Below are 288358 nucleotides of genomic sequence, written 5' to 3'. Positions count from 1 at the left end.
GCCGTCGCTACACGGCTAAACAAACAAAAGTTATGTTGCAGCAAATGTCTGAGCGACAAAAAATCGTTGAGCAATGCTAATTGCATTGCTCAACGATTTTATCGATATGAAAAAAATCGATTTTATTGTATTTAAAATGGCAATGCAATTAACATACTTGCAGACAAGCAAAATGGCAGCAGGAAATAAAAATATGTGAAGTCGTTAGATTATACTGATGATGATTATCTTTACTTCCGAATAATTGACTTCTTGCACTATTATTTATAAGTTATAAATACTTAATTATTTGTAAATATACGCAGCTGCATTTGTTAGAATATGATTAATTTGTTAATTTATGAATGTAATTCAATCAACAGTATATACCTAATATTAAAAAAAAAACACCATTTCATTAAAGTTGTCTCAAAAGGCCCTTAGCATATTGTCTTCGGCCGTACGTTCGTCTTCGAAAAATCCGGGACTTTATAGTCCCGTAGTGTGGTACAAACATACTAGATAATTCTTAATAATACAACACCCCCTTACTTATAAAAATCTCTAATCACCTTCTAAGCAACATTTTAACTAATCACTACTTAAAGCCTTAAGTAGTGGTTAAATGTTAATTGGTTAAAGGTTCAACATGCTTAAGCATCGTTTTTAAGTATGAATTTTCTTAAACAGCCCTTAAGTATTACTTATTATTTAATTCACGTTTATAAGTAAGGCTGACAATGATTACGTAGCGCTTATATTTTTTTTTATAATCTGTGGCTTTTTTATTATCACTATTTTCTTCATTTATTATGCGCTACATTCACCAAGATACTTATTCAAATGCAGATAAATGAAATAACCTGGTGACATATTACAGTCATCAGCACGGAAACTAATTTAACTAAATCATTGAAATACCGGAGTATGCAATTTACGTCTTATTCAAACCAAAGGATGTTGAATGCAGTAACGCAAAGAGCAATTCATATACACCTTTTAACTGACATTACCAATTGATTGAATGCATATTGCTGCATTGAAATCTTCGTTACCTAACGTAGGTGAAATTTTAACAAATTACCTGTATATCCTTTCGAATTTCGACGCAATAAACAGTTATATTCAATCATAAAATTTCATGCTGGTTAGTTCCAAATTTTTGATGGATTAGTTTTGCTTATAGTGAGCAATATCCTTATTAAGAACACACAAACTGCAAACTTTTGTCGGCCGATAGTTGAAATAAGTATGAAGATGAATGGTGGTAATACGCACATTACAATGATCAGGTGTATTTAGCTGTATCAGACCGACTAAAAACTTTGATTGAATTCACGATTCTCTTGAAAGATTATTTTTCCAACATCGGGGCAACTATCGGCCTAACTCTTATAGTGAGCAAAATTCTAAGTAACGATGCTCGTTCATCCTTACTTGTGTTGAATAGCTTAAGTGAGGTTATCCTATCCGGAACAATGTGAGGAAAATAGTTAACATTCCCATTTTTGGACTTAATTAACGCCTAGTATGGATTTGGTCTATTTCCGAGTATTACGAGGCTCACGCAAATCCGCGTAGTGCATAACAAGCATTCAGTGCTTGATATCTTCTTAGATATAACCCTGATTAAGGTAGCTAATGATACAGTTTACGTGAGATAACCTAAAGGGGTCTACTAGTACCTAACTAAAAAACAAATTAAAATGAATCAAATGGTGGAATCAAATGGTTAACTTAAGACGGACAAAGTTTGATTATTATAGTATTGCAAAGTACCTGTTGCTATCATCAGATTACCAAAGCCAATATTCAATTCGATAGACTGAAGATAATTTTCACACAAAAAAAAATATACTAAGTACCACCTTAATAGCCTACCTCTATCAGTGCTTCGATAACATACGATACTTTAATAATGCCTAACTTATAATTAAGTTTGCATTTTAATCACCTCATTGGTCTAGTTGTAAGAAACTATAAGCCCCGTAACAGCCGGTATCAGACCTGTGAGATATTGGCGACGATAGGCCTGCTCAGTGTATGTCCGATTACATAAAGTTACAGAGAAATTGGAAGCTAATGGTGGGATAATAAGCTTTCGGTGTTGTAGGATAATCATGAACATGTAGACGTCCAATTAACTTACAAAAGCAGGTTCTCAAATAATATTTGTTACTGATTTTAGAAGGCATCTAAACTTAAAAAAATGCCGCTCCTTTATTCTCATTTGTTAATCTCATTTATTTTTTTTATTTACGTGTTCTAACTTCCTGGATCCTGTAACACGGCTCTCACCTAGCTCAGGAGTTGAGGCTTCCAAAATTATTGTACCTTATTTTTATGCCAATAATACATTTATTATTAACTTAAAAATTACGTGTTTTTTTTATATGCCGAAATCTGTTAAATGCACGGTTTTAATGTTAAACTGACAGTGATTATTATCATAAATCATGAGATTTATGCCCTTGTTTACACTCCAAAATTATGATCTGACTTGATTGATTGCATTACGTTTATGGGAAACATAAAATATTGAAGATCAGTGAATTAAACTGAACATGAATGTGTAGGGCTCACTTCACTGACAACATAAACGTACGTAAGTATATCTTAAAAGAACTGTTTAGTTTGAAAATCGAAAGTGCAAATTCAACATAGTAAACTGTTGTTTTAGGAAAACTGACGTTTACGTTGTTCATTTGTGGGAGATGTTCAGGTGCCGCTCAAAATCAGTAACGAATAAATATGAATCTGCTTTTTTTAGTTTAATCGTACCGAAGGCTTGCTTTCCCACCACTAATTTCTCAGTAACTTTATGTAATCCGACTACTTGGTGAACTGGCACTTACAAGCTAAATCCACTAACAAGTCATCAGTGTTTAAAAACTTCGGCCTCTTCGGTCGTGATCACCAAAGTCAACAATACAGTTTACGCGTGACTTCGAGCACTTACAATGTAACTGGACAGTGTGCTGTACAGTTTGACACGACTTGTAACAGCACGTTGAAGGAATTTTTCTTAAATGTCAAATACAATTAACGGACACGCTCCACGTTCGGTCATTTCAACGACAAACTGAATATAGACATCTTAATTGTTAACTTGGTATACAGCGTGATTTTTTGCATTCATGGAATGTATTTTCTTTATTTTTCTATTCGTCCAAATCTGCCTAATTTTCTTTGTATGTTTATTGGCGATCAGCTTTATTCATATATGATGAGTCTTCACTCTCAGTAGAAAGGTTATGAAACACTGAAAGTCGTGAATTTGCGGCAAGATTGTAATTGAAGTTGTTACATCTCTTTTATCTTACACATTGATTGGATGGGATATAACAAACAACTGTACCTACAGAATAGCAGTCTGTACAGAATTCCAAAAACAATCACCCTATATTAACAGTAGGTGCAATTTTTTATAAATTTTCGTAACAAAAGCATTACAAATAAAATGTCGTCGTACTTAACATTTATGCTCGATATATCTCAAACCAGTTGATCGTGTTCGCGCGGTCGACTTCCTCGTTTATCTTTGTTAACTCGTCATGTATATTATGTAGGTATGGCGACCACCATAAATGGATTGATAGGCTGTGATCACAACTGTCTGTTGACTTGGAAACTGAGCTTGAAGCTCACCGGACAGTGCACACGTCACGTAAAGTATTCAGTTACCATCTCAAAGAACATACGTGTTTGGGGCTAGTTCAGTGAGCAAAAGCTCAATGTAACTATTTTAAGTAAATATATGTCCTAATCTAACTTAATATAAATAAAAAAATAGGTACCTATACTTATTTACCGGCGCTGTTTCGGATGGCACGTTAAAACTGTAGGTCCCGGCTGTCATTGAACATCCTAGGCAGTCGTAACGGGTAGTCAGAAGCCAGTAAGTCTGACACCAGTCTAACCAAGGGGTATTAGGTTGCCCGGATAATTGGGTTGAGGAGGTCAGATAGGCAGTCGCTTCTTGTAAAGCACTGGTACCCAGCTGAATCCGGTTGGACTGGAAGCCGACCCCAACATAATTGGGAAAAAGGCTCGGAGGATGATGATGACTTATTTACCGGCGCGTCGTATTTTGTACCTCAAGAATATCTCTACAATTTAATAGTTCATGAAATTAACAAAATTGCTTCAAACAGGTTAGTTGAATAGAAAAATAAAACCACAGCCAAAGCTCACACTGTACACGCGCCCCAACCGCAATCAAACTAGTTATCTCATAACATCGATGAACTAAAATCGAGCAAGAAGAACGGCAACTAATTCAAGGTGAATGTCAAACAATAAATAAATGTATGGAAGCGAATCACTTCCTACACTACCGTACATTGTCGATTTAGTACTGAGGACGATGTTCATTTGTTCTATAAGTACTGCAACGAAAGGGTTAATGACCGTGCCTTTCCTTTGTTCTCGAGGTCTATGTTGTTGCTGAACAAACAACATTAATGTCGAGATTAAGTGTACCTGTACAGTGAAATATGAACGTGTTTTATTTTCAGAATATAATAGAGCTGAATGTTCTGTTCGGCTCAGAAGCCTTTACGGATGAAATATGCTCTGAGAGGATAATTATTATGTAGTAAATCTAAATACATTTTATGTTTCTGAAATCTTGGAGTCGTTTTACAAGTTTATTAACAAGACTGAGAGTCTGCGCAACAATGGGTTGGACCCACCGGAGTCCAAAATAAACTTAAACAGACTTATTTCTTATCGGAACGATCCTTTCAGATGTTTATTTAAAGCCCTCCCAAGCTTTATGAAGTGTAATGAGAATCATTACAACAGAACGTATGTAAAGCATCAATTCATCACAGCCGTACCATTTATAGCTTCACCACAAGGAAATGCACATCACTTACACACTTAAATACGTTTAACAAATCACTCTTCATAAACCACACACCCACACAATGACAGCTTTATTCTTTCTCACAAATAGGCATGATGACAAATTTTTAAATACCTTTGTATGATGTAGGTATACGTCTATTTTATATGAAAAATTATTAATTTTAAGAAAATGCGAAGTTTTTTTATCAAATAATTGCATTTTTCTCTGTCCACTTTGAATCCGGCGCGAAAACGCTTGTCAGTGTCATGTCGTCACTTGTGACGTCACGACTGAAATTACAAGACGCAAGTAAACAACGCTCGTGCAATAATTAAGTTTTTTGTGTTATTAAATATGAATTCGAAAGTGCATAGGTGTTGTGGGGTCCCCCAGTGTAAGAACACATCCAAAACAACTCCTGATAAGTTATTTGTGTACGTTCCTCACAATAAAAAAATACGAAACAAGTGGCTTAAACTTGCAAGGCGAGATTCAAAAGCAATATTGCCCAGGGTACAACTTTATTTTTGTGAAGATCACTTTGATATAAGTTATTACATAGTTCTCTAGATTCTAACATAGAAGTTTTTTTAATTAAACTAATACACTTACATGGAAGTTTTTTTTAATTAAACTAGTATACTTACATGGAAGTTTTAACATTTCTAAATTCAGCTGAACAAAAATCTTTATTTGATGCCAAAAACTCTCCCAGCATTATGATATCAATTCTAGGCAAATTAGCGCTGTTTGCCTTGATAAATCCGGGCTCCATAACTCGTGTTATACACAATTAATTAAATAAAAACAAAGATCGCAGTGGAAGTTCACAATAACGAAATGTGACGTTCGCGCGCTTTCGCGCGAGTTGTTTTAAGAAATGACGTCACGAGCTCTGATTGGTGTTCAAGATATCATGGCGGATTGCCTTATTTCGTAATTTTATTTTATAAAAATACATATTAATCACATTATTAATAAAGAAAACAATGCGCGTTTTATATTCCAAGCTTCAAGTTTAATTTAATAAATATATTATTTTAATGATTTTTGATTACTGTCATCATGCCTATTGTCACAAAGTATCTCCATCAAAGAAGCAATAAGCGTCGAAATGCTTTTGGCGCCCTCCCACAGAGCTGTCAATCAGGTTGACACCTACCGGATTTGTGCAACAACCAGTCTTACTTGACCTATCGACGTCACTTTCGTACCCCTTCTAGCGTCGAATATGTAGGAACTTTGTCGGGACGAGGCAGGTCATGTTATACTGGTGGTTGAAACAATTTAGTACTGCATCCGTTCTCCGTTTTCTTTATTGATAGTACTTTATGAGGAGCCAGTGATATTGATGTGAACTAGATTGTGCATTCCCTGGCAGTAAAATGGTTATGGTTGGTTTTGTACTTGGTTATTTTACTCAACATTTACTTTGCTGAAGAATAGTGCCCGGTATGTACCTGATGGTTGCAGAACAGTCTACAACAATTTATTGCAAGAAGTAATATAATAACAACCAGACACACATGTATCTGGTTGTTTTATCGTGACAACTTACGAAGACGTACGAAGTCCTTTTTGATTTTAAACCTCGTATAACAACATCAAAGTAGGTCAATAATTCTGACCTAATACTCCGAGCTTCAGGTAAACTCTTCGAATAAAATAATTAAGGTATTTGAACGCATGTGCAAAAGATAAGAATCTACCTAGGTTGTATACTTATTTACACGTGTTAGTCTTTAAACATTCATAATTACCAGTTGACCTGCAGCTGTTGTGATTTATCACACGAAAGAGGCCGCATTTGATAGCTTGATAATTCAATTAAGGGTAATAGGCCTAAACGAATATAATATCTGATATGTATGTATAATGTGTATTTAAATTGGTTTTTATTTATGTCATCTCGGCTAGTAACATTCATTAGCTGTGCTAAAATGTTTTGACATAATTTAGTTTTATAATCAGTTGCATTTATGTCATGGCACGAGAGATAAAGTGGCATTAAAAATACTTTGCATTACTTGTGGTTAGGAACATTGAGGCATAAGCATAGTCATGGAGTAGTAAGATGCTAGAGGTACAATCTTGTGAGAAATTGTCGGTCAATTCAACACCCACCACGATTGGTGGAAATAAGATGAGTTCTAAAATGATCGGATGACAAACCGCTTTTCAAAATTATATAGACACAAAACTGTATATTTATACTGACATATTTTATTTATTTATTTAACAATTTATGTACACAGTGAAAATATAAAAGAAGTATACATAGCATAAAGTAGTACAAAGGTACTGCTTATTTCTAAATCGAAATCTCTTCCAGCAGACCTGTAGTAGGAGAGTTAGAATAAAGAGTAGATAGACTGTGTAAAAGACATAGTAAAGATATATAAATTATACACATATATATATATAAAGCAAAAGATAATACATACATATTTTATAAAATTACTCTATGAAGAAGGAGGACAAATAGTAGCTTTTGAGTTGCTGTTTTATTCAAAAGATAGGCTACAATTTTTTTTATTTTTTTTCCATATTGCTAAGATAATCTTTTTTGGAAGTGGTAACAAGAGAGGATAAAGCCAGTCAAATAAATTGCGCATGTCATTACATAGAACTCAACATAACGAATCATTTTGTATGTCATAGCATGTCGTAGCATCGGAATCGTTAATCAGAATCACGTATGGTTTTTCTGCTCATACATCACATAAAACAATAACTGATAGTCTATTTTTTATATATTACTAATAGATTAGTCATGTCATATCGTCAAGTTGAAAGATTATCGATGTCAGACGGAAGACGTTAACAGACAGTACTACAGACTACAATATTTCTTCATTGTGTCATCCTGTGTCGGACGGCAAGGTAAAATAATCATACTTGTTATTTGATCATCCTAATAGATGGTTGTTAATGTTGTATATGTATTTATGACGCATAGGAATGGGAAACGTAAAAAAAAATCTTGAGCATCGTATATTGTGAAGAGGCAAAAAAGAAGAGGACTACCTAGTACCTATCTGTTTAATGTGTTTGGGGATGACCAATCAATCAATGTATGGATTATGTGGAAAATGATATGGCAAAAAAAAAAAAAACAAAAAAAAAAAGAATGCGTAAAATGGGTTGAGGGTTGCCAATTACACATTCACGGGCTAAAACTGTTTACTCTGCTTGATTTGCACGAAGACTTTTTATCTCAATAATTAAGATTCCTTAAGACTAAAAAACAGCACGAGCTTTGAACCCTGGATAAATGGACAAATAACAAAATATTTATAAAGTTTAGCTCAAATTGTCAAGAAAGGTGTATATTGTAATTGTTTTCTTGATGGCGTCTTGAAGTTAGATTGTTGGCACGTGCAAAGATCTAGATAAAGTGAATGGAATTCGCTGGATGCGGGCAAAACTTGAATACTAAATTATATTGCGATGTTAGAGAGGCCTGTGCAAGAGGACAACTTTCCGATCAAATTATTATCCGTGCAGTAAAAAAATGGACAATGAATAAAAAAGATAAACATAAAAATGGGTTTCAAACTGTTAATATAATCTTTTTTCACAGAGCAACAGCTACAATTTCAGCTTGAGCAAAGGCTTTAAAAATAAATCATATCTCAGACTCGAACATTAAATTAAATTGTTCTTGATATGCACAGAGCTTTTATATGCCATTAACACATCATAAATAACAGTCATACATCTGATCTTCATGATGTCGTAACTGCACTCCAAACACAGAAAAGCCATGGCCAAATGCCATCAAGATTGCTTTCAATATTATTTATCGAAGACAAAACTTTTTAATCGAATTGTTACGTGCGTGAATCACGAGATGTCGTTACAACCTTCGAGCTAACAATGTAGGCTAAGAGCCTATTTGCTGTACATCTTTTAAGTCTATTTAGTTTTATTATTTACTGTATTAGACAGACCTTTGGGTTTCTGTTATGTTTCACATGAATTCACTCCATCCATGCTTTCTCAGGAACTAATGTTACAGTGTTAAGACGCCCAATTAGGTATCCCGTTGAGATATTGTGCTCTTAAACTTGACCTTTTTGGATAAACATAAGAGCGCACATAGCTTTCATCATCAAAACAGATCGTGTAAGTCCATTGCTACTGGGTTCATCCCCCACTTGGGTGCACTGGGAATGATTACTGGATTCGATCTCTATAGATCTACACACTCATATACTTACTCGTGCCACAAAAAAAATGCTGTCCACACAATAACACCCAAAAGTTCTAACCTATCTCCTAGCCTAACCATGTATGGACCTCGTACAATTCCCCTGAACAGCGGCTCATTGTCATTGTATGATAATACATGACGGCTTGTAATGACAGACAAATTTGAGCCTCCCATTTCATGCTCGCCAGTTTACTTGGCACTTAACACTGACAATGGCCTACCGCCCACTAACCCAAGTATATTTAGAATTTAGATAAAGATGTTGTCATTATAATTCAATATACCCTTTCAAGGCAAATTACTTTATTTTGATGAAGTGTGTAATTCAATTTAAGATTAATGGGCGCTTTAGAATAATAAATACAAGTTTATGATAGTTCGATTTGAGATGTTTTGATTTTTTAAATTGAATAAGTAGGTTATTAGATTGAAGCGTTAAATTGGTGTGACTGATTTAAAACGATTTGAGTTATTACAACATAAAACCTTATAACACCTGCTATTGAAGAAGGGATACCTAAGGCACGAATGAACTTACATAAAATGTGCCTTCATTCAGGACTAAAACCTAGAAATACCTATTTAATGGGAATACTATACCTAATTTCCTTCGCAATTTAGGTGTAAAATGAAAGAAAACCTCTAAGAGAATGACAAATGTTCATAAGCTCATCCATTTCCAGTCATATCACGTGAGTCATAAAATAGGTGACCCTACAAACTAAGTTTACTTTATACAACAACATAAAGTAGCAATTGTAAACAGTAGTTCCATAGCTCAAATGTCCCCTCGATAAGAACAAACTTATCTGTAAGTAATCTAAGACAGCATGAGCCACTGAAATGGCCCCATTCATTTAAAGGTTGCCTTGCGAAACCGTTTCTTCACACCTAACAATGCAAGACAGAATTCAGACCAAATGTTATAGCAGTTCTTATAAGGAATAAAGAGATACATTTTGGTCAAAAAACGTGCGATAGACTGATTACAAACGTCTTTATTAAGTCGAAACACGTGTTATCTAGAATATGGATCGAATACAAATTGATTGTGTCACTCCTGTGGTTTATGGCTTAAGTTAGATGGTAAAACAAATGCACAGTGATTAAAATTTGAAGCATTTTCCTTAAGGCGTAAAAACAACATAGCTACGTTCTTTCCAAATGCTCCTTCCAGTCAGTGTTTCTTTTCCAAAATACTTTTGTAAATACCACTTTGTACACCACTATCTTCAATACATGCCTGTATATCAGCTATTGCTTCAGCTGTTTACATAGAGATAGCAAAATTATGCTCGGTTTTGAACTGAACTTATACGCTACAGAAAACGCACCTTTGCACACCAAACCTTCCAGCTCCATCCACAGATCTATTAAACATTTACACTTGCAACACAAGGTATGCCTCGAGCCTAGTGTTGCTTCGCGGATTCGTTTCCTAACATCAAATTCTGAAGCAGTACTACATATTTAACTCTTGAACAACAGTTGATCACGCCTCAACCAGATACAAGGCACATTTATCTATCTATTATGAAGTAGGGCCCCCAACGTTCGTCTATCATTATTCAATCTAGAGAACGTCAAATTCCAGATGTCTTAGGTCGATAAATCGCTGATTATTACTATCAAGTAAGTTGGTGCCACTAGAGATTGCTAGTTGCTATTGTGCGCAACACTAATAAACACACTTTCGGACTAACTATAGATATTAATTTACATTGATATTACGAAACTATTTGGCATAACAAGGTTGGCATGCCAGAGTTACGGTAAGTTGGAAAACGAAAATAACGTACTTGAGCTTAGGACAATTTTGTAAGTGGTAAGTGAATGGTGAATTCTGTTTTAGGTTCTTATTCTTCAATTTACTTCATTTATAAAACTCTTTGGTTGAGACTGCCATGCCTAGACATAAATGCGACATCAGTTGATGTCTTGACTCAATTGCAATATTTACGAATACGTAGCAAGCATAAAGGAGTCTTGAGTCTAGTCTTTGGTAGCAACTATTGCAAGATGATCTGCAATCATATTCTGGTAGTGGTTGGATGCGAGGAGCTATACAATTTGGTGCACTTTCTATTTTTCACATTTCTCTTAGAACAATAATTCAATATTACCTATTTCAACTGAGGTTGATGGTGATATATACGATTCTCTAAATATTCAACGATCTCTAGCATATTATGTGGATTATGAAAATCTACCAGCCTCTCGTTATCTGCTGTTACTAATTTGTGGATCGGTTCAACCTGCGCAAGCACATAATCGTAGGCACATTACCTTATTACGTCATGTTGGTAATAGTTAAGTATGTGGTTGAATTTACCTTTCTATGGGTTTTATGAAATCATTATTTAAGGCCTGGTTCTAACTGAGTATTTTAGATTTAAGATTAGGTACATTCCGCTTTTTGTCAGTAATTCTGAAAAAAAAGTCTTACTGACAAAATACTGTATTTATAATTCTTTTGACCGTACGCCCTTTAAAATTCACGGAGATATTATGACGCAAATGCTAAATGAAATAAATAAAAAAGTAATACTGGCAATCCGAAATAAGCATATGCAACTTTTTTTTTTCAATTATCATTCCTCGGCTTGCATAAATAGACCTTTTAAAGTTTCAAATGTCAATATGCTTTTTTCCTCAAGCGGTTTGCGTTAACATGCATAAAACTAATTGATTTTGATACCCTAATTATTTTTTTACTCAAAGAGTCGTGACTGAGAATAAATAGAGTAATATCATATTTTCTTTTTTTCAGTCAAATATAATTATTTGTAGTTCTTGGTACACCGTTTGTGTTTGGCAGATTAATTTTAAAGTGCGAGTAAGCTAATTTGAATTGATGGATACGATCAACTTTAAAAAATGCCTATTACATTTCCATTTTATTAAAAAAAATACATATGAAAAAGCTTCTTGGTTTGTTTTTACCTTGCCTGATGTAATACTGGACCTCCTTTCGAAATAAATCAAAGACCTACTTAATCAAATAACCTTACCTGAATTTAAAGATCCCACAATACTTTATTATTTGGGCACAAAAAAGTATTTAGGTACTACCCCTTAACAGAATTCATTCGACCTCACCAATACTTATGTAGTACTGACTTTATCTAATCGCTTGAACACCGACGAAGGGAGAAAGGAAAGAAAATATGCAAGTAAAGCTGGGAAGCAATTGTTTCATTAATGTATCGGTATTCTCTTAGCATTTCCAGGTGAATGCTGATATAACTAGGACAGTAGGCGAAGACTATCACGATTTTATAATAGGAAGTGCAAACGGTATAAGTTTAATAAATAAATACTACAGTAAATAGATATAGGTGAGATTAGAGCTTCTGCAGTATTGTTCGGAAGATCCCAATCATTGAATGGCCTGGTATAACGCATTCAATACTTGGCTTCACGTTATAAACTGGTATTTAGCTGCATCTCTGCAGCCGACTCAATAGATGAGAGAAGGCTAGTCAGATGATGATAAATTCATTTAAGGAACATCACGATATTGCTGTAATCGAATATTATAATCAATGAATTAACCATCTACTACATTTTAATTCAACCTTAAAAACGACATTGTCTACCAATCAACATTTGAAAGACGTAGACTTTTAAAATTATAATTGCAATTAAACACAAAGATTACATGTCAGTAATACACACGATTTGCATACCACATAATTACACAATTGTGCAGTGAATAATAATTATTAGAAATTATCGCAGCTACATGAAAAGGGTCATAGTATTATTTTCGCAACCAATGCATCCAAGGTAGCGTTTCGCCATAGTTAGGGCTTCGGTTCGGATGCGCTCCGTGTTGAAACTAGCGAGCAAAATCGTGACTTATTACACAAATACTGATTCTATGATGCCCATTAATAGTACACGATTTAATTATGATTATTTGTTTGTTGTTAATGTATTGCTGGTGGCACGCATGCTGTATACGCAAGCATGTAACTTAAATACGGAGTTTGGTTTTTGCACCGTTTAACCAAAGAGAAATAATGACTTAGTAAAGGGATTTATGTTGTATCTTATTGCCATGTGTAGTTTGTGATCTTGTACTAAAAAATCAACAAGAACAATAGCTGTAAGGAATTTACTTATATTATTTTCTACGTATAATTGCTAACAAAAAGTATTTATATCCGAAATATTCCATCGTGATTGACTCGAAAATCCATTAATGCGGTATTTAAAACGTAAAATCACACCTAATTGATTATCTTGCCACATTATTAGAATCCCTTATTTCTTATACCTAACATTAAGTAAAACTTCCTCTACATTATATGCAGTCGATCCTTATATAAACTTTGCTAATTGGGCGTCACATATCTTACCCCTCATAAAGCTTATCGACAAAAACAATTTTGTAAGAATCTAATCTTTAATTAAAATGGCGTCTATGTGTTACTTTTTCCGTGTTCGATGTTACCAAAGATTTCCTTGCAGCCAGCATTAGTAATGAGTTTTTATTTCATGACTGTCTTATGCAAGTGGTTTTGCTTGCATTCCAAGATCTACAGGACACTTTTTCGCGTCTTATTAGGTACCACTTTCAGATCTAGGTTGGCCATAAAAACTTGGAGAAACGGCTATCATTTACTAAGCAATAAACTTTAATTTTTTATTACACATACGTACAATAAACTGCATATTAAATGATAATTGCTTCAAAAATATGGTTTATAAAGATTCAGATTTTTAAAAAGTGGACTTTTTAATAATGCACATTACTGAGATTATTTCTTCGTTCATCAGACTTCGAGCACCGCAATATTGAAAGTAGGTACAGCTGTTACGAAGACTGCAGATTTGTTATGATCCAAAACTAGGTACCTAATCAGAGAGTTGAACCACGACCGTACAGTACTCATCTTTCGCTCGCTAATCTTAGGTGTAAACGTGTTTCACACTCGAAACACAACTGCGATTCGTGAGGAAGCAATCTCAAGCTGCACGTCCCTACATCGGCACGACACGAACGCCGTAAAAACATCGAGGATATGGAGGAAGGAAAGATAGCGGAGATGCCATAAAGAAGGTAGGTCAGGCGCCTTCTTGTAGGTCAAGCAACGTATGGTAGATCTGATCAGTTACTAGAAGTAATGTGACGTTCAGGTTCCTTATCAAACCAAAAATAATCTATCAAAGATTGGTCTTGATTGTATAGTGATTTTCTTGCGTAAATGATGGGCGGGTACCATAGAAGGCGTGTAAGGGCGGAGCTAGTCACGTTCCTTGTCCCCTGAACAACCGCATTTTAACCTGTTAGTTTCTTAGCAGATTTTATGTTATGACATCTCCATTAGTCATTTTGTTCTCCATGATCGCCTAGAAATAAATTGAAAATCAATCCAATACGTTCCCATCTTGCATTGCGTCAACGATGCACACTCCCAAGAAATATTATAACTTCTATATTTTATCGGTGAAGCAACACTAGCAATTCAAACTTATTGAATATTACATATCAAAGTATTTTACAAGCAGTTCTCATTTTATGGCATTCCAATTTGGACAACATTTTAGTGCTAATATGGCATTTCGCATATTTACGTCTGTGAACGGTTTTGTCTGTTAAGTTCGCGACGTTTTGATAGCATTCTTTAGATAACTGCATATCAAGTCGAGCTTTGGACAATGATAACGCCTAAAGGCATTGAAATGAGAAAATATAGAATACCTAATGCTTAATATTATAGTCGGTGTTGGTTAAATGATCAAATCAGTGAGTGACTTTTAATCGACCACTCATATTCTTATTTGTAGTAGTAAGATGTAGCAGTTTTTAAACTATCGAAGTTCATTGCATTTGGTAATTTTAATTTTATACTACCACGTGCCCAATAAAATCATATGGATGAAATGAGGTCGTAACATGGCACGAGTTTCAATTCACTGGCTGAATTTATGGATAGAACCTTGGACGCTGTCGGACAGTCTTCTCCGTGCAGCCGTCTCGTGTAAGGCTTTATCTAAACTATTAACGAATTATTTTTGTAAAGGTACGAGAAAGAGTAATAAATATGAATAACTGTAAAGTCCATTTCACGAAAGAAGTCCCGCGAAAAATTGTGGAACTATATATTTTTGTACTTATTTACTGAGCTATCGCATAGACACTAGCGCTGCGTCTGCGGGACTTCTTCGTGAAATGGAATTTATGTCTACGATTTTCTGATCTTGAAATTTAGTTTAAGCCATAAAGCATATTATACTAATTTCGAAGATCATAAATGAGACCTTATGTCTTACAAAACACGGCTAATAGCGACACCAAATCTAGTAATTATCGACAAGGCCCCGCCCTATGTAAATTAATGGAGCAGGATAATATAAAATGCAGTTACTACTCCTAGCCTTAATGTCACGGTCCGAGAAAATGCTACACTTTAAAACGAACCAGTAATTAATCAAGAACATTTTATTTGATGTAGTTACGTTACGACTAGTAGTTACGCTTATTATCAATTTTATTTATAACTTTGGTCTGTTTTTGTGATTGTAACTAGTTGTTAGTGAAGTATTGTAAATGGTAGTTGCAGGTGTTAGACTATCAACATTACACCTAGCCATGGGCATTGCCATTATGTACTCTCTTATGTACTATTTAAAGTACTCTCTTATGTACACTCTTATGTTCACTCTTATGTACTCTCTTATTTACTCTCTTATGTACTCTCTTATGTACACACTTATGTACTCTCTTATGTACACTCTTATGTACTCTCTTATGTACACTCTTATGTACTCTCTTATATACTGTTTTATGTACTCTCTTATGTGCTCTCTTATGTACTCTCTTATGTACTCTCTTATGTACTGTCTTATGTACTCTCTTATGTACTCTCTTATGTACTGTCTTATGTACTCTCTTATATACTCTCTTATGTACACTCTTATGTACTCTCTTATGTACTCTCTTATGTACTGTCTTATGTACTCTTTTATGTACTCTCTTATGTACTCTCTTATGTACTCTCTTATGTACTCTCTTATATACTCTCTTATATACTGTTTTATGTACTCTCTTATGTACTCTCTTATATACTCATCTTATGTACACTCTTATGTACTCTCTTATGTACTCTCTTATGTACACTCTTATGTTCACTCTTATGTACTCTCTTATTTACTCTCTTATGTACTCTCTTATATACTCATCTTATGTACACTCTTATGTACTCTCTTATGTACTCTCTTATGTACACTCTTATGTTCACTCTTATGTACTCTCTTATTTACTCTCTTATGTACTCTCTTATGTACACTCTTATGTACTCTCTTATGTACAGTCTTATGTACTCTCTTATGTACTGTCTTATGTACTCTCTTATGTACTCTCTTATGTACTGTCTTATGTACTCTCTTATGTACTCTCTTATGTACTGTCTTATGTACTCTCTTATATACTCTCTTATGTACACTCTTATGTACTATCTTATGTACTGTCTTATGTACTCTTTTATGTACTCTCTTATGTACTCTCTTATGTACTCTCTTATGTACACTCTTATGTACTCTCTTATGTGCTCTCTTCTGTACTCTCTTATGTACACTCTTATGTACTCTCTTATGTACTGTCTTATGTACTCTCTTATGTACTCTCTTATGTACTGTCTTATGTACTCTCTTATATACTCTCTTATGTACACTCTTATGTACTCTCTTATGTACTGTCTTATGTACTCTCTTATGTACTCTCTTATGTACTCTCTTATGTACACTCTTATTTACTCTCTTATATACTCTCTTATGTACTGTCTTATGTACTCTCTTATGCATTCCTCGTCTGTACTCCTCTTATGTACTCCTCTTATGTACTCCTCTTAAGTACTCATCTTATGTACTCCTCTTATGTACTCCTCTTAAGTACTCATCTTATGTACTCTCTTATTTACTCCTCTTATGTACTCCTCTTATGTACTCCTCTTATGTACTCCTCTTAAGTACTCATCTTATGTACTCTCTTATCTACTCCTCTTATGTACTCCTCTTAAGTACTCATCTTATGTACTCCTCTTATGTACTTCTCTTAAGTACTCATCTTATGTACTCTCTTATTTACTCCTCTTATGTACTCCTCTTATATACTCCTCTTATGTACTCCTCTTAAGTACTCACCTTATGTACTCTCTTATCTACTCCTCTTATGTACTCCTCTTAAGTACTCATCTTATGTACTCTCTTATTTACTCCTCTTATGTACTCATCTTATGTACTCTCTTATTTACTCCTCTTATGTACTCCTCTTATGTACTCCTCTTATGTACTCCACTTAAGTACTCATCTTATGTACTCTCTTATCTACTCCTCTTATCTACTCCAATTATGTACTCCTCTTAAGTACTCATCTTATGTACTCTCTTATTTACTCCTCTTATATACTCTCTTATGTCCGCCATGAGGTGGGTTATTTCCTTTGAAGCCTAGACTATGTACCTATGAAGACTCTCAGGATATTTTTTCCTTAGGCATATTAAGTCCATATCACTCAAAACTACAAAGAAACTCATTATACCTGCTGTTGTAACTTTTGATACATTTTTCACGTTTTCCTATTTTCCTGTAATTTTTATTTTTTTTTTACGATAACATATTTTGATAACTTAACTCAACGCCTAGCATCGCCGTAATTTCACGTATTCTACGAAACAGCACATTATGGTTCATTCAACTTCATTTGTTTTTGATAATTATTGAGCTTTAATTGCTTAAAAAATCGTAGTTAATTTATCATTACCAGTGCAATCAATCGTAAATGCTGGGCGTAACTTAATTGAACTACATTATAGGTCTTTGTACTTTATACTATGAAATGTACAATCTTCCGTTTTGTTTCTTCCTCCGTGTACTTACTATGTACCTACTTGCCAAGTAAGTATGGCGAATGATTTAATGTAAATTCTCCTAAACGTCCTTTTTACGGACTTCAAAAACAAGGAGGAGGTTCTCAATTCGTCAGTATCTTTTTTTTACCCGACTGCCAAAGAAGGAGGGTAATGTTTTTCGAGTGTATGTAAGTATGTATGTATGTCTGTTCCTTTGTGACCTCCTGTAGCCTAAACGGCTTGATGGATTTTGATGTATGAGGTATCGTTAGATTTGTCTTGATTACGGGAGTGTCATAGGATACATTTTATCCTAAAAGTCCCACGGGATATTTTTTCTAAAGGACAATGCCAGGGTGTGGGCTCAAAGTTTGCCCAGCAGTGGGAGTAGTTTCAGCTGGTTCCATAGTGCACTCTGAACACGAAATCCAAATATTTTTGAAATCGGTCCCAGAGGTCCCGAGAAAAACCGGTTCAAATGTTCTCCATAGATAGTCACTTAACAAAGCCTGAGCCATTTGCCCAGTAGTGGGAATGGTTAGAATAGGTTCTTTACTTCACTGTTATCACGAAATCCAAATATTTTGGAAATCGGTCCCAGAAGTCCCGAGAAAAACTGGTTCTAATGTCAAACTTGAACAGTCAATTAATAAAGCCCAAGCCATTTGCCCAGTAGTGGGAATTATTAAAATAGGTTCCATAGTGCACTCTGAACACGAAATCCAAATATTTTTGAAGTCGGTCCCAGAGGTCCCGAGAAAAACCGGTTCAAATGTTCTCCATAGATAGTCACTTAACAAAGCCCAAGCCATTTGCCCAGTAGTGGGAATTATTAAAATAGGTTCCATAGTGCACTCTGAACACGAAATCCAAATATTTTGGAAATCGGTCCCAGAGGTCCCGAGAAAAACCGGTTCAAATGTTAAACTTGAACAGTCACTTTATAAAGCCCAAGCCATTTGCCCAGTAGTGGGAATGGTTAGAATAGGTTCTTTACTTCACTGTTGTCACGAAATCCAAATATTTTGGAAATCGGTCCCAGAGGTCCCGAGAAAAACCGGTTCAAATGTTAAACTTGAACAGTTACTTTATAAAGCCCAAGCCATTTGCCCAGTAGTGGGAATGGTTAGAATAGGTTCTTTACTTCACTCTTAAGACGGAATCCAAATATTTTTGAAATCGGTCCCAGAGGTTCCGAGAAAACCCGGTTCTAATGTCCAACTTGAACAGTCAGTTTATGAAGCCCAAGCCATTTGCCCAGTAGTGGGAATGGTTAAAATAGGTTTTTTACTTCACTCTTAAGACGGAATCCAAATATTTTTGAAATCGGTCCCAGAGGTCCCGAGAAAAACCAGTTCTAATGTTAGCCAGCCATTGTTAGCAAGCCATTTTAAGCAGCCACAAACCTAACAACCTCTTTTCTTGAAATAACATTCAGATAGATAGTGGTTTTACTGTTAACAGGATAAAAAAAAAAACAGAAATAGACGTTTAAAGGTAATTGTTGTTTCTCTTGCTTTTCAGTCTCTATCTACCACAATCAGTCCTAAGTTCGAGTAGCGTCATGCAAATCCTTAATGGCAATGGAAAAATCTTATCAAGACGAATAAAATAAGCTCAAACACGAGGTAGTAAATAGATACCGTTGAGGAGTTCCCTCGTCTCACTGTCGTCTCCATCGTCAGGTCAGGTCTTAACCTCCACAGTTTTGTGGTGTCGGAGACATATACCCGAATGACAAGTTTTTATTCGATATGTGCTTACAATTTCCGAGAGTTCCATAATGTTTTAAGGTTTCTATCACCAGACCCTGGACCCTGGAACTATTTGGAAAGTAAATCCTTTTAAACAATAAAATGATTGTTTAAATCGGTTGGTAAACGACGGAGTTATGCACGTACTTACGTAAAAAGAATACAAACGAACTGAGAAACTCCTCCATTTTTTGAAGTCGGTAAAAAAAAATCTCGTTCAATACCTCGTATTTGTCGATTAATATTATAATGCATTTCAATTAAGGTAATAAAAGTGGAATAGTTAAGAGTTCGTAAGCATATTTTTCGTAGTATTGAATAAGAGTCAAACCAGTTTTTCTCAGCACTCCTGGGATAGATTTCGAAATATTTCGGTCTGGGACCTATTATAAGCCTATGGAACATAATACACTATGCAGTTACTGTGGGCAACTCTTGAGCCCAACTTCCATACAAAGAATAGCATTGTCCTTTCCCTTTAAAAAAATATGTATGCGGTATCATTAGATTCATTTCAATCACGGGAGTAATAATTAATATAGGATACGTTTTTTCTCAAAATTCCCACGGGAACATGTTAATTCTGCGTCAACGCAAAGCAACTCATGCGTTAGCAAGCAAAAAGATAGGGCGTGGCCTGGCATGCGGCGCGCGGCGCGGTGCGGAGGGGGATATGCTCGAGTATACAGCCCGAATGCGGGCACACGCATAAGGGCACACGTCGTTGACGGTCTTCAGCAGTAATGACTCACCTAATTCTTTTTCTTCTTCACTACCAACAGTCCAGATTGGCGGTAAATTTATGTTGCGGAGTAACATCACTCGTAATCTAAAGCCAAATGTCGTCGAAATAATTTAAAATGGTACTTACATATACATAGTCTTCTACATCTACAACATTTTCGTTAAATAAAAACAGCTAAAAAGTTATAAATAAAAGAATTATTATTAAAAAAACAAAATACCCGACTGCACACTAAAAAAAAAAAGAGTAAAACAAGCCCCACAATAATATTTAATTTATAAATATTGATGGAAAGCATCGCAGGCGGGGACCACCTTGACCGCCACCAACGAAAATTCTGCTAAATGGTGCACAACCGAAATGACTATAAATAAGCCTCTGTTGGTCCCCGCCTGCGATGCTTTCCATCAATATTTATAAATTAAATATTATTGTGGGGCTTGTTTTACTCTTTTTTTTTTTAGTGTGCAGTCGGGTATTTTGTTTTTTTAATAATAATTCTTTTATTTAATTTTATTAATAAATATATTTAGTATTTAAACTACTATTCTAAGATAACGTATGTAGGTACATACGCGCTCCTTAAAGAGATGTCAGCAACCCCCGCGGGGCTGCGGGATTGTTCGAAAGTGTTACCGCGGCCCTGGTACTTAAAAGGCCTACGATGGAACACGATGGATTTTTTGACAATAAAAGTCTGACACTCCCTCACCGCTCCTAACTCACAGCGAGACACATTTGGTGATTTTTGCCATTACAAATAAAAAAGTATGTAGGTACCGGTAGCAGAATATTTTTTCCATTGACAGGCAGCAATTTTAGATAACACATTGGTCATTATTCAAACATACAATATTATTCATAAGTTACAATTATTACAAATCGTGATCGATTGCTACAAAACTACTGATCAATAAATGGAACGTATACAATATCTTATTTTTTGTGATCATAAATTGTCATTAACAATGCTAAAAATAATAATAAAAAACTGACATTTATGACAATATAGTTTTGAATATTTATAGACCATTATTGTTGTAATGTCTTGTCCTATTTAATAACCCTACATGAGCCTCCGGGTATTAGTAAAAACCTGGTTTTTTTTACAGTTAGCTCCCTACACCTTTATCCTAACATCATAACAACTGTTAGCCCGGTGTATTGTTCTTTGAGCACCCAGATAAAGATGCTTACAACCACAACCTATCTTCGTTCCTTAGGTCTATCAACCTTTAACCTACCTCTTACGGTTGGGTACAAACCTTCAGGCAATTTGCGTATGTTTAATCTTAGACATAGTACCCCAAACATGGCAAAACATTTTTTTTTTTTTTCAATATTTCAGTAGCAATTTACGGTAGGTATATTGAGAGGATGCGATAAGGTGGAGATTATGCAAATCGCAAAAAAAAGTTCCAAAAAATATAGGCAAGTTATTGATGTCCACATTAATTTTCAAGTCTCAACAACAAAACTTCCTTCGCGACAATGGAACGACAAAATAATTAGTCTAAGCAGGCCAGAAGAGCATAAAAACTCGTATTGCTGGAGGTCGTCCGTCACAATGCCTTTGTTATGTGCTAGCTTCATCAACATGCTTCGTGTAATGAGTTAATGTCATGGCAATATAATTACGACGCGTTATTTTCATGTAATAGATAGATACGCAAGTAAGCTTTGTTATTGTATTTTTTTTAGCAACATCTCATACTATTATGTTCTTAACCCATAGGAAGTGGTGACGGGCAGGCGTTTTGGGCTCTCTTTTGTAAATGTGTTCAAAAAGTGCTGTTTTGCGGCAAAGTTTGAATTTAGTTTGAAACCTAAATGTAAATAGAGGGGTTTGAGCTCTCTCAAAAAACAGAACCCATTTAAATATCGTTTTTTAGTTAAAATTTGGTTTTGAAGTGCTAAGGCACATAAAGTTACATTTATTAATGGTATTTTTGTCAATGTAGATTATGATTAATCTCTGGTGATCAATATCAACTAGTGTAGACAGCAATGTCTCGGAGCTCTCTTGAAAGTACTAGGCTAGTTATTGGAAGAATAACTATCTGCCGATTTGTATGCATTACATAAATGCATTTTGCTGCACAAAAAATACAAAGGATATTGAAGACGGGAGAGGTTCATTAAAGTAGGTTTTCTAGTGATGAGCTAATGGCCTGCAAATACCTATTACGTTAGGTTGCTTGGTCATGGTTTTCAATTGAGTAAGTACCTAATTTAATCATTGTATCTATATCCGCATTATATAAGCATGTGACCAAACGTAGAATACATTTTCAGCAGTATGTTGTATTTCGGTATTTTCTCGATCGAGTTCAAAATATTTGAGTGGGTCATCGTCCTCCTGTCTTTATCCCAATTTTATTTGGGGTCGGCGCAACATGTGTTCTTCGATACTCTTCTATATGCCGTCATCTCACAAGCAACAAAATAAGTATATAACAATATATAAAATAATTTAGCGAGTGGCAGAATAAAATAATTGCAAATTATGGAAATGTAACTGTTATGATAATTGTTTAACATTTATTTTTATATCGTTAAAGTTTACATAAATGTTTATTTAGTAATTATTTTTAATAATTACCTTATATTTAAAATGTCATGGTAGTTTTTGACTTGTATTCTGGTAATTATTTATATAAACACACAATTATTTATTTATTATCTAAAATAATATGCAAAATGCCGTTTTATAATTATCTATGACTTTTCTCACATACATTAATAAGCGATAGCTTATTTAGTTTGATTATTTTTATCATTAAATAAGTGTTAAAATAAACGAATAAATGGTTACTCATTAGTATTACTAAAGACTAAATTATAATCCAGCTTACAAGGAAACTGCACCGGAACAAATTATGAGAATTATATTGACAGATAAATAGCAAAAAATACATCAAATTAGCTTTGACTGACACGATGACTCAAAAGGTAAAGTTTCTTAATTTAATAGAAGTGCATAATAACAAATCCTGTGGTTCAACATTTAAATTAAAATATATTTTTAACATCACACCAACAACAACATTCAAGTCATATTTCCTTACAACTATACATATCAAACCCTTATCATTTTGATCTGTACAAAAATTAGGATGAGTGTGCATCGTGAAGTACTATATGTCGATATTGTGACGTCACGCGCGTCATGTAAGTGGACGTGACCTTTGAATTGCAGTACTTAGTGCACCCGTTGATTCATCTAACATGCATCATGCATCTTGCGAACATCTATTCTCATCGAAGCTTAGCACAGATGCTAGACTGACATGTCAGTTTCAATAAAAAAACTATTAATTATATAAGTAACTAGCTTCTGCCTGCGGTTTCACCCGCATCCCGTGAAAACCTCTGCACGAACCCGGATTAAAGGTAACCTATAGCCTTGCTCGATAAATTGGCTATCTAACACTGAAATAACTTTTCAAATCGGACCAGTAGTTCCTGAGATTATCGCGTTCAAACAAACAAACTATTCAGTTTTATAACATTAGTATAAAGGTAGATTATGTAAGTACCTTTTATAATTCCTTATATTCTACCTAATAAAATATATCTTTTTCTAAGCTGACATGAACTTTGATTACTACGCTTGCTTGACATGGATTGAACTGAAGTTTGAACTAATAAAATCGTGTAGTTCAAAGATGCGCAACTCGTGAACTTTTGAGAAAGATGAACATTTTCGATGTAACCTTAAGACGCATTCCATTGTTATGATTTACCTACTGGGGAGCGTGTCGAAAATCTTTAAAATATCTTCCTGATAGAATAATTGTGAAAAATACAATTTCAATGTAATAACTTATTGGACATTGTGTACTATTATTGCTGTAAATGTAATTACCTACAATGTAGCAAAATTACAAATACCTACCGGTCTAGTTGCTGAAAAGATACGTACATATTGCTATTCGATACCTTGAGCATGAGCAAAGAGTATAATAGCATAAAGCAGGCTTATAAGAACCATCTAAACTGATCTGACAATACACAAAACAACAATACAGCATCATCCAATCGAATTGATCCGAAATCATAAAACCACCATGATTGAACATGCAAGCAGTCACGGCGTAAATGCAATTATTAAATGATTTATGTTCGGTAGCCCTCACGGCGCGGGCGCAGGATAGCCGACTAATTGAAGAGTCGTCTGCCGATCACGCTCACGGCCAATCTATACACGACTGGGGCTTGGATGATCTAGTTCTTGTTGTGTAAAATGCTGCTTTATTTTATTTGAAACTAGCCGTTTTCCCGCGGTTTTACCCGCGTCCCATGGGAACTACTGCCCGTACTAGGCTAAAACAATAAGCTGCAATTCAATGTCTCAAAGTGCGTGGTACTTTCGTTCACCCGCGCACGAAACCAACACCACCACCAGTACACCATGAACGGGGAGCTGTTGCAGCGTGTCACGGAGGTGAAGGACCTAGGCATCCACTTCACCAGCGATTTACAGTTTCGCAAACATGTGGTAAGTATATGTAAGAAGGCGTACAGGAATCTGGGATTTATGCTGCGTCAGACAAATGACTTTACGAACATCGGTGCATTAAGGGCTTTGTACGAGGCTCTTGTGAGGAGTCATCTGGAATACAATGCGGCCGTCTGGAGTCCAAGCGAAATAAGGTACAAGACAATGCTCGAGCGGATACAAAATAAATATATACGATTTATGTATCTGAAAATTTATGGAATATATCCGGGATACCCGTTATTGTACCCCACCTTATTCTGCCTCGGTATGGTGGGGTACTATAAATTGGAAGTTAGGCGTGAAGTGGCATTAGCCACTTATCTTCTGAAAGTGCTGAGAGGTGTCATTTATAACTCGGGTCTTCTATCAGAGATAGGTTTTTGTGTACCGGACGAGTATGTGGGGCGGAGGCGCAGGCCGCGGCTGCTGGTGGTACCGCGCGCGCGCACCAACTTGCTGCAGCGTGCGCCGCTCACTCGCGCGCTGCGCACTCTCAACACGGTGGCTGAGCATATCGACATTTTTAACTGTACACTGAGCGATTTCACAAGGGCCACTTACTGTGTAGTATGTAAGGACTAGTAGTTGTTTTGTACTGTGTTATATATTTAAGTTTTAGTTAAGGAAATATTAATTGTAAGTAGGTACTATGTCGAATTAGATTAAGTCTGTAAAGGCATAGTAACTTTGAGATGAATAAATGAATAAAATATAGCCTATGTATCTCGGGAAGAGCGTAGCTTTCCAACAGTAAAGGACTTTGTTTAAATCAATTCACTAGTTTCAGAAGCTTTAAGGTAGGTACAAATAAAAATGATTCTTAAGTATTTATTATATATTATTATATCAAGTAAAGATTTACGTATTTTCTTGTTTTTACATCAATCCTCCCATCGGTTGTCATCTTTCTTTGGTAGTTGTGCATCCTATTTGTATTTTCCGCTCAAAATATCAATAAAAATTAAATAAAATAGTACAAATTAATATCGTGATTCCGTTGTAAGCAGCATTTTAGCAGCCATCCGCTTTTAGATCCGCACCGTACTAGCGGCCATGATAGGATTTTTATTGATGAACACCTGCAAGTTGAGCAACTTACACGCTCATTGGAGCCAGCTGGACACATTTGTTTAAATAAATACGGCCTTTTAGCACTACTTACATACAAAATCAGACTAATCTTGTCTATTATTGAAATAACGGGATAATTTCGTCATTAGACGCCGATGTTTGAAACGATACTTCAAAGGTTGATATCCTAATGCTAGTTCCAGATCAACTTTAGTAATCATGATAAATTATAATATTTGTAGTTTCAGATTTCATAAAATCAAAGAGCATATAAAGACGGTAAAATAAACAAGTTATTTCAAAACTAAAACATCTATTATCTAGCTAGCTAATAGTATTGTAAATGTTTGCTTTGTGCAATAAACATAACAATATGGAGAACATCTGAATGGATTCAGCTAAAAAAATAATGAAAATACCGTTTAAAGCGGAGATAATCTGATATTATACTAACTATTCTAATACTAGCTTCTAGTACTTTGGGCTAACTCTGACTATTGTGCTTAGTTTATTTATGTGCTATTTCTTACGCAGCGCACGCAGCGTAAGCACTCTCAATAGGAAAATATACCCCGATTTTGAAACATTCTTCATTGGTGCTCCGCTCCTTTTCGTCTTAACGTGATAATATATAGCCAATAGCCTTCCTCGGTAAATGGGCTATCTAACATTGAAAGGACCAAATTCTTCAAATCGGACCAGTAGTTCCTGAGATTAGCGCGTTCAAGCAAACAAACAAACTCTTCAGTTTTATAATATTAGTATAGATATAATAAGTTTCTATTAAATAATTCAAATATATACGGGTTATCATCGTTTAACTTTGCCATTATGAAAGGTCTTCAATAACCTTTGTTAATTTGATGAAAGTTGTTTGTATGTTTAAATTAGATTGTTTTTTTTTTGCAATAGTTGGCATAAATATCAAAATCAAAATATTGAGATTGCAAAATTGATATTCTTTATTTTGAATAATTTACATAAAATATTAAGTAAATAAAAAAAGCGCCACAGAAATTAAAATTATGGCACGAACTGTGTGAAACCTTACGTAATCTAAAAGTTTGAATTAGCAACAAACTCCATGATGAGGCTTAGGGTGTATTGCACGATTTAAACATAACGTTACCCAAACCATAACCCGCTATAAAATTGCCGCCCATTGGTTTAATCGGCGATTACATTTTTGCTGCTTTATGGTTATAGGTAAATGGTGCAAACTCACCATTAATTTCACTGTATTGACTTTTCAATCAAATGGTAGGCAGCCATAGTCTTGTTTCATAATCATCGTAACAGACAGTTGCCGTCCACTGGTGAACGAGCCTTGGCTTTGTTTGATCTTCATAAAGCTAAATAATTTGCAACTGTCAAGATTCACCTCCCTCTTCAAAACCACACAACTCTTTATGATTCATAATATTTGTCACAGCCCAAAAATGTAAGAACATCCGCTGAAAAAATACCACAGCCGGACTTGAACGGGTATCTCTATACAACAATGGCGCCATATTGTGTAGGCATCTATTGATTAAAGTGATTATAAAACTTTAAATGGCAACACTCGTACACGTATGAGATCCTTATTCACATCCTATTATTGTATTTAAAACCTTATTCATGAATTAAATACTGCTTGGTATAGGTATATGATCAAATTAATACCACGAACACGATTAACAGAGTTTTTCCTTTTTTGAAGCTTTAAGTTCAATACGAGGGAAATAATATTTATCTGGGTATGTCCGGGTCAGTTAGGTACAACTTATGGAAGTTTTCTGAAGCTCAATCTCAAATTTTTTTTAGATTTTTTTTTTTTTTTGTAGCGAAGGGTCTTAATAATGTTTTTCTTTTTTGTGAGTGAAAACTACCAAAACTCTGCGGGTGAGGTGCTTTTCGTCATAACAACGAGTGTTTTCAAAACCTTCTTATGCTTTTGGAACAGATGATATTTTCTACCATTGGGAAATGTCCAATGCCAAGCTAAAAGATCTGTCCAAAATCGAAGAGATTCATAAACAACATGAAAGTCAACTCAAATCTGACAACGAAGAAGTGACCGAAGATAACAATCGACTACTGAAGGACACAAAACAAGTTGCTCCAAATAGTTTCGACACTAAAGGCCGCATTTCCCAACTACTCGTTTCAGCTATTAACTTAAGGCTGCTCCCAATTTCCTATCTATCTCTTCATGTCTTAACTAGAGATAGGAATTTAACATCCCTACTAAATATTTTAAATGCGAAAGTAACTCTGTCTGTCTGTCTGTCACGCTTTCACGTCTAAACCACTGAACTGATTTTAAGGAAATTTGCTACAGAGATAGAGTTGACCTTGAGAATGATCATAAAATAGTTTTTATCCCGGACTTTTGAAGAATTCTCTTGGAAACGCCATATAACTGAACTACAAGCGGGCGAAGCCGCGGGTGGAAGCGAGTAAATAAATAAAAAAGTGCTCATGTCAAAATTCTATCTCTAGTCAGCAAATCTAAAGATAGATAGAATATTGGGATCGGCTGTTGGTACAGTCAGCTGGACCGTCGCATGTCATAATATAAGTCTATCATTGTCGTTTTCGGAAGCGTTGGGGAGCAGTCTTTAAAAGTCAAGGCCGACTCAGCTTATCGGACCAATGTAAACTTGTGTCATTTAAATATCAGCGCGCCAATACTTGCGGCGACGAATGTATTTGTCCCCTTTCGAAACGCCGTATGTTTTCCGTGAATGACAGTCGGTGGTTGTTTGGAATGTTTATGAGTTCAGAACAGCTTGAGATTTTGGATTTTTGAATCAAGTTAAACATGCCTTGTATTTTTATCTTCATAAACTTTTAGACATGTCACTTACCTAATGCTGTGTGTGTTCTGTGTTACAGCCTTTTTATCGTCCCACTGCTGGGCACAGGTCTCCTCTCACACGGAGAAGGATTGAGCATTAATCGCCACGCTTGCTCAATGCGGGTTGGCGATTTCAGACTACCTACCTAATGGTATTTTGAAATTAATTTAAATTGGTCCACCGGATTTGCCGCGAATGCTCTAAAGACTGACATAAATTACATTGTGTTACTATTACTATTAACATTATGTGACTATGATTTCAATTACAGCAATAAAATATGAAACCTAACATATCATTATAAATCATAATTATTGAATGACATAGCACATCCTGACATTACACTAGCATTTCATGTTAAGGAGGCAAACCACTTGTAAGAACTTAAATATCAGTAGCCCAACATAATATTGGCGAAATTATGAATTACGAAATTCTGTAATATGATTTCTTAACCGTATCTAATGTCGCTTGAACCACTATCTACTATGAAATCAAGGATTATAATATAATCTTATTGGTCTATGAGATGCAATATGAATAATTTTTAGTAGGTATACTTCTGGTATGGGCAATATTTTAAGCCGATCATTCGGGTTAATAAGTCACTTACTGTATTACTTATAATAATTTTGTTGACGCATCAATCAAAACAGAAATTCAGGTTATTATGAAAGGAGCTTAAAACATACGGACTACATACTGGATGCTCAAAAATATTTTTATGAAACCGCTCCTAATAAAAAAACACTTGAACTTTTTTCCCTCTGACTCCTAAGTTATTTTTAAGTTTCAATAATTAAAATCTTATGCAACAGCCACTTATGCCAGTAAGGCTGGAAAGCGAAAGAACATGAGTTGATGAGCCGGTCAGTATCAGTGCTCTGCAACCACTAAGTATGAAATAATAGTTTTCTGATCTTTAAACCATATTTAGACGGATACAAAATCGCCTTCACCATAAGCCTTACCAAAATTGGAACAAAATATCAAGCAATATCCGTTTTATAACAATGAATCACTTCTTAAAACAAGGGCCGTTGTACCTTCACCGGGAAATAATGCCCCTTCAGATCTCCAACAAAGAGTAATTGTTAGAAGGCACGTTTGATCGATCGGTATCATCGTAATTGGCTCGGTAAACTTGGGCTGTACTATAATTACTATCTGGATTATCTTAGGAAGTGCATGTAGTCAACGCTGTGCGATCATTGGACTATATTGTCAAACTAAATGACAATACCTGGACTGTATCAGTATGTTTACTCACAAAAAAATATGCATATTTAGGCTTCCTCCAGTCCGATCGCCATCCATACCGGTCTTGGGTTGGCCCTTACCAAGTCGCATCGAAGTCATCCATCAGAAAAGTAATGTCTACCACCATTAAGTAACATGAGATATAGTTAATCTCCAACTCGCATTGTGCTTAACCAACTTGCATTAACGCTTAATCCTGCTCTGAGTGAGAGGGCCTGTGTCCAGCAGTGGGACAATAAAAAAGGCTGATGATGAACATGAAGTAGAAATTAGACGGCCATATCGGCAGACGGGCAGACGGTCGATGGAATAGACAAGTCTTACAGTAAAGACTATGTCATTTTAAATATTCGCTTGTGAAGCCACAGTGGGCTTCTAGTGGTTGCATAAATCATTGCGAAGCCCGCGGCATTTTGTTTAATACGGTTGCTGAATATAATGGATACCTGTTTGATTCACTGTGTATTGTTAACATCAATGTTCTACCGTTTAATGGGCACAGGCTTCAGAAAGCCTACCTATTGTTTAAAGTTTAAATTCTTAGGTCTAGGTCAAGCTGGATGCATACCTGTGTAGGTAATGTGGTAGGTAACTGAATTTGTATTAGGTACTATTGCAAAAATTTCGTGTCAGATACGTTTACTTGTTTCTTAGTAATAATAAAAACTATGTAAGTGCATTTTTCAAATTTATATATTTTAGCGGAGCTTCGAAATCATTGGTGATAAAGATATGATACTTAAACTAAAATAATCTTTCTTTTAGTTGAATATAAACAAATACGCTTTCCGAGGCAAAATATTACTTGTATACCTAGTTGATTTATTACTACGATCAGCTTTTTTAAAATTATTATTGATAGCAAAGCGTAGCATCAACTACACTCAGTACTTTAATAATGTCCGACTAGGAAGTAAAAGAGAGAGAGGAAGCGTCTTCAAGTTACGTGTGTTTGATTAAGTTATAATGTTACCTTTAGGACATACCGCAGATTATGGTGGAGACAATAATAACAGGTAATCAGTTTTACAACTATATCATTCTATTTTGAAAGTAGCTGAACTGATGATCTAAACACCATACTTTTTGTATATGCAATTGCACATAACATCTTTTAGTCAAATCAAAATCAAATCATCTTTATTCTCAGGCATCAAAGGCCCATAGATAAATACCTTAAAACTAGCATACATAATATGATATACAAAATTGTTAGTAAATAAAAACTTAAAACTATGTTAGTAGCACTTCACTTATGCACTAAGTCACTGTGCGGTCCTGTGGCACTTGTCCGCGGAAGCGACGGAACACCACGTCCTGTGGCCAGAAGTTTTCGTCCAACACGAGGTGCAGGAAACACGTCGGCACTCGCACCACGAACGCCTTAAAGTTGGCGTTATGGCGCGACTCCAGCAGCTAGTTTTAGTGTCTACACATTCATATTATTCGGGGGAACATCTTTCCCTTCCTTGTTTCACATGTCACTTAATGTATCTTCCCAATAGTGACTTCAAATTGGTTCACTAGTTTTGGACTCAATTCAATGCATATAAACATGATATAATGTAATGATTTTTTTTTCCGCTGAATAATATTACAAGTAAAAAGTATAGATTAATATTACATTGCCTAAAGCTTACTACAGCAAGTATAAATCTTTCAATTTCGTAAAAACAAGCAATCGATCAATCAATCAACATAAATAAAAATCTAAAAATCACATTAGCTACGAACATTTTGAGTAACTCCAATACTGGGCCAATAAAATGTTTCGAATCAACAAATTCCCACGAATAATGTCAAGATAACGCAAGCAAACATCTCGATAATTTTGCAACAAACAAATTAAAAAAACTATCGCAACATTCAAATATAAGGTAGCGGTCTATCGATGGAATTCAATCGAATCGCAATCGAATAATCGAGTAGCATCGATATAGATAAATTGTTATGACTAACCGATTAGCGAGATTGCACTCGAATCAATGGATGTCAAAGCAATAAAAGGTCTTGCTGTTCTCATACTTTTTAATCTGACTCACAAAATAATCTCTACTCTATACAAATAAGTATATTACAATAAAGAGGATACATTTTTTGTTTGTTTGCTTGTTTGAATCCGAAAATCTCCGATACTACGGAACCGATTTGATAAATTCTTTCACTATTGGAAAGCTACACTCTTCCCGAGTAACATAGGCTATATTTTATCCTGGCACGGGCAGTTTTTCGAGCGAGACGCGGGTGAAACCACGGGAAATCGGCTAGTGCGGTTTAAAAAGGCTGGTTCTTACAGAATATACGAAGCGTGTGTGACGTAATTATTTTGACCGACAGTGTAAATGAGAGGAGGAGGTACCATATCTCACTAAAGAGAATGCATGCCATTATTTATAACCTTTCGTGTCTAATCATGAGAGAGAATTTGGTAAGGTGAAATGTTAAGCTAAGTAATCTTTTCTGATTACGTAATTGCTACAATAATGTATTATTTTTATTTTGAAGCGGATTTTTCCTGTACTACAGCTATTGAAGTAAGTAGGTACCTAATATGCTTCACGTTTGTATGGGAAAACCCTAGGCAAATCCGTAAGCTGGTTGCATGAAGTAGGTATTGCAGCGTCGGCAAAAACCTAACATATGCAGATTGGCTATTTTAAAATAACTTATTCGGAAGTATTCCGTGGAAGCTGGGCTAAGTAGCATTGAACCCAAAGTAGTCTAACAAACATAATAACCTGCTTTTCCTACGTTACTTATAAGTAACCAATTTAAAATAAATATGATACACCTATCCTTATCTACATTATACGTTTAACAATTAACAGTCAATCAGGGAAAGATAGATCTTTTTCCGTAAAGTAATCGAGAGTTTCAGTGAAAAAATTAAAGATTTTGTCCTGATCCTCATATATAAAATGATACCATAAGCCTTTGTAACGGCTGTCTAAAACATACCTAGATAACGATTAATTCATCGATAAAAGTAAATCCAGCTTTAATCTTATAAATAAAACAATTTACCTACCGACAACCAAGTATTAAACGCAATAAAATAAGTTAAGACTTAGATCGGTAACTGTATTCATTGTGATTCAAAGCTAGTGAGATGATTATCGCACTTTATACTCGCACCATTGAGCTTACAGATCGTGAACTTATTGTATTGAATCGATTATTCATACTAATGTACACTTACTTGCATTAAATTCTGGTAACTTTATGACATGTACTGTTACTGTTACAGCCTTTTTTATCGTCCCACTGCTGGGCACAGGCCTCCTCTCACACGGAGAAGGATTGAGCGTTAATCACATGTATGACATGTAAAATGTACAAAATGTAAGTACACGTAAAATTTGTTAGTTCGCAGCAACTTGATGATGTAATTTAGTTATTGTCATATTAAAATACAAAAGATCATAGTTTTGCCTATGTATGTTTGGTCATAATTTTCCTATTTTTAGTGAAACAATGGAAAAATTGCTATTCAATAAACTTTTGTTTTGAATGTGATGTAATGATTTCAATTCATGCGGTGAAAAATCATTCATCCACAAAAAAGATGTTTAGCTCACATTTCTAAAACTAATTAATATCAGACTTAATAATAATAGTGCCCTCCTAGATTAGCAAAGTAGTTACAATTATGAATATTCAAAAATTAAGTAACTTTGTTTTTTCCATAGTGAACTCATAAATCTGAATTAATTAAGGAAACCAAAAGGCCATCTTTACATATAAATCTTCCGAAACCTCTATAATTCGTTAAAACTGCCTACAAATAAAAAGATAATAATTGCGTGATTAGAATTGCATAATTTATTTTAATACACGTGTCTCCTCAATTTATTTGTCGGATTGAGCTATGAGTTGAGTTGATTAGGTACTGCACGCACAATATTAGGTATTTTTTTACCTTTTAATTAATTTGTTTATCTATAGAATCAAGATAAAAAAGGAATGTGATGTCCAGTGTCAAGTTCATTTCAGAAATATTTTATTCATTAGAGACATCTCCTGTGTACTCAAGGAAATCATACCCATTTCAATATTCAATTTCAATTTCAACCGGTTTAGGCGTTTCATCTGTCACTCACTCAATCAATCAAGCTATATTGTTTTATAGATTTTTGTCGACAGCAGCCGTCAGACGAGATTTTAATAATATTCATGAGGTCTCATTGTCTTAACGCGTCAGTTTTGAGTCATTCTCGTTGGCTCCCACTTTTAGATTTTTGACATTTTAACATTTGTAGCGTTGGATCCCATTTAATAATCAAAAAAAAGTATCGTTGGATCCCGGAAGCTATTCTCGGTGGTTTTGTTTAAAAAATTGAATGGTATATTCAACAACAAAATTGTTAATCATAAACTACGGGTATTTGTGTGTTTCTATAGTTTTTCAATATTTTTTGTCATACATTTTTATCGCGATAAAAATCCTGAAAAATCTAATAAAATAAGAATTTGGCAAAAGATTTTTTCGCTCAAAGTAGTCAGTAAGCAAAGTAACCTACAGTTTTTTGTCACAACTTCCACCCAAAAATATAATTTAATTCTTAAAATTACTAGGGCATCAGACATTATTCCCAGTGGCCCAGTATAAATGCACTGCAGTGTACAGCCATAAAAATGAAGACGACATTGTGATCGCATACCGGATCCTTTGCTCGACTGTCACGATTCGTTCTTGAAACCTAAATTCTTAGCATAACACTAAATTAAATCGTGCTTATCTCTTCCTATTTGATTGGTATTATGTTTAATGCGATACCTTTATTAAGTTTAATTTATTTGTAAACATTATGTTTTTCCAAATGAGTGAATCAGCCTTCTATGTCATGGCGTTAATCCGGAAAACCTGCATCCACTAAAAAATATATAATTAATTTTGTGTAATCAAAAGGTTTTCTTTTTTTATTAAATTATTTTTATAATCATTATAATTTTAATGAAGATGTCGTTTACTGTACATTGCACTCTCTTAGCCGGTCTACAATAAAACAAAAGAATACTCTGTTGTATATTCATATTCATAACATGAGTGATTCAAGACAATGTTAAAAAATCATCATTCCCCACTGAACATACTGGGTCCTGTCATGTGTCAACTGTTAGTTACCACAAATCTTAGTACTTCGAATCTGTTAAAAAAACCTAGTTAAGAGCCACAAGGTACTTCACTTATAACCACTATATAAATAAAAAAAAAGCCAAATTAATATCTCAACGCCTTGTAGTTTTCACATAGCACTTTATTCTATAAACATTGCTTACATAATCTGATAGGCGTTAGTTAGTTAAGCTGAAAATAATAGTGCCTAGTAAAAGTCTACACTGGAAAAGGCGACTTAAGTAATGCCTCGATATTGAATGCAGGGGCACAGGTTTGGAAATACATAGAGGAAAATCTTTGGCAATCGTCGCCGTCTATCTCGGAGCATAAAATTAATTTATAACTTTATTTAATCTTTTATTTTGTGTAAATATAGATTTAGTTTATTTTAAAATATAATGTACAGATTTTGAGGAAAATAAAATAGGTAACGGAAGAATCTTTTAATAAGTCCCAAAAACAAAACTCAAAACGGTGATCGTGCCCAAAAGGCTGGCTGCATTGCCACGCTTAATGACAGTGCATATTGTTTGGCTGGTCTATTGGTCAAAATGAGTTTACTTATTTTTTTAGCATAACGTGCTTTTGCACTTTGCAGAGGAATATCATGAGTTTAGGTAGGTATTAATATTACAATTTCAGGAACTATTGGCCAACTTTATCTATCACAAATGCATACAGGGTTCATGAATTTATTTATTTACAACTGTTTTACTTTTTATCTACAAGATAAGACCTACATATCATAACTAATATACAATATACATCTCAAGTCAGTAATCGGTTCAAATTCTTCTTAAGAAAAAATAATAACTTAAGTGACGACAAAATAATGACGAATATACACAGATATACGTTTCGAAAAATTAATTTTAAATAATTAAAATATGCATTTTTTCGCTCCTAATCCAACTTGACTCACTAATACTGGCCATTATTAAACTAAATTCTCATGGAAATGAATCTGTGGCACTAACAATACATTTTCTTACATCTAAAATTATTTAGACTAAAAATAAATAAATACATTGAACTCTAAATTATCAAATTATGCGGTTGAGGGTAAGGTCCGTCAAATTCAAATCCACCGTAGTCAAACTGTGGCTCTCCTGCTTTGGAGAATACTGAAACAAAACGGAGAATTTGATTGAAATACAGTACAAGTAATAAAAAATATGGATTTAGAAAAGTCTTTCATTTTCTAGTGAAAGGAGGCCTGTGCCCAAAAGTGGGACGGTAAAAAAATATTTGCGGTCAATTGGAGGACACCCTTCTTCCGAGTGGGGGGCTCACCAGGGCCAAGGCCTGCCGGGGCTGCGGGATTGTTCGAGAGTTACCGCGACCCTGGTACACAAAGGACTTGAGAAGAAACATGATGTGTTTTCGAGTCGGACACCCCCTCACTCTACTAACCCGCAGTGGGAAATCATCAAATGATGATTTCCTTTAAAAACGACTTCCTTCTTTTTGGGAAGCCGTTAAACAAGACCCGCGTATCAGATTTTATATTACAGTAACTTATTTTTAGTGAGCTGTTCAATTAACAATTAATTTGTAAAAAACTACAATAATTCATAGTTCTCAACTATTCAGAGGTGATTGTCTGCAGTTTGACGCAATCCATATAAAGTAAAGGACTGCATTCAAACAAAAGTTTTTTTTCTTTATCACACAATAGACTACCGCACAATGCGATTACATATCGTGTACTGGTACTAATTAGACATAATAGCAACTTGTGCGTTTGTACGTATCCGGTACTTAGAAGCACTGCGATATTTTTTATTTGATATGTTAATACTATAGACCGGCAAACATAAAGAGTAAATCGATGTGATCTACGATCGTTATCAATCACAATGACCCATTGAAATGCCATTAATGATTGCATTTGCAAATATAATGAGTTATTGTTAATTATTGGGCAAACGTGTGAAGGTTGTTCTTTGGCATATCTACTTCCTGAGAACTGACAAGTGACACATGTGTGTTATCCTCAATTTGGATGGTGGTGCTTTATTATATCAGTGCAAAATCGTGGTGACATGCCATTGTTATGTTACCAGCATAATTGGTAAGGTCAGCGAATCCTGAAGATCGACTGCTACGCAAATTGTATCTGGTACAGAAGTATAAGTAATCACAGATGCATATATTCAACTTAAATTTTTTTCCAAAGAAAATCTTTAATCAACTTCGTACAACAAGCTCCCCTGGGGAGCTTCTGGGGAGCTTGTTGTACCACTTCTTCCCAGCAAAAGTACGTAAGAAATGTTAGAGCTTGAAGTCCCTTTTGTTGACGTTTAAGAGTGCTATTGATCAACCTATTTTCAATGAAGAATACTTGATTTCGATGACCTTTGTAGCAACCATATAACACAAAAATGAACTTACAAAATGGTGCAGCCGAAGGGTATATCGGCTGAGCATAGTACTCAGGCACTTCAACAGGAACTTCAACGGGCACTGGTACAGGCTTCGGGTAGTAAACCGGCTGTATCTGCTGCCGGGGTGGTGCAGGGGCCGCATGGAAGTTCGGTCCGGTCTTGGAGACCACCGCGTTGAAACCATGGACCGGGTCCGCTGTGTAGTCCACGGTGCGGATTGAACCGTCGGGTTCTACTAGTGAATATTGCCCTGGAAAATAGTGATAATAAGTTTAGGATTGAATTTGGGATTTGTATAAAATATGAATCATTTTGTTTAGAATGACCAGGTTAATCCATTTATTTGAGGTAAGTACATTGAAAATTCATAAATATAACTTTTACGGAAGCTGATGTAGACGAAAAACTTTGGTATTTAATTAAATTGTGTGGAACCTCAGTTTCTAAAGCTCATACTCTTAATGTTTTTCTTAATCAATACGTTCTCTTTTTCCTCTGCGATACTAAAAAATAAACTGAGATGCGCAAACAGCGATCTAAACAAGCTTGTAATGAGTTACTCGCTAATGAGTATCATCAAAGAGCCATTCTCATGTCAGTATCGCAACATCTAACAGTTATTAACGAAAGCGTAAGCTAAACGACAATTATATCAATTACACTATAATACACCGCCTTATATCAACTGGAGGTCATTAACCTCAAAACAAAGATGCGAATTTGGAAATCGCTTGAGAAAATATCGTTTTTCACTTGTTTTTGTGGACTTCACATGGTTGAATGTGCCAACGTATCGTTAATGGTGTCATAGATTTGAGAACAATGCATCATGGAGATTTATCAGCTGTTATTTGTTGCATTGTATGGACATGATCTACGTACTATACTACCGAAAAGGGTTGCACACAATGCATAGTGAGTATGGGACTGTTCGTTGAATATATATCTGCGATAATGAGGTTGTATGATAACAGTCGTTTATTTCTTCCGTGGTACCGTTATCGGTTTTCAATTGTTCTAATATGATCGATAAAGCTTGTAGCATTATCATGGGAAATAGTTCAGGCAAACTTCAATTCTAAAGATGAACTTTTGTCCAATATTTGAGCTAAACATGGGATAACTACTTGTAGTAGGTAGAATACGAGTAAACACTGGAAATCTGAAAGACATCAAACACCTAGAATTGTTTAGCTATTGGTGCTGACCTACCTACTATACATATAAATAAACAAACATAGCTTATAAATGGCAGGAAAATAAACAATACCAAATAAACAAGACACAATAGCGTACGTTAATATGGAATAGGAAAGGGTAATAATATCCGTACCTTTAACCACATCCCCGTCTCTGGTTTCATGTTGTGATTTCACGTCGCCCGTCGTATGATCTGCTACGCCGTAGTTGAAAGCATATCTTGGCGTATCCTGAAGAATAAAGTCATTGCTTTCAGGCGTTGTTAAACATGCGAAACATGAAAAAATATATATTCGAATATTTGATAGTGGCAAACCAATACGCCAATACTTCAGTCTTAACAAGAGGTATTGGGATGCCCGGGTAACTGGGTTGAGGAGGTCAGATAGGGCAGTCACTCCTTGTAAAGCACTGGTATCAGCTGCATCCGGTTAGACTGGAAGCCGACCCCAACATAGTTGGGAAAGAGCTAGGCATATATGACTCTAAAAGATAGTTCTATCCGTCTGCATTACATAAAGGTAAGTAGGTAAATATCTATGGGGTAAATACAAGATGGATTAAAAAGCATACGTTTTATTCCTTATTAATTACATAGCTGCCACAGATAAAAATAGCACAAGCATTCTTCAATAAACAATTAATAATTATTTTTGGAAGCTAGCTAGTTGGTAAGTACAACTTAGTCAGAAACTTCCAAACCATCATATTTGCTTAAATGAATATTACCAAAAGTAAAAAAAAACTCACATAATAATCATAACCAGGGCCAATATACACGCGCCCCGACGCCGGAATTTTCGGCGCAGCCACCGACACTCCTACGCATACCGCCAAAATCAAGCACAAACAACGACACATTTTACCAAACACTGATACTGAACAAATGAACAAACACTAGGAACAACCGTCTTCATCAACGTCTACTCCTTGAATACCACAATGGTGGGTCCGCAAGCATTTATATGTGGCCTTATTTGAGTGCCAGCCTTGGTACGCGTTCCTTACTGCCGAAAGCCTTCGGAAAATGAAGTTTCCTCCAACGTTTCGCGGCGGTTAATTGAGAAAATTTTCGCACGCCACAATAGGGCTCGTGTAGTTTAGATTGCTAAACGAGAACAGACTTCTTGTTGAGTTTTGTTTGTTTAAGATATTTTCGTAAGCTGTGCGTTTATTGGGTTCAATTACGTCGCCGACTGTAATTCTGAGATTTATAGCTATCAATATTTAATCTTTTTGTAGCTCTCATATATTTTCATATATCTTATATTTTTGAATTCCAACGATTTCCACAGTTGATAATTTAATTGAGTATTTTATTCATAAGATGCAACTACACGTTTGCGATTACATTTCCAGAAAATAATTATGCATACTCACGTATTGTTCTTCCAAATTGCATTTAGAAGTATTGAAATTGTAATTTTACATCATTTGCTTAAATTGTTTGAGTAACCACATGAACAAACTATTATTTATTTGAATCATTACTAGATGTTACAATACTATCAATTATTTTTAGCAGAGCAATTTTTTAATAATATCTCTTTCGACTTGAACTTAATTCTTGTCCCTGAATTAAGTAGATACTTACTGAACCACAACAGAAACTCTGAATATGGTAACTAAATTAACATGAAACTACTATAAACGAGGCTATGCGACAGGTACAATACAGCCTCTTTGGTCATACAATAAAGGCAAGTTTCAAAAACAAATGACTAACAGCAAATATAGTATCACTCGTAAGCCTAACTGTGTACTTAAGTTTTTAAATAAATTGTATTTTCAAAATACAGAACTTGTTACAACTTCGGTCACAGCAGTTTATGTTTCTCGCAATATTGTTATGGTGTTCCCCTGATTAGTGTGGGAACTATGAGCGTTATATGAAGATAAATACTGGTTATAAGCATAAGTTGTGCATACGTGATGAAGATAAGGTGCGAAGCTAAGTAAGCCTTGGTTATTGATCTCGTGTGAAACTGTGTATTTCTATGTAAGGTGTTGTGTATTTTGTCTGCTGAAATCGGTTGGAGTGAGTACATTTTTCCACTGGCTGTATTTTATGCCTTCATTGCAATAATGTATCCTAAAAATAACTATTTATACCCTCAACTCTCTGAACTCCATATCCATGTACCTAGTTAAGAATAAAATAAAGAAGAAAACACAATTTTGGATTTTAAAAGTCATTATCATTTTTATTTTATTAGTAATCCTATTTTTGAGATGGAGAACATGTGACGAATCATAAGAACTCCGCTAGCTGTGGGTGCAGCAGAAGTGATCAATTTCTAACGGACCAAATCCCATCTGTGCCCTCTGGAGCCCGTTGTGTACCAGGGCCTCGGTAACGCTGCCAAACAATTCTGTAGCTCTAACAGGTTTTACTCTAAGGCTTCCCACAGTTTCGTTACCGCTCTTTGTGAAGCACGTGTACCAGTTACTAGTACACCTAACAAATGAACCAACAATATACTCCCAACTTTTTGTAACATTGGTCACGATATCTATATTAGGAACATCGCAAAATCACTTCTTCCGATACACAGCAAATATTTTCCTACAACAAACACCGTAACTAATCATACAAACCCAAACAAAGAATGGTAGACTGTGACCAATCTCCGTCGTTGTTTGTAAGTAGACTTGGATTATCACCTTCTACTATCCAAAGGTTGACACTTCCTCAAGTTCCTTGTCGGAACAATAGGACAGTCCTTTCATCGAGTGTAAACCTTCGCATTTGATTCGCTTGGTGATTGGTAGAAATACAAAATACAAAGAAGATTTCTACAACCCTGTCTTTCATGCTTTTCACCAATGGAAGTGAATAAAACTTATTTGACTAACGATTTGTCTGCTTTGGAACTATCACTAACCAGCACATTCCATTGTTGGACATAGTCTTCTCCTAATTTTGCCATCAACAGATTAACTGCACTCTTATCTAGACTATTCGGGGCCTAAGAAATTGTAGCCTACAGTTTGCTTTTGCGGATTACTCTTTGGAGATTTGTCTATTAGGTACTATATTTATTTACTGGATTAATAAGTAGTTATTTCATTTTTGTTGGTTATTTTATGAATTTTACTAATAAAAAACCTAACCCCAAGCAATGCCGTAAATAAGTAAAGAGCGTCTAGCAAAATAAAAGAACAATTTGTAAAACTAAACGCTTCTGCTAATAGATGAGCCATTAAACTTTTGATTATCGTCGTGATAACGAACATCGGATTAGCATAATGCCCATTTGTTTTGTTTTCCCAAGTGCCTAACAACAAAGGGCTAATGAAGTAATTACGAACACCCTGAATTTCGACAAAGATTCAGATAACAAAGAGTTAAAGTTTATTCGTTAGTTTAAAAAAAACTGTGGTATATAACACCTGAATATTTTTCTCAGTGCTTTATGTGTGTGTACGTTCATGCCTGTTTTTTCCGAAGAGACATCCATTATACACTTGTCAAAAATTATGGTGTTAAAGAAAAAATCGCAACTTCCACATTTTAGTTGGCTTAAGGAGTCAATCAAAAATAAACCTCTATATTTTCACATATTTTTTTTCCACTTCTCCTATTTTCACAGTTTCCCTCTTCAAAAACCTACTTTTATTTCACTATCATAAACCCTTAAACTTTTGAAGAATGTAAAAATATTATTCTAATGGCATGCAAAAACATACAGCACTATATAATAGCTCTAGACAAAATACATTTAGTTACTATTAAATCTATTTACGGCATTGTTTACGAGAAATTAAAATCTATGGGGACAGCCGTACCGCCATTGTTATCACGCACGTCTTTATATCTCATTGTTCCTATTCACATAGAACTACGAACAAACGATTTTTCCTTACAAATAATGTTCTACGGTATGTATCTTATTCTGGCATTGATAAAAGTCCTTCAGGAGTTCCCACGCAACAGAATTTATTATGAATTTGAATGATATGAATATTACAGTTTAAGGTTTTTAATTATAGGGTTTTGGTATGCTGGTTAAATGGTACCTATTTGGGATTTGTTTTTGTTTTGAAGAATATAATTATAGAAGTAACTTTTCTAAGTTTGTATGTACTTTCTAAGTATATCTTAGACACCAATGGCTGATAAAAAGGTGAAGGAAAACATCTTGAGGAAACCTGGACTATTAGTCTGAAATCACCAACCCGCATCGAGCAAGCGTGGTGATTAATGCTCAATCCTTCTCCGTGTGAGAGGAGGCCTGTGCCCAGCAGTGGGACGATAAAAAGGCTGTAACTGTAACTGTACTGTAATTATAGAAGCAAATAGAAGAACCTACTTACTTTGTTCTAAGATGTAGGTGTAAGTAGGAATTTAATGTACAAAAATTGACTCAAATTGTACTCCATAAATATTTCTGGGCAATAACCGAATTCAAAAAAGGAAGTTTGATGTTTAGAACGGCCGCAATTCCAAATAACAACAAACGATGTAAAGAATTTGTCGTTTTATTGACAAAATAGTTGCTACTTAACATCAATAAAAACAGTAAATACACAATACATAACAAACGAAGGACATTCTATGACATACAGTACAAAATCAACCTACAATTACTCAGGTACTTTTCGTAGAAATATTTAACAATAATAATAAATAAACGAAGGGTTCAACAATCAAATTACTAGAGATCGATACACTTGACTCACCCTTTCGTAAAACAATTTCAAGAAATATTTCACACTACAAAATATAATATTAAATAAACATTTAATCTAATGCAGTAATCATATAAAATCGAAAATTGGCCTCGATTGAACTCGCAATCATTTTTTGTATCCAAAATTTACTTAACTACGGCATGAATACAACTCCGACATGAATTTCAGAGCAATTCAAATGCCCAAAATATTAAATTGAAAATATTTTGATCGTCGCGCCACATGAACTAGATCTAGAATATGTTTTCTCTTTCCAATTAATATTTTTGATCGGATTGAGAAAATCTGGGACTAAATAAAATTCAACGAACTAGTAATCGAACTGAAGCTGCGTTGCAAATTCTTAAAACCATAATAGATTCATCTGTAGTCCACATCATTCATTATTGAAACTATTATGGTCATAAAACGTCACATCAGGAACATTGATTATAATCTTTAAAAGCATTTTCAATCATAACTATTTTGGGCTGCAAAGAAATTCAATTGGAGTATCCAATAGGTCTCTTAATCAGTAGTGGGTTAATGGTGAAGATGGGCAGCCTCATGGGGTGAAATAGGGGCGGTCTTGTGGACCACGGCGTTGAAACCATTGTGCTTGTCGGCTGTGTAGTCCACTGTGCGGATGGAGCCGTCGGGCTCAACCACTGTGTATTGACCTGGAACAGAAAGTTGGGTATGGTTAGATATGAATAGATGTAGTAGGTATTACTTAATCAAATGTGGCTGCGTTTATACTGTTATATGGCCATGGCTTGATGTATCGATCAATATGACCACGCACGTAATTTTCTTATTATTTAGTTGAGTGTAGTTCAGTAGGGTTACTTCAACGGTAGTCAATTATTAGATTATGGGAATAAAATCAATTTTTTGTCACTACTAATTATTAAACTAGTAGTAACTAAGAAGAAAAGTTTAGGTAATTAATTACCTTTGACAACGTCGCCGTCGCGACTTTCATGGTGAGTCTTAATGTCCCCACTGTGGAAGTCATTCACGCCATATTTGAAGACGTATTTTGGGTATGCCTGAAATTAAAATAAATACATTCAATTAGCATCAACAAGTTTTAGAACTTGATACAAAGAAGACCAGACTCATATTGATTGCGATACATATCAAAAGTTTGTCTAATTGAGATTACATAGTCAACGGTTTGACCCTTATTACAAAAGACCAAATATAAAATATTCAAAAATACATAACCCAAAAGAAATCGGATACATAATAAATCAAAGGAACATGACATCCAATCAACAAATTCACTCAGGTCAAAGCAATTTCCCTCACAATGAGGTTACCACGGCTTCGGATTATGTCATGAATGTCAGATCTCGTCCGCATGCAAATAGTGAACTGGGAAGTGTCATGCGAGTAGTTTAGTGAAACCGTTTGAACTCACCACGTGTTAGTGCGCAACTGTGCTATAGATAGAATATTGTGGGCTCAATTTATGGGCGTTACGATTTCTTCTTCTATGGGATTTTTAGTAACGTTGTATGTGATATATGATCATCATCATTTTTGTTTAGGTAATTACCAGATCATAATTTAGATAGTCACATGTTTGATGGCTTATTATGGAAAAATAAAGCTTTGCTCTAAACTAATAGATTTTACGTTGATGTCAAAGTAAAAGGTTTTATTTCAAATAAACCAGTTACAGGTTCTACAAAACTTCCGAAGTGTGTGTGTCCAGTGCACGGTAAAAAGTGGTTCCAAGGAGTGGGTCTTATGGAGTAGAACCAGCAAGAACTCTACAGACACTCTTTTCAAAACAGAAATGTTACTCTGGGGTCTGTTTAAGCCTTAGTGATTTTGGCATTAAGGCATCTATTTTCGGTTACAATTTACTTTTTGACCATATATACTACTTATTCAATAGATATGCCAAGAAGTTATTGAAAATCGCTTTTCTGTTCTAGATTGGCCCAGCCAACCTGCGCACGGGCACAGTTCATCAACAAGCGGAACGTCGCACAGGAAACGCGATCTTGTCGCAATTCCTGCTCATTCGAGACACAGACGTAAGTACTAATAATTATGTGACTTTTTTACATATACTGTCATAAGAATTGGCTTTCCAAGGCATTGTTGTTCGCAATTGAAATAGGAAGTTAGGAATGACGTTTACAGCTGGTTTACGTTTAACTTTTACTCTTATTGTTTATTGGTTTTACAGTTCTTAATAAACGTTATTATTGGCAATTTTAGTAATAGTTTATGACTTTATTACGTAACGTTTATAAAAGTTAATTAGTAAGTTAACTCGTGTTGGCATTTTATGTACGATGGAATTCTTCTTTCAACTTGATACTACGTTGTAATAATTAAATGTTTACATAAGAGAAAACGTATAAAAATAAAGTTATATTTGTCGTTATATGTACTTGGATGTACGTGATTAATGGCATAAAACTATAAGTTTAATTTATTAATAACTCCCTACTTGAATTTCCCTTTGTCGGTGTCTTATGCAACATCTCAGATCCTGCTTCGAATCTGTGTTTATATCTTGGGAAATTACGCAAATTTAATTATAATCACACAGAATATCTCGGCCTATAGGTACTTAATTTTGTATTGATTTACATATTGCTTTTTATTTACATTAATTAAACATGTGATTATATTATATACTTTTTAACAATTACCTTTCATGCTATATGGAAACTAGCAAAAAAAATATTTATTATTATTTTCATTAGCGAGTTATCTAGAAATAATCATTTTTTTAATCATAAATTAATTAAAATCTGTCCGATTTCCATGAGGAATTTCCATACATTTCTTTAGTTTATCCCACCGTTCACAAAAGTACCCATTTAATTTACATAACAAAACATAGGACAACATAAACGTTTCAAATAATTAAACAAAATAATAACTCGTATGGAACGGTTCTGTGAATGGAAACCAAAGTAACCAATGAAAGCGTAGAAAATTGTGGTGTGTAACATAAACCATTGCTTTAAGTATGGGATTACGTTATATAACACTTAGGAACCGCATAGTATAACCACATATATATCGTAAGCAAATTTTACATGCTGTGACCCATGGTTACACAAAAATTTTCCGCAATTGGATAAAAAGTAATTGAAGTCGTGGTGGCCTAGTGGGTAAAGGACCAACCTCTCAAGTATGAGGGCGCGGGTTCGATCCCAGGTCAGGCAAGTACCAATGCAACTTTTCTAAGTTTGTATGTACTTTCTAAGTATAGCTTAGACACCATGGACTGTGTTTCGGATGGCACGTTAAACTGTAGGTCCCGGCTGTCATTGAACATCCTTGGCAGTCGTTACGGGTAGTCAGAAGCCAGTAAGTCTGACACCAGTCTAACCAAGGGGTATCGGGTTGCCCGGGTAACTGGGTTGAGGAGGTCAGATAGGCATTCGCTTCTTGTAAAGCACTGGTACTCAGCTGCATCCGGTTAGACTGGAAGCCGACCCCAACATGGTTGGGAAAAGGCTCGGAGGATGATGAATTGGATAAAAAGTAATGTATGTCTTTTCTCATGCCTTATATTAGGGTTCCTTTATCCATGGGTGGCGATTCACTGGTGGGTCGCGAGCGAGAAATCAGAGTTACAGAACTCTTAGACCCATTGACGTCAAATGTTTTAATGCTTTTTCGTCATATATAAAGTTTTAACCCGGTAACGTAATTATCAAAATACAAACTTATTGTTTGAATTATACTTATCCACATTACTCGTGTAATACTAACGCGGTGTCCTGCGTGAGCGACGAACGCGACGCGACGCGACGCAACACGACGCGACGTAATGCGACGCGATCCTATACGCGACAGATGTCCTACGTGATTTTGGTCATTACTTCTCAAATCATGGAGAAGTTGTGTTACAATTTTGCTTGAAAGTTCATATTTAAAGTACAGACAGCAACAATCTTCCAACTTGTTTGTACTAATAAACGATTTCTTTAATATTTATGTTTTTTTTTGTCCCACAACAATCAACGCTTCTGAATAGTTCGCGGTGTCGCGTCTGGTCGCCCTCAAAACAAGTACGCGTTACGTCGCGTCTCGCCGCAGACTGTCACATAGGCCGCATGTAGGGAATTCCTTTGAGTTGATCGCGTTCGTCGCGTTCGCAGCGTCGCGTCGCGTCGCGTTCGTCGCTCACGCAGGACACCGCGTAATTGATTACGATAGGTATCAGTCATAAATCGATACATTTTACGCAATACCCAATAATAACGTTTTGTAACTAATGTTACGTTCCGTTTTTTATTTACTTTTACCCATATTTGATGTTGAGTGGTTATAATTAAACTGTTATTCACTTAGACGTAACGGTTACTGCATGTGCACTTGTAACCGTTTTCGTAATAGTGATTAACTGTTTTTCTGTTGTTTTTGGATTCGTTCACTATGATTCGGACTAGACAAAAAATTGAAAATAAAATTGCATTGAAATATTTTCTAAATCCGTCCGATACTGGTGTATCTGACCAATCACCATTTTCTTGGGGTTGGAGATAGTAATTGTGCTCGAACCCTAATTGTTTTTTGTGCATTTACTTTCAGCTACTCAATAGCTTCCATTTAATACCCAATTTAATATAAGTCAAAATATGTACATATTTATAATGTATTAGAAGCAAAAGAATTTCCGTGCAAGAATTTTAATTACTTTATTATGACCATATCACACATTCCTCGTAATCTTTACCTTCATGGTTAGTTAACGGCATCCGAACTTTGAAAGTACATAATGTACACTAATATTTTGAAGAGGAAAGATTTGATCGCTTGTTTATTTGTTTGACATGATGTTTCATACATATTTGGCTCCGAAACTACTTGATCAATTAAAAAAATAATTCACTGTTTGCAAGCTACACTATCTCAATGAACATAGGCTATACTTTATTCGGGTACGGGCAGTAGTTCCTACGGAACGCGGGTGAAAATGATGGAAAACGGCTAGTTATCACAAAAAATGTATACTTACATAATAATCAACGTGTTCATCTTCCGAGATATGGTGGTGTTCGTAGCTGAGTTTAGGCTCTTGGTGCACGATAGTGGCGGCGGGCTGCAGGTCGGAGTGAACCACCCTGATTGGTCGTAAGTTGTAGAAAACCTTGCCGTATGTGCACGCCATTAGGGTCAGAGCTACGATCACCAACTGAAAATTGTAGACAATATTTTGTTACAAATAATAGAAGGATTTTCATGTTAATTGATTATCAAATACTGAAATATATTATTTATTGCGTCTCTTCGGAAAATTATCATCACCAATTATCTAACCAGTCTTACCAAGGAGTATCAGGCAGTCCAGGTAACTTGAGAAGGTCAAATAGCAGTCGCTCCTTTTAAAGCACTGGTAGGTGCTCACAACAAAGTTAGGAAAAGGCTAAGTTAATGATAAGTTATCTGGCTTGTAGATTTTGGTTGAGTTCGATTTTAAAATTGGGAGTAATTAAACTAACTATTCAATGGTTTATATTCGGTTATTTTATCGATTTTTATATTAAAAAAAACTGTAGAATCTTCGTGCATGTGTTACACTTTATCTTTAATCTAATGTGTCTAAGTAATTGACTTCCTACTTGATTAATCAAATAACCACGGGTGTTATTAAACTTATCTTAACTTTACACTCTTTGGATATTGGATTTTGTAGAAAATTGCTGGTAATACAATGTTGCATAAACGTGTAAGTTTTCTATATGCGCTTAATAAATAGCATTGAAAACTGCAAAACTGGATTTTTTCATAACCTAAATACTGAATACTGATCTCTATGTGCTCGTTTTCAGAAATTAAAACTTGGTTTGTTGCATTTCTCTATAGAATCCAAGAGGTCAAGAGTACAGAGCCTAATATAAGACTAAATGCAACACCGGGTCACCACTTTTAAATTAATTTCACCAATGACTAAAGTCAATGGATGTTAATTACGAATTACTTCAGAATGGCCATTATGTAAGCAAAACAAACAAAAACAAATCTAGAATCCATTAGTTTTTCAGAGTCATTACCCATTATTTTGAACTTGAACACAATGTATCGTAACGTATCTATCTCCCATCAAACAATGGGATAGTTTTTCCAATATTCTCATAGACTTTCAAGATACCATTGATGGTTACGTAGAATAAGTTTTTGCGCCTCGGGAATGTTAAGTATAACTCTTGTTTTCACTTGAAGATCGTATTAATGACCTTTTGAGAAGTAGCTTTTGTTTATGTTTTGTTTTTCAACAGTCAACATCAAATCAACCGTAAATCAGGGCTTGATCTCTTAAACAGTCGAATTTAGAGCTTATCAATGCAAAGATTTGGCAAACGATTGTATAAAGCAGTATCGGTCTGTCTGTACCTTAGTAAAAGGAAGACTTTAGATTAGGATAATGCAAATACATGCATAGTGTCAAATTGCTTTTTGAAGTAAAAACAAACATTTTCGCGCGTTAGCTGAAAAGTTCACCGTGTGACTTCATAGAAAAGGGGAATATTATGTGAATGAGTTAAGGTCTTTTAAACATTAACCGTCTTACTACAAAAACTTTTAAACGTCAGTTTATGCCTTGTCTAAAAAAATGTCAAATTATGACGTTGACATACGGTTCATTTTGCAGCCAAAATTTTATTAGACAAGTGTAAAACAGGGGTTAAAGTTTTTGTAGTAAGGCCATTACAGTCTTCTAAAATATTTAGTAGAAGAATGTTAGTAAATCATTGATTACATTTTTTATAATTTTCGTTAAAATTAATAAAAAATGAAGCTTAATATCGTTTCATTAAAAAAACATCTATAATATTGTTCACGTGTTAGGATTGTTTCTTTTTTTATTTATTGCAAATTATATTACCTTGAAGGCCATTTTCGATTCTTCAAATTAACACCACTACTTCTAATTAAGGCACTACCAGCACACGATTCGTAATCGATTTAAAAACTTAAAAAAAAATCGAATGATACACTCGTTTCGAAAGCTGAGTGTCGAATGTGGTGAGTGAAACTACTCGCTAGATTTATATGTGGGTACCTGGGGTGGTGGGTATGCCGCACGTTGGGGCGATAATATTAAAACTGTAGCTAAAGTAATAGCTAATATAAATTGTTTTATTGATTATATTTGATTGATAAACGTGTGAGTAAAAAAGCTTTTAGTTAAAGTTTATGTCATTGAGAAATTAAGTTTGGTGCCAAGTTAATCATAATTTCTTTGAATACCATATCAAAAGTAATTATAATCACAATTTTATTAAGTTATAATCTTTCATGAAATTAAATCCATTGACTAATCAAAATAAGTGATTTTCCGCAGAGTCACTTAATTATGTTGTCTTAATTTCGCTGAGACAATTTTGTAAAACTCTATAAATACTCAGAATCATTTCAGGTTATGAAACTATCGTAAACAAAATACATAAAAACTTTTCGATATTTTTCTTCGTTTAAAACAATGTATCTTCAGATCGCCATACCCTATAAACAGGTGCTTACTACCATAACTCGACAACTATCTGTGTTAATTTTACCATACCTACTTAACAAACATTGACTAAAATTAGCCTCAATAAGGCGCCACCGTACATCAAGTACAAGTTATATCATAGTTGCACGCCTATCAGTCAGTGAACAATCTCATTACATTCAACTACGTCCAGCGGTTATCAACACTGCATGCAATCATCAAACGCTCCGGTATTTACTCAGCCATAAAAACACCTACTAACATTCACCACAAACAAAACAACATCGACTTAAAATTAACCTCTCAATCATCACTCGTACTAATGAACAGGACAGCAGCATAAACATCGACGTCGATTGATAAGTATTGAATAATACATAATAGGAACGATAGATGACTGCTACACTTACGTCAGTTTACGTACAAAAATACAACTGCAGATACTAACATTATAAGAGAGCTTCCTGCTGTGAAGAAATTGTATTGTTAAGTCGGTAATATCAGAACAATATATGTCATTAATCGAAGATGACTTATGTTTAATTACTGTTAATTTATTTGTCACTATCGTAATAGGATCGTCACCTACTTGCAACTCTGTAAACGACTGCCTTATTGGTTCTAATTTCAAATATCGATTTGAACCAAAAAGAGTATCAAATTAATGAAGTTTTAAATCTAATTTAATGCATGATGATGAGCTACAGTTATTACAAATCTATTCGGATTTGTGAACATTCGATTCGGTTAGTTTCCTACCGCTCCCTTGCTCAAGAAAAACAAAACAAAATATCGCACCCTTAGAATGAAAGTGACCGAATCCAAAAAATGCAATTTGTGGGAAATGAGCAAAATCGTCATCAAAAAATTATATTACTTAATACATCTTAATATATCTCTTCCGTTTTTAATGGCTTACTATTGATTTTTACCAGATTTGTGGATTAGCCTTTTGAGATCACAATGACAATGCAAATTTATGTTTATAGTATTTTTTTATATATATTTTAACATAAAATATAAAGTAGTTTCAAATTAAGTCACTTTATTTCAAAATTATGTTTTCCATTCTATGTTTTTTTTAAGAATTAAGTCTGTTTATGACACATATTGGTAATCATTCCGTAGACACAATAAATAATAAGACACTGTCATACTGAAAGTTATTTGGATATAGGGTATTAAATTAAAATGCAATATTATAAAAATCTGAATGTATTTATTTATTTCAGTCTTAATATCATTTATTCAAGTAACTGATTCGTTATCAGTAATTGAGAAAACAAAATCTACGGGACCTTTGCTTGTGTTTGTGAATAAAATAACAGAATGTATCCAAATGAGCAGGCAATGTCTATTAACCTCCTGCTTCTATTGTGGAGCCTTGTGTTGGCTATAAGTAGAACAGAGGATCAAATTCCTACTTAAGTCTGCACAAAATAACAAATCACTTCTGCAATGAAACCTTTAGTGGCAGAAAAGTGATAAATATATCTTTTAAACAGTTCCGTTAAAAAGTCTACAATTAGCGTCTTTATGCAGTTCTAACGCGTACATCAGCGGCAATAGAAACTTTTTAGCAGCTTTAACCTTTAACATAATTGTTTGAACTCTCTTTTAAAGATGTAGGCTGCAAATGGGTTGTAGAATGATCTCTTGTAAAACCCAGAGTGACATTTGGTTCAGTTTCTGCTGCCTTTAGTGATATTTACAGCTATGAGCAGCTATGAGCAGCTACGGAAGCAATAATAGAACTTAAAGATACTTTCGGAACCCCTAAAGCACTACTGTACAGCTAACAGTTGCCAAATAGGCTGCTATTTTCACTAGTGTGCTAGGTGAGATGGTTCTACTAGTTGGTTAGACCACTGCGTAGTGACAGACGCGGCGTGGAACACTGTTAGAGACGCTAGTGTGCTCTATGACGTGTCTTGGTCGGACCATGTACCTCTAATTATAAAGTGTGATCTTAAGTTATTAAGGCCAAAAGTTGCACTTCCTAAATGTAACAAAGTAACATGGGGTGACAGAGCTTTGCAGCAGACTGAGTTATATAGCAATTATTGTAATGATCTCTTGAAAAATGTAAACTTTCCCTTAGAATTTACTGAATGTAGTAAAACTAGATGTAGAATTAAGGAACATTTTGCATAGTTTTGACTGCAGTAATGGTATAAATAAGTATAACTCTGTAACTTATTTTAAATGGTGTGCATACCTGTAAGTGACATATTCACACAGTAAATACTTACGTAAGAAATTTTGTAACTATACTTGTTTTTGTGTATATGTTGTTGGTTTGCCTTAATAAATAAAATAAAAATAAATAAAACATGAAACTATTTTAGACAATATTTATGCGGAAATTGTGCGTATACTCTATGAAGGTGCAATCGCAAGTAACTGTAAGAACGGATTACAGCGCAAAGAGAGTTACATAACGGGCTGGAATAAGCATGTGAAGGACGCACACAGACAGGCTCGGATTTTCAAACCTGGACGTTGTTTGGTAGACCGAAAAATGGTGATTTATATGAAAAAATGCTGGAAAGTAGAAAGGTTTTTAAAAGTAAATTGAAATGGTGCCAAAATAATAAGGACCAAATAAAAATGGACATCATTGCAAGTCATCATGACGCAAAGAATTTTGGTAGTTTTTGGAAAGCCACGAACAGGTTGAATCAAAGGTCGGGTCTGCCTGTGAGTATTGATGGCCTTAGTGATCCTGGTGATATCGCCAACCTATTTAGTAGAACCTTTAGGGTTGGGTCTCCCCTGGGTACGTCGTCTGGTGGGCTTGAGGTGGTGGGGGGGTCTGAAGACATGCCTATTAGGTTTACGGCCAGGGAGGTAGCTACTGTCATACGCAACTTAAAGAGAGGCAAGTCGCTGGGTCATGACAGCCTAAGTATAGAGCATTTGCTGCATGCTGGTAAGCACTTACCGCGAGTGCTAGCAATGTTTTTTAGCTTGTGCCTGAGTCACTCGTATCTTCCAGCGGATTTACTTAAAACTATTGTTGTGCCTATTGTTAAGAATAAAACTGGAGATGCGAGTGAAAAGAGCAACTACAGGCCTATATCCCTGGCTACCATCATTGCAAAGGTGTTGGACAGTCTGATTGACCAGCAGCTGGATAAGTACTTTAATACTTAACGATGCCCAGTTTGGTTTTAAGCCAATCTTATCCACGGAAACAGCTATACTATGCCTCAAACAGACTGTTCAATACTATACAAGTAGGAAAACACCTGTATATGCATGTTTTCTGGACCTCTCCAAGGCTTTCGACCTCGTATCTTACGACTGCCTATGGAGAAAATTGTGGCGAAAATGGAGAAAATATTAAGAACTTCCCAAGCGATATCATTAGGATGCTAAAGTATTGGTATAAAAACCAATACAATTATGTTAAGTGGGCGGGTGTCCTGTCGGATGCATACGGGTTGGAATGCGGTAAAACGGTGTAGGAAAAAAGCCACATCAGGTTAATAAAATCTTATCATAACGTGTTGGAAAAGTTTAAGGTGAGCATCGATCAATAAATTGTAGAAATTCACAGATCTGAATACACTGATGTGTGGCTCTGTGTACCTAAATATCTTAACATACCACACAACTTTAATATTATAGGGGCATATTCCAAAAAAGTTACAACTTAAACTTTTTAATTTTAGTAATAAACAGGTTCAATATTAAGAATAACAAAAATAATGAATATGCCTTTAGTCATAGACAGACCTATTATTATAAGTGTCGTTTGTCTTTTATAATTATTTTTTACTAAATAGACCTAATCCTTAAAAGGTCACTAAATACTACCTACATATTTTGTTTTATAAAGACGTATTAATCAAAATGTCACTTTATGGCAAAAATTATTGTGTAACTTACCGTGGCAGTATTCGCAATAAACGGACACTTTTTGAGATTCGCCGATGTTTTACATGTTCACTCGCAAGCGCATCTGACGTAATACTAGTTCTGGCTCTTTCACACAATATGCGTAAACGAATAGCGGAACGAGTGAAAGAGACCGAAATAAGCGTAGTCTCTGTTATAGTTAGAAATAGGTCTCTTTTTATTTACAGGGTTATAGATTATGCTTTTTAAGGTCAGTTTATTGCAAAAACGAGTATTACAGGAATTTTGAATTAAGTCACTTTCATTCTAAGGGTGCGATATGTAGGTTTTGCATGCTTTTCTATTACAATATGTCACTAATACGCGACCAGTTACATAAGTTGCGCGCAATTGCTAGCCCACTTTCCTTGCACCACCTAATTATGTGACAATGGAGTAATGTACTGGTTGTTATGTATCCAGAAAATTATATTATGTATGACGTAAATCAATGATGTTGATATTGTGTTGTAGATAATGCGGTGGAGGTTCCAATTAGTCATGGTGGATTGATTCCCTACTGTAGGAAGCGAGTGGATTTGTTTTGAACTGGTTTTGTCAGGTGATGCTATGGTCGTTGGAGCATAAAGCACCTTTTTACTCGGTTTTGACTTCGAACGGGAGTAGAGAGAAGATTAATTGTAAAAAGACTCTTAAACATGTCCTCTATGCAGCTGTTAGTCAGCTTAATCAGATTCGATCATCGAATGGTAAACTATAGAAAAGTAAGCCTCGAGAAAAGTGTCTCTATAGGTTGTGCCATGTATCAATTTGAATTTCATTCTTATCCAAAGTGCAGAAACAATAAGTTTTATTATTACAATGGGTAATCAAATTAAAGATTTCGTATAAAGAATTGACATTGCAAAAATACTTAAATGTATTACCTCTATACTTTTTCATTGATTATTATTTATGACCTAGTTACGCAAACATTTTGCACCACTATGGCTAGGTAATATTGTTTTAAAATAATTTCCAAATAGTAATACATGGCAAATGGAATAAATAAATATAAATATTTTATTCTATTACTGAAATGCAAACCCAAGTTGGAGCCAAGGCCTGGTCTATAAAAGACGAAATTAGATTAGGATTAAACAACATTGCTGCAAATAATATTTAGAATTCAATATGAAAAGACCGATTATATTATCAAATTGTAATGTGAACAATATTTTCGCTTAATTAAGCTCAATAATAAGATTGACATACATCTAAAGTCTTAAAAAATTACTAGCTGTAAAAGTAAGGTAGAAGAACGAGTAAAACTGGGTGCATACATAACATTATTAACCCGAAGTACATGCTGCACAAGTTCATCAAAAATAATAGTGACAGCTTTATCGGTTGATCTGATTAGAACATTTTAATTATAATTGGGTTATTAATTATGCTGAAAAGACAATTAAAATATAATTGGACTACAGTAAGTGTCGTAACACTAAATTTTAGGGAGTTGTGTCTTCGTTGTTCGTTGGAGGAAAGAAAAAATACATGTTCAACGTAGGTATGTAATAAAATCACTGACCTCTATATTTACCACTAAATATAAAATATAGTGGTAAATATAGAGGTCTATATTTACCACTAAAATATAGTGGTAAATATAGAGGTCAGTGAATAAAATACTTTATTTTTATTTAATTACTGCAAGTAGTATTTTCTGGTTATTGCATTGTCTATTATTCTTTACCTTATGGTATCTTTCGAGTTTTTTATTTTTATTATATAACGATGGTACTGTCAATGTCATTGTTTGTCAGAATTTTTAAATATTTTAGAACGCTTTATTTATATTATAATTCTTTCGTCTATTTTATTATGTTGAAGAAGGTAAAGTAATGTTTTTGTCGCTATGTAGACTAATCAGATCAATTATTGCATTTGTATTCGTTTTGTACGAGTAATTACGTCATGTCGTAGTCCGGATGCAAAACCAATACATGGCATTACTATTAAGAGGAATAGAGTACACTTTCGCTACATATCAATAAATAGCGATGTTCAAAACATAAAGAGAGGTGACGTAAAGAATTCTATTAGCATAAGAGGCAAGCGGAATATTAAGCTTGATGGTTTGGTTTTTACTGCTTTGTAAAGTATCTAAGCCAGTAGACGACAACAAATTAAGGGACCGTGGTCTACATTTTTATTTGTTTTGCATTCGCTTGAAGTAGGCTTGGAAATATATTAGTAGAGTATCGAAATAGGAAGGTAGTTTATAAGTTGAATTGAAATTGTTGTAAGAGGTAAACTATTAAGATACAACTTTCAAAATTAATATGCTGACTTGAATTAAAAACTATAGGGATTCAAAGTAACCGATTCGCTAGCTGTTCCTCGCAGTTCCGTCCGTGTCCTGAGGGAACTTCCTCTCACATTCGGATAAAAAGCCTATATCCTTTCTCAGGCTCTAGACTTTCTGTGTACTAAATATCATTTAAATTGGTTCAGTAGTTTAGCGTGAAAGCACAACAGATTGACGGACAGACAGAGTTACTTCCGTATCTATAATATTAGGTAAGAATTAAATGAATTAATTCTTAGCCTCATTAATACTAAGCCTCGGTATGTATCTGTTAAATAACATTCAAAGTGGCAATGTTCAACTCATCTATAGTTATAGCTCGTCGCATCTGGATCTTATGGAACTTATAGTAGAACTACCGCATGCTAAGTAACGTTATGTCATCTAATATAGAGCATTTTCTATACCATTCATGCATTGTAGATAAAACAGGTTTGAAAAAATCATGGTTAGGTGTGTACTTTATTTAGAGGGTATAGGCAAGAGAGAAGGGCTCGTGATTATGTCAAAGCTGCGCGTATCGATCAAGCACCGCTTTACGTTGGTGATCCGTGGATAGGTGACCTTTCAGGAGCCATGATAAACTAGTGGGTGCTGGCTGTCTTTTCGACATCTTAGGCAGTCATTACGGGTAGTCAGAAGCCAGAAAGTATAAGGGGTATTGGCTTGCCTGGGTAACCGAGTTGAGGAGGTCAGATAGGCAATCGCTATACCTATGTAAAACACATGGTATTCAGCTGAATTCAGAGTTAGATTGGAAGAAGAAGTTAGTTAGATTGGAAGCCGACTCCAACATAGTTGCGAAAAGACAACGCAGGTGATAAGGTAAAAGAGAAGAAGTTTGGAGTACTAAAATAGAAGAAGGTTGGGCTGTGTTAAATACATACCTGCACCTGATAAAATAAAATAAATTTCTTTAAGGTTCACATTTCCAATTCTTCCGAAACATTGAGCGCGGAAAAGAAACTGATTCAATGCTCAGTTTGTTGTAAGACTGTGGCAAAGTCAGTACTTTATGTATGCAATTCGGGCCACGTCATCTGCAAGAGCTGTCAACGTTGTGGTAAGCAATTTTTACATAACATAACTGATCGAAAAAGTTAAAATCTCAAGTATCAATTTGTTTTCTACCTAATCACTATAGTTAGAATAAAGTAGACAGGTGTAACAACACAAACTAAAAGCATTGATGACCAGATTTTTACCACAGATACTAAAATGGAAGATAGAAATGAATGCGGGGACTTTAATCCTGAAGAAGATTTCAATACCGATAATGACATAAAACAAGTCAAAAGTTGTGATGGAAAAGCAGATTTAGCTAGCGGCGATCATGATGAAGCACTTATATCTCAGGGTAAGGGATTAGTTAAAAGAAATAACAATAATTCAAATATCAAATCTGAGATTTCGCTAACTCTTATATATTCTTTTGAACAGGACTAGATAATGAGATGAAGGATTTCTGCAAAGACGAAGATGGTTGCAAGGTAAATTCATCCTTACTTTAATATTATTAATTCTAAAGTAACTCTTGTCTGTCTGACTGGTTAAAACGCCGAATCCACTGCACCGATTTCGTTGAATGGTATACAGACTGAAATTTTATTTTTATGTGGGTGCGGGATGCTACCTCGGGACACGGGTGGAACTGCGGGGAAAAGTTAGGATCAAAAGTTTAGAATAAATTGATTTGATATGAATATTTAATACATTTTAGGAAAATTCTTCGAAGCACACAATTGAAACAACAATTGAATACAAGAATCCCTACTACCAAGAGAGCAAATCAAGTGGAACACCTAATCATGACTCCATCAAAACTTCTGAAACAATACAAGAAGAAACACATAACTGCAATTCAGTGCAAAGGTATAACAAAATAATATTTATCATACCATTATATAAAAATATTCCAACATAATTTTTTTTCTTCAGGCCAGTGCTATGTCCAGTATCCAATTGCTCAAAAATGGTCACGATTGACTCCATAATGCTACATTTTCATTTTGACCATTCCAAAGTACCAAGAACGACCATAGATGACATCACCCCTCAAGAAGTTTCCCTTAAATGTTCGAACTTCTCAACAGACGTTCAATGCGTAGCAACATTTATAATAGAGACCCAGAGGTATGTATAAATATTACATTTATATGAGACTATCATATTTCGTGATAATAAAATGTATAAATAATTTCTCCCGATGAATTATTTTAGGCAGAACCAGACTACCAAGAAGAGAACAGAGTCAGTACAGACTGGTCGCAGTTCTATAAAAGACTCCAAATTATTGCTTTTGATGGCAGTGAGAATGCCAACGAATTACATAAAACTGCCGAATGTGAAATGTGATGCGTCACGAATCTTCACCAGGACCATCCATACACAGACTGAAAAAAATTACGAAACCGATTTAGAAGTACCGATTTTTATACACATTTTTTGATTTTTGGAAATTGGAGGATCCAATTTAAACATGTGAATATTATAGTTCGGCCATTCAGAGAATGCGTTCCTGACACGTCGCGATTGAACTGACGACGTAACTTTGCAATGGCGTTGCAGTTACGATAAAAATATTTTTGCTGGTTGTTTACCGTTTTAACAATTGAGGAGCATTAAAACAACATTATTATATCAATAATCAATGAATGTTATAATTCAGTCAGTTCAATCGCGACGTGTCAGGAACGCATTCTCTGAATGGCCGAACTATAACATGTTACATACTTGTATTTTTCTTTTTCAGACTAATACAGACAGTTTTAGCAAGGACAGCAGTGACTACAAGTCATGCATTAACAAATACATACATGATGACGACGAAGTTATTCTTCTATGGCTCTGTAAATTAGATGACGCAGAAAAGGTGTTTAGCGTAAGTGAACATCAAATTATAATCTTCTCGTAGACTAGGTAAGCAGTGTAACGTATAATGCGCTTTTAACAAAGGCTTAGGCTGATTCATATTTAAAGTAAATTAATAATGATTATTCCAAACATTTTTCTTTCTTCAGGTAACACTTTTGGGTGAAGACAAGAGACGTGGCTATTGTTACATTGGCGATGCAGTTCATGTTAGGGACAAGCAAGATCCTTCATTACTCTACGACAGGTCTGAGTGCCTCATAGTCAAGTCATCTGCCGTCAGTGACCTCTACGACGAGCACGGACGTATTACCGCTATTGTTAGCATGATAGGATAATTATTTAAAAAATATATATTATTAAACATAAACCTCTTTTATTACTAAACATACATTAAATAGCTAATTAGAATTGCTCACAAAACTTGTCAGCTTCGAAACTGTTGACTGAAACACTACGAATGTTCCTATTTTCTTTATCGAAATAAACACGAACTTTATCCTTGTTGCACTTCTTAGGACCTTTCAGTTCATTCTGGTAGAAGATCTCATAATCAGGATTGGGTTTCTCAACTTTGTAGCGATTCGTTTTGGTTCCTTCTCTGTTTGGGAAATTGTATATTGGTTCATTGATTCTGTATTTGGCGCCAGATTGCCCAGCTTCGATCATAGGCATGTTGGTATTAGCATGTAGCATGTTTGTAGATGACATCTTTGCATCAGATTCTACATTCCTTATCAAATTGAAGTCCAATTTATTAGGTTGGCTATTCGGACTAATCTGACTATTTGTATTTGCACTTACTGCTGACACTAGTGATGAATCGCCTGTTGAATCCACAACTTTAATGCTCTTTAATTCCACCCTGAAATAAGAAGTCTTGGTAAAACAATAAAGTTAGGATTCAGGAACTGATTTTGATAGATTATTTCACTGTAACTGACTGCCTTTCTTACTGGTACAACAATATGAACAACAATAAATGCAATAATGCTTGATTTTTTTTTATAAAAGCTGTGTTCTTAAAGTTCAATAAATATTTGATATTTTACCCATAGCTTGCATCGTCTGCGTAATACTTCACTTGTATTGGGTTTCCTTCATTGTCCATGTACGTATATCTACCAACTACTGTGCCGTTAGGAAAGTGCTTCTCATCTCTTATCTCAGGCTGCGCCTCCAGATCTGGTCTGCTAGTTGGAAAACCTACAGAATTTTATATTGGTTTTAATTTATTGTCTTGAAAGTCTTAATATCTTCCTTTTTTTATCTTTTACAAGAACTTTAAAGTCTTTGCATAGTTATCCCATCTCTCAATGATTGCTATTATTTGTTTTCAAACTTTCCTACACTTCGATCCAAATCCCCAAATTGGAGATTTATTTATCATTGTTTATATCTATACTTACATGCCACAGTTGTAAAGAACATCAAAGGAAACACATAGAAATTCCACAAATGCCTGTTATTCACCTTGATACGGTTCATTGCAATAAAATATCAAAAACAGATCCTTGCTAGAAATATATCACATTTCAAGCTGTCACGGTGACTCAGTCAGCTGATATTTGCAATTTGCTTTTCGTTTATGGCTTTACCGTCAATCTACAAGACTCCAGGATGCAACCTTTTTTGCTTCTTGATGAGACGGTGTAAAACGCATGCTACAAAGAGTGTGCTAAATATGAATGTGGAAGGATGGAGGTGGACCTGAAAGAGGACATGCAGCAGAAGGAAGTGGATGTAAGTATGACGTCTGACAGAGAGGAATGGAAGAAAAAGACATGTTGCGCCGAACACAAATGACTTGGGAACAGGGCAGGAAGATGATGACTTAGCTCTTTCCCACGGTTTCACTCGCTTCCCGTGGAAGTAATTTCCCGTGCCCGGACAGGACATTACAGCGTATAGTAAAATATTATTTCAAATCAGTTCAGTAGTTTCGGAGCCTTTAGGATACAAATAAAAAAAAATATATACTGCATAGGTATATTATTAAAGATTACACTCACATGGCATCTGGACAATACTTGACATATAGGAAATCATTTACCTTTCTTCTAGGATTACTTAAACTAAGAAGAATATTAAGGCCTTTTTTCATGCAGTGAAAGTCCAATTTAAAATGTTAATTAATATAAAACTTTATTAATAGCACAATAAATTACATACACAGTTGCTTAATTAATAAATGCTTCACAATTGTATAAATTATTTACTAAATGTATTCATATTTACACAAAATTATTGTCAGTTAAGAGACTTCCAAGTTCTGACACTAGATGGGTGATAACATTGTTCTTATGTGGTTTTGGTGGTCGAGTCCATGTGACTGAGGGTTCTGTTGGTTGATTCAAAATGAGGGGCAACGGCAATGGTCTGTTTGTTATCACGTCTGAATATACCCTGGAAAATAAATATAGCAATAAGGTTAATACTAAGTACCAACTAAGTAAATTAAAAAGATAGCAAAGTTTTATCAACTATAGAATTATACCACTTTATTTTACTGTGTCTTTTTTTACGAGATGGTCATCTAAAATAGAGTTAAAAATCTACATTAAATAACTAATTTGTAAATAATTCTAGAATTGTGCATGATACATACTAATTTATAAAATTAAAAAAGCAATTGTATATAATGCTAACAACGATGGCGCCTTTGAAAACTTTCTGACCAGTATAGAAATCTGCTTGCGATAATCTTACACTAGGCGTTAAGGCAACATGTTGAAGTTCTAACCGATTTCTTAGTTTGTTATTATAACTGCCAGGTTTTTGATCAATAAAATAATTATTATCATCATCATATCAGGCATAAGTCCGTCTACTTTTAAAAATTGGTTTTTCGCATTGATTTATAAAATTACAGCTCGAAAGCGGCCTACATTCAGATAAAATAGTAATTTTTCTTTATTATATCAATCCAATAATTTCTATGTAGCATATGTTGATAGTGTAGCTTTCTAATGGCGAAAGAATTTTTACAAACAAAAACAAAAAAGTCCTCTTCATAATATTAGTATAGATAGATTAGAATGTGTACCTGTAACCCAAGCTATCGGCGATGTATCTGTACTTCACAGGTTTGCCATTAGGATCGATATAGCCATACGTGCCAGTGACCGTGCCATTAGCATGCCTTTCTTCAAAACGGTATTGAGCATTGCCAGTCTCTGGGTCCATTACGTCGTAACCGAAGGAATACATCCCAGGATTTCCTGAAATAAACAAAAATATTGTTGATCAGTTCATATTGAAGAACTTGTGGAATTAGGTACAACAGTACAATTTGGACATGAACGTATTATAAAACAAATTCCCCCTCCACGTCTGTCTGTCTGTTCGCAATATACATTATGATGTGTTGTTTGTGATGCATTTTTTATAGCAGGCAGCATGTGAAACAAGGACTTACTACTACTATATTGTCCATCTCACGTGGACCGGTATACTATTTCGTCATATTTCAGACGAAAATAAACTCTAATATGAAATTGTAAAGTATGTATTTGTGTGATGGCAAATAGGAGTATTGTATCTAGTAGACATCCATGGGTTTACTATAAGCTTGCCGTCACCCCTCCGTCGCCGTCTGCTTTGTATTGATTATGTATTGACAATATAAAACGTTCTTAATAACGTACAGGTTACGGGTCAAATTCAAATGACAAGTTAGTCCCTAGGTTCGAGCTGCGGCGCGCGCAGTGCCGTGTAGATAGATCGCATTCGTCTGAGTGAATGACTAGCGTGTTCATTGAACGACGACATTTAATTGAATGACAAGGCCGAGCGTTGATTGAACAAGCGTCACTAAACGTCAAACAGCTCGCAATGATAGCACTGTGTTGATATTTATGCTATTTTTCGATTAAACATACTTTAAAGTGCGTTATTTGTAATATACTATAGTGCCACAGCATGGATTTACCTGTCGATACGCCACCGCAAGCTACTTTTAAAGAAAAATTTTATTCGAAACTGACTGAATACGAACAACAAAATCAAGGTAAGTTCATTGTTATTGTTTAGCTCACTTGAGAATCAAAGCTCAGTTGTGACTTTAACGAGACCTATGTTTTGCCGAATCGCACTCGCTGTAAATAGTGTTAAACACAAGAACAACTTATTCTGGTTATATGTGACATAATCACTCAATGCGGTAGAAGCGCGGTCGTAAATAAACCTCCTCTTAATTTTTGTCTTATTTTATTGTTTTAAAAAATAACGGTTATTTTTGGATCGTCCTTGGCTTGTAATTTTTCCAAAAATTATAACCAACATCCGCACAAAAGTTGATTTATTTTATTCCATCTAAATAAGCACGTACGCTTAACTGGTGTTATTGTTTCAGGTTCCCAAAGAAAACCATGGTCTGCCGAAAGAATTGTAGAGGTTATAAGCAATGTTCGAAAGGCAAGGGTGGCCATAAAATCTAAGGAAGCCAGGACATCGATGGATTATTACTGGATATCAAAGTATGATATTATGACTGTAGAAAACGAAGATTATCTGATATTTAAAAATAAATCTTCGGATTTTCCGACGGTGCGTGTTATAGCTAGAAACGAGTATTTTGACACATTGGAAGACATACATAAAGCGTGCGGTCATGGTGGGCGAGACAAAATGTTACATGCTATCAAGTCAAAATATTATATACCTAGAAAAGCAATAGAAATATTCCTTGCTCTCTGTCCTACATGTGAAACGAAAAAGGTGTTACCCAAAAAAGTTACAGTAACAAAGCCAATTGCATCTGGATACTTTAATATTCGGGGGCAGGTGGAATTGATGGACTTTCAATCTTGTCCCGATGGCGAATATAAATGGTTATTAAATTATCAAGACAATGCTACACAATTCGTTAGCCTTCGGCCGCTTACAACTGATAGTGCACAGGAGGTAGCAATGGAATTAATGAAAATATTTATGATTTTTGGACCACCGTACATCCTGCAATCTGATAAAGGACGTGAATTCACGACAGAGATTATCGCAAAAATTACTTCAATGTGGCCCGAATGTAAAATAGTTAATAGGAGCCCTAGTCATCCCCAGACCCAAAACAGTGTAGAAAAAAACAACCAGGATATCGAAACTATGTTAAGGACATGGATGAATGACAACAACTCCACAAATTGGTCCATAGGATGCCATCATGTTCAATATGAAAGAAATGCATCATTAAATCACATAATTGGAAAATCTCCGTACAAAGCTTTATTTGGTCGTGATCCCAAAGCTGGATTAAGTGGTACAGTTATACCTCATTCAGAAGAACAATTACTAAACCTCTCACAGCAAGAATCCAGTAGCGAAAACAATCTTGTGTCTTCAGCTACAAAGCCTATAAAATCGGAGATTGAAATTGACGAACTGAGTAGTAATATTGAAATTCCTGATCAAACTGAATCTGATCCAAATTCTAAATTAGAGCCTTGTTGTTCAAAAAAATTACGGGATGAATCTGTAACTAATGAGAATAAAATTAAACCAGTTGACAGCAAAGACTATGTTCAAACTGAGGAGTTAGAGAACTTAGAGATAAACTCGGGAGCACATACATGCAAGTCATCTGAAAATACCGTCGACGCTGTACGTGACTTATCTGATGAGGAACATGAAGGCTATGATTTAAATGTTGCATGCAAAAGTGAACAAGATACACAGCCTCAACCAAATAAAGTTCTTAAAGGTACAAAACGAGCTGCCGCGAAAATGGAAAATGATATGGCAAAAAAATTACCACCTTTGAGTATTGGTGAAACGGTGATTATTAGCATTCCTAAAGCAGACCGCGGTCCTTTGGATATACAAAATATAAGAGGAAAAATTGTTGACTTCCAAAATGGAGTGTACAGAATAGGAACTAAATCAGGAATCATAAAAAATTGGTTTGAACGGCATGAAATGCAAATTTCATCGGATGATTATGATGATGATATACTTCATACACCAATATCTTTGAGAGAAACTGTGTTACGCGAATCTTTATTTGGAAGCAAGGGTTTTCAAAAATGTGTTTGTAGACCAGCGAAAAACCAGTGCCGCACAAAACGGTGTGCTTGTTTTAAGAAAAATATGCTCTGCAGCCCAAAATGCCACAACCATTTGAGCTGCGTTAACAAATAAGTGCTAAATTAAAAGCACATCCAATTTATTTTTTATGTAGAATTAAGATAAGTATGTATATAGATTGTCTTAATTTATATGTAATACTATCTCATTGTCATAATTAGAAACTGAAATGTTTAGAATAAGCGATGTGACTGATAGCAGTAGTTAATAAACATGCTATAGGTTTATTTCTTTTATAAGAAATGCAATAAATTATCAAAAACCGTATACTTTCGAAGATGTAGAGGTTTCAAATTAAATATTAGACTAGTTCTAACTACATCAGAGAGGCTGCCCTTTGATTCTTTGAATTAAATAGTATGTATTGCCTATCTTAAATAAAATTTAATATAAAATCATAGTGTGTCATATCATATCATTTCCTTACTTTTGCTGTCTAAAGTAGGATTACTTTTTAAGTGGCAAACATATGGTCACAGTACTCAAATAAAAAAATATCATATTTAGCTAAACTACTGACTAAAACATACATAGAGACATTTTATAATTTAATTAATTTTTATTTGAAGCAAGGTTAACTTTAAAGTGGCGATCCCATGGACACCCTAATCATAGGTACATAATAAAGCCGTCTATCCCATTCAACGACTCCATGTAACATTCAACAACTTGACGAGTTGTCCTTTAGTCATTCAATTAATTCAATTCTTTATTTGCGTTCCATATGTAATACAGGTGGTACTTTTTTTAAAGTTTAAATAATATACTAGAAACAATATGGACCCTGTAGGGCACAGCATAAAGAGGTAGGAGAGGTTTGCAGTAACCCGTTGTATGCCGATATACGCGAGATATGCGCAGATACACGCGAGACACAATTGATTTTCTATTGTTCTATATTAGCAGCATACAAGCCGATAAACCAGATAACTGCGAGATACACAATTGATATTGACATACCATCTATGTTATTGTATGAATAACTTGGTCCAACGTATTCTGCTAACGAAAGCCGAGGTTGCCTGGGAGCTGTGTGCACCAAGACCACCGCTGATATCATCAGAAAACCCTGAAAATAAAACCAAATTGTTTTATTAACCCTCTTATTAAACAAAGCTGTTAACTTGGGTACTGAAATTAATTTTATTCATGCAAAGATGGAGGTACAAAATTATTAATGATTAACGACGTCCTTATTAATTGGGTCACAATTAATCTTGAAGTACAAATACAAATGAAGTGACGTATTTAAATACAAAGTAAGAATAGTATAGAATTAATACGAAGAGCGGTCATTCGACTAGCTTTCTGCAATTATGCTCAAAACCGGATTAAAACCCTGCTAAGAAATTACAGTATCCTGTAGTTAAGTAAACTAGGTATCTACAATATGTACCCCAACCTCTATGGAAGCATGTTTGATTGCTTATAGATTAAGGAAATTTTGTTTACGATTAAAAATAACACCTATAAGTAAGTATGAACATACTTCTTCCTCACACAAGTTTGTTTTGAGTTTCTAGTGAAAAGTAATATATTGAACAGCCCTATCAATATTCTCTGAATTGAGAAATTGTTTTTGACATTAATTGCAAGATAATCCAAACTTCCTCATATAAATCTGCCGATATGATCAATATTTGAGGTGCGCAAGAGTTTATTTGCCGACACATGAAGCAAAGCCGCGTGTTTGTCTACATTTAAGTCAGTTTGAGTAATGTTACACATTAGTTTACTGTCAGTTTATATGATACGCGTGACGCAGAAAAAAATGAAGTTTAATTATAGTTTTTAGTGTATAAAAGTAAATAAACTAATGAATCATTTTTTTCTAATTAATATTTTCTTATGGATAATGCTGGTAAAAAGCTTGAACACTATACAACATAATATATTTTGAATCCACGTGGAGGCTTCTAAATAGTTGTTATGTATTAATTTTATTTAAAAATATTTTGTTATGCTGTACGTAAAGCCTGAGAGGTGTTGTATAAGGGTTGATTACCATACTCTTGGAAAAATACTTTTAGATCTCTTTCAAATCTTACTTTTTATGCATTTTATTAGTAAAATGTAATTTAGTGTTAACATATTATAAAAGTATTAATTATTTTGCAGTTTTATTGCTTTTCTGCTATAAATAATGTTACTTCTTATAATGCTGAAAGATGATTTTTTAAATAAATTTAATTTATCTGCAATAACATATTACAAAGTTAATTCAAAAAAATTAAACATACGCTTTCAAAATCTCATGCTCCTTACCTTAATAAATCCTTCCATATTTCTGTATACTTAAGTCACAATTTCACACATAAAATCCGCACAGTGTGCACAGTGTTACAACCGTCGTCCACATGAATGAATATATTTATCCAGCTCACCTTTTAGTATGGTTTTCTTCGTAAAAAAACAACGGCCACGCACAATATCCGCTAACTTAGTGGGTGAAGGCAATTTCGCCCGTATTCACTAAGTGATGTCACTATACGTACAGTCAGCATCAAAAGTCAAATGCAAATTAAAATTTCCAAATGTGCCTAACAGCGTCAAATTTTACTATAATTTTTTTATAAGAGTTATCGACACAAAACCTTTTAAAAATAAATAAAATAATAATAAATAAATAAAACGTCATCATCTGCCAAACCTTTTCACAACTGTATAGGGGTCGGATTCCAGTCCAACCGAATGCAGCTTAGTGCCAGTGTATTACAAGGAGTGCCTAGCAACTTACAAATGCCATAACTTATTTAACATCCTGTACTTCAAAAAAAAAATGAATACTCTGGTCAGTTATCGACGACACAGTGTCGCACACAGCCGCTAAGCTATGAATGTTGTTTTGTTTAACTACTTTTGACGATGACTGTACTACAAGATATGACAGTATGCCTTTTACGTGATAAAAGTAGATATATGAGAGCCAATGATGGGAATTAAGATTCAATTAGGAAGTCCTAAATATGAGTAATGGCGCCTATAAACATGACAGGTATTCAATTTTAATAAGAAATGTTCGTAAAAGGTCAGCCGATTTTTATGTGAAATTATTGTCATCATTATGATTTTAGACGGATGCATTTAAAGAGAATTCTCAAAAGGAAATCGGATAATTGATTCCATTTATTATTTATAACTCTGTTGTTAGTTATATTTAATAGGTAGGTACTTTGGGATCAATAACTTCACGAACAGACATAAATAGAGAAAGACCAGAGCCAGCGGCATATATGTAGTTACATTGGAAAGAAGAATAATTGCATACCCATATGTATAGACTTTATCAACTACGTTATAAGGCTGTATCAACAAAAAACTATAAGGAACAAGAGTGTAGCCTGATGACAGTGCAAATTAACAGCTTTTACATTTTAGCACCAATAATAATTCATTTTAACACACGCTAATAAAGTCGTTATCAAACCAACTTATCTCAAGTTAGCGGCACTTTTATTGTTCACCAGTTAAAAATAAACTTAAGGGGTCAATAAAAAGACAATTTTACTTAAAAGGCTTGATACCGTAAAATGACTGTTTTGGATAGCTCCGTAGAAGGTATCACCCACGTAGTTCCACAAATTCTTTGGAGACAGTTCTTTTAAAATAATATATTATGTTTTTATGAAAACTACATCATCGACTCCCATTTATAACGTTACTCGAAATGGGTTTTATGACTTCATGAGGTAAATAAAATGTTATAATACAAGTTAACAAGTGAGTTCGAGATCCGATACAAAAAACAAGAATTACTGTTCAGGTAATGAACAGTGCTACTGATTGCAGTATTATGTGCAGTTTTTCTTATAAGAAACCTTCATGGGACCCACCATAGAGCTTTAATTTCTGGGAATATCTTCACATCAGTTAGACTGTCTCAAGCGCCTTTTTAACCAATTAAAATAATATTGGATGGTTAAGAATGCATCTGACTGACCTTAAGAAGAAAAATGCTTCAACTTCTCACCATATCGGTGTCTTTTTTCAAAAATATAAATAATTATAACTGAATTATGAAGGCAATCAAATTATAAATTATATAAACGATTTCGGCACTTATGTTATGCCAAAAAGAGATAAAATAAATTAATTTTGCTTTAGATTAATTAACTGTCCTCGCCAAATTAGGATGTCACATCAATATACCTGCTTACCAACATAATTGGTTTTCTAATAAAACTGGCTCTTGTCGTTAACGATCACATAAGTTAAAAATGTATCTTAATAAATTAAATATGACTATTGGAATCATAGGAGGTTATTCAACCTGCCGGATGTTTGTCATGTTTATCGTATCCTATAAATGCAGGTGTGGAATTACAGTGCAGTTTTGTAAAAATGTGACATAAAATCTTTATACTTTTGTAAGAATCATCATCCTCCGAGCCTTTTTCCCAACTATGTTGGGGTCGGCTTCCAGTCTTACCGTATGTAGCTGAGTACCAGTGCTTTACAAGGAATGGTGACCTCCTCAACCCAGTTACCCGGGCAACACAATACCCTTTGGTTAGACTAGTTAGATTTACTGGCAAGGATGTTCAATGACAGCTGGTACCAACAGTTTAACGTGCCATCCGAAACACAGTCATTGGTGTTTAACATATACTTAGAAAGTACATACAAACTTAGAAAAGTTGCATTGGTACTTGCCTGACCTGGAATCGATCCCGCACCCTCATACTCGAGATATATAGTTATGTAAGAATATGATACAATATAGGATGATAATGAAGTGATTTAATTGCCACTGTTTTTGCTATCTAGGTACTTATACTTGCGTCGAACACAGTAACTTTACTAAGTAAGTAGGTAAGTAAAATTGTCTTCATAAATTGAATTGATTGTACAATGTCAGGAATATATTTGTATTTAAATAAACGCTATGAAGATTAAATACGCCATTACATGCCTATGAAGATGATTCGTGTATCTTAATGGGCCATTTGTTCACTCGGTTATTAGCGTTCTATGAAATATTAACCAATTTATATCATGACTCAGCCTTTATACTATATGTTCAAAGTAGTGTATCTCAATGCGTTAATAGTTTCTTATAATTAATATTTGGTAAAAACTGCCCCAAACTGTACGGAATCATACTTTTTGACAGTCACGGTTTAAATTACTATAAAATGTTACTATACTCTAAAAGATTATTTGGATGATGTTATTTAATTTTCATTGAGTTTATAATTTATGGTTATGTTTATAATTTATGCTTATAATTTTAATTGCAGCCTTGATATTATTATGTGAATTAATCTATAATCTAATCGAATGTTATAAAATGTTACCTTAAAATTATTGTATGCCATTATGGCGGGTCATAGCTGTGTACAATTTAAAAGCCATGTAACAACTCACTGTTTACATATGTACCACAATAAAGAATATTTGTATTTGAATAAAATATATATATTTTCAGCCTTCTTATCATCCCTCTGGGCACAGGCCTCCTCTCACATGGAGAAGGATTGAGGTTGAGCTCTCATCAGTAATGATAATTTTTCACAGGTTAAACAAAAACAACAATAGTTTTACAAAGTGATTCTTATAATAGTTACAAAATTATACATTTTATTAGTTTGAAAACACTTTTGACAGATTTTTAGTAAAAAACAAAATACAATGTCAAAATATTGAGATCATGGCAAATGAAACTGAAATGAAAAGTTTTAGAAACGCGATCTATATCTAGTAAAAACTTAAACACAATAATATGAATGGTACAAAAGACTCATTTATTTGTTTATAAATAAATTATAGCTGATGTCTAAATTCTACGATGAAAGCATTTAAAGCGATTTAAATACATAAATATATCGATAATTGTACTTCAGATGCTTCATATACAATGGCAAGTTATTCACACATGTGAATAAATATCCACAAACTCTTATTACTCAAATAATCCTCCAACACAAATATTTATCATAATCGTACCAATTTTTGTAGCAATTCATTTTAAAAATCGAACATGTCACAATAAAAATGCTAATCTTTAATTTTTTTAAACTAAACATGTCTAAATCAAAAACAAAAGAGCAAATAATTCGAAGTTCAAAACAATTTTATTCGAAATTCAAAATTCGAAAACTCTCTTAACCCTGTGCTTGCATACCCTGACCCCATCCTTAAACTAATGAACGATATAAACAAATGAACATAACTAGATAGTATTGTGTCGTAAACATAAAGTAGTAATATTTAGGTGGCTAGTGGCCGTAGCCATGGCCGTAGGAAGCCACTGCGATGGGTGCAGCTGCGTAGTGAATAGGAGCCGCATGCGCTACTGCCACTTGTTGCTGGAAAGAGAAATTTTAGAAATAAATGTCATATACTCAAAAATACTAGTAAATGTCAGTGATGTATACAAGGGTATCATCTTCAGTTTTCATAGGCACGAGTAAATTAATAAAATAAAATGACATATTATTACCCTTTTAAAGTGATGAATTTACTAAAGGATAAATATAAATAATATAACTTCATTCACAACCAGAACAGAAAATTATTAAAGTCAGGAACTTATGAAACTTCAAATTCCGAATCTGTAACGGAGCAAATAATTTCTCTGCGCATGAGTCGTGTCGCGTCGGTTCAAGGTTGCGTCTACTCAACCGTTACATTTCACCCGTAATCAATTGTTATTAAAGAAACTTTTTTACTATTTTCAATAACCTGGTACCTATTCTTTTCTTTCGACACTTAGGCATTGTAATGCGATATTAGACTTAGAACTTCCTAAGTATAACTTCCTCTTATCGATAAAAAAATGTCATCTTCTATCAAAAGTTAAGACGAAAACTGTACTCATCCTCCGAGCCTTTTTCCCAATAATGTTGGGGTCGGCTTCCAGTCTAACCGGATTCAGCTGAGTACCAGTGCTTTACAAGAAGCGACTGCCTATCTGACCTCCTCAACCCAGTTACCCAGGCAACCCGATACCCCTTGGTTAGACTGGTGTCAGACTTACTGGCTTCTGACTACCCGTAACGACTGCCAAGGATGTTCAAAGACGAAAGCTGTACTAAACGGGTTTAACACACGAGTAACCATACGAGGAAATTACGTGTCAATTACAAATTCCTTCCACGTACTATTCTAAGGTACATACAAAAACGACTGCATAAACTTAACCTGTATGATAATTTGATACAAACGCCATCAATCCCATTTACCCGCAAAGGGCATACCGGAACGCGCGAGCAAAAAATATCTCACCAAACATCAAGAAACAGAGAATCGGATTTAGACAAAAAACTAGGCACGAAATAGCCATCTAGAGCAATGGTAATAAGGCATGCCACACGTTTACAGTCCTAGGCAGTTTTATCAATGAGCAAAACACTCAACTACCTATCAGGTATTTTTCTAGGAACGCCCAAAGGCTGTTATCTGGGAATTTCGGAGTAGTTTGACCAAGAATCGCGAGTTCACAGCGTTTCCTTATAAGCGCACGCGCCATTAGTATTTGCGCAAGAGACGCCGTCGGCTCGCAATCGCAGAGAAATCGGGTTTGTGTAATGTTGACCCATGACAAGTTATCAGTGAAAAATCATACTTCTACAAATGAGAGGACAATTTTTATTTTAGTCTTTGACTTCCTTAAATAATTCGAAAAACTTGAACTCTTAGCCAGTGTATGAGAAGTCGTCTGCATGATTCATCATCATCATCATCTCAGCCATAGGACGTCCACTGCTGAACATAGGCCTCCCCCTTTGATCTCCACAGATACCTGTTGGAAGCGACCTGCATCCAGCGTCTTCCGGCGACCTTTATAAGGTCGTCGATATTAACTAACAATTTTAATAAGAACTGCCATTGGCATGAAAGGGTGATGATTGAAATTGCTGAAAGTGTAAGACCTGGAGCTATGAGTAGTAACCGTACGTAATTTCGAGGTCCCATTAGCTGTCATTCTTGAAAAATAACGGTAAATAAACATCACGATGCAGCACTGAAATATGGATATTATGTTATTTAGATATGTGCTTTTAACTTGGAATGATTGAGATATAAATCATACCGGATGAACCGCATGTCCGGACTTGTGCACGACGGCGTTGAAACCGGTGTGATCGTCAGCGGAGTACGCAACCGTTCGAGTAGAACCGTCGGGCTCCACTAGCGAGTAGCTTCCTGAGGAAATAAGTTGGTAACTCTTAGCAAAGTTGTGGTGGTCTTTGGACTATCTGGAGTTTGGGTAATTAGGGTACCTATGTACACTTATGGCTATACTCTGTACATTAATTATTTACGTAAATTATAGTATAAGCATTTAATTGCTGGGTCTCTCAGAACTCTTACGAAAATCTTTTTTTCGAAATACGCTTTTGCTTTTTTACCCATAGTGGTAACAAGTTGTTGAAGTCAAAACTTCAGTGATACATAAATACATTTCGTTTTAGCCTTTTTACCAGCCACCCGGTAATTATCATATTACTCCCACTGCCTGTGGGAACAACAGCAGCTTCAAGCAAACCTGCAGTCCATTCATTAGCCCCCTGGCTTGTTTTTCTTCAGTTGTTACCACATTCACTATGTTCTAGTTTGTAAGCAAAGTTCAAAAGCCGTTTAACACTAACCTTTAACGACGTCTCCGTCACGCTCTTCTTGTTGTGACTTTATGTCGCCGGTGTGCGGGTCCTTCACTCCGTAGTTGAACGCGTACTTTGGATAGGACTGCAAAGACAATTAAACGTTGTAAGGACCACGTAACTAAGGACCAATAATTTAATAGGTATTTAATTTTATATGGCCAGGTATTATATAAAAGCATTATCCGTAAATTGATAAATTACGTTATCTTAACACTGGGTTTGAAACAGAACTCCAAATACAGAAGACACGTCAAAGTTACGTGCCCGTAGGAAGCATAACGTATAGTTTCTTGTTTATTAAATAAAAATATAATGCGCCATTAAACACAACACATGACAAAACTTAAGCTAGAGATGTCTAGCATTCAAAGCTTGCATTAACTAGTACTTAAGCATAAACAACTACACTACAACAACATTTATAAAAAAAAAACTAAATAATCAAAGAGGATGATTCACGAAAATATAATAATAATAATAAATCATTTATTTCGGATTCATCCTAAAATTACATCCATATTTGTTAGTAAAAAAGCTTTATAGGGAAACTTTAGAAAAACTTATAGACAGAAACTGTAACATACTTTCAAAATAAGACTTCTTTCACATCATACTCACAATAGGTTCAGCTTGCACAGCATGTACCAATGGGGCAGCATGTACCACTGGCGCAGCATGGATCACAGGGGCGGCGTGTACCACTGGGGCGGCGTGTACCGCGACCGGCGCATGTCCGTAATACCCGCCGTACTCAACTGGTACAGCCACCGCCATCGCTGCGCTCACGTATGCTAGCACCAAAAACGTCTGCAAGGAATTGTATTATTAGAGATTTAATTAGATAATTATTTTCTATTTATTTCAAAAATCAAAAACCAGCTGAGGGTTAGGCGTCGAAGTACTCCTCCGCATCGCTGTTCCCCGGAAACGTGCCCAGAAGACTGGCTGCATTGCCATGTTCTAATTCTTTGTCCAAAGAACAAGCTAGCCCTCTGGTCATTCAAAAATTGTATTTACCCACTCTTTTAGGGGAGATCTGGAAAATTCGTTCTAAGAGGATGTTTACTCCCTCAGATTAATTGCTATCTTACATTTCGTGATAAGGTTTTTGCATGTTTGAAGTTGTATTTCGCTTTATATACATTTTTAACACAGATTGGTTTAAAAACCACAAAATAAAATACACTGCAACAAAATAATTCTGAAGAAAGTGCAGCTTTATATTTTATTCCTTTTATAGAAGTCCATAAAGTAAAAAGTTGCTAGATTTAAATTGATATAATGACTTCAAAGGAGGTTTATTTACGAGATACCAACCTGTTTGTTGCCTACGGACATGATTTATATCTCCCGGCTGTTTCCGTGTTTGCTTCAAAAGGAGAGATGCTAAAGTATTGCATTATGAAACCTTTCGTTTAAGCGAACGTAGGTAGAAATTGGTTTAAATTGGTAGTTAGCAGTTGTTTGATTTAAATACTTCAAGCAATTAAATTAATTAGTTTGATTATCCCGGCGACGTAATGTAACAATCAAACAATAATTTATTTGCTTTTTAGAAGAATGTGCATATGTAACATATATCCACATTGATACGAGTCATTATATAATTTACTTTTATCGAGTATTCAAAATTTGAGAAAATCAATTTTCTTTTGAAACGTTTTTAATCGGATACTGTTGCACTAAACGAATCCTTAAAAAAAAACAAAATAATAAATATCCTTTTTTAATGTTATCTCAATTACGCAACTCACCCGCATGTTAGTATCTGAGGTGCACAACGACACAACACACTCCCGGCAGCTTGCGTACGCGCAACCGCCTTATAAATATAGGACCCCACTCTAAGCACCTGCCTTAGATGCACCTACAGGCTACAGTCATAGATACACTTGATACCATTCAATTGTTTTGACGTGGAAACAAATGAATTACGAGGTACCTACTTTAATTTATAGAGAGAATATGACTAGTTTAGTTGATTAGTTTATTTAATTGGATAACCATAGGATTAGACTTATGTACTTAAGTTAAAACTAGATACAGAGAGAACATAATGTAGGCATTGTCTTAGTTTAGTTTACTGGGCAACTATAAAATTATACAGTCAAAAGCATGCTGATGCATAGTGCGTAAATTATTAAAACTCATATTATATTTCTTCTTCTAGGGCAGTCATGTAAAACTCAATCATGGCGCGTATAGATTCCCTAAGTAATCTACAAAACGGTAAAACGCTCAAATGGCTTCTGGCTGGTGAAACTGAGCTCATCACGAATACCTTGCAAAAGGCAATGTGCCTTCTCATATAAATCAACAGACACGCAAATATCTAACAGTAAAGGTATGTTATACAATAAATGAATAATTTCAGCATGACTCACACTCATATGATAGTAAACTACCGATTGAAGAATTGGAGTAACATTCGGATAACACTTGATGTATTGATCATGCATTTTCACGTGCAGAATAAACAGCGATGCATCATAACATCTAAATGACGTTCATAAATAATACTTGAAATTCCTGTGGTAAACCTTGCTTTATTTATCGTGTTAGTCACTAAATATTTTGTGAGAAGCAGCAAGTCACTTGTAGTTTGATCAATCGATCTCTAATTGGTCTTAAAGCTATGAAGTACCTAGACAAATCCTGCTATATGTGTTGCGGAGGAATGAGTATCATGTTATAAGGAAGATTTTAAATATGGATGTGAGTAGACATCAGAGGAAGGGTAGGACCAAATGGATAAGGGCAGATGGGTTGAGGTTCTCCCAAAAGGCTCTTCAACACATTTTAATTATGTATGTATAGAAATGTGGTGGTTAATCTGGTGTTGGTTAATCTATGATCAATTTTCACCATTTCTGGTATACGGTAGGTAATGAATAGAAATATTTGAAAGCTGTTCATATATGTAGGCACATAGGTGCGAAGAAAAATTCACGCACACGCTAAGAAAAAATCACATACAAGAAGGATATTGCAGAATCTAGTCCAATAGTTGTTCTACATCTTGACCGATATATAACTGTCATTGCTTAGTGTAAATATTTCATTACGAAATAGATATAGTCCCACGGCAGTTGGACTGATTTTATATACTTTAAACATTTAGAAAGTGTTTCAGCTAATTGCTACATATTAAACCTTATATAATGTATAGCTTGCATGTGTGTGAACGACACGTTTAAGCCTTAAGTTACTGATAACGAGACCTAGAGTAATTATCTAGTTGTAAGTTAACCAGCCCACCTAGATTTTGAAAGTGCTTTTCTATAAAAGGGGTGCATTTTGAAATGTTCAGCCTAAATTAGTAGTAACGATGGCTGTAGCATCAATGTGTCTAGTCTAGTAGGTTAACATTACATTTTGGACCGTATATGATTATTTGGACTTTATAGCCATTTATTCTAAGTTTCCGAGATAACTAACAAAATTATATTTAATATTAAGAAATGCTGCTAAAAAAGGTCAAAGAAGAGAGATTTTCATTGCAGAAGGGTAAATATGTGACAACTATCAAGTTCTAGTAACAATTCGTACTAAGCAGTACCATGTTACAATCAATATTTTATGCTCTCATTACCATGGGAATAAATAAGAGATTATTTTATCGGCTTGGTTCAGTTCAATACGAAAGCAAACGTTTTGTGCCAATAATCCTATACAAAAAGCTGTATTGAAGACATCATAAAACATACGTGACATAATGGATTCACTATCCTGGACTCGGCTATTTATTACTAACTAGCAACTAGCCTGCTTGAAGTTGACAAGAACCAAAGACTGGCTAAAATGCCACTTCTTCAATGCGAACTAAGTCGACCAAAAGCTCATCGCATTTATGCGCTTAGTTGTCAAAACATATTTTAATCTTTTTTTTTTATTAATCGTTTGAAGCTAAGTTGGATAGTTTTTACTTTACTTTCAGTCACTTTCTTCCCTATAAAAACATTAGGTAGGTAGAAAATGTATCTACCATGGAAATTCAGTTTCCGTATCAAATGTACCTCACCGCCCTATTTTACCCACTTCGTGATCCTATTCGACAATAAGAAAATAATAATTACCTACAATTACTTAATGGAAATTGCATGCAGCTGATATAAAAATCCTTTCCTTATAATTGTGAAGTTCAAGGTCATACATAATAGTTCATCTTTACGTTCGTTCCAATGCAGCATTTTAGCCGTCACGCTGTCTAGGCCACTTCTTATGCAAAGTGTATCTTTGTCCGCACTAACTCTGTTTTACGTCATTTCTGTACTGCATAGAATTTCTTAAAAGGAAGCTGTCTGTCACATTCCTAGCGAACATTAAAATTCTCAACAAACAGTATCTAAGCAACGGATGCTGACAACAGAATACTGTCCCTAGTTTTATATGAAACAGGGAATATTTATTCAATTATCGAACGGAAATGAATCTTACGCAGGCTGTGAATTAAATCACAGTTACCGTAGGCATAGTAGCAGTGGTAAACAAAATACAGCACAATCCCTTGCCTTGCACTGCCACGAAAAATCTATGCCGAAGTAATAAAGCAAATACTATTGAAAATGAGACCTATATTCCTAAATAGAATTAAAGTAATAAAACATGCTATTCCGGCATAGTATTTCATGTTGAAATTCGCTCTAGATTGCGCCTAGGTACGCACTTGAGATGCGTGGCCGTGTAGCAAGTTGAATTTGTGGCTGCGCCGGCGCATTAGACAGGTGTAGGGATTCTGATTTAATGGCTAATTGCCTGTTTACTCGTTAAGTGTTTACCTTTTTGAGAGTTAGCCGACAAAAGCCGAATGGTTTCGCTGTAAGCTGTGATGATGTAGTCGTAAAAATAAATTACTTTCTTTGTCTTGTAGGTATCTTTTTCCTTGCTTCTTTTTTCACACAATTATAGTCCACAGTTTCCTTTAAAAAAATCTCAAAATTTTCTTTTTATATTCGATTAATCAATCGAGTCAAATCGATTAATTCTACATTCTTGGAAACTAGAATTTAAGTGGACTAAGCACGTTCCTTTGCATGGACCCTTTCTATTATTATACAATAACAATCGAAGCTCCGTTACCTAATGTTTATAAGAAATAATATCAGGTTATATCATATACTTGTGGTATACTTAAGTACACTCCCTAAACTTACCTAACTTTAGACCGATAGTTACTTGACGTGATGAAATATCTTGAAGTTAGTGTTTGCTATTTTGCAGGTGTTACAGTTTCACATATATTTTGTTGAGCTGGTTCTAGTAATGATTTATGACGGTAATTAAGAAGTAGGTACTTGATGTGACAAACATTCACTATTAGGTAGCATTCACTAAACCTAGCTAGCTGGGGAAAAGACGAAATTACTTCCGATGATTATTGAGAAGGTGAAGTTAGTTTGATAATAAATAAAAAGCCATTTATTCTAGCAGAAAAAAAAACGCTGTCGGCACAGTAAAATTCGTCCATCAAACGTTATGAAGGCCCAATTTTGTAATGACTATAGGATGCTTCGGCATACTTATAAATCGCACTAACCAAACAAGAAGGATTAACGAGCTACTTACTTTACCTTATAAGAGAAGAGAAGTATGTCCGTAATTTATATTATAACCAATCATCAGTAATTAAGAATTCAGCATTTGATGGCAGCAATTAGACTCTTAATTAGTTCTTAAAAGTCGTTAAAGATATCATGTTCATTTAAACACTGTAAGAATGTTTAAATCTACACTAATATTATAAAGAGGAGGATTTTTTTTTATTTTTGTTTGTTTTTGTGTAATGGATAAACTCAAAAACGAATAGACCTATTTTAAAAATTCTTTCACTATTGGAATGCCTCTTATCGAATGCTTCTTAAGCTACCTTCCCGAGTAACATAGGCTATATTTTATCCCGGTGTGAGCATAAGTGCCTACCCACGGAACGAGGGTGAAACCGCGGGAAAACGGCTAACGGCGGTCTCAAATAATTTTCTTTGCTAAACTAGTACTTCACTTAATATATCGCCTGAGGCCCTAGTTATATATCTAGTAGTTACATACTTGTACATAGAAAATTGAAGGATTGCAATAGTAAATAACTGGTGCAAGCCTTTTCCATATGAAGCAATTGCTATCGGACATATTTATATAGCAAAGTCTATGAAATTGTGGGTTTGTGTGACATGGCATTTTAACTTGGTTTAGTTCGGGTTTTATACTTCAGTTTAGAGTAAGATAGCAGGTTTAATATACCTACCTATCCACCTCTATACATTCAACTTAACATTAGCTGAACACATTAGCTGTACGTACAATATAATATTTATATTTAGCTGAACATTTTGCCTCTACCACTGATATAGTTATCGGCACGAATCTTGAGCTCTGACCCTCACCTGCGCAGAAGTAATTTATTGGGTCCCTTTTGTGGTATGAAGTGAGGCGCGGGGGCGGACAAAAGCGGTGATTGGCCCGCAGTGCATCGCGTCATAGCCGTCACTCGGGAATGGTTCTTTGCTGATAAATCACTTCTGCGCAGATGTAGGTCAGAGCTCAAGATTCGTGCCGGTAACTAAACTCAACTACATCCGGTTAGACTGGAAGCTGACCACAACATAGTTGGGAAAAAGGCTCGGCAGATGATGATGATGAGCTTAACGTTTTCTGTGACATTCGTAAACTACAGTTTTTTTCATTATCAATTAGATAAATAGCATAACTTCTGACGCTGTCGAATCATAAAATTACTTATAATGATTATCAGTGTTTGCAATCCTCCACAAAAAAAAGTTTCCTAATCCATTGATTTTCCCATGTTCGATTCCGATTTCATACTTGTCTAGCTTCCTTAAAGTGTTCAAATATTAGAACACCTAGGTATGCCTTAAAAGGCACACAATTAGTAACTCCACATAACTCTTTAGCAATATAACGTAACAAAGTCTGATAAAAATGCGAACAAAAAATTTTATCAATCAATATTATTTCAAGAATGTTGTAACTATCGTAAATAATAACGAAGCCTAAATATCTTCATAATGAAAGAAAAACACTTGTAAACCGTTCAGTAAATAAAATAAAAATATTTGAACTGCTAAATATTTTAATTGAAACTGCAACGTTGCTTACTTGTTTTATATTTAACTATGAAAATGGCGTGATCAATTTATACGTAGCAATATAGGGAACTGTATTTTAATACAAAAATACTTATTTCTAGCTTCACCCGGCTGCTGATAGCCTATCAGGAACTTATTTAGCTAACTAACTATTTAATTATTACTTTTGGTTTTACAGGTCTCTGATAGCAATATATGGCAGAAATTACGCTAGCAGTCGCTATCAGGCAGATAGCATTAATTATTACTACGTAACTAACAGTCACTTTAACGGTAACCACTGAAACCAAGCCTTGGGGCTTAATTTTTTATTTTAAAATAAACACAGAACATAATTCGTAAGATTAACATTATAGTAACAAAACAAATGTGTGAGTGTGACGTAAGCTTCGAAGTAAATTAGGGCGCTACTTCTTGGCACGCTAGAATCACACTAAATGAGAATCAAAAGCGACTGAATAATACACGACTCAGTATGATTCAACTTTATTACCACCAATGAATGGATGCACATTTTAAATGATAGACGTACAATTGAATCAGATGGTATACTTTTTGAAAAATAATCTGGTTTCAGGTAAAATAAATAGGTAACACTTTTTTCTGCTTCAGCTGTTATTAAAGATGAATGCTATTATGACTACCTCTATAATAAAAGATTTGAAAATCACAAAAATAGGATCAAACTGATTACTTCTTTGGTGTCATTTCTTGGAACACTCGGATATCGGGAAAAACTTCAAAATCCTAAAAACAATGCTCGAAAATTGCATGCAATTATTTCGGTCCAGTCTAGCTAGAACAAATGGTGGTAAGAAAAAATGCTGTCTAACAATGGGGCGTTGCCTGTGAATCATGCGTCGAAGTATAAAGATCTACTAGTAATAAAGTATTTATAAAACAAGTAAAGTTCTAGAAGTAATCAAACAGGCTCTCAGCTTGCCGCCGGTGACTAAATATCAAAACATATCCTGTAATACATCTGGTTAACTCGTTATGCATCCTGAATCACGTGTGCATGATACAAATGAATATTAAGAAGTTCCAATTCGAGATACTTTTAAAATAAGAAACATGCAAAATATTATATCAAACGGAACTTGTCGTAAATGGGATGGTATCCAGTACTAAATGAAAACTGGTGAATTTTCCCAGCAGCTAATAAAAAAAATACTTGTATATTTATCAATTACGTTTTCACTTGTTCGTTTTATAACAGATCCGCTTTACGGCTGAAGTCCAGGCAACAACTTAGACGACATAAAGCCCACGTCATATTTGGATGTTTGCCCTTTTGTCAGATGTCCGGGCCGGTGTCCGTGCCGGTGGTGGTGATCCGCTCAACCTTGATATTAAGAGATGTTGTTCCACAAAAAATAGTGGCGCTTAAGGAAAATTTTGCCGCATAGCCGGCTACACCCAGCTTTAGCCAGCTGGAATAAGATATAGCCGCTCTACGGGCTGAGCCGTAACATCAACATCAAAGTATTTACCTTCTGTATATATCACCTCATGATCATATCAGTATGCTAGACTAGTGTACAGCAAGCAATTTAGAAATCCCAGTTACACATGCAACTAGAGTGTATGAACTGCTTATCATGCATTACAACCAGGGGACTGACGGAAATAGGTTAGTATCGTACCTACCTACGTGATGAAATGGCTTCATGTTCGCCAATTATGTTAAAAGCCCGACAAGCTATGTGGAGATAAGATAAACTAGACTTTGTGTGTGATTGAGACATTATTGTGTCATATAAGGTTGTCCAGTTCGGTGTCTGGAGCTTTGCTGGTAATAATGTCGCCTACACTTTTTGATACACCACATCTCAATGTCAAAACTTTTTGCTGTGGTTTTCAGTATAAGAAATCTTTATTTATATAGGTCAAGCATACCTACTGTATAGTCAGCCTCGTCACGTCATACGTGTTGCAACTTTTCTTCCCTATATTGCAATTATTTCATTGTTATTTTGCCGGAGTTCATATTTTTTCTCAATCACTTCATTGATATTACTGTATACTCACCAAACAAATTGCCTATAATAGTCATTGTTGCTATCAAAAAGCTTAATTTTTCAAAGATTATTCAACTACTCTTTAACAATAGAAGTGAAAAATTAACAATAGTCGATTGATCCCCACGATTCTCGATTCTATGGCTGACTGTTTTGTAACAACGTAGTACCTTTACTGGTTTGTCTCGGTATGCGAGTATGTGTGTGTGGTTTATGTCTGATTACATAGTCGCTGATCAAAGATATGTTGCTATACATATGGTAAATCTTCTGAATTTATTGGATGTGTTTTGTTTTTCCTATGTATGTGGAAATGAGTACAGACATTGGTTAATCCGAAAATGGGCAAGTCTTTATGACTAGCCATTTTCTAGTAGAGAAAATAATGGTATAAAATGACAGAACAGGCTTGATTCATACGAGAGATGTGATTTTAAGATTTAGTTAAGCGCGAACGCAACATGCTGAGAAGATACTACCAAGGATCGCGTACCTATCACTAGTTCGATTAAATTACAAACCATTCGTTGAAAACTCGCGGTATTGCCGTAAAATATTAATTTAAAGTAAATGTGAAACTAAAACCCGTTACTAATCGAATAGTAGATGAGTTGGCAGGGCGCCATACTACAATATCGTTGTTGACTTTTCTATCTCGCAAGATAATAAACAAATGGACCAGAATTTGGTGTTTTTCAACCTTTCCCATTTAGAACTGACCCCGTTTTATTTTACTCCTGATGACAGCTGATGCAGATGGCTGAATATATTATTCATGGGTAGAAGCCATCAACTTATGTCACGGCCAAAGTGAAAAACATATTCAAATAGAGCATTCACTTTATACTGAAGAGATATGATACATTGGATCCGGTGAGTTACTAATTATGAGTTATTTTATTTATTTATATTAATTATATTCATTAACATTCCTACAGCCACATAGGTACAATTGATAAGATTTTGACGAAGTAATTCGAGTTGATCTTCATTTTCATAGCATCAAGTTTACACGTACAAAATCAAACTGGCAACCTTTTCCTCAACGCTCAACGATTAACTGTCGAGCTACTGAGCTCAAACTAAAAAGATTTATTTTAGGAGCCGACGTATAATACGCTAACCTAATTAATAAGGTCGGTAAATTCTAGGCTAATGCCTAAACTTCGGGGAACTTTCACGTGAATATGGATAAAAAACTTTTAGACCAAAATTGTCTTCTTCTGCGGTTTTCTTCTGTGATATACAGCTTTCAACTTTTAGAGAAAGCTTTCGGACACACGTCTATGAAAAATATCACGCAACATGGGTATATGTCGTGTCAACTTAGTGTTTGAGTGATGATCGTTAAGAGCTTCTAAAACGACTAAGTAGGTACAATCGGATTCTTCTTCGACGAGAACGATATGGGCACTGCACACTTTAAGCCTGTAACACCATTCGACGAAATTCTTAATCATGTAGAACCATTTGAAAATATCGTTTTATAGAAATCGTAGGTTGACGTTAAACTGCAATATTTCAAGAACTAAAAATAACTTCAATAGGTACCTAGCTCTATAAACCAGGGGACGTCAAACGGAGATCAAAGATAGCTTTGTGAGTTGGACATCGACCGACTTGGGTAAGTCTGTGACCTATTTAAGATTGAGTAAAATATTTTTCTTCTGAAATAGGTACCTATGTAGAATTATATTCCTATGACTACCTAGGTCTGACGCTAAAATGGAGCATTAATTGATCAGGGATACTATCATAGTAGGTACCTTTACACTACAAATTAAATAATATAAGCACGTAGGTACAAGTAAGTAGGTGCGGAGCATTTGTTCAACACAAATTCAGAAGCAATTTTTTTGTAAACCATACTTGTGAAACGACAAATTTTTAGTGCTTATTAAGCAGGTAAAAATATACTTTTTTTTTACCTGAAACATACATTCATGAAACGTTCGCAACTTTTGTGTTATAAAATATTTCTCTAGTAGTCATAAATAGTTAAAATGAAAGCTTGGTCTCTCAATCATTTATTTAATGAGATTAGTAAACAAATTATTATTACAGCTGCTACAATATTTAGACAACAAATTGATTTGTGATGTAAATATTTTATAGTTTATTCACCGGCTACATTACATAACACAGCTGTTCAAACCAAACGGCATTGTACAGATGATGAATACTGAAAATAGACATTCCACATCATTTTTATATACGAAACGTAAATTCAGTTGGTACTTGTCATAATGACTGCTCTTGAGATCCGGCGCTCCCGCGCTGTCGTAAAACAATCTGATATTCGCGCAGTTATTATCCAAACATCCTGTTATAATTTATGTAGTGCAGCGGCGCATGGAACGCCCCAATATACCTAATTCTCACAATTTGGAGCACCGCGGCCCGGTGTGCGCCCGCGCCCGCCCATCGTTATGGCTCAAAGTGCGTTATTTATTTATTTTTATCAACAACCTGATCTTCCGCGCGTCTCACCTTAGTATCAATATAGACAGCGGTTTGAAGACACGACCACTTTACCGCGATTGACAAAACGGTCAATGCATTTAACATTTTGCGATCTCACGTACCACATGGATTTCGGTTGCTACGACAAGGATTCGGGGGAAGTGGAGTGCTACCTCGAAATACGTAAATACATTTTCACTAAACGCTATCAACGGTGATTTATAGCTTTCTTATTGTTGTGGAACATCGCATTGTAATTGATATTTTTAGTTGGAATCAGTGTAGTTTTTGGGTTGTGTAAACAGCTGGACTCTTCTGACAGTAAGTTAGACTGTATGTCAGCGCAGTCCGCGATTGTTAGCCGAGTAATACGCTGTTATTGCGAATTTATTGCTCCTCCCTCCGATATAACAATAACATAATAACACAGTAAGGTACGGCGGGCTCTCAAAATGCGCACGGAGCTAAGAACGATAAGCACTAGGCGTGACAACGTGCCCAGTCGTGAGTAAACACTCAACTTAGTGCGCTTGCGTCTCAACACAAATTAAATAAGCTCTAATTTTGAACATTTGAATATTTTAGATTGCGATACGGGTACTTCTTGCGCTATCACGATACAAATGCGTAAGTACCTTGACAATAAGAGTGAAAGCTTGCAGGCGGCTTAACTAAATAATTCGCGCTTTCGTCGCACTTATTAACCTATGTTCGAGTTTTGCGATAAATATTGTGTTTGTGATAAAGTTACGAATAGTAATATGGGCCAAAGTGTTGTAGGTTTCGGAGATTTTTGATTGTCCTTTTAAAATTAACCGAAAAATGTTTTGTGTGTGGCAGCGAATCCAGAGGCGGTGGGATGCATAGAGCGATTTGCAACATTCCTATCGTTCCTGCTCGTGATCATCACCTTTCCATTTTCGCTCTTCGAATGTTTCAAGGTACCTTGTTTTACTTTAATTTATTGACCCACCCAATTTACTGATGGATTACAATCAATCTTAAAGCGGATGTTTGAAGAACCTAATTCGGAGTTGTATGGAAATATTTAACTCTGTTCTACTAGTTTGGAATTTGATTAAACTTGTATAAATTACTCGCTGAAGTTTTATCAACAAAACAATAACGAGGAACATTGATGCACGCTGTTATAAGCTGATCATTTATTTGAATCAGATTTTTTTAGTAAGCAATATAGTGCTTTATGCAAGAGTAAATACAGTAGCATTTTGCTCTTTTATCAGTCCATTACTCTTTTTAATATCAGACAAAAGCTCTATATCAATTCTTAATTAAACTGTGCTGACTAAACTTCCAGGTCGTGCAAGAATTTGAACGAGCCGTCATATTCCGTCTCGGTCGAGTAAGGAAGGGAGGTGCGAGAGGTCCCGGTCTCTTCTTCGTTCTTCCCTGCATCGATACTTATAGAAAAGTGGACTTGCGAACTGTCTCCTTTGACGTTCCTCCCCAGGAGGTAAGAATGTCTCAGTAACTTCAACGGTTATTCGAACTTAATTGCTATAATTTTAAGCAACCTATAATATAGCTAAAACAACTATATAGTCAAGGGTATTTTTCTGTCGCAATATTCGAAGCCCTTTTTTGTAAAAAGGTATTACTTGTTTTCTTTCGACGGTAGATGAATTAACGAGTTGACTGTCCATTCATACTTTGTAAACAATGCATATTTGTTCTACAGTTAATGAAGATAATTAACTAGAAGTAGGTCTTATAGTTTCTAGTAGCTATATAGCTGCAATAGAAGCTAAAATTCTGATTTAGATGAACTAAATGTTAACATGAATTGAGTAATTCGTCGTTTGAAATAGTTAAGTTAGATAACAACGAAATGAAATACTAATGCTTGAAGCATATTACATACTACAGGCTTTAATCAGCTTGTCAATCATAGTATCATTATTCAGTTTTCCACTTAAGTCACAATCGATTGATTACGATTTATGCTTGATCAATCAATTTATCTCATACTGTGTGCAAAGCGAAATTATATAATGATACTTTATTTATTCTCAGCTTCATTTACAAATTATGTAACTTCAATGTTAATCGTATCATTTTATGTTTTCCGTGTGTCTGAATTATAAGCATTAGTTATTTAGTTATGGCTACTTATTACAGTAATAATATTTCCAATCAACTGTTGTGTCTATTCAAAGTTATTTGTTACTTGGACGAATTGCAGTAGATATAAGACGTAACTCCACTAATTATAATAAGGTTTACAGTTGAGGGTTCATCTTGTTAAACTTAACCGTAAATTACTTCACCTTCTATCTACCTAGATAAGAATGACCTTCTATATTATATCTAGAATTAATGCATCACCTTGTATTTAAAAAAAACATCAAATGACCTATAATACAAGTCTGTTTTCAGACGTTATGATATGTCTGAAAACAGATTTTTATGACGTCCATTACGAGTCTGGCAGTTGCCTGTACACTGCAGACTTTTAGTCGGTCGATATTTTGTTGTGACTCATCAATCAGTATGAAGGTGAATGGTTGTACCCACATTACCAAAATACCAAGACAGTCTGATACTTGCTGATACTTGGTATAATTGGTATCAGACTGACTGAAAGCTCTCTTTAAAATTGCCAACCAGTCGAGTAACTGTCGGCTGACTTTTTAGTGTGCAGTGAGCGGGTACTCTAAACCAAGCCATGACCAACTCGGGTCAGTGGCTTTCAGTGCAAAATAAACACGCGAATAATTTAAATAAACATACCCACGCATTTATTCGGTACTTACTACTTAGGTAAATCTTTCAGTAATATTTATGTAATTACCGCAGCTTTGTTATAAAAGTGTTTCGCGTATTGATGTAGTGGCATTCTTTGCGATTTTGAGCGTTTATGTTTTGTGGAAGTCATTCACAGTTTTACGGTTTGTATAGCCGTAATTCATTGAAAAACTACAAACTGTAAACTTTCTAGAAATGTTTAATCAACATTTTCCATTCCCAACTTTTTAATATTACTTTAAGACCTAACTTTCTTACTGCATCTCCGTGGGTTGAAATCACGCGTAACGTCTTATGAATTCTACAAAATAGCGTTTCAAAAAATCAATCTGTATCGCGCCCTTGTCTACAAATAGTGTCTGATTACTGGGTCGATTTCCAGACAATTGGTTTACAAGAAACGTTTGTTTTACATGTCGTAAAACTTTGATTGATAGTTTACAACCACATCAATTAATCGTTAGCCAGCTGAATGGCGGGAACAACTGGGTTAACGGTTTTCAATACCAATGCCATACCGGAGCCGTTTTGTTGTAGCCACGTGGTAACATTATTTACTTTATTATTGAAGCTAGATTTAAAACATGTGCTGAACATAAATTTGAAGCGTAAATACATCAAGTCGGTCAGTATCAATAACTCTTATAAAATAGAAAATTAGTTGAAATGAAATGAAATGAAATTGTTTATTTTGCAAGTTGGACATTACATCACTTTTACACGTCATTTTAAGAACGCTGGGGTCGGCATTTCCTCACTGACTCATCCCTGAAAAGAAACGCCGAAACAAACTCAAGGGTCACAGTCTCTTTTAAAACCCAAACATGTTATAAATCAAATAATATTATGTGTGAGTGTCACCATGTACGCGTTAATAGCGAACTAAACTCAAAAAGTTCAAAATAACATAAAAATCACCTTAAAGACAAACATCTTTGCAATCAAAACAAAAACAGCACAGTTGTTATTCAAACAAAATCTCATAAACCAATTTCTTAAAAGTGGGTTATTTCTGCTAGTAGGTAAAACGTCATACCAAGAGAGACTATTTTAACGCCTACTATTCGTAGTTCCTACTCACAAGAAGAAACTGAACTTCATGATGAATTATGTGATTAATTTCCTATCAAACTTTATTCATTAAAATAGGCACATCGGTACCTTTATAAGTATCTGATCCCCAAGATTTGTCGGTCTGGTTTATTTCAGTCACCATCATAATTCTCTCACGTTATGAAATTCTGGTATCAACATTGTTAGTTTTGCACTTAATATATCGAGTAAACTGACTTCCATGTGTAAGTTCTCATAATGATCGTTTATTTATAAGAGGCCAGTTCAAGTCGCTCCACTTATCGTTGTTCAAAAAATTACTTGAGCCGTTCATATGTAAATATATGGTGAATATCATGAAGGATGCAAGACAGTTTATTTTAACATGCCCATTGTTCTGTCGAGAACAGACGGCCCGTTTGACCTGGATACGTTTTGTTTGCCGGATGAATTAACGACGATTACACCGTGTAATGATAGAATTAGGGCGTCGAACATACTGCAGTAACGTGTTAATAAGCTGTTGGTACATAGTGGCTCTGTTCTCTGGTAGGGTCCACAAAAACTCGTGAAAATTGATTAAAACATGCCATAAAACGTAAGATCGACAAAAAATATATCTATCAAGCAAGTAACATTGGCCAGTTTTTGTTACAGTTGCAACTATTTGATCACTGTATAACCTAAGTTTTTGTTACCTACACTTACGTTATCGTTAAGTAAGCTAGGTTTTCATAAGAGTTTAATAGTAATGGGTACACTCGAGTGCACCGTTGAATGCGCCTGCACCGAGGTATACTTGCTTACACAAATTGCATAAGATTTATTACTGGCCTTGCTCTGGAGATTGCACAGTACATTGTGATTCATCTTCAATTAACCATTTTGGATCAGCATTTGTGTTCACTCTGTTTGTGGCTGTGCATCATCATAATTAGATACTGTGTGAATTGTAGCATCTTTAAGCTATACCAAGGCCTCACAAATCAGTACAATCGGCTCAGTGATCTTGTATGATATAACCGCTAATTGGTGATAATGATACTATCAGAGAACATAGGTACCTACTTCATACGACTGTTATGTAGTGAGTATCACTAAACCAAGGCCGCTTTAAGTAGTCATTACATTTGCCGAAAGTGCATTCTTGTGTATTAATTCGTTATTACAAGTGATAAATTATTATTGTACGATTAACTCTGCCATCAAAGGGAGCTAGCAAGAAAGCAAGCAGGTAATGATAATGGTCTTATTCAAATAGCAAACGAGAACTTACGTAAACTTAGTCATCATCATCATCAGCCTATCGCAGTCCACTGCTGGACATAGGCCTCTCCAAGTGCACGCCACTGAGATCGATTTTCGGCTTCTCGCATCCAGCTCCTGCCAGCCGTCTTGCGCAAGTCATCACTCCACCGTGCCTGAGGACGTCCTACAAACGTAGTGTAGAACGAGGAAACTTAGTCAGTTACCAAATATTCATGTCTCCTATAGAACAATGAGTACAAAACGTTGAAAAACCATATGTTCTAACGAAATTAATCAGGCTTCGCGTCGTGATGTCGCTTGGAGAGCGGCATCTTCCCACGACATTTGAACTTGGCAAATGCCATCCAGTAAACTGCCACACAGTTACAATTACATCCTTTCAGTTTGTTTGAACACATTCATTATATAAGCCAAAATAAAAAAATATACCAAAACACGCGACGAATAAATTTTGATCATTTTTAAGTTAATTCTTGCCAAAATACTTAGGACTACGTCTAGACAAACGCGTTTGCCCAGAAAGATCTGGCACACATGCAACCTACTTCCTTATATTCTTCATTGTGTAGAGTGGTAATTCTTTAATACATTATGTACTCCCCTTTCCTTTATACAAACACTCCCTTACGTACTTACACCATATACTCCATAATTTATTTTCTTCCCCTTACAGGAAAATAAACCGAATTTATATAATATGAATGATATGAATTATAAACCCACATGGTGTATGATGAATGTGCCCACAACCTTTTTTGAGTGCTGGATCCGCCACTGATATAGTAGTTATATCTTGCTACCTGACCTGCTGTAATACTATATGCATAGTTATAATATATATATAATATATATAACTATAACATTGCATAAATACCTTCCTACATGTTTACAGGTATTGACGAGAGATTCAGTGACAGTCGCCGTGGATGCTGTCGTCTACTACCGCATCAAGGAGCCTTTGAATGCCGTTGTCCGGGTTGCAGATTACAGGTATATGTAAACATTTTAGAATTCCAATATGGTATATCTCACTTACTTACTGAAGTAAAACTTCTACAATATTTAACAACCAGTTTTTGAATGAGCTCCTAAAAAATGCACCCACATACATTGTAATTCGTTTCATTTTCCAGTGCATCAACGCGTCTTCTAGCAGCGACGACACTTCGGAATGTTCTGGGCATGCGCGATTTGGCACAGCTGCTGTCGGACAGAGAAGCGATAAGTCACATGATGCAAGCCAGCCTCGATGAAGCGACTGAACCTTGGGGAGTTGAAGTGGAGAGGGTCGAAATGTAAGCCAGTATTTGAATACCTTATTGAATCACTCAACGCCATATGTATTTTTCTTCTTTAAATGAGAATGTAAATATATCCTTTTAATGTCCAGCACTTTTTCCTGCACATCATTCATTCACGTCATCATCCACAGCACTAGCAAACGCCACCCTCCAGTCTACTTCTCCTTGTGTACCATATTCAAATGTTCTCTTTTCAAGAAGCAATACATATGTCTCAAATACTGACTTCCATTTCCAGTCTCTCCATTTTATCTCTCCAAGGGGCTATTCTCAGTGTAGCGGTGATGTTTTTCACTCCTAGCTAAGTGGACCCTTTACCGTGCTTGACTGAGAATCGCAGGTCGACTCAAGGTTTGCTTTTCTGTAGTAATGGCTGTGATGGTAATGTATTGTATTTAGAAGTAGACTAGATGTGACCCCTAAAAGCACAATGCATGATTTTCGATTTAACGCTTATTCTCAAGCAATAACTGACTTGAATGTTTGCAGAAAGGACGTGAGGCTGCCCGTGCAGCTGCAAAGGGCGATGGCTGCAGAAGCAGAAGCTGATCGAGAAGCCAGAGCCAAGATTATTGCGGCCGAGGGAGAAATTAAAGCGTCCAAAGCTTTAAAGGAGGCTTCCCTTGTTATGATAGACAACCCTATGGCATTACAGGTAAAATACTCTCACATAATGATGACCTCCTTAGAAATTAGTTGGAGATTTCACTTAAATAGTTTGACAACAAATAATAATGCTCTTCTTTTTCAGTTGCGGTACCTCCAGTCGCTTAGCTCGATATCAGCTGAAAAGAACTCCACAATCATCTTTCCGTTCCCAATGGACTTCCTAAAAACATTCATGGGCGGACCTGGCCCGAGCTCTCAGCACCCACTCAACTTATAAATACAGACTCAAATGACGACGATTATATTAATTCTAGTCAAAAAAATAATTTTAATTAAATTGTTGAAAATTTTATTTAGTTTTTACTTTGTTGAATGCAGATTTTTAAAACATCAACATATTGACTGACGTTACATGTCATAACTTTGTAAATAGTGTTCACATTAAGCAATACTATGTTTGATTAAAAAATTTCATATAATGGAACAAAGAGCAAAAACAGATACTACAAATACAAGTAAATAGTACATGCAACTCTTAATTACCATTTGTAATTTAACAATTAAGAAATTAGACTTAGCCGAGAGATCTTCATGAATATCAATGTGGTAAACGTACACTGTGTAATCCTTTTATCGAAAAACATTAAAATAATATTTTCATTATAGGATATTACAAAGAATCACGTAAAGAAAAAGTATTTCGGATATTGGCTATTATAGGAATAATATTATTTCCATTAATTTTGCTGATCTGCTTTCGGGTAAGTTTGTATTATAATTATTCATGTCAAGAGGGTTCGAGCTTCGACCACGTAAACATATTGTCACCAAGAAGCTTGTATGTCAGGATTTAATAACTAACAGGTAAATAGTAGCTGGACGTAAGCCCAGTGTGTACCCATTACAAAACGTATTTTTAAGAACCACTGCATTCCATTATCCTATCCAAAACTCACAACGATAGCTCATTCCATTCCTACTAATCATGCTCATACCACTTATGAAAATGCTGAATTTCATTCAAATGACATTGACCATTACCAACTCACTATTATGCCAGTACCACAGCTATCAATGTTATTCTAGGTGGTAAAACAATACAAAAGGGCGATAATCATGCGATTTGGGCGAGTTCGGAAAGACTCACCAGCTGGACCGGGAATAATATGGGTGATACCGTGCACTGACAGTATTCATATGGTTGATCTCAGGACTCAGTCCTTTAACTTACCACCTCAAGAAGTAAGTAAAATTTCTTGTATAATTGTTTCTTGTGTATGTAACTAAGCAATGAAATCGAGTTTAATGTGAGAGTGGTCGTTATCGTCTGATATGTATTTTTTTTCTATATCCATGTTTTTTTTTGTCATTTACAAATCTTTATGTTTCAGATTCTCACAAAAGACTCAGTGACGGTTACTGTAGATGCAGTCGTGTACTTCCACATAGACAAACCACTTCATTGCCTCTTGAACATTCAATCAAACAAGTAATAGAATCACAACATATTACCGAAATGATATTTCGTTTTAGACTTTATTAAAAAGGAATTAATGACCATTTTCGATTGCAGGTATGCAAACGAACTGATAACAATAGCCACTATCAGGAATATACTTGGCCAGCACTCGTTATATACTCTGCTAACGAGTCGAGAAACAATAAGTCAGAAGTCGAGAGCTGAAATAGATAAGACCACTCAATTGTGGGGCGTTAAAATAGAGCGAGTTGAAATGTAAATACAATTTAACACTACACACAATATTTTCATCTTGTATGTCTCTACCCGACCACGGGACTACAGAGTCCCGGATTTTTGGAAGGCGAACGTGGGGCCGAAGCCAACACGCTGAAGCCCTTTTGAGACAACTTTAATGAAATGGCGACACAAAACACAAAATATTTCCATTACTATTTTAGTTGCATGCTAAAGTCTGTCTGCAGTATTGTCATCAGTGCATAAGTCATTACCTATAAAATGCCCACAGTTCTGTCGTCCTAGCGGTTTACATCATATTTTCACTTAATAATTGCATCATCAGATCCCTTTCTCTTGTAATTTTTAGAAAAGACGTATTCCTGCCATTTGAGCTACAAAAAGCGATGGCTGCCGAAGCTGAGGGTACTCGCATAGCTAAAGCCAAAGTTATTGAGGCAGCAGGTGAAATAAAAGCTGCAGAAAATCTTAAAGAAGCTTCTCTCATAATGATGGAGAATCCACATATTATGCTGGTAAAAGTCATCTTGTTCAGTCTACCTCGCTAGAAGTCTACGTCTACAAGTCTACCTGCAGGCATCTGTTGTCCATCATTTAAATAATTGTACTTGTTTCAAATTCATTATTTCAGCCTTTCTTGTAACTTGCTTAAAAAACCTTCTTTTGGTGAATGGTTTATCATCTTAATTGCAAGACCTCCCTTTCTGACGCGTCATATTATTTCAGCTAAGATACCTGCAAACTTTGAATTATATTGCTGCAGACCAGTCTACAACTGTACTGTTTCCATTCCCTATAGAACTTCCAGGAACACGTCCAGTAAGTTTTCAAATACATTAATAAAAACTATTCAATACATATTTTTTCAATGAGCAACCAAACCAGGCCACCGCGAACGTGCCTCGAAATCGTTGGTTTGGCTGCATCTTTAATAGAACTTTTACGGCGAAGGTACGAATGTTTCTATGTTTATTTTTTCAGCAATGCCATAAATGCAACTAAATCCACCAGAACTCAAGAGATAAATCAAAGTAGGTATCTTAATTTCCTTATCTTCTTACATAGTCATAGGCAAAGTATGTGCAATAGTTATTCACAGAAAAAGTAGTTTTCATGACATTGCGATCGGCCAAAATAGCCAATTTGTACGTTTCAGAACTGTTTCTAATACTATGACAATAGTTTTCGATTGTCATCAACCGTCAAATTGGTAACCTTATCTTTCGTAACATAAATATTCCAAATTTCCGTATTTTAAACAAATAAATTGAAAAAAAAAATGTCTTATACAAAAAGCAACACAAAAATACAAGATGATGGCATCTCAATGGCAGCCAAAAGTACAGATATGGATTTAGAAAAAGCATCAAAAGTGATGTCACAGGGCTTCAATTTAAATCAAATTGCTGGTTCAAATGGTTATATCGTTGCCTAAATTCATATTTTACGGAACTTTTAAAATAGTTAATCTTTAATGTTTTCCCATTCCAAAGTCAATAGAATTAAAAATAATTCCGATTATTTTCAAAATTTTCTAATTAGGTACTTCAGTGAATACCTATTCATAGCTGCGCACTCCATTATAAGTAGTTTCACTAACACATTATTTTTTCAGATCAAAATAAATGCATAGAATCATGCCTCGTATTCCTATCTTTGCTTCTAGTTATAATAACGTTTCCATTTTCTTTGTTTACCATTTATGTGGTGAGTGAGATTTCTAATATTCGTTCAAATAGGGTTAGACTGGAAACCGACCCCAACATAGTGTTTAAAAAGGCTGGGCAGGCATATAGGTTCTACTTCTGTAGCACAAAATCAGCGCTGCAACTTTGTTCCGCGAAGGGTCAAAGCATTATGTTCACTGAGTATTTTTTCATTGGATATTGGATAATGTTCCTCTACCTTTCTTTCTCTTTACTTGCAATTTCTGTTTCAAGTTTCATGTAAGAGTTTCATTGACTAAGTAAATCTTTGCCTCCAATTTTTCTAATGTTCAAACAGGTAGTTAGACAGTTCGAACGAGCAATCATTTTGCGTAATGGAAAATTACGGAAAAACAAAGCGTATGGACCTGGTCTCGTCTACGTGTTACCATGCGTCGATACCGTCAAGTATACTGACCTCAGAATCATTAGTTATGCTGTACCGCCACAAGAGGTAATTAGTAAATGATTTAGTATAAGTACTTACTTAACTCATAGGAACCTCCTCACAAGACTGCAACAAACTTGAGGCTTACGTTTCCACATCGATACATTACGATCCTAACAGTATTTAAATGTATGGACACAACATTTTAGGTTCGGTATGCACTTATGATAATTGGCTAGCATGTTATAGGTACCTAAATAGATTACACAGGTTACACTTTATAAACAGGCTTTGACGAAAGATGCTCTGACTATTGCTGTGGATGCAGTTGTCTTCTACAAAATAAACGATCCGGTTTGGGCTGTTGTTAACGTTGCTGATTATAAGTAAGTGAAAACACAAGTATTATAAAAGAGAATTACATTAGTTAACTGTAAATATGAACTTGAGTAAAAGACAAAGAGTAGGTATTTTGAACTAACGGTAAAAGAAAACATCGTTCAGGAAACCTGATTAAACGCTTTGTAATTGGTATTTCAGCGAGCGATGTAATATGGCTAATTATAACGATGATAAATTATTACGATCTCTAATAATTGCTGTAGATTATTGTGTTCTATAAAAGTTCAAGTCCTCTATTTGTCTGTCCATGCAGGATAGCCACTCAATTTTTAGCAGCTACAACTCTCCGCAACGCTCTCGGGACTCGAAAACTAGCTGAAATCCTCGTCGACCGTCCCGCAGTGAGCTATCAGGTGTTTGAAAATATGAAGACGCTCACCCTTAACTGGGGGGTTGAGATCGTGAGATTTGAATTGTAAGCAATGACAGTGCCATTTTTTTCATGTGTTGATTATTCTCTTGTGATACCTATATTCGCGTGCATGCGTCACGCGACTCCCACAAAAACCAAATAACCGAGGGCAAAATCTATTTACACTGTATTCTGTTAAGATATAAAATATGTAGGTATTCGTTTTTCTATATCACAGAAAGGACATAAGTCTGCCTCTGCAGCTGCAAAAAGCAATGGCGACGGAAGCCGAGTCATCAAGGTTGGCGAACGCTAAAATAATCGTAGCCAACGCTGAAATAGAATCCACTAAGAACCTTCAGAAGGCTACTAAATTGCTCATGGATAATCCTTACTGCATGCAGGTTAGTAGCGTCATCGTTTAAAAAAATTCAAAGAGGTCGAACTTCTGGGATACGTATCGTTCCCTGATATGATTTTGAAAATTTTCAGCTAAGATATTTGCAAGCACTTCAAATGATTGCCGGAGATAAAACCCATACCGTAGTGCTACCGTTCTCGAAAGACACGATCAAATCATTATTGAGATGAACTATGGAACAAGTTAAAAGTGTAAAATTGTGTTTGGATTTGTAAATTAAATGACGAGTGATTGTATTATTCTTTTGTTTTATTAATCAAAAAGCTTTAATAAATATTCAACAACGTACAAAACACTAAACTAAAGTAATGTAACAGGACTAGTACTCTCCGGAATCGTCTTCTCGTTCTTGTTTCGCATGGCCATAATGGACAAGCTTCTGTGGTTGACCTCCTGCTTTTTTGTGGACGGTAGCCTGAAGTAACGGACAAAAAGGAACGATTAGATACCTACACTTATACTACTAACACGTAATACAGTTGCAAATCGTCACTGATCTCTAGATCATCATTTATTTATAACAAAGAACTTTGAAATATAAGTTGCTACTGATTTATGTTACCACATGTGACCTGAAATAATGCAAGCCACCAATGAAAACTAAAGAAAATAAATATTACCTGGAAACCATTTTTGGGGTCGGCGGTGTATCTCACAAGACGGATGGAGCCATCAGGTTCGACAAGCGAATACTCTCCCTGGACAACATCACCATCGCGATGTTCCTTATGGTTCTGAAGGTTGCCTGTGTGAGGATCTTCTACGCCATATGAGTAAGCGTAGTCAGGTTTGGCCTAGAAAACACGTCGTATGCTTTATTATCACCACTCCTACAAAAACCTAAGGTTAATCTAGTCTCACCGAAAACTTACCACATAATCAACAGTCTTCAAATGCGCATATTTAGCAGTATCCGGATGAATTTGTCCAGTTTGGTGATCGTAACCGTAGTCTGCGTGCTGTTGAGCCGGGATACCTTCAGCAGCTGGTACCTGTACTTCCACGATTTGACCGCTGACTGGTCCACTGAAGCGGCTATACGAATAGCCACCAGGAGCTTTGCCTGAGAGCACCACTGTTGCTAACATTACCGGTGTGAGGAACTGCAAGTAGAGAACTCAGATTAGGATTAGCTGCCTGCACTAACCATGTAGATTCAAATGCAACGACTTTAACTGCGGTGGTGCACTGAGGTGAATTACTCGAGAAATCAAAATCTTCCCGAATCTCGTTTGTTCCGTAATATGCAAGGTGCATTAGTGCATGAAGCAAATATGGAAAATTCCACGCTAATACCGCAAATGACGATGAAATTCGATGGTGTGTCTTATTTTCTTTTATTTCTTACCAATACTTCCAGTTAGAGGCGACAAAAAGTCACGGCCTTCACGGTCAGCAGTTATTAACTCGTTACTCAATAGCGACAATGAAAAATAATCGGCCACGAAGAAAGTGAGACCCAGGGTTTTTTTATAATAAGCTGACGAGACTAATTTAATGATTGAAATTCATTGTTATTTAAATTCGAAAATAGGGTCGAGTTAATTTGGTTAAGGTTGTTAGAAGTAAAGGAAAATATTAGATGTCATTGATAGGATGAAAAAGACTGATAATGAGGTGTTCTCTCATGGGTGGGTCAATCTAGTAAGTAAGTATTTTGTTTGGGTAGATGAAATATATGGAAGTTATGTGTATCATGAAATTAGCGAAATTAAAATTGTAATTTTTCAATTAAAGCCAAGCAAGGGTTGATACAGTAAACATAACACCTTGCATTTATCAGCAATTACGATCCAGCATGAACTTGTAAGTATGTAGGTATGTCACATTCTCAGCGAAACCAGAAAAGTTCCAATAAACGGCAAAATCTCCCTAATTAAGATGTTTAAAATTAACCATTATATATTAATTGAAAAAAATATAAGGATACCTAACTTTAATAAAACATAAGATCTCTTTCTCAATACCTAATTAATTTTTATTAAAAAAATAATCGATGAAATTAAATTAACAAGTAAACAAAAAATGGTAGGTACCTACCTTGAATACGAAAGCCATTTTTCGGGAGGTACTGTCGTGGTGGTCTCCAATGATCCCTGCGGAACTGATACCCGAGCTGGCAGTGTTGTGGTTTTATACCTCTGTCACCTCGACTAGAATAAAGTGCAATCGTGAACTTGTACAGGTTGCGGCAAACTATGAATCAATAATTTTCAATATTTAGCACTGGGTACGCAGCCGAACGTTACAATGAAGTTGCGTAGATTTGTTTCAACTATCAATAGTTTGTTTATAACGATAACCTTGAATATTTTTTAATCAGTTTATTGCATACTTAAATATACCCAAACTAAGGTAGGTTAACAAGTTCGTACCTTCAGCAGCTTTGAATTCAATTTAGATATCTGCCCTAGTAGGTAAATGACCTATGGAAACCCTAAAAAGGATCAACGGGTTTAATTGGCAACTAGTTTTCGTTTAGTCATGACTACGAGGCACTTCATAACCTTTTTGTTGTTATATTAAGTACCAGATTTATATTAACGTCGCGCTTTTCGGGCATTTCTAAAAAAAAATATCTAAATCGGTCAACTTGAGTCAATATTCCTGCATAAGTGTTATTACCAAAGTAACGTACAGTTATCGGCACGGATATCGGGCCATGACCTTCACCTGCGCAGAAGCGATTTACTGCCTTATTGCCTTATGCGTACGGGTGCGCAAAGCGATCCCCACTCTTCCGCCGAGAGCCCAATATCCGTGCCGGTATCTGTAGGTGTAAAGCATTAACACTTTTGGCATGTAATGAAGAGAGATTACACTCATGTAGGGCTGCCATCTCGAATTTCGCCAAACCCGGACAAACACTAAAAAAACCCGGTCATTTGGCGTAAATCGCATTTTTACCCGAACGAGTACGATTTTTTTAAACAAAATAATACCTAATTTGTAATCCATTTACTACTAACATATACTTAAATTCAATGAGGTGCTTCCTTACATGAAAAGTGTCCGGGTTTTCCCCGGACACTTCTTGAAACCCCGCCCGGACGGCCCCCGGACGGCCTCCAAACGAGGACAAATCCGGGGAAACCCGGACGGATGGAAGCCCTACACGCATGCAACAAAATGTTTGCTAAGGAATGTAGATAGATAGATATACTTTATTAGGTACACCAATTTTACATTTTTGATCTTAATCTAGTAGATGGATGGAGAGGACAGGGAAGACCTAAAAAAAGATGGATGGATTGCCTGAAAGATGACATGAATAAGAAGGGAGTGTCAGTATGACGAGTGACCGGGAAGAATGGAAGCGGAAGACATATTGCGCCGACCCCAAATAAAATTGGGAACATGGCAGGACGAAGAAGAAGAACGTAGGTGCGAAGCATTAAGGTTAGATTAGATAGGTAAGTCAACATACCTATCTAATGTTAAGTAGGCAAATCAAATCAATAAAATAAAATGTTAACAATTAATTCATAAAAGCTGATTTCCTAGAAAATAAAAGGATGGTTAACATGAACACACATACGACACAGATCCACCTCAATTAAAATTCATGATAAATCTACTTGGCGCAAAATATAGACACCCTAACTGCTTCACTATTATTTTTTAAAAATAGTTAAATGTCCAGTTTTTATCCATTCTTGTTGTAATATAGTATTTTTAAACCATAGATGTAATATACTAAACAAGATTGCGCATGCTCAAAATATATATTTACGAAAATGAACTCTATTCTAACGCAATAAAGTAGGGGAAAGTGGTTACCCTTCGTACGCTTTTTAGATTTTATTTTTTTTAATTTATGATTAATAATCGAATTTATCTAGTTTATAGACCTAAGTATAACAAATATATTGTAGTTTGCTACCAAAAAGTCCGACACTATTATGTCAAAAGGTTATAGAGTTATAGTCATTTTTCTACGATAAGATATTTGTACGAACTTGCCCCACGTACGGGGTACGTTCGTACAGTAGGTGGGGTACTTTCATACGCATGGGGTAGATTCATACAGGGTAATTAAAAAGCCTATTAAAGTCGTTAAATTTTTAATAATTATTATAAAAATATGTATTTCTCAAAGAACTAACTTAATAATATTTGACTTGTAACTCTTTCTTACTTCGATAAATCTTTCTTTAGAAAAATAACAAAACATTATATCGTTCATCCTTAGTTTACTTATTGATACAATCAGTCTAAATGAGATCTTTACAATCACTTTCTATGAGATTGTTGTACAGTCTTAGTGTCAGTCAATTAAAACTTAAAATAGGTAATCATACATTTTGATTGTTACTTTTGAAGTAATTGCACATTATAATTATTTAAATTAACTGCAAAAGTAAAAAGTCTAGCCATTCTAGCTGTACAGCCCTGTTCCAGCCCAGTTCTGGATCAGGGAGGATCATGGCGACTTCACTGATATACAGAGTGTATATGTCTTCTATAACAGGGAAAAAGAATGACCATGATGATCCCGGTTTCTTCCCAACGTAGGTGTACCCTTTTAGTACGCGTGCCCTTTTTTTATATTTTCGCACCATGATTCTGCAATAAAATATTAATTGTAAGGCTTATTTAATAAACATATTTCATTTTGTTAGAAGAACAATACTTTATAAAAGGAAAGACATGTTATTGTGCTTTTTGCCTGGTATTTTAAAAGTTTACCATATTTTATTTCATAAAAATCTTCGTATTCGTACATTCGTACGCGTACGAATGTGCCCCCTGTTTGGCTGTACGAAAGCACCCCCCCATACCTTGCACAAAATTAAAGTACAACTTTATACAAATTCTAATTTAGTTTGAGAAATATAACAATTAAAGCTCAAAATAAACAATATTAACATTAATTAATAATCACCATATTGTCAAAAACATAACAATTCTACTTACAATTGCGAATTACACCTAAGGAAAAAATTTACTCACCGCGCGCGAAAACACGTTACGTCAGCCGATACACTGTGGTGCGACTGCCGCGCCACTCCGCTAACAATATGGCAGCCGGTATGTCTATGCACACAAGCAAAGGCGTGTGTGTGTGCCGTTTAGTTTTTCTGCTATACTAACTGCACGAATGTGCCCCACGTACGAATGGTGACCACTTTCCCCTACTAAATTGGTTGCATAATACACAGAGGCAAATCCTAGCCGAGAGGGATAGTTAGAACGGAGGCCGTTTATCTCTTTCTAACACCTTGCCAGCGTAAAAAATGTTGTGTTCAACAGTTTTGTTTTCCCAAAAAAACAATTCAATCACTTACATTTTTATCTTATTTTAACAATTGTAAGTCAACAAATTAACAACAACCGCATTAATTTATTCGTTTTTATTCTAAAAACATAAACAACATAATTTTTTATTTTGCTTTTTTTTATTTTCTAGCGGTAACCCTGAACATTCTTGGCGCGTAATCAGCATTTAAAATTTTGTTTATATTTTTTGTATTAAATCAATTTCAACTATTGAAATCGTGAAAAAGTGTTGCGTTTATACTTGTAAAAGTGAATCCTATGGTGGTTGCAATATATCGTTCTACAGGTTAGCTAATAATAACATTTTCGTAAATCAAACAACTAGGGTGCCCATGAATTCTTGTAATGAGTCAAAATATGGGTGATGGATTTTAAAACTGTTGTACTATTGTTATAGCTTCCCAAAAAATGAAGAAAGGCGACATAAACGGCTCAGCAGTCTATATGTGAAGCAATAATACAAAAACAAAACAGTAAACTTCGAATCTTCCTGCTTTTATACTGCTAATTCCCGTTATTTATTAAAAGCCTACATTAGTATTTTAAGGTCACAAACTGCGTAAGTTATAATTCCAATACCAATCTGTGTTTAATAATCTTAGCAAATTCGGATTATCTCATCGGATACCTTTATCTCATAGTCACCCTACTAGAAAGGGACAGACGGCCTCCGTACTAGCTGTTTCACTCGGCTCGTTTTTTGGGTAAAAGTGCGCAGTCCTGTTTACTATAATTATGTCTATGGGTTAAACGAAACGATTGCACCCATCGATATATATGTACTACGTACTAGATAGAACGTTCCGAACAAAAAGCTTACCACACTGAACTGCAGTGCAGACTATGCAGTGCCCAAAATGGCAAATCAGAGCGATTTTGACACCTGCGTCAGATGGATGTCTATGAAACGACAATTATAAAATACATATCAAGGTATAAACTTACACATATAAACTAATTCGAGAGTCAAGTTAGTAAAATTACACGCTGTTCATGCTATTACAACGCTTGTATATCATACTTTTCATTTATAATTCAATTTTACAAATATGCATTAATTTGTTCCCGCCCGCCATCTTAAATTATGGATTAAGAAAATCGTGCAGAAACAGATGTGCCATAAAACTGGCAGTAGGTAAAATATCAATGAAAACAGACTTCACTTTGTCATGGTATGTTCTTACTTTCAAGAAAAAATAATTAAATTCGCGAAAATTTGTGATAGCCCTCTTAAGAAAAAAAAACATCGTAATTAATATTAAAAACCCTAAAAATAAGTTCCTGGTTTTAATATATTACATGATTTTGAATTCACTTAGATATAAACTTTTTGAGTAATGAAAAATGTAGGCAAAATACGAGCGACACTTCTGCAATTAACATCAATGAGGATGACTACATGTCACAATACGTCATCGAGATGTCAACAGACGACATAAGCGGGTAAATTATTTGTATGGATGTTCTTGTCTATCGCTAGAATATATGTCAATGATTGCACCGGTTGCTCCCATATGTCAATTTTGCTCCCTTGCTCCCAACGTCAAAGTGAAATTGACATTGACAATATTTGTCATTTTGCCAGCAACTAGCGGTTCTTGTGAATGTGAATTGGATAGAAAACAACGGATTTTCAATTTAGACAACGATTTTCTAATTATTATTTCCAAAGCTATAACATAAGGTGGCCTCAAAGTTAAAATTTGCATTTTTTGTATATAAAACAGTGCAAAATAATGAGTCCTAGGAAGAAACGGCCTAAACTGTCTCCAAATAATAAAAAAAGTTTAAAGCGGGAAAATGGTCCCGATGAGTCGTCCCGCAAACGTGCCAAAGCTGTGAAGAACGCAGACGTGGAACTCCAAACCAAGAAAAAGAAGAACTTCATCCAGGCTTGCAGACAGGTTTCATGTAGCGCCTATTTTGATCATCGTGCAAGACTATTGTTGTTGTATCTGCCATCATGTACCAAAAAAAGTGTTTGCAAACACCATGACAAGAACGGTGTAAGTTAAATGAGTCTCTATTATTTTATAAGCTAGCTAGGTACTTCATTATTATACATATATAGTCTTTGTATCAATAATCATCCTCTGAGCCTTTTTCCCAACTATGTTGGGGTCGGCTTCCAGTTTAACTGGATGTAGCTGAGTACCAGTGCTTTACAAGGAGCGACTGCCCTATCTGGACCCCTCAACCCAGTGATCCGGGCAACCTAATACCCCTTGGTTAGACTGGTGTCACACTGGCTTCTGACTAGTCTTTGTATCAATAATATGCAGTTTAAAACAAAATATAAGAACTTCTATGGAAATCATGAATAAAATGTATAAGTATAAGTAAATTGTTTAATTGATTATGTTTTCAGAAAGAGATCAAGCAAATGCCATCATATGCACAGGAATCATTCTCAATAGAAATTAAGAGTAAAATTTGGTATGAAGCTTTAGAAGTTTGCCAATTTTGCATAACACCTGTTCAATATTTATCCTCTAATGTACTCAAAGATGTTGTGGAGATCATTTTGGTATGTATATAGAAAATTATCTTTGAAACTTGAACTATAAAAAGATTACTTAACTATAGATTTAATAACCAAACTAATCTGCTTTTAAAAATTTTGATTTCACTTCTTTGTAAGGAAGTATTTTAATCTCTTTATATGTCCCATTTCACCAGTTGAAATAAAACTCTACACTCTTAATTGAACCCTGTTAACAATATTATGATCCAATTAAAGTATTTAATACAAACTTTATAACATTTCAGAATGCCCATGAAGATGAATATGCAGACTATTCAGTGTCTCAGATTATAAACAAAAGCCAACAGATCCTGGCTCTCAACTTTAGCACACACCCACCATGCCTTGTCAAAGACTTAAGAACCTGCTATATAGACTTCCTAACTTCCCCTATGGAATTAAAAGAGGACACATTCACAAACAGAGTTGAGTTTGAACACAGAAAAGGAATAGTAAAGTACTGCATGAATAGAGTTGAGTATGAAATGAGTGCCAGCAGCCAAGATGGCCCTTTAGTGGACAAAGAGGAGAATACGCCAGAAGATATGAAACAAAGCCTAAGAGGCACACATTTTCAGAAAGAGAAATTCGAAATATTTGAACTTCTAGATAGGCCAAACAGGATAGAACGCTTGTTTATAGTTCTAGAGAGTGTTGTAGAATTATTGCAGTTTGATTTGGCTATTTGGCTATTAAGGTATTGCTCAAACTTTATTACTTAACAATTTAATTATTTACATCAAAGTCATAATTTCATTGACATACATATTGCTAATGTATTAAAATGATATTTCCAGGCACTCCAACAATATAACACGTCACATTATGAGGTCAACCAAACCTTTAATGGCAGTTGTTCTGTGGTCAGACAACGTACTGTACACTGGTGCTGTCACCGCCAACTCCAGGCAAATAATGAGAATTTTTGCACATGTAATTCATCTGCAGTACCCAGATTCTATGCAAAGAACTATGATAGTAAGTAAACAAATAATACAAAAAGTAATAATAGAATTCTGGGTTATAATTTTACATTACTAGCTTTTTCCTGCCCTTGCAGTGTTTTACCAGTGCCCTAGGCGAACTGCTTCTGTACCCTGGCAAAATATAGCCTTGTTACTCAAGCATACTGTTGCTTCAGTGAAATAATTTTTTGGGGTACAAATGAAAAAATGTTTCCTCTTTATTCTATAAGTATAGTATAAAGAAAGGATACTTACTTCCACAGTGCTGCATTACATTTTACTTTCCATATTAGGCCATAGCAAGTAAATTACTGAACCAATCAAGAAGTGTTTAATTTTATAATAAAAATTTTTGTATTGTAATATGTATCTTTGATTTTCAGATATGGCTGAACACAATGGTCCAGACATATTATCTATGTGAGAGTTATGCAAACGTTGACTATCCAAATACTGCCAAATTCTGCACTACATTTGCAAATGAATTCTATAAACTAATCTCAGGTTTGTATCAACGTTTTACTGCATATATGTTTTTATTCACAATGTCTGCACAAGATCATATCAGTTTTAAATTTTTATTAGTGTTTATTAATTTAATTTTAGCTTTTATTGAAGCCCTGTAAATTCCTACACTGTTCCAATAAAAACTATCAGTGCCAAATAGACACTAATGCTGGTTTCACTAATTGTTAATGTTTTTCAGGTATGCCACATGATTCTATTGTCAGGATTTTGGAAAAAATTGAACCAACATTTATGAGGCACATGATGGGCATGTTACACATAAAAAAACTGCTTGGAATAAATAGTGATTGCATTATTAGTACTTTAATAAACTTCTTCAAAGAAGCACAGTGGCAGAATTATCCACCAGAAGATTCTGAAATTAAAATCTGTCCAAAGTTATTTGAGAAACCTAAAAAGGTTAAGAAAATGATACAATATTTGCTAAAACAATGTGAGAAGTGGTCTCTTGAAGATGAGCCTGAGGAGAATAATGTTAAATATGATAAACTTGACAATAAGGCTCTTAAACTTGAAACAGAATGTAGCTTGAACAATGTTGTTCATACTCTGTTTATAACATTAGAAGCATATTTGGACACATACAATGTGCAAGATGTGCAGGAAACATGGAACAAATTAAATGAGCATCCAGAAGATGGTGAAAATAAATCACAAACTTTACTTGAACAGGGTTATGTTGTAACAGAAGATTTTATTAAAAAATACAAGCACATTATGAAAACAAGCCAAGAATTACGAATTGTTTATCATAATCTTAGGAATAGTGGAGACATGCCGGATATTTTGGAAGTTTTTAAAACTATTAGCCTTTTAGAACCATAAGCTCTTGATGCCCTGGCAACACTGCAGGATGAAAGGAAAGGCTGGAAGGAAAGAATTATGGGACCAAATCTTAGAATGTGAAATAAGAGTTTTGATTCCTGTGCCATAAATTGTTTTTTTTTTTTTATTTTATTATGTGTACTGCAGCAATTTTAAACCAAGAATAGCCAACTTAAAGGTACTTGAGCAAAGTATTTGTTTCTGTACACATTTTTTATAACTTATTATTAGTTACTAACCGTCTTACCACAAAAACTTTTTAACGTCAGTTTAAGACTTGTTTAAAAAAATGTCAAATTATGACATTGACATAAGGTTCATTTTGGAGACACATTTTTTTTAGACAAGTGTAAAACAGTTGTTAAAGTTTTTGTAGTAAGGCCATAAGTGTTTTTGATTATGCTTATGTTCTTCTTACTTCTGATCCCACCAATAAGTGATTAATATATTAAGGCAGCAAACTTGAAATTTGTTACCTTATATTAACTACCTATATTTTTATTACAATTACAGAAACTGGTATTTCTTATAATAATTTTAAGGAACAATGAATAAAACTATAATATTACTACACTATTTATTGTTTAATTAATTAGTATTTTGGCATAAAATGTCCTCTAGCTTTTTTGGATCTTTTAGCTTTTTCAATATCCACATCAGGGTATTCAGCTTTTAGTTTCTCCATATCCAGGTCAGGGAACCGCTTCAGCAAATGTTGTACATGGTTAAAGTCCCGGTTGCGAGCTTTTCTTGCAGTGTTATACTCTTTTTCTTTATACAATCTATAAAACTTTTTGACTGCTGCACTGGTTATGAAACCATTTTCAAGGTAAGGTCTAACCCAGCGTTTGTTCATAAACTGAGGGATGTGATACTCTGATTTCTCATGCTTGTCTGGTAAGCCAAAGAGGTTAACAACATCCTCAACAGGCCTTTCACCTGTCTCTCCCGTCTCCAGCTTGTAGTAAGCAACATTCCTTTCCCTTATTACTGTCTCTATATGGTCCATCGATTCTTGAACTTTGTCAATTCTCTCAGGATTGGGAAACAATCTCATCTTGTTCTTACATTCATGTTCCATTGTGTACAGCATGTTTCGTTCTTTTAACAGTACATACCATAGTTTATGTAAATCCGTATTCGATTTTATTCGCAATTCATCCAATTTCCATGCTCTACCAACTCTGATATTAGTTTCATTCCAATTTTTCTTGTCATCAAAGAATTCCATTAAATCATATGAGGGGTTTGTAGTATGCACTTCGCGTCTGATGATTGGAGCAGCAGCAACTTTGACTACATTTTGTGAGCGAAAGCAACGGGTTATAGTAGTTCTTAGCAAATTACCAAACATCGTATTAATGGCAATAAATCGTTCGTTAGTTAAATAAGAAACTGCACTTTTAGGTTATCTTAATACTATATTTTTGTTTGACAAAAACCATTCAGTTCTGAAGTAATGATATTATGGTGATGCATTATTAAATAGCCATGGTAATCATTTTAATTTTGTCTTGACTTATGACAGTAGTTTATTAAACGAGTTACCTAATAAGGCAACCTAATAAAAATTTAAGGATAATTCATGTATATTCGTGCTCATGTATTTTAATTTGCCTAATAGCACCTGAGTCATTATTTTTGAACGAAAATCTTTACGTCATATTGTCGCGTTTAGTTAGTTGGTGTCGAATGGCATTTCAAAACCCAGTTCACGCTGTGAAGATTTTAAAAGGCACAAAGGCTTTACAAAGTACACTTAGAAGCTCTTTTAAAGAACTAATGTGAATTTTATAATATTTAACATTCGCAGTCTATCATATAGAAATATATATTCTAATCAACTCCCAAAAAAACTGTTCTAAAACAGCTTGACATTGAAAAGGGACAACTAAACGTATGAGTTGAATAATGTCGTGGTTGGAGTGAGTGGTTGAAAGGACACATTTTCCTCGAAATACTGGAAATGATAATGAAAACAAATTCAAATGATCGATTAATTCACGTGAATTTTGATGTGCTCCCAGTGTTTATATGACTGAAGTACTGTTTGAATTGTGTAGTGTATGTTATTTACAAAGACTCCATCATCGTAGAGGAAGCATCAAAGGTACAAACATCATTCACCTCTTTTATTTTTATGAAACTTTTGTTTAGTTGTAAACATTTTAATCTGGCCTTGTTTTATTATTGAGTTTTATTGATTTAAGATAATATTCAAAGAATTATTTTCATTATAAAATCGAATAAGAATACTTTTAAGAAAATGGGTATAAGTAAAAAAAGAACGTTTTACATAGGTATTTTTATTGAACTTGCCTACAATTTCATCACTTCTGCATGATCTGCCAACCCATCACTATTATAAATAAATAAAAACCGGAAGTTATGTAGGTGCTTTATCAAACAAACAATTAATTAATAACTTAACCAATAGTAGTAATTTTTATATTTTGATCTTTAGATAGGTAATAGGAAGTAACAGTACTTCCTGTAACAACTTGCTAGGCAGTAAACAATGAGTAATTAGCAACAATTTCGCTTATCCATTTCTTCAAAAGCTATCGAAAGATTTAATGATACCTACTACTTTGGTGCTTGCAAGTTGTTAATTTTGTATCCAATAAGTCTTAATTTTATGTTGTTTACCTATTATGTGTTTTTCTTTCAAAGCTATCTAATGTGTGGGTAAACAATATGTGACAAAACAATCAATTTCTGTTTCTGATTTAACTAAAGAGGATATAAATAAGTTTCAGGAAACATGTTTATTGTGATGATTGTAACAACAAAATTACAGAATACATAAAAAATAGTTTCCTCATAGTATCGGTACCCAGATATCCAAGAGCCTGACTTCGAATACCTATAGGTCTGTTTGCTGAAAGCGGTTCTCTCAGGAGTTGGTCAAACCACTGGGAACAGTTAATGTAAAATATTCCAATATATACTAATATAATAAAGACAAATCATTTTTTAGTTTGTTTGATTGAACCCTAAAGGCTCAGAAATTATTGAACCAAAATTAATTAAAAAATAACTTTCACTGTTGGAAAGATACACTCTTCCCGAGTAACATCAGATATATTTTGTTCTCATAGGGACAGTCGTTCCCGAAGGATGCGGGAAAACGGCTAGTAAAAAATTTATAAAAATTAGAAGTTCCATCATTATTACAGTAAACATATAATACAATAGATACAATATCATGAATAATTTTGGAATGTTTGGTTTAAAAATAGCATTGGCACAGCATTAACATAGGCACTTTCAAATTTTTAGCATTGTAGGAATGTAGTATGGAAAGTTAAATCTTGATTCTGTGGGTAAAACACCCAAAAAAAATTGAGCAAATTATGAATTTATTCATAACTTTTCTTCAATTTTAAAAGTTGAATTCATCACCAGAAGTATAATTGACATTAGTATTAAGTTAGAGATAGTTTCTGATACTTTTGTCATTGTTCTTGTTTCAGGTGATGTATTTTGTTGTATTTTTTTTTAAGAATTGATATCTAGGTAGTGTGTGGCACTGCCTGCTTTTTCTTAACATTTTTAATCAACAAATAAATAGTAAGTGTAACTAGTAAACACTTGGGTATAGTTGCTTGAATACGTAGATAGCTGCCCAAAATACACAATTATCACACACAACATCTGCATGAATACGAGGCACCAAATTCTCAGAAGGCATGTCGCCACAGTTTGCCATCTGTTTGTAAATTAACTAGGAGTGCCACAATTCCGTTTCCCGTACAATTTATAAGGTGACAAAATACGTTAATTAAGATGGGGGCCCATCCTCTCGCCGTGTGTTGCGGGGGGTAATTTGTCGCGTGCATTAAGCAAGTTGTGCGCGCTCGTTATGGGCCCCACAGAACCGCACGCTAAACAACGTAACGTCTCAATTGCGCGCCTCTGCCGGCTCCCCGCCTGCCGACGATGTCATAAACATTTTACATGATGGCACGCTTATGACACCAACTGACGCAGCGATGCTACTTAAAAGAAATCACCCAACTTTCAGCTCAATAACACTCACTGACTCGTTCAGACTTCACATTTTGCCATTACAATCAAAATCTACTTAGTGCCATAATAATGAAATGTCTTCATAATCGCTTCCAACCTAATCAATAAAATATACTCGAGTAGCTTTGCTGCATAAATAACGTTACGATCCTTACCATAGAAATGTAAAAAGAAATGTCGAATCAAATTAGGATTCGACACTCAAGCCATGTTCGATTTATTACTCGTATACATAATTTATTACGTCGGAATTATATTAGGAATTACCGTCACGTCCCACTTACTATCCGTCACCGACCGAATAGGTGCTTACATAGGATCTTCGTATAGAATCGTTGATTAAATCAGGCGCCGTCGCTTTGTTTAGGCAGCGATCGCATTATCTCGCATGCTTGTCAGTCACACTCGACCCGCTTGTGACGTCGGACATCTCACAGCTCTAGACCATGAGCCCGGAACGGACAGGGATGATTGTATTGCGTAACACAATAGGACATCGAAATTAATGCAACATTCGCAAAGATGTCGCGTACAACCAACCGGCTTCAATGAAAACAGAATTGCAGTTGAATTAGATGCAGTGAATAGAGCGCTCAGTCTTTGTACTTTCAGCCAAAACAAAATGTAGGTACAGAGGTGTCCAGCGACACTTATCTTAAATATGAATAACATAATTTGAGCTGCTTATTTTTTACCCTGGAAACAAACCTCTATCATAGTCATACCAAATATCTATCAGCATTCATTTGTCCTACAGAGCCTGATGACTGGTCGACCTTGCTAGATATTTTTAGCATGATTCAGCTATTTCGTAGTGTGATTTAATAGTATTTTTATCGTATCTTTATCTTAAGGTCCAAGACGAACTAGCCTGATATTTTAAATAGAATATTGAAATCGTCTATTATCCGTAAAATAATAGGATGGTTGAATTTCTACGATACCAAAAATGCCGACCAGTAATATGCTGGGTATCGGAAAAAAATAGGGGAGAGGGTCAGGACGTGGATATAAACTGCATCCTATAGAATGCGAGTTAATTTAAAATGTAGAAATATTTATTTCATCCGCTTCAATAATTTTAATCGATATTTCAACAGGTATTTTATCCTTAAATCTGGCCAATCGAACTCGTTATATTATCGGACAATACCTTTGGTGGTGTTTCCGCCCGCATTTAATGATGGGTCTCTAAAACATTGGGACCTTTTTTGGAATACCATTTAAATCAGCTGTGCCACCGGCTTTTGAACCGCATACAAACCGAATGCGATCATTTATTTTTTATTCCAACCATAGTTTTTGAATGTGGTACTTACGCTCTAATATTAAACCATTTATTTAATGTATTTTGTGAATCTTAAAAGACGTTTTCAAAGGACTAAAGATCAAAGCTATTCAAGCGAATAAATAAAAGATGGTATAATACCTACTTTTTCTTTCTTTATATTCGTTAGGGGCCACATTCCATTTTGTTTGCTCGCAAGTAGCTGATATGGTTAAAACGATTTGTTGAACGATATCAGGACTCGACATTGAAAATGCAATAGATAAGTTTGCTAGTAAGTGAGAATTTGATTAAGTCATCAGTATCTCATCATCTGAATACTACGCTGGGCTCCCATAATGTAAGCCATTTCTAACGCTTTCAGTCGATCGAGTCTCCGACTGAGAATACTTCCATTTGCATAGTTATTTGGAGGCAATTCAGGTGTTCGGTCTGTTCATCAACTGCCTACAGTAGATTTAGTAACTTGGCACGTAGCCGTTTTCAAATCGAATTACTTTTTAGATTAAGTATCCACATATTTCCATGTAAAAGTCTTCATGAAAAACCAAAAAATCTGCTCAAACATATTAGATATTTATTACGGGATTCGATGAAAACCTGAAGAAAAGAGGGAGGTGCAGTAAGTCTAGTGATTAATAATTCTAATTAGTGATTTGAAAGAAAGGAAACATGACTCATCAAACCGGCACCCCATGCATGTTAAACACCCATTACAATCTGGACACTAAAGGCTGCGAGAGTGAAAATGCAAATCGATGCAATGAGTCAACCAAAACAAACCAAACCACAATCGCATGAATCGAATATGAACGCTTACGTTAGAGATTTCACTTCAAAGTCGTGGTGGCCTAGTGGGCAAAGAACCAACCTCTCGAGTATGAGGGCGCGGGTTCGATTCCAAGTCAGGCAAGTACCAATGCAACTTTTCTAAGTTTGTATGTACTTTCTAAGTATAGCTTAGACACCAAATGACTGTGTTTCGGATGGCACGTTAAACTGTAGGTCCCGGCTGTCATTGAACATCCTTGGCAGTCGTTACGGGTAGTCAGACGCCAGTAAGTCTGACACCAGTCTAATCAAGGGGTATCGGGTTGCCTGGGTAACTGGGTTGAGGAGGTCAGATAGGCAGTCGCTTCTTGTAAAGCACTGGTACTCAGCTGAATCCGGTTAGACTGGAAGCCGACCCCAACATAGTTGGGAAAAGGCTCGGAGGATGAGGATGACGTTAGAGATTTCACTGATCAATGATCAACACGTTTTTCTTGTAACTTTCAGTTTACGCTTACGATGCTTACACATTGATTGTTGGTGTAATCGTTCGTGAAACGCTTTATTCTAGAGAGGTCACACGTTATCTAAAACAGCTGTCGGACGCACACGGCCTACAATGGACTCGTTTGTATCCCTGCCGTGTAATATTGTTTGTAATTTAAAATATCGGATGTGTTGGCACGGGTGGCGGCCGGTTTATTTTCCAGCTCAATTGTGGAGTTATCCGAGGTGTATTGTTGCGTTGATTAGATCAGGGGAGCTTTGTTCAGAGGAGAATGGCCGGCTTCGCGCCGCTATCGTCTGTCGGCCGCACGCGACCTGTTCATGAGTTTGCGGCTATACAGGTATACCTACGTACCTGTTTCAGCCGTCTAGCTCACCACAGCATACATTTGTACAAGAATACTCAGAATTAGGTTGTTTAATTTTCTGGTCGGCATAATTCTCCTTATATTTATTGTCATATTATAGTAGTGAAATAATATTACTTTACCATTTTTGTTGCTTTTGTGTTTTGTTTACTTTCGAATATCAGATTTCTGTTGTGACAAATGTAATTTATTTTGATATAGATACTCAAAGATACTCAACAAAAACGTCGAAAATGGAGGGTACAGTTGAAAAGACGCTAACAATACGCTAATGGCTTATGTTTGCGATGACTGTCCCTCCCAGCCAACAGGCTCTATTATCACGGTCGGTCCCTGTGCGCTGAATTGGCTAAATGTTTTGTGCCTCTGAAAAGATTCAAGATGACGGTGAAATTGTTGAGAAAATTGATCACTTCCACTTGAACAACCCGCCCTTGTTATTGCAGAACTCGTTATCAGCTTTATTTATTTCTCATGCCAAATGTATCCTTCGCTTAACCAACCCTGACAGTGAAATGAAAAAGAACTTAACACTAGTAATTTTAAAAAGATGTATTTTAATTCGTTTCCTAACACATAGCTATATGTATACTGAAGTTTATTCCTAAAATGCTTCTAGATTAAATAAATTTCATCGGGGCCATAAAGTCGTAATGCAAAATGTATTTTATCCCCGTGTAGTTAAAGCGGAAAAGTTTACTAATAAAATCCAAATTTAGTCTGTACTTTTCTCACTAAAATACGAGATCGCCGTCTTAATACTTGTTCGAACATTATCCAGATATGGACTTTATGGAACATTTTTACTTTAGAAGTTAGCATTTGTTCAGCATATAATTTTAGCTAAGTAAATACGACTTTTTCCTGCAGATATTTTAAGAGTCATCTATCTGTTTTATTGTTACTAATTGCTCAGAAGTAAACTGAATGACATCGTTATTTTTAGTATCTGAAAACATACGCAGTTTTGACTTTTGAACTCCCATTTATGGCACAAATTTGGAATTTGTGATGGATTACGCGCGATATCGTGGAGGCGATGTAAGCGATGTGTGTGCACACGTCACAGGGTGTGTCGATCAATCACGGACGCGGATGGACGAGCGACAGGCCATTAGGGGCGCTTCGTCGCCGGCTGGACTCAGGTGCCGTTGGTCCGTCCGTCACCTCGCCGCCGCCCGAGCCGCTCGACAACAGCCAAGCCTTTGTCGTCTTCAATCACCTCACCAACCGACCGCATGATTCATACTACTCTACACTACGGCTTTATTATTTGTTGCCTTACCTCGCTCTGCTGCCAATGAAAATTAATGCTGTGGCTTTCTTCGTTTATTTCTGTAACGAACCTTTTGTTACAGCAATCAAGATTACGAATTTCTACCTGAAGTATTCAACGTTTATTGAAGTGATAACTTGTAGAATTCTTGTTATTGCAAGCGCTCCAATTTCCGAGTCCTGTTATTTCTCCATCTTTAGCACCAGATGAACAGCATGGCAATAAACCTAGTTCCGGTGTAGTAGTGGGCCACGGTTGTGTGCGACATGTGCCATCCTTAACCATGCGCTAGATGGCTCAGCTAGACGGCATGCGGAATGAACTGCACTTCTTGTGTCTTATAACGTAATAACAACTGTGTTTTATGGCTCTGGTGCTTACCAGGGTGAATTGTATTAATATTGTAGCTCCTATCCGCTGTATGTCACTGGTATCCATTTTGAATACTTGCAATTTCTGGTTATTAGTTAAAATTGTACATATTTAACCTTAACGACCAAAGATCGGCGATGGCATTATCTAAACTTAGGTTAATGGCACTATTACCAAGGGGATGCTCGGCTCGACTTTTCAAATTTCTGTTTAATTCCAGTTAACTGGCACTTAATTAATTCTTTCAAGCACGCCAGAGACATTGAAAGTTTTCTTAGTAGCCATTTATTACGGAATACGGTCAAGCCAAGCCTACTCTGTGGTTCCACGAATTATAAAATAGAGATATTGTTATACAAAGGTCGCGATACATAAGTAAGCTCGTCACGTGGCTTCCGCACAATAATAGACTGTGTCCATTAATTAGACCAACATGTTTCATCGTAAATGGACATCAGTGACGCGTACTGTACGGTAGCGAGCGCCCGTTATAACATGAACGTAATTGATGGTCGCACCTCTAATGCTTTTTGCTTTGCTTATGCATTACTCGACCCGTTTTTGTAGAGCTTCCGATTTCATCTAAAATGGTCACGTATATTCTCTTGTTTAACCATTTACTGTTCCCTAATGTTATTGTAGTGTTTTCGCACGATATCACGGTATAAAGATTAGATAACTTAATAAATCGCCATCTATCCTCGTCTGTGAGTAGCTTATCCCTCGTTCCGCGTGAGGATGGAGCTATTCACCTTTCACATGTAGGCCATTAGTAGAAAGATAGGCTCGATATTGTAGCACGTGCCTCTTCCCGCGCCCGCGCCCTGCCTCGTTTGAGATAAGCCTCGAGCATTAAATATGTGCCTCTCGTGGCTTGTGGTCGGCGATAGCGCTCACTAAACGTAGATACACCAGTTTGTTTATAATCTTTTTATGTTTTGATCATAATTCTGGCAATTATTTCTTTTGCATCTAATTATCAGGTTTTCTCTTTGAAGGTATGGCGCCGACAGTTTTTAAATTCTTATTAAAGATCCTTATCGTAAGTTCTAGTTAACTTAATTAAGTTAATGCATGAACTGCCTTTATTTAATCCCTGGCAAAATAAATGTAACAAAACCACTACTTACTTTCCTTATGCGTGGTGGATGGAACCCTGGGCAGTTGGAATAGATATGGAATTGATAGAAAAAATTATAATGCTATGTATAAAATTATGTTGTTCATAGTAATACTGTCCCTGTCTTAGCTCGTAATTCTCCAGTTATTTAATCGCTTTCCCTCTTATTATAAAACGCGGTATCAAATAAGTATCGGCTTTTGTACTACCTTTAATCCAGCTTTAAGTACGACCTTGAAAAAACGTTATTACAAAACGCAGTTTATCGCAAGTCCTATTACTATCTGTAGTACAAAAGATAAACCATCGAGCCCCCTAGTTTAACTGCAGTACTTAGTCGACAAACGTCAAATTCCGACATTATTTACTTTTGAGGTTATTTGTTTTGTGATGAAAAAAACGAAAGCGGATATAAATATGTGTGATTTGGAATACTTGGATGTGTTAGAATACTATTGAGAGTGTCCGGAGACCCAACAGAGTGCGTCATCGAGAAAATCTCTTCAAATTACCTGACGACAATTTTCGATATAAATATCGATTTACGTTTTTCGAAATAATACGAACAAGATTCGGATCAAGATTGTGTGATTGTGTTTCCAACATATATCAGTGCGTTTGACTGTATAAATAGACATCGGAATAAAAGATAGTTTTCTACTTTTATGTTGTTTCCTTTTTTTGGTAATTTAATGCACGCGATATACTGTGTACTTATAAGTTATTGTGCATTTAATTTTGAAGAGGTTCTAATGAGATGCATAACGTCTTATTTAATCATTTAAATCGGGATGAAATTATTCCAAGTTATTCCTAACCTAAAAACAAAACATAACAAACTGACGTTCCGTTATACGCGCAAACTCGATAGTTGTTTAAAAGAGAATAATTGGATCGTGTATATCGTTAAAAGATACTAGAAATATAAAATTACCTTTAAATAATAAAACGTAATATTTTCAACCGCATAGATATTTGTTTTATTATCATAGTTATTTATTTTTCATCAAAATACACTTAATAAAGTAATGTAAAAAGGAACGGCGCATAGAATTCGGAACGATTGAACGAATGATTTAAATATTTGTTGCTTATAATCTGTGGATATTATTTGAACCACAGACAAATCGAAGTACCAAACAGTCTTCTCTTAGTCTACGTTTTGTAATAAGGATGTAAAGACTATCGTAAGTACCGTAACAAACCAAGACGTCTTCAGTCTGGTTTAAACCACTACTTGCGGCAGTTTTTATAATAAGAGGGTTTAAGTTTAGTGTCAGATAGTCTCCTGACGATCCCTTTCGCAGTGAGCTCCGACTGTCAGCTGGCTTGACACTTGGAATACCGCGATACACCGAGTTTGTCGGCAAGGAATGTTGTGACGAAGCTGCGGAGGCGAATATCTTCGGACCAAATACCTTCAAGTCAAATACAATACAGAATTGATTTTAGTTAATCGTGAACGTTATTGCGATTTGCGTTGCGACCTACTTGCGTTCGGATTTTAGCACAATCGTGGATACCCGCTGAAATTTTAATGGCACTCGACCCATGGGATTCAGCAGTACTAATCGAATTGGCAACATTTTCGCTATGGAAACGGAAATTCGTGTTTATTTCGAATCCTCTTGTTTCCTATGAACGGGAAATGGTTTTTGAAGCGTTTTAAAGTTTGATGCTGTATTACTGTAGCATAAAATGTAGTATATTATTTAGCAATTTTTCGTTGCTTACAATAAGTATTTAAAGGTAACAACCACAAATGGTGCGTAGGTAGTCATGTTATATGTTTTATCTCACTAAATCGAGTGTCCCATACATGTGCGTAAATTAAAATATAAGTATGCACATTGTCTTTGCATCCGTTACCTCGGAAACGCTCAGTACTTATTGGCCGAGTCTCCAATTCATGTAAAGAAAATGTACATTTATGTACATTTACAAACACAAGTATGCCTCACCTGCTTTCGTGAGATAAAACATCTATACCGCAAACGATTTTAAGGTACACATAAAACGTTCTCTGTTCAACTGTTCGAATTGAAATTCCAAAAACTGCGTCCCGCCTGTCGATTTGGTAATGAACTGTAATTAGGGATTCGGCAGAAATTCTTATTGTCAATTTGTATTGTTGGTATAAAGTGAGAGCTCTAATTTATATCCATATTTATTAAGGTCGGGGTTCTCATTGACCCGAAGCGGCATGCCAAACCAGCCGTTATTCGTACAGTGATTAAGGTTTAATTTGCAATTGATGGTTCCGCTGATATTTTATTCGGATGCTTAAAACGTAGACGTCATCTAAATAAATATTTGAAATGAATCCCCTGAGAGTTTGAATTTCAGTTAAGTTGTGGGGCAAAAAGAGGCTTACCTATTGATAAAGTTAGATGAAAGTTAATTCTTTGGCTCATTTCAGTAGGTTTATTCCGTGGAAAGTATGAATTAAAGGCAAGTGATAGCAGATGGATTATTTTGTTCGTTAATTACCTATTCATATCTTATAACTCTGCTAGAATGACTGAACTGAAAAAAGGCATGAACCTTTTTCACCTTTTGTTGAATATGCGTGCTCTACTATTGTTATTCTGTAGCTGCTCATATAACAACATTAGATTCAATCGTACTGATGTTATTATTACAACTAGATCATCTGTTTCTGCCCATGACATCATTTTAGGCGTTTTGTAACATGCGTTCGACATATAGTTTAATTCTGTAAGGAAAACTACTAATACCTACGCCTACTTCTTAGTATTTATGCCAGACAGGGCGTTACTCCTACGCACCCTATGCCCACGTCGATTCATAATTTACATTGAAAGATTACTGAAAGAAAAATATTTCGTTAAAAGATTAGTTTTCTTGACTAAATGGTTAAATCTAAAACAAAAGGTCACTTTTTTTAAACAAACTAAAGTGATAATATCTTGATGTACGAAACATCAAGCAAGCAAATTAAGGCTACAATACGAAGGCAGTTAAGAGTTGTTTTTTTTTGTTAACTCATTCAATGGGCGAGTAACACTAACTAACGTCATATTCATCAAGATATTGCGTAACGGGGTCCTATAATGTTACATGCGTATACAAGCAGAACAGTATGAGGAACATGTTACGGGCATTGTTAGCGGCGACGACGCTACGTCGGAACACCTTTGTTGTACCGGGGCACGGACGCGTGTTACTTTATCTTATTAAACACGTCGCCGGCGATCTCACGAACCTCCTCGCCACAATTGGCCCACGTCGCCGTCGTCAATTAATGCGCCTCACCTCGCAATAACCACCAAATACCAACACAATATGGCAGTACACATAACACTATTACTGAGGGTAACAGTCCCGAAATAATGTCGCCCAATCAATTTATGCTCGACAAGACCACAGCAATTTACCCCTATACCTTCGTAATTAACTGGAATTCATCTTTCAAGCGAGTTAATCAAGAAACGGATAACATTATCGCAATCTGTTATACACACCAACGGTCACATTGCTGAGTTTGGAGGAAAATGCAAAAGCTTGGAACCAGGAAACGTGCTAATTGGAAACATAAAATACAATTAAGTCTTGCAATATTCAGCACCCAAATCTTGGGGAAATACAGGGATAATGTCGTACTGGGTCTATTTATCACTGACACAAGTAACTAGATAACTTATTAAGGTGACAATGCGTGCGTAAAAAGAATATTTGTCTTATTTAAGATAGTAGACACCGGTGACGCAATTGTGTTAGTGGTGTACACCTGTATTATTATGTCGCTTGATTACCACCTAGTATATGTAGTTATCTGATTCAACGTAAAACTTCGCCGGCTTTTTTTGAACTCTTCAGAGTTGCCTCAAAATGCATGTTAACATGGAGCATTATGACAATTATCCCCAAAATAAAATTGTACTACAAGTACTTTAACAACCGAACTCAAACACGTTCCCATGTACCTGAATGAAGCTGAATATGTATCAAACATAGGCCTGCCGTCGTTTTTCATATAATGTGCTCCATAAAAGCGATACAGTGGTGGTAGCCGGCCACAAATGGCAGATGGTAAATTACCTTCCGTTAAGACCTGGATTGCGGCAGTTAGCTCGCTGCGCTGCGACTATGGCGCGTTAATGAGTTCATGCCATATGTGGCTATAACACAATGTCCTCGCAATTGTTACCGCAGATAATATCCATATTTTGTGTTTTGTTTTTGTGTGTTGCCACATTTATACGTTGTTTTCTCTTTGTTTTTCCACAGGTTTCATGTATTTTAGACTTTTTTATGTAATATTTATCTTCTGCATTTTAATACAAAGTCCATTTAGTAGGTAAGCAGAAAGTAAATTGAAAAGTTAAAAGGACACCTGAAAAAACCATGCTTTCATATGCGAAAAACCTATTTCTTTCCTTTCCCTTCTTTCATAAGAGTAATGGCAATAGGTATCCTAATGGCACAGAACATAACTAACCTATTCAACTATTAAACATTACTCCCACGGTAGTAGACATACCTACTACCTTATAATTATCTAACTGAATATCTAATTGATTAAGCTAATCGGATTCTCCTTAACATCATTGTATATTCACATAAATGCCTAATTAGGTTAATATTCATGGACTTAGGGAGTAATGGAAGCCTTCATAAATGTGCCGAGACATCACGTCCTACATAAAGCGACCTATTTATTGAAGTACATATACGTATTTAATTAGTTCTGAAAATAAATTTATTTATTTTTATGTATTTATTTGGAGTTTCCATGAAAGGGTTCCTCAATTTAATGATTACAATTTTCCCATTCACCTCTGAATCTCATTGGCAGGATTGTAAGGAAATATTCTTAAAGACTCAAACTCAAACTCAAACTCAAAATCGTTTATTCAAATTAGGCTGATAAATCAGCACTTTTCGAACGTCAAAAACAAAAGACAGCCCCCAAAAACGCCCGCCCTTCACCACTTCCTATGTGTTTTTGCTGGGAAGAAGAAGTGGCGCAACAAACTCCCCAGCAACACATGTCTGTCTGTAAGGTTTGAAGAACCAGAATGTATACAAAACAAGTCAAAAAGTCATAAAAATATCATTATCACATGATAACTATTATATAAAATTAAAAAAGGAAAAAAAAAAAAAACAAACTGAACACAAGTAGGCTAGCACACAGATTTACACCTATAAAGACTAAGTACTCAAGCATTTCTTATAGTCCATTAAGTGTATCTAAAGCCTCCTGTTAATAAAATAAAAATGTATTTTAATATAAGCATAGAATCAGCGTGCCCACCTACATGCGCATAGATGTTTACGTTGTAGCTGTACAACACAAACAAGGTGTACCTGCTAGGACTACAGTATTATTATTTTCTTCAAAAAAAAAAGCTAATAGAAAATCATACTAAAATTGATAAAGTGTCAATAGCCATCAACACGACCTGGTACCGCCAGCAGCACCCGTTCACGAGTATAACGCGAGGATCAGCCATCGCCCCCTTCGCACATTTTTGAGGGAAGGGGACAACCCGACCCCCAACGCTACCGCTGGCCATACCGTCTAAGGGAGCATGACGTGCTTGCTGCTATTCAACAAAAGTAGAACATGTAAGAAATGCTGCAGTCACTAGCAAGCCATAAAGAAACAATGGTAAGCAAAGTTTAACAAAACTTCCCTAAGTAAATAAAAATAAACTCAATTATAATTCAGAATTAATGTCCGAAGTAATGTCAATTAATGTAAACAATAATAATAAGTTAATAATTTAGTTAAAGTGATAACAAGAATGAGCTGCCTCGCGTTCAACTTAGCGACCAACTATTCTTATCATTTAAATAGTCATTAATGCTATAGTAAGCCTTCTTTGAAAGAATTGACTTTACTTGTAATTTAAATGCGTTAAACGGTAATTGTAGTAAAGTTAGAGGTAGTTTATTTTAAAAGCGAATACCGAGCCCCAAAAATGATCCATGAACCTTATGAAGTCTGTGAGTGGGTACACACAGTTTGTGCTTGTTTCTAGTGTTAATACTGTGAACATCGCTTTTTTTGGTGTACAAATGAATATTTTGCCTAATGTAAAGTATATTGGCAAAGATAAATTGTGATGCCACAGTAAGAATGCCTATTTCTTTAAAGAGCTCTCTTAGCGAGTGTCTACTACCTAACCGGTATATCGCACGAACAGCTCGTTTTTGTAATACAAATATGTTTTGAATATCAGCAGCTTTGCCCCACAGAAGAATACCGTAGGACATAACGCTGTGAAAGTAGCTAAAATAGACTACTCGAGCTGTTTCTACGTCAGTGAATTGTCTTACTTTTCTGACGGCGTACGCAGCTGAGCTAAGCCTTCCCGCGAGGCCAGCTATATGCGAGCCCCACTGAAGTCTGCTATCGACTGATATACCAAGAAATACTGTGGATTTGACAGTTTCTAGAACCTCGTTACTTAATATAATATTCGGGCCTAGGTTTTTCACGTTCGGTAGAGTAAATTTAAGGCATTTTGTTTTCTTCGCATTTAAGACCAAGTTATTAGTACTAAACCAGTGTGTAACCAACGAAAGTGCACTGTTTACGTCGTTAAAGTGATCCCTATTTCTGTCGACTTTAAAAATAAGTGAAGTGTCATCTGCAAACAGTACAACGTCACAGATATTCTTCAGATGGTATGGTAGATCATTAATATATACCAGGAATAAGAACGGACCTAATATTGAGCCCTGTGGCACACCTAATTGGACTGATAAACCTGATGATTTGACGCCATTGACATCTACGTGTTGCACTCTGTTATTTAAATAGGATTCTATTACGCTAAGAGCTTCATTTTGGACTCCGTAGTAACGTAATTTACGTAGAAGCGTATCGTGGTGCACACAATCGAATGCTTTGGAGAGATCACAGAATACTCCAATGGCATTCTGAGAGTTTTCCCACGCATTAAAAATGTGTTTTAAAAGAGCTACACCAGCATCTGTTGTCGAACGACCTTTTGTAAAGCCATATTGTTCACTATGAAGGAGGCTATTAACATTGAAATATCTTTGTAACTGCTTGAGTACTAATTTTTCGAATATTTTACTAAAAGCGGGTAAGATGGATATGGGTCTAAAATTATTTACATCCTTCTTATCGCCTGATTTAAATAAAGGAATGACTTTACTTAGTTTCATTAGGTCGGGAAAAACTCCGGTTTCAATACATTTATTAAATGTGATAGCAAGATAGGGGGCAACAATGTCGATAATATTCTTTAATAGTTTAATGGAAATACCCCAATAGTCACCACTGTTTTTTAAGCTCAGCGAATTAAAAACATTAATAACATCAATTGGCGTTATTTGCTCAAAACTAAAAATAGCGTCACACTTAGGGACACTATTATGCAGGAGATTCTCAGCGTCCGTAGCAGAAGAACTCAAGGAGCGAGTCGTAGTTAAAGGTATGCTAGCAAAGAACTCATTAAATGCCATGGCTACGTCAGCCGCATTACTAATACGTTTATTATCAGCGAATATTTCTAATTTATTCTCAATATTTGTCGATTTTCCAGTTTCCTGATTAATAATTTTCCAAGTAGTCTTTACTTTATTGGAAGAATTTTTTATTGTATTACTTATATATTTTGCTTTAGCAACATTACAAATTTGTTTAAATAATTTTGAATATTTTCTAACATAATCTAAGAATGGAGTATCAAACCTGTACATTTTCATACCGTATAACTCGTAAAGCCTCGCTCGACTTTTGTAAATACCTTCAGTAGCCCATTTATTAAAGTTGGCAGAGGTAGCATTGACAGTCATGGTTTTAGTCTTAAACGTGGAATTGAATTCCTTTTCTACAACATCAAAGAGTGATCCATACATGACATTAGGATCTTCATTTGCAAGAATAGAAGGTTTAAGTTTTTTGTTTATATTACTTTTAAATCTACTACATCGACTAGCTGTAACAGGCCTGCATTCAATTTTCAATGGCTTTTTGTGGATTACCATGGGAAAACAAGCACTTTGTCCGCAATGGTCAGACGTCAGGTTATTAAGAAGCATACAACTTGAGGCTGCACAATCACAAAAAATATTATCAAGGCAAGTTGAAGAAGTGGCCGTGATTCTTGTAGGTTCAAAAAACAAATTGACTAAGTTATAAGATTTAAATAGGTTTACGAGTCTAATACTTAATGGAGAATCTACCTCTAATATATTTACGTTAAAATCTCCGCATATTATTTTACGTTTATTATTAGATTTCAATTTATTAAACAAGTCTTCTATAACTGACTCGAATATGTTGAAATCACCTGTGGGGGGGCGGTATACGCAAATTATAACATATCGCTCAAGTTCTACACAAGACAACTCGATAGTGCGCTCGACAGAAAGTTTAACCAGATCCTGTCGTTGTTTACATTTTAACTCGTTAGAAACTAATATTAAAGATCCACCTCGTATGGCATTCTTCCTTACAAACGCACTTTGTACAGTATATTTGCTATCGTTTAAAAACAATATTTCGGGTTCTTTTAACCAATGTTCAGTCAAACATAAGACATGAACATTAAAACCTTCCAAAAACAAACTTAACTCTAACTCCTTGCCAGATAAGCCCTGCATGTTTTGATGTACAAGATTCAAAACATTTGACTCACCTGTTGTCGTGCCTAATAGTTTAAACTAGTAGGCGTATCAATAGTAATGTTAGTAGTATTACTAACAATATTCGAAGATACATGACAAGTACCTGTGTCTATATGTATATTATATGCTAAAAGATTAGCAATGTGTCGTCTACAGCTAGGTGGCAAATACATAGAATATTCAGTTAATCGAAATCTATTATCAAACTGATTAACATCAAAAATTGAAATAGAGTCAAGACGGTTAGTCCTATTGTACATTAACATATTAAGATTGAAAATGTGCCTATTCTGTTCCTCAGTCAAACTGTAAGAGTAAGGTAAGGCACCTATTATGAATTTACATTTATTTATTTCACTTAAATGTAGAACAAGACTAATGCAATCTATAATATCTTTTTTTGTAACATTAAAGCTATCTCCATAAAGCAATATTATAGTAGAGTATGGGATTAGCTTTGTCAATTTAATAGTGTTTATTAAGTGGCTAAAACTGGCACCAGGTAAACAATTATTAATGACATATTGTTGCGAACACTGATTAAATATACTACCTAATCCTTGACCAAATTTGTCAGAAAAAATGTATGTAACACTTTTATTTATAACTGTAATAGAATCAGAATCATGGGTGACAGCCACTTGAGTCACCTGTGGTGCCGGGGTAACAGACTGGGGCTCAGGTGTCGGGGAGCAAGTACAACTACAGGAAAGGTTATTTGTCAATGACTCATACCTCTCTGCATTGCACCTCACTATGTCTGCCAGCTCACAGGCCTCTTGCATGCGCTTACTCAAATCCTGTTGTGAAGCTTCATATTTGTGGAAAATATCCCTAAGACAAATTTCTTTAATATGAAGTTCCTCCTGTAAGCGCTGAATTTCTGTGTCATGAAACGACCTACATACGTCTAATTCTGATTGACAAAGTTCTAAATCACTTATTAAACTAATGTTCTTTTTCCTAAGGAAATTGTTTGATTTTTGATACACTTTTTGTTTTTTTAATGATTTTCTAATTTTACCTATTATTCTATTTAATTTTAAATACTTTTTAATTTTATTGTGTGATGTAAATGTTTTACTTTCCTGCGCTAAAGTATCATTGGTCAAGTCAATTGTTATCATTGGCTGATTACTACAAGAATCGGATGCACTACCAACAAGCTCATCGTACAGGCTGCAGGTGTTCGCAGACCGTTCACTGGACTTTGCAGACTCCAACTGTGTGATGGTGTTGTGGGCTCTGCTTAGCTCATGTTCCAGCTCAGAGATCCTAGTTAAAGCCAGTTCATGTGTGTCGCTGCACTCTTGCATGTTTGACACTAGTCGATTAAGATGTTGATTTTGGTCGAGTATATCCATATGTTCTATATGCAATTCAGCTAACTGGTTCTTAAGTTCAGTGTTCTTGTCAACAATGACCTTAACTTCTACCTCGCTGTCATCCCGTTCTTGTAACAGCTGTTTGCACAGATCTTTGCTGGTTTCCAAGTCTTTCAGTGTAGCCCTCAACTTTTCCTCAAAGAATGCAGCTCTACGGGTTAACATGATGAAAAGTTAACCCTGAGGCACCCTGGAATGTGAGAAGAGATAGCTAAGTGAAAGAAGGAAGAGAGGTTAAAAGTAAAGTTAAGTTTAGAAACAAAAGACTGGAGGATTATTGTTTAATGAATTAATTCTTAATACAGAGTTAAAGATGCTGAAGCTAATTATAAGGAAAAGAGTACTCTGTATTGCTGGATTGTGAGCAAGTTAATTATGTTTTATGAAAAGAGAAAATAAAAATTAAAAAGTTGTTGAGGGTATTTTTTTTTCTAAATATCAGTTGAAAATGAATGTGTTTGTTAGTTGTTCAATAAATTCTATTTGAAATAAATTTCTGAAAATAAACTTTCACTGGATATGAAATATAGTCTTACAATGACCACAAGAAAACAGCTGATCTTGTTTAGTATCGGCAGTTAAACTTATAGGGCATATTTAGATAGCAGCTTGTATAAGATTTGGTCATTTAACGATGTGCAGGGTATACAAAATTGATAAATGAGGGGACTGGGTATCTAATACATAATAAATAAGCAAATACTCCCCGGGTTTTATGTTTGTCTCGAACACTTTCAAAATCCGTTCGTTGGGATGACAGCCAGTTTCTTTCAGATTGATTTCTATCGCTATTTTGCACCGAAATCACTCACAAACATTTATCCTTATATCTTATCACTAAATCTACTGAATCTAAGGTCAATTACAATAATTAAAGCACTAAAACTATTTAATTTTAAATAAAATCTAAGACATATGTTTTTGACAACCGGCCACCAGTGTTGCCAGTCCAACCCTCCTGGACTGGTTTTGTGTTGCGATTGAATTTATCATAAATGATGTCTGTCTCAGTCGTGACACTGGGGCTGTGAATTAAGATTATGATCAACTGTAGTGGCTCTTACGAAATAAAATCAATATCTATTTATAATTAGCATATTGCTTGTCGTCTCGTACAAATTTATGTAAATCAAGATTTTACTTTAGGCAGGTATTCGATCCTGGTATGTACCCACACATTGAGGTAGTCTTCAAGGCGTCACCAACACCGCTCATATGGTCAAACGTTCAAACCATTAATTAGTTTAAGTAAGATAATTACGCAGATAATTCAATAAGGGTGACCAACGGATTCATGTTCCTATTTACTTGCTAATTCACTATTTATGTTGAGGATGTTCCGTGACGAGTGGCAACCCCGGTCCCGTCTATTTGTCTTCTATGAAGTTGACGGTCTCAACTTTGTGATCAATAGCACTTGTCCAACTTTATTTATATCCAAATAACAACTTGTAACAGGTTTTCTCTTAAGACGAACGTTCAATGTTTGATAGTGTTCCTTGTTTTGCTAGTTTCTATACATTCTTAATATCTTTGTGCACGTAACAAACATCTTTTACACTGTCTTGTAGGAGACATCTGGCACAAAGGTAGTAAATTACTGACTCTTAATTAGCCTGGATTGCAAGTGCTTTTCTGTCTTTATCGCAATCTTCGTTGTTAATGTTCTCACCTCTAAAGATGGCGCGCTTAGTTTATTTTATTTGACAGGTATTAGAACTTTGAACTTGTCTCTGTTGACCTAAGGGTGCGTCCACATCTGGCGAATGTGCCGCGAATGTGCAGCTCGCGAGCCGTTTGCGACCTGCCCGCGAGCTGCGCGCGTGCATTTTTGTTCGTGCGCCGCTTCTGCGCCGCCCGCGCGCAGTTCGCGCGCGACCTAAGCGCCGCGCCGTACGCGGTCAGCGCGCAGGCGGCGCGCGACGTCTGACATCTTCGATAGTACTGAGCCAGTATACGGAACTGTAAGGGCGAGAACTGAGTGCGCGCAGATCGCGCGCCGCTCGCGCGCTCTATACGAGCCTTGCATGAGTTGCGCTAAAGAGGCACACCAAACTATCGCAGTGACTGCACGCGCGCAGCTCGCAGACAGCTCGCAATCGGCTCGCGTGCTGCGCATTCGCGGCACATTCGCCAGATGTGGACGCACCCTTACAGAACTAAAGTTTGAATTTTATCTGTACCACTAATTTATTTTAACATTAATAGTTACTACAGACACCGCCATGATTCCGCGGATGTTGCTTTTCTGTCTTTATTGCAAAAAGTATGTCTACATTGTACAACCAATATAGAATTAAGTAAATAAAACCTTTTGTTCTCAGTATTAAAAAGCCACATTAAAAACGAGAAAACAATACTTTTAACTTATGTAGAGACAGCATTTTGCAGCGTTCCATTGTTTGGTTTCTGTTATAATTACGGAAGTAACTAACAGCATGGCTACAACCTGTTGGAAACGGTGCCTACAAATACAAATAGAAAAGTTAAATTCTGCTAAAGTTTTACGGGCGAACATAAAAGGTACAACATAACCGTTGGCGAGAAAAACAACACTGAATATATTAACTGTCCTCTATATTGACATTAGATAACGATCATAAAAAAAGTTTCGTTAGTATGAGCCCTCTAACTAAATCATTAGGTTTTCTAATTCTACGTGGTTGCAATCAAATGAAAATCTTCAAGTTTATTTTGCGGACAGTTTTCACGGATAACGTTGAGTAAAATGCCCCAGGAAAAATTAATCTAGTGTCTGGGGCCAACAAATATTGTTGTTTGGTCTGGTCCGGAGGCTATAAGTAATCTCGGCACGTTATGCACTCAGTCGGGTGGTTTATTGGGAAAGTGGATGCCTCGCCACTACGCCACTACGCTAACTAATGCCTCACAAATGTTTGTTGATGTAACGCTCGTGTAATTGGGTCCCACCCGTTGTTGTACAACAGTTGTATCTGAAACTAATTTCGTGTTTTGAAGATACAGCACTACTTTTTATCTGATTTTGTTATTTTTTGTTACGCTCCGTATTGCGTTGTGCCCATTATTTCATTCCTTTGTTCATTGTTGTTGGCTAAAGTATTTTTATTTGAAAATGTGTACAAAAAACTATGTAAAAAGCGGGTTAGGTTAGAACTTCACACATCTATGTTCTACAAATAAAATCGTTCTAATACTGCTTAAGTAGTGTCTAAATAAAATACTGCTCCTCCAATGCTTTAGTTGTCATTCTGCAACAGTTCATTCAATATTCGAGCAGTTATGTTCGTTTTGGTTCAATTAATAAATTTAATAAATTCGTAGAGGCCCCAGCGTACCGTCTGTCTCCGGTTCGTTGCGAAGTTATGAATTTATATAGCCGGACGTGTTCAGAATTTATGCGCAGATGTGTTTTCTTAGTTTGCGCCCTTGCAACCGTAAGAAATTCATCGTTCGGTGCCATCACCAGATGTCTCCTCGCCCGATCTCTCCTCTAAACTTAAAATTTTCGCTAATTACTTTTTAATTAACACGATGAATGAGCTCGTTTGTTCATATTTATGTAAGAGTCAGTAACAGGTAACAATTTCTCTATTAATACAAATATTCATATTAAGTGCAACATTCGACACCATTAACCCTAATGTAATGTGGAACCCAAACAAGATATCCACTATACAAACAGTGGCGCCTACGATAGCGGCTGCATGTAATCTGCAAATATTTAATTTTGTTTGTAGATTACTTGCTGAAGAAAGACAGTAGAAATTACGTACTCTGTATCTCATCTTACCGAGCTCAATTGCGTAGAGTTCGATACAGACCCTTCCCAGTTCTCCATCCAGCCTCGTTGTGTTGAACTCATTGAAAAGTAATTTAAGATCCTATTTAGTGGTTGCAGTTGACAGCAGTTATGATGGTTTCGATCTTTGTTGTCCCGCACACCCATTGTCCCCTGAGGCATGCGGTTAGTTTTAATTAAGTTGCTTTGACTGTCTATTTCCGATTGTACGATCCTAGCGAATGCACGTAAAGGTTCAATTCTTGCCTCTTTATTGTAAGTGGGTCTCCACTCTCCGGCTCATTATGAGGTAGTCATATTACGATAACTCCCAAAGGAACCTCTTCATCGATGGTCCGCGCTGATAACTATTTCTTAGCGGTGTTCCATTTTCTTTATAGTACATTTAACAAATGTTTATTCAAGTGGTCTTTGAAACTACCAGTTTTCGTTACAGTGAATGAGCATTTCCTCTCGCTGCATTATGTAAATGGCAGCAAATAGATAACTGACTGTTACATAAACAGTAAACAAAACTCGGCAACACTAAAATGAGAGAAATGTTAAATGCGTAAATTAATTTTGAAATATTGGCGTAGAAGGTGGTAGAGACATTTAACTTGGGCTTTGAAGGAACCGAGATGTAATTAAAATAAATATTTGGCACGAAATCCGGGTCGCGGCGGTTAAGCGGAGACATTTCCACCCTTTGAACAAGTTCTTGTTTATGTTTGCTCATTAAACAAATAAAAGTGGAAATTCTGTCTTAATCTGGGAAAACTTTTACGCTACCTACTGTGCCGAGTTGAAATTATTTTGCGTAAATAATTCACAATTTCAGAAGTTGGAATTGGTTACTATTTAAATATTTAAATGATTATAACTTTCAGCCGTTTGCGTTTAGTTAATGTGTTAAAGGTGTTTGGGGAAAATTTCTAAAAATAAATTCTTTGTGCCTGAGCCTTATCGTATCATATGGCGAGATTTAGGTTAAAAGATAGGAGAAACAAGACATTGTTGTAGTAATTACTCGGTCGATTTGAATTCATAGAGCGTACGCATAATTAAGTGGCAGTCAGCGGCGCTATTTGATTGCACATTAGCAAGCTAACTCGATGCCAAGTCACGACTAATGGTACAACAACGCTCTCATCTAATGGACTCGGCAGCTCTGCGCAGAGCACTGCCATCTAAAGGAAATAACAGCCTTGCAAATATACTCGTAGATAAAATAGATGGTGCAACTAAATCACCGCATTTGGTATCTATTTTAAAAGTGTCCAGCATTTAAAAAGTTAATTGCATTGTTGGCGACATTCCATTTTACTCGATAATGTGGAAATGCACAAACGCCGTTATCTAACAGTATTTATTCGATTCCCTCGCTCCATGCCCAATGCACCTGCCCTCGCTATTTCTTTGCCAGTTTCTTTTTTATGAGAATTTTGCTCTTGCATTAACAGAAATGTCTATTTATCTTCAGCAAAAAGTATTTTTAGTAACTAGGGGCTGACTATATACTGATATAACTTTTTGCCAGTCATAAAATGTAAAATAACTTATTTAATTTACCGCATCTTTATTTAAAAAGAAAAGGAAAGATCTAGGTCGTCTGTTTTAAAAACCATTGCTATTCAGACTGGGTACGGCTTTAGTAAAATATTTATTGCACTATGTAAATAGAAAATATTGTTTATCAAAAATAGCACACTCTATTTTCTTCCAGTGACGTTATTCTTTCGCCTCGTCGCTGGTAACAGGCACATGTTTTCTGATAAACATAAATACTGGGGTGTACCTCCCCCATCAAAATATGATTCCTTACGTCTGCTTGTATTACCTCAGCGCTTTTCCCCGAATATGTTTATAAGCCAGGAAATGTATTTTCCGAGCTCAAGCCTTACATGTCTACGTTGATAGTTCATAAGCGAAAACGAGATATCATTAAATTCGTAGTGTTTCGCTATATTTGCTTTTTATGATTCGTTCCGCTAACTGCAGATTGCTGAGGGCTTTACGTGTGTTTATTTTTATGGCCATTTTATTTTAAAAGAACTATTACCTACTTTCGTTTTGTGGCACGTTTTTATAAAACCGTAGGTTCGTGTACATTTACAGTGCTCTACAAAGAGCGGTAAAAATTACAACAAACTCACGTGAAGCGATCGAATAAAGGAGCAGAAACACAAATAAGGACACTAGCAGAAAGTGTTAAAATTTTAGAACTCTATCGGAAGCGAGGAAGTCTCGTGATTGGATTTTATTTCCTTCTTATTTTGATCGTCAGTCTCCTCAAAGGTCGCACTGTCATTAATCGCTTTATAAGAGAGGAAGTGCGAAGTGGAGCGTACAAGCACGCTGTAGCACCGCCTGCCCCGCGCCCCTCGCCACCTCGGGCTTGAATTCATTATTGTCCTCCAAGTGAGGATGCGCTTCAAAGAAACTGCTGACTTCCACTCTATGTCGACCCGTGAGAGGGTTTAGCGGTTTATTGCGCTTTCGGGAACTCCGTTTATTGATATCGAACTAGCTTAAGTGTAGAAGTTACTCTATCCATCCAAGTTAAATTAACTATTTGTAGAGAGAGTGATAATGACAATCTTATTAAGTATATGATCTTAAACATTTTGACAAAAAAGTGCAAGCCCAACCCTTCCAGGAACCTGCTTATTATAAAGTATAATTCATTCAAGCGTGCGAATACAGAACCACAAGATTTATTAATGCAAAACCGCGCTACATTAGTTTTAAGAATCTGATATTTTATTAATAAGATGAGGCTGACTTCGTCGAGACTTTAATTAAAATTCGTCCTTCTAGTGGGAAGGTACACGCGACTTGAAATTTATGACAAAGTAACACTTGACTATTCTTAAGATGATTTACTAAAATTATACAGTAGTCAAGCTGTTTCTACAACGTTCGTTAGTAGGACGACGGTACACAAAAGGAGAAAGGGATAGGTCTAAAGGGTAGATACTTCGTGTTTTTCCTTTATGGAAAGCGTGGTTGGCTCGATGCTGTAGTACAACATGACAATCACCCCTGTCAGACATGTAGGGCAGAGTTTGAATATAATACATTAACAAATAGTAGAAATGTGAAAAATGATTGCGTTATGGGGTGCTAGCAGTTTACAGCGGTGCACCCCGCCTGACAGTTCCTCGTCTTGGCACCAGCCGGACACTTGAGACGCTCTGGCTGCCGCCCAACGCGCTTTATCTTAATGCACTCGCCTGTCCTCTCCCTTCACTGTGTCCATAACTCGCTTTTCCACTTCACGATTGTTTTAGCTATAGCACAACGCGTCGTTAGCGCGAAATTTGATACGACCGCTCTCCTTTACGAGTCGTACCGTGGCGCCACAGTTAAATAATGTGCCTAATTTTAGAAATCTCTCCACAGTTTTGTTAAACTTCTAGCGAAATTTGTGCTAGGGAGCCGCAACATGCGCATTGGCGACAAGGACAGGAATTTAATTCGGGTGTTTCTTCTCCCATGCAGAGAGTGACGGCTCGTGACATGGTGCGACGTCCACCCAGCGATTCTCGCAACATTTTATGTTACCGAGAAAGGATTTTATTGTGTCCCAGAAATTCTGAATGTAAAGTATATTGTTGTGGGTTTCACTTTAGTTTAAACGATGTGACATTTTGTTAGATAATTTCAACTGAGAGAGACTAACCCGCTTGAATTTCTCTTAACCTTATGGACATTTGCATTACCAAAAGACCGTTTCATGATAGTCCACAATAATATTTGTATCTTAAACGGCAGAAGGAAAATGTCGGGTCTGTCAACCATAATAGCCTATAAAAATACGGCAACTTAAATCTGCATCAAGCTGCTGGAGCGGAATTGAAACACGACGAGAGACTGCTCATTTAACCAGTACTAGTTTCAACCGTTAAACAATTTTTCATAAAAATGTGAACAAAGATCGATCACATCGCTGCTCCCGAAGAATTATTTTAGATGAAAACTTAAAACTAAAGTTTCTCGAGAGGAAACATCTGTCGCCTTTTCAACTGGACTCATTGAACACAACGCTCAATTCTTTTACAATTACCATCATTTGAAACATCTTTCTTTACGACACAAAAATAATTTTAATTTAATATTACAGGCTGTTGAGGTTGTTTTTCTTGAACGGTTGATCTTATATTGCATTATCCTTCGTAAACATAATTTCTTCTGTTATTATTGTCATAGTCTAAATAACAGACTACTATTCGTAGTCATAGTCTAAAACGAGGCACAATTTTGATTTCAGTTCATGAAATCAAAATTGTGCCTCGTTTTACATATAGCAATCTAATCGGCTAGCGAAATCATCTGTAATGTCAAATAAAAAATATGAAACATAATGACATCAAATTAGCATCCGGTGCGTATCGCGTAATGTCTATAATCTATGTCGCGTTCACTGCTAATGAGACCATATCTTGCACGTGCTCTAGGTCACAGCTTAGCACTAAACATGAACTCTAGCAGCGATTAGCACCGCGTGTATCATGCGTGCTGTCAGCTGTTTGCCCATTATTCCACTAGCTACGTGCCACTAAACCACTGTCATACCCTATTACTCTATCTATTATATTAACGACCATTATGCATTCACATTCAGAAAATCTATTACAGACACTTCCAGATGAATTTCTCATAAATCATGAAAACTATTCATCATTTTCATGAGTGTTTTCATATTATTGCTCTTTAACATATTCGATATTGTTTTATAGTATAAATTTATGAAGGAAAATTTATTTAAATGTCCCTGGAATAAATCAAACTTGTCTATTTATGCCACACCCTTTGAATCTTTGTTTACCCAAACCCCGCAAAGGTGGATCCAATAAATCACAAACTTAGTTTCGCGCGATCTCATATCTTGGCTATCGATTATGTTTGAAAGACCTATCGACATTATAATTCGATAGAAGTATTTGAGAACTATATGATTTATGCGCTATTTCAAATAATGTTGTACGTAGTATGTATAGATACTTTATGTATTTATTGGTTTACTGAGAAAAAGTACACCATAGAATAGTTAACATGTTGGTCATAGCAGTAAAATACATTGTGAGCCGAATGTTTTAAAGATTGGCAATTTCACATCGCACAAATCTTGGTGTGTATCTGTAGGGCTGCATCCCACTATATTGGAAGTGGAATCACGTTCCATTTCGCGGCGGATATAGGGCCCCGCGTTACGGGCCAATCCGACGACACGATGATGGTTCGTCGACGACTACGATTTCCGGCTCGCACGCGCCTATATGCCAGTTCATTTCGTGTTCACTCCCAAAGTAAACGCAGTTTAGCTTCAAACGAGATATCAGACAAGCGATTGGCGTTCTTCGATCCTGTCGGCAATCACAGTTCCTATCCAGAATTATAAAAGGCGGACATTCGCTTACGCTGTGCCATGGCTGTGACATGTTGCTGAGGTCCAGCTAACTGACAGTTAGAATTACATTTCCGTTTTCAAAATACATATCACAGTCGCAGACTTCTTCGGTTACATTGGGGGCTACAAAACGAAGCAATTTATTGACTTTGTGCTGTCCACTCAGGAAATAGTTTGTTGGAACATTAAACAACTTAGTGACGCATGCATAACAACATTACCATGAGTGGAACCGTTTAGAACCGTGAACGAAAACTCGTTTCGAGTATAGAGATAAATTCAAAGAACCCAACAGGTTAGAGACGCGGCAGGGCCGACAAAGCCTGTTGGGCAAACACAAAGTAACGCTGAGTAAACATTGGATTCCTGCGCGCTAATGCACGAGGACCTCTGAGCCGCAGCCACAGTTCTCGGTCGTGTCGAGGGATCTCATTAAACATATATTTTTAAGTAGGTACTTATGTATTCAATTCCTACCCACTCAAAGAAAAAAGCCTTTTTCGACTTTTTGTATTTTTTACTACTATGACCCAGAAAACTTTAAAAATATATTTTCAAGACAATGCAGTGAATAGGTCATGCGATCACTTTCGCAGACTTATCTAGATGCAAATGTTATTCACCGAAATGCCCGTGGGTAACTGAATATTCAGTCGTTCACAACAATGAGCTGATTTACTACTTTGCGATTCCGCGTGCATCCGCTCTTTTCGGATAAGTCGCTCTTTCGCTACCACGTGCAGGGGTGCCCTGTTCATGATTGAAGCTCAGGATTATTTAGAAAAAGAATTACTTAGCAATTTGAGAGACAGGTAATAATAAAATAAATCGTAATATGAACACTGCTGGACAGAGGCCTCAACCAACTTTCAAACCGTATCCACTGCTTTCCGCAAGCAATTATTCTCGATAAGCAATAATAAACTTTATTAATATTACAGTCAAAACTCGTAAGGCATTTGACTGCGTTGATCCCAACATTTAATAAGGACTATATTCAAACCATAAAAATTATAATTCAGTAAACATCGTAAAGGTTGCTCAAGACGAGACCGTGAAATTTGCATGCGGAATGAGATTTGTCATCCCGGGTTTGGTTTGGGGCGGGTAAGACGGGCCAGCTTACTGGAACGTATTTTATTTACCGAGAGCACGTGACGGACTCGCCTGAAGACGCAGCCGGTGTTCAACCGCTCGTTTGTCACTCACAACTACCTAGCCCGGGACGTTTACTCATTTCAAACATTTTTAATAAAATCGAAGCTGAGAAAGCTCTGTCACCTGAAGCAATTACCTGGAACGTATCTAGGGAGTAAATATGCTAGAAGGTTAATTGACCTGGAATTAACTCGTGTTTATTTCACTGAATCGTTTCAAATCCAATTTGAGTTTCGCCTAGCATTTGCGTGCATGTTACAGAAAATCACTTGCTAAATATCCCTGTTGATTAACTCGCCTATTAAAAAACTTCGTCCAATCAAGAATTTTTCTTTCCATTGATTCGTTCCGGGACAACTTCCACGTTTAATTTCCGGGCTTAATTAAACTGGCGGGGAAATCAGCTTTTTTTAATGAGCTTTTTACCAAAAGTGTTGTGTTTTTGCATCAAATCTAAAGATCAAGATATAATGCGTAAAAATATGACCCACTTTCGATTTAAAAAAATATTTCATTAATAGTATTATTTAGAAACAGTAAACCAGCCTGCCTGAAAAATCTCAATCTATGAACTGAAAAGATAAGAGGTTCTTCGCAAGACAAGAGTGAGGTAGGTACATAACCTTTCTTGGCCGTCGGATCAAAACCTCGTCAAGAATGTTTTTGTTCTTCATTCAATATCCTCATTGTGTTATTAAAAATCAACACTGGTTGTTTTGTTTGAACACAGCTAATAGCGTATTACGAGGTAGTTGAAATGTGTAAATAGCCTTTTTAGAACGAGGCTGAAATCCCATTAGAAGAGACGTCGCGTCCGGAGCCACAAATTGGATTCACGAGGGATGGACTGGCCGAAATAATGCGGCTTCGAAGCTACAACCTTTTTAATTTGTGTGAAAATTTAGTACACGTCCATACTCGAGTCCCTTCTGCACTCCAAAATCATGAAAATTAACAAAAGCCCAGTCTGGGTTCATTGTTTAGATTGGGATTTTTGTGCTATTACTTACTGCATGCGTGTTAGGGTTCAAACAAAAATATCGTTTATTCATGATTTCATTACAAAACCATAACTTAAGTATATCCGCAACTACTTAAAATTGAAAGCTTATAATATATTGCAATCGACTAAAATACAATACCGCAGTATATCGTGTTCAATTTGCGTGCATAAAACATCGACTTTATGCCTTCGGGTTGCAATATTAGAACAAAACAAATTGGAGTATCGAATTTATCGTGAAAACGTGACACATTCGACGAAAGGTAAATGTCACGCAACTCATCGAGCGAGTATTGTTCGCTGCACTGGTTCTTGCTATCCACGTAAAGCTTTACAAATTAATCATGAATAATGGAAAAATAAACTAATCTTTAATTTATTTTTACACGAGCAACCGTTAATCGAAATACAATTCAGTTTTTATCATTACTTGCATCACAAGTGATTTCCTACTTGTATTACATACACAAAGATTGTTTTATGTTCGCAACGGTAAAACAAGGAGAACGTTGAACTTTCTCGTATTTATGTGGTGGCCTTATCGTAGACTTGACCACTTCATGAAAAGATTTGACCATTTCATGAAATGTTCGCGTTTCATGAAATGTCTCACTGTCTATTGGCCACATCATGATGTGGATTGGGCAAATCAATGATAAGAAATCGTTTCTCGATATGTGCAACTGAGCTCGGCTTCTTCATGAAATGGTCAAAATTAATTGATCACATCGTAAAATAGTTATGTAAATTGCCTCTACCTAGGGGCGCTGCCAGCGCTTTGTTTATGTTTGAAGATGGCGGCCGTTGACTGCAATGAAAATTCTCGCAGCGAAAAATTTTGAATGATGTTCATCATTTACATGGTATATTTAAAAATCCATACTAGCAAAAATCATCGTGTTTTTATGTAACTGATATAATTCTACATTGGAGAATTACTTATAACAACATTTTATTATTTATTAGGTTATAAAACAAACCATGAACAGTAGGGTGACCACGCGAAAGAATTCCATGGACTATTACTGACTGTCAAAATATGATGTTATGGAAACTACAGACGAGAAATATCATATATTAAAAAAAAAATTGTCGACGATCCTACTATCCGTATAATTCCGATGGAGAAGTATTTTGAAATATTAAAGGAAGTTCATAAAACTATTGGACATGGTGGACGACTAAACATGATTCAATACATTGAAAATAGGCTTTATAATGGCGTCCACGGCCGATTTCGGCCACGGCGGCTGTTCTCATTTTAAGGAGATCAGCCAGCTGCGCAGGACATATTATAGTGCACGAGCATTTGCGCAGACACAGGTGCACTCCCTATTCCTTCACTCTCAGAACCCGACACGGCATGGGCATGGATGGGACGGCAATCCGACACGACCGGAAGGAGATCAGGCATAGGACCGACATTTACGTGCTCTCCGATACACAATCACCAACTTCCAGGCTGTGAGCTGTTTCGTGATAGTCTCTAAAACCCACAAAGCGATTTCGGCCCGACCCGGGAATCAAACCCGAGACCTCGTGCTCAGCAGCTGCGCTTGCGATTGCTAGACCAACTAGGCAGGTCACGTCATTTTAGATTACGTGTGTTCTATTTTAAGATTCCTAAAATGTTACTAAAGTTCCTACTTTATTTAAATAATTATGTATGTCGGACTTAAAGGACAATGAACAAGTTCTTACTTTTAATATTTGCAATTTAAATTGTGAAAAATACTAAAGTTTTTTTGTCTCCTGACAAGCAATAAAAAATTTCACAACTATCAGATTTCGTGAAATTAAACTCTAATGGGTCTACGCGAGTTTCCCCCAACCCAAAATATTTTGGATTTATATTAAATATTTTATGGATACCCTATTATTATTACCATAAGGCCAGACGTGGATGACAAAATCGAGAAATGGTGACGATTTAACGATCTGGTCAAATTAACATGAACATTTCATGAAACGCGACCATTTCATGAAATGCTCGAGTTTTTCATGAAGTGGTAAAATCTATGATATGGCTACGACATTTACATTGTTAGGTTGATTCGGTTTTCGGTCGATTAGGTTGATTGATGAAAAAGTAAATAGGTATGCTAAAAGCAATAAATTCCACTTGAATCAAAAGTCACAGAAGTCATGTTAAATAGTTGAAGCGCGTGCACGGCTGACGTACCAAAAGCAAAACGTATTGCTACGAGTCAATTGGCTGTTCAAACAGGCAGGCGTAGGCGGAATAGCAAATATGTGCGCCTATTTGTGACTATTATATGGAGTAAAAGTCGTGGGTGACATCTAGCTGTATCCAATAGATTTTACAATGTGGTGCTATGATATTTTTGATCTAGACTTTATTTTGGCATCAATCTCTATTTAGCTGAACATCAATCTGATCCCATAGTAAATACTTGAGCTCTTGGTTTTGATAAGATTTGTGAGGACTTAGGCAGTTTATCTGCCTGTTTTGCGACTGTTCATGTGTGTTCATGCCATTGACATTTATGCTATGCTGAAATTACGGACCTACTTACGTATTACGCTTTTACCAATCTACAACTTTACCTGAAAACCTTTCATAATCCTATTATTCGTTAAAACAAAAGACAAAACCTTACCAAATAAATATGTATACTTCGGTTTCAAAATGTCTCCATAACTGTATTTTATTACATTTATCCTAGTATTATTTTCTACGTGTATATAAGTATGTCAATTGGGTGTCAATAATTGGTGAACCTACTCTCATTCAAACAGCAGGAGTCTTAACAACATCAAAGTCTGAGCCTGCATCATAACAATTTCGTTTGTTATCTCGGCAAAGCGGCATCGTTAACTCCAAAATGGTTTCACTTGTTGAAACAGTTGCCTGTTTGAATGCTAATTTCCGTACCCGTTAAATGCGTACGGTATAATACCACTTAAACCTACAGTTCTATCCAAGAAATAGTAGCTTGAATTAATTTAGTTGTCTACGAGAATCGGAAGGTATCGGACAGGGATTTAGTTATCTACGTTTGAAAAGGTTGATAAACTTACTTACTTGCGTACTTGCTACAGTGTTTGTAGACATGCACATGACGTAAAGGTAGTTGTCATATGAACACTACAAAGCTCTCAAGAATCTGCAAGATTATTACGAGAAATTCTTGAATGTCATAAACTATCAGTGGAACCTCTTTTATTACTATTACTACTTACACGTAGATTCGATTTCAGACACCATTCAATGAAAGGCGCTATTCTATTACCAAGTAATGACATCACATTACTATAGAAAACCTTATTGTAAGACTCAAATTTAATAATCGCAGCAATTTTCTAGATAATCTGCCGTCAAAGGCTTCGCAAGTAAATAGATTAAGTTTTTTAATTAGTACACCTAACAGAATTTGCTAGCGCTAAAGTTGTGAAGTCTGCAGTAATAATCAATTTTACCTTCTTGAGATCGGAAAGTTGCAATTTAAGAAGGTTCAAACTCGAAAAAGGCTGCTTAATCTCCACTTTACTCAATCTACATGTTAATTGTTTCATTAGTTTCAGAATATGATGCGATTATACCCAGGTTTGCCGATTATAGTAGGTATGTCACGAACTAGAATATTCACGGGTCCAGTATTTTTAGGGTTCCGTACCTCAAAAGGAAAAAACGGAACCCTTATAGGATCACTTTGTTGTCCGTCTGTCTGTCTGTCTGTCTGTCTGTCTGTCTGTCTGTCTGTCTGTCTGTCAAGACCCTTTATCTCAAGAACGCGTGGACGTATCAAGCTGAAATTCACATGAAGTACTCAGGTCTATTGTCCCTTTAAGCTGTGAAAATATCAAACTTCTAAGCCAAGCCAATCAAAAGATACAGCCGATTATGTCGATATTTTCAACAAATTTTCGACACTCGCAAAGGAATCAAAACCTACAGGATACTTCCCGTAAACTCAGAGTCTTGAAATTTGGCATGAAGTATTGTCATATAATGCAAATATAGGAAAAATTACGAAAATCTCATTTTTTCAGTTATATAATGTTAAAAAAAATATTTTAATAAAATGAAACTTACTACCTTATTTCTCACGAACGAATAAAGGTATCAAATTGAAATTTATACCAAATACCTAGGTCTATTGTCCCTTTAGGCAGTGAAAAAAAAATCAAACATCTAAGTTAACGCGATCAAAAGATACAGCAGTTATACCGACACCTTGGACGAATTTCCGTCACACGCTAGGGAATCAAAACCTACAAGGTACTTCCCGTGAACTCAGAATCTTGAAATTCGGCAAGAAGCAACGTTATATAGTACAGATAAAGGAAAAATTGCGAAAATGATAAATTTGAAGTTACATAAAATATTAAAATATTATCAAATCAAATCAAATATTTTCCTCATTTTAATGGGGAATTTAAACGACCAAGTTTGACGGATTTGAGAAATCATTTCTTTTTAGTAAAAGAGTATACTCGTCGTTTATTTCCATTGTCATTCGGTCAGGATCTGATGATGGAAATCCTGAGAAATCGAGGGCAACTATCAGAAATTGTAGGCATGCATAGGATTAAAACTTGATTCTCAGATGTATGTCTGGTGATACTATCAAACAGTGAAGGTTTAGAGCTTTCTTGATGATGGAGACGTGAGAAAGTCGAGAGAACTCCTCAACGGTATGATTTAGTAACGTCGTGTTTGGGCTTATATTATTCGTATTGACGAGAACTTTTCACAAAAGTTAAAAATAAAAACTTTTTACAAAAAAAAAAAAACAACTTCTAAAATCAACAAGAAAACTGTTTATATGCATCGGTCTAGATCTCGGTGCTAAAATAAATATAATGCATCCTCTAGACACCGACTTCTAGACCGATGCACCTAACATCTTTTTAATTTCTTTCTTGCTTTTGTTTTCTTGTTGCTTTTTTATATGTTTGAAGTTGGATTTGTTTGTAAAATGCTACAAAATAAAATAAAGCCGACTTTATAAAACAAAGAAAGGGACAGAATTACACTTTTGTCAAGGCTCTAGAAACATAAAGCCAGCAGCCCCGAATCCTACTCTCTAGCAGTCGTTGTTACAATTCGACAGTTACAAGTCGTCAGGCAGTTTCGAAAAAAACCTGAAACTGGGGCTCGTTAGGTGATTAATCCCTCAAAAATAAAAGATCCCATTAGTAGTGAATTCTCATCACCTAAAATAAAATAAGCTCCAACACAAGGTTACGTTATAAATTGTAAAGGAGTTCCCATAACTATATCTGATCTTTGCTATCGATCCCACAATGGCAGTCAAACCTATCTATGTGGAAAGTTGCGGCTGGCGCGAGACTCGCTTTTTATCTATACAGGATTTGTACGGAACCCTCGGTGCGCGAGTCCGACTCGCACTTGGCCGGTTTATTTTAATTAGCGTCATTGTGGATGTGTTTCCTGACAACGATGGAGGTTTTATAATCACAAGTTAGGTACATAATATAAAACTTTTGGATATATGTCATGATAATCCGTTTGCAAACGTGTCAGTTGAATGGGCAGCTCAATTTCGGCCCTGTAATTAAGGAGTCACCTGCGTGAACAACTCAGTCCACGTAATTAAAGCTTTCAACTTGGGTCGAGTTATGTCGACCCACTACCTCTAGGGAGACTGCGGTTTGTGAGTCAAATTTCATGCAGATAATAGTACCTCTATAACTGCGCAACTTGCGAGCTTAGCCACGATTTAATTGAAGCCGAGAATAAACTGGGCAAGTTTACAATATAAATAGGCAACCTCTTTGCGGATTAATTTTATAATTTAATTGTTTGACGTTGGAAATAGAGACAAGGGCACCTCCACCTCTATTGCATTTTGGGATTATGTCTTCAGTCTTTATTTGTATTCTGAATTTAATTATGACGAAATTTTAATTTAATGTTAATCTTAAAAGACAAAGGGGACGTTACGGATTACTGAATTAAACTAGGATATAATATAAGATATAAAACTACTTTCATTCATTAGCCGCAGATCTTAATATCAACTATGCGATAGAGCAATAGGTGTATCTGAAACGGGACGCAGTTCTAACGTAACGGTAGCGCCGGCGCCCAGCCCAGTTGGACCATGGCCAACATCTACTGTTTGTTTATAACATTAAAACGTTTAATGTCGTCGAACCTCCCCAAGCGTAGCCACTGTGAATTTTTATAAGCATTCCGAAGATCGTCTCTTACGAAATCGGCAGGCTACAAACCTCCGAAACAATTTCCGATTTCAATGTTTCGGCTTCGTGGATTACACTCATTTTTTAGGATGTAATCATGTCGATCGGAAAATAATAAAGCTGTCAAGGTAATAACCTTTTATTACATCGTTCCTCCTTTGTGATGGATTGATAAAATTGTTTCATGATTTTTCATAACTGTTGAACTGATCAAGGTAAGCAACTCGGATCCAGTAAGGATAAGGATACAAGGATACGATGAACAAATCTTTAGATATCACAGAGACAGGACCCATATGTTGATCAACTATGTTGTAGGCTAAATTATAGGATGTCTTGTTGACGCTCTATGTAAGTTTTCAAACAAAACAAGAGTTCGTTAGGAACATTCGATTATAATTCAATTTGATTCGCTCCTGGCACGCGATAAACTTTGTATTTACAGAAACAACTGTATGGGTTACTGCCGATACTAAAATGTTGGTGTTTAATAAGTAAACAGTTTTGTAAACACTCATTATAGGATAGTGTTTAATCATACGTGCCGCGTAAATTTCCGTGTTTACATAGGACTCGGAAACATCTGGTTTTGATGAACTGAATACTTCGCATTCAGGTTGGCGGCACTTGAAATCGTGCCAGCTTATTTTAAGTGGCGACGTCTGTTCAAGATTTGTGTCTAATGCCCAACGCTATAATATTTTACGATTCCTATTGAAATAATCATTTATATTGTGTTTTTAATATTTAAAAAAGAAAAAACATTTGCTCAGAGCATCAAAAATTAACGTATCTGTAACGTTTGAGTAACCTGAAGATATGATATATAGCGATTTCACTTTCCCGTCATTCACTCTCTCCATCAACGTAGCTGCACCGATGTGCATGGATGACTACGATACGTACATGTATTATTCATTAATTGTGCGGCTCATTTTTGCAATATAATTAATTCGGACACATGTCGCATTGACAATGCGGCTGACATTTCATTACACTTCTTTGAATTTTAATTCGTTCATTACATCGAAAACGTAATCGATTGGAACCACATACTTACTAGTTTTTGTATCTTAGTATGCGAACTGATAGGCACCCTCTTCATTACAGTGCACGTTAAACTTTTAACGAGGCTTGAACTATTCATATCTTGTCTCTGTTGCGCAATTTAAGCGCTCCTTCCGTAGCTTCGACTGTTGGTAGCAGCAATATGATAATGAACTAAAATGGGTTATAGTTTGTTCCCAATATCTCCTGTAACGACGGCAACGCGACGGCAACTCGACGGTGACTCCCGGCGGAAACAAAGTTTGATTTAGTTTAGACACGACAATCCGTTTGTTGTAATGGTAAGGAATCCAATTATAGGTAGTTATTATAGTCACCTAAGTTTGAAACTGAATGTTGCTCGTATGCTTTGTGAAAGGCTTATTGAACTTATTGTTCACTAGAAATATGAACATTCTGTAGGTATATATTTTAGAATAATCATTATAATTGTGCATTATAGACTTTTGGTAGACAATAAATGCTCTTGTTATTCAAAAAGCCATGAAACCTGTTTTTATGTCAAAACACGATTGCCTTTGCGCCTATTCATTATTGTTGTTTTTTTGTCATCCATCATCGAATCATTTTACAGTGCGTAGCATAGGTTACGTCATCAATCAAAGTCAATTCTGTTACTGTTGTCACAACCGTTTCTACCGTACAATTTTGAATATAAACTGAAGCTTTGATAAGCATCGCCCTTGATGGCGCGGATTTAACTTCCATTACGAAAAATTTTAAAGCAGCTTGAACGTTAATATAAGAAAACTTCCCTTTGAAGATGTTGCTTTCATGAAATCGTTTTCGACTTCCGAACGGAACATTTAACAGTTTTTTTCCGTAATACGTATTGCCTCGGGCTAAGGATAGAATTCTCGAGATACTTTCCCGTTTTAACACATTTGCCAGAAAGTCGGGTACAGTGAGACAGAGCGCCCGGAGCCAGTCGTCAGCTGTTCGCTCCTTGCACATTTATGAAAAAACTTTCCTCTACATTCTTGGCATTGTCTCTACCATTCTTTGGTTGAATTTATTCTCCATTTATGTACGTTTGTCTGCCTCGTTTTACAATCAGATTTAAACGAAATTTGCAACCTTATACTTTTCCAATAAAGCAAATAAATTTGATTTGTTCTGTTATTTGATTCGGCAAATGGAATTAAGCACATATTATCCTGGAGATCAAATTACATTTGTGCGTATGTTCATAATATCGACTTTACTGTTCTATTTGCTAAACGTATTCCCTCCAGTGACTTAGTAAGTTGTATTGCCAATAATGCAAATAATATAAAATGTTGAACTTATAAAAGTTAATAAGTAACCTCGACAACTGTTCACTTGTTCGCTCTTTCTTCGCAGCCCACTGCCTCGTTGTACTTTTATGAAAAAAGTTTTATCCGTTGCACTCCGCTACGGGTTTTGCCTTGGGAAAATTGTTGTTCGTTCCAAATCTTGTGCATTTATACACGCAATAGTAAACCGATTTATCTTGTAAGTTTATAATATGTATTAGTATAAATACAGATATAGTATGCAATATCATGTTGTTAGAACAATACTATTATCCGAAACAAAATACTTTTCAGTTTCTCATCAAAATTGCAATGAGCCCGTACAATACCATTACATACATAACGCACAAATAACAATGCGTACCCAATTCAATAGTATTCTTAGAAATTGTTTTTGCAGATTTTGCCAAAACATTTTAATCAAGTCACACATAGCAAGATTCGTTACAGATTGTGAAACCAAACAGATTAACACAGTTCTTCATATATTAAAATCACTTACATTACGACCAACTGTGACATTTAATTTGGCTCACCCTGCAAGATTAAACACAAGGCACTTACAATAATTTACTTGAAAATAAAATAATCATGATACTTGAACTCAGGTGCAAGTCTAAAACGTAAGTCTGTTTAAGATCTAGGGTATGAATAATTTTATAGCGGGCGTATGTAAATATTTCGTCGTAATTTTAATTACTTACAACTTGAAGGAGGTAGTATACCTAAGCTATGCTGATAAAACGAATAACAAAGATGCCTAAAATTATGTCTTCTATCAAACAAAATCGAGGGCTCAGTATTGAGTCCTCCATAGAGACAATTCCTTCTATTACTACAACATTTTCACTGTAGCACACGAGCAACAACCTTTCTGATTTACCCATAACCCATTTATTAAAAATAGGCGTACTATAACTGATTTCTACTTTAAGGGTAAAAGCTTTTTCATTGTAGCTCCTGAAGATCGAGGTAGCACTTCGCCTGAGCCGCTTACCTCCGTCACGAACGCGCCCCGAAGCTTATGCACCGCTGCGGCTGGACTGCCCTATCTATTTGCGCAGGCGTCCAATCAACCGTGTCGATTCCAACAATATTTTTACTTTAATCTCCCGTTTTCCAATTGAATTATACAGAGAATTGTGCTAAGCTAATGACGCTGAAATCGGTATTGGTAGTTCTAATTTCGCGAAGAATTAGTTCTAAAAATTACCCAGTGAGCTACAACATAGTAAATTAAATAATCATGGTTATCTGAAGCCTTGTTATTTTGACAATGAATATTGTTTACTGATAGTAATCATTTAGCTGTACTCATTTTATTTTCCAATAAAAAAAGCGTCGCATATGGATAAAAATGTGGTTATCTCAGCCAAACAAAACAACATCAGCTGACTTCGACAGAACCCTTTTACTGAATCCCATAGCTAAATAAAAAAGGAATTCCACGTAGACTGATGACTCGGAACATTCTATAATATCATGCCAAAACCCTTGCGTGGTATTAGTCCATGGGATCACAACTAATCCGTAAGCAAAAAATGTTTATTCCGCCAACTCAAGGATTCTGCGGAATAAGTAAAAATCCCTTACACAAACTCACTATCTTGACAAAGACTTCAGGGATTCTGTTTAGGTTAGTTTACGTTAGGTTATGTTTGGTTATCGACCATTTAATCGAATCCCCGGAGCTAGGACAACGACATTTTGGTAATACATAACTATCCGTCTACATATTTTGTTCATTGGTTCTATCAGTGAAAAATTTATTTAATTTACTTCAACAAAATACATCAACGTAGCTTCAAATTCTGAAACAAAACCATCCCGATAAAGCACAAAATATCTAAATAGACAACAGGCTACATGGGAACAAATCTTCAGCGGAGAAAATAGTTTATTCAATACTTGATTTATGTAAAGGCTTGTCGAAAGGAAAGGCGATTTGAATAGAGCTTCCCGTTAACCGTGTCGAACCTGAAAGCTTTTCATAAATGAACCTACTACAGCGAGTGCAAGGTGGCTAAAAGCCTCCGTTGTTATATGCGTATGAAACTTTATACTTGTTGCGATGGAGCACACGTACCTATTCAGCGACACATTAAAAGCATGACGCGTTGAACATGAGATGACGTGTCATCTCTATCGATGTACACGTTGCTTGCTAATGTACGCCGCCTTCACTCTGAAAGTTGAATAAAAGTCACCTTGTAAATTGAGTCCATTGTACATTATCAGACAATATAGGACATAAGCTTTCAGGCAACATTGGAACAGTTGAATTTTCCCCGAATTCTATGCAAAAGTACCTACTAGAGCCCGAACACGCGCTTACGTTTCTCATTTTATTACCAGTTCGTAAGTACTTAAGGATGTTTGGAGTGTCTCGAACGTTGCATATACGTTCAACTATCAGTCGTTGCATCATTAATGCATGTTGTTTACAAGTTCTCACGCTGTTATTGGAAAACTCCACTTTATCTTCTCGACAACAGTCTGGGGGATGTTGTCCACAACGTTTACGCTCTCTAGGATATACTCAATTTTAATATAACCATGTATTTTCAATTACATGGAGCTATATGCGGGATAGGTACCAGTCGTGCGTATGATTTAGTTTTCCCAATAGTATATCGAACAAGTGAAAAATAATATACAGTTAATTCTTGGGTTTAATCACGCGATGGGTCGAGGCTGACCTTTGTCACGTTGCTGACAGAATTTCATTACGAACTATCAGCACAGCCTTAAATATTAAAATTTAATTATTCCTCCGAAGGAATAAACTATGTACCTCTATCTGAAACATTACAACCATCGAAAACATGGAGCTCATTCCGTGTAGGTCACTCGTATATAATGCAAAAGTGACCATTTCTTTGTTAAGAAAATGTAACTGAACAAAAGGCTTAAATTCGGTCCATTTAATTATAAAGAATCGTGCACTATTTATTATGTCAAACCGGGAAAGAAGCTACTGAAGAATAATTAAGGAAATAATTCATGCCTATCAAGCATTGCCGTGTTATCTACGTGCAATAAAAATAAAAAGAAAATTTTACGAGTTCGCCGTTTGTGAGCGAGAAAGGGAGGGTAGATCATGGCTGCGAAGTGTAGGGACGGTACATCGCGTGAGGATGGCCCGTGCTGCTTCTGGTGATAGCGTGAATGTAGCCGTACCTACATGCAATCATCGCGCGCACTGATACCCATCCTTGCTTGCCACAAACGTAGCCGCCACTAACTCATTTATCACTTTCTTCAACACGCGTGTGTTTCCACGCGGGTAATCCGCAGTTTTTGTCACTTGATTGCTATTGTGCACGCTGTCTTTAATTTCATGTTGTAGAAAAAGAACGAGTGCTATAATCGTTCGTTGTGGATTTTTAACCTCAATCGAAAGTTGGGACAAAATTCATAACTTTGCAAATCGGCAATGAATGTTTTATGTGTGCCATATACATACTTACATAGATATATGCTTCAGTCGCTACCTAATCCTGATACCTGATAAAATCTTCTATGTAAGTAGATAATGTGATTATGTCGCTTCACTTTGATTAAATCGGAGTTTATAGTCGTTGACATCCTAGTACAAATACAGGTTCGTAAATAACAAGTGATTACGATTCCACAATCTTGATGACGTAGTAATCGATACTTGCCATTTTTATTGCTATTTTATTACGGCAACATAGTCATCACATAAATAAATCGATGATTTATTGTTTCCTCGGAGGCACGGTTGGATTTAATGACCAATAAAAAGGTGAGGCCTCCAAGCCTCATCTTCATACATTTGTCGTAATACCAATTGTAGAGGACGAAGCGCAATAAAAGAATAAGGATCTTTTTCGCTTTTGCTTTTTCTCGCCTGTTGGCGGAGAGTGAGCCGTAATTAGTGTTGCCAACTCCAATAAAGCAGATTTCGGGACTGGCTTTTATTACAGGTGGTGCAAAAGTTCGTTAATCTGAATTTAAATGGTAAATAGTCCCTATTGAGCAGCTTTATCGTTGCTTATGATTAAAATTTCTTCTAGTTTTGCTTAAAGGATAACTTTTGGGTTCCAATTATATTATATTTCAACTTTAGACCGTTCTGAGTTGCATATTTTTTGTTTAGCGTCTCGAAATGTATTATTATAGTTTGAATGCCACTTATGTTTTTCAATATAAAAAAGTGCATAGATGTTTTTCCTTACTTTTCAGCACATAGAAAGTTTTATATACCTAACGTGTCAGAGTATTTTAGATTAAAAACTAGGATTAAGTTTTACTGCTTTTAAAAGGATCGAAACTATCTTCGATATTAACATTCGTGTCAGATTTTCTCGTAAGTCAGAGCGCGAGCGGTCAGGACGTCCTAGAAAAGCGGTGACATCTGGCAACGCTGTGGCCATAATGTTCAGGACGCCTGTTCTCTAGCAAGCGGCACTTGTGCCCGTCGCAGCGGCCATGATGAACGCGCCACGTTACGTGACACGAGTCTTAGCAGAGGTGTTTAAAATATACAGGACACAACCGCTAAAGAAAACAACAATGATACTCTTTAGCTTGCACCTAGTAAAGTTGCTACATATATATGTATTTGATACCTTCATAAATGGAAGGTTGAGTTTCGTGAGGTTCGATTTGCCTTATGCCATCTCTTGTGAAATTTTTAAAGTTCATTTTTGTAAATTGCCTATCAATCATCCTCTTAACTCAATAAGCCTTTATCACAGGGCAATGACAAACTCGTTACTGACTAACCCACCAGAGAATTGAACCCAAACCCTGTTCTCAAATATCATAAAGTTTCTAGTAACTTCTATATTCAATACCATCTGTATAAACAGCCCAAATATAAGATCATTAGAGGTGTTGTGAACCTAATACTTGGAAGTCTATAGGTCACCGATCGTCCCTAATGACAACTAAAGGTCTCGAATGTCAGACGCGTATATTATTATCAAACCGAAGTAAATAGAATAAAGAGCGTGCAAAATATTTTGAATCGGTGGATAACATTGTATATCACGTCAAAGCCTTTGGTTCGAGCGGCATATATTAATTAGGTATGCTCCTTTCATTCGCTGATCTGTTTGCTAACGCCAAAGACGTCTTCGATTATATTTAGCGTTCTAAAATACATGTCGATACCTATTCATCCCCTACATTTGTAATTAGAAGTAATGGAAGCTATAGGTATACGAGAATTGTTTGTCAAGAAGCCAGAGTGATGCTTCTATTGGCAATCTTATTGCTACTGTCTTCTGGTTTTAAGAGCATGGAGTGTTATTACAGGAGCATGAGATATTTCAGTTTCGCCTCCTTTGTTACCGCACATGTTCATATTTACTTACCTTCTCATGGGAATTGAGACTGATTTTTCCCATCGAATTTAATAAAGACAGTTTGTTGTATAAGAATAACGGAATAAAGCCACATATTTCGCGAAAGTAGGTAATAAGAAAGTCACAAGAACATCAAATGCGCTTACATTAACGTAATAATGCGAATATATCGATACAATAAAGCAACGCCAGGAGCAAAATAATGTGAAATCCAAAACGTATCTGAGGTTCGCTATTTGTCAGGCAAACGTGAGTGTCCCATTAATAAAAGGGAACGAATCTTCCGTGCAAGACAAAGAAGCTAGTATCAATATTTATTGGCGTGCTTAGTATTAATCGGGGAGGATCGTGCCTTTGTATCGCGAGGGCGCGAGCGTACGTTGTCGGCTCCAAATAGATGGACTGTCGCGGTTGGAGCTTGTCTAATTTTTCTACAGTGAATATTTTTCCAGACTGGCGAAAAATTTGTCTATTGAGTTAATGCGCCGCTTCATACACGCTTTGTTTTCCTTTTCCCGCTACCAGCATTTGGTTTTATCTGTATTGTTAGCATAAGAGAGTATCTCAATTCCATAAGAAGATTGTTTTACCTAAAACGCGCATTCAATGATACAATCTTCCTGCTTATATTATTTAACATTTTTTGTTGTTCGCCTCGTAGCGCGTAGCGTAGAGTTCTCGTAGCCGCGCCCGCCCTACAGGCCGACCGCCCGCTTTGATATCGCTGGCCGCCTCCGGTATCACCAATAAAATTCAGACTCGAGTCAGTAGAGTCAGTATGCCCCAGACACAACCGAGGTCGGACGTGTGGCGCGCGCCGCGATCTCGCTCACTATCCGCGTACGAAATGTGTGACAATAAGTGTTGCTTCCTCTTTGTTATCTAAAATTTTGATGTGTTTATAGACAAATAACGCTGTTATACTTTAAACTTTTATATTATTAAGATTTTAAGTAAAATTAAGTGTGTAAATATAACTTTATCCTGTCTGCGAATGTAATCAACCGCAAAAAGGGTAAGACGATTTTGAATGTTTTATTATAGTTTTGTTTAATTTTGATTCCGATATTTGCACAAAAATTTAAATACATACAACATTCATGAATCGGTTTTGTCCTTGAATTTTATGGCGGGGTAGTGAACAATGTACCTACCTTCGCACGCGACCGCTTTATGATTTCATCGCCCATTAGTTTGTGATTTTCCATATTGCCTTCATCGTTGAGTCACCACGTCGTCAGGTTTGTTTTATTAGATTTTAATCGAATTATTAAGTTTCATAGAAGATCCTACGAATATCCTAAAATAAATTGATACACGCTGGGAGAGTTCAAAGGTTTTAATTGGTATTTATGTCAACCTTGTTGGGTCTTCACACGATCTCATTGCTGCCTAACGATGTTGTTTTGAGATAAAATACTGGTCTTATTTAACTCGTGTTCGTGACATAAAATGCGTTCGCATTTTGAGAGATAAGTAAACATTCAATAGAGTGTGTTTATTTATTTTGGCTGAGGATCTGTCGATCAGGCGATGTTTAGCAATCTATATGGAGATTCTGCTCACGTTATATGATGTCAGCGTTTTCATTCATGCATTATGCTGTTACTTACAGGCATATCTTTGGCCGGTCGCAAATATTAGGATCGTAAAATTCGGCCGCAAAAAACTAGCTGTATCCCTTACGCGTACAAAGTTTCCATATCAGTATTCTTAGAGACGGTGATGGATCTCATTCATGCTTGCGTGTTTGATGATATTATTACATCGGAGCCTATTTCGGGCCGCAATTTGTACGGAATCGATGTCATTTGGCGGATTAGATTTGAGCGAGCTACATTTGGTCCTTCGTTCTATATAAAGAAAGTTATGAAAAAACGATGTATAAGGGGTAGTTCGGGCATTGCTCGTACCATTTAAGATGAGAAATGGGCAGCGATGCAGTTGAGACAGCGACGTCGGCGCGCACTAAGATTGCGGTCGTATTATGCTTATGCACTGAATATTCATTGTCGCCACTCGCACTCAGTTGGTGCTCTTTAATCAACTCCTTTCGCGGCTTACAATCCTTTGCGCCATAAACAGAACCATATAAAGATTTTTAAAAATAATAAATACAATGTAAATTGATTTATATTCCGTTTAAATATGTATTACCTATGCCATTGCCTCGCACACCTCAAAAACAAAACCACTGTGCGATCTATGATGCTACACTAACATATTTTTTGTGGGCGTTAAAATATATTAGGATTGACTAGCAAATGTCTTTGCAGCTCAAGAAACTTAGTCTTCTATGAAAACCTGACTTACCTATTTTCTCGTACGTGCGATTTAAGAAGAAAGAATAAGGTATTCTCCTAACTTCCTGGCTATGACATTAGAAGTACGTGAGAATAATATTTTTGAATAAATTTTTGCTACATTAAGTATACAAAGGAACCATTTATCTATAGACGCATTATTAACGGATGCCGTTTGGCCATATATTACCTAATTATTGGCATATCATTCAAATTCGTTCGTATCAGTTGTAACAATTGATTTCAAATCGGTTATTTAAAACTCCTTACACTCCACAATTGAATGGCTATAGACAGATTTATAACACGAAACATACAGAAAAAAGTTTCATCAACAAATTGTTTTGTTCAAACAAACTCAGTGAAAGCCAATGGACACTGTATCTAAGAGCGAAATTACTCGAAAAATTGGTTCGGAAAGGATCCCTGTGGTAGCGTTATTGAAAAAAGGTCGACTTGATTGATATTCGAACTTTACACGTTGAAAATGGTGAAATGCGAACCGTTTCGGTTTTTCGTCTCCAGCAAAAAAAAAAAAGATTGACTCAATTTGTTCTTGTCCGTTACGAAATAAACTCGACGAAGGGTATTTTTAACTAAGGATTTTTATCTTTCGGAAGAGTCTGTAATCGACTTTATTTCGTCTAAACAAATTAGTACTTAGCATGGTTTCTTTAAATAAATTTCGTATTTTACGACCCCTTGATTAAATACGATAATTTAAAAAATGTCTTATAATTTATTATCTACAAAAGAATATGCAATTTTAGAAGTCTTGTAAGTTTCATGAAAAAGAAATACCTACGCCGTTTATGCGAAATCCGATAATTTTGTAAATCCACCATAAAAATTAAATAGTCATTTGGCTAATTACCACCCCTCGTTTCACCTTCATAAAGCACAATGGCTCGAAGCGATTCGTTCCTCTTTCTACCAAAATACTTACCGTGTTTTTACGGGTTCGTATCATTATTCTAACAAAAATTTAATTACCTCAACTGTGGTGCTCTAGGGGCCTATTGTGCCTTAAATAAAACGTCGTACGCACTGCCAGTGACGGTCACGAGAGAGCTCACCGTGATAGATGATATTCGAGAACAATTAATCTTGGCCAAAATATGCGGACGATTTGCGAGCGAGTGGTCGGGCCTAATGGTTGGGAGATTATCACGCGTCCACGTTCCGCGCTTACCCCACCCATCGTCATTAGCGGGTATAATGTCGCTTTAACTATACCAGCGAATTAATTGATTGCCTAAATAAACTGATATTGCAACGGCTAATATAAAAAGTAGTGACGTTTGTATACAAAAGACGTGGAGGGTGGCAATAACGTGTCGGCACACCCCCATATATCATAGTGAGGGTTTTCATAAAGGAGGCGACGCCGACGAGGAGCCGGGCCGTGCGCTCGGACACTGAAGGCGTTGTTATGCGACGCCGCTGTCCTCGGATAATGTCTTGCATAAATTTACTGTAATCGTGTAAAGCCAGTGCCACTTGCATAATTTAATGCAAGCAATGCTGTTTACATTAAAAACGTCACAGGCAGACATTTTAAAACAGCTGCACTACGAGACTACGTTTCTGCTTCTGTTAAGTGAATCCACTAATTATGCATGAGAACACTCGGCAATAACAAGAATTTAATGGCGCCAATGCTGCGTTAATTGGAGATACCTGTATGCTACTTGCATTACCTTGCAATCTAGAATGGGTTATTGTTGCCTATACTGGGAATCAATATCGAAACGGTGCCACTGATTGCCTTTGATCAATTAAATAGCACTTGAGTTATTAATGTTCAGTGTTCCCTACAATGCAATTGCGGTTTTAGCGAATTAAATGTTTTAACGAGATTGAAAATCTTGGGAGGTGTATCCACCTCGGCTCAGTAATCATATTACTTTCGATTAATCTGAAGATTTTAAAGTTGTAAGTAAATGACAGAGGCACTTGAAAATCCATTAAGAACAAGTTCGAACAGTTTTAAGGCAGTCTAATCAATATGGGTACTTAAAACGTAAACAAAATTATAAAAAGAGCTAAATGAGAGCTGCACTGCTATATGAAACCTTAATTTTAATCAGATTTGGTGGGTCCCTGTTTAAATAGCCGTAGTGCGCGGCGCGAGCTTGTTTGCTATAGAGAAGTTGGGCGGGCGCGGCAGCCAAGCACGGGTAAGTCGTCGCGCCAATGCAAATTAGTGGAATCACAATTAACGCTCGATTGTTGTTCGCCCTGCAACTTGCATTTAGCAAATGAAACAACCAGGTAAGAGATTCAACAAATAAATTATGAAACGGCACACTCTGTTTTCCTTAGCTTACCCTCTGCTGCTTTCACTGCGAATACGAATTCAATATTACCTGCAGTAGCCACCGCAATGATGCAATGTTGTATTTATCTAAGTAATGGCTACATCTCTGTTTTCATTTCGGTTTATCATACCTTCACTTCAATTTATTTATTGGAGCTGAGCGTGCTTGGAATAAAGAATTGAAAATTATTTTGGACCATGATATAATGTGTCTATATTAATTGCTGCGTCCTTTAATACCTCCATATCTATATTAAAACCCAGACGCAGTACAATTAATAACGTGCTACAAGACGAATATGTTGAGCTATTTGTACAGCAAACAAAATGTCCACAGAATGTCCCTCGGGTTGACAGATGATGTTAAGGGCAATTAATCTTGACCAAATATGCGGGCGAATTGTGGGATTCGCCTCCGTAGTCTAATGGCGACGGTTCTGCGATGTTCCGACGCCTTGCTTGCTTCTACACTTCGCTTTTTATTTATTTATTTATTTATACTTTATGTACAAAATAGGTACATTGGCGGACTTAATGCCTCAAGGCATTCTCTACCAGTCAACCATCGGGTTAAAGGGAGAAAATAAATAGGTAGTACAAAAAAAAAAAAAGAAAAGAAAAGAGAAAGTCATGAATAGATATAAATAAAAACATATTACAATACATAAATACTTAATACATAATAATATATAAATATATATTATACATACAACAAAACGTAAATTTATCTGCAAAACGTAAAGCTCTTTTAAAAATCTAAGGGATTAATACACTACTCTAATGAATCACGCATTTTTATGTTGTTGCAACGTACAAATAGTTCAAAAAAACGATCGATAGATATGTTTTAACTCTAGTTTTGAATAACGCAACATTTTTCTGCTTCAATATTTCGGTATAGAGTTTGATTTATATCCGATAAATATTTCAGTTGAACAGTAGCAGTGACACGATGTTCTCAATGTAATAACGTGTCATTTCAGTGGGACCACAAAGACGTAGTAATACCCGTTGTGACGGAGTAATACCCGTTGTCCACTTTCAGAAAATATTTAATGGTATCCGAAAAGACCCCTGTCATTTCCAGCGTATCGTCTGATTCACACAGTTCAATATTTTAAAAGTTTGATCTTCGTGTTATACGAGTTTCATGGTAGCATTATTATGCGGGTTTTCTGAACGAGCCCAGTGACGACGAGGTGTGGTGAACGAGCAAAGTTATAATAAGTTCGTCCCTTCATCTCTGAAGCGAGGCCAATGTCTTTTGATCCGATATAAAGGCAACATTACATACGTCTATTTTTTGTTTTCATAATAAGTTTGTTTGCCTGTTTTGTTATTCATATCATTACACCATTGTGAATAAAATTTGCTGACTTCGATTACTTTGTTTTCATAGAATTTTTTATTTTGGGTCCTTATATAACGAATCAGTTAATAAGCCATATATCTTCTTTGGTTAAATTAGTCAAAGGATGTATAGAACTCTTATTATGCCAGTCATCTCACACAAAGTCCGGCTAACCCTAATCATTAATAGGTAATTCGGTCCGCTATCTTTCGTGAAAGGGCCAAGGGTTAACTAATAATTGTTTTCGCCCGTTACCCGTACTATAGTATCCCGTCCAGATCGTTTACGGTCATTCTCTTAATGAGATTAATGCATCGCTATCTTACTTTGTAGATATTATATGCGCGTAGATATTTTATTTGCCTTATCATCCTCTTATCACATCTAACCGGTTTGGTGTTTTATGCAATTATGAATGAATTGCGTAAAACAATTGTCACTGGCTTTACTGAATGAACTTTTGATATTATTGTTAAGACCTGTAATAAATTAGGTAACAGGTATCTACAGACTTTTGGAGAGTTTAATTATAATGGCTATACTTTTAATGAAATTGGGATACCTATAACAATAATTCTGAAAGAGTACCTGTAATCCTACTTTATATTACTTCTTGTACTTATCGTTACAGAAAGTTTATCGTCAGAGTCATTTCTGCGCTCCAGATGGACGTTTCCTTTAATTAGCTACCTACTTTACTTTTTCTTCGAGTTTTGTTCAATCATTCTTGTTTCCTAATATATTTTTTGAAAGGGGTATCTTTTCGCATACCTTTAAATAACATTTTACTAAGATTGGATCTTTTGCAGCTGTAAAACACTCTAATTTCGATTTAAAGTTCTTGGGTCTGGCTTCACAAGAGAAACTTGTAGAATAATTTAATTTTCGTTCGATTTAAAGTTTTAACAAGTCAGATTGTTTCACAAAAATCCCTTTGTTTTGAAGCAAAAGAAGCGTATTGTTCACATTAGGGCATGCAATTTCGGTAAAATAAAAATTACCGGTAAAAATTCGGTAATAAAAATATTTTTACCGGTAAACCGGTAAAACGGTAATTTTTGTATTCTTTTTTAATGTGATATTATAAAAATAAGATTGGGTAGTTTAAAAGCAAAAAATAAATAAAAATACAAGGTATAAGGTGGTAATTTTTTTTTGTGACGTGGGCCGTAGAAAAAAAACATGTCAGTACCATCTGTATGCGATGTCGCCGACAAAATGCAAGAGAAACGGCTGCGATGGTACGGACATCTGAAAAGGAGACCACCTGAATACATCGCCAATGTTATGTACTGAATCTCGATAAACCCGGTCAAAGGCGCAGAGGCAGGCCGAAACTGTGGTGGTTGAGTGTCGTAATGAATGACATGAAAATCTACGAACTCGAAGAGGAAGCTGTCCTGGATAGAGTGAAGTAGAAGAAGAAGATATGGAAAGCGGACCCCGTCACAAGACGGGATAAACGCTAATAATTACCGTGAAAAAAAAAATTTTTTTTTTCATTTAAGTGAAAGCCCTTTTTTATGGTAAATCGTAGGCATTTTATGGACCAGGGTCGCGGTAACTCTTTCGAACAATCCCGCAGCCCCGGCAGGCCTTGGCAATGCGCGTGGAACAACTCGAACAGCCGATACGGGTCTGTTGTCTATGCAGACGGAGGAACGATGAGCCACCCGAACTCACCGCCAACAGACCGACGCCTACGGTGGCCGGGAGTCGTCTCTCGACACTCGGCGTGGTGTCTTCCTGGTCCACTACAGCGGCTGGGATGAGAAGAGCGATCTCGCAGTCGCTCCGCCGTCTCCTTCTCGAGCATGATTGCTTCCCATTCACTCAGGACCATGGCCTGAACCAGGACCGGACGCGAAAAGTCGCCGCTGCCTATTGGCTCGACGACGACACGGCGGTACCCTTCCCAGGCAGTGTACACCAGGACTGTGTGCTCACCGTGTCCTCAGAGCTGTACGCATGATGGTGAAGTAAAAGCCCTTGCTCAGTAAGGTCATACAGTAGGTAAAATAAGCATATAAGCTACATTTTTACCTAATATGAGCTGACGGCTATGAGGAAAATCAGAATAACCAAATGAATAAAATTTGATTAGATATTATAAATTGAGATGAGAATGAAGATTTGTATCTATCCTAGAGATAGTTAAGGAGACACATAAGTTTACTTTCATAAAAAAACAGCAACTTTAACACTCTTACAATATGTAATGTATGCAATATTACATTATGTTCAGGCTACATACTGAAGATTTTACGTTAAATGAACAATTGCTATATTTTATTACAAAAACGTAAAAACCGGTAAATTACCGGTTACATATTATTTTTACCGGTAAATCAAAAATCGCGAAAATGGGCGGTTTTACCGGTAAAACCGAAACCGGTAAACCGGTATTGCATGCCCTAGTTCACATACTAGTCTACTTGTGCGAATCCGAGTACGAATAGGTATTTCTTTTTCAATTTACATCAAACCCTACGATTTTATCGGGGGCAAAGAAATAAAGCACGTCCCGACAGTGAGCAGTTTGAATTAACCTTTCGAGTAGCCTTGTAGATTCGTGGCCCGGTTACGAGCGGGTCATCTGCTAGTTAATATTCAAAGGGTCGCACAATCACGGATTCCGTACGCGTCTCTGCTCCACCGACGCTCGCTGTGACCGCCCGAAAACCTCCCTTTTACTTACCAAATAGACTACCTACATTGTTTGTCTGTAAAATTACGTACACAATTTAGTCAGACGAAACAAAAATTTTGCAAACAGTAGAACGGGCGCGTGCATGAAATTTCATTACAGCTAAAGCATGTGTTCGGACAATAGGTATCGCAGAATTTTCGCATAAGCCTGGGACCTCTATTACGGTTCTTTCTTTACTGAACACAAAGACTGACGTATAAAAATTCTCTTTCTTATCTACAGACACCGAAGTAAAATATGAAAGTGTTACGTTTTTCGTGTAATCAAGGTCGCTGGAGTTCGATAAACGCGAACTGGCTTTGGTCGTACCATTTCTTTACGTTATCTATAAATAAACGTGAACGCGTTTTCTAACACCCTCGCCTGCACGTTCCCAAGAGATCCCTACTAAGAGGAGATAAGTGAAGGCCTCTATTGATAAGTTTTTATTTTAAGCAGATTATGCCAATGTGCACTGCTTATTATGAGGCGCGTTTTAAATATATTCTATGAAATGTTTAAGGAAAATCAATAGAAAATTGTGGTACTCCACAAATCAGGTTTGTCGATTATTTCATTATTGTACGTATCTGATTTCTCGTTCATTACTTAACTTTTGATCAAATTTAATTCAGAATTTTGAGGATTGTTCGTCCAATTTTACGGTTGAATGGATTTGTTTCGGGACAGCAAAGAAATGTTTCAATGTAAGCCTACATTCAAATAATACGAAGGGGGATTTATAGGAACGGCCGGTCCAAGTAAAATATTCACGATTGAATAAACACACAAATCCGAAGATAAATCGGAATATTACTAATTGATAAAGTATTTATTTTTGCTTGCCCTTTTTCCGAGAATTTGGATTCGGTCCTTTGGTTCAACTGTAAATAACAGTAACACGTTATTCAGAGTTACGTCTGTTTACATGGCTTATTTGGGATTGAGGTCAAGTTAAAACGACCGTAACGAACCTTTAAATTAAGTACTAAGGTGCTATTACCCGAACTTACCTTGAAAAATGATAGGCCTAACCTGTGGTTCCTGTCTTTAGCAGCAATAAAACCTTCGCACCATAACTTATTGCCGCAGGGAAAGTTATAATCAAGCACTTGTTCTATTATAATTAAAATTTACGACTAGTCCGTTAGTAATTAATGGCATTTTCCATGGATAAATGATAGCGCAACTTATAGTCAGACTGTTTTATATTCTTGTCTCGCCATTTAGATATGTAACGGGTTCTCACAGTGGAAACTGGTAAAATATTTCTACTGGTTTAATGTAATTTATGTATTAGGGGAATAATAATTTACCTACAACATGTTGTAATTTAAAGGTTACCGAAAATGTCGATACGTATGCGCTAAATATCAATATTCAATACCTGCTTACCTATATTTGTTGGAAACTACAATTTAAAGTGAGGGGATTGAATAAATATGATTAACATTGAATTTGCCTGATGGGAGAATCAGGATCAGATCACCTAGAAATGTTTTAGTAGTGGACCCTCGTTGATGACTTCTAAAAATTTTGTTTCTATTGTTGCAGATATCACCGATGAGCCGAGGCGCAGCAGATCTTGATCTGTCGTGGAGACGGATGCCGTGAGCTCTATCCCAAGGAGCGCACGACGTCGGCGTGATGAGCACAACCCGCCAGAATGCGTCGGCGGCCATTTTAAACCGGGAACTGACGCGTTTGTCGGCTCGAGATGGCCGTCAATCGCGGCGTACGCGCATCCAGCCTCCTTGCGCACGCGCAATCCCATACTCCACCACGGCACTATGAAATGTGGAAACACGGCAAGTGGCGACAGAAAACGTCACCACCAAGGACAAACGCAGCCGTTAGGGTTCCCAGATAGAAACTTTGTATAGTGAAATCCTTAGAGGCCTAAGTGTTACTTTTGTGTGTAAATATAGTGGTGTATAGATGTTAAGGATGGCGGGCGATAACCGAAGTGCGCGCGCGCCGCTGCTGGAGTGCGGAGGATCTGAGTTCGCACATCCGCATAAGACTTCAGCGCCGAGATGTTGCTTCTGGCTCGCGAGCCACGTCAATGTGAGGAAGTGTGTCGCCGGCGTCATGCTGCTATCCGTCCTCACCATATTCTTCTATACATATTACGTCACAGTACCTCTCACTAGGTAAGTCAATGAACTGACTCAACTGGTTTCACATTCATCTCAACTGAAGCGCAACACATAGTTTCATTAATGAACAACGTAAACATGAAAGCAAAAGTAGATGTCTGTATTGTGTATTATATAATAAATCACTCGAAGCACGCTACTATACTCGACGTTTGATTTATTGTTTCTATGATTCTGCTGTTATATGCTATTTCATTCAAAACTTCAGCGATTATGTGATAGTTAATCGCTTCACACAATCGAACGGTAAACTTTTCTCATTAAAACATTATACTCATTAAAATTTTACCGAAACGCGCCATAATTTAATTAATTAATCTAGTTGAAAATATGCGTCATTCGCATAAAATCCAATTTACTTCCTATCGGGAGCAAACACGTAGCTGATACGAATTAATAATATGAAATTATCGCATTCGGACAGCTCGTCGTTATGTCACACTGTTATTTATCGGGATTAGTATAGGCATGAGGCTAAGTGCATATTTCTGTTTTCTCTTTTGTTGATATTTTTATAAAGGGCTGTGCTTATAAAACCCTTTGACATGCAAGAGACGTTTTCGTTTTATATCTCAAGATTTTGCGGGAACGTATTTGCATAAACTCATCCTATTCTTATCTCATGTTGTGAAATACACGAACAGAAAACTCCCATTTTCTGCATCTTTTCCGGTCGCACGAGAAGAAAACTCAAGTGACACGAACATGTGACTAGAAACACTGAACTCGATCGCTTTACAATGTTTATCTTTTATTTCAATACCAGAGGATTCATTATGCATAAAATTGGCATTTAATACCGCGAGGAAATTGCTTCGCGGAAGTATTAAAGACGTTTAACTTTGTGCCGAGCGTCCTTGTCGCCCTTTGTTTGGCAGCTTTTCGCAGCTAAATTAGGACGAGGAGGCGAATATTTCAGAGTAATTTATAATGTGATTTTATGTAATTAGGGCAGATGGCGTGTAGCTAGGACCCATAATATTTTATTTTATCGGCTTAAAATTACACCGCCTGAGATGAGCGGCAGGGGTGGCAAGTTTCGCCGACTCAGTTGAATTTATAGCTAAACTTGTGTTCTGGCTAATTAATGGAAGCTGCTTCGCTAACGCGCTGCCAACTCGCTGATTTAAAAGCATATTGTTTTACAAACGTTTATTTACCATGAAACCGTAAATAAGTTAACCGTCAGAATTTTCACCTTCGTTTGCAAACAAATATCAACAGATTAAAGCTAATTGTGTTTAGGAACAGTAAATCACCAGCAAGACCTGAATAAAGGTGGTATTTGTGTTCAATACTTAGGTAGGTATGGCTTTATGAGTCGACGTTAAAGTTTCCTCTCGGTTGATTCAGGCGTGGCTTTCATTAAAGCAAAGAGGCCACAAGACTCAGTCGCGGCTCACAGGACCACTGCCGCCTAAGGATAAAATATTTCCACAAATTCCTGCCTTTATTTATTTTACGCTATTGAGATAAACCTTAATGGCGCTTTGATGTGGCTCTTACTTGGGACGAAGCTTTAAGTTTGGCAGTCTTTGATTGATTTTCTTGTAAAATTAGTTTCGGGGGTGACTTAGTAGGCAAATGGTGTAACTTGAATTTTAATTGGGGACTCATTTGCTCAGGTGCGCAAGAACCTTAATTTACATTGGCTTTGTAATCAGAACTTTTTTCGATTAAGGTCGCTCAGTGCAATAAGTGATTATAAATAAGCAGTGTGGTCCTTATTTTCAGAGCAATTATTAGATAGTGAAATATAGGTGGTATCATAAAACAAATAAAAGGACAAGGAAAGTCCATTTAGCTGTGATTTAGATAGTCACGATATGGTTACAAAACACACAGCGACTACAACTCAGTGTTCAAATTTTACGCTTTACATGTTGCTCAACGAAGTGTAACTTCAGTTATTAGTGTCTTATACGAAAGTAAATTATAATTAATAGGTAAACATAATGTAATGAGAAAATCTTAATTGCTATTAAACATTTCACTGAACTGATTTTTCTCTTGAAGTTCATGTGCTTGAATTATAATTAACCTGCGTTTATCGTGAAAATATAAACTTCAAAATAGTAGAAAATATTTCAAAATGTAATGGGGTGCGGTTTACTGTGGTGACATAATAATGATACCAACATCAAAAACACTGGTTAAAATAACATGTGAAATACAAAAGTTATTTCAAAATTACATAACACAGCACGCCCACTCCCCCAGGGATCGGGGCCGGGAGGTGTTACTATAACATAGGTCCCTCTATTCGCCAGATATGTTTTTGTAAAATGGGTCGAACCTATTACCAGCAACTGGACATGAAGACAGGTCCCAGAACACAAGTTTTTCATGTTACTAGATATTATCTAGCCGTTTCCCGTGGTTTCTACCGTCAGTCCTTAGGAATATCCGAAATTCGCTATTTAGTGTACTTTTATATTAAGGCCCTTTTATGCAAAATTCTAGTAGTTTCTCTGGAAACTTTTTACCACCCACAATAAAACAATGAACGGTCGCTTATGGTATTACTGAACCAATACGATGTTAACCCTTCAAGTAAACCATCAATGCACTTGCGACTCCTCTGGTGTTACAATAGTCGCTTTTCTTTAGGTGTCCCTTGCTGACCGTTCATCCCCATACATAAAAATCGCTCAGTCATTCTTCCATACAGTTTCCCACCTTTTCTTGTCTTATATGTTACTACAATATAAGGTTGGTTTCACAGTCTGGTGTGGCGCGACCGCGTCCCGCGACCGTTGTCGCAATGCTCGTTGCTCGCGTCGCAGCAACAAGCGGCGCGCGACCACCGCAGTGACGCGCGTCTACGCATTGACGCGAAGGTACTGGTGATCGTCGAGTCGGCCTACTCGCGACTTGGACGCGATATCGCCGAACTGCTTGTCGCCAACCGTATACGGTAAGTTTTGGGAACTACCCATTATTATTATACTAGCGATCCCCTCCAGCTTCGCACGGTATAACGGGGATTTAATGAATGTTATTATACATGTAAACCTTCTTCTATAATCACTCCATCTAATATCCATCGAAAATAGGTTGTGAAGATTTACGCGTACAAATGGACATAGGGACAGAAAAAGCGACTTTGTTTTATAATATATAGTGATGAATAGAAAATACTCCTCCTATAATATCCTCCTATATATTATATTCATAGCATAGGTTAATGTATGATACATAAGAAAATAACTCTCCGTTGATCCTATTTCTTACTTCTTTATCATCTCGACGTCTTTGCCTTATTCCTAGTAAGTACTTCGCAAACCATCCGCCCATTCCTTGCCAAGAAACAGAAACAGCATAAAACACTCGAATCACTACTAAACATTAAACTTTTGACCGCTATATAACGTGTAGCTTTCGCTTTGGAATGAAACTAGTTCCGTGAAATATTTCACAGTTTATTTAACTTTCAAAAATTTTCAGCTTCGAGTATTTTCAGCATTCACGGTCGTACGTGGACTAGGTATTACAGAGTTTTTCTTTCGCATTTTTTGAAGGCTTCGCACAGAACACATCTGTGAAATAGGTTCTGTTTAATCCAACATGAAAATTGCAGGACATAGTCCAATTAAGCCGTAGGTCTTCCATATTCAAATGCGTGTGACTTTTGAGAGGCAATCTCTTAAGGATAACATGTAAATATTTACTCTCGGCTCGCTTGATCGCCGTTATGGGGCGAAGTCTCCCTTTGTTTGTTTTCCCTTGTAGAGCCCGCGAGGCGATCGCTTGTACCCGCTGACAGCTAATATGCGAACAGGTGATGTACTGCATAGGGAGCGTATTGGGGAAACAACCCTTTTTTTCTTTTGTAGCCCAGAACCAGTTGTAATGGCAGTTTTGAGCTGCAAAGCTTGAAATTGCTTTCCTTATTTTATAGTTGGTGTAATGAGAATAGCTTTTTTGTTGGTCGATTTAAATGTTGTCAAGTGATTTACTTGGTTCTATAGGTTTCTATGCTATAAAATGTAGGTATTTTGTACGTAGGTCATTTATTACGGTCGGTACGGTCATTTATAAAAAAATCCTCGTGTCGTAATAATTAGAGTTGATAATGTTCTAAATTACATGACGTAGGAACACTTTATTGGATTTTATTTTAACGGTTTATTTATACTTACGTCAAGAAAATCTATGCATGAATGTATAAATAACCACTTATAGCCACAAGTTGACTCTTTGATCGTTGATCTTTACTAGTCTAGTGGAAAACCCTATATGAAATCTATAATTACTCGCACAATTTTCCTTGATAGATATTATTATTGACATCCAATTCTTAATAATTATGTAGTCATTGTAGTAATGAATGGCTACACAAGTACGTAAACAGTAAGTTATCGCGGCATGTAAAATTAACTTGTTAACCCCGTGATAACGATGTAAGTATACTTCAACGGATTTATTTATCAGTCATTGTGAATTTACTATTGTTTTCATGCCCGATAACAGCTAATTATGCACATTCATGAGACTTATCAGGTATTTTTCGGTAATCATTAAAGAAATAGCCGTCATATCTAATTATAGAGCTCGTCATATTGTTAAGATAAATAAAGACACTGGTGTTTTAATTAAAGCAATTGTCTACAGCCAGTTTACTGACCACTGGTATCGGGCGTTGCTTCAAAATATACTTAATGTAGAATATTTTCGTCAGAGATAAGATAGCTGAAGTAAGGTTCTGTTAGTAAACGAGGCATCTTCTTATACACTAAAAAAAACGTAAACTTTCACATGTTCAAGTGTTATTCGAAATTGATTGGGTCGGTAAATACTACATAATTGCCGAATATCCATATCCATGTTAAGTTTTAAAGCCTATCGTAAAATATTACCAGTCCCATTCATCACTAAATTAATTCATAAATCGTCCAGTATTAAAGTGTCTCCGGTTATTTCCCAGCCGGTATATACGTCGTGTCTCATGGGCAGCCGACCCACTTGCGTCATATGAGACTTTTTGCTCCCGTCGGGTAAAAATCGCTTTCCTCTCGAGCAGTGCCTTGCTTCAGTGAACTCTACGCTTGCTTATGAAATGTTTGACGGGTCAGGAATTAGTTTTCCTCCTTGATATTTTTTATCGCAGCCTTTTCCCTAGGCCTCGGGTTTTTATCGCATCTGGATTTCTTGCTGCAGACGTAAGTAGTCTATATTTTTTTGTTATGATAGATAGCCTAGATATTGACTGAGTCTGAGTGGACAATATTTTCTGCGATTCTATAGAATTTAGAGGAGTCTATAGATGTCAATATAAAATAAATGACTCATTTAAGCCGTCGTATTGATATTATTGAATTATTTATTTTATTTATTTGTTTTTTCGGTTTACTAACAGTTGTTTATACTTGTATGAAAATAAATAAAAAACAAGTAAAATTGATAAATAATAGGGCACAATCGGTTTCATGTAATGATGATGATGTCGTGGTGGCCTAGTGGGCAAAGAACCAACCTCTTGAGTATGAGGGCGCGGGTTCGATTCCAGATCAGGCAAGTACCAATGCAACTTTTCTAAGTTTGTATGTCTTTTCTAAGTATATCTTAGACACCATATGACTGTGTTTCGGATGGCACGTTAAACTGTAGGTCCCGGCTGTCATTGAACATCCTTGGCAGTAGGTTGAGGAGGTCAGATAGGCAGTCGCTTCTTGTAAAGCACTGGTACTCAGCTGAATCCGGTTAGACTGGAAGCCGACCCCAACATAGTTGGGAAAAGGCTCGGAGGATGATGATGAATCGGTTACATGTAAACTCAGCATTCAAACGAAAGTAGTACGTGAACTACTGAAGAAAACTTCATCTAAAGCTGGTTAAAATAATATTCTTAAGCGGTTCACGATCAACTGTTTTTAAAAACCATAATTATGTAGGTTGGTGTTATTTAAGTTTATGAATTAAAATACCTAATTACTTGGCCACAAAAGGTTTGTTTTTCTATTACTTCTTCTTCGGATATGTTTAATGGTATTCTAACGAAGTCTGTTTTCTGGCAAGTTTTTTTATCTTAACAACATAAGTATTTTCGCCTTTAAAGTTATGAGTAACTACAGCTTGCACGAGATAGATCCCCTGGGAGAGATCCGTCTGGACCCAGTGGCTTAGTAACATGACTACGAAGATACGAGCTTATTTTCTACATGCGAAAAAGTTATTATAATAAACAACTTAGCATAAAATTATAATTTTATACTATAAGTATATAGATGATTTTAACGTACCACTCATAAAACAAAATACACAAATAAAACAAAGGCTTTATGTTGTTCCAACAGCTCGTCATAAAACTGAACTCGAAATAAAAATAAAGCGTGTAATGCGGAAAATTGTGAACTATGTCCATAGTCATTTGCAATAATACGGTACAACAATTACATAAAGCATTTACTGTATGTACCAATATAATAGTAGTGAAAAATATACTCAAGCATTAAAATACGCAGCTATTTCCACATCCGTGTAAATGTTACTGCCGTCATAGAATGATTTAGTATCACAATATACATACAATATGGATTTAACTCGCAATGCAAACAAAAGTTACATTGTTGAAATTCCTCTTTATTATGAATTCCATTGACCCAAATATTGTTGCTTAAACAAAATTACCTCGACCCGGTAATGCAGTGCGGTCTAATTAGCTGATAATTCGGATACGAACTTCAGCATTGGTACGTCGTGTGTACTGGTAGTAATGTAAGCTTAATTAAATATAAAGCAAGGTGTAAGGTGACAGCTGAGTCGTGGAGGTGGCACGCGCGAGGCGAGGCTTGCGACGTCTACGGCGAGTCGTTGTGGCGACAGTTAGTTAGTTAGTAGTGCCATTAGAGGCGAGCCCGCGGCATCCCGCCCCCTATCTCACCGCCTCGCTCTCCATTAATGCTCGTTTGTGTCAAAACGACTTAATTACTTTATATTAAGTCGTTTTGACACTGTTTCCTTTAATCCTGCCCGAAACCTTCCTCGTAAATACAAGTAAACTGCGTCGCATATACAAATGTATAAAGGTACGGCGATTCGTTCCATCGAGTTTCGCTTTAAAACTTAGAGACAACGGCTACGGGAAATTGAGTGTGAAAGAAAGATTAGCCGGTTTATTTGTACTTCAAAACAACTGCGGTAGTGCTGCTACAATAAAATGTTGCGGCGATCTAACTGCACTTAGTACATACTTCGGAGCGATGTATTTTCCCTAATGCTATTTGATAACCCTCCCATGTGTTGTAGTTTGTTTTCGAGTTTGATTGCTAACGTGCGCTTGACCCTCACGTGATGTAAGCATTGGCGCCGTTTATTACACTCGGCCCTCGTAAACTTCACTTTATAGTGTACACGAGGGTAAACCGTTTTTTTAATAGAGCGTTAATGGTTACTATACTCTAGTGTCAGAGGGCAACTCTCAGAGAGACCCTTCAACGTATTCCAATGCATTTAAAGCAGTTCCCTTAGTCTTGACGACTTCCTTATTCCATTTCTTTTGTCTTCAAAACATTATCTTTTATAAGGAAAAATAAAAAATCCCGACAATAAAACTTAGTCGAAGTGAGCGAATTTATATTGACCAATTTAAAGTCTCGTAATAAAAGTTTCTTCTAACGAGTTTATGTTGCAGGCCCCAGTATCTACTGGCTAGGTAATGTATGCCCTTAATTGAGTTCGTGTCTCACAAGGCTTTACTTTTACAAGTACCATTGGACACATAACGACCAACGTTTCGTTTAGGAAGTCGCAAGTTACCATAAGTACTGAACATAAAGCAGAGGAGTCTCTGAACACTGGCGACTTGCCCTCAATTGAGACGAACTGGGGTGGCTGGTAATTGCTATACTGTCTTTAGCTATTTTATAGTATTACAGAGAGTTGTTACTACTATTTCATTCCAACGCTCGCAGCTCTTATCGATAGAGAGATTACGCACAGACCTAGTTGCCATATAAGTCGATGTTAGCGATGTACTAAACAAAGTCCTACATTACTCACACGCCTACACAAACGTAACTCAAATGTTATAAACTATGCCGGTCAGGTAGGTGCTACGACTGACACACCCCAACACCCTTGAAAGTTTGTAAATACACTGGGTTAGTTGCGTAAGGCTAAGCTTTCAGCTCACAATGTAAGTAGGTACACTGTTACCGACCGACGTAATTGGGAATAATATAAAGATTCGCTTAATTTTTTCCGCTTTTTGGCTAACCGTAGCGCAGTTTTACCGGCCTCTTTACGATAACTGTCGTTATCCTAAGGGGCGGCAGGTCACCGGGGTCGCACGCCGTGACATTGCTCCCCTTTATTGAACTCACTCGCACTCCCTTATCACGAATTAGCCCTCCTCGCATTCAGTTCACGGACAAAGAAGGCCGTTTTGCGCGCTCTAATTTAAACTGAGCTCTCTCCCGTTTTAATGTCAGGACACTAATTAAGGTAATTAGAAACATGTTAGCGCAAGCTAAATAGTGACGCAGTGCTCACGTCCGTCGTTTCGTCGTAGAGCTTTATGACCGCCAAACTTTATATAAGCATCCGCATTTTAAAATGCGCATGAAAATGGCAAACTTTTGTATCGGACCGTTTGCTCGGCGAATAAGTATACGAGAAGCTGGGCAAAGTTGCCAACGAGTGCACCGTACATTAGACGGAAAGACGGACCGGCTTGAGTGGGTAAATGCTATTTGCAAGTTGCCATTCGCCCTAGACTCGGTCTGGAGTGCTCTCAGGCTGCCAAATTGAAACGAGCCTTAACTGGAGCAAAATGAACTGCCTCGATACCTGTATGTTCCAACTCTTTTCCACCAGTCGTTGGGTGCATTTTCACATTCCCTGGCCTGCATTGAAATCAAAGACTTGTCAGATTTTGCCAATATCGGTAAAATGGGTATTTTTGATTGAAAATTGGAAAGTATCCTAAAAGCGAATGTTTGGACAGTTCAATTTTCAATATTGCCAATCAAGTTGCGCGGCTTGTTCACTGTTTGACAAGGGGACGCCATTGCCGTCTGCTATTTAAACTGTACAATTTTACAACACGGGGTGGAACCGTCATTGATTTAATTGCTAGACATCATTTTGAAATTGTATCTTTGAATCTGAAATGTCTCTGGCTACGTTGTTATCGTTTGCTGAAATGAAACGAAGCCATAAATTGAACCGTCGTTATTTGTTAGTATAATAACCAGTCGGGAGGTATTGGTGGCTCCGCGGTACCATAAAGTGGGTTGCATTATAAGCAAGATGGAGAATCTGTAGATACCTTATATAATAGCAGCGTATTTCCAAAGGTAGCGCAGCCAGCTACTTCACCTTCGCTGTATTGATCTCGAAGAACAGACTCTCATCTGCAGTAAGCCGGATTGCACTATGACTATTATTCTAGTATTCCGACTGCAACTTTACTTAAAGCTACTTTATTCTTACTCAGCAAGAACTGGTTATTTAATTTATGTAGCCGTGTATCTAAATTAATGAGAATTTTAGAAGAATGTAAATACCCAGGTGTTTTAACTAGAATGAACACTCAATGAAAACCCAAATACCTACCGATGTACATATAACACCAAGCTCAAAATAATGATTTGCATACTAAGGTATATATAAACAATAGGCACATACTGTGGGTCATTCAGTTAATTAACTACGGATGTGTTATCGATTCCAAAAACCGAGAGAGGCCGAAATTAGTTTTTTACGATAAAGTCATAGCCGTTGATAAGTACTTATTTAATAATTTGTATTAATAACTGTTATCGCTGTTTTTATTTCAGACTAGTATCGTGAAATCAATACAAAGTCTGTTGAGTGTTGGTATGAGGCCGGTATTATCTCAAATGTTCCATAAAAATGTGTTATTGTTCTGTTTGTATGCGAATGGCCATTCATAAACAATGTAATCGTATCGCCCGTGATTTACATTGCTTTGTATTTGTGATTATCTTTATGTACATTGCCAACGAACAAACAAAGTAGCTGATTGGAGAAATTGCCACACGTAAATGGTCTGTTAAAAATATTAGTCACGACGATCGTTGTTCAACAAGTAACACTCGCACTAACACTGTCTGCTGATATCAATTTACGAAATTACACAAATTGTCTATTTCCATAGGTATTCAGGTCACATTTACAGCTCCATAAATCAAAACCCTTAGTGCATAAAATTGAAAATGCATAGATATTGATTTCTATTGAGTCCTAGATTCATGTCATTGGCTTTTGAATATGTTATCCTAGCTGCGTGTACTTTACCAAACATTTCCAAAAATATTGCAAAAGCTGCATATTTATAGAATTGTTTTTACGCTGATAAAGAGTATACTCTATTGATGATTTTGTTTCAGGTACAAGGTGGAAGTGGCGGGCAAGAGTCTGCCCGTACTTACCACTTTGGACAAGGGGCGTTACGGCGTGATCGTGTTCGAATCGCTATCGAAATACGCGAACATGGACAAGTGGAATCGAGAGCTTCTCGATAAATACTGCAGGGAATATTCCGTGGGTGTTGTTGCGTTCGCAACGCCCGGGGAAGAGACTCTTGTCGGCGCACAGCTGAAAGGATTCCCTCTGTTCATGCACACTAATTTGAGGCTGAAGGTGGGTGCTTTCATCTCATTACGCAGTTACTCCCACAAACGTAGCTACTCGACAAAATAAACTTGAAAATTGCATTCTCATGTTATCTTCCCAAAAAAATACCGAAGGAAAATCTAGGTACTGCCAACACGCACTTTCCAAATGAACAAATTCTTCACAACTATTCAAGGGTGACGTAACAATACACAGCTCGGTTATAAATAGATGACCTTTGTCTATACTTGTCATTTTCTAACTCAAATATCCAAAGAGCTGTGCTATTTGCAGCTTTGTCTGATCCTTTCAAGAAACATTCGTGCTTCGAGTACTCTAAACAAGGTATACACAGGTCTGACACATTGCATAACGCGGGCCTTGTCTTAGAAGCTTCGCGAACAACATGAGCAAATATGTGTGACTAGTTTAATTATTGAAACAAAGGCCCTATAAGCAATAGTCTACAAACAGTACATGTAAACCTTTGTTCCACACAACTAGTACATAGCGTTCAATTAATTCAGTCCATAGTTTGGAATTTGTCGATTTCTCCCTTAAATTGACATCAAATTGGTCTTCGGCACTTCTCTTAAAAGTTTTAAATTAACCACTTTGTATTTTGATGTTAGTTTGTAAACAACGAGATCGTGCAATCATTCCATCAGCTTTGGATTTAAATTCTTGATGGTAATCTCTCTGTAAACATACTAAATGTATTCGTTGAAAAGATATGTATAGTTCCTTTAGATATCACATTGAAACGTAGGTAGGTACCATCAAATATGGAGTAACGTTTTGGAATGTTTCCCCTTTATAAGGCTCCCATTTTGTTTTCGCCTACAAATAGTGATACCCTTCAACTGTCTGAACCCTTTATCACTCCAATTGTCCGTCTTTTGCAATCTAATAAAACTTCACAATAGTGCCTTTCTCGGCACACATGAATGGAGTTTGGGAATCTCTAGTATAACGCGCATCCCCTCATGCTTTGCATTTGCTTTGTACCCAAACGAGGTATTTGTTATCTTGTCTAAAACTTGAATTTCTTCCACCTGCTGCATAAACCCATGTATAAAACAAACTTGATAAAAAAAATTGTGCAGCAAAGATAATTTATTATCATCTCATTCAGAAATTTTTTGATTACTAAGAAAACAGACTTTAAAATTAAGGTTTAATTAAGCTAAGTGGCGTTTTGAGAGGGTTAAGTTTATTTACATAGTAATTCTTAATATTAAAGTTCGTGTTTTATGACAGGACGCAACATTGAACCCCGCATCACCAGTGCTCCGGCTAGCGCGGGCCGGAGAAACGGCCTGGGGCCCTCTTCCTGGGGACCACTGGGCAGTGTTCAGGGCCAACAGTTCGACATACGAACCCGTCGCTTGGGCACTTCGGCAGAATGAGTACGGATCCAACGGTGAGCAATGGTTGTATTGTACTTAAAAAATATGTATTACTTTCGTATCGACGGGTACATTCAAATCCTACTTCCTACTATCCTATCCTACTTCCTACTAATATTATAAATGTGAAAGTTCGTGAGAATGTATGGATGTATGTTTGTTATTCTTTCACGCAAAAACGGCTGGACCGATTACGTGGAAATTTGGTGTGTAGATAGGTGATACCCTGGATTAACACATAGGCTACTTTCTATCAACACACCACGCGGGTGAAGCCGCGAGCGTAAGCTAGTCATTAAATATACCCGTTTAAGACATTAGTCTTAAAACTTTCTTTTCCTGTATTTGAGGCATGGTTAAGGTAAAATTATCTATTTGTGACACCAGCTATATTAGTCTATTATATTGTAATTGTTGGATAGCTTGAATTCTAGGAAGAGACAATAATTTAATCAAGTTGTAGTTCCTTCAGGATCCGAGAAATTCCAGGAAACAGCTCTCACTAATGTATAAATTGCTTAAAGCATCATTAAATCGCTTTCTTTTTGTTACTAATGAGTTTATTACCTTTTCTTATTCCGATGCACAGAATCCAGTAACTAACTTAATGATTCGAATTTAGATTCACTAATTAGAGAGTTGATCAGCTTTTAGAATCCGGCTGCAAATTATATTATTTGACATTAATTGCGTTTTGAGTTATGTATGACATGACGATGTTATCGTGTTTAATTGACTATAGAAATTAAACAGGCGGCTTACATTATCTTACTTGTATACAGTACTAAGTTATTTCCTCCTATAGTACCTAACTACCTATCCGTACTGACGATCGGAATGTTTGTATAAGCAAACAGCTTTCTGCAATATTAAGTCAGGCCAATAAATACTTAAATGATAATTTTACTACTTTGATACTGAATAAATCTCACGGATGAATAGGCATTTGCTTTACGCAGTAAAGAACCGACTTCATGGTCTAGATTTGAATTGTGATATTTTGTACGGAGATACCTAATGAAGAATATCAGTTTCGTACATTGAGGCATGTTAGGTACCTCTGGGCGTCACGAATTGAATAGAGCTCATTGTTCTAAGTACTTAGACCGGCTCATAATCCTTCCATGATACATGAACATCGAAATAGTTGGTCCGCAATAACAGTCAGTGAACAATCATAAAGAACGAATATAGTAACACATTACCCGATATATCGTGCTCAAATCTAATGGTAGATTCGAATAACGTCAATTAATATTAATCACGCTCCGTCATCATGTCCTAATTAATGGCAGGAATGCCATAACACTTACATAGATTCGTACGATCTATTTTGATACTTATTACAGTAATTCTGCCAAGGTTTGTGTGCGAATTATTTATGGCTGTTTTTGTTATTTTTGGTTTTATCGGCTACATTCATTCATTAGTTCTTGCATGCGTATTAAATACGTACCTACCTAGTAGCAAATGTTTTTGAAAGTTGGGTGAATATTGCAAAAAAAAATGCAATCGCACAAGTCCATAAAATAGTATACTAGGTAACTGGTAGGAGTGTAACGTTATATTCATTCAAGAGGTCATATTTATTTCTCAATATGAATTTAATGAACTTCCCCGGACATGTTCTAGAAATTACATCAAAGCCCCAGGTCCAATCTCAAGATCTAACATTAAATACACGAACAGACTTAGTCACCACATCAAATAATTTCCAAGAATTCGTAATATCTATTTATTCAGCTGTCTCAACTTAGCACACATTTGGTTGGTTTTACTATAGATATGTAAACATCCAACTATTCGAAGGAACAGGCATCGGGTTATGTAGAAGCACTTCAGACGGTTAAGTGGTCCTTAAACTAAAATTGGTGTCCAGATATTGATTTCATATGACCGTGCAGCTGGGACATTCTGAAATCGCTCAAGGATTCTATCAAAGTAGGACAATAGTTAACCTGTCAAACCAGTGCTTTTTGGAGCATTTGAGTTCTTCGGAGTAACAAATCAATACAATCTAAACATTAGATTTCAGTAATTTTCAAGAAAATAGTCAAACCGGCAAGAAATTAGCTCGTTTACTCTCGCAACACCGATAAAAATTAAATGAATGTTGAACACCGATTAAGAGGAAAATTAATTTATGCTTTAAAGAAGGTCCCTCGGAAGTAAAAGGCAACAATGAATTAATTAAATTTAATTTAAATAATCTGTTTAATTTTAACTTAAGCCTAAAAGCTGGACGCAGCTGTTGAAACAGATTTAAAATTACAGAAGTGAAAAATTATGAGGGTACAATCGGCTATACAGACAAATGATATAATAAAATATTAAAATCTTTACGCGGCAGATTTTGTAATACTTAGCTACATACTCCAAGTCAATTTTGCTTAAGACAATATTTTTGTCTATCGTTTTCCTTCTTCCACCGTGATTCATGACTAATTGGGCTCTAAATATATAATCATTATCATTTAAATGGATTCGAAGCAGTCCAAGTTTAATAAATTATTTTATAGTATGCTAATTCAGTTTCCTCACATTGTTTAAGAAATAATATCCGCTAAAATTGCACGAACTAGAGAATAAATATGCTTACAGTATCTTATTTGGCGTTTCATTTCCTCGTGACAATAATTTCAATTCAATACGTTTGTAAATACGCATTAATGTCAAATAATATATTTACGGTTAATTGCATCGTATAACTTTAGCTGCGGAAACGAACTTGCAGAAAATACGGCTGACTATGTCGTTTTAGTAGTTGAGTCGAAAATAAGCCAAAACAACAACAAACACGGGACTCGCTTCTTTATTCAAACGCGGACATTGCTCAACCCGTGCCAATAGTCCCGAACTGTTTGTTCCATCCATCTAGCGCAGGCAAAACAGCACGAAATCAGCAAAGTCAATATGGCAGAACAGTAAATTATAGCAATGTTTACAGAGGAGCGCATGCCGCTAGCGACAGTGATACAAGACCACGGCCGTTTGGACGGCGTCCAACGAGTTCTCTTCGGCTCCGGCCTACAGTTCTGGCTACATAGGATACTGTTCCTGGACGCGCTCAGCTACCTCAGCCACGGCCAGCTTAGCTTGAGCCTCGACAGGTGGATACTCGTCGATATTGATGATATCTTCGTGGGAGAAAGAGGTTTGTTTTAATTTTTTTTTTAATCAGCTTATATTTTGTGGAATGATGCGGCGTAAAAGCTCTTATGAAAATGTTCTTCAAAAGATTTATCGTCGAGTAGTTTGAAGATGTCCTTGTCTTTAGCATTCAGAGCACGAACTAAAACACATTTCTATGCATTTCTATGTTCTACATCTGAAACTACCAGCAAGCAATTCAATAACAAGCGCTTAACACACTCACTAAAACTTTATCGTACACTTACATTGGTTTTTACTGCCCGTTTTCGTATTAACGCACACAGAATAGTTCAATCGACTTCTTTTATTATACCATTCCTGTGTTAACAAAGTCTAAGGAGTACTGGACTCTGAGTGTTGCATACATATCGACGATTACCCATATTCATTTCCAGAAACCGACACAAAAGCCAGAAATATGGACGGAATGTTAACCACTTCCTAACGTACTCGTAAAACAGGGTAAATTAATAAACAGCTCAATCAATCCAACATTGTATAGCGTTTAGTTGCCTTTGTCCTTACTATTAGTATGCGCACAAGATCTGAATAATATTAGCACCTAGGTGCATTGAATAATAATTGGTGCCCTTTATACGTCTGTTATAGTATAGAGACTAATACGTATGCGCCGATACGGCTCTCATGCCTAATCAAATTGTTAGACTTTGTGCTATATAGGCACTACGACGCCTGGCAATTAGTGTTTAACAAGTTTATTGAACTGACGCTGTAACCTTGGAATGTGGCGCGTATTGCAATACAAATCTTAATACAGTCAAACAAGTGCTACATTCCTTTATTTATTTCCCCTATTTTTTTCGCATAGGTACTCGTCTTCACGAAGAAGACGTGGCGGCCATGTTGGCGTCTCAGGCGGCGTTGCAAAGACTTGTTCCAGGCTTTAGGTTCAACCTAGGCTACAGCGCTAAGTACTACCATCACGGTACATCCTTGGAAAATCAAGGCGATGACGCTTTGTTGAGGAACAGGGAACATTTTAATTGGTGAGTACCTCTTAACTTTATTCTGATCGTTTCTATCATTATTCTGCTCTGATAGCATTATATTCGTCTTCAGTTTAAAGGACGCTCTAGAGTCATCTTCATGAAAGTTGCAATATTATATGTCTGTCGTACACCGCAAAGATACTTAAAGTGTAAAATCATGTAGCGGTGTAAATCTTCCTCCAATTCAGACACAACAAGGATGTCCTGTTATCCTAACAATTTCCAAGTCTAGGATAGTGTTTCTACATCTAGTAGCGTGAGTTTGATTGACCAACGGCGGCGTAGGAGTGAAGCGCGGTGAGCGGTGATAGATGAAACGCAAAACTGGATAGCATGCTCAGTTCTCAGTGCAACAACTGTAAACATCTACCTCCTAGGATTTGACGAAGACGATTTTACGTTTGACGTGATGCAGAATCAGTATATAATATGCAGTTTTATTTGTACCTGAAATAGGTTGGACGGAAAATATAGTAAAATACTTTGCTCCGTTTGACACATTATAGTTTCCACTTTTTACGATGTCTGCTCACCTATATTGACTGTTGCCAATTCGTAAATAAAGGAAGAGACATTTTGACTAAGATTGCATGTAGGGAATTTATTGTGCAACATTTTTAACCCCCGACGCAAAAACGACGGGGTGTTATAAGTTTGACGTGTCTGTGTGTGTGTGTGTGTGTGTGTGTGTGTGTGTGTGTGTGTGTGTATGTGGCATCGTAGCTCCCAAACGGATGATCCGATTGTAATGCGGTTTTTTTTTGTTTAAAAGGAGTGTCATTCGGGAGTGTTCTTAGCTATGTTTGGTGGAAATCGGTTCAGGTCTTCAAGGTCATCAGCTCGTTTGTTAGGTGTGAGAAGAATGCTACACGCTCAGTTTACTTGCAAGCATGTGTGGGATCTGAAATTTGAAACACTAATGTCTTCTGGAACCACCGAGCTGGTCTGCTGTTAGGGCACGAAGGTAGGAGACGTAACCCTGAACTGCCTTTTAGTAAACCCATCGAGTTTGGGCTCGTTGAATTTGTCTTGACTAGTTCTCTTCAATTGACGAGAACCTGATACTGGAAATGGGATGTGGCGGATGAAACCCTGGAATGCCGGAATGAAACGGATAAACCGATTTATATCTTCGCTGAAAATCTAGAATGACCAAAGGTTTATGTTTCCTCAATCTGTGCAATTCTCCCAGAGCCAGTATTTTATTAGGATTGTTAAACAGCATCCTTTGTCCGAGATCGCATAGAGCGACCCCATCTTAAAATAAAAGAAATTAACTGAAAGAAGAAAAAATTAAGGAGCTCCTTCAAAAAGCATGAAATAAAATTAAATTATAAATTTAAAAAAACCCCCGACCTAAAAAAAGTACGCAATTAGTATGACAAAAGGTTAAAAACGCTAAACCCTATAAAAAGCAAAAAATAACTTTTAACACTACGTAAGTACCAACTAAAGCATGTCAGACTAAACTAAATTTTGACGTGTCGGGGGACCGCTTTTTACCTTCAAAATACTTACATAAATCAAATGATACCTACCTAATTACAACATTCGTATAAACAAAATTATATACACAGTTATAAGTAGTATATACTTAATTACTTCTAACGTTAGGCTAATAAATTAGAGCGGTCCCCCGACACGACAAAATTTAGTTTAGTCTGACATGCTTTAGTTGGTACTTACGTAGTGTTAAAAGTTATTTTTTGCTTTTTATAGGGTTTAGCGTTTTTAACCTTTTGTCATACTAATTGCGTACTTTTTTTGGGTCGGGGGTTTTTTTAAATTTATAATTTTGTTCCTCTGCATATAACCATTAACCATGTAGTACATCTCCTTTGTTCTCCCATATTCTATTAGAAACAGAGATATACAGTCGTGTACGTGCCTACGTACGATATTAACACTCAAGGTAAGCGGTTACAGAGGACTTAGTTTCAACTCGACAAGTCTTCGTGAACTTAATATGCATATGAGCGCCAAGTTTCAGTTCACTCCCGTCTGTTCTGACGCTTCATTTATCAACCTAGCATGGTATATGCATATATCGACGGCTTTGAAATGTGTAAATAAGACCCTCGATACATTTAATTAAAGCACTTTTTTTTTGGCGGATTGAAGATAAAATCTGTGCTAATGTAGTAAAATGTCTCTTTTTTCCCCAATCAGTCAGCAACATTTTAAGTACCCACTCGTGTCTCAAGATACGCAAAATGTTCCTTATCGTTTTTCTGAACTAATTTAATCAATACAACATGTGAGCGGTTTTTGCAATTCATTCACATTATCATAATGTCTAAACAAACAGATAAGGGAACTATGTTGGCTATTAGCTTGGACATGTAACCTTATTAGATCTGACCGCTTTGTTATCGCGCTCATCGCAAAACCCGCGTTATTGTACTAAGTGGTCTCAATTGCACGCATTATTGCATTATGTCAGTTTACCTTGGGCTGACCCTACTGGTCGAGGAAATTAACGTAGTAATCAGTGAAGCTATCCGAATTAACGTCTAATCTCGTGTTTGAGGTAACAGAAATGGTGAAGTCCGCCCACGACTCAGTCGGTCTTGGTTCAGTGAGTTCTTTAAGTAATTCTCGTAAAAATCGAGTTTATTCCCCTTTTAGTCTCGGCTAGGCTCTTTCATCTGCACTCATAAATGGAAAAATGTTATGTGAAGGTGCAAGAAGGGTAAAATCTTCATAATATTTAAGTGGGGCGGTACAATAAATACTGAAAAAGAATATTACCGTCACCTCTCATTAATTCATTTAACGTAAACAGCCTTATGTCAAAATTAATTTGATTTCTTTGTTCATAGGTTTTGTCACATGTGGAACCACCAGCAGCCTCACTTATACAACAACGTGACGCATCTAGAATCCGAGATGATGCTCAACAAACAGTTCGCCATAGAGCACGGCATTCCGACCAACTCATCTTACTCCGTCTCCCCCCACCATTCCGGGGTCTACCCCGTACACGAGCCGCTGTATGAAGCCTGGAGGAAAGTCTGGGACGTCAAAGTGACCAGCACTGAGGAATACCCGCATCTCAGACCCGCTAGGTGAGTTAACCGTAGTTTGATCCGTCTATTTGTTCTTATGTTTCGGTGTGTTCAAATCAAACAACATAGTTTGAAACATTCGCGTTCTAAATTCAAAGTAGGTATGTAGTATGTACCCACGTTGCTCCATTACCCAAACAGACATGAAAAGAATAAAAATTCTATCCTGTTCTGAGCAGGAGTTAAAGATTTAATTAATTAAGGCTGAGCGACGAAAGAATTTTCGAAGGAATTCATTTTCCATGCGCTGTGTTCGTTTGGTTTGAACTCGCCTTTATATGAAAACTTTATGCGAGTCGTGTTAATGTTCAAAACATTTTTGTTACTGTTTTTCTACTTTTTCGGACTCCTATGTAGTAAAACCAAAGTCCGTTTCGCATCTGAACTTGTTCTGGCTGTTGTTTATTCAAATGTCATGTCTTTCATTATTCAGTGGTGTTCTAATTCTAAACAGGCAGATAATATAGTGCTTGCAATAAATTGCAACAGGAACATCATCGCCTAACTCATTAATCGTAGTAGCGATCACAGTAGCGCACGCAATAAGTGTCCTGTTCAGCGAATGTTTGCGGCGAGCGTGCGGCTTCGCCCAAACTCATGTTGACCGCAAACGTTGCGTTGCGGCCACTAGTATCTCGATATCCAGGCGCCGACAATGAAATTCCAATAATTATATTAATACCAATGCACGGGAATATCGTTGAACAAAGTCTGTTTTAAATGTGTGAAATGAAATCGATGCTGATTAAAATTTGCAGTGCGCTGTGTGTTCCGCAATGTGTAGTGTGGGTGGTTTTAATTTTTATAAAAAGTAACATCATAAGATCTAGTTGCATGAAAAAGTTCAGTTCTAGGTTTATTTTTCAGCTGGGGTTAACATCGACTTTCGTAATACCACCTTAGGGTCATAACACAAACAAATTGTGATGGTTAAAAATCTTTGTATTGTTTGTTCCCGTAGTCATTTTCTCATTACAAATCAATTGGATGTATGCAATCAGACTTGTTAGTCTGCAATTACAGCTTTGTCGATTACGACGTACGACTGGGTCTGATTCAAGTACTAATGTTCCCATTCATAACTGCACTGTAATTGTACCCAGAATATGTTTGACATGACATATCGCGACTGCATGCAGACTACTTTAGGACACCTTATACCGTCCTTAGTGACCTAATTAACCTCCACAATGACACGTACTTCAACATATACCTAAATCAAATAGTACAGCTGCATAAGATATGCAGATAAAAACGGTACATTTTAAATTATATAATCTGCGTTCACTCCCTCAGGGGAGCTGGTTGCACGATACGGAATGTACATAAACGTACGCGCTAATATGCAGCTTTACATATTCATGTGTCGTTGTTAAAATTATGTGTGTGTTTAATATTGTGCTCGGGTGTACATAAATGCATTCGTACGTAAATACCTGGCCGCTTTGTTTCTCAGTGCACGCTCTACAATTAGATAATAGTACTGTATACCAATGCGTTTCCATGTTCACGTGTGCACGAAACGAATTAGTTCAGCGGCATGCGAATGTGCACCTAATTGGTGGGAATTAAAACTTATATTTGCTCGACGCATGAATTCAAATTTTCGAGTTGAACGAGTGCCGTCTCAACACCTACAATTTGTATGGAACAAGAGGTAATCAATTTTGTGGGTTAATGCATCTGACGGTTTTATTTGCCCTGAGATAATATATAAATTTATGAGTGTATATTTAGCCAGCGGCATGTTGATAACCGTGTCTTTGTTACGTAATAAAATGAATAAACAATACAAATGTACCTAATACAGTGCTTGTGAAGGATTAGGTTTAGGTGGCCCAAAGGCACAATTTTCCATTCCACCATACTTTATGGTTGGCTCTATCAAGTAACATTGCTTTGTTCCATATAAATGGATGACGGTGTAATTACAAGCATATGAAATATTTCAGCTTTGTCTCCGCTATGTGTCTGTTGCTGCAATTTGGGTCACCTAATACCTAGTGGCTATCTAATTCCACAGAAGCTTGTGGCCTCCTTGATTTGTAACTTTTTAAATAAAGAATTCCCCTACAGGTTGCGAAGAGGTTTTCGACATAGAGGCGTGATGGTTCTTCCGCGTCAGACTTGTGGGCTGTTCACGCACACGCTGCTTCTAGAAAGATACCCCGGGGGCCGGCATCGTCTCGACCGATCTATACAAGGAGGAGAACTCTTTCAGACTGTCATCAATAACCCCGTAAGTAAATCATTGTTTTTTTAATAGACGCTTTTATTCATAAGACGTCTTTAAAACGACCTAAAAGCAACTCAAAATATTGTTTCACACTTTTTTGAACCAAAATGTCAGATAAACGAGACCTGTGTGAGCTTCTGAATACATTTTCTTTCACAAATTTTCAACATTCATTTCATTCAACATTTTCTAACCAAATTGAAAGCCAAATGAAATATTAGGTCCTGCATCGAGGGGTCGGACACAAGTCTTCCTACGGGAGATTTGCACTGTAAAGCCAGCTGCCTAAAATAGTTTATCCCCAGCTGCCTTTCAAAGCTGTTTGCGTCAAAATCGCTGGACTTGTATTGTATAGAGATAGTTAGACGGGTCCTAGCTGGTAGCCGGTAGCCTCGTCCATTGAGAACGGGCAACTCTTTCATATGGTCATCAATAACCCCGTGAGCACTTGACATGTTTGCGCTAATATCAAGCCTGTCTAACTTCTTTGTGATATTAATAAATGGTGCAGTGTCTGATTTCTTTGCACCAAATCTTTAGCGTTGAAAATGGTTTGTAAATTTTTCTGATTTCTTGTATCTTTAAAAAAAAAACTACATTAATCTTAAAACGAACTTATGTAAGTCACGCTCACGAATATAATTTTCAGTATATTTTTTTGGGGAGGTGTTCATATGTAACAATGAAAATGTTTGCCACCACTGAAGTGGACGGCTCACATGTCAAAAAATATCGATAGTCAACAACACTAGTATCGATAAAACATGCAGCAATTGATACGCGAACCACTTGTAGCCGTATAGTGACGTGAACACTGAATAGCGTAACCAAATAAATTGCATACTGGTGCCTCAATAAACATTATGACTACTTCAGTTGCTGAACATTGTATTTGAAAACAAAAGCCTGTTACAGGATGAATGAACTCACTAATTGTATCATAGCTTTGATCATGTACTAGGTTTAATAGTACTGTGTAATACGCAAATGTTTTGTTATGCGCATTGAATAATGTAGCTTTCAGTGCTGGGTGGGTAAATAATGATAATCAGGCTTGATGCTAGCCTTTGGGGAGAGTTATAATGGCCGAGTATCTATAGACCGATTTACATTTGAAGACTAAGATTTACGAGTAAGCCTGTATTATACTACTAAGGACTACTAAATTGAGAAATGTACCTTGTCTTTCTGAAAATGCCTCTGCTATATTTCAATATTAACTCTGCTCGTCCATCATGATGGACTTCATATTTTTTTAGATACTTGCTACTTTTTGGCACTTGCTTTTTATTCAAAATGTTAAATTAATAATTTATTTCCCAGATAAATGTGTTCATGACCCACATGTCAAACTACGGAAACGATCGGCTTGCCCTCTACACCTTCGAGTCCGTTGTGAAGTTCTTACGATGTTGGACGAATGTCAGGCTTGCGTCTGCGCCGCCTCTAGCACTGGCCGATAAGTACTTCCAACTTAGGCCTGACGAGCTCAATCCATTGTGGGGGGTGAGTATTTATATACACGATTTTTTTTAACTTGTTAAAGTGACTTATTGGTTGGGTGCGCGGTTGTGTTCTGATTTTGAGAAAACTGGACGTTTTTATTTTTTGTTTTCGTGTGAAGACATCTTTAGCTCTACTTTTTATTGAATCAAAAATATCAAGTTTACGATACCAATAAAATAGTACGCATTACAAACAATCTTTACAATCCACTATGTTCCAATTCACTCAATCAAATCGATTCCATTACACCATTACGTAACCAAAAAATATATTCAGAAGCTTCCTTCATACCTGCATTAGCTAAACGTTTTTGTTCGTGTAATGGAAATAGGTTCTAATGTATCACGATTGAGCGCACACATTTATACATAATGTACATCATTGATATGACGGAGCTCACTTGCTTTCATTTATGTGTTCCTGGTAACTTAATCTGGAACACGTGGGTGAGCTCTGAAGCCGTGATAAGGAAGTTCATTGATAAATTATATGAAAATATTTATCAAGTAAAATTATTAGATGACCTGATATAGAAGAGTAAAACAATACTAACATAACAATAATTATTTTATTTTTACTTAATATACTTATCGTATACATACAGTCGTGGTCAGCTAATTAAAGACACTGTTGGAATCTTAAATTGCCGCTGCATTTCATCTGCATTTCTTTTTTCTGATTACTATTGGAACTTTATTTTCTATTTTAAAATATTTAAGAGGGCATTGTGAAATATTAAAACTAAAGACTATCTTCAGTGATCCTCCGCGACAAGTTTTTTTTCGCTTTATCCGATTCTCGAGCGGTATGAACCATAACGTGGCCTAGCCATATAATTAAAGACACTCAATTTGCTCAGAGGAAGAAAAGCAAATTATTAATATTATTGAAGGTACTTTTCTATAACAACATTCCCTACACTATAACTAAGCATACTGATGAGTACTAATATTTGGTTTATTTCCTTTTACCTCAATGACATCACGACATCCCTAAACGTGCAAGCGGTCAGTTTTGTTCTAAGTCGCTACGGGAATTTTCTTCCATGCTTCATAAAAATCTGTGTAAAATTGATCACTGTTTCGTGTATGACTTATCGCCATTGTGTTTTCTGGCCGATTACCAGTTTTTTTTCTATTAAATTTGCAATAGGCCAAACCAAAACCGTCATAAGTTGCTAGATCAAAGAGTCCTTTTCACTACTCATGCAGTGTTTTTCAGAACTTTTCTAATTTGTAAAGCGCTAAGGACCGGTAAATTATGCTAAGCATATAACAACATGCTTATTTCTAAAATATTATAGTACTTGAATTCGCCTATTTTCAATAATATCTTTCTAAAGGATCTCCACACCAAGTAGTGGAGAGAAGCCTCACACTATTACTTTTTCGCCTCCTATGTTTGAGAACTTTCTTGGTGTACTTTGGTTCCATCTCATGTTTTGGAGGCGACTAATATCGATGCATTATTTTAGAATTATTCGTATCCCTTTGTTTAATGAGAAAAAAAATTACATTTTTGAACACTTGTTCACTGCACCTTTCACATTTGATAGAAATAGCCTACTACAGTATGACAAGCGGTGCTTTTCCAAAAGTAACATCTTCTGATACCCATGCCTTACAGCTTTTCCCGACCCGATTGTAGTCTAAAAGTTCTGCAGACACAATTATCGTCCTTTTAGCATCAGATAACTCCCAAAAAAACCAGTACCGAATCATGTAAATGGTTCACTATTTGCCTATAGCACCGCCTTAAAGTCTGTTTGCGGACAAGTTTTCCTTGGGGTCGGTTTTCAGTTGTTCTCAAACCTTGCCTTTTTTAGTGCCAATTGATAAGGAATCTTTAATAATAAATTTATTACCATGTCCTTACTACAGATCAAGTGGTATGAATAATAATAATAAATAATAAACTTCTTTATTCAGTTAACTGAGATCCATACATGAGGTACACAAACAATACAATTAATATATAATAGTAAGCAGGGACTTAGTCCTCTGCACTAATTTCCACATAAGCGGGCAGTCGTGTCTACTGGCTATAGCACTCAAGATGCTGTGGCGACTTCCACGCAACTGACTGATGAAGGATGCGGTCTTTTTACGCCATATTGCTGCAAAGCCATCTGTGTGCGCAACAGCAAACATTGCTGATGCACTGCAGAAACGCATAAAACGTGTAAATCCGCATGTTAAAACTTAATTTAATAAAGCCTAAAACATTGTACTCACCAGTATTTTTATTAAACGGTTTTATTTAGCTCACCCAGTTTGTTTTATTCATTCTTGGGTCAAATTTAGTAATTCAAATTTCACCCTCTTCCTGTCAACCGATTAATCTGAAATTTTGTATACACCTTTAATTCCGATGACAATACAATATAGTAATATCAATAACATTGTAAATCCAATATGGCCGCCGGCACAAAATGGCGGATAACGTAGATTTTATCAATCCCATCAATATGGGTATCAAATGAAAGGGCTCAACAAGCAGAATACAATATACTATAAAAAATTGAAATCCAAGATGGCGGCCGCTACAAAATGGCGGATAACGTACGTTTTATCAATCCCATCAATATGGGTATCAAATGAAAGTTCTCAACCAGTAGAATACAATGTACTATATAAAATTAAAATCCAAGATGGCGGCCTCTACAAAATGGCGGATAACTTAGGTTTTATCAATCCCATCAACATGGGTATCAAATGAAAGGTCTCAACAAGTAGAATACAATTTACTATGCAAAATTGAAATCTAAGATGGCGGATAACGTAGGTTTTATCAATCCCATCAATATGGGTATCAAATAAAAGGGCTCAACAAGCAGAATACAATATACTATAAAAAATTGAAATCCAAGATGGCGGCCGCTACAAAATGGCGGATAACGTAGGTTTTATCAATCCCATCAATATGGGTATCAAATGAAAGTTCTCAACCAGTAGAATACAATGTACTATATAAAATTAAAATCCAAGATGGCGGCCTCTACAAAATGGCGGATAACTTAGGTTCATTTGATACCCATGTTGATGGGTCTCAACAAGTAGAATACAATTTACTATGCAAAATTGAAATCTAAGATGGCCGCCGCTACCAAATGGCTGATAACAATTTTTTATCAATCCCACCAATATGGGTATCAAATGAAAGGGCTTCACAAGTAGAAAACTGTCAGTAACTCCAGCGGGGCCCAACAGGGCCAAGGCCTGCCTGGGCTGCGAGATTGTTTGAAAGAGTTACCGCGGCCCTGGTACATAAAAGGCCTACGACGGAACAAAACGGTTCTTAGTCAAGAGTCTGGCAGTCCCTCACCGCTGCTGACCCACAGCAGGAGAGGTCATGTGATGATTTTTGGGGTCGTTAAAAAAAAAAGTACCTGGAAGGGCTATGTATTGAGGAATTAGATTGTAATAAATTATCAGGTAAGAGACCGTGTAATAATGATGCACTAAATGAATTAGATAGAATGAGGAATATTCGGTAGGCATTTTCATTAAATACTAAAAACTAGAAAATAAAAAATCGGTAAAAAAACTTTTAAGTTAAACGGTTTTATCTTATGTGCACTGAAAACTAGAAAATAAAATAAAAAATCGGTAAAAAAACTTTTAAGTTAAACGGTTTTATCTTATGTGCACTGAAAACTAGAAAATAAAAAAATAGTTACTTACCTGTCAACCTACGTAGGTGGTCTTGGTCATATTAGACTAAAATAAAAACGTGGGACCCATTAACTGTTGCTGTAGTACTTTCTTCTAGAGGTATAATAGGTGTGGATTGCATCGACTTACTATAATCGTAACTGGAGATTTTGACAATCAATAAATCAGCCGTAGCGGCTTCACCAGCGAACGCCGAGCTCATGATCTACCAAAGTATAAAGATATGCTTTGCCATAGGTAGGATTTCAGAGGGGCCCCACGTTTTTATTTTAGTCTAATATGACCAAGACCACCTACGTAGGTTGACAGGTAAGTAACTATTTTTTTATTTTCTAGTTTTCAGTGCACATAATTGTTCTAGTCTTATTGATAGGACTAAAATGAAAATGTTTAATGAAAGAAACCTAAATTATTACCTAATTCGAGTATTTTACTCACTTCTGAAAAAAAGTATGGCAACTATTTCTATCTTTCGTTTTTTTTCTTAACTGGGCTTTAACTGTCTTTAATTAGTTGACCAGCCAAGTATCAGCTACAAAAGTTAGTGTTCATTTCCCATAGAGCGTTATATCTAAAGTATTAAAGAAAGTAATTATTTTTTGTCCTTAATTTAAAGAACACAATGTAAAGTTTGTTTTAATAATAATTACATTACATTTTATACCGTGTTTAAGCTCATGTCAGTACCATAACTATTTATTTCACTTCGAGTGGGGGGGTGTCTTTAATTATGTGACCATGATATATTGACTGTTCCGGTCCACTCACTTACGGCCATTAAATTTTTCCCGAAAGCGTAATCAACCTCTCATGGGAACCACTTATTTACCGAAAAATAATCAAAACAAGGCCATAAATATCTCACACGTGTTCAATAGTTGACCGCTGACGAAGAGATATGTTAAAATCTTTCCTAAACATTTGTTTTTGCGATGAAAATAGATAGCGAGCTAATGTATGGCCATCGATCAATTCCGTTTATTTATATGACCGACTGGGCCTGTCGCTCGCGTCCTGCGTTTAACCTGCACGCGCCATTTCCTGGCAATTTGTTTATTTGTGATTAACGGCTTAGATGAATATTGTCAGTTAATGTAATAATACTCGTGTTGCAGTACGTTTCGAGTTTATGAAGCAGCATCGATTAATTTCGTAAGCTGATTACACCAGCGCGCTTCCAAAATATCGAGTACCCAACAGTGTTCGTTAATTAATAGATTAGCGTAGTTGGGCTTTTTAAATGTAATATTCTTGTTTACTTGGATAAATACTCGTTGATGAATGCAGCTTTGACCTGACCCAAATATTTATGTAAATTGTCCTTTATTAAAATTTGGTTTTGTTGAGAATTTGAAACAAGGCTTTTATGTAATTATGTACAAAGCCCGCACCAAGCGAAGGCTAGCGCCGTACATTGCCCATCAAATTAACAAACGCGTCGAGATTCTCAGCCACAATTATGTACGAGTACCTACGGTTACAAGGAAATTTCATATTCATCCCATCCTCCGTAACGTCACGAGTAAAACAAAAGAACTCGATTTTATTCAGTCACTATATAACACGGTACTTCCATCTGAATGAACGCAAAGTTGAGTCCTTCCATGCCTTTGACAGTCGGAGTTCTGAATCTATTAATCAGTTATTCTATTTAACAAACTTCGATGAGTCTTTTGATGCAAATAAAATAGACTGTTACGCTTTTGAGACGTCGACTGAGGACCTATTGTATTCGAATCAATTAACTTTCTGTTACTGTTTGACAGTTGCTCTCCCCATTTCCGCTTCAATACATTCGGACCGTAAAGTTGGAAAATATTCATCATAAATTTTCTATCGTCTTCGTTCCGTATTTATAATATTGAGTGAAATTTTCGTGGCCTTCAATTTCCAGTTTAAACAAATGGATGACTTTGGTTAAAATAGAGTGTCCGTTTCACTTTAACTGTTTGGTTTATTTTACGACGAGTTTCAAACGAGAAATGAGACGTTTTATGTTTCGTAATATTTTATTAAAATCGAAAATAATATTTTCTAATCAACTTAATAACAAGTGTAGATCTTACTTAATTAAGCTAGCTACTAATTAGACGCAACAGAGCGAGGAAAATATGGAAGGAGAAACATTGTGAATATGAATATAATAACTTTATAAAGCTATTTACTATTTATAGCAGATTTCAAAATACACATTTTAAAATGTAGTTATTATTCATTAAACTTTGTAATTAGGTCATCAACATCACGTTTGAGTACACCGCAACTTCGTTACTAGCTTTACGTTTTGATGTAAATTAATGATTACCTATTCTAGGAAATACTTTTATTACTAGCACCTACATATTTAATCAAACGCTAGCAAAGTTTAGCGTCGGTGCAACAACCAACCCGAAGTAATTAATTTTGTTGAAAGCTGTTTGACGATACTCGAACAAAGATCTTTAGCCTTTAGCGCACACTATCGTAGGGCAGGGGTCTCCAAATCATAATGTTACTGTTACATGAAGATATTAATCAGAACGTGCTCGTTTGACACAGATATCGCGAGTTATGAACGATTCCTACCAGTCATATATATCCACGAATACTCGCATATATCGCTTCACACGGCAGCACGGACTTGTGAGAAACAATATGCATGCCGCGAGTCTTAATATTTTATTGGGCCACGAGATACGTACGATATCATTGGAACACGACAGAGAAATTGAAAATACGTCATATTTTGTGCTGCGGAACGTAAAAGCTCTTGTTTATTGCTCTGATAAAACTAGAATTTATATTGCATTCATACGATGGTGATATGTCAAGGATACAAACTTCAATTTGAATTCCAGGAATTATTTAATTGAAGTGTTTATGTTTGTTCGTTTTAATATACAACTCTGATTTACATGGTTCTCCGTTTTCGTGATTCTCATATTGCTAGCGTCGTTTATTTCTGAGAAGCTTTCAGCCATGTCGATGTTTATAATAAACAGTTTTGGTCTTTGATATGCCTTTGATACTTTAAAATAATATTTACTTCACTTCCCATATATTTTCTGTGTACCTAGTAAAATTTTACCAGAATAATTATTTATACGAGAGTAGGTAGTAGTACTTAAATAACTCCTACTGAATGAATGTATTTATACCGTTTCTGAATGGTTGTGTTATCGCTCCCAAAGTATTCCGTTTTATTTACTGGCTCTACTTGCCTGCTAAAATACAATACAAAGCTAAATACCACATAATCCACAAACTACAAAATCTCAGGACTATAATAATGCTTGCGATTTGACAGGTAGGATTTAACAAATCCACCCACAGTGGGATAAAACGGCTATTGGACGGAAGACCTTACTAGATAGTAGATTTATGAGGATCGGCATAAAGGTGCACAGTGGGAGGCATTTTCGTCATTTGTGACTTTCCTTCTTTTCTTTATTGTAATATTTTATTCCAAAACAAATATCCGTAATAAAAATTTTTGTTTATCTCCTAGAATCCATGTGACGACATCCGCCACCGTCGCATCTGGTCGAAGAGTAAATGGTGCGGGACCCTGCCACGAGTACTAGTCATAGGGCCGCAGAAGACTGGAAGCACCGCCCTTTATACTTTCTTGGCGATGCACCCCGCTTTGGTGCCAAACTTGCCCAGCCCTACCACGTATGAGGAGCTGCAGTTCTTCAATAACAACAATTACCTGAAGGGGCTTGACTGGTAAGTCGACTTTTATTCCCTTTTGTCCACCTTTTCAAATTTTTTGCTTAAGTTTACATCATGTTTAGAGGAACATGGACTGGCAGCTGTATGTGCATGTATTTATGCGATGCAGACAAACTATGCTTTGGTCGCAATGCTCTTTTCTTGCTTGTGTTTCGGAGAGCTAGCGTTGCGGTATTCTTGCCGCGGTTCTTAGTAAAGAGGCCACTTCAGACTGCAGTACCGAGCTATAAACATTCCTCACCACACACTTGGCGGTTGAGGCTTGCCTCAAAGTCCACACACGCGAAAAATATCCTCTTGCAAGACCGAGCTACTAACATCATTTTTCTCCAAGTATCGAAATGCTGAGCAATTATGTGAGACGCTACATTTAACAAGCATTTCAAAAACCTGTTAAAGCTAACGAATGTCCACGTTTTCCGAGTGAAAAATTACAACAATTTATTTCACTTTTTCTCCCCAATTTATTAGGCACGTCCAACACAGGTTTTCCGGAAAAAATATATTTAAAAAAAAACAAGATATGTATCTGGGGTGTGGGGTTAATTATTCTATTTACTTTATTTAATGTTCTCTTTCTACGCGGTTTTCATTTAGGTAAAAAGTATTACCTGTTTAAGTATGCCGCGGCGGTAACAAAGCCCACGTATATTTCAAAAGTGGCGTGACGCGTTACATCTCATTAACGCGGTGTCCTGCGTGAGCGACGAACGCGACGCGACGCGACGCTGCGAACGCGACGAACGCGATCAACTCAAAGGAATTCCCTACATGCGGCCTATGTGACAGTCTGCGGCGAGACGCGACGTAACGCGTACTTGTTTTGAGGGCGACCAGACGCGACACCGCGAACTATTCAGAAGCGTTGATTGTTGTGGGACAAAAAAAACATAAATATTAAAGAAATCGTTTATTAGTACAAACAAGTTGGAAGATTGTTGCTGTCTGTACTTTAAATATGAACTTTCAAGCAAAATTGTAACACAACTTCTCCATGATTTGAGAAGTAATGACCAAAATCACGTAGGACATCTGTCGCGTATAGCATCGCGTCGCATTACGTCGCGTCGTGTTGCGTCGCGTCGCGTCGCGTTCGTCGCTCACGCAGGACACCGCGTAATACAACAGCCCAGCTATGCTTAAATTAAAGTATTATACGAGCGACATTTAAGTTAATATTCAAACAAAATGCTGTGGAAATGCGATGGAACTATTAATTAGGTGTCATAATGTATTTGTCAGGTTTTTTGGTCGTGTTGCTAGCAGTTGAAGTATATGTCGTGTGCGAAGTTGGCCGGTTTAAGGTCTCATCTGATATGGGACAAGTTCATCGCCGTTTAACGGGCACAATGCCAATCCTAAGCGACTAGTACTGCGAATTTTCTTCGCGGATCCTCGGTAACGACATCGAATCTCGGAATTGAAGCCAAAACTTCTCACTTTAGTAACCGCACTTGGTACGCGGATCCAATAAAGCGGTCATGTTAACTATTAAATCCCCTACAAATATTAAATGAATGCGGCTACAAAATATTTTGAGTAAATTAATTACCCGATATTAAAAGTTGTGTTTACCAAACGTATCTGTTTAATAGATACCGCAAAATTTGCAATTCGCGATATGGAGAAATCATTAACCGATTATTGAAATACTCATTATGAATTGCGGTACGAACAGAATAATTGTAGTTGATATTTTTGAAATTAGTTGTAACTTTGTTGTGGTACGGTGGAATGGAGCTTTATGGCTTTGAAAGCTGTAATCGCGATCGAACGGTACGCGGTAGTAAACTGACTGCAGCCATACGGCAAATAGAGGTCTTGTTCACGATAAACGCTGTAGCCGAAGGTCAAGTCAAATTAGACCACGAATATTTGAATACGTAAGCAGTTACAAAAAATCTTTATGAATTGCGAATATGAAAGGCGGTTCTTCAGTCGTTTGTTTTAATTTTTTTTCTCGAATTGTTCCTGTGCATTTTGTCACGCATTTATCGAGCGTTAGGGCGTTTGCACTCACATATCTATCGGAGCATCATTGCCCGATAACAGTATCAAGTTCACCTTCTGAATAAATTTGTGTCTCCATCTTTATCCAATCGGTCTTTACCCGACAGTGTTATTGTACTGTTTTATTTCTCGATTGTAGCCTCATAGCAATGGTTCCTTTTCTTCGCACAATTGCGTACAACTTTAAGTTAAAGTGCGGAAGCGTTCGCATTGAAATTGATTGAACCTTTGTGAACCAACAGTGTAACTTGTTTTACGACCGACTATAAATTGCACGCCTTTTGTATTTACACCTAGGTGTGCGAGGACCTACTGCTAGGATAGAATTATTGTCTAAGCATACATTTAAATGTTAAATTACATTGTTTTTTTATTTTTTATTTCCCAATTAAAACTCTAAAACTTATCTGTTATGTACTTTTCTTAATGTCATTAAAATAATAAACTGATATTCTACCCCAAATCGTTACCACTTTGTCTAATCCCAAATCCTTAAATACAGACACAACTGTGCAGTATTAACGTAACTTACCTTACATTAAGTAACGATTTAGACCAGTGGTTCTTAACCGGTGGTCCGCGGACCACTGGTGGTCCCTGGAGGCATTCCAAGTGGTCCGCGAAGCTTTGCTTCGCGACGTTGCTATCCATCTTACTTGACCAACAGAAAAAAATTAAGGTTTGAAATGTAGCCCTTTTACGTAATTTTGGTTCTGAGTCTTAAAAAATAATTAAAATTTCCCGCTCGCTTCGCTCGCGCATTCAGAATCTATATACCCTCGTTTTTACATTTGTCAACAAACAAAAAGTTAAGTACGTTTGGGCTACATTGTACGTAATTTTGGTTTTGAGTCTTAAAAAATAATTAAAATTTCCCGCTCCCTTCGCTCGCGTATTCAGCAACTATATGCCCTCGTTTTTGCATTTGTCAATAAACAAAAAGTTAAGTACGTTTGGGATACATTTTACGTCCGTACGAATCCGAAAAAAATTTCGCGCTCGCTTCGCTCGCACATAAGTAGAACTGAACCAAGAATTCGGAAGTTAGTTAAGAGAATGCAGTCACAAAAATCTCATTAAATTAAAATCTGTAGCTTTTCGTTTTTTGCTAAATAACAAAGAAATGAGTGCTAATTATAAAGTGTGCTTGTATTCTTTATCAAAGAACCCTCAATTTAGACAAACCAATGGGGTGGTCCCCGGCAAGACAAACTTTTGGTAAAGTGGTCCCTCATGACAAAAAGGTTAAGAACCACTGATTTAGACAAATCCCGTCTTAACCTAAACCATTATAATAAAACCTCAAACTCTTAATCCTAAAAGCATTAAATTCTCAACTCATCTAAGTGGGGCTTTGTGAAAAATAACAGCGTAACGTACGTAATCTAATGCTGTGGAATATAATAAACTAGTAGCTTAGGCACTGTGGGACCGGGAGATTCTCGCTTGCTCAAATGAAAAACTTGATTTCGATAATTCGACGTTGTTGTACGAGCTCGTATAGTGAAATGACAACTTCAATATAAAAAGCCTAATCCTATTCTTTTCCATGGAACATATTTAAATAATTGTCCGGCCAGGTATTAAATATAATAAAAAAAATCTTAAGACTAAAGAGTTTCTAACTGCTCTACAGTACCTATGTACGGCTGTGTGGGTGAGACTTGGTGAACCAGCGACGAAAGAATGGTCACAGAAGGTTTTAATGCTCCCAGCGAATGCTTTCCTCCTTATTTAAATGACGTCACAGAATGTTACAATGCGAGATATAATGGGAGAGACTTGGTCTAGCGCATGTTAATGTGCATTTTGGCGAATAGAATTAAATGCTTTCACACTTACTGTTACGGTTGGTTTTCCAATAGTTCTTTTTAATTAGCTGTTTATGTTAGTTATGTGTTTCATAGCTCGTAGTTTAGCTTTAGTTCTTCGAGTTGAAATTACGTATCAGATCCTCCTCGAAGTCGGTTCAAAATTGATCAATAATACCTGCTACTTATCACTATTATTCCATATCAAATGTAACATTCATCGAATCTATATTCAATCATTGCTGATCTCGATTCATACTCGAATTATTTACTCTAACAGCTTGTTTGTATCTTTGAAGTGTATTTCAAATGAAATCTCTTTTTCACTACTGTACCTAATTAATCAATACCAAACAGTTTCTCCAAGATTCCGCATAATAAACTCGTAAGAAGACTCATGTATACCAATGTCTAGCCTAGATAAGTTCTAGACCACTAGGTGAAACTACGCACGTATGTTGCCTTGTTAACTGCGCACGTGGCTTGAAAGGGAACGAACACCTCACGATATTCATGCCTTTGACAGTAGCGGCTGTTCCCTATATTCGATCCATCTGTTTTGATAACTAGATATAGAATTTTGACATGAGCCTTTTTACATTATTAGGCTGTAATTGATCATCCTTGGCAGTCGTTACGAGTAGTCAGAAGCCAGTAAGTCTGAGGGGTGTTGGGTTGCCCGGGTAACTGGGTTGAAAAGGTTAGATAAGCAGTCGCTCCTTGTAAAATACTGGAAGCTGACCCCAACAACGTTGGGGAAAGGCTCGGGAGATGATGATGATGAAGTAATAATAAATTCCTATCCTTAGCAAGCAAAACAATCGATGGATACAATATTGGGAACGACCTTTAGTGATGAGATCAGATATCGATAATTAGGACTTAAGGTCTTTATACAGATTTTATTGGAAGCTAATTAATTAAAATCTATGTAGTGAGGTGTGATCTTAATTAAGTGCTGATAGGATTAATTTTTGGGTAGATACTTAATTTTATGTCTTGATTTATTGCTTACTTTAGGGTCTTAAATAAATTAGGTATTAGGAGCTTTTATACCGAATGTCAGTTACCGAATAACTGTGGGGTATTAAGTAATTGACTGGGTGTTTGTTGGATAAGATGTACATACAATGATTTTCTACATCAACTACTGTATTATTGTATTCCTGCCATACAATACAGACATACATACCTACCAAACTATTGTATTCCTGCTCAATTTATTAGCACTAGAATAATTACAATCCTATTGTACCTAGCCTATAACTAAACTACCATTTATTTAGTCTTCAATAACAGCTTACTATAACATAACAATGATTGGCATGTTACCTAAAGGTATACTACATTTTGGACATATTTCTTGTTCTCCAATTAAACAAGAAACAATAGACTGTCGATACATACTTACCAATCTGGTTGAAAATACTTGTCAAATAAGTAACAACGTATTTTCCACGCATTAAAACAACACACTATCGGTACAGACGCAAAAAAAAACTACTCGTCGAATAAGTGTCAACGAATTTTCCTCACATTAAACCACTTTATATTTTCCACCAGGTACCTGAACTTCTTCCCGCCGAATATGAGCAACACCACTCAGATAACGTTTGAGAAGTCAGCTACATATTTCGACGGTGACCTGGTGCCGAGGCGAGCGCATGCGTTGCTGCCCAACGCTAAGATCATTGCTATACTCATATCGCCATCTAAAAGGTAAGAATATAAACATTAAAAGAAAATTAAAAATATATATATTGTCAGAACAGCGGTATTGGAATGGGCTTGTAGCAACTAACGCAAAAAAAATGCAAATCAACTTTTTTTTTGGTATTGGAGCATAATACTCAACTTCGCTACCATAGATAAAGGTTTCAAAGTAGTATATTCGATATTTCCAATAATTACCTATCACTAATACTAAAAGAATAGGTACTGTGCAAATATTATACTAATCTCAATTTCGGCGGTCAGCATAATGCAATGACTATAAACAATTGGTAGGGAATTATATCCCAGCTGCACAAATGCACATACATTGCGACGGAGCCACGGTATCGTGCGCACTGGTTTGTATGTAAATCCTGATGATCTAGGACTTAACGCATTGGCGATTCAGCCGCGCACCCCAATGCCTAGCGAAGCGACTGCCGTGCGAAAACTGACGCTAAGTTGACAGTGTTGCCAGAATTTAAGCTGAGACAGATTGTTTATGGTCTTAATACTGGCCACTATCATGATAAATAATTGCAAGTTTTCAAGTGACTCATTATTTTGACGATAAAAACTAACGTCGATATAATGAGCTTATTAAAAGTACGCGAATATTTTGCGAACATCTTTTACCTAAGAGCATAAAGGCAAGATACACCTAATAACTTAATTGACCTATTCCATGACCTTTTAGTCCTCAAAAGGGTCTTAACTTAGTTAACAATTTTGAGGACACGCACTTATAAGAGGCAAAACGACTCTTCTGTCCTAATTAATATTCCTTTTATTAAAGTTCTAAGAGCGTCTTGAGCTATTATAAAATTATAACTGATGTTCAAACGTGCGAGCGTTTAACAATAAAACCACGCGACTGCGAGGGAACAATTAATGTGCTAAGATGCACATCAATCTTATAGCCTCAATAATAATAATTAGAAGATTGTAAAAGAAAATGTTTTATCAGGCGTCCGTCAGGCCTCGTTCATCAAAATGCAAATTTTAAATCTCAATTTATATCCACAAAAGTTTTCATGGAAATTCATTTGAATTCGTTTATGGGTCTATTTTTAGTATGCTTCGATGGAACAGAGATGTTATTTTTAAAACCGTTACCTTTTTGTAATGGGTAACAGAACATTGAAAGATAGCTAGGTTAAAAATTCGGCTTTATTTGTTTAATTGCGAAATTACTTCCAAAAGCTTTTATATAAAGCCTGATATTTTGCAGTTTTATTTGCGAATCCCATGAATAGTGTACGTTTATTTTAACATTATCAATTTTTGTTTTCGAAATCCAATGTGTTGCTCCTTGCGGAAAGGTCATTTCTATCATATTAAAATTTTTATTTTATTATTACATAGCCAATCAAAATATAATGATTTCCATTGCAGTCAACTACGCTTACACTCAATTAAAAGCTAACTGGGCAGTAGTTCTTAATAAAACGCTCATCAAGAGGCATTTATTTCAACCGTTGTAACACCATGAATAGGAGTATTTATTACTAGTACTTAATATACTCATAGTGGACGTCGAAGGGGAATAAAATGCATAAAGAGATACGGTATAATTAATTACGGTACGTGTTAAGCATCTGTGAATTGAGACGGTTTACTAAGAACTGAAGTAGGAGAAACCCGGTGAATTACGACACGTACAAAGATCCCAGACAGATCCGCATTATTTAATATGTAATTTATGTTACTATAAATACTCTGAAAGGATAGACAGCCGCTCCATGTAAAACACTGGTACCCTACCCAGCTACATTCGGTTAGGCGGGAAGCCGACCCCAATGAAGTTGGGAAAAGGCAAGACAGGTTCGAACACAAAAAAAAAAAAAACAAAAAGGTAATATTAAATTAATTTATATAAAACAAATATATAAAATGTGCATATTATAATGACAAACTTAACAAAACTGTAAGACCACAATTTCTTCCTTTTAATTACGACCGAAAGAAATCGCGTGTCCGTATCCTTCGGGTAGAATTTATTTACAAATCAGACGAATCGTAAATAAAAGAAACACATCAAGGAAAATCTATCTCGTGTAATTCGTCATTAGTAGTCTTAACTAAATTACACTCGATTGAGGAAAAACGTAGGGCAGCAAGAAACTCGTAACTCAAGCCAGTAAAACTGCTCGGTCAAATCCGAAACGTTATTGCGGTGACAAGGAATTGCACATCTTGAATTTATGGTAAGACTTTGCATTTAGATATATTTAGAAAATAAGACCTCGTAACTTAGGTGCAATAGATATTAGGATAAAAGTGCTTTTAGAAAATCACTGACTTAGCTGTTTGATTTTTCAAATGTCAGAAAAGAATGTGTGCTTGTGATGTAACCTGATTGCAGAGTAAATTACACTGAGGATTAAGTTCTATTCGTTTTGCTGTAACGTACAATAACATCTTGAATACCAATATACCTATATCATAGAAATTACTTAAGTGACTATTATCATGATTGGCCAATTGTATAGAGATCCACTACTGTCCACTTACACATAAGTACGTAATTCTTATGATACTGAAGGCGTCCGTTGTGAGAGCCAAGGGGAGATTTACGTGAACCATATTGCTAGCGAAAACAGGCAAACCAAAAAAATAAAAGCACCAACTACCAATTGTTTAATATCAGTGCCTATAACGTGTCGTGCTCTGAATAATTCACATAAAAATCCGTGTGTTTGTTGTGCAGAGCGTATTCGTGGTACCAGCACATTCGGTCGCACGGCGATGCGGTTGCGAACAACTACACGTTCCATACAGTCATCGCGGCGAATGATTCTGCACCGAAACCCCTCAGGGATTTGAGGTAAGTTTTTAAATATTTATTTTAATATGTATATTATATTTTTTTTAGGATAGTGGTTTTTAGGGAGTTGGGTTCTATGTAAGTGTCGTCCTTATCTGGTGCGGATTACTTTGTAACTATGTTGACGTTTGAATATTTACTAAAACTTGATAGATCGCGGTTTAGTTAACAATGTTATCTACTCAAACGACCGAAGCACAGAAATCAGCCGTGATTTTGTATCATCAATATTTTAATCCTTGCCATGCCCTTAGTGCTTTCCACAGCAGAGTCACGTTCCATTACACGAGTAAGCCATTTAAACTTTAATTTACTGTAAAGCTTTGTCCAAAACAAACGTAAAATACATGGCTCTTTGTTCTACACAGTAATAAAACTTTTCGTAGACATTGGTAACTACGGCCTCCTAATATAGTCTTTTTTTTTCGATGCAAGGCAAAGGCGTATATTTTACGCCCGCTTTCGACCCTCTCATATTGGATCACAATTTTTCCTCGCAAGCCCCGGCTCTTGTACATTAATAACAAATGTAATGCCTTCACTGTACTATTATTTCATCCCCTTCTACTCGTTTATACCATTTGGTTCCTTAACTTCACGCTATTACAGCGCGGATGAAATGGGGGACTTATTGACTTACGTAATCCCGTTCAGAGGGCCAATAGGCATGAAAACGATTTAGTTTCAATTAACAGCCCAACTTGGTGGGGATACTGAAATATGTTGTACTTGATCGTGTCTAGTGTAATGTGATCTTATATTATTTGCGTAGAGACGTGAACAATACGCTCAAAGTTTCATAGAAAGGGATTAACTGTAGGTACTTCAACTCTGTGTTTGAAGTGCTGATTGCGATCGGGAGATCGGGAACAGTCGCGTCGTTATTATTTGATTCTTAAATCAATATTAAAGCCGTTCCCCTTTTGTTGTTGCTTGTCTTTTTATGCTTGAATAGATTCAGGTGCGAATCGATGACCCAATTCTAAGAAATGTTTGTTTTGTACCGTACCGTAAATCCCAGTTGTATTCAGACTAAGCCCACATGAGGTGGCACGAATGTTATTAGTGCGAGTATATTTCGCTTAATTTGGTAGACAATTTCACACATCATATTATTACAGCGACCGTTTGTAATCCAGACGGGCTCCCCAAGACTACGTGACGGTACATAGCCGAAATCCATTTAACATTAAAATAAGCCAGTCATATTTGTGAGCGTGCGACTCAAAGATTATTGTGTACTTGACAGCGCCATGAATTTATTATCAGGCATCACGCGCATTTCCTCCGCAAGCTAATGTGCTCTGAATGGATTAATAAATGATATTGTTTGCATTTTATATTGTAAATATTATGATTTTCCGGTATCGGAGGGGTCTTCCCCCTATTTTTATAATAACGTTCCTTTTTCAATCTCCCAGCCACCGTTCTTTATTCGCGGTTTTAATTGACATTTTTGTTCATCAAATTTTCATGAGATTATCTACAAAGTAAATGTAGTGTAATAATAAAATAAATGTAGTATTTTTTCGTAAGTACACTATTCTTCATATACATAAATGATGTAACCACAAGTTTTAAGATACGAGCGTACGAGAGACCTGTTTGCATAAATACCAAGGACTACAGATCTCATTATAATGCATGCATTCTTGCTCTATAGCCTCAATATTCACACACGCGTACACACGTTAGAATTTCGCTTAGTATTTATCTTAAAACGGTGCCTACACATTTTTTTATGTGACAGAATTTTCCACTAAATGGGCTAATCTATCAATGAAACATTTTTAAAACAAAACGTGTTCCTAAGATTGACATAATTTATCAACAAAAAAAAAAACAACTTTACATTAAGACTAGCTTCTGTCAGCGGTTTCACCCGCGTCGCGCGAACTGCTTTACAAGACCAGATAAAAAACCTCCCTCTATTAACGGGCTGTCTAACACTGAAATAACTTTTTCAAATTCAAATAAACGCGACAAACAAATAATCTTTTCAGATTTATTATATTAAGTACTTTCAGATATTACGTAAAAAAACGTTCTATTTTAAATTCTACTTGTTTCCTTTAGAAACCGCTGCCTCAACCCAGGCAAGTACAGTCACTACCTGGAGCGCTGGCTCGCAGAGTACAGCAGCCACCAACTCCACATCATCGATGGGTCCCTGCTGCGCTCCGAACCGGCCGCGGTCATGAACACGCTGCAGAAGTTCCTCAAGATATCGCCGCATATCGACTATAATAAGTTGCTCAAGTAAGTTATCTAAAAACCCTCTTAGGATACATGTAGCTGGAGCATGTTAACATGCTCAAGTGACAAGAGCACGCGGGTGTGTATTTTGCTTTGGTACATGTGCGAGTCGCTGACCCGCACGTTTTTAAAATGCATGTAACCTGCGGATGTGCCTCAACATACGCGAGCTACTGGCAACGTGTAGATGCATCCTTTTTTTAAAACATAGGCTCAAGTTCACCGACAGGACAAACCGACAGACAATTGTTTTGAGTAAAACGGACGTTTATGTTGTCGGTAAACTTGGGCCTGATGGATTTTCGAGAAACAATTGACAGTCTAGGTATCTAGAATGATCATGAGTCCTAATACAAAAACAAAACAAAATATCTTAATCTTTCTCAGCTCTTATAGATGTGGTGCGGTGACAAAGTACTTCTGTGGGTACAGTAATAGACTAAATTGTTTGGTTTGCTTCTATTTATACACTCACTTCTCCGAGCCCAGAGACTTGATAGTCTTTACTTTAGCCAAAAATATCTAATGTGGCAATTTAGTCAGTTTAAATAGTAGGACTTTTTTCTGTGTGTGTGCTACAAATATTCCTAAATTAAATAAAACCTTCACGTTTCCGTATGTAAATGTTGTACAGACATGTAATTCTACTAATGTAGGTAAATGAAAATAACGTTCCATAATAATGTACTCGCTCCGCGCTGTACACATTAGCATCGCTTTTGAAGTAAAATATATTTGAACACTACATCCATAAATAGTTACTTTTGCTTTACAAACAGCACTATCACTCCATTACTAGTTGTTCGTACAAATCATAAACACTTAAAATAATGACTTCTACATTTGCATGAAAACATCCATTCGTGCTAGTTCGTGCCCACAACTGAATATGTGATTCTTTACATGACCTTTATGGCAAACTAGGGTAAACCAAGGTCTAGAAATTTCGCCTAATGTGTCTTTGTGAACAGTGCAAGCAAAGAGACCAGCGGGCCACCCTAATTGCGTAATTACTATATTCAACAGTGTACCTACATTGCGTTAATGTAGTTGTCAACCAAACGAACTGTTCAAACGTTTGCAGCAATGGATTCGGTTGTGTTGACAACTTGGAAAATTACAAGTAGAACAGTTACGTAATTAGGGTACCTACAAGACTTGTGTGTGTGGGAGTGTACGCCTCTTTCACATGGAAATGTCCTTCTATTTTTACCAGTTACTCACACAGATGCAAAAGTCTGATGTTACCGTGCGAGCTCCACTTAGTAACATTCCGTACTCTGCAGATTTCTATACCTTTCTAATTTGATATTACGACATCGCTGTCACATAATTATACAATTTTTGCTACGAACTCCGTAAATTTCTTGTAAAAGAGAGCGCCTTTTAGGAACATTAATTCACGTCGGGCGGACATTGTATTGTGCTGAGACAACAAGCTCGAGGAGATACGAAGACATAAAACTGGTACGCATCTTGTAAAGTGATATTGTACGGTCGCCGCTGAGACCAGCAACCTCTGCAATTGGTGATAACTTAGCTACAATGGCCCCTTAAACTCTAGGCACACAACTTCGCAGAAGCAACTCGCTGGGACTAATATCACTGCATAATGCCCTATCTACATAAAGCAGCTTGTTGCAATTCTAAGCCTTCCTTAGGAAAATAGCCTTTCGTTCCCCGCTGTCGGACTTGCTTCCAATGAGAATTCTGTATCGCATTCGTACACTCACTTGTGTACTAGTGCCATTTAAGACTGAAATTGAATAGTTTCGTTTTAAGACCTCATATAGACAATTGCCCTCTTATCAACGTAATAGGCTCCGTATATTATATATCGTAGGTACAATAGAAGTGTATCCGTCTTACCACAAAAACTTTTAAACGTCAGTTTATGCCTTGTCTAAAAAAATGTCAAATTATGACGTTGACATATGGTTCATTTTGCAGCCAAAATTTTATTAGACAAGTGTAAAACAGGGTTTAAAGTTTTTGTAGTAAGGCCCTATAAGTTTGAAATAACGGGCATACACGCTCCGTTGGTTCGGACGCTTCAAGCGAAATGGATGATGAAATTATTGAAAGACTCGGGCATAATAGACATGAGCATGAGAAAGGGAATGTAAGACGTTGAAGTAGAGGTAAATAATATAGAAGATGGATTGTTTGCCTGTTGTCCTGTAAATAATAGTCCTGTATACATAGAACTTCAATAGAATAAAGGCATCCCGTTATGTATGAATAGGCCTACTAAATCTACGAGTGTATTAGGTTTCCCAGATTTTTACGCTATATTTGTTTCAGATACGATCCAAAAAAAGGATTTTTCTGCCAAGCAGTAGGCAACGACCGGACGAAATGTCTGGGTAAATCCAAAGGTCGGATATATCCGCCGATGGAGGAGAAGTCGGCCAAGTTCCTGAAACGCTACTACACGCCGCACAACACTGCGCTCTCCAAGCTCCTAGTGAGGATCGGCCGGCCCGTGCCGCAGTGGCTCAAGGACGAGCTCTCGTCTAACGGATAGCATATCTTTCAACCTATAAGGTTGGAACGAAAAAAGAAGGCGCTACAAGGCTTGATCAAAGTCTGTGTCATCAGGATCCCTTGACGAGGCCAAGGGTCGGCGATAGTACGACAGTCCTTAAGTTACAAACTGTGGGCGTACGTCGCGAATCGCGTTACGCTATTGTTCTTTCCAAGTGTTTCAATGTGAGAGTATCCTTGTTGAACAAATATCTTTGTCTATCGATTCTTGTAATATAATGTTTTAAAGAGTGATATTAAACGACTTAAAGTTCTCGATCTGTTGGAACGGGATGAAGAATCTAATTATTGTTTTAGTATAATTTTTACTGTATGTAGTGTGGGGGTGTAGTAAATGACTGTGTGTTCCCAGTGAACGGTTACGATTCGACTTTGCTTGCCTGATCATGTTGTTTCTTAGCCATATTTATATGGACAGCGTCCGGCACTCGTGCGCCGGTCTAGGTGCTATTTGTTAGTAGTTTCATTCAACTTTAACACGTTTGGTTATTACTATTCGTCTCGATTATTTTAGTCGCCATTATGTTATTATATAATTCATCATGATTTTATGCTAAATTTATAACGCTTTGTAATTAGGTATTAATATATTATGTTAGACATATAAAATGGTTGCAAATAATATTTCATTCCACGCTCTAACCGACCGTTGCTACACGCTTATTTTAATATTTTTGTTTTTATTACAATGTACGTACCTGATGCAATATGTAAATTTGTAGTTAATTTTGTACGTTTCATATAGATGTAGTTCTAATATTATTTTAAACAATCTCCTTGTCTTTCTGTGCCATAAATATGAAGTGACACAAGTGGCACTGGAATATATTTTATTTTAATCATTATTTTTAATCTATACGTATATTTTACAATAGAACAAAACACTAGTCTTTTACTAAATGCGACAGAATGACATTCGTTGAACATAGCACAAGCGTATGGTTCGTGTCACATGAACTGTCACACGCTTACTGAATCACACACATCCATATTAAATTCAGTTACCGAATTAGCCGTAAGGATTTTTAATATACATATTGAAGATGTCGCGTTATTTTTAAATAAATGATAATATCAATGACGACCCAATGAATGAAACATAAATGTATTCCGTATATATTTTGATATGCATAAATTTATCGGCGAGATAACTCGGCAAGGAAGATGAAAGTTTTTGTAAAACTGATTCATTATAGGAATTTTCTTACTATTTGTTGTAATAGATGTCGGTACTTAAAACTTGTAAAAATTCTTTTCTCGTGAAAATACATAGAAAAGTACAGAAAAATAAATATAACGAAATCGATATTTGAATAGCGTTAAATAATAATATTTTTATGGTACATAATTTTATTACGTTTTTGTTTAATGTTTGTCGAGAGGCTTCATATGAAATTTATTCAAACTCTGATGTTCTTGATATATTGTGAAGATGTGTGTAACGTAGAACCGGCCTTACAATGTTTAGAAGCGAGCTATGAAACTGTACGGTGTTGCAATTTGTGAACATGTCTAGACATGGATCGTTTACATCAGTCACTGTGACGTCACCGACGGCGCATACCTACTTCTCTCTACTATATTTTGTGCTCCACTAGAAAATTATCAAGTTCGTATCAGTGTGAAATCAATTAGACAGTGCCCTAATCATTTTCTGTAATAGTTGTTATTTCTTATTATCGTTTCTAACGGTACAGCCAATGACTGCTCTTAAAATGTGTTCTTTATAAGAAATTAATACATCACTTATTTTATTAAATGATTTAAACCTCAAATGCGTGTTTGTTCTACCCTAACAAATTCCTGTGTGCTCTAACTCGAATTAATTCAAATTATTAGCAGTGTAATGGCCTCCACGAACGTTTAGATAACGAGGCGGATCTGTTCCACTAGACCGTTAAACTGAGACATGTAGATATATTGCTTCTCTTATATATCCGTCCGTATATTTGCAGTAATACGTAACATTGGCAGTCGAGAGCAATTCTGAGGAGATACAAACTAACCGCCCCCGAGCGCCTTGAAAAATGTATTACCCAGTGCTACAGTATTGTTCGATAGTCGATAAAGAACGCTTGCACGGGGAAATATGCCCAGCCATAAGTTGCGGTATCGATATGTGCATACTTAAACAAAAGAAACGCATTAGCCGCACTCCTTGGTTCCGTTTTCTTTGCTTTGCAGTATAAGTTACTTTGGGAAAAGGAAAATATTACTCTGAAAATTATTATCAATGGAATTACTGCATTTATATTTTGATACATTGGTTAGCTAGGAAATTAAGAAATATCATTGGAACACGAATGGCGTGACAAATCTCATTGAGCAGTTGACGTCAACGAGATAATGGGAAATTAGAACAGAAATATTGTCTCTTCAACCTAATTTTACTTCCAGGAAAACGTTTACCTACAATGTTGTTTGTGTCATGGTGTGGCGCCCCTAATGAGCTGGTTGCTCCTGGAAAAATCGGAGGCAATTTAAAACTACCAGTAAGTATTAATAGGTCTTGGAAACACCCCGTGTTGGGTAGAAATACATTATATTATTATTTATGATCGTACACGTAGGTATTATATATGTATGATCACATCACACGGTTCCGAAAAGTGTAGATAAGCAGTTATACGTTATTGGGTATGCCATCAATCAATAGTTATTTAGTAGATCTGTGTTTAGTCCAATGAAGCAAAGTGAACGATACATAGTTACTTAGATAACAGAAATCTACCATCTAAGTTTACGCGCAGTACATTCTTGATAAAGTATGCAGATATTCCTAGAATACATATAATTACTTGCTGTATAAGCCGCTTGCATAAACTACCATCGTACACTGATTTGCAGTAAACAAACCGCGCGCACAGACTTCGCATAACATAAATTCAATTTTTCAGTAGTTACCCAACTATTTCCGATCGAGGCAGAGAAAGTTCGGGAAACGCTTATTACGCCTATAAGTGAACCTACCTACATTAGCAAGAAAGCACGTATTTCGCCCCAGTTCGCAACTAGCATTGGAGTTTCGATTGGTACACTAGATACACATACCTACCTACATAAGACGAGCTTACATACAGACGCTTAAATGCTTACAAAACATGTAAGAACTAACTGCAAATATGATTTTACGTTCTAGTTTTGCGAAAAGAACGTTCAGAATAATTTACAAAGAAGCTTAGGTACAAAAGGTTGCTTTGAAGTTTGAACCCGCAAACGTTTGTAAGCGGTGTGCTGCATGGAATTTATATGATAATCAAAAAGGATGTAAGTATAGCTACAATAACGTCGTATCTGCTAAGTGTATCCCTAGCTGTTCAAAAGCCATATCTAGATAGGTAAGTATATTCAGACTGACTCATTACAGGTACTTAATAAATATTTTAACAATATTAACAGATATTACTTTTTCAGATTAAACAATGAAAGCAAAAGTCTTGACACCGCTTTTCGGTATCTGCAACTTTTTTACCTACTCACACTTAACTAGATAATCTTAATTGCCTCAACTTGTAGCCTAAGTACTCACTTAGTTTATGAAAAACAAAAGAATTATAAGTACCACCTAAAATATAAAGACAAAGATAGATTAGTACTGTCACAAGCAAAGCCCGAGTTCGGTGTTTACCGCGTTTTTGCTATGAGTTACAGCGCTAGTTCGTCTCGGGAACGTATACCAGCCATAAGTCAGCTGAAGAAGCAAGCTCGCATCATGGCTTTTATCTTAAAATTACGACAGTGATGGATGACTGGTGCCTACATAATTCATTTATCTGCGATTAAGGGTCGGCCGCCTGATGCTCAGCAGGCGGCTGCTTCATCAAACTAACTATAAATTGACACGTTAAAATGTTGTTACGCTAACGTCTCGCAGCGTCGATGTTCTCCTTGGTGCTGGTGTTGCTTCATTATTTACTAATTACCTATTAGATTTATGCATACGGGTATCTTGTGTGTGCTTTAAATCGTGTGAGTCTGTTCTTAATTAATTGATAAACAAATATAGTAATAGTTGGAGACATGGAAATGTGGCACTTTTTTACGTCCAGGTCTGTTGCTACATTACTAATATCGGTCGAATAACGCTGTTTTTTTATTTAGTTAATTACATGACAGTTATTAAAGTATAAAGTACCTACATTACACAACATTATTATTATTACAAAAGTGATGATAATCACTTTTCTTCCATTGATTTGGGTCATAGCGCCCAGCCTGCACACGCCTTTACGGACGCCTTTTTAGCGCTTTAAATATGAAGTAAATAAAATCCTAGAAAACATTACAATTGTACCTATGTTCAAAATGTTATGCAGCCAGTGCAGCTAACACGAACAAAATTAGACTTGCAAGAAAACTTCGAGCCAGTTATTTTTATGAATAAACGGATTTAATAAAGGCAGAATAAAATGAAATTAAGCTGGCTAAAGCATTTTACATAAAACGATATTAACTCTTTCCCGGGCGTAATAAAAATGTCTTAGAATGTGCACAGGAGCGCATTTGCATCAAACAATTACATAGCGAGGGGTTCTATTGGGTTATGGGTATAATGTAGTAGGTAGGTATATGGCAAAATGTCTCGTATTTGAGTACGAGACATTTTGCCGTTTTATGATGTGACGACGCCAGCGAAGTTTATTACAAAGACCGAGATAACGTCGCTCCAAATTCTAAAATCTTTGGTGTGCGATGTTCCTTACGTAGTTGCAATAGGGAGTGCACGGGCGCGCATTCGACTGGTATTCGGAAATAGGTGAGAGGCGCCACGCTGTGCCCGATGTCTAGTGTTTTTAGTGCTGGTGATAACGCGAATTTGACGAGCTCCTCGACCTCACTCCAAGTATTCTATCAATTTTTGATGTTCGTTTGATCATCACCTAGTAGAAACGAGGCAAAACATCGCAACTTAAATTCCAGCACATATTCTGCACTTATAGAAACAGCAATTTTATTAGTGATGCTTTCCATTCAATTAATACAGCTAAAAGCCGTTATCGTATATTAATTATATAACAATAACATTTTATGCTAACTAGTAGATACGTTTCTGTTGTTTCTGTTGCTATTGTACTTAAAAAATCATAACGATCATTTTTTATTCTACATTAAGGATCCTTCACATTTTCAGTTGAATACATCAGAACAAAACAAGTACTATAGCAGTTATTTCACATAAAATTAATGTAAAATACAGAGGTAATTTTCAAGCATAAACTAGTGATTGTTGCCTAGCTAATAAATACAGCAGCGTGTCTTGCGGCGCAATCTACGACAGAAGGATGGCCAACAAACAATATCTAAGTTTGTGTCGCTTTGTCGTAATATTTGCCAAGACTCCGAAAGCCCCGGCTGAGTTTGAGCGACTTCTCGAGCTTATTACTATTTGTGTTGCCAAGATTCTCGTCTCCTACATTTTGTGACGAAGGTATCCATCCAGGAAGTAGCTTCAAATTGTACTTTTTGATGTGGTACTCCAATATTCTTGAGTATTTTGAAAACAATGAAATGTGTATCTATATGTATGAAATTGTGACCTCGTATTTATAAAACATTGGCCGCCGTCGCGTATTATAGCTCTAAGTAATGGCCGTAATCATCCCGCTATATAAAACAGCCTCAACGAAAGCTGCCATTAAACATCTCCCGAATAAAAAAAATAACGAAAGGCACGTAGTGAGTCGCACGCCTCTTTATTTCTGCATGTATCGGGCGTTGGAATGAACGGCATGTGTTTACGTCACGCTAAGTAAGAATAATGGATACTCATAAATCAGTAGCATCTTCACGTCGCTTTGAATACTCACAAAAGATGTCAACTCGTTGGTAAGTGTGACTCCTCTAGACAAACGGCACGAGCAACCCCAATTGTACTTGTGTCGTGTTATTTAAATTCGTACAACACAGGTTAAACGCTTCAGTGTTTTGGTTAAAGATTCGTAGCACAATGCTACGTTATTGCATTGTCGTAGCACTCGTAGTGCGCTGTCTACAGGTAGCCGTAGCCGCTGCTACGGCGCGCCGGCCTTTCGTAGATCGCTGATTACATTTGTCTCATAAGATTTTTCTTTTCAATAAAATGCGCTGCACATTAATTACCTACTATTCAAAATAATATGCAATTATTTACATTAGTGCATCAAACTCCTGAAGTACTAAAAAAAAACAACACATCATCAGATCCATTAGTTCATAAAATACTCTGGGCACCTATTCACATGTAGGTTGTGGCTGCATTCACGGTGATTATAACATAAACTTTTGAAGCGTCGATCCGGTTAACCGTCGGTGACACCTATCAATGCCGGCGCAGTTCACTAAACACGAACCGACAATGATCCTACTCTAGGGTAATTCAATTTTAGAACACACGAGAGCTTGCGAGTCCTCCCATACTCATAATGTAAAGTTACGAAATTCGTTTAGTATTGGAAACCATTTGAAATGGAAATTAAAAGGAATAATTCGCTTAAAATATATTTACCTTCTGCTGATATGAAAAAGTTGATTGGGGGATTTTGTTGAGGAATTTCGAAAGGTTGTTTCCTGTTTGTTTGCATTACGTGGAATTTGTGTTATTACGTACCTACTTATCTACGTAATTAGGTAGTACTTCTATGTATCAGGGCACTGTGATATGATACGATAATTTAAATAACACGAGATGTATCGTGTGATAAAGACAACACAATAAGTTGTTCCTGATTAGTTTAGTTTTGACGTGAAGAAAAGCCTTTCTGTTATTTATAATGTTAAATAAACCCACCAATTGAAATTTCAGTTCAATTAGGAGTAAATAATATCTGAAGGATTATTGTTTGATTAAAACAATGTCAACATAGAAAATCTTGATTCCGAGAATAATTCGAGACGACTTATCGTATTTTATTTCCACGAATATTTATGTTGATTCAGCTAATCATAAAATAACAAATGGTACAATATCTGAGTTACGAATACAAAATATCGTGTTCACTTTTCTCAGTAAAACAAATGCAAACCTCAATCAGCGCTGAACAACAGAATGTCACGTACAAATTACTGACACATTTTCCATTTGTTACAAATCAATCACATTCAAAACACAATTCAAAGTTTGTTACACGAATTTGTCTGTACGCCAATTAATCTGACGCTCAAACAGAACACAAATCCTGAGCGAGGTGACGTAAAGTCGAATGAAGCTTTCTGCCAAAAAGTTGTGATGAAAGTTGTTATTGTAGGCAGGGCGGAGTGCGGCCAGCGCGGCCCAACTCGGGCCTGCGAGCGTTTATTGAGCGGAAAGAGCGAGCCGCCCGCTGACTGCCGCCGCCACCACCTCGCTCTGCAACTTTATTTTGTTCTGAAGTTCCGCTTCACTTTTTGTTATAACAGATAAAAGTGTAACGCTCACCTTGCGACCCTTAATTAAGCACCACCACAAATCAAATCCCATTTCTTATTACATATATAGGTACTCGCACTAGAAATTGATTTTGCAGAACATTGAAACACAAATATTGTTTGGAAAAAGAAGCAATTTCGCGCGTCCCTTTCGAAAGGCGAGGACTCTTATAAACGCCGGGGCACCGGCAAACTGCTGGTGCCGTAATCTCCCGAAAACATAAAAGCGTATGAAAACTTTAGTGTCCAATAAATTTTGTCAATACAGGCGAGACCAGGGCATAATATTTCAACCAAACAACGTTTTAGACACAACAATAAGACGTGAATGCATAAGCATATTTTCCTTTAAATATTAAACCATTTTAAAATGCGAAACTGCTTTTATTGAAATAAAACATTCTGTGCAATACTACTTACTATGTTGAATATTAATTAGGTACTTATCGCCTAAAATAAATCTGTTCACCCTTTCATTACTCAGCCCACGCCTGCATTAATTAAAACCGCCGTAATCGCAACAAAATGTGAGTGTTAATAATATTTAGCAACCTACACAAAGTTAGATAACAATGTAGATATAGTAGAGTACATTAGGCGATGGACAACAGAGCTAGTAGGTACAGCGACGGGTAGTTTTGGTCCAATTTACTGATGATTTCGTTCTGAGTGTATTTGAACGAGGCAGCGCTAGGGCTCGTCAAAGCCATCATTAAGCAAATATTTCCTGACAGTCGGTGGGAGCGCTCACCGCGGCGCGCGCCGGACGCCCCAACGACTCGATTAATTATACTCCTGATCTAATTAGCTCGCTGTGCGGATCAATCGGCGCACGCGATGCTCCACAATTTGCATTTTGTTTGATCCTGTTTTTAGAAAGTTTATTAGTGATTCGGCTCAGATAGCGTGAATTAAGTGCTTACATCGGGAAATAGCCTGGCGGAGTCTCAATCCAATGTGCAATTATTATTTCCTTAAAACAGAAGGTGTCTTTTATTTTTTGGAAAATGTTCGTATGTAGCTATGAATAATTATGCCGTTTTACAATCTCCATACAGAAACATGTGCATATATTTGTATATGTGATTGTTATTCTGGGCACACACTTATATGGTCCGTGTATCACTTTTCGGATTTTTCCGCGTGTATTCGGTAGGTATATTAGCCGACGGACAGGCACGTTCACAATTTGCGGCTGCGGATTGGCACGAATGGAGCATGCAATATCAAAGTTGCGGCGGTATATAGGTTCGAATATTGGACTCGATTGCCGAATGACGGACCACCAGTGTTCGGCAACCGCACGCGCCCGCCGCACCGCACCGCGCCGCGCCGCGCGCCCTCCACCCTATGATTTGTAATTCAATTATGACTAGTAGAGACCGCAATTCTTGCTACAATCGTCCGTTCTCGACCACGGTGCACAATAAAATTCATGAGGCTGTTGTTACATTCATGAGAGGAATTGGGAAAAAATACTGTGTAAATACGTTTGCGATACACGAGAGATGTAGATTTTATGAGCGCGTGTCACGAACTCGCCTTGCGCGCCACCGGAGCGCTACACTTCTTCCGTTGTGTATATTTTTTATTTTATCTCTCACCGAAAACTTTCCCCGACGTGATACCGTACCGGTATTAAGATAACAAGATTTTGAAACATTCAGGCGACGTCTAAATGAAGCAGATCTAACATTGCCCGAAAAAGACTGTAAAAGTTTTCTTATTCCTGTTTCATTAATAATTCAGAAGGCTCAACAAAAGCGGGCCTTAGTCTAATTTTATTAAAGGCTAGCAATAAGCATCACCTCTGCCTACCACTCTCGTTATTATAATCGTATTACTTTCTCGGATTTTGTTCCATATTATTACGGTGTAACTTTGGTAGTAATTTTACTTTGAGTTTAAATAAGCCATAATTTATTGTAGACTCAGTAAAATATATATAACATTATTTAGTTTATGTATCATTATTTGAAATAAGCTGAAAAACCGACGTTGACGTTGTCGCTATTAGATTATATCACCTCGCTGAAGCTAGACATCGGGTTTGAGCCTCGGGACACAAGATTGCGACAGGCTTACAGTTTACTTAGAGAATCTTATGTCGGCGAACACAAATCCTAGAAGTAAATGGATTCAGACACCAAAAACCGCTGAATCAAACCTTGCTCAGACATTATCTCTTAAAAAGCTGTGAAAAAGAAACGATGAATTTTAAAGAATTTCAATTATCTTTAAATTAAGGGAGAAAAAATATTATTTATGATAAGGCACTTTGAAATATCTCGTCGTACAAAATGGTTCCAAGCTCCCAGCGACTCGGAGGCTTCATCGTAAGAAACTGAATTTATTACTTTGTATCGTATTTTAATTATATGAGATTTATATTTTTACAGATTTATAGCAGTAGGTACGCTTAACGAGTTTTTAATCAATTTTGGTCAAAATTTACGATGTTAGACAAAAAGCTGGCGTTTTATATTTTGCAAACCTTCATGTTATCGGGCGATTTGCATAATAGAAATGGTGCTGAACATGAAAATTGTTTTCAGATCGGTACTATAATGGATGCTTTAACATGAATTAAAATGGTTTACGATTGAATACTTGAATGTAGAATAGGAATTGTACTTTGATCAAAAGAATTACTTTTATTTCTTAAAAAAAGATTGACATTCCGATTTTGTCCAAATATTTTCATCAAACTAAAGGTTAGATTGTAAAGGTATTTATATACTGCTCCTACTTCATTACAAAACTGTATTGTGGAAGCAGTTTGTATATTATACGTATAAAAGTAAATGATGGGTTATTTATTGACCATAACGGGGCAAAGTTTGGCCGTTAGCGCCACCAAAAATTAGATATTAAGGAAATTTCCTTATAGATAATGGCTGCTATATATCACGATACTTCAATATTTATGTCCGATGTTTTACTTATGTGTTTCATATTTAATGTGTGTGTCGACTATCTCATCTGAGAGATTCGATAGAGCATTCATGTGATAAGTGTTTTCAATAACATTTCAGTAAGATTACGCTTGTTATTCTTAATGTCTATCGTAGGTATACTTTTACCTCACCAATCTGCCTGTTTAAGAAAATAGTTTATTACTCTTTTCTGCGTTTCAAGCAAAACTCAATTAAGTACCTATTGATTGCAACCACATATAAATCACATTTTTTACACTAGCAAATATTTAAAGTAAAATTAAATTATAAATTTAAAAAAACCCCCGACCCAAAAAATAGCACGCAATTATTATGACAAAAGGTTAAAAACGCTAAACCCTATAAAAATCAAAAAATAACTTTTAACACTACGTAAGTACCAACTAAAGCATGTCAGACTAAACTAAATTTTGTCGTGTCGGGGGACCGCTCTAATTTATTAGCCTAACGTTAGAAGTAATCATATACTACTACATTACATATACTTCTTATAACTTTTTATACAATTTTGTTTAGATACGTGTTTTTTTTTTTATACGAATGTTGTAATTAGGTAGGTATCATTTGATTTATGTAAGTGTTTTTGAAGGTAAAAAGCGGTCCCCCGACACGTCAAAATTTAGTTTAGTCTGACATGCTTTAGTTGGTACTTACGTAGTGTTAAAAGTTATTTTTTGATTTTTATAGGGTTTAGCGTTTTTAACCTTTTGTCATAATAATTGCGTGCTATTTTTTGGGTCGGGGGTTTTTTTAAATTTATAATTTAATTTTATTTCATGCTTTTTGAAGAAGCTCCTTAATTTTTCCTTCTTTCATTTAATTTCTTTTATTTTAAGATGGGGTCGCTATATGCGATCTCGGCCAAAAGAAGCTGTTTAGCAATCCTCATGACAAACCAGCTCTGGGAGAATTGCACAGATTGAGAAACAACAAAGATTAACCTTTGGTCATTCTAGATTTTCAGCAAAAATATAAATCGGTTTATCCGTTTCATTCCGGCATTCCAGGGTTTCATCCGCCACATCCCATTTCCAGCATCAGGTTCTCGTCACTCAGAAACATGAAGAGAACTCGTCAAGACAAATTCAACGAGCCCAAACTCGATGGGTTTACTAAACGGCAGTTCAGGGTTACGTCTCCTATCTTCGTGTCCTAACAGCAGACCAGCTCAGTGGTTCCAGAAGACATTAGTATTTCAAATTTCAGATCCCACATATGCTTGCAAGTAAACTGAGCGTGTAACATTCCTATCACACCTAACAAACGAGCTGATGACCTTGAAGACCTGAACCGATTTCCACCAAACATAGCTAAGAACACTCCCGAATGACATTCCTTTCAAACAAAAAAAACCGCATTACAATCGGATCATCCGTTTGGGAGCTACGATGCCACATACACACACACACACACACACAGACACGTCAAACTTATAACACCCCGTCGTTTTTGCGTCGGGGGTTAAAAAGCTAAACATTTTCATGTTAAATTGCTGTCTTATGTTTAAAAGTACAAAAACAGATCGCCAATACACAACAGACCCGCACACATACCATTTAAACAGGACACTTACCAATTTTTTCTTTTTGCGACATTCTACCATCATAAAAGGTTTACACCAGGTCTGCGGCCGTTCGCAACAAAACTGTCGGGGGCCCATGCACTAGCTGAGAGGGATTAACTGTTGAAACATTGCGGGTGCAGTAATAACACTCATATTTACTGCAGCTCGATGCTTCTCGTGACATTAGTGGGAATTGCATTGAGTGCTTACGGGTCTATTATCTTTTGTTTTTTTTTTGCAGTTTTAGAGTAACCATTAAAATAAGTAGAAGTTACGTTAAGTACATTGAATATTTAGGTCCAGGACAGGTACGCGCTTCGTAACCGTTGTTGTTAGAATTTAATTTGCTGCACATGGATGTAATAACGATATCTATTGTCAGTAGTAACAACAAAGTTAACTTATAGCCCAAAATCTCAAACAATACTACAATAATAAACCGAAAACATAAACTTTAGCAACAAAATGAATAATCGTTCTGGCAAACTGTCTGTAACCGCACTGATATTTTCAAACTTTATATCTCAAACAATTTTGTTCTGAAGTCCGCTTACTCGAATCGATCTGTGAACTAATCGCAATCATGAAACTTGCAAGTCATCGCCAACTGTGTGGCTCTTTGGAACAACGATACATCTTCCAAATGTAAGTACTTTTTGCACAATTGAAAATAAACTTTCTGTACTACATATTACAGCATATTTTTGATAACGACGCATCCTTATGGGCTGGTTCCCGAAAACATAAAATTTTCTGCTATAACGCAACATCTTCTAAATGTAAGTACTTTTTGTACAATTTAAAATAAACTTTTTGCACTACACATTACAGCACATGTTCGATAGTCACATATCTGTATAGGCTAATTTCCGATATTTCCAGCTATAACACAAAGTTGATTAACATCCACTAAATAAGGTAATTAATATTACACGAATATAATATTATGAAACGATCTGCAACTATTTGTGGTTTCAAATTATTATAATTTACTAATTATATAGAACTGTTTAAATGTTTTGCGATACGCGATTTGAAATTGTAAAATGAAAACACAATATCTATTTAGACCGACATGATCAAAATGTATACATTTCTTGATCAATATCTTATATCTATAGTCTTAGTATATATCTACCTATCCTTCTATTTATAGTTTGAACTATTTTTGATAAGAACCAAAATTTTCCTCAGTTTCTCTATACCTCTCCTTCCTATCCCTCTATATTCATTCTTCAATACCGCCTTATCTTAGAATTGTTTTTTGCTCGTAAATCGTCGACCGATAGCCTCGTTGGATTTAACGGGCTGTTCTATTCGCGGCGTTTCTATCAAGCTACTGCCATAACACGAACTAACATCCAGGCCTAATTCCAGCGAGGCCTCGCAAATTACAAGCACCAGCCTCCCACATAAATCCAACCTTTTCAAGTTAATAAAAATGATTTAAGCACGCATTAAAAGGATCTTTTTCCCGCTGAGAACACGGAATTTATAAAGGTAATAACTTGGCCGATTGTCCCGTAATTACGCGTTGTACATAGAAATGTTTACAGCGATACGCTCGCCGGTCTGGGGTTACGTTTACAAAAGACTTGATAATTATTATCGTTCGAGAACAAATTCCGCGGTCGCGGCCCCGCGGCTTCCGAAGCATTTTAATTTCGCAGATTAATAACTGGGATATAAAAGTTGTGTTAGGCACAAACAATAGTGGGTGGCTTCAGCGTGGGCCGTAAACCGTGCACGAGGCTCTGTCCCCCGGACATATCTACCGCGATTCATTCGCCACAAAGAAAATACTACCCGTTCATTGTGAGAGTACTTTACCTTGCTTTAGTCCGTCTTATTGAAAATTATTATACGTCACCCGCCTCCGATCTATGTATATAAATCTCTATATTTCAAAAGGAATGCCTACGATTTATAAGGATCTATCCGAAATCTTTTAAACAAAGAGTAAACTCTTCGGAAAGTTCGTAAAGCCTCAGGAAGAACTGATTTTCAACTAGTTATCTATTAGAATCCGTGATGGCCCCAAGGTTTAGGTGCTCATTTCTGGAACACGAAAATTTGAAACCTTAAGAATACCGATGTGACTTTTTAATTAAAACTTTGTGGTACCTACTCTAAAATTATCTAAGTCATTCCATCTTAAATTCTGAGCACCTGATATAAGATAACGTAAGACTGTTTCTCAAAGATTTGAGAAGCAATACATCTAAAGTTCATCCATAATAAAATAGCAATTTAACTAATTTACAAGAACCTAGTTACCAGCTCAAAATTCAGGAGATAACTTACCTTGTAGATAATAATAGTGACGGGTCAAGCGCAGAGAGAAAGCAGTGCGATAACAAATGTCCCTCATAATGTGCTTGACATAAATCCAGCCAGCTAATTGTCCAAATCACTGTCAATCTCTAATGACAAAACCGTTTGTCCGCCTGATGGAGCCATTAATAACAAGTTCAAACTTAAAACTGATTGAATATGACTGCAGTTGTCGGTTCTGTGGCGTATGGGAAATGGCTTACATAATAATGAGTAAGTGCTTTAAATACAGTATTTTCTCGTGGCTTGGAGAATTACAGACTTATTATAAGAGATTTTTCCTTATTTTGCAGATTATTGAAGTTTTCGAATTGAGTTTAATTTAATGTTTAGATGCTTCTGCAAACATGCATAACACTTCTCATAATCTAGGTATAATAGCTTGTTTTCAGACAAAAATTCATCTCCAACAATGCAAAAATTACACCAGCAACAGGTTCCATATTCCACCTTCCATCGAATTTTAATAAAGATTCTAAAATTCACGAGTCTGGATACAATAATGTAACTCAATCTAAAATGAATGCACCTAACAACGCTTTTATGTAATAAACGGGTACAAAAATGTTTTCTTCCCCCGACGTATGAACGTATTAAAACTAAATGAGATTTTCCGAAACTAAATTATGAGAGGAGAATGTTATTTTCATATTTGCATAATCTGTACATTGTGAAGATGAAATTCATACAGCGATGATTCAAACAACCATTCCGACTAAGATTAATGACATAATTAGCCATTAAATTACAATTTACAAACATTCACTTCTCATGATTGTTTCTCATTAAATAAATTGGTTTATTTACCAACTTATATTTTTTTGTTCTCGAAATATAACGCATTCAATTCATTTTTAAATTAACACGGAAAATAACCCCGTAAGCTTTCCATATTCATTTAAAAAGCCGATTACAGTCATAGCAACGAACAAATATAATATTCCTCTATTTTTTTAATGTAGGTACTGCGGTGCACACAACGATATTTAAGTGTCCAATAGGTCTTGTGTAATTCAACTTTTATGTTGGAAACAGTCCGCAAAGTTTATCAGTTCACGAGATAAACTGAATTCATCATCATCATCATCATCAGCCTATCGCAGTCCACTGCTGGACATAGGCCTCTCCAAGTGCACGCCACTGAGATCGATTTTCGGCTTCTCGCTAAACTGAATTCATTCTCAGAAACCCTTTGACTGATAAGTGAAAATTGACGCGATAATCTGTTTATGTTCGAAACAAACATCGTTCAGTTTCTCCATGTTTTTCCTTTCTCGGCTTTTGTTTCGCACGATATGACGTGATAACGGCATGTCACAATTACATAAATCACCTGGGAATAATTTATATCTGATTGTATGGACGCTTTTAATTTTTTATCGTCCACAGAACAGTACGACATACCATTTTCCAGCTCTACGATGGTTTTAACAAATATTCGATTATGGAAATAAAACAAGCAAGGTTTGAAAATGTAGAATTCATAATGAGTAACATGTACCATAAAAAAATACAAAACACTTTTAAGCTCCGTGGTAGAGTAGTGGAACAAAAACCAATAATGTTTTGGAACGAAAATAAAAGGCTTAAAATAAAATATGAAATACCGAATTGTATATTACCGTTTAAAATATTTATGTTGAAAAAAGGTCCGTTTTAAACGTTCATGTTTTAATAGGAATTTGGTGTAGTATATGTTAAAAGCGTTACCAGGAGCGCATATTATGCGGGTAACTTTTGGAGCGCGCCCGGTAAGTGGCCGTCCTCTGCCTACACAAACTATTTGCCAAGTGATCCGTGCTTATTGGAAACAAACGTGCCGAGCGGGCGGCGGTTGTGGACACTTCCACGATGAATCTACAGTCTTGTATTACACAGAAATTGTTTGAATTTAAAACTATCCCCATCAGTCTTGGTCCGCCCACCGCACAATTTAATCGTATAATGTTACTTAACAACTCCGCTTTCTTAGTCCAGTTTTCCTGGTAATTTTTGTGTCGTCTAGCTTGGAAGCTTTCGCGTACTTTTATTCGAAATTTATTTTAATGGAGCAATAATTCATCTGCTCTTAAAAATGATATACGACTTTGCAGATCGCAGTTAAACAGGATTTCAGAGCAGCGAAAAGCAACAATTTGTAGGTTTTCTTTACAAAAGTGTACATAGGAACCGTTTTATTGTGTTACTAAAGAAGAATTTAGATAGCAACAGCGACTTGAGGATAATTTTTAAGATACGTGTTTTTATCGTCTTTGGAAAACCTCATATATTTCGAAACGTAAGCTATACGATAGTGTGTAAATTGTCACAAAGTGGAATGCTAGAACCGAAAGAGATATAAACAAGTATCAGTTGTGCACCTCGTAAAAGTGAACTGCGGGGAATAGATTACGGTAGTGTCCGTAAGCAATAAACAAGCACTCTATCTAAGCACTATTCCGATCTTCCGAGCACCATATTTTTGGAAACAATCGCTTCATAACTTCAACCCGAGCCACTCTTTCCCTAATACCAGCAATAAAAACAGAAAAACTACTCGTACTGTGTACACACAACTTAATGGAAAATATTTTCAGTCGACCCACTTCTACATAAACTACGACAAAGAGATACGAAGAAAACAAACTCGAAGACAGAACTGAATCTCATTAGAGCAAAGAAACAGTTGACATCAGCGGGGTTTTTGTGTAAATCAAACACTTGAGATGGTGGTGAATACGCGGATCGCCGTTAATGAACACATAATAGTATAATGGCGCACACAAAAGAAGCACCTTTACTGCGTACTCGACGCTTATTAATCGCGGTTAAAATTCTTGAGGAGAGCCTCTTGACCGAGATGTTTGACGCTCGCAGTAAGCCGATCAGCACTTTATCCCGCCCGAGTTCCCTGTGTACCCGCGTAATTGCCTCTAATATTTTAATAAACCTCCGAGATAACAATTTCAGTGTAACGCGACTCTTAAATTTCGGTACCCTTTAACAGATATTATTAAAACGAAAAGCTGTTTCTTAATAATTTCGTGTTGTTATGCGAACATGATATTAAAGGTTTGTTTAAGTAGTTATATTTTGAGTTGTGGACTTAGTATATAGATTGTGAGAAGTATTTCGGAACAAAGGTCGTTTCGGGAAATGATGTTGCCTTCGAGAGCGTCGTATTTTATTGCGGAACTAGTTTTTGCCTTAACTCCGCCCACGTTGTAACGAGGGAAGTTTTCTTTTTCATTAACGATACCTATAGGTTATATCTCAATATCTTATGAATCAAATAAGTAGGTATCAACTTAATAGGCGTAGTAGGATAGTATTGATGATAAGTTATGAAGGATTTATTAAAACAGATATTTAAGCACAAGCGAAATTCCATGGCAGAGTTTGCACGATAGTATTCAAAGCACAGGGAAGAGCAGCATAAAGTAAAATTGAAATCGATTGTCATAAGTGAAGTTTAGCACAAAGGCTGAACAAACGTGTGCCTTCATCGTCCAATCCTCTTAACTTTGCCCCGAAGTGCAGCGCATCCCTACTACTTACTTACACTTTACTCTTTTAAAACATTTTATGCATATCAGCGATAACAACCTTAACAAGTTGTACTTACCTATGTAGAAAGATTTTCTTATGTTTATGTGTTTCAATATCTTCTGTTTGATTTTACCTATTTGCATGTTTTGCTGTGTGTGTATTATCTTATTTAATAGTATAGTTTACGAATAGTTTAAATCAACAAAATGCTCTTTTGGGATTGCTCTGTGCTCATTTTATATTTATTATTATGCCTATTTTGTATTTATTTTGAGTAGAAGATACCTTAGGGAGAGACTATATTTTTACCTTTTAAACGAGACTATAATTTTCAGATGAATTATTATTAAGTACTTTTTTAAAAGTAATGTGGGATAAATAAAAAAACCCTGTGACTGCAATGCCTTTTGAATACATAGAGCACAAGCGTGCAATTCATGTAGTTCTTTTAGTATTTTATAAATTAAATTAATAATTCACGCTTTCTTTTAACACTTTACTTAAGGTAACCGTAGCTTTGTACATTTCAAAATATAAAGTTTGTTCATTTCCCGCTCTCGTCAACTGTCCCATAGACGAGCAGCTAATTTACAGTCGCGTTCACATTTTAATTAAAAGGGTTCCGTTGCTTCAGCACCACTCTCAATATGTACTTAGACGAATTTTACGTTATTGCGAGAAATAAATAAACAATCACGCAAAAAGTGAACGTTTGAGTGAAATATCAGCCAATTTCGTTACAGGAATTTATCAATCAAGATATTCAATAGGCTTACATGAAAAAACGGTTTAAAACTAATTCGGTGAGCGCTGCGGACTAGTAAATACCACGAATCGCACACACAACGGAGTGGAATTTCCACGCGTGCGGTATCGAGCACGGCTGATCGACTGCCAGTGTCAACACTCGCCAAAGATCACAGGCACGAGCCTCGGTAAGTATGTACAGCGAAACAAAGCCCGGCCCGAGGTTATTTTATTGGATTCGCACGTCCAATGGAAATAAAATAAAAATACCAGAGCACACACGCCGCGGCATGGCGCTATATTAACTAAGAGCCTCTATATAATGGAATACTGAAAAATCTCTTTAAGTCGTGCATTCACGAAAAGGTCACTGCATACATAAGGGAGCCAATATGAGAGCACTGTCGGCGGAGAGGTAGTTGTTACGTAAAGTAGTGAGTTTACGTTAGCCGCCGCGCCCGCCGCCCGCCTGCGAATTCTCTCAGCCACTTGCATATAGGTACACGCTTTCATATACTTTTCCCTACCTGATCGTCTCCCTAAAATTTAATCAGAATAAAGAAACGTTTATTAATATTAAATTGGCTTTCACGATCCCTTTTCGCTACACCATTATAAGACATGGGCAGTAAATAGAATATTTGTTGCTGTAGTGTAACAGTAGCTTTACAATCGACAGGACGGCCACACCAAATCACCGAACCATAGTTCTTCAAACTGTAAACATAAAACTGGAAAGCGCTCGTGACTTTTATAGTGAAAAAAAGTAAAAATACGTTCAAATAAAAACTGAATACGTAATGAAGTTGATCGTCACGATTTACAGCCTCCTTATTGGGTGACGGCATAATTTTCTATTTGCTCACACTGCAAAAGATGTTCGAAATTTATTTTAAAAGCAAACTCTGAATATTCTTATTTAAGCCGGCGTCTTTTTCTGCGATTCAATCTGCAGTAACTTTTCATCGTGCCAGGTTTTGCAGAATAAAGAGGGCCATTATTTTTCAAAAGACATGATTATGTGCTGAGAGAAATCACGAGGAAACTGTTTGTATCAGGCGGAAGGATGGCGGCCAAAGTTCTGTGTGCTCCGTGACGCAGACAAGTTCAATTCGGTAAACAAAGTAAACAAACTTATACCAATGTAAATAACAAATGTAATGGTGGCTTCATTCTTATAAAACTACTTTGGATAGAAAACTGCTGCATACAGAGACACGTGAATCTTGAAGTGTGGACACTTCAATAAAATTGTTATTCGTATTGTGGTTTGTAGTTCGTTTGAAAGCCAGTACACACCGGGCTTTGATTGCATTCGGTGAATTCGTACTGTAGATAGCGCAGATTTGCAAACCGTTATTAGTCGTTATTATAGGACAGTCACAATGATTGACATGTTTTGACACATAGCTCACGCCAAATGGGATGGAAACTAGTTTCCACTTTGGCACTACACTTAAACTGTGACGGTTGCCAAAATAGACATGGTATCATAACATTTTTAAATTATGTCTAAATTATATCTCTCAATATTTCACCGCTGTACAGTTGTGAAGCGCCTGATACAAAAAAAAAAAAACGAAACTATATTGTCATAGGTCATGATTTAAAAGTTATATGGAATACTTAACTGATAAATGTAACTGTGATTAGGTATTCTATAAAGCATAAAGAACTTCAGGGATTCGCATTTCAATAAAACTTCGATCTTTCATAATCAAGTCTTAGACTTGTTAATTCATGAACCACAACTCACACAAAATCTAGTATAACCAGTCAAAGTAATTCTACGCTCAATTATCCATCCCAAAGCGTCACTTAAGTCATGGCATATCACCTACGACCTTATTCATATTTAAAGCTGTGGTCGGAAGACGGCCGATGTGTAGGACGTGTGTAATGCAATCAGGAGGTCCAAAGAGCCTCGCTAATTACTTTACGTCAGACTGAGGCCTCGCAACCGGTGGCGACACCTGGTTTAATTCTATAAACGATCTAACACTATGGTGTAATTGTAGCTTAGCTTATAGAAGGGGATTACGGGAAAGGGGGAAAAAGGTTCAACACTAATTGTCAATACTAATCAAATGGTTTTTCTTCTTTGATACTTATGAAACAAAATATCTTTTTTTTTTATTGACAAAATCCGACAAAATCGTATTAAAATCTAATGAAACTGACACGGGACGCGCTAAAACATTATGCTCATCAAGAAAAAATAGGGAAAAACTAAAAAAGTAAACAATTCACTTCCATATGTTTGAATGCACAAATAGTTCGCATATAACACCGACCCGCAGCAATAGATGGATGAGTTGCCCTACCCCGTGTAGCTTGAAAAGGTTACGAAAGCATCCAAATCAAAGTTTTATTTATCCGGGACTTCATGGCAACGGGACCATTATTATTGTTCTATTCAAATCGTACAAAATCTCCTGCAATATTCATAATAAGTGGCTGATCGAATGACCGAGTGAATATACGTAAAATAAAAGGTTGTCATACTTTTTATTATATTGCCACATAGGGAAAATTTCTGATAGTGTACTATTTGATGTAGGTACTCATTTCCTTAGAATAGTTCCTTACATTCAACGTTTAGTTTTCCTCTGAAAATCTACGAATATAACAGAAAAACTCAAAGTAGATTTCATATAAAATGTTTTTGCTCTAGGTAGCAAAGGTTATACTTCTGAATAAAAATGTGTTTACAGAAGTAATTTACGTTGTGCATGTTCCACAAGCACCTTGTCAGTCAGGGGCCCGGCACAAAATGGCGGCCCCTTATTGCGTTAACATCTAATTTACCTCTCAAGACTCTCATCTTGGGGATAACTTAATTGACTCCGCGCGATCATTTATGTAAGTAATTTAATAGGTATGGTAGCATAATTAAAGCATTCGTCGCTGATCTTAACTTTGATTCAGAATCGATGCCATTACGAGCGACATTACAGGTACGTCGGAAAAGTTTCGCCGTGCCTCCAGAGGTTTAGAGCGTCCAATAAAATTTTAGACGCCACAAGACAGGCATAGAAATGACGGTAATTGAGCCAGGCAGGATTTTCAGAGGCGACTGTACAATGGCGCCCGGCAAAAAACGGATAAAAGTTGGGAACATGAATTTCATGAAAGCACTTTAGCTACTTTTTTGAAGTATTTTGGCATAACGAAGCCTCCTTCATTGGTTTAATAAAAATATCGGTTAGCTGAGTAAGCGCTCTTAGAAATGTGTTTCCAATAATCATGAAAGTTGAAGAGACAAAGGTTCTACAGTCAATGGGAGTCGTTGGTTTTGATATACGAATGATATTTCCATTAACTTGAAGGTCAAAAGGATTTACTATTAAATGATATATGAAATGTAAGTGGACAGTTAATGGCAAATGACATCCGCGTTCAATGTTCTACGTAATATGGGGTTAAGCCCCTTATATTGTGGCTGTCTCGAATTACGCTCATAGCCTTTGTGGAATAATAATCTTCCTTACAATACAGACCCATCAATAACGTTGAAATAATTAAAATTATCATCTCGGCCGAATGAAAAGTAAATCCTTTTCCGGAAATTATTTCAATATACTTTTGCTGCTTCAATTACTTGTAAGCATAAAAATTTAATTACATTTTAAAAATAATGTTGAATTACGTGAAAATAAAATGGGTCAAGAATTATAAAAAAAAACATTAAAATGTTGAGTCAATGCTCAAAATGTACTATTGTTTCTCGGAATAAATACCTATAAATATGAATTTACTTTTTCTGACCCAATTTAAACTTGTATAGATTTATGGTTTGCCGTAGGTGAAACCCTCACTTATGTACATACCTATATGTACCAGTGTAAAGTAGCTAAAAGTAGGGAAATAGTTTCCCATAACCCAAACCCAAAAGTTTTTGCGAAAATGATACGACTAACCAGCCTAACTGCGGATGGGAATAGAATAACAATAACTGATTAAGTAATATCCACATAAATGTTAAAACCTTTTTGTTTAAACGTTACATTTAGTCAATAAAGGAGTCCTTTTACATTAATTTGATTTCAATAGTTATTCAAAATTCAAATTGATTTTAAATATAATTTCGTTACAACGAAATTATATTTAAAATCAATTTGAATTTTATCTATCATAGTTAAGAAATATTTTCTCAAGCTTATGAAAATATTTATGATTACGTATGTACTTCAGACTGTTTTCGGTCACGATTTTAACTCCGCAGAAGTAAATGTTGTGCTAACATTTGACCACAATAACCAATTTTCTTTGAGAACCATTTCAGTAACTTTAATGTCTTTCAAAAATCCGAACATACCTACTTACAACAGAATAATAATAATGCATATTTGCTTTAAATTAAGGTATGTATGTATTACGCATTTTACAATAAAAGAATGCTATTAATCTCACTAGTTATTTACGTAATCGGTGTTCCATGTATTTTAAACTTTCACTTTAGTAGAAAACTCGTTACATCGTGCATTTAATATTTTCTCTACAAGTACTCACTAATACCGCCATCAAAGCATTAATTTCTCTCGAATTCCAGGAAAGCAGTACAAAATAACACTGCATCAATATAAATCGCATCAAAGTTACAATTCAGCGCAAAAGGATCATTATAAGTGTTATATGAGTTGAAGTTCGTATTATAAAGTAATAGAACTACTGCAAAATTGACTCGGAATTCCTTCGCCGGGCGGAAAATGAACGGGCTATCCCGACTAAAACTATTTCTCGATAGAAATTTGAAATCACTTGAATTCTGAAGGAGTTTTCAGCCGGTGTGTGTAAAACGAACCTATAATTGCTCGGGTTATTAATCGAATTTCTTCCGAAGTTCAACCTGCCCAGGGCACGCCACCATAGTGGCGGTAAGTCCCCTCTTTGAGGAGTGGCTCGGGAGGAGTCACGGCGCCCTCACGTACCGCATGACGCAGGTCCTCACCGGACACGGTTGTTTCGGGAGGTATCTGCATCGAATCGGTCGTGAGGAGGCGCCCGGGTGTCACCACTGTGCGGATAGCCCCGAGGACACGGTGGACCACACAGTCCAGGAGTGCCCTGCGTGGGAAGGGCGCCGCCAAGTCCTTGTCGAGGCTTTAGGCGGCGGCGACCTCTCGCGTCCGGCCCTGGTTCAGGCCATGGTCCGAGGCGAGAGGGAATGGGATGCCGTCGCCTCCTTCTGCGAAGCAGTCATGCTCGAGAAGGAGGCGGCGGAACGTCAAAGAGTTCACACCTCTCATCCCGGCCGCCGCGCTGGAGCAGGTAGACACCACGGGCGCCGGGTGTCGCGAGACGACTCCCGGCCACCGTAGGCGTGGGTCTGTGGGCGGTGAGTTCGGGTGGCTCATCGCTCATGTCTATTTTTAGACAACAGACCCGTGTCGGCGGCGCGCGTTGTTCCACGCGCTCCTCAAAGAGATGTCAGCAACCCCAGCGGTGCCCAATAGGGCCAAGGCCTGCCGGGGCTGCGGGTTGTTCGAAAGAGATACCGCGGCCCTAGCACATAAAAAGGCCTACGACGGAACACGACGGTTTTTAGTCAGTAAGAGTCTGACACTCCCTCACCGCTGCTAACCCACAGCGAGAGGGGTCATTTGATGATTTGATTTTGGGGAAATTCAATTGAGAATATGTACTTATTATATTAATTATGAGCTCATCTCCCAGCTTTAGTGTGTATATTATACTCATATGGGAATCTCGTGGGTCATGGTTTTAATGCATTCGCGGAAAGTGCAGTACTCCAACTACTCCAAGATATGAATAATCGATTCTGATTAATGAAATACATATTCCAGTCATTTATATTAATCAATTATTTTTACCCGGAACATTATCATTAATTACCCATTAATACCACAATAAGTGGTATTAAAATATGTTTAAATTTTCATAATCTGAATTGTAATTATGTGAAAAGCATATTACTTTACATATTTTGTACACTGTGGTAAACAAAATGCGATGCCTCAATTATTTTCAGGCGTTTAAATTCAGTAGTTAAAGCGAACAATAACAATAGTTTGAGGGAATAAAAACATAACTTATAGTGAAGGTTCCACAATCCTTTTCCGTGACGGGCCGTACTCCCTGAGCTGTAGGTACTGAACAAAGTTAGTTCACCGTGAAACAGACGTACGTGACTAGACAAAAATAACAAAACTCCAGCCGTTTTTACATTTGATTTCGTTGGATTTTGTGAACAGAATAACTTATTAAATTAAAATTAAATTAAATTAAATTAAATTAAATATTGTTTATTTCAGGTAATTACCCATAACATACACGAGATACAGACACACTAACACAAACATGACTTAAACTTTGAAATACATAATACTTAATAAAATAAAATAACGAAATGAAATAAAAATAAAAACTTAACCTACATGTAATTAAAAATTAATAAAAGTCTTTCATCTCTCGTGTTAGATGGACGGTATGAAAAACAGAGGACACAATTTTGTTGGTACTCAGGGCTGCTCTGCTGTAGAATGACACCCTGAGCTTCTGTACTAGACCAACAAACCCTGCAACACTGCTCTCAGCGAACATGTCAGTCGCACTACACCGCCAGGGCAAGTTCATCATTACCCGGAATGCATTATTATATTGTACACGAAGAGTGTTATACGCACTCCTCGTGTACCGGTACCAGAGTTGGCTGGTGTAGAACGACTGACAGTACGCCTTGAACAGCGTCACCTTCACCTGTTTAGAGCAGTGGTAGAAACGCCTGGCTAGCATGTTACTTCTACAGGCTATACTGCGCCTCTGCCGTTCCATATCGTCATCATCCATCAAGTTTTCTGTAATAATATGTCCCAGATATTTAAACTTCGTAACAATTTTAAGCACGGTTCCACATAAGCTTATCGGTAGAAGTACATCAGGGCCTTTTTTATACTTGAATATCATAACTTCTGTTTTCTTCACATTATATGTTAGGTGGTGTCGAGTTGCATATTTTTCGCATATATTTATTAACTGCCTAATGCCGTTGACCGACGGACTGAGCAGCACCATGTCGTCCGCATAACTAAGGTTATTAATGCGTACTCCGCCGACCTGGCATCCGACCCTGGTGCTGCTCAGTTCCTCGATCAGCTCGTTTATGTACAAGTTGAATAAGACAGGCGACGTCAGCCCGCCCTGCCTCACTCCACTTGTCAGCTTGTAACTCTCCGACAGAGTGTTATTCCACTTCACCTGATTTATTTGATTGGCATACCAGTATTCTAAAATATTTATGATTTTTGGTGGTACTTTGGTTTTCCTTAATTTGTCCCATAGTATACTGTAATTTATTGTATCAAATGCGCGGCTTAGGTCTAAAAAGCATGAATATACCGTGGTGTTTCTATTTAAATACTCGTATACCGTATTTTTCAAGGCAAATATAGCTAAATCGGTGGACGAACCTCGCCGGAAACCAAATTGAGCATTATTTAAAGGTACATTATTTTCATTCAGATGTTTCATAATTAAAGTTTCAAATACTTTAGAGAATACAGTAGCCAATGAAATAGGTCGGTAATTTGACGAACTTGACACATCACCAGTTCTATTTTTCACAATAGGAACAACAACAGTTCTCATAAAATCTGCAGGTAAATAACTATGTTCAATACACGAATTAAATAACGAAGCAAGCTTATCAAAAAGTAAGTCAGGTGCAAATAAAAGGTGCTCGACGCTGAGCCCATCGTGCCCCGGAGACTTGCCGCGCTTCATGCGCGTGACACACCGGTACACGTCGTCCGGCGTGACGCGCAGCTATTGATGCGCGTTATTATAATATCATAATTCATAACTTTCGGGAAGGGTTAGACAAATAAAGATGAATGAATACCTTCCGGATTATGACCCCGTTTGCCGTTAATTGGGTTCGACAGAGGATAAGCAAGCTAATAATATGAGAAGGTGCGAATATTACAGAACTCATCAAGGTTAGCAGCGTGAAAGCGTCTAATATTTCATTTGTCAGAGTAGGTACCTGATAACAAAAACAATTGTGATGAATCCACAAGTATATAATCAAAACGCACTTAAGTAGGTTAAAGGAAACAAAATGTTGGTAAAACTAATATTGCCATAAAAGTAATAAACTTACTAACTACATTATTGGTCCGTAAACAATCTGACAAGAATTAGTTAAGTTGGTCAATAACTAAAATGTAATGGTTCTGTATTTGAGAAATTCGGTCTCTTGAGTTCAGAAACGAACATCAATTGAGCGTTAAACTTATACAACCCTGGGACTTGAGAACTATTTACATATATGACTAGAATTATTTATATGTACTAGTATTTGCTATGTATATGATAAATGTTCTAAAATGTATTATCAGTCTTTACAAATAAAATCATTACAAATTTTCCAATCTCAACATTCATTTCCCTACGAACTTTATGAACATAAAATAATTCGAAGCTACATTGAGATAACAAAAGTGAGATGATAGACTTCATCCTTAGAAGTAACAAGACGGCGACTGGACATTCAAACGACGGGTAACGTCAAAAGAACAATGTAAATGTCCTAAACTACTGGGTGCGGAAACCTACAAACTTAGGAGTGAATTCACAAGCAGCTTACTGTGACGGCCGGTCAATCATTTCTCTATTCATACCTACCTGGAATTGGTGTTTAGCTTTCATGATGAATGGACTTTGATAGATGAGATTATGTCCGAATCAGACTTAATCAGGCTGAGGAATATGGTTCAGTACCAGTATGACTTAACGCACATTTTATTTATTTATTTATTTGGGGCGCCAACAGCAATACATAACAAAAAAACAATTAAATGCACACAACACTTAATAATACTACTTTTTAAGTAAAAAATATTATTTTACTTAAGCATCTGTTGGATATGGGTGCAGGTGAGACAAAGAAAACACATGTATCCTGAACGACTGTTATATTTCGAACTAGCTGTTGCCCGCAACTTCGTCTGCGTGGGCAATATAGAATAGTCAAAATACTACTTATCCCGTAGGTGCATTCTTTCACGTGACAGTATAATTAGGATTAGCACTTAGCAGTCGCATAGATTCATTGATCAAGGTTGTGTTGTGGATGTGACCATTTATCTAAACAAAAGAAGTAAAGTTTGTGACGTTGTGAATATCTCTGGATCTAGTCAGCCAATTTGGGAAATTATTACGTATGGTGCGTAAGTAATTTTCACAGGAAACAGCTATATTTCGAATGTAAGAACGTACGATTAAAGTGAACATAGAATGATTGAATGTTTGACGAATGATTGAAGTAGGTATGCTTTATATAATCTTGGATATTTGCAAAGGAGGTATTATACGTACATCATGCGTATATTCCAACAGCATCTCAGATCTGATCTGAGTAAAGCACAAAAAAATATTATTTTACTTAAAAAGTAGTATTATTAAGTGCTGTCAATAGCATAAAGTTACATAAACAAAATGAATTCTCCGGTATGGAACTACTCAAGTGAAGTAAATTGGCTTATAAATATTTTATAGAATTGCTGTAAAAGTTAACATAATTGATTTTAACATTAAAGTTACATGATTTTAAATTGCTTGAATATTTTTCTGTGGATTGACTTATCAACATGGATCGGAAAATTGCTGAAGCCATTGTCAATGAGACGACTATTCGTAGCTGTCTCGTTGGTTAGACTGTCGTTACATTACGTTTTCTTATGCCCTGGCCCTACAAGCCATCAAAAAATTGAATTTCAAGTTTTTGATTTTGGAAATATGCGGCAACAGAAAAAAACTGGCTTCAATTCGGGATATAGTTATTTACTGGCAGGTAAACACCTCGAATTTGAATATCGTATAATAAATTATAAAACGCAATATCCATAAAAATAGGTCAGTCATAAAAATGTGTGACGGTTGGGTGAACAAGGTGACACATGGGAACATTTGGATATTCCGTCATTTTCACTACACGTCATGAAAATATACATGCTGATTCTATTTACGTGTACACGTAAATTCCAACTTGCCTCGAATACTTTTTTCGATGTTTTAGACTTATTTCATTTCGCTTTAATCAAAATAAAACCAAAACGTCTATTTTAAAAAGTTGGATATTTTAAAACAGAACGAGACTGTATATTTTTTTGTGAATAAATTAAATCTTGATCAATCAAAAAAATATCCCGACATTGTCATTGTCCGACAGAGTCTATACAGATATTTTTACAGAAATATATGTAAATAGCTATACATATAAAAAGGTGATAAAGTTTAAAAGGCTTGTTAAAATCGACGCCTCCATTCAGTGTCAAAAAAACTCGCAAATAGAATTGATTAATTGACTGGTTTTATTTTTATGTACAACTATTTCGGCTAAAATGTTTACTTAATGGATTCCTGGAAATCCCCATGTAGGTTACGTATATTTGTTTGAAATAAAACATTTTACATTTAGCCACAATATTAGATTCAGTTTGCGTACTGAAACCTGAAACCATTTAAGGCTTAATTTTTTTTTATGGTAGCATCCAGAAAAGCATATATTACCTACGTCTCGGGACCGACTGTATGTAGTATCTGCACTAAAAGAGTAGTAGTTAAGTAAATGTAGGTCCCTACATAACAAAATACAAAGCACTTCAAAATGACAGTCCCATGAAAATTATCATACCGGCAACAACAGACTATGAATTGATAATGTTGCATTCAGTAAATCAACGTGCCAGTCTACCATACACAACTAAGGCAATAACATGTATTCACACATAAAATACGCGGTACAATGTTCGTAATTTACTGCTAACAAAGTCAAACTACGAAACTGTACTAATAAACTAGTTAGTGTGGCTTTGCGTTGCTGTTATCAGTTCACTTGTTTACATTTTGTTTTTTTTTCTATTTGATTTTAAATGTGGTTCAGATTGTATTAGAATTTCTTGCAGTTACGAGAAAATGTTTTGGGTTCCTCGTATCGTATGTTTTATCAAGTATGCATTATCTTATGCATGTTTTTGTAATTTATAAAAAAAGCATCTTTCTTGACTAGCTGCAAGTCAGAACCACTGGCTGCTAAGCTTGACTTACCACAAATTGTATAACATTAAATTATTACTCTCGAGATCTACAATAATCTTCGTGGAAATTCTTATTACATTAAGGTACTTTGGTTTGATATATCAAGAGACTGTGAGAACCAAATACATACAAGTGTTTATCCCAACTAAATTACATTATATTGGTTTGGAATAATCTAGAAGTCTACTTACCTTATCAAGGATCAATAAGCATGATGTCATATTGGCTATAGAGCTCAAGAAGGGTTCTTATAGGCAGAAACACGATCGGCCTTACAATACACGGTACTACTACGACACGGAGACAATTTTTACATCCAGAATTCGTTTTTTAACGTTACTGGATAACCTAGACTAGACCAATCTTATTCATAAGTTAATTCACACCCGTTTTCATCTATGTTGAGTGCATAAAACTCAGTGTTCACTGTTGAATTTATTAAAGCAAAATTCAACCGTGAGCATAAATCAATACTTGAAATATTCAGGCAATAATATAAAATTATAGTTCGGCCATTCAGAGAATGCGTTCCTGACACGTCGCGATTGAACTGACGACGTAACTTTGCAATGGCGTTGCAGTTACGATAAAAATATTTTTGCTGGTTGTTTACCGTTTTAACAATTGAGGAGCATTAAAACAACATTATTATATCAATAATCAATGAATGTAGTTACGTCGTCAGTTCAATCGCGACGTGTCAGGAACGCATTCTCTGAATGGCCGAACTATAATATAGAAAAATTCGTCTTCACGAGATCGTCTCAAGTATTTCATTATTATTTTAATCCTGACCATGTCCAAAAAAAGACCGACCAGCTCACGCATCACGTTTTCCCCTTAACAGCAAAATAAATAGCAATCCATTACACCAATCAGTTCGTCACACTTGATATCGTATCGTTGTCGTTTCGTGTACGATAAAGGCCCTCAAAGGATTTGCGGTTCTCCTACAAGGGACCGTGTTTACATTTGTCGTTGACAATGGTACCCGGTCACACCTCTTTGCGATTAATTCTAGAGCTTACGGAACCAATGTCAATAAAACGATTGATTTCCTAACAATCATGTAAATTTTGTAGTGATCCCTGGTGTTGTTTGATTTGGATGGATCGTTTATCTCGACAAGCTTAAATTTTTATATGCGAGCTTTATAAGTTAAAATAATTTGGGTCAAAAGCAATTATTAGTTGCTCTTGAATAGGTATACCTAAACTTTTAACATGATACTTAATTATAATAATAGTTTATCAAGCCGTGTTATACAATCAAATTACAAAGTACAAACCACTTATTCTAAAAATATCATGTTATTTTCGGTATCAAAGATGGCTGTGAATATATAGTAAACATATTTTTTCATTATTGAATAAATCATAAATAGAATGACAATTGATCTCATACGTACATATAATATGGGTCAGATAAGAAAAGCTTTGAGTTTTTATAACACGTGATACTGGAACACAATCGAATAATAAATATCTTGAATTCCCGGAAAATTCCTACAGCCCATAAATAGATACCTATTTAATAGTTAATATCTATACGAATAGAGCACTTCAAGACATGTCTGTTTATAGCTTTCAGACAGCCCCGGATCTAGGGGGGGGGCAAGCCGGGGCCTGTGCCCCGGGCGGCAAATTCAGGGGGCGGCAAAATCAGGCGGCTGCCAAATTCACACTTCACAGACCAATGGATAACGTGTTGTAGGTTCAGAGTAGTAGATAGATGGATAACTCATCATTTATTTAACTTTGACCACAGAATAAATAATAGCACAAGTACAGCAATTTCATGGCCATATCAACTTGACCGATACCCTGCACCACTGCACGAACATTTTATTCACGAGGCGAAGTTTTAGCAAACTAAAACTGATTAAAAGTTATTTGCGATCATCTATGAGCCAGGAACGCTTATCGCATATATTTATTTTTATTTTAAATCCTACATCACAGATTACTGTAATGGTTAGGTATCTACAGCGCCATCTTAACCTATGGTGCAGGGTGTGCGCATGACCCGGGCACCTTGCTCGGTCTCAGGGGCGCCACGGGAAGCCCCACCACCAGGAAATTTCGATGAAATTACATTTCGATACTGACAAGCAAAGTTTCTAAAAAAGTCGCCTTCGCTTTGTTTGATTGATCATTTTGATTATTTTTTACTTTTAACATCCTCCAACTAAGTGAAAAAATTCTTGCTCGCTACGCTCGCGGCTAAATGACAACGCGGCTGTTTTTCTGATTGTTTATTTTTTTATTGACTCGGTCGTCGGTCATTGATTCATTCTCTAATCATGTTTTCTTTTTATTTGTACATAATTCCCAGTTTAATTTGTGAATCTTCAAACAAATAATTTAAAAAAATTCGCGCTCGCTAAGCTTGCGGCTACTTGTTGCTTTACAATGTCCTTTATCAGGTACTTTTGTGTCGCGGGCTCAAAAAATTTCGCGCTCGCTTCGCTCGCGCAATATTATACATGCATTGCCTCAATAACTTCATAAGTCAAGTCCACACTGCCTTAACTTTTTATCTTTATTCTTATCTGCGAAGCCTAGGTTCACTACCATTTACTGTTTTATTTTATTTATATTCAAATTTTAAACAAAACTACGACAGAGCATGCGCGAGACATCGAGGCGGTCACCCCTCTCAGTCCGACTGTCACCCCTCTCTTATATGTTTGCTTTATCTGATTACTTAAATTAATTCCTCAAAGTTAGAAAATAAAAAAATCCGCTCGCTTCGCTCGCGGTTTTTTCTTAATTTCTATTTTGTTCTGCCCTTGCTTTTTGAGTACTCAATCTAAGAAAAATTTAAAGCACCGAAGTAGCAAAAACTACTGACGCTCGCTTCAGTCACGGTTTCTTTTTATTTGTGCTTAATTCAGAGTTAAATTAGAGTCCTCAAAAGTAACAATTAAAAAAAATCACTTTACAGTGGTTATTTTTAAGTTGTTTAGGCGCTATTTGTAAGCGGAGGTGGAGGACTTTAGTATCCCACATCCAAACAATTTTGCGCAGCTGCCTCACTTTCCGGTGGTTTTTTTTTCAAACTTGTTTGAGTACTTTTGTGTTCCAAAACTCAAAAATTTCGCGCTCGCTATGCTCGCGGCTTCTTCACTGTACAGTGCTTTTTTCAAACTTGTTTGGGTACTTTTGTGTTAACAAACTCAAAAATTTCGCACTCGCTATGCTCGCGGATTCATTTACCGTATTTTTTTTTTAATTGCGATCTTTTGTGTCCTACATCTCAAACATTTCTGGGGCTCACTGTAGGTTTTTTTTTACTACGTGATTATATGCTGTCGTTTTTTTTGGGGAGGTGGGGGATGCTCGATAAGTAGTCCGCCCCGGGTGCCACCCGATGCTACGCCGCCACTAGTCAAATGTAGTAAAAAATATATATTTATGGAGTCCTCAAAAACAAAAAAGTTTGCTTGCTGCTTGTTACAGCGCTTTTTTAAACTAATTAACTTTTAGTGTCCCAAATTAAAAAAATTGCGCGCTCGTTTCGCTCGCGCTGCTTTTTACAATTGCATCATTCTGTCTCGACTTTCATAACTTAAACCGCCAACAGTTTGAGCCTACAATGAATTGGACACATTTTTTAAAGTCCTTTACCTACCAAATAGTGCACTTCATTCGAACGTTCTTATTTATATTCCTTGTAACTACTCTAAGTACTTCAATACATAGATGGCGCTTGGATGATGATTGCAACCACGCGCTACATGAGCTAGAGACGGCCCTGCCTGCCTACATATTGATAGCTAAAATTATATGGATGATAAAGGTGAAAAAAAACATAAGTAGGTAGGCGGGCGGCATTTTGCAGATTTTGCCCCGCCTAAAAAAAATTGAAGATCCGGGGCTGCTTTCAGATTTACTTAGAATTAAGTCACAAACACTTTCTATGTGACTACAAGTCTCATAAAAATCTAGCATCAAGATAGTCTAGGCTGTGACCGGGCAAAGAAATCGATAAACTTTCAAATAACATATTTACGATGTTTGAAGTTGTGCACAAAAGTTGATGAATTAATTTATTGTTGGTAGCGAGTTAGCAACCGTGGCGCCATCTATTCCCTGACTTGAAACTGTTTACAACGAAAGTTCTTTGCAGTTACCAGCTAGTTATGAAGAAAACTTCCACGTACTGTACTTTTAAACCGGAAAAGAGATTATTTTACAAATTGATATGTGTTAAAAACTTTAAAGAAGTTGAGAAGAATTGTATGCTGTTGAAGTTGAGTATTAGATATAAAATTATGTGCAGATTTTTTTTTCTTAATTTTAAAGAAACTATAATTTATATTAAATGAGAATTAAATATTTTGACATCAACTATAAACAGACAAATCATACCACCACATTATTAAGGCCCTAGGCCATCTGACGTCTCCCACGAAATTAAACAGAAACACCGAAATATTAACTTAAAGTTAACACAACGATGACGGTATTTACTTGATTGATACCCAATGTATCCGCCCACCTTCAGCCAGTCAATTAATCTCTCTAAATAATTGCTTCGTCAATTATGTTAGCCCAAGTACATGAGTGATAATTACTTAAGGGTGACACTTAAAAGCATTGTTTTTAGAGTAAGTAATAACGGCTTATGACTAATGGTGATATTAAAATAAACGGTTCGATGATTATGTCGATGATATTAGATTAGATTGACGTACGACAACCTAAGTTTTATAATTTAAACATTTGGTTTCATTTGGGAAAGAGTGACCAGAAGTTCTATTCATCGTCATCATCATCATCATCATCATCATCATCTTAGCCATAGGACTTCCACTTAGGTCTCCATAGATACCTGTTGGAGATCTAAGGGGTCCCGGTCTCACGACGGGGGATGCTGTGTCCCGGGGGGGGGGGGTCGTCTTGGCGGTGTCTCTTGACATCGCCAACGCCTTCAACACCCTTCCCTGGAGTTGCATTAGGGAGGCACTCCGGTATCACCGGGTGCCGACCTACCTTCGTCGCGTGGTCGAGGCCTATCTGTCGGATAGGTCCATCATCTATCCTGGTCACAACGGGGAATGGAACCGGCGAGAGATGTCGTGCGGTGTTCCGCAGGGGTCGGTTCTGGGGCCGCTCTTGTGGAACATCGGCTACGACTGGGTGCTGCGCGCCGACCTCCCTAGCGGCGTCAGCGTGGTCTGCTACGCTGACGACACGCTGGTTCTGGCACAAGGGAGGTCGCACCAGGAGGCGGCCGACATAATGACGCGCGGGGTTGCGACAGTCATCGAGAGGATCCAGCTGCTGGGCCTGGAGGTGGCCTTGCACAAATCCGAGGCCATGTGTTTTCATGGGCTTCGGAACGCGCCACCTTCAGGCTCCCAAGTCACGGTGGGGGGGGTTACCATCGGTGTCGAGAGGGCGATGAAATACCTGGGACTCGTCCTCGACGGCCGGTGGAACTTCGTCGAGCATTTCCGACGTTTGGGCCCCAAACTGGAGAAGGCAGGTGCTGCATTCAAGCGGCTCCTGCCCAACCTGGGAGGCCCAAACGCCCCCTGCCGTAAACTCTACGCGGGGGTCATGCGGTCCATGGCCCTTTACGGGGCCCCGGTATGGGCACGTTCGGTACGGCCGCGGGATGTACGCTACCTGAACGTGCCCCAAAGGGTGATAGCCATTAGGCTAATCCGGGGGTACCGCACGATCTCCCGCGAAGCAGCTGGCCTACTTGCTGGACTGCCACCGTGGGATCTGGAGGCGAGGGTCTTCTTGCGCCTGTACGACTGGCGCGAGGAGGCTCAGCGCCGGGGGGAAACCCCGTTGCCGCGGCAAGTTGTCGCGCAGCGGGCGGAGCTCCGGCGCGATCTCATGGTGGCCTGGAGGGAGCGACTGTCGCAACCCAGTGCAGGGCACGCCACCATCGTGGCGGTAAGTCCCCTCTTTGAGGAGTGGCTCGGGAGGAGTCACGGCGCCCTCACGTACCGCATGACGCAGGTCCTCACCGGACACGGTTGTTTCGGGAGGTACCTGCACCACATCGGTCGTGAGGAGGCGCCCGGGTGTCACCATTGTGCGGACAGCCCCGAGGACACGGTGGACCACACAGTCCAGGTGTGCCCCGCATGGGAAGGGCACCGCCGGGTCCTCGTCGAGGCTTTGGGCGGCGGCGACCTCTCGCGTCCGGCCCTGGTTCAGGCCATGGTCCGGGGCGAGAGGGAATGGGATGCCGTCGCCTCCTTCTGCGAAGCGGTCATGCTCGAGAAGGAGGAGGCGGAACGCCAGAGAGTTCGCACCTCTCATCCCGGCCGCCGCGCTGGACCAGGTAGACACCATGGGCGTCGGGTGTCGCGAGATGACTCCCGGCCACCGTAGGCGTGGGTCTGTGGGCGGTGAGTTCGGGTGGCTCATCGTCCCTCTGTCTACTTAGACGACAGACCCGTGTCGACGGCGCGCGTTGTTCCACGCGCTCCTCAAAGAGATGTCAGCAACCCCAGCGGGGCCCAGCAGGGCCAAGGCCTGCCGGGGCTGCGGGTTGTTCGAAAGAGATACCGCGGCCCTGGTACATAAAAGGCCTATGACGGAACACGACGGTTTTTAGTCAGTAAGAGTCTGACACTCCCTCACCGCTGCTAACCCACAGCGGGAGGGGTCATTTGATGATTTTTGACGTCGGAAAAAAAAAGGGGTCCCGGTCTATTTATTTGCTTTATAGTAAATTTTCTTTACTGCGATTCACCACCACTGCAATACCACTTTCCGCTTCCTTTACGACTTCCCACTTCTTATACCACTTACTACTTTCTACATCATACCACACTGAACTAAGAAATTACTTTAAATAAAAAAAAAATTAAGTACTCAAAAAGTTTCTATGTTTGCACCACTATCAAAAAAAGCCTTACTTAGTAACTATATCGGTTTCAAAATAACTGTACAGATAACCGATTCATTGGTAAAGGGATAACAAACTTAAGTATTAGGGTCCTAAATTCGATCAAGACGAAATGTAATTGGGTCCCTTCTATGAGATTGTCAGTTATTTCCCGAGGCTGGAGTGGTTATTACATTCGACCTTATAGTATCAGTCCCTTAGATATTCGTAGACAAAGGAAAACAATGCGAACACTGAATAGGAAAGCTAGAGGTTCTTGGTAGGTATTGTACGTCTAGAAATCCCTGAATCTCTTTTGTTTTCCCCGAAACGATGCTATGTAAGGCATAACGTTTTGAGAAGCCTGTAATCATAAGTTAGAATTTGGCTGTTACTGAGAAATAATCAATTATTGAATCATCTATTAGTGTAGTTGCTATATTAGGGATTTTCGCAAGAACTCGGCAACTTCCAGTAATCCTAACAGATAGAACACCTGGAGGTAATTTGTTGTTTATTTCTAGGAACCTTATGATGGAATATGAAAGCTATTTTCGACATGACTTTAAAGGCAGCAGACAAGTTAATGTAAGAAAACAAATGTTGTTGATGTTTAGAGAAAAATTAAGCAACCTTTTCGCAATGGCGGATTTTCCGAGCAGAAAAACTGAGCGACATTTCCAGACTCGTACGACATACAATGGACAACAACTGGCACAAAAATGACGTTAAAAATCGTGCGACAGATATTTGACGCTCGGAATGTGTCGCGCGTTTATGTTCGTTCTTACTAAGTGCGACAAAAATCCGTCAGTATGAAAGCGCTGCTACACTATCCAGCAGTTCTCAACCTACAACCACAATAACACTTTAAAAACAAATCACAATCGCCATAAACAGAGCAATAACATTCATACACGAGCTATTTGTGATACATGCATTATTTATGCTCCATAACCGAGCGTTGCCAATCCCTGCAAGGTTAGTAGGCCAGCAAATGTTTTTTACCATGCACTATTGGACTTGAAGGAGTGTTAGATTATGTCCGAAATGATCTGGTGGGACCTGGAGCACAGCCAAATCTAAGCGCCTCGGGAACAGCGTGCCGTTGCCAAAGCTAACTGATCGATGGCCTTAGGAATTTGCAAGCGGATCCGGGAGTACAGATAATGCTGGTTAATAATAGGGTTATAGGTTATGGCCAGGTTGTGCCAGATGTAATGTGAGTGATGGCTTCATTGTAACGTATGTTGGCTGTCTGTTGTTATTGATGATACGCTTTATTAGTTATTGCGGATGTGACCATTTATCTAAACAAAAGAAGTAAAGTTTGTGACGTTGTGAATATCTCTGGATCTAGTCAGCCAATTTGGAAAATTATTACGTATGGTGCGTAAGTAATTTTCACAGGAAACAGCTATAATCTATGTCTATATGCTTTGAGTCTGACAAAGCTGTCATTTGTACATTTTCTGCAGCTGCTGCGACTAATCAGAAGCCAGAAAGTCTGTCAGTCTTACCATGGATATCGTCTTGTGTAGTTGACTGGATTGAAGATAGGTAGATAGGTAGTCGCTCCAAGCAAAATATTGGTACTCAAACAGATTCGGTGACTGGAAGCCAACACCAACATAGTTGGGGAATAGCTGGATCTATGATAAAATGAGTCATCATCATCAGCAGGCGCATAGGGTAGGATAGTTTCATTACTGGGGAGAAACACTTGTATGACGGGGATTTTCTGTGCACTTACTCACTATGGTAAGGCTGACCCCACATTAGGCGTGCGTGATCCTCGGGCGTGTGAGTAGCGCGGGCGTCGCGAGCGCGCTGCGTGAACGTCGCGTTTAGCTGCCCTGCGGCATGTGTGAAGAGTGCAAGCGACGCGCTCGCGGCGAGCACGCGGCGCTCGAGTTGCGTTCTTACCCCTTCGCTCGCTATCCCCGCCGCCCGCTAAACGCCTTAGCAGTTAAATGCCGCAGGGCAGCAAAACGCGACGCTCACGCAACGCGCTCGCGACGCACGCGCGGCGCCCGCGCTACTCACTCGCCCGAGGATCGTGCACGCCTAATGTGGTGGCCTAAGCCGGGACTCCACCGAAATGTTTGCATTAGTTCACGAATAGGCAAAATGTACGTATCTGTGCGAGTCCACTTCATGTGTTTGTACTTGAAACCTGCAGTTTTGCCAAGATTTTCAAAATGTACGCTCGCAATTTGCCATTTCTTGTATACTGTGCGTCACTACCGCACACCGGGAAAATTTCGCTATTGCGGAGGACGTTTATATACCATATTTTGTGTCACACGTAAACAGGACGACAGTAAGTATCCACCGAAACACTTTCAAAGATCTGATGAACAAACAAATCAGACCTGACTTGGTCACCTGGGGCCAATCAGAGCTCTATGAAGCGATCATATGCTTTGGCTCCTACTGTTATTGTGGTTTCTGAAAATTTATTCACCTCATTCAACGATGAATGTAATTCTGATGGTACTATTAAGAACACTTGCTTAGCGCAGAAGCTGACGTTAGCAGGTCAAATCTTTTGACTTCTCGAATAGGATACCATTGGTTTTTGTGCAATGCACACCTGCAATGCATTCTGGATTAGGATAGGATATAGGTGGATAGGATTTGCAACAGAGAACAATTCTGTCTTTGTGATTAAATGACATCAAACGTAGTTTTATATAAAAGGTGTTTTTTTAGACTTGGCTCGGGTCTTACTGAGACTGTTCGTAATCGTGAACAGTGTATTTGCGATCAGAAGTTGAAAGTAAACATGTCTCTGGTATGCGGCGCGTAATTTGTACGTTTTCAGACGCATAAAGCATTTTACGCGTGTATGGTATTAAATCGAGAAAGCTTCCATTTCTTATCTGCACTTTGTATCTGGGCTTATTTTTAAAGCTACAGGGCCTTACTACAAAAACTTTAAACCCTGTTTTACACTTGTCTAATAAAATTTTGGCTGCAAAATGAACCATATGTCAACGTCATAATTTGACATTTTTTTAGACAAGGCATAAACTGACGTTTAAAAGTTTTTGTGGTAAGACGGACAGAATCCTACATTACCTACCTCACGCTTAGCAGCGCTTGCGAGAGATAGATCCTCATTTCTTCTAGGATTAAGTTTACATATTTTGCATCAGAAAAAAATAATTAAGGTCTACTTAATACTACTCACTCAAAGTAATTTGTTTTAAGGCCACCACATTAGTGGAAGATAAACTAAACTATGTTTATGAAAAAATCCTGATATGAACTCCATCTGTAAGTTTAAATGATAATTAATTGTTCCACTAAAGTCATCATTTTTGACATAATGTTCAAAAAATAATTTAGATGGCACCGTTTTAAATTTGGCTGAGAACTATTAATTTTCTTTTCATCAAGGTAATAATTATAGTTGGATTTTGATGTGGCACGGCAAACTGACAAACACTATTGAAATGTCTATCGAAAAATTACACTACGTGTTAAAATATGGTGAATTACGGAAAATACACAACTCCATCTGTTGAAATAATAATCCTCTATAAAGAATGTATGGTAATATTGTCATTTACCACCTTGCTCCTTTGACAAATTGATGATGTATTTTATTTACCACAGATGGAGCTACTTTAACCTTGGCTAAACAAAATTTTCATATTTTTTTTTCTTCCGAAGTTACTTATAAAGGTGTGATTTTCTGTATAAAGATTAATAATAGGCCGATCAACTAATATAAGTACAACATTCAAATGTACAGTTTTGACAAATAGATTGCGTGTCGTAATATTTTACATCTTGAATTCACAAAATTAACCATATCTTTTGATAGAATGAATCGATTTCGATGAAACAAAAACTAAGTAATACCCCAAGTTACGTAGAGTTTTTGTATATAAGCATTGTCTGCATTTAATTCGTAGATTTTACGTGAATCGCGAACAAACAAACAGACAAAAATGACAAAAATGATGGAAATGGGTTCTGTTAGTTATCCTTTAACATGCTGGCTATTTTTTTTGTCAATTTCTTCAATGTACAAAAATTACTTTTCTACAGATTTATTATATGTATAGATTTTTTTTACACAGAAATAAGGCATAGGCTGCTGGTCACATAACTTCCTTATATGACTGTTCAAATTTATTTATTTATAACCTACTCGAAATACGAAAATAAATAAATCCAAACAGTGATGCACCCCCTCTACGGCAAGCTTTTATTTTCGTTTTACTAATTCATAACTACAAAAATATGCTCCGTTCCTCAATCGACTTCTGTAGCATTCGTTAGTTTATAACAAACAAATAAGTACGAGGACTTATATCAGGTAAGTAAACTCAAATGTTTCTGCAAAAATTCTGTCTGTCTAGATTATTCAAAGGAATTAATACCTCGGCGAAGGAACGAAAGTAAACGAAGGTAAGATAAGGTAGTTAAAATATTCAAGAGGGCACGAATCCAATATTCTTGTTATCTAGTTAGCGAACAGCGGAGTATTGCACCGAAATAGAACCATATTCTTGTGTTTTATACAGAAAGGAGGTAAAACATTTTGTAAATTATCTCGAACAAGAAATAAGGCTGGTTAGATTTCTGAGTTCTAAATTCAAATAACGTTTTCGCGCGTTTTGTAAAGCATAAATAAATAGAGTTGACGAGCAATTAAAAAACAAATACCTAGGTACGGATGGTCACAATTGTTGAGTTTTTTAAATCTGTTCCTATCCCTACTCCCTACTAATATTATAAATGCGAAAGTAACTCTGTCTGTCTGTTACGCTTTCACGTCTTAACCACTGAACTGATTTTAATAAAATTTGGTACAGAGATAGAGTTGACCTTGACCAAGAACATAGGGTAGTTTTTGTCCCGGACTATTGAAGAATTCTCTTGGTAACGCGATATAACCAAACTCTACGCGGGCGAAGCCGCAGGCGGAAGCTAGTATACAATAACATAAATACAGTAGTTTTCAATGAAGTCCTTTCAAAAATTTGCGAAAATATTGTCTTTAAGAAAAATCTGTTACAATAATAACGTTAAAACTTTTTATATTTCTTACTAAGATCTGTTTACCGATCCATTAACAATAAAAAAAATAATACCAAACGATATAAAACTATAGAAAATGGGTTATGGTGTATTTATCCATAACCAAAACAAACACCATTAATGTGAGGGGATCGGACAAAAACATGATATCGATATGGCAGGGGCTGGTCCGGACATGGCATCGCTTACACACATAGATGAACTCACACCTCGGTATGAAAACCATTATCAAAATAACTAACGTAAAATATTGGAGGCAAAGATGTAACGAGATATGCCCAATTCGTCATTTTAGTGATTTGGCATCCATAAAAAACGTGTCTCAGTTTGTCATTCTATAAAATATTTTATTTTGCTTAGTCTCAATTCGTCATCCGTACTTTATTTTGTAAAAAGTACTGTCAACAAGAAAAGCTTTACAATATTGTAATATGTTTTTTTTATTTATGTTGGTAATGTTTTTTTTCGAATATGGCATGACGCTATTAATAAAATCGCGATTTCAACGGCGTCACACAACGCACGGCCGAAACCAAAATACCAGGATCGCATATATCAGATGAGTAATATTCCAATCAACGAGTGTCCATGGAACTGCCCACCGTGTACTAGAACCGCATAACTTACGGAGGACGACTAACTTAAGAGTATAGCAGTCAAGAGTGTCAGGATTTTACGTTTTATATAGGTACTTAAGAAGATAATTGAACCGAAACGTTCTGTTTATCCGAACAAGGTCCAATTAAAAAAAAAACTGCAGTATGTGCAACACAACTGCTGACTATATTCAAATTATTTTTGTTAATTACATTTTATATTTATTTTCTTGTTTGTGAATATTTTTATGTATATAATCTCTTTGCTAGTTATGGGCTCCTGGTACTTTTGTTACCGGTACAAAAAGTATCGAGTCACATTTTCGGGTTTTTAAAATGCCCATGTTGTCTTCACCTGTGTTTTAATGTAAATTTTATTATATTTATATGAGAGCTATTAAAACCTTTACCTACATCGAAGTTTTTCATTTAAAATTTCTTCTAACACTTTTATTTCTGACGGTACTCTGATAAGTGATATTTTATGCGGGTGACGAAATGAAACTCAAAATTTAAATATTAAATTATTTATTTTGCTCGAATGACCAATTGGGATTTGGTGTATGGAAAAAATAGTTGGTGACCAATCGGTACTAATGACAAATTGAGAATAACTCGATGTAACTTGCGTTTTCTTTCATAGACAATAGAATATACATATGTATATCGACTTGTATACATAGAGTATCAAATTGTTCAGTATGACACTTACGACCGTATGATATTTTCTATCCGTTGACTTGCTTGCTAAGGATAGAACTTTCTGAAACGAATCATCTACATCTGAAAACAATTCACTGATGTTGCCTCGAAACAATACAGGACATTTTCTACCTACATATTTCCAAATCTACTTATTGGTACTATGTAAATAAAGCCCAAATATCAAGTATAAAACCTGTGATAAAACATTTCACGATCGAAAGATTGCCAGTATTGCCACGTTCCTTTCGCAAAGGTAAAGTTGAAAGGTATAATAAATAGTCATCTAATACAATTGTGACGGATACGAAAAGCAATTTAGTAGCAATTTTTTCAGGCAAAGAATAAAAGTACTTTTGTTCGCGACTTTCTGGAATTCATAAAGTGTATTAACAATACCTATACAATAGGAATGAGACACGAATCGAATGTGTTACGAGAAACTTTGTTACTACATTTATAAAAGAGAAATGTTTATGAGCGAGTATAGAAGTTTTTTATACGGCTTTTGGAGAGTTACTTTTAGTATTTTCGAGTATATAAATTGTAACAGACTTACGCTTTTCACCTGTCCGTCTAAGTCCTTCTGCCCATCTATCCATCCACAGGTAATGAAAACGTTCGATTTTTTACTGGCAACCACATAACGTCGGAATAAAATTCGACGTGCTTATTGACTTGGAATTATATAAAAATATTTCTTAATTATCAGTTCAAAATTCGTCATCATCTGCCTAGCCTTAGAAACAGATATGTACCAGTGTTTTAAAAGGAGCGACTGCCTACCTGACCTCCTTAAGGAAAATACCTTCTAAGAAATATAGCAATGTTCCTTAAAAATCCCCACATCATAACCAAATCGAAGATGACTTCGCAAAATTGCTAACTACATTCCCCCACATGATATATGATAGTAACCCGACCAGAAAGAGATCATCAAACGTATCCATCTGGCCGTGAGCCGTGAGTCCGCATTTGTATGCTTGAAGATTTACACGGCTTATCTGTGGCCCCTTTGTGTCTAGTTCGGCACCCCGAGAAGCCGCTACATATACAACCACGAAGCAAGGAAATATACCGGAGATGCCGTAGGGAAGGTAGGTCATCGCCTTCTTGTAGGCCAAATGTGTACGGCGGGCATGCTACGTACATTGACTAAAACAATCAGTTGCAAGTGAATTAACGAGGCGCTTGGGTTCTTTGAGACATCTGTCAATGATTTTTCGTGTTACAAAAAATGGCCGCGTCCAAAGTAGGCGCATATGGGCAAAGACAGTAACGTTCCTCGTCCCCTGCATTTTGGCGCGCTCCTTTCTAAAGAGATTTTCTGTTATGGCATCTCCGCTAGTCATTTTGTTCTCCATGTATAAAACGCATTTGATCACGAACAAACTGACGGAACGCACTATATGAAAGATCGTTCTAAAGGATTACTTTGTTTGATCCGCATTGAGCTCAAAGTGTCCTAGTATATTCCTTATATCAATAATAGTAAAATAAATCGGAATTGATATAAGGCAATGTGACACAAAAAAATTCTTCGTGAATTGTAAGTGAAAGGGAATCAAATACAGATACCTACTTTTATGAGTACATTATGTATTTGTTCACGCTTTTTTTTCTCCGGGTATCTCTGTCTTATTTACAAATCTATCCCTTTCATTTCATGAGTCACGTCATGGACGCGTGTCTTTTGTTTCATTACGCATTTTCTCTTTCATATCACGCCTCTTGTTATTTTGCATGACGCTGTTTCGAATTTCAAATTATTTAAAAAATACCAGCATAATTTTTATTTATTTTTCTCAATTTTAAAAATATTATTTCAATACTCAGTATAGAGTCAAATCAGTAAAACATATTTTAATACATTTTAAAATTCGAATGCCTGCTCTATTTTTAATTCTAAATGTTGTTCTAACGCATGAGGTCAATGACATGTCCTGTGTATGGATTTAAAAGTTCGAATCAATACGAATATAATACAGGAATGAATTTTATCCAGTGCGCAAACTTTGTCAATTTATAGTTAAATAAGTTTTATAGATACGTATATTTTTATTTTGTCGTGTTTTAGTACAAAAAAGAAAAGTTATTGATATCGAAAGATGTTTATTTAGTAACTGATAGTACGGTCGCAGTCGTCATAGTAGACACGGCGGCAACGCGAAGCCGGTTTACTGACGCGAGCGCTGCTCCAAGCGCGTAAGAATAGTTAGTATCCATATTTTGCTGATTTTAAGGCGGACAAAAGAATGAAAAAAAAATTTTACTGATGATGCAGATATGTTCTGTTAATGACTCTGGACCACCAGATTTTTTTTGTGCACTGCTTAAAATTCATTCCTGTATAGCCCAAACACGAGGTAGCTATTACATCCAGCGGGGCCCAGCAGGGCCAAGGCCCGTCGGGCTGCGAGATTATTCGAAATAAAAAAAACCGGCCAAGTGCGAGTCGGACGGACAAAAAATACGGCCAAAAAAATGACGTTTATTGTATGGGAGCCCCCCAAAATATTTATTTAATTCTAGTTTTCAGTATTTGCTGTTATAGCGGCAACAAAAATACATCATCTGTGAAAATTTTAGCTCTCTAACTATCACGGTTCATGAGATACAGCCTGGTGACAGACGGACGGACGGACAGAGGAGCGAAAACAATAGGGTCCCGTTTTACCCTTTGGGTACGGATCCCTAAAAAGGTATTTAATACATACCGTTGCGGAGTTCCCTCAACTCTTTCGCATCTTCATTTTCGTGACAGCTTTAAACGCACACTGTTTTATAATGATTTCAAACATACACCTGAGTTTAAATAAAACGACTTATATGGATTTTATCGCGATTATATTCATATTATTTAATTCCGACGTTTCGGAGCCCTTACAGCATCCGTCCAGCTTAAGGTGTTGGTCGTCTTGATATTGTAGTTACAAACCAGCTATCCTACATTTCGTTTATTATTGACAATCCGATTCACGCAAAACGAGCTCACTGTATCGTTAGGTCTAGCAGTTCTTGGTAGGGTCAAAGTCGGTTAAAAATAATAAAACAGATATTAACTGCAAGTGTCAGTACAACTTAAATATCTATTTTGCATTTTAATTATTCATAATAACACGTAATACCTATACCAAACATATGGAAACATTTTTTTTATAAAAAAAAACCTGTCAGCCATGTCAGTGTTTATTAAAAATTCAATTTTATGTTTCTTTAAAAACTGATTTCTGATTAAAAAGATATTATCTACATTCTTCATTATTTTAATGTGACAGAAAGTACATGACTACCTACGACATAAAATTCATAACTGGTTATTTTTAGAGGTAAGTTCTGATTTTTTTTCTATAGAGAAAAGTTACTTGTTTTATGTTTTTGTCTTCGGATTAATGGAGGTAACATAGTCAACAAACACATATATAAAAAAAAAAAATATTATTCAAATAAGTATTCTTAAATTAAAATTAACGTAAAAAAATTGTTTAATTTCCAGATATCGCCTTAATACCCTTAAAAGGCAATGCAGTGCGAGTTTGTTGTTTATTAAATATATATTTGTCGTGTAAATATAACTTAAGATATATTTCAAAATATAGAAATTGCGTTTAATTATAGAATTTTTTGATGGTTGGAAATTAATTTCCTAATCTCTTCATATTTCACATTTTTTTCACGTTGTGGTAGTGGCACCGTAATTAATGCATTACTTTTAGATTACCTACCCTTGTTTGGTACTTCTGGACCTGGAACTGGACCTGGTTATGCCTTGTCTGGTAGCGCAGGAAGCTTAAAGCAATAGGGATGCTGATAGGTTCTTTCATGATAGCAGGTGTGAGTATTATTGAGATCTCAGGAAAATTTTAAATTAATTAATGTACCTAATGTTTTCGGAAAAATAGAAAGTTAACTTGTAAAAAGTTTAATTTAAACTAGAACAATTTCTAATGGAAACGCCATTAGCAGCCAACAACCACGAACCTCGATGTCATTGGAAATAATACGTACAATTGAAAATATTAAAAGCTTCGTGAATTCCATTAGTTTTTCCGAGTTGACAGCGAATAGCAGCAAACCCCGCCCCGCGTTAGGGTTAAGTGGGTCCGCACTTAAAAAGACATCAAGGGAACAGAAATGGCATTATATCTTCCTGATGACCCTCTTCAGAAATTACGTTCAACGATGTTAACCCCATTTCTCTCGGGGGACGTCCGTCTCGAACTCCCTCGAAGGGAAATTCTGGTAAATGTGACACGACTGATATGACATTGATTGTGTAAAATTAAGGTAAAGCGTTGTACCTGTAGGTAAGGGTAAATAAAGCGATAACAGCTGCCACCTCACTTTCTTTTAAAGGTCCTCAGTCATTAGGCACATCTTCTTCGTCGTCGTACCTACTTAGATACCTAAGTAAAAGTTTATTTACTTATTTTCTACAGCTAGTTATAGCAGCTTAACAGATTTCAGTAGGTACTTGTCGAGAAGTATTAAGCATATTGATCAACATCAATATCATTACTCAGATTAATTACTATTTCACAAATTCCAGTTACATACGTGGGGAAGCGGAAATGGAAAGAAAACAAACAAAAATGTATTCTCACGTACTCTGTTAATGAAATTTTCATCCGCAAGTGCAGGAGTAACACAAGGAAATAAATTATATATTCAGGTAAAATGAAAATGGTGCACAACGCTCGCGAAAAAAGTCGTTACGTATGTAGTTACAGATGATTGCGTTTACCTAATTTAATTTACAAATTTTACTGTGGCAGTTGCAGGCATTCAACGAAATGCAAAGTAGCCTATAAATGGTCATACTTTTTTATCTTTGCGGTGGAAAACAGAACTTTTTCATAGACAAAGCGGAGGGGCACAATAGGGGGAGGTACGGCGCTACCGAGATCAGGCATTTTCATAGAACAAAACCAGTTTTGTAGTCTCGGCCGTGGTCGGACTTTATTGCAGCAACGGATTTTACAGTTTGGAGTTGCTGGCTAATTTCAGTCCTGATTAAAGAGCTTCCTTACAAACTTAGCAAATGTATACGACGAAACAGCACTGGCCGTATTAAATAGCTTGGACTGAGTTTGTCCTACTTTGTTTAATGGTTTAGATTTAATTTTGTGTGTGTTTTGGTTTCACCTGGGTTTGCGGAGGCAATTACGGCTCAAGTTTTTTAGCTACTAAACATAACACATACAACACAACATAACATAGGCATTATATTATTATATGTATAATAACAAATGCCTCGTTTTATGTTTATGTATATGCAATAAGTCGTGGTGGCCTAGTGGGCAAAGAACCAACCTCTCGAGTATGAGGGCGCGGGTTCGATTCCAGGTCAGGCAAGTACCAATGCAACTTTTCTAAGTTTGTATGTACTTTCTAAGTATATCTTAGACACCAATGACTGTGTTTCGGATGGCACGTTAAACTGTAGGTCCCGGCTGTCATTGAACATCCTTGGCAGTCGTTACGGGTAGTCAGAAGCCAGTAAGTCTGACACCAGTCTAACCAAGGGGTATCGGGTTGCCCGGGTAACTGGGTTGAGGAGGTCAGATAGGCAGTCGCTTCTTGTAAAGCACTGGTACTCAGCTGAATCCGGTTAGACTGGAAGCCGACCCCAACATAGTTTGGGAAAAGGCTCGGAGGATGATGATTGTTATTATACATATTTTCAGTATCCTGTCCTAGATCTGCTGTTAAATTGATAATTTTTATTTAAATTATTGTGATATTTTTTTTTCTGATTACGTTAACGATATCCTATCCACTTAAGTGCCTAAGACCTAACCAGTTGCGCCGTTACGTTGATGGCTTTTGGAGTCTTGCCCATACGGGAAACAAAGGTGGTGGCAATTTATAGAATTTTGTAAGATTACGTAGATTTTACAGTAAGATCAGATCCATGGTATAAGTTATGCTGTTTAATATTTAAAAGTCGCTTATGAGGCGAAGAAATAATAGACTTTAGTTATTCAAACTCCGATTGAGACAATATCGTAACGGATCTTTACAAACCTAAACGATCTTTAGAATTAGTTAATTAGAACTACGTAGATCTCGTGTTTGCTGACTAGAATAACATACTCATAGGATTAGGGTATCAGCAATTATGGTAATTGTAATTTCCCCGGCGACATTATGCAGTTATTAGAAGGTTCGTGATCAGCAGCAGACATAAACAGGCTGACATCTAAAGCCATATCCCCAAGTATCAAATTGCTCAGTTCCCATTATTCTAATGGCTCCGATTTATTTGATCAAAGGGATTTTATTGCGATGTTTCTATTGATTGGCCGAAATAAAATATTTCTGCGTAGTGTTACCCTTTACTTTGATTTATTTGATACAGTCTGACGATATCCATTACCTGATTACCTTTATAAGCCTTTGCCGACAGGTTTACTATTAAACCTTCAATATATTGGATTAAAAATATATTTTTGTCGATGTTTTGTGCTCGTATAGTTAAGCCGATTTCAGCCAGTAGTTTTAAAATCCTCGTATAAAAGTCAACAGAGATTTCATAATTTTTATTATACCTACGTACTTTGTGAATGGCCACCAACATTCAAATGCAATAATAAAATCAGCATAAAATATATACCTACAAATTGCGTACATAATTACCTAACCTACATTTCGCACCTGTTAGATCACAAGATAGATATACGAAAACTTCTCCCACCAATCATACCTTCACCTGTCCATCATATTTATGTCTATTATTTCTGAAATCCCAAAAAGAATTTTGGTAAGTTTCTGCATGATTACATTGAGGGTCGTTTAATGTCGGAAGTTAGCAGTCTGCGCGCTCCGCCGTTGGGACTGAGCGTAGCTCGCTCGACCATGAAATTGCACCGCCGAGTCTCGCTTAAATGACGTGATAATTTACAAGTGTGTTCATCCACACTTCTGTCGTCCCGTAAAGGCGAAACTTTCATATTAATTTTAGCCGTTGAAAACTAGGAACGCTAAAATTCCGTCCATGTGTGAGCTTTAAAATATTTTGCCGTTTGCAATTTGCTTCAGGCTTTAAATGTATGGGTACTTAATCAATGAAAATATTCTATAATGTACTTGCATACATGTGTACCTATTTTTCCTACTACCATATTAATGTTTCCTCAAATTATTATTTTAATATAATTTATTTTATTTATATCACACAGTGACATAACACAAATAAAGGACACGTCGCCGTCGTCAAAAACGTAGTTACGCACAGGCATTATTTCACCGTTGTACCTACCCATATGTGCCACTGCGTGCAATGTCCGTTGTACTTAATCCCTGTAAAATGGAATCCATGTTGTAGTTCTATTGATAATTGACCAAGCCGCGGTCTGGCACTTTTAATTGGCACTCCGCATTGTGGTTAATTTGAAGAAGGAGCCTAACGAACCAACCGCACCTAGTTAGTGAACAGGTAAAGGATTTATCTGCATTTTTAAACATTTTTATGCAGATAAAGTAAAAATGGAATGTCCTGAAAACTTGGAAGTATTCGGTGCAAGTATTCCGGACGTTTTTGGCTTTTTGCGCTGTGACACAATGAAATGGTCTTGGAGATGATTTAGAACAATCCTGATACTCTTAGTAAGTATATAAGGATACCAGGTTTACCAGTTTTGTCCTCAGTATCAGTCGATCCCTATGTACCTATGTAAGTAGATTTAATTAATTAAACGAATATTCTATTGATAATAATATCGATTTTGGTTACCACGTCTTTTTTTTTTGCTAACTAGAAGTTCCGGCATAAATTACAGAAAAAAGTAAGCATGTAAGTTTAACTGCTGGAAATAACACGTAACACTAACGTGACGGCCTGAAACAGAACACAGAATGGGCTGAAAGATAAAACCTTTGAGCCTGTCTAGTTAGATTTACGATTACTACTCCTTGCATGTTCGCGGCTTTGTTTATTACCACATTAAAGTAAGTAAATAGGCTAAGATATGCCTAACATTCGTCTAAAAGAATGCGAACTACGGGAACTGTTTTGAAATGGACTCGAAAAGGCCTAAAAACACTGAATCCGAAAGAGCAAATAAAAGAGATAAAATTTGTGGAACAACTCCTTGTCACGTACATATTGTCTGAGCTAAAGGTGAACTTTCGTCGACTCGTAGTTACTTAATGACGGCAATGGTCCCTCCCAATGTATATAAAAGGGTACCATAGCAATTCTGTTAGCCGTAGTCCTAATCACAGACTAAGTACTGAGAATTTCCTAATAGGAATTCGCAATTACATTTGGACGTTGGGATCGAATTCGGGACCACATAAGCGAGAGCGGTCCAGCTGTGATTAGGAGGCGGCCAGTGACGTTACACATTATGTACTCGATTTGCGTCACAATTGCAGGGTAACTACATATTTGCTGACAAAACAATCTGTGAAGCTGTGTTGCCCTCACACGAGTTCATGCTGTTAGGGTAAACAATTACTGGTGCCTGTCTTTGTGTGAATGTTATTACGGACTTACAGTACACGTGGCAAAGCTTTCTAATGATCAAATAAACAGTACGAAAATAGAACGAGGAATATACCTGGGAGCTTGTTAATGGTTAACTAAAGTGTACTTTCTTAAATGGATATCACGTCGGCAACGGTTCTAACAACACCACAGCGCGCGTTCTGTAAGTAATAATTTTGCTGAAATTAATATGTCTTTATGGACGGTTGCTTACTTTAACCTTCATATTTCTTACCGATTTGTATTGCTGAATACTTAATCAGCCGTTATCCGAGACCATCACGAAAACCGATGCTCCATCGATCCTGAAAATGAAATACAATCATCAATCAGCTAAGTTAGTTTTCTTTTCACACTGTCACCGTACATTTACAAATAGAAACAAAATCTCCCATGCCATGGGGATTAGGTACAGAGCTCAGTCGGAAAGTTAGCGTTGGTATGTCTAGGTAAGTTTTCTACGTACTTTCGCTTGCCTTATCCGAGCGATCGGAAGGAAACTTGCGCCGGTTCGCGCAACACTGATTCAATAGTTGTGTTGCCGTCATACCGACGTAAATATGGTACTCGTACATTTTATGTAGGTATAGTATCTACGTGACTAATTATTATTTTTTTTAGTGTTACATGTTGCAGTAGATAATAAATGAGTTGGTTATAGTGCTGAGTTATGGAAACAAGGCGTCATCAAAATGCGTTTAGTCGGTTGACATACCTAAGAGTTCGATCAAACCTACCATACCATAACCATTTATCTGGGTCTAGGTCACGATTTAGGTCCCAAGTTTTTCTTTTCTGAAAGAGTGAGTGAGTGAGGAGAGTGCGCCTTCAAAAACATTTGAGACCCTGAACCCTTACACACTTCAGGACAAGACGAAAATGATTTTCGTTATCAAAACATTCCCGGTATAAGTACTTACTAGAAATTGGTAAAGAATTGGAATAAAGATTTAAAGGTCTATGCGAAAGTGGAGTACCTTCCTACATAAAAAGCCGCCCACGACAATAGAATTTCTTTGTATAGGTTAAGAAATACTCGTTAAATAAATTCAGGCTCTCATCCAATACAAAAAATGTGCTTCACGATAATGATTCATATCCGAGTTTTATATAGAGCCTTGTTTACATTTTTTGTTGTCGGAAGGACGTTCGACATCATTTAACAAGAAACTCGGATAAAGAAACATGGTTCAAAGATAATTCGTTGTTCGAGAACCGTCGAAACGACGGATAAGGCGTACTCCTGATAATAAGCTGCATCCGCCATTGAATAGCATGTGCTTATTCCGCCTTGATAAAAATAATGGTGAAATATAAATCAGCGTGTGTTGTCTTGAAGAATAGCGAGACGCGCCTCGAGTCGAGTGTACATAAAGCCTTATTTATTCACAAATATTTGTTTACTTCGTGAGATCATTCGTACGAGAGCCTAAACGCTGAGCTTCTTATTTTTTTGGCTTACATTATAAGTATTGCTACTTTAACTTTGTGTAGGTACACATAATTTGGACTTATGTCTGTCAGTTTTTGTAGCTACAAATACGTCTTATTGATGTTTGAATTTGTACATGATGTTTATAAATTAATGTTTATTAGGTTTCAGTTACCAAATAAAGACTTATTTATCAATGAAAGCTAATTTGGTTGAATGTAAATATTTGATGATGTTTTGCTTTCGCAACTAATGCAAAATAGATTCTGTTTATGCACGCGTACGCTTAGTCAACAAGCTCTAATTTATTAAAAACTTAACTTAGTGATGATGTCTACTACAGAATATCACTTAAAAATACGTTTAACTACAACTGCAGTTTCCCATAAGAAAGGTGAATTCCTTATTTATTTTCTAGATTTTCAGCAGCTCTACGAACAAAGCACTCAATATCAATTCAGTTTAGTGCAAAGTTTCGGCAAGTACGTTCTCAGTGTCCGCGTGAAAGATCTAATGAATGAAGCTTGTTCTCTGCGCACTTTCCTAGCGAAAGCATTCGAATTAAATTACAACACGTGAAGCAAGTATTTATAAGATTAGAGCTTCAGAGAAACTAGCGAACCAAGACGGCTGACGTAGGTACTGATGTAAGATGTTGTTGCGTAGACTAGAAGTTTCAGAATCTTAGAAGAGTTATGGTGGTTTGAAAATAGCGATCGTTTTAAGATAATTCAAATAACCGTTGGTAGGTTTTTAAATTGACCTGTAGGTACTTTAAAGTGGTTTACCTACTAGTGTAGCTAAAAATATAAAGATCTCAAAGTCATGCTTGTAGGCTGAAGGCGCCTGGCTCGAATATATGTATAATATATAGGTAGGTCTTATTTATCAAACCTTCATAAACCTTTTTGAGCTGTCTAGACCTATGAAGCCAATACTGACAAGGGAGAAAATAAACTGTACCTATCGGTAATGATCCAGAAGTTTCCATCGTGTTTTATATTAAAATTTATTCAAATAAGTATTCGGTGTTACTATTTGTCTGACTCCCACGTAGGTCCTTTATTCAAAATGGGTGTTATATTGTCCTTATTCAAAGAGGTAACGTATTGAGTGGAAAATAAGTACAAAGCACACACTCTAGGGTGGCATCGTGGGCGCCTCCCTGATCTACTGTGGGTACTTCCTGATTTACGCCCCTGTTATTTGGTTTTCTTAATGGATTTTTGATACACATCTGCCTCATTTTATGGAAAACGGCAAGGTTGGGCAGCTGTGTTCTTTTTTTTTGTTATAAATGATGGATATATTTACACGAAACGGCGCAATTTATGTCTAATAATAAAGCGATATACCTATTACAGAATATGTTTATATTTATTGATCGTAAACTATCCAAAAGGATAACAAATTCTGGAAACATCGATAAAGGAGATATTACCATTCATCAGATTCAAATCCTTTCCATTTTTACCAAAGATCACGAGATACTCAAATATCTTTGTAGCCTCCAAAAATACTGGGAAACTTCGAAAGTAGCGTAACCTATGCCCGTATTATGCATAAGGAATGAAAATAGTCGTCAAAGTTTATTCGACCCAGCTTTTGCGTACGGTAGGAGGCTACCCTTTTATATGAGAAGTTCCTCCATAAATTAAACTGTGAAACACCTCGGGCCTTCAAAGTAAATACACAATGATTTAGTAACGCCTAAATAAAACGAAGATGAGCTATTTAGTGAAGGAGGCGTCGAGATCGAGACTAATATGTAGGACGTGAATACTTCTTTGATGATTTTGTATGTCGAGACTCTCTGAGTGGGCACATAAGTCTCGGAACGAGAATTCTTTGATGTATCAAAAAGGGTTTTTAAAAGAATTTAGTAAAGAGGGAATTGCTTATATTAAAAATGGCTACTGAGTTTATTCCTTTTCTTTTTCATCAATCAGTCTTGCATTTGCAGAAACATGTTCTATACAGTTTTAGTTCAAAATTACGCTAGAGAAGTATTGCAGATATTGTAGAACGTTTCTTTTGTGTTTTTATTTAATAATGTTTTCAAGACTTTCCACAGCTTCTTTTATTAGATATGATAACACAGATGTAACGACCTTGGATCTATTGAAACCAAACGGAGATACTGATGTTTAATATTATGTATTGTACAGCCAACATACCTATTAAACTCTGACATTGATTAAAAATGTAAATCGTTTGTCAACTGTAAAAATAATAATACCACTGTACAATACATAATACAATTCAACAGTTCGTATTAAAGAATTTTTTATCAAAGCTTACGTTGTTACGAGTGGACAAAAGCTTTGGAAAGTTCTTATTAAATTAAACGGAATACCAAAGACATGACCCCTTCTTTTCACTGTTGATGGTCATTTGATAAATAAATGTTTCGTTTTGGTCTATCTATGTAAGCAACCTCGGAAGCAACTGGTAAAAACAGCCTTTCAATTCTGAAACTATTTCAGTTTAATTCACTATTGATGATATTTTCTAGAAGACAACTATTGCATAGCATAAAGAATAGGAGAGGAAAAATGATAGGACACCTTATACCTCACGACGATTTTATAAAAAAAACATCGTGGAAGGGAAAGTTGAAGGAAAGAGGGGAAGGGGCCGTCCAAGGTACAGCTACATCAAGCAAATTAAAGAGAAGGTGAATGTTGTGACGTATAAGGAAGTTCAGGAGTTGGCGCTAGGCGTAAATGGAAGGAGCTGCACCGACAAGAGCTGGGCTCTTAAATTGAAGAAGAAAGATATTTTCTTCTTTCTATTGAATTGCTCAAAGATTACAGTTTTATTTCAACAATACCTACCCATAACAGACTACTTACGTAATCATGTTAGTAGCTACAGCCTGTTATAAAAAACTTCTTAAACCATATTCTTACTCATCATCACCTTCCTGCCCTTATGCCATTTTTTCCCCATAACCATATTCTCTAAGTCACATATAATATTTAGCGCAAACTGTCTAGCATTTAAACCAGCGTTAAAGCACAGTTACGCTAATGACGGCACGCAAGTGCGGTGTGTAAGTCACGCGGGTGACAGGCTGCATTCAAACTACTGCTCAAGTATACAACTTCTAACCGAGCGAAGTGTAATGGGGATTTAGTTAAGACATTGCTTTACTATTTTATTATTTTTGTTGCCTTAGAATACGGTGATTTTCAGGATTTTAAGAATATTTATCTCATCTGTGATGAAGGAGGTTTTAAAACGTAAGATTAAAAAGCAGTGAGGTTTTGAGGTCTGGAATAAAGATGTGTTGTAAAAGAAGACAGTTGATGTGACAGAAATATAACGAATTACCCTATTCCAAGTAGCATAAAACCATACTAGAAAAAAAACCTTTTTTGCTAGATACTCCATCTGGTAAAATGAAATTAAAATGACGAGGCTCAATATTGCAATATCATGGCAATTTCATGTATGATCAATAAGTATCACTTGAACATACATAGATCTACCGCACATTTAAGTCCCTCTTACCCACTTACATAGGTAACATATATTCCTGCCAAAGTTTCCGTCAATAGGACTTCTAAGAAGCAAGGCGAACTCAAATAGCGAGTGTTCAGATTGCGAGCCCTAGTGCAAGGTGGGCTAATTACCTATTAATTTGAGAGCTTCACGAGTATACACTTTGTTAGTGAACCGAGTGTGCAACGAGATAGCCCGGGTAATGGACCATAAATACATCCCGCTTTTTAAGGAGTTAAGGTGAAAGAACTTTTTAACGAGTACCTACTTTGGAAATTGTGTGGGAATCTACTTACGGGGATGGAGATTAAGGGAAAATGTTTTCTGCTGTGGAAATTATTAGAAGGAACATATAAAAAGTATTTTTTATGAAGCTGTATGTTATTCGATAATTGAGTCGTTATACCTACAGGTATCGAATTTGGCATTACCAACGCATTGATTTGTTCATCATTGGCCAATTTTGGCAGACAAGTATTCCTGGCTCCGAAATTTTAACACGAAGAAAGTCTAAATAGTCCATTACCACAAATGATACTGTGCAAATGTACAGTTAAATAAATAGAGTCCTAAATGTCCACTCTCAACCAAAAGTAGCATTTTAATACTTATTCGATGTTGACACAAAGTTGGCACAGTTCAACTGTTCTCCCTTGAGTACAAAAACAACTCCGAAAATATGCCGAAAATACGCATTTAAACTGGTTAGTGCAAATTATATGCACATTAAGTTGAATTTTATGTGTCCTGTGGCTAAAGAAATATGCAGAAACATTTACGTTACTTGAAATATGTACGAGTTTTTTATGTAGTTTTTTCTGGCTTTTAGTGCTAGTTCTTGTGTTTTTTTTGTGAGTTGGTATGCGTTGCGGGTCTGGTTGTAGCGCGGTTTCTCCGTTGCGGCCACCAGAGGGCGCCCGTTGTGGTCAGCGTCGACAAACCCAACTGAATATAATGACAAAACTGCATTTTGTATTGTAAGTTTTCATTTTTTTTCTTATACAGTACCTATCTACATTACATACCTCATACTTCCGATAGCGGTAGTGGTAACGAGTTGCGGCTCGACCCTAGTATCTTGACAGTCGTCTTTCTCCATATTAAACAAACACAATCAGGTACTTAAGTTCTGAATATTTGGGTACTCGAACTTTTTGTTTTCAATCTAATTGGGTTGTTATTACAAAGTACAAAGGATTTTTCTATTATCCATTTATTGGAAAAAGTTATGGATCAAGATAAAGCAATCCTAACTATTTAGGTAATTTAGGCACACGCACTAACACATATAACATTTCTCCGCCCACATACGAGACCAGTATAATTTGAAACATTCGGCTACTTTACCAGTTACAGCGGCGTGAAATTTAGTTAAAATTCCGTGGCCAAGTTGAGCGGGCATCGGCGGCCACTTAATAAATGAACCTCCTTGTCTTTGCAACTGGATTGGAGAGAGCACGAATTCGTTCAGAGCTGTATAGGAAACACCGTGTGAAGGATTTGGCAAGAGCTGTTCGTATACTGCAAACTTTTTTCGGACCAATCCACATATTTTTAAAAAACAATCGGACATTGTAATTCGTAACCGTAGGAAAAATGATTGCCTCAGTATAGTGAGTTCAAAAACTACCCTGAAGAATAAAAGTGTTTTCTGTTTGGCGCCCAAAATCTATAACAAAGTACCCAAAGCAATAAAACAAATGCCAGATACAATGTTTAAAAAAAATCTTAAAGGGTATTTAATAAATAAGTGCTACTATAGCACACAAGAATTTTTAAGTGAGTGATACACACATATTTTATATTTTAAATTCTCTTTAGTGATTGTTTTTATTTTGAGTCTTTTCTTTAATTACTTACATATTTTAATATTGTTTTTTTTTTTATATAGAGTCAATTTTAATATCTTAAGCTAGCTTAAGAACCATTTGAAATTTTGTACGCCATCATAAGGCAAAACATGAGTTGATACTACTTATAACACCTAAGCTTTGTACCATGTTTTACAAAATAAAGTATCTTTATCTTTATCTTTATCTTTATCTTTATCTTTATCTTTATCTTTATCTTTATCTTTATCTTTATCTTTATCTTTATCTTTATCTTTATCTTTATCTTTATCTTTATCTTTATCTTTATCTTTATCTTTATCTTTATCTTTATCTTTATCTTTATCTTTATCTTTATCTTTATCTTTATCTTTATCTTTATCTTTATCTTTATCTTTATCTTTATCTTTTAGTCGGCCGATGGTTTGATCGGGATCATGAATTAATATGGAGATGAATGGTGCGCACATGACAACACTCAGGTAGGTAAGTATACAATCTGTATCAAATCGACTATAAAGTTTTATTGGATGGGCGACTGCCTTCAAAATATACTGTTAACCAACCATCGGGCCAACTATCCCTACTGACATAGACGCGATCGCAATGATCATGACTTTTGCATTACCTGTTTAATATAACCTTTGGTTGACCTGTATGTAATCATTGTATCTTGAAAATATATCATCATCAATATTCACGATGATTATTGAATCGACCGGAAGCCTTTGCTGTGAAAAAAAATTAAAAATAATAAATTTATATATTTATTATTATTAATATCAGTAAGAGCCACAGAAATAACTATTAAAACAATATAACTGAACTAATACATACAGATCCAGTGTGCTGCAGTCGGAACGTAGGTACTTCAAATTGAATTAGCACTCGTGATCAGACGTGACTAGGTTGACAAGGAAATCTATAGTATAGGTACTAGTAGTTCCCCGCGGTTCTACCCGCGTCCCGAGTGATCTGCTTCCAACACTAGGATAAAAAGTAGCTTATGTCTTTTTTTGAGCTCTAGAATATCTGCATCTTAACGTTTATGGCGTGAGAGGCAGAGACAAACAGACAGACAGATTAACTTTCGCATATATCGGGTGTGTCGTTCATAATCACATTAAATTAAATGCGTTAATATACTGGTTAATATATGTCCATTAACACAAAGAAAAAAGAAAAATACGTAAAAATAAAAAAATGAATTTTTCAAACAAAGTAAATAGAATAAAAATGTGCGAAAATTAGAACACCATATAAAAGTCAGTCATTACAAACAACTGTAATTCTCCCTTGAAAACTGACAGCTGTCAACTGAACACAACAACAACAACAACTGATCAACGATACTCCTAACTTTATCTCTGCTTTACACATGATGTTGTAAATTATAAAAACGAAAAATGACTCCTGTGGCTAAACCACTGAATGGATTAGGTTATTTTTTTACAATTCGCCATAGAATATCATAAAGTAGGGTAGGGTGGTAGCCAATGAACCGCGTGTACAGTATGAACCATAGTACCTACCGGCCATACCTAACGTTGCTAGCTCGCGCAAAAATTATGTCGAGACTCCCTTGCCACGTCATGAAGTTTGGTCTATTCGCCGTGGGTCTGTCGCGATATACTCACCCGTGAGCCGCGTCTTAGTCTTCTACTCAAGCAAAAACGACAAAAAAAGGTGAGTTTCTTTTTGTTGTTACTTTAATAATCTAACTCTTACTTAAATATGTGTGAATTGTATGTGTAATGTAGATCGTTAGGCTTGTCTGAGACTATTTTTTGGAATTAATTCTCAACGGTTTTTGTATAAAACATGACCTAACATTTCCTAAGAGGGGGTGGGTACGCTGTGAGCCATTTATCCTGGGTAAGCAATGAACCACGGTTCATTGTGTATTGTGTACCACATTTTAGTGCTTTGTATGATATATGAACAGGTGGGAAGTATTATTAGACAGTTAACTTCTAAGTGTTAATGTGAGTACCTATCATTAATTACCATTATTCGTCTATTTCAGCATGGAGGAAAGCACGTAAAAAGGGTATCACACCGTGGAAGCTACACAAAGAGGTATAGAAAAAACACTTGTCAGGATTAAGCATTCGAAAAGCAGCAAAAACTGCAACCTTCTCTATCCAATATTGCGACAGACGAAGTGCTTGTGCGAAGATATGTCACAAACAAAGTACAGGAACAATCCGTCTTGTAGACAAGAGCCCCATTATGATGCAAGTAAATTTTTTACTGCCCAACATGAAGACAGCATAAAGAAATGTTGATTGTTACAATTTGTTATTTGGACAATAAAAATACATAAGTCTGAATGTGATAAAAACACGTCGACTTTATAATGCTAAGAGCATTTTAATTCATATAAATATACAAGTACAAAATGTTTTTTCTTTTTTCCCGGAAAGAGTTTGTGCGTAACTTTTAAGATGTTCATAATTATTGTTAAAAATTAAGTTTTAAGGCTGATTTGTTGGTTCTTATATGTATGTATAACCCGAAACTTAATAATTATAAAAAGTTATAAATAGTGTATTTATTTTTCTTTAAAACAAATGATAATGTTTTTTTTTATATCACCGTGATTCATTGTGTACCACATGGTTCATTTAATACCACCCCCCCGGTTCTTTGTGTACCCCTAGGAGTACGCTATGAACCATTTCTCATGTTTTAAAAAAACATGTATAAATCAGGCAACAGCAAATGTTTTCCACTTATTTCAACACAATTTGGCAACTTATTAAATAACCTATCATTTGAGACAAAAATATTTTCTTAGATTGTAAAAACGAGCGCGCTAGAGATCTCCAAACTTTTGGTGGTTCAATGGCTACCACCCTACCCTATATGCGATAGAATTTAATGTGATTGTGAACCACACACCCGATATAATAATATATTATCAGAGATTGACTTTGAATCAAAGAGAAAACTCTCAGTATTCCTTAAGCGATAGAAAGTAATTCATAGGTTCTTTTATATAATCTTAATTATCCATTGAGGTTTAAGCACCGTATTCTGTCTCGTGTTATTGACCGCTCAATATATTTGTAATCTGCTTAGAATTTAGATCGTCTAGGACGATTAACTAGTCTAAGGAATGCCTAAGATGAGATTATAGAGATAATTATTTAGGTTTAATGGTCGCAGTCGAATTCACTATCGAATTAATTGAATTAGTATTTACTTGCATTCTCGTAGTCACATCCTCCGAGCCTTTTCCCAACTATGTTGGGGTCGGCTTCCAGTCTAACCGGATTCAGCTGAGTACCAGTGCTTTACAAGAAGCGACTGCCTATCTGACCTCCTCAACCCAGTTACCCGGGCAACCCAATACCCCTTGGTTAGACTGGTGTCAAACTTACTGGCTTCTGACTACCCGTAACGACTGCCAAGGATGTTCAATGACAGCCGGGACCTACAGTTTAACGTGCCATCCGAAACACAGTCATTGGTGTCTAAGATATACTTAGAAAGTACATACAAACTTAGAAAAGATGTATTGGTACTTGCCTGACCTGGAATCGAACCCGCGCCCTCATACTCGAGAGGTTGGTTCTTTGCCCACTAGGCCACCACGACTTTTTTCCTCCATGACTTGCATTCTCGTAGTACTTTACACATTTCTAAAATATTAAAATATTGAATAAATAACATTTAACGGTCCAAAGTTTGGAGATTTTTATGCACGCTTTTATCTACAATAGATTTTGGCAGGGACCAGACACGTAATTTGCATTTTTAGTGACCATACATACCCTTACTATCTGTAAGTGACTATTAACTGTACTCTTGTTTCTTTTATTTTTTGGCAGGAAATAATCAGATGACTCGTTACGGCTGTAACGGGAGGGATTGTCCGACTTTCACTGACTAAAAGCCGTCTTTTTTCCTTCTGAAGACCTTTGTGAACCAGTTCCCCGGTATGAGATAACCAAGCTTGTCTTAGGCACTTCACATGTAGTTTTAGCATAGGAATTTATCAACAAGTTTTCAAACGACTTAGCTACCGCAAACTTTATAAAAACACTAGCTTCTGCCAGCGGTTTCACCCGCATCCCGTGGGAACCTCTGCACGAACCCGGATAAAAAGCCTATAGCCTTCCTCGATAAATGAGCTATCTAACACTGAAAGAATTTTTCAAATCGGATCAGTAGTTCCTGAGATTAGCGCGTTCAAGCAAACAAACAAACAAACTCTTCAGCTTTATAATATTAGTATAGATACACAGTCAATCATATAAATTGTCAATTAATCATAGAGCTTAAAACAATAAGGCGTGACCACCACAATGTAACGCCTATTGACAAATAGACGATAACCGGGCACTTTTGATGTAAACATTGTATTAGGTCGGCGAAGGTGGTAGTAGTTCATTCATTACTTATGACTTCTCTAGCAATTCGTTCAATATTGACTTTTGTTTTCTTTTGTTTTTAAAGGATTATTAAAAAAAAATTAAACTAAAACAATCTTGTTAGTCAATAAAAATCTGTTTAATTATTTATTGCAAAGGCCGGGAAATAGGCAATTGCTGGTCGAGTATGTGTTCACTTATAGTATAAGTTTATTTATTTATTTATTTATAGTTAATTAAAACGGTGCAACACCAATTACAATAATTAACATGGAAACATTAAATCAAAACAAAACAAAAGTAAAAACATATAGTCGACAGCATTTCAATGATTATCTAACTAACAAGGAACAGTGGACGCTCTTGCATACTTTCTCTCACAGAACCCCAAACACACACGCATCACTTTACTCCACTCATCCACAAACACATCAAATTCAGGGTTGGCAGTCAGAAGGGCGTTGAGCGTCTTAAGAGTACGACATATAGGAGATTCAGCTCTGGCGACTGTTTTGCATGTCGGTGGGGCGAAGAGATTGTGCCTGCAGCTCTGACGGCGACCGATGTATTTGTCGGGGGTGAATAGGCGGCAGAAAAGGCTGTGGAGCTCTGGGCAGTCGATTTGGCCCCGTAAGGTTTTACAAGCTACCATGAGCTGATCAAAGCCTCGTCTTACCTCCAAGGAGTTAAAGCCTAACATCCCTAGCAGATAGTTAGTTGGGTACATGAAGGGAAAAAAGTTGTATAACCTTTTGAAAAAGTACCTTTTTTTTTTTTTTTTTTTTTTATCGACGTAAAATCATCAAATGACCCCTCCCGCTGTGGGTTAGCAGCGGTGAGGGAGTGTCAGACTCTTACTGACTAAAATCGTCGTGTTCCGTCATAGGCCTTTTATGTACCAGGGCCGCGGTATCTCTTTCGAACAACCCGCAGCCCCGGCAGGCCTTGGCCCTGCTGGGCCCCGCTGGGGTTGCTGACATCTCTTTGAGGAGCGCGTGGAACAACGCGCGCCGTCGACACGGGTCTGTCGTCTAGAAAGACAGAGGGACGATGAGCCACCCGAACTCACCGCCCACAGACCCACGCCTACGGTGGCCGGGAGTCATCTCGCGACACCCGGCGCCCATGGTGTCTACCTGGTCCAGCGCGGCGGCCGGGATGAGAGGTGCGAACTCTCTGGCGTTCCGCCTCCTCCTTCTCGAGCATGACCGCTTCGCAGAAGGAGGCGACGGCATCCCATTCCCTCTCGCCCCGGACCATGGCCTGAACCAGGGCCGGACGCGAGAGGTCGCCGCCGCCCAAAGCCTCGACGAGGACCCGGCGGTGCCCCTCCCATGCGGGGCACACCTGGACTGTGTGGTCCACCGTGTCCTCGGGGCTGTCCGCACAATGGTGACACCCGGGCGCCTCCTCACGACCGATGCGGTGCAGGTACCTCCCGAAACAACCGTGTCCGGTGAGGACCTGCGTCATGCGGTACGTGAGGGCGCCGTGACTCCTCCCGAGCCACTCCTCAAAGAGGGGACTTACCGCCACGATGGTGGCGTGCCCTGCACTGGGTTGCGACAGTCGCTCCCTCCAGGCCACCATGAGATCGCGCCGGAGCTCCGCCCGCTGCGCGACAACTTGCCGCGGCAACGGGGTTTCTCCCCGGCGCTGAGCCTCCTCGCGCCAGTCGTACAGGCGCAAGAAGACCCTCGCCTCCAGATCCCACGGTGGCAGTCCAGCAAGTTGAAAAAGTACCTCAGAAAGGTTTTTTGCACCTTTTCGATCATGAGTGTTTGAGTAGCGGTGTAGGGGTGCCAGACACAGGCACTTGACTCAAGCTTGCTTCGAACCAGAGTGGTATAGAGTAATCGGATGACATTGGGACTGCAAAAGTCGCGAGCATTGCGCAAAACAAAGCCCAGGCGCCTGAAGGATTCCTTCACGAGGGAAGAAATGTGGTCTTTAAATGTCAAACATCTATCGAAAGTCACGCCCAGATCCTTTACGTTGGTGACTCGAGATAATACTTCACCACCCAATCTGTAATTGTAATGGATTGGTCGCAACCCTCTGCCGTATGTCATGACGTGGCACTTACCTATACTAAAAGGTAGGTTGTTTACCATGCTCCACACATAAACAGCGTCAATATCCCTCTGTAGAAGTTTGCAATCCTCGTCCGTTCTGATTTGAGCAACCAATTTTAGGTCATCGGCGTATAACAGGCATTTGGCAAACTTAACTCTTGTGGTCAAGTCATTAATCATGATTAAGAAAAGAAGCGGCCCCAGTATGGATCCCTGACTCACGCCCGAGCGGGTGGTGTAAGGCTTAGACTCAAAGCAACCGTGTCTGACAAACTGCTTGCGATCGCGCAGGTAGCCGGAGAAGAACTTGACGAATTCGACCGAGAAGCCTATGGCTTCCAGCTTTTCGGAAATCAAAGTATAGAACATCGACTTGCCTCCTGTTGTCCAGGCTACTCGATATGTAGTCTACATGAACCAGTAAATTTGAATTGACGGAGCGACCCGGTCTAAAACCATGTTGGGCATCAGACAGAAGTATATTTACGTGTTTGTAAATATAAGAGTGGAGAATATGCTCGAAGACCTTGGCGATGGTTGGGAGGATAGCAATTGGTCTGTGCTCCTCTACTGATGTTTTGTCAGAGGTTTTAGGGATGGGAGTGACTCGCGAAGTTTTCCATTGCTCAGGGTATACGCTGGACTGGAGGGCTAAGTTAAAAATATGACATAGAGGAGCTGCCAGGGTATCGTTACATCCCTTAAGGACATAGGGTGGAATGTTGTCTGGGCCAATCGAGCTACAGGGTTTAAGCTTGGCAATACCCTTTACTACGTCAGGTGGGGTTATGCAGGGGAGGGGAATATTATTACTCACACCACTGAGATTGGAGAACTTTGGGTCTAATTTAGGTGCATCAGGCTGAAACACGCTGGCGAAATACTCAGCAAATGCCTCGGCCGCTTTAACGCCCGAACAAGTCTCACCCTTGTGGATGACGTTTGGCTCGAAACCACCCTTAGTTCTCAGGCTAGAAAAGTGCTGCCAAAAATGTCGTGGATTTTTGCGTATACTATTTTCAACGCTGATGCAGTGCAACCTATAGGCGTCCTGAGTCCTCTCTTTTAAGTTCGACCGTAGTTTACTGAACTCTGCATATGTAACTTCACATCGCGAGAGCTTCCAACTATTATGGAGTTTAGTTTTTCGCTGAGTGTCGTTCACAATATCCCGCGTAAACCATACCGGATACCTTCTATTATTATCAGCGTTCATTCTCTTCTTCTTTGGAATTGAAGAATCAAAGACATTATAAATCACTGAATAAAACTTATCTGCTGCAGAGGGGGCATCATCGCAATTAAGGATTTGTTGCCAGGGAGCAGAAGAAATTTGTTCACTTAAAACTGCGTAGTCCCCTTTGGCAAAATTCCAATCCTTACTTCGATCAATGTTGCCGGGATCCAATTTTTCACTTTTCTTATGCGTTTTGATAGTAAACGCAATATCTAATGGAGGGTGATACAAATCGATTGGAACCAGCTCCGTACCTTCCACGTGCTCACAGTTCACTTCACTGCCCTCCCGAGCCAACACCACATCTAACTTACTCTCACGCATATTCCACACTTCATTCATCTCATTCATACTACAGAAGCTTGAGAAGTAACAGTAATAATTGTTGACATTTACAGAGGCACTTTTCAAGTTAAGGTCACCTAGTATCATCACAGTTCCATTCAAATTGGAGATAATGTTCTCAACTTTGCAAAACCAAGCCATGTAATCCTCATCAGTTGCAGAGGGTTTTATATAGACAACGCATACATATATTTTCTTGCCGTAAATTATAATCGTTGCCCATAAGTCTTCACCACATTCAGTTTCAAGATCACGCTGTCTCTTCATGGTAATGCCAGGGCGCGCAGCAAGCAACACTCCGCCGCCCGGAGTCACTCTATCTCTGCGTAGAATACGCCAATCTCCTATTGATGTTTCGGAGTCCTCTACAGAACTATCAAGATTTGTCTCAGTTACGGCTATCAGATCGTGTTCGGAAAGCAACAAGCTAGATCGCCACGCTGGTAACTTGGTTTTTAGCCCACGCACATTTTGGTACAGTATCCGCAGATAGTTGTTGCGATCCGTAGAGCTGGGTAAAGCAATAATGGTATGGTGGTTATTGGGGGTCGTTGCTTTGGCCACGAAAGTTGCGGCGCCATGGTTTGACGTATATATCCTCAGCCCAGCTTTGAGGTGCCATTACTAGTTCAGCCAGCTTTGAGGGCACACCCAACTTGAAGGAAGCATATTTGCCTCGGGGTTTGAGCACATCCACCGTACAAACATCAGTTCCACAAATAGTAATTAGGTGATCTCGTACCTGGCCTTCCGATGTACCCTGCTTGACGTAGAAGATTTGCAGGTATCTCCATCTTTCTGAAGCCTCTAAATTTGTGGTACCAGGAGCCGCTGTCCCACGCAGAACATTACTGAGTGAACGGTGGGAGCGCTTGTGTCGAACTTCAGTCCAACCGTCCTTCGATTTCCCGTCCTTGTCTGTATCGCTCAATGTAACATCCGTTGCAGCAGTAGGCAGTGGCAAAGATACACTGTTTATGGGAGCTTGACAGGTATCTGACGCAACCGGTTTACTATCAGAGTTTATATTTCGCGGATTCGCCTCGCTCCTTTTTAGCTCAATCGCTGTGGGATCCCCTACCTTTCCAGCATCAAGGTTTGGTAGTGGAGCATTGGTTAGCTGGGACGTAGACGGAACCATACTTAAGAGTTGCATTCCATCATGACTCTTTTCCTGATCCTTGCCTTTCGTTCTCATTTATAGTATAAGTTTTATAGTATAAGAGAATACGTATGTATATTACAAGTCTTATACGATATACATACGTTTTCTCTTATCATTGAGATGAGATGAGAATTATTTTAACATAATATTTGGAATGATAAAGTGAAATAACATTTTCTTTTTATATTTAGTTTTTCTAATTTCAATTTCCACATCTCTGAAATTGCGAAGCCACTATACAATATTGTCCTCGAAGATTTTGTTGAAATTCTATAACATCGAATGGGATGGCAGCAATCTCGAAGATATACTGTAAACAATGTTTTCGAACGTTTGCCACAAACATTTTCTACATTGTAGGTTTGGTAGCACGCAGTCGCGTTTTATGGACCGGACTTTAATACTTCTTGCAGTTGATAATCTTTGAAAAGTTATAAAAATTGATGGACTTTAATGGACTCTGTATTTGTGCAGTATTATTCTGGAGTTGGTGTAAGAATAGAGTTTTAAAAAGCTGTGTATAGAAAAAAACAATATTACCGTAGAAAACGTGTTTCTCTAGAATGGATTTTCAGCCACGGAGTGAGCTGTATACCTCCAACGTATTTAACACGCGTATTGAAATAGCAACTTCTCATGACTGGCTGGTTGCAATAAAAAAAAACATTAAAATTGTTTATGAGCACAATAACTATAAGCGGACCTCACTCCACACTATTTTGGTGGAATCCAACTACCACCTAAACCGAAATGTTCGTTATAACAGAAACATTATATTAGTCGGTGTATGACAAGCCTAATACCTCGAGCTAGGGCTAGGTAATACCGCACGTCACGGGTATAAACCATCGATAGCGTGCTCACAGAGGGCATGAAGAGAATGACATGTGATTAATTATCCCGTCACTTCACAGGATCTGCGTAATGATAGTTTAATTTATTCCAATGACCTACTTCTGTTATTGGTTTTTAAATGGATTCAGTTTAAAATGAGGTGTGTTGGTGATTGATTGATTTATGTACGCATCTGTACTTGATTGGTGAACAGAATGAGGAGTGACAGATAAGTTACGACAATTATCGTTGAAATTATTATGGAAAAATGTTGTTATTGACTGACAAATAAAAAAAAAGTATTAACATTAACCACGAGGTTGTATAATGTAATTTAACAAATAAAATATCATCTTTGAAGTTCTAGAATTTCCGATTCCAGCAATTGAGTTTTCTTGCTATAGCCATCCAAAGGTTGTCTGGAAGAAATTGCTATTTAGCAATAAGACCGCTGATTGTACTGTGTTTTTGTATGTTGTGAATGTTGTGATGTCCTGTGTTGTGTCTTGGTGTACAATAAAGAATAATCTATCTTTTATCGAACACTATAATATTAAAGATACATGTATAATATATGTATGATAACGCAAAACTAATGACAAAGCAGAACGATTGGTGTGTACTATTCATTGAATTGATAAACTGTTGATGTTGTTGATAAACAATGGAACAAATACAGCAGCATGTCCCACGAACAATGTTCGTAATTAATGTGTGTTTGTGATATATTCTGTTCGCTTCCTGGAACAGGTTATAGGCTCTTCATATTGTTGTATCTATATGTTGATAACTCTAGAATAAGGAACTTCAAGGTTTGTCAAAGTCAAGTGCCAAAATATCTGTATAACCTTGCACTAAGCTTTGACTTTTCGGGGTTGTGATAGGTTTGTATGAAGTAAAAAACTTTGACTTTAACATAAATTGTAAAACTTATTTTTTACTTCATGTAATTGGTACATAATTAAAATTCCACAGATATTTCAACTTTCATATAAATGTCTCAAAAGAAAAAGATCTAAATATGAACATCTCGAGCAGAACAAATTGAAAAAGTTTTCCATTATATTTGGGTACTACAGAGCTTGAGTTTTCAACTTTCTATCAAGTTAAATATGCCATAAGCTCTAACTCAATAAGAATCGACATTTCTTAAAGACTAGTCTTAATATTTTCAAGAAATTGATTATTATTGTTTCAGTAACAATTCCTTTGAAATGAAAGTCTATGAAAATGTTTTTCTTCAACTAAACGGTTTTAGGTCTCTTGAGTAAATTTCCTCATCGATAATTCATTAATATCTAATGAAATCTTGAGGGAAAACTTCCCGCTGGGCGGTTTTTCCGCAATTCTAATCACGTCCCTTTAATCGATAAGGCCAATTTATCATGATCCGTTGAAAAAGTCGTAGGTATAGAGGCAGTTCTAAGTGGTACACATACGTACTAATCCTGGGAAATTCTAAAAAAAACATTACGCCGCTTTTTCCCTTACACTAAGATAGTAAAGGAATACCGATAGTCTACGAACGAAAATATTTGCAGTAAAATATCTTACGAAAATCTTATTTATGGTGGGTATCAATAAAGTTGTCACTATAGCATCAGGGTGACATAAAACAAAAACGTGCCAAAAATACTGAATATTTTCCTATATAAGAACGTAGGTGTTGGGCAAAATAGCCCAAGTTTGTTTTTATTTACGATCAATCTTTTGTGCCTTTTAAATGTGTATAAAAGTGGTATGTGCCACATAAAATGGCGGCTGTAGGCACGTTCCCACTTATGTTATAGTGTTGTACTCTGTTTATTGTCGTATTGGGAATGAGACCGAGTACCCGATTGTGTGCCTTTATTAAAGATTTTTCTTAGAGAAACCTAGCAATGCGTGATGGTTTTGCAATATTTCTACTTCTGCGTTCTGTTGTAGGTGTTGTATAGGAATTAGACGTTCTGCGATACGGGATTTGATAACCTAACCTATAGAGGAAAATAAAATTATTATATTTATTCATCATGTACAAGAAAGCTCGAAAAATACGGGTCACCTTGAAGACCTTCAGTAAGAAGACCTATTAGACAGTCATTTGTCAATTTCTAATAACTATTTTCGTAGCTCGCTCATAATTTTCCAAGGGTGCGCATCGACCTTGCCGTCTCCCTATAGGCATAAAGCTTGTATAGGTGTTGTAAACAAACTATTTGTTACTGATAACGATCGCTACGTAATTAAATTGGGCACAGTGGGCACAGCAGGCGCCGATGAAGGCATAAATTGTTTTGTATCTACGTCGATCTTAATTAATGGTCGATCCTAACTTAGTATTGTAAATTATTTACAAATTGACTTGTCATATTATAGGCACGTATACAAGGTAGTTTTAGTTATGTCTTTTATGTTGTTAGTGGGGCTGCGAAGTTATAATTGACTGTTATTGAATTTAAGTTTATATATAGATAATACATATAACGAAGTTCGAAAATTGTGCTGTATATTTATTTAAAATGAGACTAAAAAGGGTGGCAGTATCTTTAACTATTGACTTTACAGTTACAGCTATTACAGTTGACTTGTATACCAAGTTAACAAGCTAAATTATAAAGCAAGACCCATTTTTGTGGCAAAAATTAACAAATGTATTTGCTAAAATATAGTTTATGTAAGTAAATGCTACTTCTTAAAGTTATGAAAATTTATACCAAAATTAGGCTAGGTACCTATTTCGTGTAACATGGCCTTTTAGATCACGCCTTCACTACATGAAGACTGGACTTTAGTCTTGAACAAAATGTAGTATCATAATAAAGGCTTGGAGCTGAGATGCTTTGTAATAACTTATTTGCATAATAGATGCTGGACTAGTTACAGCTGTTACTGATTTATGTACTTGTGTCCTAAGCTTTACTATTAAATGGCTCCTCATTAAATTTTATAGTGAGTCTACGGCGCAACTCTAGCGCTGCTGAAACTGAATATATTATGTTTGTCGCTTGGATATAAGACCTTCGTAGGTCTTTATGAGAGTTCAGATAATAGAGAATGATTAATGCACTTACTATGTTATATTTTTGAGAAGGTATTTTTTTAAAGGTACGTACAGCTTGTGATAGTTAATGCCACTTAAATATCAATTGGAGGTAGCAATTCAGTTTATTGCGAGTTCATTCTGTATAGTCCAAATTGAAAGGACGATACATAAGGGAGTCTAGGGAGTAAGTAAATAAGGGAGTATTTGGGTAGAGTAATTTAGGGAGTATATGGGAAAAGAACATAAGGGAGTATATGAGGACAGTATATAAGGGAGTATATGGGGTAAGTACATAAGGGAGTCAATGATGATGATGTCGTGGTGATACAATTTCTATCGTTACTCGGATCGGACAGCTAATTGAGGCAAGCCCCATCGTTTTTAGTATTCTTCTCTTAAATGCCTTTCTAATGATATATCATACGTTACTGTTGACCGGGTACCAAATCCCATACAACTTGCCCATTGTCCTTTAAGCTCATTTTGTCTACAACCTTCGAACGAAAAACTCATTTTTCCTTTCCTAAATATTGAAATTTTAATATAACATAGTCTATCAATGTTGGAGGCTAATATTACTGGGAGAGCGGCTGGAGCAATACAATTCGCGTTAGTGTGAAATTCCCCACCCACCGTGCGATATAATAAAAGCGAGGGTAAGGACCAAAGCGGGTGCATTTTACGCCAAATAGAATATTGCCAATATGCTACTTCATAAACGCATTAAGGACCCTTTGGTTTTGATTTGAAGTATAAAAGTTCTGATTGCCTTTTAATAGATTTTATTACTTGGGTAAATGGGAACTAGGTACGCGCGGTAATCACATTTGAATACCATTTTAAATAAAGTGTTCCTATTTTGTATTCGATATTTGCTTAACTGAATAAAAGGTTTTATTTAGCATACCGACACGTTGAATACGTAGGTGTCAACTGTAGGTATATTTTTAGATAAATTGGTCCTTCAGTTACTAAGCTCAGGCTTATTGAGCTTCGTATTGAAGGACCAATAAATAACGAATGAAAATCGTTCTAAAAGATTCGAATTTTGATATTCACCATTTATGTAAGTGCATTAATTAGAAACAATTGCAAGATACCCTCGTGGTTTGAACTAAAACTGATCTTGAGAAACCAACTGTGGGTAATTGTTTTATCTGAAGACTTTAGTAAGGAATAAAATAGATAAGTTTAGGGTCATGTACTGCGACTAAGTAAAAAATAATAGTAGCCCGTAATAATCTAAAAGTGAGGGCAGGTAACGCAATCTATATGTATTACACTAATCATGAACCATTGGAGTACGTGAGCAGGTTTAGCGCTCCAACACTATATTAATTTTCTCATCTTACTGAGTAAGAAAAATATTTATTTAACTAAGAAAATATTTCTTAAGAAATTCTGCTCTTATTAATAAAGGGACTTGAAGAATTAATAGTAATAACTTCATAAGGTGGTAGTTATTTTGAAAATGAAATAATGAAAACTAGCAGCATGTAAAAAATATATGAAAGGTAAATATTTATTCATAGGTATGAAATATTTTTATGTAATTAATAATTTTGTTTTAGTTCAAACATGACTGTTGACTGAGGATAGTCTAGACTCTAGACTAAGTCAATATTTTTTTTGGCCACAAATAAATGATATTTCAATCCTTTAAACGAGACATGCCTATATTTTCATAATTCCAAATACATTTTCAATAAGTGAGCTTTATGAAGCACATATCGGTAGATTGAAGGTACATTCTTAATTGATAAGATAGACTGATATGTAACATTCCTTAAACTAGTATTAGACTTTCACAAAGCAGCCCGGAGCCTGGAAGTTGGTGATTGATTTACCCGTGCATCGGACAGCAATTTAATGTCGGTCCTGCGCCTGATCTCTCTCCGGTCGTGTCGGATTGCCGTCCCGTCGGGCTATGAGAGCGAAGAAATAGTGAGTGCACCTGTGTCGGCGCAAATGCTTGTGCACTATAATATGTCCTGCGCAGCTGGCTGATCTCGTTATATGAGAACAGCCGCCGTGGCCGAAATCGGCCGTGGACGCCATTCTTTATCAAACATTCTACTAGTGTCTTCATAAGATAAGTTCTTACACAAACTGAAAACAATTAAAGAAACTAAGTGCATGCATAAACAATGCCGGCAGAGTGCTCAGATACAGTTGTCTGTCTGCTGTTACGTTATAACTTAAATAACTTTATTCTAAAGAGTTAGGTCTTAAGTTTAACCTAAGTTAATATAAACTGATAAAATTATAAATGGGGAGATAATAAACCAACGGTCATATTGAACCATCGTTGATAAAATGATCAGTTAAAATAAAGTTGGTACTTATGGGTCGATTGAGCATAAAGGTCATAAAATAAGTAGGATTAGTAGTAGGTTATATGAGTCGCTTTTCAGTCAAAAGGTAACTTTTAAGTCGCTTGTAAGGCACAAAAAAAAAACGCGACCTGATTTAATCAGTACTGAAAAGGAATAGTTTTGTAGCGTTAAATTTACTTAGATTAAAGGCAAAGTTCTAGGCCTAAATTCTCATGTACTGCTTTCCTAGAAAATTTATAGCATCCCTTCCACCCGATGAATTTATTAATTAAATTATGACGAAACTATCATCGTTCATAATAGTTACGTAGGTACCTACAATATTCTGGGAACTAAATCACTTTTCTTGTTAGCAAGCCGGCTCTTATTCTACAGAAATGTTAAAACATTCATCTCTATTTATACGTAACACTAGGTATAATTCCAGGTTCCATTTTATTATATTCTGTTTTCGATTTTAGTCGAATTACTAAATGTATCGATATGTTAAATTGACCTAGATCATTTTCTGGCAAATCGAGTGGGTACAATAACACTCAAACAGATATTTTAGTATGTGTTTACCAAAGTATCCAAAACAAGCTTAATATGTACTTAAATTAGAACAAAAACTTCCTACAAAACATGATTTTAATTCAAGCACTGAGTAAAAAGCAATTTGTTCGGAAACATCTAGTCTTGCTTTTTCATTTCTCTTGGGTAATCATAACTCGCGAGTTTCAACTAAATAACTCACTAGCGCGTTCAGAGTGCTTAGTGCGAGTTTTCGTGAATTTTTTTACGGACTCACATGAGAGCGCGTATACTAAGATTTGTATGCAGTGTTGCCAACTTAGTGGATTTTCCACTAATACTGGTGGTTTAAGTCCCCTATTTAGTGGCGAAATGTTGAAAGTACTGCGGGTCAAGTAGCGAAATGTAAGTTTTGTGGTACAACTTTAAGGAGTTACTATGGAGATTTGAAGTCTCACGGAATGTCAAAAAAGCATCTACAAAACAAAAAGGTGAACGACTACTATATAATTATATTAAGTACTCATTCATTGGTCAAATGCGTAACTAAACAATTTGTGAAACTACTACGCCGATTATAATTTGTGAAGGATTCGGATCGGGTCGGATGAATTGCTAAACAGATGTAATGCTTTGTCTGTTTTAATTTTCTATCGTTGCCGAGTTACATCTTTGGATGATTAAATTGTTTTAGGTTACAATAAAATATAAACAATATTTTTTTAGTGGTGAATTTGGTGATTTTAAGTGTGGGATAAATTTTTGTTAGTGGTTTTCTGGTGGTTTTAAAAGTTGACTCTGGTGGTAAGCTTCTACAACTGTTGGCAACACTGTTTGTATGGAACAAAAACAGGTTCCAATTTTTGACACTAGGTGGAGCTGTTTTTGTTCCATACAAATCTTAGTATACGCGCTCTCATGTGAGTCCGTAAAAAAATTCACGAAAACTCGCACTAAGCACTCAGTTCCAACAAAATAAGCGAACAACCAATAAAACGTACTTTCAATTTTGACAAAAGAAATCTTAGCATAGTACACTTAGATTATCCACACACTACAGACTAAACAGTTGGCCGACAGTTGTTCCGTTGGTTGGCAAATATTTTGTTTAAAGAACATTTCCATCAAGTTTTCAGTCGATCTGATACCGACTAAGTTCCTTATCTTTGTAATGTGTAATACCATTCATTTTCATACTGATTTATGAACGCAAATAAACTATCGGCCGACTAAAAGTTTGCAGTTTGCAGGTAAACTTAGATTTCAATATTCTTATTGAATAGGTCGGTTGTCGTAGTGGGCAAGTCGCGGTCGAACAATGGTGGGTTACACTCACCGATCTTGAAACCATTCTTGGCTATGCATCGAAAAGCATTGAAAATAGTTTAAATAAGCTATGTACTTGAATTGTCAATTTAATGCTCATTGAGGAAAAAGCATATTATTGAAACGTATGGTTTTGTGAATAGTTCCAATTTGCATTTCTGTAACCGACGTTTGTTATGAAAATGTTTGCAATCAGCAAACATTTAGTAGGTACTATGAATATATGCAAAACAAAACAAAATATTTTTATTAAATTGGTACCCTCAAATGAAGGAAGAACAATTCGTAAAATAAATGGAAATGAGAGGCCCGTTTATCATGAACATAAACAGAACAAACTCAATCAACAATCTTATTGTTAAATACAAACAACCGTCGAACTTCTATTAAGTAAACTGAAAAGAAAGAACTTTAAAAAGTTAACAAGGCGTAGGTACCGTGAGCCTGAACTATTAAAGAATAAAATGGTTTTGTACATCTGGTCTCCAATATTGAGAGCGGGCTATTACCGCTTTCTTAAAAGTCGATTCGACCGTCACGGTGTTCTTACTCTATATATTACTCGAGTTTGAAAGAGAGGAGGATGTTTTGTAAAGGTGTATTGGAAAGTTGTGTTGCACTATTGGTCGTGGGCTGTGACACAAAAGACAATCCAGTTATAGCGAGATATAGCGGCGACGCTCTAATAAGATTGCAATCGTAGGTCGGCCAAACAGAAATGTGCACGGACAAAGATCAGTTTTGATTTTAATCTGTTCGATTTTAATTGAGAGAGTATACCGTTCTGGGAGGAAAGAAATAAAGATATAGAATACCTAAATATTTTCGTGTAAACCGGACACATCGCTATGCTACTTCCACGCCGGTCACCGCTATACTTAAGTAATAAGTCACGTGAGATGGTGCGAGAATTTGCGGAAAGTTGATACGTGTGTTAATTACAAGACCTTACAAAAAGTAAAAGAGGAGAACAAACGGAAAACAAACAAGCTAACAAACAGGTATGAGATAGGCATTCACTGCAACATGATCAGATTAAAAGCTCAAGAAGCAGATGCTTTATAATTTTAATATTACATAGGTAAGCTATTAATCGTAACTTGTCTATTTAATAAATAATGTCTATATTAAGTCGGATTAAATTATATAAAAAGTGAATCAAAAAACATGACTGAATGTTCAAGAAAAAGTTATGTCGCTAATTAAAAGTTTATTTTTGTCCAATTTATTTTGAGCAGGGCCAGCTAATTATACATTACAACCATCAACCAATAAATCATTTTTATAAAAAATATGCCATTTACTCAAATACATAGATGTATAAAAAAATTACTTCGTACAAGCTACACGTTCATGCTCATATTAAGTTAGTGTTCCAGACTCCTTTCCAAGTAAGGTCTAAGTTATTTTAGTCTACCTCCAACTCCAATATCTGGTGGCAAAAATACTCAGTAATTGAATACTAGGATATAGCTTTGACACGTGTCTGTCTGTCTGTCATGTGAGTAAATCAGGAGTGATGTTCGACATGGTTTGAATATAGCTCACAAATACTCGGGTATTTATTGTTTTATTTCATTTTTAGTATTATATTTATCAGGACATACTCCAGTCATATAACGGCTTCTATATTGGAACCGGAACCTTTCCAAACGGAACATTTCTATTTTCTCAATCAATGATAACAGACCTACCGTGCTAGCGATATAGTTTTGATAGCCATTGAGGTTAGTACTCCCAGATTTGCGAAATTCAATCATCTGCAATGAAAAAGCAGTTTAAATTTTTATAATCAATATTTTTTTTGGACAAATAAACTATCTTTAATTTATAATGAAGTCATCGGTTTAGAAAAATACACTGATTTGATAATTTGAATGCAATGAATGTTAATATATAAAGTAAAATCGAAGGAAATGTTTAGAATTTTCTATACTTAATATGCTCTTTGTAGGCACGCAAAATATTTTTTCTTTGCCAACTTTGTTTTTCAATTTGAGGAAGCGCAAATTGAAATTATTTTTGGGAACGTTTGAATTTTACCTTCGAATTATGAAATTAATTTATTTTCAGCGAGTTTTCAGCAGTCTGTTCTGTTTGTATTTTTGTTTCATCAATGATTGGTTTAGAAATGGGAAGTACCATGGGAGAGGGAATAAATTTTCCATTGAAAACCCGAACGTCATGTGGACACAGTCGATTTTGTAGTTTTACTAGATTTACTATTTAGTAGATTTATTACAAAAATAAGACTAAACTACACCGTTGCGCAATTCATTAACCTGGCCTTTAATTTGATACATTCCAGTGTTCTTACTTATATAACTCAACAAATTGCAACTACATATTTACCTAAAGTTTATTCTGGAAAGCGCAGTTATTTCCAAAATCCCTGCTAGGGCTCTCCTACTATTATAGCCACAATTAAATCCATACCACTTCGAAATATTATGTAGAAATTATATAATTTCATAAACACCCAACCACCCAAAAATATACGCAATTAAGCATGTTTGTTGTTGATATAATCTCTATTTATAAACCGTTGGAAATAATTAGCATTTAAAGTACCTTCGTGCATTATAAAATAAAAATAAAGAGTTAAGCTAAACTAGAGAGTTAAGTCGGATTAGCCTGGTTCTATTTCTGAAGTCTTTTCTGGTCATTATTATGGAAGCTGGCCCCGAAAAGGTTTAAATTCTAGGATACAGTTTCCTAGAATTTAGACCTTTTCAGGGTCCTAAATAGAATTGTCCTATTACCTGCTTTTTTAAAACTAATTTCAACTGACCAAGTTAGACCCTCTCTCTTTTATGTTTTGAATTATTAGACACAGTCCTACTTATATATTACGTTTAACTTCACAGAATCTTAATTACGTCAATTTTACCCGTCTGCCACAGCAGCGGCATGTCTTACTATTCCTATAAATATTGTTTTCGGAACCTTTAATTAAATTGTATGACTTAGACAACTCAAGCAAGATCCATGGCAGGTTTATTTTAGACAATTTCAAAATTATATTTCCTTTACATTTTCCGTGGTTCAAATTAATAACACAAACTAAACGCAGGCTAATTAATAACGTAGTGTAACCCGTATTCGCTAAGCGTTACGTATTAACATACAAAGGTATATGATCACACATGACGGCAGTCTCATTTAGCGGATCTCTGAAATGGAAATATAGCTGGGTGTGTCGGCAGGGGAAGCCAACAAACGGTGACTGGCACGAGGGAACAGTTTCATTTCCTTTCGCACATATTCACGAAGCGACGAACAATATCTCAGTAACAATGGCTTCGTAATTTGGACGAGATGGCGCCCGCGGGACAATACGTCAAGTGACTCATTATTGCGGAGAAAAGCTTCGGGCAGAAATCATTCTTCTCGTGAGCGCACAATGTGTGATGCGTGCGTGTGAAATGCTCGTCACAAACCTCACCTGCGAACTACAATTCATGGAGTACACGATAATCAACCTTACGCCCTTGGCTATAAGAGCCGTTGAGCTATAACGAGGTACTTCTTAAGCGTAAGTTCGCTTTTATTCAGTATTGAGAGGCAGTGGTCGCGAGCTTCCTCGCTAACCATTAGATGCGAGTCGTGACCTATTCGAGAGCACTGCTGTTCTGCCCATTATAGTGAAATATGCAATTATTTTCCCGGCCTTTTTTTGCGTTGACAATAGAAATAGAACGCGTGCTCTGTTTATTACATTAAATAAATAAAACTAATGTTAGAGAAAGAATGTGGAGAAGATAGATAGAATAAACAATTCTTTTGATTGCGGAGAATTGTTACTAAAAATAATAAAACAGGTGTATGTTTTCTTGGAGTGTTTCATAGTATGATTTTTTTTGTTGTTATAAAATTGTCACTAAATGAGTTTTACAAGGTTTTATTGATTAAATATTAATATTAAGGCGTAGATGATTTGATTATTTGTGTTTTACAGTTCCCTCTAAAATGTTTTACCATCGTGTGGCCTACTTCAACATTTACCTACACACATACAACGATATAACGTATGCGTAGTTACATGTAACAGATGTGAAAGTTCGGGTGTTATATCAAAGGTATTTCAGCGGGAGTCATTGTGTGCGCAGGCTTGCATATTGTCTCGTCGGGACAATGCGACTCACGGCAGGTAATCTGTGCGAGGGCAAACACACGTCGTTTGTAATTAGCCATCTCACGTCGCAGTGACAAAAGCCAGGCGGGCCTCAGCTATGGCCTTTGACTCCCGTTCCGGTAGGCGCCTCGCCTAACCCATGCGTGTAGACTGCTACGACAATTCGTAGCCGCTACGCCGTAGCATTATCGCAGATTAAAATATGGGTTACGGAGTTATACAAAATTAGGTAACTAGTACTTACGAAAATACAAATTCTAAGAGTTTGTTTTGAATACGATATGTTATTTCGTAGTCAGTGATTTCAAGGAAAATTTATTTAGATTCAAAGACGGTTCACTCAAGCATGCGCGAAATTAAATTGAAAATGGCTTGAATAGACGAACATTTGCCGAATCATATTTCTGTTTAAGTAAATAAAAGTTATTGGAAAAAGAGTTATGTTAATAATTCATGCTTTTGTTATTACGTTTTAAGAGGTTGTAGATAAGTTATTGAAATAAACGATGTGCGTAGTAATATCTCGGAATTAGGTTATAGCTATAGAAAAGGTATTTACCTACTACAATATATTAGGTTTCCAGGTACCAATGTGCAAGCCTGAATTAATCTCCGTTCGTAACTATGTGTAACTATGATAGGTATTACTTATTTGTGACATCAACGTAGTGCTTGTAAGAATCGAAAAAAGAAAGATAAGTAAACGATAACAAATAAAATTGGGAACAGAGCAGGAGGAAGAAGAAGAATAAGAAAGGATACCTGGTCTAGATGACGTCCGAGGCAGTTCTGTAGAATCATTTTGAACTGGATTTGTTTATTCTAGAACCCTTCATCCACTAGGAACCACTATGTAACCAAGGGTACGATAAAGGTTAACCTTATCACAACATATTTGAATAATGTATGAGAAACCGGGCCTCTGAGGCAACACAGCTGATATACATAATGTGGGCATAATAACACTGAGAAATACTGATAAACAGGCCCGCCGTAAGCGGGCGTGCAGCGCGTGCACAGCACGCGGGCGGCACGTCCTAGGGGGCGGCAAATCTAGCGAGTTATCACGTAATATTTAAAAAATACAATATCTTTTTACTTATGATTTGATTTCAATATTTCCGAACACAGCAATAGCGCTAAGAACTTACTTACACTGCCAGTTTCAGTTAGGTACATCTGTTAAAAGGACATTTTCAAAATAAAAGATTCTTAACCAGTGGCGTAGCGCGCG

General features: G+C 36.5%; 10 protein-coding genes across 17 annotated transcripts; 4 read left to right on the top strand and 6 right to left on the bottom strand.

Moving 5' to 3' along the window:
- Nucleotides 1-35097: 35097 nt before the first annotated feature.
- LOC124630623 (cuticle protein-like) lies at nt 35098-50420 on the bottom strand. The gene is made up of 8 exons (XM_047164586.1): nt 50334-50420; nt 48465-48641; nt 44418-44514; nt 44018-44142; nt 39539-39685; nt 38922-39018; nt 37596-37838; nt 35098-36325 (listed from the first exon to the last, which is right to left on the bottom strand). The coding sequence occupies exons 1-8, from the start codon at nt 50343-50345 to the stop codon at nt 36237-36239; spliced, it is 987 nt and encodes a 328-aa protein (XP_047020542.1). The 5' UTR covers nt 50346-50420; the 3' UTR covers nt 35098-36236.
- A 10012-nt stretch (nt 50421-60432) lies between these two features.
- On the bottom strand, nt 60433-61515 carry LOC124630488. The gene is made up of 3 exons (XM_047164422.1): nt 61437-61515; nt 61080-61233; nt 60433-60892 (listed from the first exon to the last, which is right to left on the bottom strand). The coding sequence occupies exons 1-3, from the start codon at nt 61513-61515 to the stop codon at nt 60433-60435; spliced, it is 693 nt and encodes a 230-aa protein (XP_047020378.1).
- Nucleotides 61516-62002: 487 nt separating this feature from the next.
- On the bottom strand, nt 62003-70288 carry LOC124630490 (larval cuticle protein 16/17-like). 4 transcript variants are annotated; one of them, XM_047164425.1, is made up of 4 exons: nt 70266-70288; nt 67069-67177; nt 63074-63248; nt 62003-62433 (listed from the first exon to the last, which is right to left on the bottom strand). In XM_047164425.1, the coding sequence occupies exons 1-4, from the start codon at nt 70269-70271 to the stop codon at nt 62262-62264; spliced, it is 462 nt and encodes a 153-aa protein (XP_047020381.1). In that variant the 5' UTR covers nt 70272-70288; the 3' UTR covers nt 62003-62261. The 4 variants fall into 4 exon arrangements, with proteins under 4 accessions (XP_047020381.1, XP_047020383.1, XP_047020380.1 ...); XM_047164427.1 differs by lacking the exon at nt 70266-70288 and adding an exon at nt 68759-68879; XM_047164424.1 differs by lacking the exon at nt 70266-70288 and adding an exon at nt 68374-68611.
- Nucleotides 70289-71683: 1395 nt separating this feature from the next.
- On the bottom strand, nt 71684-76539 carry LOC124630489 (cuticle protein 8-like). Its single transcript, XM_047164423.1, has 5 exons — nt 76472-76539; nt 75336-75524; nt 74703-74799; nt 74144-74256; nt 71684-72416 (listed from the first exon to the last, which is right to left on the bottom strand). Exons 1-5 carry the CDS (start codon nt 76475-76477, stop codon nt 72327-72329), a joined length of 495 nt encoding a protein of 164 aa, XP_047020379.1. The 5' UTR covers nt 76478-76539; the 3' UTR covers nt 71684-72326.
- Nucleotides 76540-86157: 9618 nt separating this feature from the next.
- LOC124630540 (band 7 protein AGAP004871-like) lies at nt 86158-93654 on the top strand. Of its 4 annotated transcripts, none has more exons than XM_047164489.1 (8): nt 86297-86487; nt 86890-86931; nt 87145-87245; nt 87623-87778; nt 92285-92382; nt 92526-92687; nt 93183-93348; nt 93445-93654. In XM_047164489.1, exons 1-8 carry the CDS (start codon nt 86397-86399, stop codon nt 93577-93579), a joined length of 951 nt encoding a protein of 316 aa, XP_047020445.1. In that variant the 5' UTR covers nt 86297-86396; the 3' UTR covers nt 93580-93654. The 4 variants fall into 4 exon arrangements, with proteins under 4 accessions (XP_047020448.1, XP_047020445.1, XP_047020447.1 ...); XM_047164490.1 differs by lacking the exon at nt 86297-86487 and adding an exon at nt 86506-86808; XM_047164492.1 differs by lacking the exons at nt 86297-86487; nt 86890-86931 and adding an exon at nt 86158-86280.
- A 133-nt stretch (nt 93655-93787) lies between these two features.
- LOC124630542 (band 7 protein AGAP004871-like) lies at nt 93788-98527 on the top strand. Its single transcript, XM_047164494.1, has 12 exons — nt 93788-94544; nt 94694-94791; nt 94876-95037; nt 95369-95534; nt 95746-95838; nt 96001-96437; nt 96635-96726; nt 97024-97179; nt 97402-97499; nt 97769-97930; nt 98106-98271; nt 98360-98527. The coding sequence occupies exons 6-12, from the start codon at nt 96299-96301 to the stop codon at nt 98456-98458; spliced, it is 912 nt and encodes a 303-aa protein (XP_047020450.1). The 5' UTR covers nt 93788-94544; nt 94694-94791; nt 94876-95037; nt 95369-95534; nt 95746-95838; nt 96001-96298; the 3' UTR covers nt 98459-98527.
- LOC124630541 (cuticle protein 8-like) lies at nt 98520-100597 on the bottom strand. The gene is made up of 4 exons (XM_047164493.1): nt 100329-100597; nt 99161-99391; nt 98909-99082; nt 98520-98703 (listed from the first exon to the last, which is right to left on the bottom strand). The coding sequence occupies exons 1-4, from the start codon at nt 100344-100346 to the stop codon at nt 98608-98610; spliced, it is 519 nt and encodes a 172-aa protein (XP_047020449.1). The 5' UTR covers nt 100347-100597; the 3' UTR covers nt 98520-98607.
- A 4534-nt stretch (nt 100598-105131) lies between these two features.
- On the top strand, nt 105132-108986 carry LOC124630482. Its single transcript, XM_047164404.1, has 7 exons — nt 105132-105574; nt 105937-106095; nt 106338-106789; nt 106890-107070; nt 107441-107561; nt 107764-108645; nt 108795-108986. The coding sequence occupies exons 1-6, from the start codon at nt 105305-105307 to the stop codon at nt 108408-108410; spliced, it is 1830 nt and encodes a 609-aa protein (XP_047020360.1). The 5' UTR covers nt 105132-105304; the 3' UTR covers nt 108411-108645; nt 108795-108986.
- On the bottom strand, nt 108974-109855 carry LOC124630483 (39S ribosomal protein L47, mitochondrial). Its single transcript, XM_047164405.1, has one exon. The coding sequence runs from the start codon at nt 109762-109764 to the stop codon at nt 109003-109005; it is 762 nt and encodes a 253-aa protein (XP_047020361.1). The 5' UTR covers nt 109765-109855; the 3' UTR covers nt 108974-109002.
- Nucleotides 109856-110313: 458 nt separating this feature from the next.
- On the top strand, nt 110314-209482 carry LOC124630168 (bifunctional heparan sulfate N-deacetylase/N-sulfotransferase). 2 transcript variants are annotated; one of them, XM_047163894.1, is made up of 15 exons: nt 110314-110520; nt 163588-164186; nt 166918-167109; nt 174548-174800; nt 176034-176196; nt 179130-179336; nt 180165-180342; nt 183168-183413; nt 185490-185652; nt 186973-187155; nt 194317-194537; nt 199928-200083; nt 202788-202904; nt 204981-205163; nt 207465-209482. In XM_047163894.1, the coding sequence occupies exons 2-15, from the start codon at nt 163972-163974 to the stop codon at nt 207685-207687; spliced, it is 2700 nt and encodes an 899-aa protein (XP_047019850.1). In that variant the 5' UTR covers nt 110314-110520; nt 163588-163971; the 3' UTR covers nt 207688-209482. The 2 variants fall into 2 exon arrangements, with proteins under 2 accessions (XP_047019850.1, XP_047019852.1); XM_047163896.1 differs by lacking the exon at nt 110314-110520 and adding an exon at nt 154179-154385.
- Nucleotides 209483-288358: the final 78876 nt, after the last annotated feature.

This window comes from Helicoverpa zea, chromosome 5 (assembly GCF_022581195.2).
Source record: "Helicoverpa zea isolate HzStark_Cry1AcR chromosome 5, ilHelZeax1.1, whole genome shotgun sequence".
NCBI classification, from domain to species: Eukaryota; Metazoa; Arthropoda; class Insecta; order Lepidoptera; family Noctuidae; genus Helicoverpa; species Helicoverpa zea.
The sequence above is the reverse complement of the archived record's forward strand: the minus strand, read 5'-3'. Positions and strand labels throughout refer to the sequence as shown.

Coding starts and splice junctions, on each gene's coding strand:
- LOC124630623 (XM_047164586.1), bottom strand. Junction 44,143..44,417: donor CGACGGCGACGTTGTCAAAG/GTAATTAATTAC, acceptor TTTCTGTTCCAG/GTCAATACACAGTGGTTGAG. Junction 39,019..39,538: donor GCCCTGGTTATGATTATTAT/GTGAGTTTTTTT, acceptor TTTATTCTTCAG/GATACGCCAAGATATGCTTT.
- LOC124630488 (XM_047164422.1), bottom strand. CDS start 61,515: ATGAACCGTATCAAGGTGAATAACAGGCATTTGTGGAATTTCTATGTG. Junction 61,234..61,436: donor GTTCTTTACAACTGTGGCAT/GTAAGTATAGAT, acceptor AAAATTCTGTAG/GTTTTCCAACTAGCAGACCA. Junction 60,893..61,079: donor GCAGACGATGCAAGCTATGG/GTAAAATATCAA, acceptor TTCTTATTTCAG/GGTGGAATTAAAGAGCATTA.
- LOC124630490 (XM_047164424.1), bottom strand. Junction 63,249..67,068: donor TTCATACAATAACATAGATG/GTATGTCAATAT, acceptor TGTTTATTTCAG/GAAATCCTGGGATGTATTCC. Junction 62,434..63,073: donor GCCGATAGCTTGGGTTACAG/GTACACATTCTA, acceptor TTTATTTTCCAG/GGTATATTCAGACGTGATAA.
- LOC124630489 (XM_047164423.1), bottom strand. Junction 74,800..75,335: donor CTGTGCAAGCTGAACCTATT/GTGAGTATGATG, acceptor TTGTCTTTGCAG/TCCTATCCAAAGTACGCGTT. Junction 74,257..74,702: donor TGACGGAGACGTCGTTAAAG/GTTAGTGTTAAA, acceptor TTATTTCCTCAG/GAAGCTACTCGCTAGTGGAG.
- LOC124630540 (XM_047164489.1), top strand. CDS start 86,397: ATGCATTTAACATTTTGCGATCTCACGTACCACATGGATTTCGGTTGC. Junction 87,779..92,284: donor TTGACGTTCCTCCCCAGGAG/GTAAGAATGTCT, acceptor ACATGTTTACAG/GTATTGACGAGAGATTCAGT. Junction 92,383..92,525: donor GTCCGGGTTGCAGATTACAG/GTATATGTAAAC, acceptor TTCATTTTCCAG/TGCATCAACGCGTCTTCTAG.
- LOC124630542 (XM_047164494.1), top strand. CDS start 96,299: ATGTCTTATACAAAAAGCAACACAAAAATACAAGATGATGGCATCTCA. Junction 97,180..97,401: donor ATGCTGTACCGCCACAAGAG/GTAATTAGTAAA, acceptor CTTTATAAACAG/GCTTTGACGAAAGATGCTCT. Junction 98,272..98,359: donor ATAATCCTTACTGCATGCAG/GTTAGTAGCGTC, acceptor GAAAATTTTCAG/CTAAGATATTTGCAAGCACT.
- LOC124630541 (XM_047164493.1), bottom strand. Junction 99,083..99,160: donor TGAAGACTGTTGATTATGTG/GTAAGTTTTCGG, acceptor CGTGTTTTCTAG/GCCAAACCTGACTACGCTTA. Junction 98,704..98,908: donor ACCCCAAAAATGGTTTCCAG/GTAATATTTATT, acceptor CCGTTACTTCAG/GCTACCGTCCACAAAAAAGC.
- LOC124630482 (XM_047164404.1), top strand. CDS start 105,305: ATGAGTCCTAGGAAGAAACGGCCTAAACTGTCTCCAAATAATAAAAAA. Junction 106,096..106,337: donor ATGTTGTGGAGATCATTTTG/GTATGTATATAG, acceptor ATAACATTTCAG/AATGCCCATGAAGATGAATA. Junction 107,071..107,440: donor CTATGCAAAGAACTATGATA/GTAAGTAAACAA, acceptor TTTGATTTTCAG/ATATGGCTGAACACAATGGT.
- LOC124630483 (XM_047164405.1), bottom strand. CDS start 109,764: ATGTTTGGTAATTTGCTAAGAACTACTATAACCCGTTGCTTTCGCTCA.
- LOC124630168 (XM_047163894.1), top strand. CDS start 163,972: ATGTTAAGGATGGCGGGCGATAACCGAAGTGCGCGCGCGCCGCTGCTG. Junction 202,905..204,980: donor AAACCCCTCAGGGATTTGAG/GTAAGTTTTTAA, acceptor TGTTTCCTTTAG/AAACCGCTGCCTCAACCCAG. Junction 205,164..207,464: donor GACTATAATAAGTTGCTCAA/GTAAGTTATCTA, acceptor TATTTGTTTCAG/ATACGATCCAAAAAAAGGAT.